Source organism: Pogona vitticeps, chromosome 3, assembly GCF_051106095.1.
Source record: "Pogona vitticeps strain Pit_001003342236 chromosome 3, PviZW2.1, whole genome shotgun sequence".
Lineage (NCBI taxonomy): Eukaryota > Metazoa > Chordata > Lepidosauria > Squamata > Agamidae > Pogona > Pogona vitticeps.
In genome coordinates this window covers 41,400,040-41,626,810 of record NC_135785.1, presented here as the reverse complement: position 1 = coordinate 41,626,810, position 226,771 = coordinate 41,400,040, and the positions used below count along the sequence as shown (strand labels likewise).

At 40.3% G+C, this 226,771-nt stretch overlaps 5 protein-coding genes and 2 long non-coding RNA genes across 12 annotated transcripts; 5 read left to right on the top strand and 2 right to left on the bottom strand.

Annotated features, from left to right (window-relative positions):
• Nucleotides 1-71,420: 71,420 nt before the first annotated feature.
• GPR35 (G protein-coupled receptor 35) lies at nt 71,421-97,690 on the top strand. 2 transcript variants are annotated; one of them, XM_078389236.1, is made up of 4 exons: nt 72,223-72,396; nt 80,827-81,086; nt 87,644-87,809; nt 95,095-97,690. In XM_078389236.1, exon 4 carries the CDS (start codon nt 95,102-95,104, stop codon nt 96,032-96,034), a length of 933 nt encoding a protein of 310 aa, XP_078245362.1. In that variant the 5' UTR covers nt 72,223-72,396; nt 80,827-81,086; nt 87,644-87,809; nt 95,095-95,101; the 3' UTR covers nt 96,035-97,690. The 2 variants fall into 2 exon arrangements, with proteins under 2 accessions (XP_072852027.2, XP_078245362.1); XM_072995926.2 differs by lacking the exons at nt 80,827-81,086; nt 87,644-87,809; nt 95,095-97,690 and adding an exon at nt 73,458-75,948 and having other exon boundaries at nt 71,421-72,396.
• A 9,358-nt stretch (nt 97,691-107,048) lies between these two features.
• On the top strand, nt 107,049-113,732 carry LOC110083393 (tubulin alpha-3 chain). Of its 3 annotated transcripts, none has more exons than XM_020801833.3 (5): nt 107,049-107,199; nt 107,972-108,194; nt 110,033-110,181; nt 110,452-111,132; nt 112,153-113,732. In XM_020801833.3, exons 1-5 carry the CDS (start codon nt 107,197-107,199, stop codon nt 112,447-112,449), a joined length of 1,353 nt encoding a protein of 450 aa, XP_020657492.1. In that variant the 5' UTR covers nt 107,049-107,196; the 3' UTR covers nt 112,450-113,732. The 3 variants fall into 3 exon arrangements, with proteins under 3 accessions (XP_020657492.1, XP_078245359.1, XP_072852029.1); XM_078389233.1 differs by lacking the exon at nt 107,049-107,199 and adding an exon at nt 107,323-107,724; XM_072995928.2 differs by lacking the exon at nt 107,049-107,199 and adding an exon at nt 107,323-107,753.
• Nucleotides 113,733-116,101: 2,369 nt separating this feature from the next.
• Nucleotides 116,102-117,593, top strand: LOC144587841 (uncharacterized). Its single transcript, XR_013543018.1, has 3 exons — nt 116,102-116,792; nt 117,124-117,280; nt 117,508-117,593. It is a non-coding gene; the product is annotated as an uncharacterized LOC144587841 (long non-coding RNA).
• Nucleotides 117,594-117,651: 58 nt separating this feature from the next.
• On the top strand, nt 117,652-127,158 carry LOC110083388 (G-protein coupled receptor 55). 3 transcript variants are annotated; one of them, XM_078389234.1, is made up of 2 exons: nt 117,652-117,681; nt 118,172-127,158. In XM_078389234.1, the coding sequence occupies exon 2, from the start codon at nt 120,007-120,009 to the stop codon at nt 120,925-120,927; it is 921 nt and encodes a 306-aa protein (XP_078245360.1). In that variant the 5' UTR covers nt 117,652-117,681; nt 118,172-120,006; the 3' UTR covers nt 120,928-127,158. The 3 variants fall into 3 exon arrangements, with proteins under 3 accessions (XP_078245360.1, XP_072852036.2, XP_078245361.1); XM_072995935.2 differs by having other exon boundaries at nt 117,658-117,681; nt 119,995-127,158; XM_078389235.1 differs by having other exon boundaries at nt 117,658-118,462; nt 119,995-127,158.
• Nucleotides 124,476-150,688, bottom strand: LOC110083395 (integral membrane protein 2C). The gene is made up of 6 exons (XM_020801837.3): nt 150,301-150,688; nt 136,675-136,836; nt 135,130-135,321; nt 132,388-132,498; nt 129,948-130,098; nt 124,476-128,862 (listed from the first exon to the last, which is right to left on the bottom strand). Exons 1-6 carry the CDS (start codon nt 150,400-150,402, stop codon nt 128,771-128,773), a joined length of 810 nt encoding a protein of 269 aa, XP_020657496.1. The 5' UTR covers nt 150,403-150,688; the 3' UTR covers nt 124,476-128,770.
• A 12,790-nt stretch (nt 150,689-163,478) lies between these two features.
• On the bottom strand, nt 163,479-222,597 carry CAB39 (calcium binding protein 39). The gene is made up of 9 exons (XM_020801830.3): nt 222,352-222,597; nt 196,700-196,858; nt 188,659-188,823; nt 182,811-182,929; nt 175,011-175,179; nt 173,256-173,315; nt 170,124-170,189; nt 168,918-169,061; nt 163,479-166,002 (listed from the first exon to the last, which is right to left on the bottom strand). Exons 2-9 carry the CDS (start codon nt 196,811-196,813, stop codon nt 165,814-165,816), a joined length of 1,026 nt encoding a protein of 341 aa, XP_020657489.1. The 5' UTR covers nt 196,814-196,858; nt 222,352-222,597; the 3' UTR covers nt 163,479-165,813.
• LOC144587842 (uncharacterized) lies at nt 175,360-180,209 on the top strand. Its single transcript, XR_013543019.1, has 2 exons — nt 175,360-176,169; nt 177,530-180,209. It is a non-coding gene; the product is annotated as an uncharacterized LOC144587842 (long non-coding RNA).
• Nucleotides 222,598-226,771: the final 4,174 nt, after the last annotated feature.

Below are 226,771 nucleotides of genomic sequence, written 5' to 3'. Positions count from 1 at the left end.
CATCAATAGATGTATGAATTCACACTGCCTCCATATTATTTTACCCACGCTTCGTGCTCTGGAGAGGACACTCCAGCTTCACGTACAGCATCAAAACACTAGACGCTGTTCCAAGTCCTCCATACAGAGCACGCTACCATAGTCTCTCGAGACTGAAGGATGCCTATGAGTAGAAAAAAATGTCATCAGGAGATTTCACATCAAGACAGAACAGAGGAACCAAAGTCTATTGACTGTTCTGAGTCCTGGCCTCCATTTCCTTCTCCCGTCCCTTCTGTCCATTCCATTCTCATGAATGGGAAAACCTCAAAGCAGTGGTGACTGACTGTCCCAGTTTCAAGGTGACCATGAATCCATTCTGGGGTTTAATCTGCACTTTACAGAAGCTGCACAAGCTGCTGAACCTATCCCATCACATAGATTCAGCATCACGAATGACTCCTATAAAGTGTAAAAGCTAAAGCCCACATTTGCTTTATAGCACATGTCCATGAAATTGGTGTCACAAATCACTGTTCCTTTCATTGAGGCATCCAGGCATGATGATAAAAAAAGGAAGGAAGGTTGGTTTCCCTTCAACTATAATTTGACCCCTGAAACAACAGAACAGTGTTATCTGTTTATATAGAGAGTAATAGGGGAATAGAGCAAGATAAGGTTCCAGTCAACAGTTCAGAAGAATTTGGTGAAGCCTTTTCTGAAGGTAGCACATCCTTACTTCCTGTTCTCTTCTTAAGGATAACAAAATTTGGGAAAAGAAATGATACAGCTAGAAAAGAAATGAGGACATTCCCCTTGCTATTCCTTCCTTTTTGCTTTGTCAGAAATATGGAGAAGGACCAAAGTGTATTCCCTTCATAAATATGTTCCAGGAAAGCTCAAAGGAGAAATGAAAGCCTTCTAAATAAAAACTTAAAATGAGTTTTCCATGATTTGAAAAAACACAGCTCAAGAAAAAAGACACTTAAGGGAATTTAGCCAAATATCTATTCCCCCATTGTTCTGGGACCTGTTTGAAACTCCAAACAATCCACTGTGTTACTCAGGGGGACGACTACAAGAATTTTATGTAGAAAAAAAAATCAGTCAACACTTTACATATGATAATTTATTATGGGGTAGAAAATCAACACTATAAGGCAGTACCATGGGACTCACTGGTCTTCTTTTCCCCTTTATACTCAGATTGCAGGAATTCTAAGAAAAATCCAGACCGCTAATCCTGCCATGACTTCATTTTCATGAAATGACAGCATCTGTCCAGCACTTTCCAAAGTACTGAATGGAGAAATACAAGAAATAGAGAGCAGAAGACAATAGGAAGGAAGGGAAAGTCGAGGAAAAGATAAAGGGTGTGAGAAAGAAGTTGGGGCAGGAAGGAGACAAGCAGATGCACGTGGTGATTACATTTATCATGTGATACTCCTGTTCCTTGAAGTCCAGTTCCTTCCATTTCATTATTTGCTAGCAGGGAAGGGAGTTCTATACAGTGATGGACTCAGGAGCTCACATGAATTGGGACCAAGCTAAAGCCACCTTAGCCTGTGAGCCAGCTACAGCCGGCTGAGGGGAAGGAGCTAAGTGCCAGCGTGGGCAGGTCCCCTCAGCGACAGCAGAAGGGCCTTGAAGGAAACACCTGAGGCAGATGAGGGTGGAGGCCCTAAACCCACCCCCAGAGAAACAGCTGTAGCTGAGGTAGATATAGAGGCAAGTGAGCAAGGAGAGGAGGAGGAGAAACTGGACATTTGGGAGGATGCCTGGGAGTTTCTGTTACCTTTGGAGTAGAGAGAAAATAGTTTGCCGGGGGAGATGCCGAAAGGAGTTTCTAAGAGGCCAGTATCTCCGGAGGACAGGTGGCTTATCTGAAGGCAACCTGAAAGTTGAAAGAAAGAAGCTCCCAGGGACTGTAGGTGCTGCACAGCCTCCTCTGCTTGCTGGACATCATGCTGCGGGACTTGGCTGGCAAAGACTGTTTAATAGCCTGGACCTTTCAGCCAGGACGAGCTGCCACGGGAGTGGAGTAACTCCCTCGGAGGTGGGGCCAGGGATGGATATTCCCTCAATCCTGGAAGGGCTGGAATAATAGAAAGCTACTAATGCCATCCCTGCTGCTTGGGGCTAGAGGCCTCATCCTGCAAAGGATTACAGAGACACTGTTTTTCCTTTCTTTCCTTTCCTTTATATGCTGAGTCCAATAAAGCTTAACTGATCACCAGTACCTGCTGCCTCATCATGGATACAGTGACTGCGGCCGCTCACAGAAGAGTACAATTCCACCTGTTGGCTTTTACTACTAAAAAAGTACAAATCTGCTAGTCTTGTAGGCACATATAGTACCTACAGCCACTCTTCCCTGAGCAGTAGAAAAGACAAAACAGGCAGCACCAGTGAACATCCAGCATCATGTTCCTGGGGATATGTCTCTGTCCTGTCCCCATGCGTATCAATCTCACATGGCCCAGGTTTAAGTAATAGGGCAGCAAAGCCTCAGGCACTGAAACTGCTAGTCATTTGTCTGCATTTATCAATAATGAGCTCAAGGTGACACACATTGCTCCCCTTTTCTTCACAACAGTTCTACAAGTCAGGTACAAGTCAGGCTGAGTGACTATGAGTGGCCAATGGTCACTTAGTGAGTTGTATGGTTCACTGGGAACTTGAACCTGGATCTCCTATGTGCAATTCCAAACCTCAGACCTCTAGACAACACTGGTTTCTGGGGATTAGCTTTAATCCAGACTTGGTGTACTTATTAGTGTTGCTCCTGATTAATTTCATTCACTGAAAAATCAGTAGTGAAGACAACTGACTTCAGAAAATCTACACCAGTTTTATGAATTTTGTTTATGAATTTTGGTTAACCAGTGAATCTGGCAGTTTGCCAATAAATTCAGCAATCTCCCGAAAGTGTCTTTTATGGTGGCCCTCCTGAGCCACCATAAGTAAGCAAGTTTACTTAACAAATGTTTTGATTAAAGGGTGGCCTTCATAATTAAACTTATGATGGCATATACTTGAGAAGCAATAGAACTAGTTAAAGAAAACTCTGAATAAATCTGGTAGACTGCAATCATTGAACCAGTTAACATCTATAAAATTCAGCAGAGCACATAAATAGACGAGTACCTGAATAAACCACAAAGTAAACCAAGCTACAAAACATGCTGGGATCCATGACCTCTAGAGATCTGAGACAATTCCAAGCAGAAAGTCAGTTCTTTGTATTCTACAGAAAGAATTATCAGAACAAGAAGTTTGACCTCAGAAGTCAGATACAAGAGATGCAAAAGGACAGGCCAATCCATTTGTTTTCTTTCAAAGAAGCATTTGCTACACACTTTTAAAAGATCAAAGGTCTCTTTAAGGCTCCCAATTTCCTAGAAATGAGGCTGTCTTCTGCTACAGATAGAGAGCAGATGCCAAAGACCTAACAAAAAGCTACCTCTCTGACAAACAGTTGTAATTATTTGGACTAAGCCTTGCTATTTAGCTTACCTCTGACAGTTTCTGGGAACTTTGAGACAGAAAATGAGCACATATAGCAACACAAATGGTACATTAAACAAATCTATTTTCTAGGCAAGAGTGTTGGCAAGAGAATAAGCTGGTCATCACAAACACTCTTTTTCAACAACACAAGAGGTGATTCTACACATGGACATCAACAGATGAGCAATACTGTAATCAGATTGATTATATTCTCTGAAGCCAAAGATTGAGAAACAGTCAGCAAAAACAAGACCTAGAGCTGATTGTGGCTCTGATCATCAGCTTCTTATAGTAAAAGTCAAGCTTAAACTGAAGAATGTAGGAAAAAACCACTAGGCTAGTCAGGTATAATCTAAACCAAATCCCTTATGAATACATAGTGGAAGTGAAAAACAGATTTAAGGAACTAGATTTGGTGGACAGAGTGCCTGAAGAACTATGGACGGAGGCTTGTAACACTGTATAGGAGGCAGCAACAAAAACCATCCCAAAGAAAAGGAAATGCAAGAAAGCAAAGTGGCTGTCCAACAAGGCCTTACAAATAGCAGAGAAGAGAAGGGAGACAAAATGCAAGGGAGATAGAGAAAGTTACAGAAAACTGAATGCAGACTTCCAAAGAATAGCAAGGAGAGACAAGAGGGCTTTCTTAAATGAACAGTGCAAAGATATAGAGGAAAATAATAGAAAGGGTAAAACCAGAGATCTGTTCAAGAAAATTGGAGATATGAAAGGAACATTTTGTGCAAAGATGGACATGATAAAGGACAAAAATGGTAGAGACCTCACAAAAGCAGAAGTCATCAAGAAGAGGTGGCAAGAATACACAGAGGAATTATACAGTGGGGTCTCTACTTAAGAACTTAATCCGTATTGGAAGGTGGTTCTCAAGTTGAAAAGTTCTTATGTTGAATGTGCATTTCCCATAGGAATGCATTGAAAACCATTTAATCCGTATCTGCTCTTTTCCGTCCATAGAAACTACAGTGGAACCTCTACTTCAGAACTTAATCCGTTTTGGAATGGTGTTCTTAAGTTGAAACGTTCTTAAGTTGAAGCAAAATTTCCCATAGGAATGGACTGAAAACCAATTAATCTGTTCTGGCTGTTTTTTTTTTGTTATGTAGAGGTGTGTTCGTACATTGAAGCATTAGTTCCCATAGGAGCTAATGCAAAGCTGGTTAATACGTACTCTACCACTAGGGGGAGAATTTTTTTAAAACCTAAAATGACCTAAGGTTAAAAAAAGAGCAGGAAAGGTTTTTTTTCCTGTTCTTATCTTGGATTTCTGTTCTCAAGTAGAAGCAAAATTTAGCAAATGGAGCTGTTCTTAAGTTGGATTGTTCTTAAGTAGGGACGTTCTTAAGTAGAGACCCCACTGTACCAGAAAGATCTGGATGTTCTGGACAACCCAGATAATGTGGTTGCTGACCTAGAGCCTAACATCCTGGAGAGTGAAGTCAAGTGGGCCTTAAAAAGCATGGCTAACAACAAGACCAGTGGAGGTGATGGCATTCCAGTTGAACTATTTAAAATCTTAAAAGATGATGCTGTTAAGGTGCTACACTCAATATGTCAGCAGTATGTGGAACGAGAATTCCCAGAAGTACAAGCTGGATTCCGAAGGAGCAGAGGAACTAAAGATCCTTTTGAATTGCCGTGCTGGAGGAGGCTCTTGAGAGTCCCCTGGACTGCAAAGAGAACAAACCTATTCATTCTAAAAGAAATCAACCCTGATTGCTCACTGGAAGGAGAGATCTTGAAGCTGAGACTCCAATACCTTGGCCATCTGATGAGAAGGGAAGACTCCCTGGAAAAGACCCTGATGTTGGGAACGTGTGACGGCAGAAGGAGAAGGGGATGACAGAGGATGAGATGGATGGACAGTGTCATCGAAGTGACCAACACGAATTTGATCCAACTCCGGGAGGCAATTAAAGGAAGGATGGCCTGGCGTGCTCTGGTCCACGGGGTCATGAAGAGTTGGACATGATTTAACGACAAAAACAAAATTTTCTAGGCAGGAACAAAATTCAAAAAAGATCTCAAAAGGCTCAAGCACTGGGCTGAAAACAACTATGCCAAATTTAAGTGGAGGGATAAGTGCAAAGCTCCATATCTGGAGAAAAACTCAAAAGCACAATCACAAGATGAAGGATACTTGATTCAGTCATACTACAAGCAAGAAAGATCTTGGAACTATTGTAGATCACAAACTGAATATGAGCCAACAGTGCAATGTGGCTGCAAAAAAGGTAAATGCCATTTTAGGCTGCATTAATAGAAATATAGTTTCCAAATCCCGCAAGGTGCTAGTCTCCCTCTATTCAGCACTGGTTAGGCCTCACCTTGAGTATTGTGTCCAAAATGGACACCACAATTCAAGAAGGATACTAACAAATTGGAAGAAGTTCAGAGGAGGGTGACAAGGATCATCAGGGGGCTGGAAACCAAGCCTTGTGGGGAAAGGCTGAAAGAATTAGGCATGTTTAGCCTTGAGAAAAGAAGACTGGGGGTGATATAATAGCACTTTCAAATATTTGAATGGCTGTCATACAGAGGAGAGGCAGTGTCTGTTCTCGATCATCCCAGATTGTAGGACATGCAACAATGGGCTCAAGTTAAAGGAAGCCAGATTTCAGTTGAATATCAGGAAAAATTTCCTAACTGTTAGAGCAGTACGACAGTGGAACCAGTTACCTCAGAAGGTGGTGAGCACTCCAGCACTGGAAGCATTAAAGAGAAAATTAGAAAACCTTTTATCAGACATACTTTGATTTGGATTCCTGCATTGAAGAGTGGGTTGGACTTGATGGTCTTATAGGCCCTTTCCAACTCTATCATTTTATGGTTCTATGATTCTATGAATGGCCATGGGTGACGTTCATTAAGTTGCAATGACTGTGATTCTATTTTTCCATCTAAAGCAGCAATTGAGAGACAACACTAAAACACAAACTGTAATAGTTTGCAAATGATAATGTATTAGAATCAGGATCCAACTTTTTGGAACTCATGTGGAAATATATCTCCTTGCCCAGAAACTAGGCAACATGATTTGAAACTGGGGATGTGAGATACTGATTTTTATGTATTTCTGAATTGAAATGTAGCTGCTACAGCAAAAACTAGTTTCAGGAATCAGAAAATATTCTTCGTTCTGGGAGGAGGATGGAAGAGCAGGACAGTTCTGTACAGATTTGGTTCTCACACTGGAGGTGATGCTGCTGAAATTATGTTTATTGCATTGACATCTCACCCACTTTTTTTTAAAAAAAAATTATTATATCACAGACAGACATTCAAAAACATATATGCGGGGAGGTGTTTTCCATACAATCATATCCAATATATAGTCCTGACCATAATGCTCTACTAACATCTTTAAACCGTATTGTATTCTCTACTCTGTATATATATGTGTATATACTGATATATATTTCAAATCAATGCTTCAAATATTAAATTCAGTAAAAGCCTTTCTGATTTAAAGTGATTAGCATAATATATTATCTGAAATACAGTGGTGCCTCGCAAGACAAATGCCTCGCAGGACAAAAAACTCACAAGACAAATGGTTTTCGCAATGGGGGGTGTTTTTTGATGACTCACAAGACAAATGTTCCTATGGCTGTGCTTCGCAAGAAGAATGTTTTCCATTTTTTGTTCCTGCCTCATGTTTGCTGATTTTTAAATGTTTTTCTAGGATGTTTAAAAAGTTAAATTTTTATTTGGAATTTTTAAAATTATCTGCACAATAAAGAGCACTTAATAAACCCTTTGTAAAACAAATTTGACTTTGTTCTGACTTGTTTTGCCCATAGGTAAAGGTAAAGGTTCCCCTTGACATTTTTAGTCCAGTCATGTCCGACTTTAGGGGGCGGTAATCATCCCGCTTTTCAAGCTGTAGAGCCAGCGCCTATCCGAAGACAGTTTTCCATTGTCACATGGCCAGCGTGACTAGGGAACACCGTTTTACCTTCCCACTGAGATGGTACCTATTTATCTACTTGCATTTACATGCTTTCGAACTGCTAGATTGGCGAGGAGCTGGGACAAAGCGACGGGAGCTCACTCCGTTGCGTGGATTCGATCTTATGACTGCTGGTCTCCTGAACCTGCAGCACAGGCTTCTGCGGTTTAGCCCACAGCGCCACCATGTCCCATTAGAATGTATTAATTGGATTTCAGTACATTCCTATAGGAAAATACATTTCGCAAGATGAATTGTTCGCAAGACAACATTAACTGCGGAATGGATTAAATTTGTCTTGCGAGGCACAACTGTATAATCTTAATCACACAGAGTATATTGTAATACACCTATATTTATCTTTCACTCAACAATTTCTATTATTGTATTTAACATGAAACATTTCTAGTTTAAGAGTTATATATGCTTATCTATTACCTATATAGATGAAAATTCAAAGTTACTAACAGTATATGCTAATATAATTATTCAACATTATTGAATAATGTTCAACATTATTCTTTTTCCTGCACCCTTATCTTTCCAATTATACATCAGAGTGTCAATGCTTTTAAAATCAACAAAAATCAATATTTTAAAAAGATATATATATTATAGTTCATATATACTTACTATCTCAATATATCTATCTTACAATCAATAATTTCTAATATTATATTCAATATGGACATTTCTAATTTAATAGTTATGTGTATTTATCAACCACTTAAGCCAAAGAATGACCAGAACTGCTGACAGTATATTAACCACATTAAAGTAAGTATATATGTGTATCTTTCAATCAATAATTTCTGTTATTATATTCATGAAGTAACTTTCTAATTTTTTATTATACTTATCAGCTCCATGTATAAACTGGGAATTCCAAATTGCTTACAGTATTATAACCTGAATTAATCTCTTACACCCTTTTTACCACTTTTAAAGTGCCATTTATAGAATCTCTTTAAACCACTTTCTCTCTGATTTACTGATTTTATCCCACTATAATTATAATTCCGCCTTCGAAGCAATCATATATGTTTAAACTGTAACCAGATTTTTTTATTCCATCCAACCTCTCTTCCGTCAAACAGGTATGATTTTTTTGAGTAATCTTCTCATTAATATGCACCCCAACTCATTTACCTGACCCTCCCTCTCATACAGTTCAACACTGGCACCCATTCAATAACAGGTAAATTAATGTGTCAAAGGCTTGCTCGAATAAAAACCTTTTTTACCTGGCAGTATAAAGACAACTGTGAAGAGGTCATCCAAGCTTCCATCAACATGGAATGCTAGAAATGGGAGCAGCCAGAGCAAAGACCTTCACTAAAGAACATAAAACCTGAGCAGTTTCATATGGGAAATGCAGCTCCAAAACTGGAGACATTAAGGGAAAAATCGTACAGCCACCTGGCAGATCCGCTTTGATTTGGATTCCTGCATTGAACAGGACGTTGGACTCGATAGCTGTATAGGCCCCTTCCAACTCAATTATTCTATAATAGCTAGTTCCAAGTTGTACATTGTTTTCTGGATCTATTTGGTATGGTCATACGGAGCAGAATGCTGTGTTTCATATTTGACTTTGACCTTACTGCTGTGCTTCTCTTCAAAGGTGGCAAAAAAGCTTGAAATACTATATAATCTGGTATCACAATAAGAAGATTATGATATTGGAATGAAAGATGGGGTGAAGAGTTAAGAGCAATCAAGTCTCAAATGTCTTTGCTACCCAATTTTTGAAGGAACCACAAAAAAACTCTAAAGGTTGCTGTATGAAATCTGCTTTGAAAACTGTAACATTAGAAGAAAGACAGATGTGGAGAGCATCATTTAGCAGGTATTCATTCTTCTTCACTTTGCCCTCTTACCCTGGTACAGAATAATGCAGTATGAGTGGTTCTAAACTTGCCACATAACTCCCATATTTCCCATCAGCGTAGGACATTGCATTGGCTGACTATCAGGTCAAGGACATATTTTAAAAACCTTGTCCTGATATTTAAATCCCTCCATTCTTCCTCTCCTAATTATTTAGCAGAGTTGGTGTCATAGCACATACCTCTTAAGAGGCCTTGGTCCACAGATTCTGGACTCTTGTAGGTCCCATGGACTAAGATGGTAAATTCTAGTTTTTGGGCATTTTCCCACTTGAATCCAAAGCTGTGGAATATTTTATTCTGAAAATATTCAGACAGATCACTGCTGAAATGTTGAGCAGCAAGACTGAGTTGTGGTAAATATCACAAAGAACTCTCAGTTGAATGTATGCTTATTTGATGAATATCATAAATGAAATGCTAATAGGAAGTTTTGGATAATTAAACTGGTTTGTTAAGGCTGGTCTTTTTTAAACACTGTTTTTCCCCATCCAGGCCCTGGAAAAAGCCATCTACAGCTTGGTGATGCTATGCAGAAACAAAATTCAATTCTTAAAAAAATCCCTGTCTTCATTACTTCTCATATGTTTACAATCACTTCTCATACAAACACAAAACAATTGTCAGGGCAGTTTTGTTGGCAAATGTGAATGGTAGTAAGTGCAAAAGGAAATTTATTGAATTTATCTCCAATCATCCTGGTGGAGGGGTGCACTGTTGGTACACCTGTATAGCTTATGGTTGTGAAGATTCTCAGTCATCCAGGTGAGGTTATCTGGAAGCTGAGTCATCGCAACTAGACTTCTTTCTTATTAGGTTGAAAAGTTTCACTACTCATCCAAGTAGCTTCTTCAGTCTGAGGAAGTTGGTTGGAGACCCCTTCTCCAGTCCTTCTCCACCCATTGTCACAGGTCATTAACAGTGGTCTTTCTGCTATGTGTTGTCTGATCTTTCTGGGGACGGACGAAAGGGCAGCATGATAAATGGGAGACAGATTGTATCTAAAGCCTCCACTCCTGTTGAATGAGGAATTTTCTACATGCACATGTATGGCCTCCCTGACCCCTCTCTCAAACCACCTATTGTCTCAGTCCAAAATGAGTACGTCTCGGTCATTGAATGAGTGTCCTTTGTCCTTCAAATGAAGGAACACTGCTGATTGTGGTCCTGAACCATTGCACCTCCTGTGTTGGGCCATCTCCTGTTTAGTGGCCGTTTGGTTTCTTCAATGTAAAGTTCAAAACGCTCCTCTTTACATTGGACCACATATACTGTATTGCTCCTGTTGTGTTTTGGTATCTAGTCTTTTGGGTGGATGAGTCTCTTTGCTTTAGTGGATTTGAAGTGCATGGGTATGTGGTGTTTACCAAAAGTCCTTTTTGAGGTTTTGAACTTACACCTGTCATGTAAGGAATGATCAAGTTCTTCCATCGGCTCTTGATCTCAGAGTGTTCCATTTTCCTGCTGGGTTGGGACATTGCCTTGTTCAAGGCCCAATTTTGATATCCACATGCCTTAACGGCTATCTTCAGATGTCCGTCTTCCTTCTTCCTGGCTTCTGTGGAGATTGGAATGTTTCTTGCTCTGTGGTCTAGCATCCCGATGACCCCCAGTTTGTGGTTCAATGGGTGATGAGCATCAAACTGCAGGTATTTATCAGTGTGTGTAGGTTTTGTGTAGATTTCTGTTCCTAAGCTGCCGTTGGATCCTATGATGACTGCATAGTCCAGGAAAGCCAGTTGGTTGTCTTTGATATCTTCCCTGGTGAACTTCATATTTGGGTCCACTGTGTTTATGTAGTCAGTTGTTTTTCTGTTGTTTTTCATTTTTCATATATTAAGATTTTCCCCCTTAGGTTTGTACTTTTAGGTAGGTTTTTTTTTTTTTGCTTCTTTGAATTTCTTTTCTTTTTAGATTTCATTTCAAAGAAAGATAATAAGATACCTGAACCTAACATTTTTGGTTCTTTGACTAGAAATGTGTGATAGACAATCTGGGTACATATCTTTTAAAGCTAAAGCCATTTTTCATGAAATAATAAGTCGCTGAACCAAAAACTCTATAGCTGACATAGGCAAAAAGAGCAAGCAGGAGCATGTTATTTCCTGTGTGAACAAGGCATCCCCATGGATTTGTTAAATATACTCCTGTTTCTAACATTAGTTGAACATGAAAAAGAAAGAAAAATCAGCATGGAATCACATCTGCTCTGAAGACTCATTTCAGTGATATTGTCAGTTGCTGAACTCTTATCAATATGAACAGATTGCTTTAACCTATTGAATGATACATCTGCACAGGCTTCTTTTGTTCACTTATTGGCATTTAGCATATTTTGACAACCGAGCAAAAAACCCAGAAGAAATCCATATGTGTGTGCTCTTTTAAGAACATTTGCCTTTGAAAATTAATCTGAGTAGCATATCTTTCTCCTCATTAGGTTCTTTTTTGGGTGATTGGCTGACTTTCTTCAGCGGGATCTGAAATCCCAGAGTTCAACATGTGTTACTCTGAAATGAATATAGATACAGTGTTATAGAACAGGAATAGCCTTACATCTATGTTGGCTTGGGCATGTCGTGAGAACGGCTGCTGCTCGGATTCCAAAATATCTTCTGTATGGAGAATTAGTGCAGGGAAATTACCCCAGAGGGAGACGACAGCTACAATACAAGGACATCTGCAAGTGGGATCTGAAGGCCTTAGGAATGGACCTCAACAGACGGGAAACCTTGACATCTGAGCATTCAGCCTGGAGGCAGGTGGTGCATCATGGCCTCTCCCAATTTGAAGAGACTCTTGTCCAGCAGTCTGAGGCAAATAGGCAGTTACGAAATCAGCAAAATCAGGGAGCTGGACAGGGGACAGATTGGATTTGTCATCAGTGTGGAAGGGATTGTCACTCTCGAATCGGCCTTCTCAGCCACACTAGGTGCCGGAGAAAAAGCAGCACACAAAGCCAATGGCTGGAATACTATATTACCAGTGTAAATCAAGGTCATATATCTGAGAGGTGAATGGTCACCAATTAAGAAGTCAAAGCTTGTATTTCTTGTGGCACATAACGTCTCACAACTGGTGTGTACCCAAAAAAAAAAAGTCATGGCATATGAACTAGTGATAATTTGCTGCTGAGATTCTTAATTGTGGGGAAGACTGGAACCTTAACCTTCCTCATCCAATGTACTTACCGTTTCTCATCAGATCTTCATGCACAAAGTTTCAAAACACCTAGTATTTCTAGTATTTCTCTTCAAATCCATTTAGGTATCTGTTGAAGTTTCAGCATAACAAGCTGTGATTTATACATAAAAGTGCCCTTCCAAAAGAGTGCTATATAAATCATTTTATGTGTAGGAATGTGTTCCTCCTGGATATAAGCAATCCTGAGAAGTAAAATATCAACCCTTGAGGAAAGAAGATAAACGTATCAGCCAGTTTTGGAGCAGGAACTGAAAACTTATAGTACTGAAGCTCTTGTTCCAGTACCATGAACAGCTACTTTGTAGTTGACATAATGTTCAAAACTTTTATCTAAAGGCCAGACAGTCTTGAAAGTTTGCTTTTGATGAGTGTGATAAAAGCTTTATGGCAGAAGGAGTCAGTGTTTAAGATAAGAAACTAGACTTGGCTAGTGTTAAGTCTGAAGGATTTAGACTGATTGCTTATATAGCTGCAATGTGACTAAGGTCCCATTTTGAAGTCCTTCTGGTACAACATGTATTTACTTCAATTGAGCTGTGAGACTTGGGAGTATATGTTAGATGTGATTACCTCCAGCACTCCTTACTAAAACATTATGTCAGGTGGCTACAAAGGTTATTCCAGGAACTTCACCATTAGCACAGAAACAAAAGTGGCACCCACATATTTTATATTCTGTTTCTCTATTTTATTGTTTCTGTAGCATTAAACACAAAACAATTCCTCCATTGACTTCAGCCCAGCAATGAAAAATCTGCCCTCAGCAGCTTGATAACTAGTTTGAAAATATTGTTGCTTCCTTTGCTGCCAACCATTCCAGAATATCATATGCTGTCTGTGCACTATAATTAGTAATTAATCTCTTGCCTTGATTTATGTGCTGAATATTCACATCTGATCAAAGATAGTGTGCTGGGATTAAAGAGCTTTCAAAAATCAAGTATGAATGTTTAGGATTATAAAAGGACTGTAAAACTACTTCCCTAGTTTGCATGAAGGTCCCACATTCTGTGCTCTTTTGTTTAAGAAAATGCACCCATATTCTTATTTACTTTGTCTTATTAGGAAGAATGTTTGTTATTCACATTTTCTAGAGAAATAAGATAGGTGTCTTACAGATTATCAAGATTAAAGTTTAGAGGAGGATCAAGATGCAGTTGTTGGTGATGAGGAATATCACACAAAGATCCTTCTTATGCCCCAGGCAGAATCCTGTTAGGAAACACAAAATGTTTGACCCGTTTCCTGACTGGCATTTGGATGTGGGGATTTTTTTGCCTATCCCACACTGGAACAGGTGCGCTGGCATGTTTGGAGGTGAAAATTTGGTTGCACTGGTGGGTAGTGCAGATATAACAGGTTTGTGGTGAGTCCCATTGCAATCTCAGGTAAGCTGTAGCCCATCTGGCCTCCCAGAGCTGAGGATCCTGCGATTACAGTGCTTGGGAGGAAAGATGCGCTGGGGCCACACCTGGACCAACAGTCAACAAGGAGAAGCTGGCTTGAGGTGCAGGGGTGGTCAAATTGGGGTCGGTGGGGTTCTTGCTGTCTTTAAGACCACAAAAACCTGGGGCTAGGGACTCGGCCAATTGTTGCTTCAGGGGTCCTTTGAGACCTCTGTGCTTAAACTTGATTTTGTGCTATGGCAGAACCGCCCCCTTTGACAAAGGATGGCAACATTGATTATGTTTAATAAAGTGTGGCCCGTGTTTAATCCATAATTATTGTCTTGCGTCTTCATTCCGGGGTGGGGTGGGGGCAAAGGGATAGATAGCCATTGCTGAATCATCAGAAGGAGGGCAAGCATCACCAAAATGAAAGACATGGAAGCCCACCAATAAGGAGAGTTTTTGCTTTTAAATTATGTATAGCAATTTATTTAATATATACTGTCATATTAGAACTAACTAATGTAATTTGAAGAGAGTTATATTATATAATTAATCACATAGCAGAAGACTGAGCAGGTGTCTGCCTCGAGTGCTTGTATTGGGAGAAAGATGGAATATAAATTCAATCAATAACCACCTAATAAGCACCAAATATTTTTCTGCAGTTCCCTAAATGTGAATATATTTGGGAAATGATACATTTTTTACCTTGGATGTTTTAATTATATTAAAATATGTTTATTGACTATTAAGCTATAAATACTTACCACTACCGACTCAATCTGAAAGAATAGACCTTGATGTTAGGAAAGTGTGAAGGCAAGAGGAGAAGGGGACGACAGAGGATAAGATGGTTGGACAGTGTCATCGAAGCTACCAAGATGAATTTGACCCAACTCCGGGAGGCAGTGGAAGACAAGAGGGCCTGGCGTGCTCTGGTCCATGGGGTCATGAAGAGTCGGACACAACTAAACGACTAAACAACAATAACAACAACAAACCCACTCAGAGTTTTTATTTACAAATAATTATTTAAATAGTATTTGTTTAAATTAAATGCATAATAAAACAGATTAAGTGCAGTTAAATAAACTCCACAAATTTCACTCCTTCATTCAAATTTAATTTATTAATTCAATTACTGAATTCCTCAAGCTTTATTTAAGTCACTTATAGTTAAAACTGACAGCCCAAAGCACTGATTACAACAGAGCTTGCCTGCTCCGGCCTCAGGAAGTAAAGTAGGGCCCCTTTGCTGAGCCATGTCCAAACAATGAACAGCTTTTAAAAAGCTATAATGCCCTGTCATTGCAGTGTGAGCATCCTGGGAAAAAGAAATAGAGGGCCCCACAATCCCTGAAGACATGCCTCTCTGCAACAGTTTCTCCTTTTCTTGAAGGCTAGTTCTAAGGAAATTGCCTTCAAACCAAGACATGATAGGAAGAATAATCTCTAAGAGTATCTCTTTCAAAACACAGGCAACCTCAAAAACTATCATCCCTGTCATGTCTTTATTCTGAGGACTTTCCTTAGGAATCTCTCTAGTCTGGTCCAGACTCTGAAGCCTGCAGCTCAAGAGGAGGACATGATGATGGTCCAGCCACAATCCAGACCAAAAGCCATGCTATCAAGGTGTGGAAGCTAGACTCATATGTTGAGGAAATATTGAAATCACCTTTCTTTAACCACCGGCACTTCGTAACTAGTTTCATAATTTCTTCAGAATATCTCTGGGTGCTGATTGTCATAAACTTTGAGTCTTTATCCCATGGATGTTAGAGAAAAACAGATTAATCATCAACTCAGAAGCTTCCATGATCATGTTTACTGAATCTTTTCAGGGTTTAAAATGTGCATTCCTAAACTTTATGATATTCATTTCCCCAATAAACTTTGCTCCATGATTTCACAATTATTGCCTACATCCCACAGAGTACATACAGGATGAAAGATAAAACATGAATTACATTTGCCTTAATTTTTTGTCTATGACTTTTCTTTCCTTCCTATCAGTATTTGGAAGTCAATTACAGTTACATATGTACTTTGTTGCCTCCACTGCTGCCTCATCTCACTATCTCGCAGAAACCAAAAGAATGACTTTGATAAAGATACATTTGTGGAGGATGCTAAAGAACTAATAAATATCTCAGGTTCTGCGTATGGTGCTGAAATAAATAAAGCTGAATTAAAAAGTGTGGAGATACTTTGAAGAAATTAATTATGACACCAACTCAAAAGCAATGACAGTCCAAGGACAAGACGTACAGATTCTCTAAAGTCAAAAGTCTTACTTCAGAATTTAAAACAAACTTATTGCTTAGAAAATTTTCAATTGGAAATAATTAAAACCTTGTTTTTTATGTAATAACCTTAACTATAATGTTACAATGTTGTTCAGTGTTGTTGAAAGTGCATTGATCAGAGACGTGTTTTAAATTTTTTGTTGCTGTTTAGTTGTTAAGTTGTGTCCGACTCTTCGTGGCCCCATGGACCAGAGCACGCCAGGCCCACCTGTCTTCCATTGCCTCCCAGAGTTTGGTCAAATTCATGTTGGTAGCTTCGATGACACTGTCCAACCATCTCGTCCTCTGTCATCCCCTTTTCCTCTTGCCTTCACACTTTCCCAACATCAGAGTCTTTTCCAGGGAGTCTTCTGTTCTCATGAGATGGCCATAGTATTGGAGCCTCGGCTTCAGGATCTATCCTTCCAGTGAGCACTCAGGGTTGATTTCCTGCAGATTGGATAGGTTTATTCTCCTTGCAGTCCAGGGGACTCTCAAGAGTCTCCTCCAGCACCACAATTCAAAAGCATCAATTCTTCGGCGGTCAACCTTCTTTATTGTCCAGCTCTCACTTCCGTACATCGCTGATGGAAAAACTATACCTTTGACTATGCGGACCTTTGTCACAAGGTGATGTCTCTGCTTTTTAAGATGCTGTCTAGGTTACGGTCAGCAAAGGACAGAAGGGACCCCCTCACCACTGCAGGAATATACTGGATACCTTGCAGTTGTGGCCAGGTATATATTGGAACCAGAAAACAAAGCATCCACACCGGAATCAAAGAACACGAGAGACACTGCAGACGAAAACAATCAGAAAAATCGGTAGTAGCTGAACATGCCTTAAAACAAGATGGACATGAAATTCTATTTCAAAATACTGAAATACTGGACAACAACAGCAATCATTACATTAGACTGCACAGGGAAGCCATTGAAATCCACAAACATCAGCAGAACTTCAACAAAAAAGAAAGTTTAAAACTCAACAAAACTTAGCTCCCAGCACTGAAAAATACAGCGTGGAAAAGGTCAATGAACTCTACCCAGCCACAAGGACCGGTGATCAATACACACAAAAGACCAGCTAACAACACCCATCAATTACAGTGACAGATAATTTCTCCTCCTTATCACAACAATACACCCACAACAAAAACACACTGATCACCATAATTACCCATCTCCTGAAAAGGACAAAAGCTGATCTCACAGCCATAAATACTGAACTCCCAAACAAACTGCACCAGGGCACAGAGTGCTGTCCTCTGAAGATGCTGGCCACAGAGACTGGCGAAACATTAGGAAGAACAAACTTCAGAACATGGCCAAAGAACCTGCAAAACCCCACAACAACCAGTAAATTGAACACTTTTCCTCATGTCATGGTGAGTACTAGTGAAGACTGCTTACATTATTTTGATGCCTGAGGCAGAAAATTCTACATGTTCCTACCTCCTCATTTAACAATTTACCATTTTCTGCCATTTCATGATGTCCCAATGTAGCTGCCTCAAACCTACTCTAATGCAGAATCGTGCACAATATGACTTCCAGGCTATTTTTGTGATTTCCAGATCTACCTCCCTGCTTTTTCTCTACCAAGGAAGGAAGGAAGGAAGGAATGAAGGGTGGTGAATTCACATCTTAAAATAGATAATGGGCCCTGCCTACACTGCTTAACACCCCAAAACACCTGTTTTTTAAAATGAAACTGAACTTTTAATCACTTATGATTTTATTTGAAATAGTGGTATTTCAGAGAGTTATCTCATGAACCCCATCTTTTTTCAAAAATATAATGATTATTGTGTTGGGGTATAAACTTTATGTTTTGTAAATGTGTGTTTTATATAAGGATTCCGGATCCCATTAAAACTATTTTCTTTCGATAATCCTTTTCTAACTTTCAATTTCCAAGTTAATTTATCATTAACAGCTAGATTCCACATCTCATTATACCATTCCTCCAACATCAAATGATTATTATTTTTCCAGTTCCTTGCAAATATCTAGCTGCTGTTAACATAATAATTAGTTCCATTTTTCTCTTATTGGATACACTGGCAAAGGTGAAGTAGCTGGCGATTATCAAGGCTGGTCATTTTGATATTGGTCCCCTGCTAAGAGAGAGCCTCTCCATAGAGTTCCACCTAGATTTTTCTTCTCAAATTATTGGTAGATTTCAAATGTTAAATTTCAAATGTTAGAGGACAAGCTTCTCTATGTATGCAAGTGTTTTTCAGCAGTAAAGTGTGAAAGACCTTATCTATATTCTCATGAAAAACTGTAGTTTTTTAAAAAAGATATTTTATTTGCTGCTGTTACTGCTAACTCTGTGATTTTATACTTTGGACGCCTATAGATTCATTGCTGCAGGCCAGCTTGAGACTGTTGCAGAAAACAGGGCATGCAGAAGCCATACTGGGGAGCCTTAGAATAAAAGCGTCCTCTTGTTCACCTGACATCATTCCAGGAAGGCCAAAAAACAATGCCAGTCCTGAAGATGGCAGATTTTATTTTCGTCCCTATTAGTGTCAATGGGAAGGGAGCAATTTAAAGCCCAAATATATGTACATATGTGAAAGTAAGTAAAATTCATAATCACTCACCATCTTCTGCTTTGATTGGCATAAATCTTAACAGAAACAGTGGGGCATGTTCTCTTATACTGTCATTTTTATCGAGCTCTCCTCAAGGTTGTTCTTTCCCTTATTTTTCAAAAATTCAGAGAGATCTGGGGAATTTTATATTCTTTTGCTGCTCTCTGACAAGGTTTCTTACATTACTAGTAAAGTGGCCAAATATCCCGCAGCTGCTATAGCTTGCCAGTTTCCTGAAGGTCTTTGAATGCCCCTGCCCTTGTTAGAGATTTCTTGTTTAATTTTACTTTCTAGGAGGTGGCATATTGATGGTTATATGTGTCTCTTAATTTCATTTTATATTATGTACCCTGTTTTCCCGAAAAGAAGACCTAACCTGAAAATAAGCCCTAGTGTGATTTTTCAGGATGCTGGTAATATAAGCCCTACCCCAAATATAAGCCCTAGTTAAGTGAAACCACACCCTCCACCACTGTGCAGCACCCAGGACGACATAACTGTATTTTAATAAATGCATATTGTTGTACATGAAAAAAAAAACCCTTCCCTGAAAATAAGCCCTAATGCATTTTTGGAGCAAAAATTAATATAAGACCCTGTCTTATTTTCGGGGAAACACGGTAGAAGGTGTGATGTATCTTTTAATGCCACTGGCTAACTTATAACTTCTTCCTTAACTTTTAGTGTCTTAAAAGAACCAGATGGTGCATTGAAATAATGTGTTTTTATCTTCCAGGTAATTGACTGAAATCATCATCATCATTATAATCAATTTCTCTACTATACGATTTTCTCTCAGCACCCCATATATCCCTTGGGACCAGAGCATTAGATTTAACATGTTAAGCTGGAAATCATAACTTTTCTGTTAATAGGGAGAGAAGCCAAGAGAGACATCAAAAAAACTAACATTCTGGAATTAGTGTTTTTAATGTTTTATTAAATAAAAAAAATTAGATAAAGTCCTCTCATTTAGTGCAACAGGAACCTATTTAACATTAACACAATAAATCTAACACACTATTTGTAGTCTCTACTTACAACCCCTTTGCTCATGCCATTCTGCTTAGATGCTTTAGGATTTATATATATATTTGCACACTGAAAACAAGTTATATTTTTGATTAATGCAGGCAGACAGGCGGACATAGGTACTGTGGAGGCAATGGAAGTACGGGTTGGCCTTTTGTAGTGTTATTCTTCTGCACTCTAAACACTACCTCAGAAATATATTCTACCCCCTTTTTGGAAAAGTTGAGGGCCTATAAAAATTGGCAGCTCAGGTTTACTGAAATAAATTACTGGAAAAAAAGCTAAGAATTTTCTAAATGCTGAAATATATAATGACTTGCTTTACCAGATTACAAGATTTATTTTTGTAAATTTGACAAAGGACAATTATTTTATTCTTGAACCATAAATGCTCTGTGTATATATGAAAGAAAGAAGGAGGAGGTCCTTTCTTAAAATGAAAGAGCTGCGAGATTTCTCTCCTTCCCCAAATGTAGTTCATTGTTTCCGTATGCTTGGTTCTTGTGCTGTTTCTCCCTCCGTCGCTCATGCGACTAATGTTACTGTTGTTGCTCCTGCTTCTCTTGTATTCCAGCTGGAAACGTTGTTCCTAATTTTCGTGCCAGCATCATCCCTTACGTGACAGGTACTGTTCACTAGAAGACAAGTACTCTTCTGTTGTTATTAATGCTAAAAAAAGGAAAGCCCATTTGTGCTTAGTGTGCAGAAGAGAATGTTCACAAGCAGGTTATCCTTGTGAAAATTTGGTCCCTGTAGTTCTGTCAAGGTTGCCTATGCCCTTCCCATCTGCTCCCATGGAAACATAGGTCATAATCATTGCCTTTAACATAAGAAGGACTCCCAATGTTTCTCAGATGCTGTTCAACATTAATTTTACTTCTCCTGGTATGTCCCTTTCTGGTGGTGATGGATGGTCCTGTAAAATTGACAATAAATCCAAATCCCACCATCCACATTCAGAAGAACACATATGTCAGTACCCAAAGATGGATAAAACAAACAGATTTTGTCTTACTGCATTGAAGTTAGAAAAGTTGTGCAGAATGTGCAGCCACATAAAGTGAACATACAAGAGTGGGGATTGGATCATGCCCAATGGCCTTGCCCCTTCCCTTTGGAGAGATAGGCAAAGTTATTTTATTTTATGTTTGAATAAAATTTCCAGATTACCCAGACAGCTTAGACAGTGGACATGCTGGCTGGCAAACTCTGAGAGTTGTAGACCAAACAAATATATAACATTGCCTATCACTGGTCCTATGACATGTGTATTTAGTGGGCCTATGCAGAGCCTCTGTCAATGGAGAGGAAACACGGAGCCTCCAAATGTTGGTGAACTACTGTTCTCATCATGTCTTATTACAGTGAGGTCTTGACTTGAGAACTTAATCCGTATTGGAAGGCGGTTCTCAAGTCAAAAAGTCTGTAGGTCAAGTCTCCATTGACCTACAGTGCATTGAAAACCGATTAATCCCATAACAAGCCGTTTTTGTTCCATTTTGGTTTTTTTTTCTGGTCTGTAAGGCAATTCTCAGGCTGCAAGTCAAACCTAAATTTTGCGGCCAGAGAAGTCTGTAACTCAAACAGTCTGTAAGTCAAGCCGTCTGTAAGTCAAGGGTCCACTGTACTGAGCAGGCTGGCTAGGTGGATTTGGAGGGTTGTGGTCCAAACAACAATTTATGCAAGCTGTGGTATTCACTCTGAATGGAGGAGTGGAGAAAGTGCATTTCTTCCAATGTTGTTGGACTGCAACTGCCAGAAGAAACATGGAAAATAAAAGATTTCCCAAAATGTTTTGAAATCCTTAACTCCAGCCCTAAAATAGATGGGTTGGGACTCTCCAGGTGATGTAACTCATACATCTGGAGTTAGGTATATGTGCTGGTGGATCAAACCAAGCACCAAGCTAGTTCAGTATTCTGTTCCCACAGTAGTCAACTGGTTGCTTCTGGGGAGCTCATAAGTGCAGTTGCAACCATTTCTCCAGATACGTTTCCAAGCAACTGCTATTCAGAAATATGTTACCTCTGCAATTGGAAGCCATACATGACCATGATGATTAGTACCAATTAGTAACTAGCCTCAGATCTTGAACTGGAATCTAGGAAAGATGCATCTCTAGGAAAAAGTGGTTTTCTCTCATTTCAGGAAAAGAGGAGAGAAAATAGAAAATATCTGTCTGTCTCTCTGTCTTTCTAGAGATACACATAAGACCTGGAGCTGACCTGGAGCATTTTGCATAGGCAGTGCAAGACTTTTCCACATAGCCTGCCTTTTAAGAGGGTAGGACTTAAAGCAGTGAAGGTTACTCATCCTCTCCTACATGCCAAAGGGATCGAAGTCTGACAAATCTTGATTTTCTTTGGATCTCACTGCTGACCTTGCATAGACCTTATGTGACCTACTGTCTTGACCAGCCACTTCCCATCCAAACAACAGGGATTTATTTTCAGGACACAGCCTTCTTCTGCATATAGGAAAGGTCACCACTTTTTTGCTAGCACTATAAATCTCTTTATTTCAATAGAATCATGCCAATTATACCAGCTGCCATTCCATTCCACTGATAATTGGAGCCAATGCCACTCACAAATATGGTCCCTGTGCTAATAGGCAGAAGCTAATGAACAAGAAGCAAATCACTGAGTGGAGCAGCATCGACTTGCTGATCACTAGAAATAGTTTCCTAACTGAACATGCTTTTTTCTTCTTTGCATCAGAGTGAAAATTTAAGTGGCACAAATTACAACTAGGATAGGTTGACAGCTGGCAGTCCTTGTTGAAATAAAGGGATTTGCCTGCACCAAGCTGCTGCTGATTTATCATCCTTAACATAAATGGTTCTCATTCATGCCAGTAATCACTTTACTGTTCTGAAAGGACATTGCTTTGGACACATTGCTTTAGTTCAGCAGCTGTAGTTGTTAAATAATGAAGTAACAAGAAACTGATTACTTCTTGGTCTCATGGGCTTTTTGTCTGTGGGGATAGCTGAGGCTACAACTGCACTGGCCCTTTGGCCGAGAGCTCTTGCAGTCTAAATAGGGTCACCTAAGGATGTGGGGAGAAGCAATGTGCCATTTGGTGTGATCCTCACATCAAAATGGTATACTGACATCAAGTGATCCCATTTTGTCTGGCTCCCTCCTCTGTCAGTGTCCAGCATTGTGATGTGGCTTAATAAACAAGCCACTTCAGGATATTGACAAGTTAAACTCTCCTCTGTGGAGTACTGAAGGGGAAATGAAATTAGTTCTTTTCTTCTGCTAGAATACCACCACTGAATTACTTAGATTAAATTTAAAGAAATATTGTCTTTGCCTTCAGAAAAGCTCTAGAAGATTCCGAGAAGACCAGCACAGGCCCTGTTAAACCCCATTTGTGTGAATTCACAGAGGTTTACTTGAAGAACCATGGTTACAGGTAAGTAACCTGTCTTTTTTCTTTGGCTAGACTATTACCGCTGAATTACTTAGATTAAATTTAAAGAAATAGTGTCTTTGCCTTGATCATGAAACTGCCTGCAGCTGCAATTTGATCAGCATTTCACACAAAGCCAAAGAATTTTTTTAAAATGCAATCTAAATGATTCACTGCACCAGTGATGGCCTAGCAGAGGCAAGAAAAAAAATCACTTCCCCTATCTCTCTGCAGAAGAGCAGAGCAAACATTCAATTTGCTGATATCCTGAGGTGGCTCACTGATTGAACCACATCATAATACTGGAAACTGACAGTGGAAGGAGCCTTGTCAGCTTCAACCGCTGCAAGGCTTAGTTTTGGTCCATTCTTAGTAAAGTTTTGAAATTCCATATTTCAAGCATTCAGCACAACAGTACCTCGGCTATTATAAACCTAGTAGCAACAACTTCTTGCACTCCATTGCCTCTTTAACAATTATTTTAAATTATTTTATTTTGGGAACAATTATTCCCAACACAGCTCCCTCCTCCTTTCTTCACAGATGTGAATTCCCAAAATCTTATGTCAGAGTGAACCAACATCTATTATCTATTTTATTTAGATGTGTATGTGGCACAGATGTCCCAAAGAACAGTTTATCCTTTTAACAAGCTGCAACAATTACAAGCAAACATATTAAAAGGAAGTAGCCATGTGTTGCAGTTTTACCTAGCATGCAAATCAGACTGTATAATGATGATTCTTGGGTTTCTTATCATATTAAAGCACTACCAACTTCCCTTAATTCATAATTTAGGTCTTTCTCTGTGTCTTTCCAAATTTATGGTGACCCTATGAATGAGAAATTTCCAAAAATATTCTGTCCTCAACAGCCCTTTTTAAATCTTGTAATCTCAAGCCTGTGGTTTGTTTAGGGAGTCAACCTCATATCTTCCTGCTGCCTTCAGCTTTTCCTACTATTACTGTCCAGTTCCGGATGCAAAATTTTGCTTTGACTTGCAGCCGGAGCTCCGAATTGCAATTGGAAAAAAGCAGGGGGAAAAAGCAGGGAAATTTAAATTTGCTAACCGTTGGTAGGTGAAGAGGCTGCTTCTTTGTAGCTCTTTCACCCCAACAGTTAGAGTGAGTGTGTCGGAGGAGGCTTCGGACTGCCTGGAGCTCCTTTCTGCTCTTGAGTAAGTACATTTACTTTGTTTTGCAGCATGGCTTGGGGGGGGTATATTTCTGTGCTGTTGTGTTTTTTTGTGTTTTGGTGTGTTTTTTCCCCCAGCCCCATCACATGTTTGGATGGTGTGTGTGTGTGTGTGTGTGTGTGTGTGTGTGTGTGTGTGTGTGTGTGTGTGTGTGTGTGTGTGTGTGTGTGTGTGTGTGTGTGTGTGTGTGTGTGTGTGTGTGTGTGTGTGTTATTTTTCCCCCAGCCCCATCATGCGTTCAGGTGGGGCTGGCTGTGTGGGGGGCGAGGCTATTTTTTTCTGAGCCCCATTGTGCATTCGGATGGAGCTGGTTGTGTGTGTGTGTGGGGTTGATTATTTTTCAGCCCCATTACCTTCCAATGGGGTTTGGAGTGGGTTTTTTTGTGATTTTTTTTTTCAGCCGGAACAGATTAATGGTGTTTAATGCTTTGCTATGGGAAATGGTGCTTCGATTCACAACCATTTCAAGTTACGCCCGTCTTCTGGAATGGATTATGGTCGTAAGTCAAGGCACCACTTTACTGGAATAAAGCACCAACTCATGTAGCAGGAGGTCTGAACCATAGGAGGAGAGTCAGTAGAAAGCCCAAGTATGTCCCTTCTCCTTTCTCTTCTAGAACTATGCTTTAGGTTGCTACTCTTAGGCTCCCTTCTTTCCTCCTTTCTGCGAGGTCACCACCAAATTTTTTTTGGTGCTCCATCTTAGAGCAGCAGATCTGTAAGCATGGCAGTCAGTTATACAGGTTTCTGTAATAGATTTTTTTCTCCTTTTTGCCTTGTGATTATTCTTCTGCAGTACTTATAAAGCTTGGGAGTAGGGTGCTGTATTCTGCAGGCATAAGAAGCAGTCATCTTTTCTTTTTGCTTGAGGGCAGTAAAATACCCTTTCCAGGTCTATTAAATGCAAAGCAAAATGGGCTAAAAGGGCTTAAAGCTCCTGAAATTAGCATTTCCTGCTAGATTCATTGAAACAGGTACATGCACCATCGAAAAAGCCATGGTTTGTACAAAGTAAAATTGCATAACTTTTTTGTTGTTGCTTTTATACAAGATTGCTCAAATAATGTAAACATTATATCTCTTCACAAGGCATGTCTCTCTGCATTCTTGCAAACAGTCAAATAAATAGCAGTTACTCAGGTGATCCAAATTTCATCACAAGATTGATAAAAATTAATTAGGAGGTGTTTAATTACTTAAATTTAATTACGAAAGATTAATTACTAAATATTTAATCCTATACTGCTACTAAAAATTAATCAAATTTGCATGACTCACAGCTAGCAAATAAAGGAGGAGGTAAGAAGAATGATGATCATGGTAATAATGCTAAAAGTGCATAAAAGGTGCATAAAAGGTATCCTCTTCCCCAACATTCAGAAATCTTTGATTTTCTACTACTTCAGTCAACATGACTGCTGTGTTGTTTTACAAGATATATGTTCATGGTGGATTGGTGGCCAACAGTCATTTCAGTAACATTATATTCTTCATGTATAGTTATATAATGATGAATAAACAAATTGGAACTTCACAAAATACTAAGGAAAAAAATTGTTACATTAGCTAACATGACATCCATTTATGGTGATCTCTTGTGAGGTCTTGTGCATTGGAATTTCCACCAGTTTTTTATACTTGCCTTGAGTATTTAACACACTCAGTAACACTGGATCTATATAATACATTGATCTCCATTTGGTTGTAGATGTCTGTTTACCATTCATAGCTATGCCACACATGCATTCTTATGCTCTGCCTCATTAAAGGCATACAAGCTGTTATATCCTGGACTTCTAGGTGACAAACAGTTAAACTCAACGAAGTTTCATCGGTATCTATTTATATGCTACAATAAATTACTACTTGGCATGTCTCTTCCTGTTGATTAATTTTATCAACCAATTAATGTGTGTTGAGCTTCAATGAAATGACTGTGTAAAAGTTTAGGACTCTATGAATTTATACAAATGTCTAGTAAAATATTTAAAGCTGTCACAACAAATAAATCATTTCCATCTTAGCAAAGTGTTCAGCAAGATCAGCTGAAACATACAGCCAGGAAAAGTTTCCTTAAGGAAATAAAAATGAAAAGATCTGCTCTAAAAATCCCTGGCAATTAAGTTCTGAAGAGATGGGCCAATGTCCCTTAGAGAGACATTCCTATGATGTTGTGAGACAGATTGGTGAGTGAACATCCTTATATTTGCTGATTGTTTTGCTAGTGTTTTCCATGTTGCATGTATATGGAATAAACCACTCATCGCCTTTAAAACAATGAAAACAAGAAACAGTGGTTGCTTTTGTTAATTAAAAATATTTTATATTACCTGTAATAATGTATCAAAAAAGCACCCATAATGAGGCTTTGGTGATATGTACCTTCAATTTCAGTGACATATTTTACTTTCTTGGGCTCCATGATCACTGCAGATGGTGACAGCAGCCACGAAATTAGAAGACGCCTGCTTCTTGGGAGGAAAGCAATGACAAAACTAGACAGCATCTTAAAAAGCAGAGATATCACCTTGCCGACAAAAGTCCGCAAAGTCAAAGCTATGGTTTTTCCAGTAGCAATGTATGTAAGTGAGAGATGGACCATAAATAAGGCTGCCAAAGAATTGATACTTTTGTATTGTGGTGCTGGAGGAGTCCCTTGGATTTCCATTTTGAAGGAAATCAACCCTGAGTGCTCACTGGAAGGATAGATCCTGAAGCTGAGGCTCCAATACTATGGCCATCTCATGAGAAGAGAAGACACCTTGGAAAAGACCCTGATGTCAGGAAAGTGTGAAGGCAAGAAGAGAAGGGGACGACAGAGGACGAGATGTTTGGACCGTATCACTGAAGCTACCAACATGAATTTGACCCAACTCTGGTAGGCAGTGGAAGACAGCAAGGATGTTTTTCTTGATATTCAATTGAAATCTGGCTTCCTGTAACTTGAATGCATGTGCCCTGCACTCTGTGATAACTGAGAACAGATCCTGCCCTTCCTCTGTATGACAATCGTTGAAATATTTGATGAGTGCTATCATATCTCCCCTCAGTATTTTCATAAGGCTTAACATGCCCAGTTCTTTCTGTCTTTCCTCAGAGGGCTTGGTTTCCAGTCCCCTGATCATCCTTGTTCCAGTTTGTTGTCAGCCTTCTTAAAGTGTGGTTTCCGGAAGTAGATCTAGTACTCAAATACTCAAGATGACCCTGATGTTAGGAAAGTGTCAAGGCAAGAGGAGAAGGGGATGACAGAAGACAAGATGGTTGGACAGTGTCATTGAAGCTACCAACATGAATTTGACCAAACTCTGGGAGGCAGTGGAAGACAGGAGGGCCTGGCATGCTCTGGTCCATGGGGTCACGAAGAGTCGGACACGACTTAATAACTAAACAACAACCTTCAGTTCATCAGTTAAACAGGAGTGGACCTGGCCAAGCCCAATGAAAGACCACCATAAAAACATGATAAATGTTTTTAAAATTTTGGTAATTTCAACAACAACTGAAGAAATCATAGCATTCTTCAAATACTTGGAAATATTTCAAATACTTGGAAGTACTTCAAATACAGGGAGAGGCAGGATCTATTCCCAATCACTGCAGACTTCAGGATATGTAATAATGGGCTCAAGTTACAGGAAGCCTGATTTCAGTTGAATTTCAGAAAGAGCTTCCTAACTGTTAGAGCAGTACAACAATGGAACTAATTACCCCAGGAGTGGGTGTGCATTCTAATGCTAGAGGCATTCAAAAGAAAATTAGACAGCCAACCATCAGATGTACTTTGACTTGGATTCCTGCTTTGAGCAGTTGTTTTATTCAATATCCTTATTTGCCCCTTCCAACTCCATTATTCTATGACTCTATGAACAATTCCAGTTACAAAATCTGCCTTTTTTGAAAGATATAGTAAATCTAAGAGTGGCCATGCTCTGTGGCACACCATTTGTGTTGTACCTAGAGGGTCCCAAATTTAAATTTTTAAAAAAGTAAGAAAGGGAAAACCCCATGTAGAGCTCCGAATACTCCTCTTTCTATTGGACCACATATACTCTATTGCTCCTGTTGTGTCTGGTCTTTTGTGTGGATGAGTCTCTGCCTTAGTGTGTTTGTGCGTTTGAAGTGCACGGGTATGTGGTGTTTACCAAAAATCCTTTCGAGCTTTTCAGACACACTGTAAGGAATGACCTGAATGTGAGGACAGGTTGTGATTTTCAGTTCCATTCAGTCTACTTCTTCGTGTAAATTATTCCCCTGGTGCAGGATGGTGTCATGAAAAGCATAGGACCAGTGAGTGATTGTGTGCCAGCCCCCTGTGAAAGCTCTTTTTGCTCTAAAGTTTCCCCAAAAATATACCACCAATTTTTGATGGAGAATCACACTTAAAGGAAACTTTTTCCCCCTTTTTGCTTCCTTTAAGAGGGCTTGTACCATTTTGCTGCCAAAATATGATGGCAGAAGTAAACAGCTACTTTTATTTTCCCTATGTTGTCTAGTGTCCTATGTTGCCAGAGAAGTCCTTGACAAGGAAAAAAAAAACTAGCGCCAGGACGCAGCAAAGTTTTATTTATTTATTTATTTATTTATTTATTTATTTATTTATTTATTTATTTATTTATTTATTTATTTATTTATTTATTTATTTATTTATATCCTGCCCAGCCCTGCATTTTGACTGAGGAAATCAATATGGAAAGTCAATACCAATACAAACCTCTTAACTATAAATTTTAAAGGAGAATCCAAGCAATCTTATTTATGATTGATTTTTCTCTTCTGATATGACATTTCTGTTTAAAGATGTCATAATATCATAGTGTCCACCACTACCCACTTCTCATCTTCCACCCTATAAGCATCTTCCATCTGCCAGCTAAACAGAGCTTGTGTCCAGTACATCTGTATATATATTCCTTCCTCAGCATACTGCCAGAGCAAGCATGTCATGACAGATGGCAGGGGGTATCCTTGAATAACCTGTTCTAACTTGATATATTTTCTGGTGTTTTGCACATATAAGCAATAAAAAGTACTTATTCCCATAAGACAAGGTAAGTAATTACATTACTTCAATGTAATTAAGACTACTAAATAGGAAATAATATGGGGAATAAAATAGAATGAAAGAGATCATTCATTTAAAAAAAAATGATGTTGAGTAGTTGAAAACTGCTGGGAGAAATGATAGGAAGTTCCCAATGCAAAGTTGGGGAAGAAACAACAGAAATCAAATCCTGCACCATTCCTAGGAAAACTGACTCTGTAGCAACTGGAGGCATTCCAGCCAGAGCTATGTATTTTAATTAATTTCAGTGCGAGTTAGTGGTACATGTTTAAGGCAGCAACTTTACACATACTCATGCTGAAGAAAATGCCTTTGAATTCAGAGGGACTGACATCTGTATGAACATGGTAGAGATTGTACTCAAGGTCTATGGTACTGAAACTGATGGAAGCCTGGGGGGCGGAATCTTTTTGACTGGACATGCCTTGTAGATGATAAGTCATCTGCCAATGAAATCAGTAGTAGGCGAAACACATTTAAAGGGAGCTGTTGTTCACACAGTATTTTCTATTTTTTTTCATTTTGTCATGATGAAACTAAAACATAAATTTTATTCAACTCTTGCTATTTGGAACCACCTTTTAATTTTTAATGTCAATCTTGAATGCATGTTACGAGTAGAGATTATGTTGTCAACCAGTATGAGAAAATGTTCCTGCGTTATAGAATGTAAAAGTATTCGATCTATACCTAAACCAAAACTCCAGTCTGTAAAGTTGATGACATGAAATTATCAGGGGCGGGGGGGAAGCAACCCCCAAATATATAACTTTAGATGTACTCCCATATACCTACAGAGCCCATATTTGAATGATTATCCCCATTAGCTCAGTGGTTCAGAGCCTGGGAGTTTGATTCCCCACTGTGCCTCCTTGACAGGGGCTAGACTCAATGATCCATAGGGTCTGCAGTTCTAAGGTTCCTTACAGCAGAGATCACAACACTGTGCATATTGTAGGTACAATCTCTCTTACTTAGTCTCTCTGTCTTGCATCACCCCACTAAAGAGATAGGGGAAGGATTTAGGGGCAGACATTCTTGCACCAGCCAGGAATTGATAGACTGGGTGTAGTACAGATAATCTTAGGTCCTCCAAAAGCTGTTAGATTACAATTCCTTGTTCCCTTTGACCAATGAGGTTGATCAAGGAGATTGTTGGAAGCTGGAGTCCACCAACAGCTCTCCCAGGCCCAGCTGAGTCCTTCCTTCAAAATAATTAAATGCAATATGAACTTTTTAAAAATGGCATAATTCATTCCAGTCCCTCCCTGCATCTTCCCTCCAGTATATGCTACTCCACCAATGGGCTTTTTCAGTTGCCTGTCCCCATTATCTCATGGCATATCTCCTGCAGATTGGAAAGCTGAGCTCATGGCATGGTTCCAGATATCTAAGGCCATAGAAAAAGGCCATTTTTGATTAATTACTGACTTTCAATCTATTTGCAAGTCATGCCAAAGTCATTACAAGCATTCCTCAACAGGGTTTAAATATTTTGGTGCAGGAGACGGTAAGATGTTGTTTAATACTGAAAGTCTAATAGTGCAAGATTTTAGGTACTGTAGTTTCTAAAATGATCTGGGTTAATACCTTCTGCTTGGCAATATTGCTTCAATTTGTTTCTCTTACATAGTTCAAAATGTCCTTGGAAATGTCATGAATATACTGTTTGGGTCAGCACTGTTAAATGTGCATTTATTAAAGCTGTTCATTTAGTTGACCAAAAAAGTCCTTTTCTTTGACCTCAATGTGCTTTAATGCGTTTTTGTTTTATTACGGTGAAGATGTACACACTCTGAAAGTTTAGAAAGTGCTCGGGACCATGTACAGCCAAGGGTAAAAAGAATTCTTCAAGCATCCATGGTGATAAATGTAGAGAGATGATCAATTAAGCCTCAGACCACTCAATAGGGGAGAGGCTGTTTGGATGATGATCGCCCCATGTCACTCATGTCATTCATAGTCATGAGCTGATTTGTATGGGCCTATGAGAGGGCTGGAGAGGCGGAATCAGCAGATATATGAAGGTTTGGTGGGAGAAGGAGGAGTCAGATAGAGATACAGATAGAGATTGGGATGAGATCCAGAGAGAGATAAAGGCTGGTCACTGCGGGCTAAACCGCAGAAGCCTTTGTGTGCTGCAGGGTCAGAAGACCAGCAGTCATAAGATCGAATCCACGCGATAGAGTGAGCTCCCGTCACACGCAGTTACCAGGGTGCTGATTGCAATATTGATCATTCCCTGGTGTGTAGTAGAGTAAAACTGCAAATAAAGATATTGTATCATACAAAAAAGGAAGGAAGACAACGTATTGGCATCAGCAAGACAAGCGGAGGAATTTGTCCAAGTGCTTGAGAAAACTCTTTTAGTCCCAGCTGGTGCAAATGCACCTAAACGATGGGAACATTTCAAGAATGCTGTTTATAACACCGTCTTGTCCACATTTGGCAAGAAGATCAAAAAGACGGCCAACTTGTTTGAAGCCATTCAGAGGAGTTGATGCCAGCCATCGAGGATAAGAGGAGAGCTCTTCTTGTTGTTTAGTCATTTAGTCATGTTCTACTCTTTGTGACCCAAGGGACCAGAGCATGCCAGGCCCTCCTGTCTTCCACTGCCTCCCGGAGTTTGGTCAAATTCATGTTGTTATCTTCGATGACACTGTCCATTCATCTTGTCCTCTGTCGTCCCCTTCTCCTCTTGCCTTCACACTTTCCCAACATCAGGATCTTTTCCAGGGAGTCTTCTCTTCTCATAAGATGGCCAAAGTATTGGAGCCTCAGCTTCAGGATCTGTCCTTCCAGTGAGCAATCAGGGTTGATTTCCTTTAGAATGGATAGGTTTGTTCTCCTTGCAGTCCAGGGGATTCTCAAGAGCCTCCTCCAGCACCACAATTCAAAGGCATCAATTCTTCGGTGGCCAGCTTTCTTTATGGTCCAGCTCTCACTTCCATACATCACTACAGGAAAAACCATAGTTTTGATATGCAGACTTTTGTTGGCAAGGTGATGTCTCTACTTTTTAAGATGCTGTTGAGGTTTGTCATCGCTTCCCTCCCAAGAAGAAGGTGTCTTTTAATTTCGTGGCTGCTGTCACCATCTGCAGTGATCATGGAGCCCAAGAAGTGATCATGGAGCCCAAGAAGTAGCATCCAAAGCCTGTCCTAGTGAATACAACTTGCAGGTTCTTTGAGTTGCTCGTAGCAAAGTCCAACAGACTGCCAGGAGATATTCTAATGATTATTGGCTTCAGCTCTGCTCTCAGATACAGATAGCAGTGGACACAGGTAACATCAAGGGAATGTATGATGGTATCAAGCAGGCTTTAGATATAGAAGAAATCTGCACCTTTGAAGTCTGCTACAGGTGTGATCATCCAGGACTGAGCACAGCAAATGAAACACTGGGTGCAGCACTTCTCTGAGCTATATTCCAGAGAGAATGTAGTAACTAAGAGGCATTAAATAACATTGAGTCCTTGGAAGAGTTGGACAGCAAACCAACTTTAGCAGAAATAAAAGCAACCTTGGATACCCTCGCCTCCGGCAAGGCACCTGGGAAAGATAACATCCTTGTTGAAGTGCTGAAGTGCTGTAAAGAGATCATCACCACTGAGCTGTATGAAATCTTTTGTCTTTGCTGGAGGGAAGGTGGAGTACCACAGGACATGAAGGAAGCAAACATTGTCACATTGTACAAGAACAAAGGCAACAGGGGCAACTGCAATAACTACTGTGGCATCTCTCTTCTCAGCACTGTAGGAAAGCTGCTTGCCCATGTTGTGCTGAAAAGGCTCCAGGTGCTTGCAGACAGAGTCTATCCAGAATCACAGTGTGGATTGAGAGCTAAGCGATCCACCACTGACATGGTATTTTCCCTGAGACAGTTGCAGGAGAAATATAGAGAATGACAACCACTCTTTGTGGCCTTCATAGATCTGAAAAAGGCTGTTGACTTGGTTAGCAGGAACGGCCTTTTTAAAATACTTCCCAAGACTGGGTGTTTATCTTGACTCCTTAACACCATCAGGTCCTTTCATAAGGAAATGAAGGACACTGTAGTTTGTGATGGCTCAACATCAGATCCCTTTGACATCCGAAGCCGAGTGAAACAGGGCTGTGTCCTCGTGCCAACTCTGTTTGGGATCTTTTTCGCTGTCATGCTGAAGCATGTTTTGCTGACTACATTTCTGTTTTTTTTTTTTACAAAATATCTAGATAACGAACTACAGTCTCATTGAGAATATCAGATTAAACTGTCTTTTCCCAACGTGATGCCTTCTGCATGTGTCAGACCAGTGGTTCTTAACCTTTGTTACTCGAATGCTTTTGAACTGCAACTCCCAGAAACCCCAGTCAGGACAGCTGGTAGTGAAGGCTTCTAGGAGTTGCAGTCCAAAACTCCTGAGTAACCCAAGGTTAAGAACCAGTGCGTCAGACTATGACTTCCAGCATCCCCAGTGAGGTTAGAGAAGAATGGGTTAATATAGTAGATCTCAAAGCATGCAGCAGCAAACACTGATGGTGTATGATTTGATAAAAGTAGACCAAGTTGGTGCAAAATCCACATATAAACTAATAAAATCCTCAATTCAGATTACGAGTATAAAATGATTTTCAGAGCAAGACAGCACGTTTCAGAATACATTCCAACATTACAAACTGAGTGCAATTGTATTGCCATTTGTTCTCTTTATTTTTTCAAGTGCTACTAACATCTAATAAGTAAGCCCCTTTGGGTCCTTTTTAAGGAGAAAGGTGAGGTAAAATATTTTAAATAAATAAAATAAATAATATATACTTAATTCACTTAATATGTGTGTGGAAAAGCAAGAAGAAATAAAATACAGCAGAATTCTTCTCTTTGCTGCTAGCATCATAATCTTATCACTGCAAGATGATGAGTTATTAAAATCGGGCCTTCTCGGCGGTGGCTTCTCGCCTCTGGAACAATCTACCTCCTGGGATTCGTGGAGCTCCCTCGCTGGGTATCTTTAAGAATCAATTGAAGACATGGATGTTCCGGCAGGCCTTCCCACCAGACAATTCCTGATGTTCCTCTTCTTTCCTTCTTCACTGGTTTCCTATCTTTGTAAGCTTTTTACTATTTATGTTGTTTTATATATGTTTATTTTTATTATTTGCTGACTGTTAGCCGCCTAGAGTGGTCCGAGTTGACTAGATAGGCGGGATATAAATAAAATAAATAATGATAATAAAAGAAGCCAAGTCTGTATAATTGGTTCCATAAATCATTAATTAGCTGGACACTACCTCTTTCTATCTTTCTTTTTCTAAAAAGTGCATAACTGCTATATCTATCTATCTATCTATCTATCTATCTATCTATCTATCTATCTATCTATCTATCTATCTATCTATCTATCTATCTATCTATCTATCTATCTATCTATCTATCTACAGCAGTTACTTTCACTACTTATCCAGAGAGGTGAGGAGGAATAAAGCTAGAATATCCTTTAGTTTTGATTAACTGAAAAGGTCATGTCCGTAACCCACTTGCATGTCTGCTTCAGCTTCCTGTGAGGTAAGATGCAAACGTTGGCTACCTGTTGGCCTACTAAAGTTCTTAAATGATTGGTCAAGCTGCCACCTTGTGGCCCTTATTCACATTACAAGCACCACTATCCAGGGCAATGTAAATCATATAGGCAATGCCAGGAGATGATGAAAATTACTTTTTCATGGTTTGTGCATGCTATGCATAACTTTTCAACATTGTGTTTATTTGATTGTTTGTTTGAAAGTTTTCATATACTACCTCAATAGTGCAACCACTTCTCTGGGCAGGTTACAGGAAGGGAATTCCATAACTGAGGAGCCTAATGTTCCACAATGTATTCTGAAGTTGCAGATTTCCAAGGGAGAATGCTGTAAGCTTTCGCCTTTGCCTTCTAAATAATGTTCAGGATATGAGCACCATTTTGCAGTCCTGCAGGATTGTGCTCACTCAGTTTCTAAAGAAACTTTATTTGGAAGAAACGGTCATCTGTCACTTTCAGAAGGGTAAAGCTGATGGAAGCTACCTTCAAGTTGAATCTAGGGCAGCCAAACCTGGAACAGTGAAAAATAAAAATAAAAAAGGCCATAGATCAATCAGTCAATGAGAACTGCAATGTTCTGTGCCGCTACTTAGCAGCTCTGCTCAATGAACATTTACTAATAACAAGTCTCATTGACTGGCATAGACCAGTGCACATCCCATTGACACAGGAACAAGACCAATGCCTGACCCACCCTATGTCCTGTTGTAGACATTCCAGCCGGATCCTTGTCTGTGCCCATGCAGTTGTTAGTGCTTTTCCAGATCTCTATGAAAAATCTCATTCCCACAAATGGGGCAAATGCAAATGGCTAAGGCTTGAGGTACGGGAAAGATTACACAGTGCAGTCAGAATTATCTGGTCTCATATCTAGTCTGTTTTTCTGATAATTAGTGGTCCACATTTTGGAATCAATATCCAGCATCTTGTGGTGCCGTTCTGCTAGTGTAAATGACATTGCACTTGTGGACATCTATTTCGGAACTAGAGAAGGGGGAATCTGACACACAGGTTTCCAGTTGACCAGGCAGCAGAATGCCTAGGAACCACAATGAAAGCTCCATGAGTTTTATTAAAGGGGGGGGGGGCAACAATTCACTAGGACATTGTTTTCCTCTTCTAACATTACTTTGTTTCTAACTTTTGTCCAACACATTGCACTATATTAGAACAAACACGGCATTTTAACATTCTAAGGAGGAGCCTTGTGGTGCAGTGGTTAAACTGCAGTATTGCAGCCAAAACTCTGAGCATGACCCAGGTTCAATCCCAGGTAGCTGACTTGAGGTTCACTCAGCCTTCCATCCTTCTGAGGTCAGTTAATTGAGTACTCAGCTTTCTTGGGGGGGCAATGTGTAGGGGTAGGGCAATGTGTAGCCTGCAATACTAAATTGTAAACCACCCAGAAAGTGCTTTAAACATTATGGAGTGTTATATAAGCAGCACACTTTGCTCTTCTTTTAAATAAAAATTACTTAATAAAACAGAAACTTCTGAAATATTTCCATCAGCCGTAATTTTATTCCATTATTGTGATAATTGTACTAGACAAGCAGCAGTTCATCTTGTTGTTTGGAAAACAAAATAAAGACAGACATAGACTGTGTTTCCTACTGGCTGCGAAAATTATACAAGTCAATAAATTCATTCTGGAAGCAATCTCCACTTAAAATTTCTGTTTTGGAGCAATTATGTCAACACATCCCTAGCAAACAGCTTGGAGGGGCTGTCAATGAAAGCATTATTATTGTTTGTTCAGAAGTGCAATGACATTTTTTGCATAAGACTTTTTTATATAATTAGTTCCAGTATAATACAAACTATGTTTATTAATGTTTACCTAAAATACTTGAAAATGCCAGGGATCTGAGATGATTTGAAGCCATTTCATTAAATGTGGCTGCAGTACTAGGCATTTTAATGTAGTTAAAGGGTTGCTTAGCTGCATCTGAAATCTAAGCACAAAAATGTAAAATAATCTCTTCAGGCCCACGCGGAAAAATGAAAAAAAAAAGAGTTCATTATTACTCTGAATGATAAAACACAGATGAAAAGGCAGAAAATCTCTAAAGAAAGTCAATATCCATAATCAGATGAACCAATATTGTGTGATTGTATATGGGTTTATAATCACAGAACCAATTTTCGGCTTTGCACAAGGGGAGGAATTGCTCAATTAACTAGAATAAACATATAAATCACTGGGTTAAGCTTCAGAAAAGTTAATGTTTTGGACTGCGGTTTTCGGACTACCTGCTACCAGCAATGGCTATGCAGAATGGAGGATTCTGAGAGCAGTAGTTCAAAAAAAAAAAAGTAACTTTCTTGAAGTTTGATTGCGATACAGGCTGTAGAACTGCTAGAAGATTCTTCATCAAATGAGAATCCATAACCTTAGAAGGAAGAATCCACAAGAGACTGAGGTCTCCAGAAATAAGGAGCTCAGCAACAGATCCTGAAGTTCCTGAAAGCAGAAATACTTAACAAAAACAATGATACTGTTAATTTATTTATTTATTTATTCCATTTATACCCTGCCTATCTGTTCATTGCAGGGGTTTGGGGGCTACCAGCATTCCAGTTGTTATGTGTCATCATGTTACCTCCAGCTTATGACAACCCTATGAATCAGTGACTTCCAAAATATCCTGTCTTCGCCCTGCTCAGCTCTTGTAAATTCAAGGTTGTTGCTTCCTTAACTGAGCCAATCCATCTATATTTGGTATTCCTTTTTTTTCTTCAGCTTCTTGGATGCACCCCTTAACGTGATGAAGGGGTTTGTGTGTGTCAGAGGAACCTAGAGCAATGCCATCAGAAGGCTAGATTTCATGTTGAACCCAGACTCCTAGCAGAGTCACCCAAGGTGGAACAATCACAGCTGATGCACTAGACCAGTGGTTCTTAACCTTGGGTTACTCAGGTGTTTTTGGACTTCACCACCAGCTGTGCTGGCTGGGGTTTCTGGGAGTTGCAGTTCAAATACACCTGAGGAACCCAAGGTTTAGAACAACTGCACTAGACTAAGATGCATCCACCCTTTTCAACTGTAACAGCTGGAATAACAGAAGAGAATGTATAGTTCCAATAGTGGTGGGGGTGAAGAAACATCTGGAGGGCAGGTACTGGGCAACAGCAGTACCTGAAAGCTGTCAGTAATTGGTCCCATAAATGAGATCAAAAACCACGAAACAGGAAAATCCAGGCTTCCTTCACTCCCGATTTAAGTTAACTGCTTGAGTCAAACACAGTTCCGGGACATGAACTCTTGGAGAACCTGCATTTAAGGCTGTTTCGATTTTACTAAAAAGAAACCACTTAATACTATATCTTTACTGTTCAATGACTCAATCTTGGTAATGTAAGGCCAAATTCATTATCTATAGGGAAACTGTTCTGTTCAAAGGACTAGAAAGGCCAATTATTAAACAACATGAGTTTATTTAAGTGAACAAAGAAAACATTTCTCTACAGTTTCATTACTAAGCAACAGCATAACGTTTCAGCACCTTCTATAAAAATTAACTATTGAACAAAACAAAATCTAAACTATAAACTAAGGAAAACAAACGATATTCTTACGCAGTCCATATTGTTAAATCAGGTTCCTTCGTCTGAATCAAAGATATTCAACGCCATGTTTTTCAGATACCCAAAACTCTCTTCTTCTCTCTCTCCCGGAGTTCCTTTTTTTCAACCTCTTGTAAATTTCTCCAACCTGCCCCTTCCTGACATATTCGACCAATCACGAAGGAAAGAATTAGCATAGGGTACGCCCTACTTTCCCACCAACACCAAAGAATTGTTTATACTTCAGGTTAGAGATATTTTGACTCTGCTGTGTTTTTCACTCCAGCTGCAGCGATAAGGTTAGCGACATGAAGCTGAAAATAACTACTAGTAATTTTCCAGAACTTAGCCTGTGTCAGACTCAAAATGGATTTCTCTATGGTTAAGACATGACTACATAACCCATCTCTAATTAGAAAAATTCACTTCATCACACACCCCCGCTAAATTTCTTCTAAATTCAGAACAGTTATTCTGAGCTAATTTGAAGTAAATTGATAAAACAACTAAAAGTAAGTGATTATATATGGATTATAACAAACAATAACAGCAATACAATCTTTTGGCACACCATTCAGATATACAAAAAGGAAACAAGCATGTTAGTTTATTAACCACAGTAACTACTCCAACCATCTTCCATCTTCTTTAGCGGTCAGGAACATCTGGATCTTCGCAGTACATCCTGGAAAGTCCATCTGCCACCACATTTAGCTTCCCAGGTATATGTTGAACTTCAAAATCAAAATCCTGTAATGCTAAACTCCATCTTAACAATTTTTGGTTCTGAGACTTCATCTTTTGCAACCAGACTAAGGCTCTATGATCAGTTTGGAGTGTAAATTTACGCCCCCATAAATAAGGTCTTAAAAGATTAAGAGACCAATATATAGAAAGAGCCTCTTTTTCAAGGATTGCATAATGTCTCTCTCTTTCCAAGAGCTTTCTAGAGAAGTATGAGATAGGATATAGGTTCCCATCCTCCCCTTGCTGTAACAAAATAGCTCCTAATCCAAATTCTGAAGCATCGGTTTGCAAAATGAAAGGCTTATCAAAATCAGGTGATTTCAGTATAGGGGCATGAATAATCTTCGCTTTTAAGGCTTCAAAAGCCCCTTGGCACTCGGGGGTCCAATTAACTTTGACAGGCTGTCTCTTCTTAGTTAGCTCTGTCAGAGGTGTAGCCAATTCACTGAAATCAGGGATGAATTTCCTGTAATAGCCAACTACACCTAAAAATGAACGCACTTGCTTCTTAGTTTTTGGAATAGCCAATCGTTGATAGCTTGAACTTTGGCTTGCAGAGTATGAATCTCACCTTGACCAACCAAATGACCCAAATACGTGACCTTCCCTTTCATCCATTGACATTTGCTAGCTTTGACAGTAAGTCCAGCTTGATGAATTCTAGACAACACAGTTTCAACATGAGACATATGAGAGTCAAAATCAGAACTGAAAATAGCAACATCATCAAGATAAGCACTAGCAAAAGGTAGACCTTTTAAAACTTTATCTATCATTCTCTGAAATGATGCTCCTGCGTTTTTCAATCCAAATGGTAGCCTTTTGAATCTAAAAGTGCCTACATGAGTGATAAAAGTGGTCTTATCTCGTGAATTTTCGGCTAAATCAAGCTGCCAGTAAGCATTCTTTAAGTCAATTATGCTGATAAAATTTGCCTTGGCCAATTTTTCAATTAAATGATCCATTCTAGGCAATGGATAAGGATCTGAAACAGTAACACTGTTTAACTTCCTGTAATCAACACAGAACCTTATCTCATCAAGGATCTTACCAGTAGAATCTTTTTTCGAAACCAGAACCACTGGAGATGCTGGAAGAGGATTTTTCCTCAGACAACATCAGTGTCTCTCAACTTTTGTGCAGCAGAAGGCAGTGGTAAACCACAGCTGAAGTTTTATTTTCTAGAAAACCCTATGATGAGAGGGTAAGCATCTGCCAATCTGAGAAAATACTTAATTGGAAAAATGTTTTTAATTACTAGTTTCAATATTATATCAGTTTAATTGTTTTTAATATTGTAATAATGTATTGTTTTTAGCTCTAAATCCTGTTTGTTTTTAATACTAAAGCTGTCTTGGGTTCTTCTGGAGGATATAAATAGCTTGTATAAAGAAATAAAGAGAGACATCCATTAGAGCAGGGCAAGATATTCCCAGTGTTGTGTATGGGTCACAATAGTTTGGCACATATTGTCCCAAGAAAGGGTTTTGTTCCACTGTATCAGCTGTTAAATAAAAGAGCCTGGAATGGGTGTTTGTTTGTTTGTTTTTAATTCAGGTTGGATTCTACCTTCAGGGACCCAAATAAACAGTGATACAAAAGGATCAATTGAAGGGGTGGGGAAGGTATGACAGTTCAGCTTGAACTGGGCTTAAAACCCCCACCATGGGCAGAAGTGAATTTAGTATAATGTGGGTTTTAAGGGAGTTTTATTTATCTATTTATTTATTTTCTCCCAGTTAAAGGACAGCTGTATTACCCTTTGCAGTACATCAGCCAGGTTTGTTTGGTTTACAATTCAATGAAAGTGGTTTGCTGAGTTGCATGTCACAATATGCTGAATTGTGGCTCTCAAAACTCCAGAGAATACATAAGAAAAACAATGATGGCAAACACACACACACACACACACACACACACACACACACACACACACACACACACACACACACGAGAGAGAGAGAGAGAGAGAGAGAGAGAGAGAGAGAGACTGTTAAGAATAATGGGTTCATTTTATTATGGAGTTTTGTAGATTAGCGGTCACTTCTTAAAATGCACAACTAAAATGAACAATGAATTCTTTCCGAAGAGCAGAATTCATGTATTAGCCTACAAATATATAGTGTTACCCAACCTATTGACAGGATGTTTATGTAATCAACACAGCCGAAGTTGTCATCTGTTTTTATCCATGTCTTTTTGTCTCCCATCTCACAATCATGTACACTATGGTTGAAATAAGAATTCCATTTGTCTAAAGGAACATCCTGCAATCCACCAGAACTCAATTTCAATGGTGCTACAAGACTTTAGCTACTTTGTTTTAAGTACCCATGCTGAAACAAACTAAGAGTGTGACTAGACAGCCACTTTGTCCTGGGCTGGATCAGACTAAACAGGAACACTTGGAGGTGCGCTATGGGAATCAAAATTGGGAAAGGAGTACGACAAGGCTGTATATTGTCTCCCTGCTTATTCAACCTATATGCAGTATACATCATGCGAAAGGCAGGACTGGAGGAATCCCAAGCCGGAATTAAGATTGCCAGAAGAAATATCAATAACCTCCGATATGCAGATGATACCACTCTGGCGGCAGAAAGTGAGGAGGAATTAGGGAACCTTGTAATGAGGGTGAAAGAGGAGGGTGCAAAAATGGTCTGAAGCTCAACATCACAAAAACTAAGATCATGACCACTGGCCCCATCACGTCCTGGCAAATAGAAGGGGAAGATATGGAGACAGTGACAGATTTTACTTTCTTGGGCTCGTGATCACTGCAGATGGGGACAGCAGCCATGAACTTAAAAGATGCCTGCTTCTTGGAAGGAAAGCGATGAAAAACCTAGACAGCATCTTAAAAAAACAGACACATCACCTTGCTGACAAAGGTCCACATAGTCAAAGCTATGGTTTTTCCTGTAGTGATGTATGAAAGGGAGAGCTGGACCATAAAGAAATCTGACCGCCGAAGAATTGATGCTTTTGTATTGTGGTGCTGGATGAGACTCTTGAGAGTCCCCTGGACTGCAAGGAGAACAAACCTATCTATTTCGAAGGAAATCAACCCTGAGTGCTCACTGGAAGGACAGATCCTGAAGCTGAGGCTCAGATACTTTGGCCATCTCATGAAAAGAGAAGACTCCCTGGAAGAGACCCTGATGTTGGGAAAGTGTGAAGGCAAGAGGAGAAAGGGACAACAGATGATAAGATGGTTGGACAGTGTCATTGAAGCAACCAATATGAATTTAACACAACTCTGGGAGGCAGTGGAAGACAGGAGGGCCTGGAGTGCTCTGGTCCATGGGGTCACAAAGAGTTGGACACGACTTAATGACTAAACAACAACAACATGTCACTTAGGACAATCCCTGCATTCACAGAAGGATCAGGTGATTTCAGGGCAGGAAACCACATCAATCCTCAAGTCACTCTGTTTAACCCGTTCCTCCCTTTAAAGGAAAAGGGGAAAAAAGAACAAAGAACATGTCCTTCAATGTTCCCTCCCATCTCTTACTCTGTGGGGAAGTGGGAAAAGTTAAAATGTTTAATTTATTCAGCGCTGGGTTTTAAAGGGAAAAAAAAACAAGAAAAAAACTCTGCATCCTTTTCTGTCTTCCTCTTCACAGGGGTGGAGGAAAATGGGTTTTATTTCAAGTTTATTAATAAGTTGCATCCTTTTAGTTTCCATCTGTGTGATGATTAGATCCTAAATCAGCTCAACAAAGGGAAGTGACAGCTAAGTGCAATATCCATTTGGGTTCAGTAACAACAATCACATATCAGAATTGAACCCAAACAGAGAAATGTTACCAACACTAAAAAAAAAAAAAAAGAAGAAGAAGAAGAAGAAAGTAGTCCCAGCCAGGATCCTAAAAGGTATTATAAAGGTCTGAGTAGACCTGGATAAGGGTTGGGTTGATTTGTGATTACCAAAATACTATGGTGGGGGCTAGAAAATAAGACAAATTGATCTTTGATTGCATCCTAACAGGGCTACTGTCTTGAAAATATCTATAAAAAACACAAATAAATAGCCTCCTCTTCCCTCTTGTGGCGAATTCTGATATTGCACCTTGAAATAAACTTCAAAAAATAGGAAAAGGAAAACAAAATACTTGAGGAGCTAAATGACTTAAACATTTGAAAAATACCTGTCAGTGAATTACAAAAAATGTATTCTCAAAGGCTTTAAAAACACTTTATATGTAGTTTGAATGTAAATACGTACAGTGGTGCCTCGCATAACGTTTTTAATTGGTTCCAAAAAAAAAAACTTATGCGAAAAAAACTTTATGCGAAACACCATTTTCCATAGGTATGCATTGGAAACCGGTTAATCCGTTCCAATAGGCACGGATTGCCGTCCTTAAGCGAAAAAACCCATAGGAAACATCGTTAAACGATACAATGTTTCCTCCATTGGAATGTATTGAAGCCGACTCAATACATTTCAATGGCTTTGCGAAGTCAATTTTTGCAAATTTAAGTGTGTCATAAAAGGGTCAAAAATGGTTTTAAATGCTTGGATTAGCTTCTGCACCCTCTAAAACGGATGCAAAAGTTAATTTGGCTTTGATCTGACTTTTCGTTAATTTATGGTGAATTTTTCCCCCCAACTTTTGACAGCTTTAAAAATCTGACAGCTCCATTGTTTCCTATGGGGGAGAAAAAAATTCACAAAAAATTAACGAAAAGTCAGATCAACGCCAAATTAAGTATGCACACATTTTAGAAGGTGCACTAATGATTCCAAGCATTTAAAACTGTTTTTCAACATGTTAAGACACTTTTGTAATTGAAAAAATGAACATCGTTAAGTGAAGCAGGGGACCTAAAACAAAAAACGTTAAGCGAAGCATGGTCCCAAAATCGCTATGTGAAAATCGCCCATAGGGAAGAACGTTATACGAAGCACAATCTGACTCTGAAAAAATAAACATTAAGCGAAAAAAAGTTAAACGAAGCGAACGTTATGCGAGGCACCACTGTACAGTATTGTTCATTGTACCATAAAATAACTTTACTACTACAGTACTTGTATTAGTTTTGAAATGTAACTTTGCTACACATTTATGTAGCAAACTATGGTAACTTTGTCACTAGTTCCTAACTGCTTCCAAGGACTGGTGAGGAATTATGAGAAATGTATACAGGAACGCCATAGGTTGCCTACTCCAGCATAACGTTCCAAAGGATTGTGTCCAGAAGAACTAAATGACTGAAATCCAGTAGTAAGTTGCAACTGGCATAGAGATGTTGAATCACTGGAGCTTTCATAGAAGTTCACACATTAAATCCCAATTGATTCAGTGGGCCTACTCTAGTTGTGACTTACTACTGGGTTTCAGCCATTATATATCAAGGATTATGACAGTCTGAGAAAAATCCCCAAAGTTTTATGAAGCAAGTAATAGGATGAAAAGCCTTAAGAGAAAACTCAGAGATGACTAAGTGATAATATTTTTGGTTGCTGTAGTGTTCACCCTGCTCATTAATATTTATGTTGAAATGTGCATGTACCAATAGTAGTTGGTGAGGGGCGGAGTTAAGTGGGGTGAAGAAAAGGAGGGAAAGAAAGAGTAGGCGGTTGAGAGTGAAGAGAGAAGGTTGTTTAGTTGAGAGTTAATGACACTGACTGAACTTTTATACAGTCGTGCCCCACTTAACGATTGACGAATCCGCTTCACGACGATGTTTTTGCGATCACAAAATTATGTTTTTATGGGGGTTTTTTGGCTTTGCGATGATCGGTTCCCTGCTTCGGGAACTGATTCTTTGCATTACGATGATCAAAACAGCTGATCGTTGGGTTTTCAAAATGGCCACCGGCTGCTCAAAATGGCATTTTTCGCAAGACAGGCACCCGAAAATGGCCGCCGTATGGAGGATCTTCGCTGGACGATTAGGTATTTCACTTATTGGAATGCATTAACCGGTTTTTAATGCATTTCAATGGGTTTTGTTATTTCGTTTGACGACGTTTTCGCTCTACAGCGATTTCGCTGGAACGAATTAATGTTGTCAAGCAAGGCAACATTGTACTTGTAACAATAAATAATTTCTGCTTGGTTCTTAAATGATACGTTGCCTGGACCTCTGTCATTAATAGTGAACAAAGTTGATGTAATTAACTGGTGGCAGCTGAGCGCCATGTAGTGTGAGCCTTTACTTGGTGAAACAAGTGGAACATGACAGTTGCAAAGCAGAAAATAAGCCTTCAGAAACTGAAACCTGAAATGAAGTAGGCTTCTGCAAGTAAAAATGAAGTGAAACAAGCTGCAAAGGGGAAGGGTAGTAATCTTTTAGGTCACCAAGGCTGTTTGCAGACATGTGGAAAGAGATTTTGTCATGACTGTCTCCTGGACATTCTGAATGTTTTAGAAGCTCTGAGGCAGATTTGGAGATCTTTACTCATCCTCTTCTCTGAAAATCAAATAGAATACATTGAAAGCTGTGTATAATATGAAGATGGAAAAGTGCTTTTCATATCATTGTTCAAGAATATGACCAGTGCAATCCTTCCCAAGGGCCATAGAAATAGCTCAGAGTTCCCCTTTTGAAGTCAGAGACAGAGCGCTGATCTTACAGAGGAAATCAATCTTAGACCCTGCTTTCTGTCATTGTCTTTGCCATAAGAAGAGGGGGAAAGAGGAGAAAGAGAAGCAGAGCACTGATAGAGCAATCATAGCTTTCCATCTACATCTACAGGATTCAAAGCCGCCACTGCCACCAGACATCCACCAAGGTCCCGACACAGGGTTACCTTTTGACCAGCCTCGGATATGTTCTAAATGAAATGGTCTTCCAAAGGAGGAAGAGGAGCAAATGCTACTCTCTTCTTGCTTCTCCTTTGCCAGCAGAAACCCTACTGAAAATGTTAGACATAGGATTGCATTGTTAAAGCAAATTGAATGTGTATATGTGTGTGTATGTGTAACTGAAATGTACATATCATACATTGCTTCACAGCACAGCCCTATACAGTTCTGTAGAGACCATCCCAAAGTTTTCGTGGATGAGGCATTGTTCCATACACTTTAAAAAGGAATAAATTTAGAGTATATTTAATGGGATTAAATTAACTGAATCCAAGCCTCACTGAGTTCAACAGGGCTTAATCCCACATTGAGGTGGGTATAGAATCCCAGATTTAGCATTTAGATCCCTTGATTCTAAGTTTTCTTGTATGTTCAGAAGACAAATTACAAAATATATTTTGTTGTAATGCTTTTATTAGGCCAACCAAAAGCTTGCAAAATGCATACAAGCTTTTGAAATCTCCAAATCTTGTCCCATTGATTAAACAAAAAGTTATAAAAAGCTGTATGGAAGAAACTGTGTGGAGAGAAACTGAGGATGTTGATAGGTATCTGCACAAAGTCCTGGGATGAGATGACATGACAGTGATGAACAGAAGAATCTTTTTAAGACTGATTTAAAACACAACCCTTTTTTTGATGTGGGACATCCTACAGTCCCTCCCAATCTGTGTTGGGACTGACACAATCCTAGTCCAAGCTGCAAGCAGCCTCCAGTGCAAATGAAAGTAAGGAACCCATCAAGTGTTTGAAAGAGATCTGGGAAGGGCCAGAAAATGGTGACCAGAGAAGCCGGTGTGTGTGTTGGGGAGAATGAATAAAGGAAACCAGAGACAGCAGCTAGGGCTACTCTAGACTGCAAAAGCAAGGCAACAGTGAGATTTTTGGTTGCTATACAATACATTCATCACATTGTTTGATGCTACGTGAATGGGTTTTTCTCCATTAAAAATACTAGCCACAAGGTTTTTAACCAGCGGGGATATTATTTTTACTGTGCACATCATGATTCTCAAAACATTTAATCCCTCAAAGCTCTATTTAGAATTTCTAGTTTATGCATCAAAAGGGATTATGCCTTTGGCATTGCCCCGAAACATGAGGAAAGGGAGAGGGGAGAGAACCAAAGAAAATTCACATTTCGTTGCCCTTAGCTGCCACCTGCTGGCTTTTAAATAAATGATAAACAAGTAAGCCTTGCTTGCTTGCTTGCTTGCTTATTTATAGTGGAACTTTATTCTGCTTTCAACCAAGAGTTTATATCTTTTTTTTAAAGAACAGCAATGAAAACGTTCTAAAACATAAGTTTCATCATAGACTGTCTTCCTTGTATCTGGTGGCACCACCCAGCAACATCTGGCTTCTGGAGCAGGGAAGTGTTTTGTTGGAGGTGCTGGTGGGATGGGATTGGGCAGGAAAACAATACAAAGCATGAACCATTTTTTAAAAAGACCACATGAAGGGCTTCAGTGGATGGAATTGCAATTTATTGTTCACAGTATCGGTAGGATTGCAATTTTCCTATAAGTTCGTGCCCCTATGTTTCATTCACACCTGTGGTTGTAATGCTGCGGATGGGAAAAGAGAAGGACCAATTCAACTGAGCAGCTGTTTGAACCTCAACACATACAGTATTCTGTATAATCTTTGTGGTGGACCCTGCTTTATCATCTCATCTATTTAGTTTTCAAAAGATCTTTTGCTCTTTTAATTAGTACAGTACCCAATATTTTTGTGGCTATTTTTTTTTCTAAACAGTAAATACTAGGAAAATATCAATTGAATGATAGAGTGTTATAGTCCTATAATATTTTAATGCTAATTTTTAAATCTAGGGTTGCCATACGTCAGATGCAATGGGGACCCATAGTGGCATATAAAAAAAATCAACAATTAATGAAAATAACATGAAAACATTATTGAAAAACTGTTAATTTTAAAATACCTTTTCAATTTCAATTGTCTCCTGGCTCCCCCAAACTCTTTTTTAAAGAGGTACATTTTCAGCTGCTGCCAGGAAAGGAGTGAAGGGGCCAACTGCACCTTCTGAAGGAAGAAGTTTCACCATCTGGGGATAGCCACAGAAAATGTCCTCTCTCAGGTTCTCACCAGACATGGTAGCGAGAGTGTTGGGACTGAGAGTAGGTACTTGCTTGGGGATCTTAATATATATGGGGGAGGGGGTTACTATCGTTACCACGGAAACTGTCTATGGACAAACACTGGCTCTACAGCTTGGAGACAGGGATGAGCACCGCACCCTAGAGTTGGATATGACTGGACTAAATGTCAAGGGGAACCTTTACTTTTACCTTTACTATCATGACACTGTTTCATTCTTCTATGACCTTGCAAGCATCATAGGAAATCAGAAGATACTAATAACTAGGGAAAGCATGTAGAGGAAACTGTTGAATAGCTCAGTGGTTTTAGGATTCTGGTTGGGAGTTCAATTCCCCACTGTGCCTTCTTGACCTGACCTTCTTGACTTCCAGCTCTGCAGTTCAAAGATTATTATTTATATTAACAATTCCTTGTTAAATACCTAGAGGAGTATACCGTTTGATCCTTCTATTTGAATAATGGTACCATTGTTCAAAAGACTGGAGAATTCTGGAGCTTAGGCAAGACGTTGTCCAGTATTATCTGCTTGTACAAGCTCAGAAACGGCTCATCCCTTCCTGCAGCGAGCCTTTGGGTGTGCTGAACCAATCTACAAGATATAGTCCTAGTGTAGAAGCATCCTATGTCATGTTGATAATGTCAAAGATTTTTGCAATAGATATATTTGCTATGTATGCATCATGACTTAAAAAAACAGAGCTTTTGATGTAATTTTAGCGTTCTGTGTTCAGTTTAGTACCACATTCCCTCTTGCATTCACACACAGGCAAGTAGCCCTCGAAACCTTTCCTCGGCTAGTAGTCCCACTGTGCTCATGAATCTTCTCAAGGTGAACTAGTAGCCTCCTGCAAGCTAAGGAAATATTTTCCCTGTGCCTTTCTTTTTCTTCTCCTCTGCTGTTTTTCTACTGCAGTATAACATTAATAGGGCACTTTTTGTGACTGCCTTGCAATTTTTCTGAAGCTATTCCATATATAGTGGCAGACATAGCACATCTATTCTCTCTCTGGAGATTAATATAAACACTGCAAATAAAAAGTATATGTGGTCTAAGTTTAGAAAATCACTCTTCCAGGACCATCTCTTCAGATGTACCTCCTTACTTTAAGGCTTTAAATCCTACCTAAACCTTTGTCTGAAGATAAAAATTCTTCAGGTGACATTTCCCCAGAGTATTTCAAAACCTTCAAATGAGAGCCATAAAATGAACAGCTATATCCCTGGGTGAGGTGGGCTGCTGTTTTGTTCTCTGCATCACAGCTGCTACAGTTTTACAATATACTGATTTCCAGCAGAGGAAAAATGGTGCTTTCTGGGTCACAGTCACAACCATTTTAGAGCCAGTTTTTTTCCTGTGTTAGGCCCAAACAATATGCAATTTTTAAACCTCTGCATTATTTCAGAAGTTGGCCGGATAGCTCAGTGGTTTACGTATTTGGCTGTGGAGCCAGAGGTCGGGAGTTTAATTCCCCACTGTGCCTCCTGTGAGTACAGCCAGCCTGTGTGGCCTTGGGCAAGCTGCACAGTCCCACAGCAGCTCAGAAAAAGGGAAAGGTAAACCACTTCTGGGTATTCTCTACGTGGAAAACCCTGAAAAGGGTTCCCATAAGTGGAAACTGACAGCACATGAGTATTATCATGTATTTCAAGTGGGCATATATTGTTCTTGAAACAACTTCCTCGGGAAATGGGAGCACAATAAAGAAATCAATATATGTAGAGTTGTTGCTGGTTGGTTGGTTTGTTTTTGATGCTATCCCCCTGCTCCCCATGCCATTCTCCCTCTGCCAAAAATGATAATAGCTCTATGAAGCAAGCTCACACTATGATGCCAATGAAAGCTTTTCCTTTCCCTCTTCTCCCAGACTGAAAGTTGTTGGGAAAGGCTAAATTTGAGCAGGACTGTAGTGCAGAAGTTAAATTATTGTGCCCCACAAATTCAGTCCTCTTCCCTCCAGCCTGAAAATGATGTAGAAAGAAAAAAAAAGGTGCACATGCTTTTGTTTAATATTCTATGCAGTTTGGCGTTCTGCAATTTTATGAAATCATCTAGGACAGTGGTCCCCAACCTTTTCCCAACCGTGGACCAGTTGTGTGTGTGTGGCACGCTTGCATGGGGGGCATGTCATGTTCCCGGGGGTGTGGTGTGCCTGCAGGAGGTGGAGACTACTTGCGTGTATGTGTGCGGTGGCGCTCATGGAGAGCCACTTGTGCACATGTGTGCAGTGTGCCTGCAGGGGCAGAGCACACTCGCACGCATGTGCACAGCAGCACTCACGAGGGGGGCAGGAGATCTGTGTCTGCTGCCCGTCCTGCCTAGGCCATGACCACTGCCGGGTCACAGACCAGAGGTTGGGGACCCCTGATCTAGGACACGAAGTTCTTCATATCCCAAATGATTTTTTTTTACAATAGACAAACAACATGTGACAGAAGTATTTGGAGAGAATTAAAAATATTTAGGGAAGATTAAAATGAATAATGTTAGGTTTATCTACTTTGACTTTGGGGAGTTTTACGAAAGACACAAGAGCTAAGAAGACTGGTTTCTGTGACATCAGCATAACTTCAAAAGACCTATCGTTGTAGTCAGTTTCAATGTATGAGAGGCCAAGCAGGAATGTGTGAATCTGTCCTACTGTCTTGCTGATTATGTGTACACTGGCTACATCCCCAACTAAAACAGGATTGGCTTAATCTGGGACACCCTTGAAAGTGTCCCCTCTTCCTCATCTCTATCTAAGAGCTGTTTTTACTGCCCTCAGCAATTCCCTGGACCACTTCCCTGAAGCCCTACACATACAAAGGATGCTCCCTTAAAAGATAACCACCCATTATTTGCTTCTTCAGCCTAAAGGCTGTCGCTACACAGAGAGACTTGCCAAGGCACAAGTGTGTACCCTGAAACTTCTTTCTGGACTTGGAATTTTTAGCTACAGCTAAGAGAATTCCTGGCAATTCTGGGAGGTTCAATGGAAAAAAAAATCTGAAAGTCTCATGCCTATTACCTGCCATGCTCACAACTTGCGTGGAATGTGTGACCCTCCAGATACTGTTGGACTGCAGTGACTGTCATCTTTAACCAGAATGGTCAATGGCGAGAAATATTGGCAGCTGCAGCATGGAAGGCCACATATTCCCCATCCCTGAAACAGATCTTTTTTTTCCTGCCACATAATATTCTTGCTCCTCTGAAGACTCTACAAAAAGCAGAGTCACCACATGCAGGGGCTCAACAAAGCCCTAGTTTGTAGACTTCGGGTTAGTGATGGGAGAAAATGACTTTTGGGGAAAATCTCCTTACAACGTTTCCCCTTTTTGATAAATTCTTTTTCAAATGAACTCAAGAGTCCAAGAAGGCTTCAGATGCATTGCATATGTGACTGCATCAACAATGCCACGGCGGGGGATGCCCATTAGCTTGAAGTCAGGACATGCTGCATAGCTTGTCAGCTGCTCACAGCTGGCCACAGATGTCCCAGATATGTCACTCCTTTCTGCTTCCATGTGTGGATACTGGTATATTTCAAGCAAACAAAACCAGCAAGAATGCCTTCCCACTTGTATACCAGAGCAAGCTTCTGAACTATTTGAAAAAAGGCAGAATTTCATCATGTGCTTTTTAAATTGGAGAACATTTGCTTTTAAAGGATATTGTTTTCCTGAAGAATATTTTTCCTACTGTTGCAAATGGAGGATCCATTTGGAGGTTGAGGGTGTTCAGAGCCAGGGGAAGGATGGTGGGGACAACAGTGGTGCATTGCAGGAACAAAAGTGGCCAGTGTGGTTATTGTACGTGAGTCATTTGGCTGGTTCAGGGGTGGCTCCCCTGCCATATCAGGTTGCAGGACAGCCTCCCCAGAATCCTTCAATGGAAACAATTTTGGATCATTCATTGATCATAATCCCAAAGTGGGTTCCAAGAGAAAATAATAGATGCCATGGGTCTTTTTTGGGGGGAAAGGTGGAATAGAAGTATTTCAAATAAATAAATAAATAAATAAATAAATAAATAAATAAATAAATAAATAAACAAACAAACAAACAAACAAACAAACAAACAAACAAATAGCAGTGCAACTGAAAGGTAAATGCAGGCACAATATAATCAACTCAAAGGTCCGAAATGTGGCACAGGACACAGGCTTGATGTGGCGTTTGCCTCTCACAAAGCTTGGAGTCAGGTTTGGATAGTGAAGCTTCCAAGAGCACTCAGTTAGGAGAAACGAACCTTGGAGCCCAAGAAACAAGTTACACAGATTCTCTTATCTGGTAGCTTCAAATCCTCCACTTTATAAGCAGAGCAAAGACACGGACGTCTGAGAAAATAGACAGAGAGAGTTCTAATAAGACTTATAGCATAATATATTAGACTTGGTCAGAAATATATGGCAATATATACATAGGCATAGATATCTCAGAGCAACATAGCATTCACATTCAAGTAAAGTAATGGCCACCAGATTCACAACCGAGTGGCAAAGTGCTGATCTCATTCTCCTGCTTAAATAGTGAGAGCAGCATATCACTGCATACATGGCAGCTGAACATGTTTAACAAGCATTACCTAAGCTTGTCCCATCTGTATGCTATCAGTCAGCATGCCTTTGCATTCCCACTACAATATTAAATTTAAGCCCCGGTTCACTTAAAGGAACAAATCCTGACATGCAGAGCCCTCTCTGCGGGCACACAAGCCATAATCACTAGATCGCTACTCCCCCCCCCGCACCCAAACCTGAGAAGATGGCTGCAGCCACAGTGCTGACACTGCGACAGGTGACAGGCCAGGATCCAGAGCAGCTGGCACTGGCAGCAGATCCAGAGTGGGGTCTCAAGGCACCTCCATGCCCCTGATTCCCCCTTCTGCCGCCACTTCTGCTTCCGCCATTTCTGCTGTAGCTGTTGCCCGATGCCCGCTTTGGTTTTTTTAATTTGGGCACTCAGGCCCAAAAAGATTCACCATCACTGTCTTAAGATAATGAAATATCTTCACCTGGCATTTTGCCAGGTTCCTGCCAATAAGAGCAGGCCAAGGCATTCCAAAACTTGGATGCCTCTCTGAGAAAGCACTTCACTTCAGTTGGTGGAGAGCACAGGAGGCCTTCTGCTGAAGCTCTTGACATAGCAAAGTGCATGAAGACCAGTGGTCCTTAAAGTATGCTGGTCCCCAGGCCTGTAACTAAGGTGGAGCAACTGAGATTTTGCCCAGGAGATCAACATTTAGAAGGCACTGAAATCTAAAGGTGAATGTACTGGGTAGTGTTAGGAGAATAAACAGCAACACCTTCTGGGCCTATACATACATACATACATACATACATACATACATACATACATACATACATACATACATACATACATACATACATACATACATACATACATACATACATACATACATACATACATTTATTTGCTCGCTTACTTACTTGCTCACTTACTTATATTTTACTGTTTGTAGCCAATCAGGCTATACGCAAGAACGTAAGTTAAACCAATCAGAAAATAGTATTTGGCATCTCATGCAAATACATACAAACAAACATAAGAGGCATAAAAGAACTAAATAATAGTAATAAAATGTAATAGCATTCTCAAAGAATAAGAAGAGGGAGGAGGAGAAGGAGGAGGAAGAGGAGGAGGAGAAGAAAAGGATCAAAATGTGAGAGTAACTCGAAGAACTTATGAAGCTGGCAATACATTCTGCCTTTCCATGGCTTGTTTAACAAATTTAGCACTCCTATAGGATATATGCAGGTTTGTGCCAGCTAGCAGGAATAGGACTGTGCATAGAAGGGAAGTGTTCTTGATGCCAGCTGTTAAGGGCCTTAAAAAGTGCTCCCTCAGATCTGTGTACAAAGGACATCCTATTAGAAAGTGTATCATTTCCTCCATTTTAGAGCATGTCCTCCATTTTAGAGTCTGCCTGTACCATGTTGGTCCATGTTTGTCCATTCCAATAAGAATGAGAAATGGGAGATGCCTAAAGAAACCAGAATGGGTGACTAAAGAACTTTCAACTGAACTGTACAAGAAATGGGAAAAAGAGGATAACACCAAAGAGGAATACAAGCAAATAGAGACTATGTAGGGGAAGGTAAGAAAAGCAAAAGTGCAGAATGAACTCAGGTCTGCCAGACAGATTAAAAACAATAAAAAGGGTTTTTGTTTTGTTTTGTTTTGTTTTTTTAGTTATGCCCGCAGCAAAAGGAAAAGCAAGGAAATGATAAGGTCACTGCATGGAGAAGATGGCCAACTACTAAAAGAGGACAGGAAAAAAGACTGAACTTCTCCACACCTTCTTTGCCTCAGTTTTCTCCAAAAAGGAACACAGTGCTCAACCTGAGGGACAGGTGATGTAGTGGGGGGAATGCATTACAGAATAGGTAGAGAAGTAGCACAGGAATACCTGGCTACACTAAATGAATTCAAGTCTCCAGGGCCAGATGAATCACATCCAAGGATATTTTAAAAACTGGCAGAAGTAATTTCAGAACCATTGGCAATAATATTCGAGAATTCTTGGAGAACAGAAGTCCCCACAGACTGGAGGAGGGCAAATGTTGTCCATATCTTCAAAAAAGGGAAAAAAAGAAGACTCAAATAATTATTGCCCAGTCAGCCTGACATCAATTCCCAGAAAAATTCTAGAGCAGATCATTAAACTGACCGTTTGGTATTACTTAGAAAGCAATGCTGTCATCACTAAAAGTCAACACGGATTTCTCAAAAACAAGTCATGCCAGACTAATCTGATCTCTTTTTTTGATAGAGTTACAGGCTTAATAGATGATGGGAATGCTGCGGATGTAGCATATCTTGATTTCAGTAAGACCTTTGGCAAAGTTCCCCATGATATTCTTGCAAGGAAACTAGTAAAATTTGGGCTAGACGGTGCTACTGTTCGGTAAATTTGTAATTGGTTGACTCACCAAACCCAAAGGGTGCTCACCAATGGCTGCTCTTCATCCTGGAGAGAGGTATAGTGAGATGCCTCAGGGTTCTGTTCTGGGCCCTGTGATATTCAACATTTTTATCAATGATTTGGATGAAGGAATAGCAAGCATGCTGATTAAATTTGCAGATGATACCAAATTGGGAGGGGTTGCTAATTCCCCAGAGGACAGGATTAAAATTCAAAATGACCTTGACAGATTAGAGTCCTGGGCCAAAACTAACAAAATGAATTTCAACAGGGAGAAATGTAAAGTCCTACACCTAGGTGGAAAAAAATAAACTGCACAGATCTAGGATGGAAGACACCTGGCTAGACAACAGTACCTGTGAAAGGGATCTAGGAGTCTTGGTAGACCACAAACTGAACATGAGTCAGCAGTGTGATGCGGCTGCCAAGAAAGCCAATGCAAGTCTTGGCTGCATCAATAGGAGTATGGTGTCTAGATCAAGGGAAGTCATAGTACCACTCTATTCTGCTTTGTCAGACCTCACCTGGAGTATTGTGTCCAGTTCTGGGCACCTCAATTCAAGAAGGATATTGACAACCTGGAATGTGTCCAGAGGAGGGTGACCAAAATGGGCAAAGGTCTGGAAGCCATGTCTTATGAGGAGCTGCTTAGGGAGCTGGGAATGTTTAGCCTTACAAAAAGAAGATTAAGAGGGGGCATGATAGTTATGTTTAAATATTTGAAGAGATGTCATGTCGAGGAAGGGACAGGTTTTTTTTTCCCACTGCTCCAGACACTAGGACAACAAGCAATGATTTCAAACTACAGGAAAAGAGATTCCACCTGAATCTTAGGAAGAACTTCCTGACAGTCAGAGCTGGTTGGCAATGGAATATGCTGCTTCGGAATGTGTTGGAGTCCCCTTTTTTGGAGGTCTTTAAGCAGAGGCTGGATGGCCATCTGTCAGGAGTGCTTTGATGGTGTTCCTACATGGCAGGGGGTTGGACTCAATGGCCCCTGTGGTCTCTTTCAACTCTACGAGTCTATGACTCTATGATTCTACGTAACATCATTGAATCTCTTTCAGCTGTAACAAGGTCAGTCTGCACCTAGCTAGCAGTTGTCTCAGCAAATATGAGCTAATTGGGGACTTATGAGAGGGCTGCTGTCCAAAAGGCAAGGAAAAAAGCCTTTGCATATCCTGTTGGAATGGCAACAAGTTACAGGTGTCATGGTAGTCTGAAGACCAATATCATATACTCTTTTAATGATATCTTCTCAGGCAGTCTTTTTTAAAAAATTATTTATTAATTAATTTAGCATCTATAGCCATCTTTCTTTAGGGTATATATCACATTTTGCTCCTTCTTTTTCATATTGAGGGGCTGCATGTGTCATGGCAGACTGAACGGGAGACTGTGATGCTTGTCCTGGGTGCTAGAATGGCTAGTTACAACGGTTTATATTCTAAGCCATGAAGGGCTTTAAAGATCAAAAACAGCACTTTGACAGAATCTCAGAAATGGACTGTGACCCCAAATAATTACTCCTAAGATTGCAGCCTAATAATGCAATCCTATACAATTTTACTCAGAAGCAGAGTTCAGGGGAATGTATTCCAATAGCTGTGCTTGAAAGACTGCAGGCTTTACAGCCCTAGTTACTGGTAAATTAGATCTTGAGGCTAACATTTCTAGACATTTATTAAACTACAAAGTAAAGAAGTTTGTTTGTTGTTTTTTTTTTAAAGCACTGTTGGTCACAGTAGGAAAACGATGAAACCATCTTTTATTCCACTTTGGATATTTTTTTCTAGGTTTTGTTAAGGCAGATAAAAGAAAGAAGCAATGATAGGAGAGGTGACCTGTTAATATAGACTCCTCTGTGACACAGGTTCTAATGATAATTCGTTAATGTCATTCATATGGAGATACTGCTGTTGACTGAGAGAACTTTTATATTCTACATCATGCTGTCTTTGATCGATGGTAATAAAGAGCTGCAGGAGAGTTAAAAAGAAAACACTACTTAGGACTTGAAGTCTGCAGCCAATAATCCATATAAAATATTCAGACCGCATGTCACAAAGGGCAGAATTCTCCCTTTTAACCAGTGCCTTGACCAAGAAACAATATGGCTACATGAAATACAATCTGCTTGAGAATACTCCCCCCCACACACACAAACGTTTTTTGGGGACTACAGCACAGCCCCCCCAATTAACTTTTCTAAGCTCTGAGTGTGTGGGAGGAGGAGAAGGAAATGGTACCGGTGCCAAGGGGTCCAGGGCACCCGCAGACATGAAAGAATTTCAGCAGATTGAACTTGCTGGAGATAGATGGGAACAACAGGCTCTGATGTTAAGTTTTCTTCATCACTTCTGAAGCTAACACTCTCTGTCTTTCCATATGCCCTTGCATCTGCCCATGCTGCAAGTAATAGATATATATGAGATACTAGGTAGCACTGGATGTTCTGGCCTTACACATTTGTTTGGGGTCATCAGAAGAGTGGAAAGTATACCGGGTGGGTGGGGACATTTTAAAAAATGGGCAGTTCCAGGAAAAGAACATGGTGGAGTTGGGAGTTGGCAGAGTGTCTTTCTGAATGCATTTCTTACAAATAACAATGCAGAATGCACTTCTTACAAATAACAATAGCAGTCTACTAATAAAGGGAAAATAGGAAGGGGTGTGATATTTGTATGGGAGGTTGCTTGCCCTCCCATCTGTCCTGCCAATATTATTTGCATCAGAAGCAGAAATTGTTCTGTCTGGAGAATCGTACCAAATATATGTGAGAGGCCTGAAGGGGGCGCAAGACTTCATTTAATGGTTCTGTTGCTATCTCCTCCTGTTCCTCACAAAGACTTCAGATTATGAAATAGTAGATAAAAATGTTTGTGCTGTTGTTTGCTTTTATTGCATTTTATTATTTATGTGGAGTATTCCATTGATGTTTTTAAATACGTATTATTTTAAGCAGTGCAGTGCACTGGGTCTTTCTGGGAAGGAGAACAGCATATACATACATACATACATACATACATACATACATACATACATACATACATACATACATACATACATACATACATACATACATACATACATACATACATACATACATACATACATACATACATACCAAAGCAGGCCAGGTTCTTCTGTCTTCCACTGCCTCCCAGAGTTGGGTCAAATTCATGTTGGTTGCTTCAGTGATACAGTCCAACCATCTCGTCCTCTGTCGTCCCCTTCTCCTCTTGCCTTCACACTTTCCCAACATCAGGGTCTTTTCCAGGGAGTCTTCTCTTCTCAGGAAATGGCCAAAGTATTGGAGCCTCAGCTTCAGGATCTGTCCTTCCAGTGAGCACTCAAGGTTGATTTCCTTCAGAATGGATAGGTTTGTTCTTCTTGCAGTCCAGGGGACTCTCAAGAGCCTCCTCCAGCACCACAATTCAAAAGCATCAATTCTTTAGCAATCAGCCTTCTTTATGGTCCAGCTCTCACTTCCATACATTGCTATTGGAAAAACGATAGCTTTGACTATGTGGGCCTTTGTCGACAAGTTGATGTCTCTGCTTTTTAAGATGCTGTCTAGGTTTATCATCACGTTCTTCCCAAGAAGCAGGCGCCTTTTAATTTCGTGGCTGCTGTCACCATCTGCAGTGATCATGGAGCCCAAGAAAGTAAAATTTGTCACTGCCTCCATATTTTCCGCTTCTATGTGCCAGGAGTGATGGGACCAGTGGCCATGATCTTAGGTTTTTTTGATGTTGAGCTTCAGTTCATTTTTTGTGTTCTCCTGTTTCACCCTCATTAAGAGGTTCTTTAATTTCTCCTCACTTTCTGCAATCAGAGTGGTATCATCTGCATATCTGAGGTTGTTGATATTTCTTCCGGCAGTCTTAATTCTGGCTTGGGATTCCTCCAGGCCAGCCTTTCGCATGCTGTATTCTGCATATAAGTTAAATAAGTAGGGAGACAATATACAGCCTTGTCGTACTCCTTTCCCAATTTTGAACCAATCAGTTGTTCCATATACTGTACAGTTCTAACTGTTATTTCCTATCCCACATATAGGTTTCTCAGGAGGTAGATAAGGTGATCAGGCACTCCCATTTCTTTAAGGACTTGCCATAGTTTGCTGTGGTCCACACAGTCAAAGGCTTTTGCGTAGTTAATGAGGCAGAAGTAGATGTTTTTTTCTGGAACTCTCTGGCTTTCTCCATAATCTAGCACATGTTAGCAATTTGGTCTCTAGTTCCTCTTCCCCTTTGTAATCCAGCATGTACTTCCAGGAGTTCTCGGTCCACATACTGCTGAAGCCTACCTTGTAGGATTTTGAGCATAACCTTGCTAACGTGTGAAATGAGTGCAATTGTATGGTAGTTGGAGCATTGCTTGGCACTGCCCTTCTTTGGGATTGGGTTGTACACTAATCTTTTCCAATCCTCCGGCCACTGCTGAGTTTTCCAAACTTGCTGGCATATTGCATGTAGCACCTTAACAGCATCATCTTCTAAGATTTTAAATAGTTCAACTGGAATGCCAGCACCTCCACTGGCCTTGTTGTTAGCCAGGCTTTCTAAGGCCCACTTGACTTCACTCTCCAGGATGTCTGACCGAAGATCAGCAGCCACACTATCTGGGTTGTCCAGGATATCCAAATCTTTCTGATATAATTCCTCTGTGTATTCTTGTTACCCTTTCTTAATGTCTTCTGCTTCTCTTAGGTCCCTACCATTTTTGTCCTTTATCATGTCCATCTTTGCACAAAATGTTCCTTTAATATATCCAATTTTCTTGAACAGATCTCTTTTTTCCCCTTTCTATTCTTTTCCTCTATTTCTTTGCACTGTTCATTTAAGAAGGCCCTCTTGTCTCCCCTTGCTATTCCTTGGAAGTCTGCATTCAGTTTTTCTGTAACTTTCCCGATCTCCCTTGCATTTTGTTTCCCTTCTCTTCTCTGCTACTGTATTTGTAAGGCCTCGTTGGATAGCCACTTTGCTTTCTTGCATTTCCTTTTCTTTGGGATGGTTTTTGTTGCTGCCTCCTGTACAATGTTATGGATCTCCAGCCATAGTTCTTCAGGCACCCTGTCCACCAAATCGAGTTCCTTAAATCTGTTCTTCACTTCCACTGTGTATTCATAAAGTATTTGGTTTAGATTATACCTGACTAGCCCAGTGGTTTTTCCTACTTTCTTCAGTTAAGCTTGAGTTTTGCTATAAGAAGCTGATTATTACAGCCACAATCAGCTCCAGGTCTTGGTTTTGCTGACTGTATCGAGCATCTCTATCTTTGGTTGCAGAGCATATAATCAATCTGATTTCGGTATTGCCCATCTGGTGATGTCCATGTGTGCAGTCGCCTCTTGTGTTGTTGGAAAAGAGTGTTTGTGATGACCAGCTTGTTCTCTTGACAAAACTCTATTACCCTTTGCCCTGCTTCATTTTGAACTCCAAGGCCAAACTTACCTATTGTTCCTTTTATCTCTTGACTCCCTACTTTAGCATTCCAATTCCCTAAAATGAGAAGAACATCTTTCTTCTGTGTCACTTCTAGAAGGTGTTGTAAGCCTTCATAGAACTGGTCCATTTCAGCCTCTTCATCATCAGTGATTGGTGCATAAACTTGGATTATTGTGAAGTTGAAAGGTCTGCCTTGGGTTCTTATTGAAATCATTCTATCATGTTTTGAGATTATATCCCATTACAGCTTTTCCCACTCTTTTGTTGACTATGAGGGCTACTCCATTTCTTCTATGGGATTCTTGCCCACAATAGTGGATATGGTAATCATCTGAATTGAATTCACCAATTCCCATCCATTTTAGTTCACTAACACCCATGATGTCAATGTTTATTCTTGTCATCTCCTGTTTGACCACATCCAGCTTACCAAGGTTCATAGATCTTACATTCCAGGTTCCTATGCAGTATTTTTCATTGCAGCATTGGACTTTCCTTTCACTTTCAGGCACATCCGCAGCTGACCGTCCTTTCAGCGTTGGCCCAACCACTTCATCTGCTCTGGAACTACTTGTACTTGTCCTCCACTCTTCCTCAGTAACATGTTGGATACCTTCCAACCTGAGGGGCTCATCTTCCAACATCATATCTTTTAGCCTTTTGTTTCTGTTCATGGGGTTTTATTGGCCAAGACACTGGAGTGGCTTGCCAGCTCCTGTTCCAGGTGGACTGCGTTTAGTCAGAACTCTCCAATATGACCTCCATCTTGGGTATGCCTGTGCGGCATAGGCCATAGCTTCTTTGAAACAGTCAAGCCCCTTCGCCACAACAAGGCAGCAATCCATGAAGGGGAACTGTCTATGAGGAAGCGAGAAAGTTAAAGATTTGAGATTATTTATATGTTGGTGTCATCACGAAGGAAATTCCCAACAGATGTACTGACTTCGAAAGAGAAAAAGCTCACTAGATAGCTTCTCTGAAACTATTTTTAATATAAACTTTGGTAACATCTCAATCATTTACCAGGTGAAAATGTGTAAATTTGTAAGATTTCTTTTTCTTACTTTCTTTTTTTAAAAGTTTTATACTTTGGATTGTCAAGTGAATGTTATTAAATACTATGTAAAAAAAATTAATTCCTTTATTTATTTTAACAAATACTACATTTCTGATAAAATGTATCATGTTTTCATCCTATTACTTCCATTTTATCAGGTTTATATTTTATACAGCTATTACAGTATCTGCACATTGTTACATCATCAGGTCATAAAATAAAATTTATATTACATTTTGGAGGGGAGCAAGTGAATGCAAGTTTTTTAAAATATATCCACATCATGTTTTCAGCAAGAGGTTAAGAAGTTGAATCCTGACTACATAGAAACAGCAGAATGTGTACAAGGTAAAATCATATGTCTGACCTACAACATTAAAGCAGCTGGCCAAAGACAATTTCCACCTATGTAAGCTGGATTGCACACATTCAGGCAGCACTGATTTTCTGTCCTCACACAAATACACAGTGATATCAAATTTTGGCAGGACATTCCAAAGTTCAAATCCTGAACTTCAACTTTCTCACTTCCTCATAGACAGTTATGTTGATGAGATAAACTTTCTGCCATCTCTGCCATATTTTTGAGTTATCATTTATCTACTGGTGTTATCGTGAAGGAAATTCACAAGGATTCATAACGGTTGATTTGGCTCACTCACAGAACTGGCACTAACCCTTGTTCCCTGTCTATTTACTAACCGATACCTCAATATTGTCTATTACCTTCTATCCTTTTCACAATATTTAAATGCACTATTTTGCTTTAGTGTTTAAACCTCTCTTATGCTTCTGATATTTACTTGCTTTTTTTTTTGGTCAGTTCTTCTGTAGTAATTTGTCCTAGATCTCTTTTCAGCTGGATCCCATTTATTTTATTTATTTGTTTATATGCCGCCCACACTACCCAAAGGTCTCTGGGCAGCTTACAATAATTTAACTACAGTAAAAAAGATAAAAAGATAAAACAATTAAAATACAATAAAAATACAGTTAATTAATATCATGCCCCTTATAATTTCATGACTCTTGTGAAAATCACAGTCTTGAGCCATGAGACATAAATATGTGCTACCTCATCTATTCCTTCTGTTTTTCCTTGCTATCTTTCATGAAACAGTGGCACTGTATAGACACATTTCAGTTTAGAGAAATGTAAATACTTTTGAGAAATGACAGTTACATTAAAAGACTGGAGCTTGGAATGATAATGATAATGACTCGCTTTTCAAGTAGGCTTCTAAACTCTGAAGCAAAGTAATTTGCAAGGTAAGCAAAGTAAATTATATTTTGCAGCCACAAGTCCCTCTTTTTGATGTTTTCAGCCTGCACCACCCCAAGAGAAAAGGCTTCAGGAACCATACCCCAATATTCACCCCATGCCAAAACAACTTATCTGCATTAAAAAGCATTTTTCCTGCTCCTGGAGGCCTCCATGGGATTTTTCACACTCTGATTCCCCAACTCAAAATATAAAAACTGAAGTAGAGATCTGTGCACATCCAGTTTTGATTTTTCTGCCTGCGTTTTGGGGGTATTCCTGGGCCTTGTATGGCCCACCAAGGATGCTGGGGCCAATCTGACCCCCCAGAGCCTTCATGATTAACCATCACTCTGCAGGGAAAAAGAATACCAAACATATGTATACTCCTATGAAAAAGAATCAGTGGCTCTCTTTTTACAAATGCATTTTATAAAAGTTATTATCAACTTACTGTGTGATAAATACTCCTATCCATCAGAGTTTTTTATTCTTCCATGTAACCCAGCAAGAGGGCATATTAGGTCACCCTTCATAAGTTACTGCACTGCAAACTCCATCATCCTTCACTATTGGCTATGCTGGCTTGGATCGATGGGACATATAGTCCATTAGCATCCGAAGGCCCACATGTTCCCAACTCTTTATCCAAACAGCTATACAGTAGTTCTGTATTTTTTCATTCTGTGACATAGACATTTCAGTAGTAAAGCCACTCCTTGAATTTATGTTTTTATTTTGTATGAAAGCAGCCACCTGCCCAAATTGATTAATGTATAGATGGCCCTTGATGCAGATATATTTCTCTGACCTAGAAAAAGCTCCGCCATCATAGCATGCCTGTATAATTCTGCACTGATGAAAGTTTCCCATAGGATTGAAGCAGGGGAGAGTTGGCGGTCTGACACCTTCCAAAATCTTCTTGCCACCCTTTGGGGAGACGGAAAAAGCCCTTTCCCTTTATTCACAAAGTCTGTGGTATTTGCACTAAACCCTCCCCCCCACACCAGCCAAATAAAGCTTCGCACTCTCCAAAGAATGGTACAGAAGCTTATTGCATCTTCTGGAAAGCTTAATAAATTTAGCTTTCCAGAAGATGCTATTCTATTATTACATCATAAAGTAAATTCTGTTAAATTACAGCTGTGAGAAGTCATAACATTGTGGGTTTTCATTATTCTATGGCAGGCTGCATGTCTGTGTTCTTTTGTCAAATCTTTTAAGTGCTCCTGCCACACCACACCTTTGTTACCGGCGGAAGCAGCTATTCTTGCTATAATAACAGCTTTATGAAAGCTCTGTCTGCTGGTTACATGCCTGAGTCTATAGGAATAGCGACATATTAATCTTACTTCCGTGGGGCAGAACTGTCAGCTGTGGTAGCAGCATTTGGCTTTGTTCCTTCACATCCCTCTTTTTCACAGATGCCTAAGAATACTTCTGGAAATTAGTTCGCACCCAAGCCTTTTATTCAGTATTGAGTACATGGCGGCCAGTCTCATATTTCTTATGCTCACCAGTGTAAATCTCTGTGGTGAATTGTCACTGGATAAGAAGTGTTGCAGAGCTTTGAATTTCTGGTAAAATTAGTTTTGCCATTCAGTAAATGTAGAGAAACTCAAAGAGGAGAATACAGTGGTGCCTCAACGTATAAATGTCCCAACATACAACCATTTCGAGTTATGACCAGCTCCGGCCGCAAAATTTTTCTTCGACTTGCAATCGGAGCTTCGAGTTACAACTAGAAAAAGGCAAGAAAAAAAGGCGGGGAATTCAAATTGCTAGCTGTTGGTCAGCGAAGAGGCTGCTTCTTTGTAGCTCTTTTACCCCAACGGTTAGAGAGTGTGCGATCGGAGGAGGTTTCGGACTGCCTGATAAGGTGCTGCTTTCTACTTTTAAAAAACTGTTCTGGGTGGGTTTTGCAGTGTGGTTTTGGGCTGGGTGGTGGAATTATGTTTCTATGCTGTGATGGGTCTTGCAGGTTTTGTTTGTTTTTTGTTTTTGTTTTTCCCCCATTTCCGATAGATTTGCAGGGTTTGTTTTTTGGTTCCCCCCATTTCCGATGGGTCTTGGGGGATTTCCTTGCTTTTGGGGATTTCCCCCCCCCCACTTCCAATGGGTCTTGCAGGGTTTGTTTTTTGGGTTTTTTTTTGATTTTTTCCCATTTCCAATGAGTCTTGTAGGATTTATTTGCTTTTTGCTTTGCTTTTTTTGTTTTTGTTTTTTTGCATTTCCGAAGGGTCTTGCATGGTTTGTTTCCTTTCTGCTTTCCTCTTTTTGCATTTCCTAAGAATCTTGCACAGTTTGTTTGCTTTTCTTCCCCCCCACCCCCGCCAGAATAGATTAATTGCATTTCAATGCATTCCTATCGGAAATGATACTTCAACGTACAGTACAACCATTTTGAGTTACGACCGGAGTTCTGGAACCAATTAAGTTCATGAGTTGAGGCACCACTATAGTTACAAGTTCCCCAAAGTCCACCCCTTTCTCATTAACTGGCACTTAAAGTCTCAATAACTCTCTTTAAGACGTTTGTAGTAGAAAGAATAAAAAACATTTCTTTATTCTCAATTGTTTGAAATTACAGATTTGTGTATGTTGCTTTCTTTTAGTGAACAGATCAACAGCAAACAAAAACCTGCTTCCAACAGACAAAAGAGAGGGAAAGAGCCACTTAGCAGAGAGATGGGGTTGTCTCTGGATTCAAAGGCTGGAAGGAACAATTGGTTAGTGCTGGACAGATATACAATTAACTCAGCCCAGAAAAGTCCCGTCCAATCACACAAACTACAGAGAGCATGTGAGGTTGCAAACAAAATTCAAAAAAAAATGGTGATTATGTTTTCTGTCACATACTCATTTTGTGATTTGATATGAGTAAGATATGTAAGTACCTGCTCCTTAAATAGCATTAATTTGTTCCTGAAAGTTAAGCCAGTGGACTTACACCAGTATATTTAATTGGCTTCTGGCTAGTGTGTGATGGCTGGGATCCATAGCATTACACATGCCACCCACCTGCTCCACCCCCTCACCCTTTTACTACAACCTCTTTTCAACCAATCCTTCTTCAAAAATCCACCTGTGAAGGTCAGGAGATTATTTGCAGTGGACTTCATGTGATACAAGTAATAGTATCCATTTTAGAGGGTAATTGGCTGTTTTCTGGTGTACCTTCTAACTTTTGTGAACTGATTGATCCCACCAGAGCAAGAAAACGGTTTTCTTTGTGATGCTGGGTTGAAAATAAGGGGAGGGGGAATGCAGCTGTCAGGGAGCAGATGTTGAGGTTGTTACCAGCTTAACCTAGGGATTTAAGGTTAAATCTGTTGGGACTGCTGACTGCTTTATACCAGTTTGTATGAAAGGAAGTTCTGAAAAATAGAAATGCTTTGTGTGGCTAACCAATATAGAGTACACTCAACAAATTAGAGGTCATGTTTATTGTCAGTGGTGTTGCCTGGTTTTCACTTTTAAATATGCATTCACTGAAAGAAGAGCACTTCCACATCTCTGTGCATTCAATGGGAGATCTGAAAGGGATATTCAATGGATAGAGTTAAAAGGCTCTTGATAAGCTCAAGCACTGGGCTGAAAACAACACAAAGAAATTGAACGGGGATAAGTGCAAAGCTCTACTCCTAAGAAAAAGCTGTATTATACGAATATGTATAAATATCCCTGCACAGCTGGAGTTAATGAGGGTCTGGCCCCTGAGGCCAGACCGTTCACTCACACATCCTCTGGTGGTGGTGGCCCCACTCAAATTTCCCTGTGCGTCATTCTCTTCTCAGTTGGCTAGCCACTCCTGGCAGAGGGAGGAAGGAAAAGTCTCCTTGCAAGGTTACCAAGTGACTAGGTGAGCGGTGCTCCAGAGCAGTTGGAAGGAAGAGAGGGATGTGTGAGTGGATGGTCCAGCCCCAGAGGTCTCAGGCACTGAGGGGCGCCAGTTAAATAGATCAGGCCTTCGACAGCTGTGGAAGCTGCCACTACTACTGCCACCCTCCTCTTCTTCCTTCATTTTCCTTCTACCTCTGTGGGGAGAGGATATCAACTTGTCCTAGTCCTGCTAGGTGTATCTGCCATGTCTCTGGACACTGTCCTCCTACTTGGAGGAGGAGGATCCTCAACTTGAAATTGCCATCTCCTTTTAAACAATTAGGAAGAAATATTGAGGAAGTGTTCAATAAATGAGCTTCTCTGCTGGAAATTCTTGTTTCCTAATTTTTGACTGGTGGTCATCCTCCTCCAAGAGGAGGAGAGGTTACTGCTGCCAACTTGAAGCAACTGGGGGATTTATTTCCTGCCTGAGGTGGAACAGGAGATTTCTGTTTACTTTATTTCTACATGTTGTGTGTGTTCTGTGCCGTCTAGTCAGAACCTACTTATTGTGACTCTAATGGGCATTTCAGGGTAAATGAGATATTTTTAAGGAGTCATTTTACCAATTCCACTCCCCCAATGAGTTTCCATGCCAAGTGGGGATTCAAACCCTGTTCTCCAGAGTCCTAGTCCATCACTCTGCCCACAACACCACACTGGGAATCCATTAATTCCCATAAAAATACCTTATTCCTATGCAAAAGTAGCCTCTAATTTTAAGAAAGCCAGATTTGAAACTATCTGAAGAATATAGCTCTATAGCAACCTTCAGATCCACACACATCTTTCTTTAGATTTTGAAACAATTAGCATAATATTGTTCTAATCTAAAATGTCAAACTGGCAGAAGACAAGCATGTCACTGTATTTACATAAGGAGTTGTCTTTTACCATGTCAGACGTCCTCTATCTAGTCCAAGTATCGTCCAGAATTTATAAAAATCAGTTATTTAGACTACAACCTTAGCCATACTATATTTGCATTGTCCTACAGGACTTCTTTATTGACGTGCATGATCTTCTGCCATAACGCTTTGGGATGCCGCATACAGAGATGTATGTCACCGGAAAGTACAAAGATTGTTATCTGTAAATTTACAGGAAAAACATCAAAGATTGTTATCGATGCTCATTCTAAATTCTGCTTTGCTTTTGGCTGACTACTTTGCATTATTGGTTTGCCCATGTGTCACAAAACAGTTGTATCTAAACCTGGAATCTCCAAATGGACAGATATGTGGTACTAAACCATAGGCAGCATTGTATGCTTCAACGTCATATTGTGGCTTTTGAAAAACTACACAGAAAGGAAACCAGTTTCTGTTTCTTGAGAAAGGTCATCAAAATTCCAGTTTCACTTCTCTCTTGCATCACTGAAGACATATTATTTCTCAGGAGTGGTTTTACATCCTAGAGGCTCATTCAATTTCACTGCACACAAGTTGTGCATTGACAATAAAGGTTATTTACTTATTTATTTTATTTAAACCATCTGCTAATAACAATAACATGCCATAAAATTGATTCTGACTTATGGTGATCCTTCCCAGTTCCCTTCTGGGACTGCCCTAGGACTGTGCAGCGTGCCCAGAGTCACACAGGCTGGCTTTTCCCTCAGGAAGCACAGTAGGTATTCAGACTCCTGACCCCTGGCTCTGCAGCCAGGGACCCAACTCACTGAGCTATTCAGCCAGGCATCCTCTGCTACTTGGTGCCAAATACATTTGGAGATCATCATGATCTGTATTCACATTTATTTTTAAGAACGTACTTATCTTTAAGAAAGCAGCATCCCCTTAAGAACTCTTTCAAAAATTCTGAATTAATCTTGAAATAATAAGCCCCTTCGCTGCATTTGGTTGTTGTTTTCATGTGTAGGTTTTGTACCAATTAAAAGCATCCAAGCGGGGACCTCTCCCCATGGAAATTCACTTCAGATCCATTTATACTTGAAATTGCCATCTCCTTTTAAATAATTAGGAAGAAATATTGATGAAATGTTCAATAAATGAGCTTCTCTGCTGGAAATTCTTTTCCTAATTTTTGACTGGTGCTTTAGTACTAATTGGAAGTTTCCATACAGAACAGTTTTGCCTAAACTAAGCCCCAACTACAAAGTGATACCCCCATCTTCCTTTTAGGGCAATTAAAACTTAGCAGAAAGTTACGAAGAAAAGCTCTGGATGAATCGGAATCAAAAGAATATTGTACAGATGCTGGAAAAATATGAATAACGTTAATGCAGAACCTATTACTGTAAGAAGAACAAGTGCTTTGTGTAAGGGTGTTACAATGTGTAAGAGTTTTTAGTTGCTTCCCACCACTAGATATTACTTGTTATTCTATTCCTCAGTGAACAGAGGTATAAACACTTCCAGTGCATGGTCCAAGAAAGGGAGGACTCACCCCACGGCCAGGATAAAACCATCCCTATGCTTATAATATGGCATACCCTGAGTATTAATGCCAAACAATTAAACCCCACAAAATGAAAGTCCAAATCAGAAAAATAAAAAGTAGAAATCAAAATTTGATGTTATGTTGCAGCTCTAAGAAAGTATTACTGCTGTATCATTTCTGAAGAAAGAATAACAAGAATAGCTCAAGATGATACATAGAACATGCAAGGAAATGTTACAGTGCATCCTCTCCCTTTTTGAGGATTTCATATACGTATTTTTCGCTCCATAAGACGCACCTTTCCATAAGACGCACCAATTTTTTAGGAGAAGAAAACAGGAAAATATAATCTGTTTTCTTCGCTCCATAAGACGCACAGACTTTACACCCCCCTGTTTTGTGGGAAAAAAGTGCGTCTTATGGTGCGAAAAATACGGTACTTTTTTCTCTCTTTGTCATCTTTTTCTTCTTTTTATTTTTCTTCTTCTTCTTGTACTAAAGCTTAGGATTCTTCTGAGCAAACTGATAGCTCCTTGTTTTTTTTCAGTGGCTACATTTGGCTTCAGACCATTTGCCATGTGAATGTCGTCATTATGGGAAGTGATGTGACTTAGATCAATCTTCTGGCTTGACTATGAGCCTTCTGTACTTTCAGAAACTTTAAAAAGTATTTGCCCTCCTCCTAATGAGCCTTACTCTCATTTTTAGCTTTGAATTAACTAAACATGTTGAGAGGACAGTGGAATAGTGTCTACTGGAGAGAACTTAGAAAAGTTATTTGGATGATAGTTCCCAGAACATGCATATATTCAGCAAGGGCGTCCCTATGGGATAAGAGGCCAGGGCCAATTCAAGGCTCTGGTGGGCCCTGGGCAAAAAATATAATAGTGGGGGTACCCTTCCTCTTCCCTCCCTCTCCCTTACCTCTCACCTAAACAGGTCATGCAACATGAACAATGTAATATAACATAAATAAGACTGACTTGCTAAGGTAATCTTGGTAGCAGTAAATAAGTTAACAATGCTTAGGTAAACAAACAAACAAAATAACAATGAAAATAATGTCTAGCTTATGAGGCAGGAGGAGGGTACGGGAAGTCTAAAGCTGAGCTTCGAGGCACTCTGCACATGCCCAGAGGAAAAGTTGTGTACATTGTGTGCAGAACATGCAGAGGCTACAATCCAGGGTAGGCTCCATGTGGAAGGGAGGGAGGGAGGCTGCCTGTTGTGTGGGGTCGCAGGACATGCTCTCAGGCATGGGAGGAGGCAAAAGGCCGCAGGCACTTTGAAGGAACAGGTACCGCCACCCAACTGAGGGCGCTGGTGGGAAGAGTGCCTCTGAGCCTAAGCAGAGTGCCCTGTGCATACCAGGAGGCCTTACTCCCACAACCCTTCCTCACCTGACCTCAGTTGGGAGAGGCGGGTCTTGCTGAGGCACTTGAATTCCAGGACGCCATCGGGATGGCCGGGGGCAAAGACGACTGTGCATCTGTAGGGCGCGGCAACGTCAGGGCCCTGGAAGATTCTCCAGAGCAGGTCCTCGAGAAGCAAGATGGTGCCCTTCTCTTTGTTGGGCAGCAGTGCCCAGCAGCAGCTCCTGCAGGCACAGCTCCCATTCATGCAGCAATGCATGATGGCACCCATGGCAGCCGCTCCAGGGGAGCAGAAAGGAGGTGGAGGAAGTGGCAGCGCCCACTGGAGGGCCCTGTGGCTCTTCCCCTGGTGCGATAGCAGGCCGTCAGGGGCAGGATGTAGTGTACAAAGAAACTTGAGCACTGTCTGCCTGCTGTCCAGCCCCCATGGCTTGCCCGCCAGGAGCACCACCTGCATGCACTGCACCACAGCCCCAGGCTGGCCTCGCCCTCACAGCTCCAAGGGTTCCTAGCCAGCTGCTGCTCCTCCTCTGGCTGCTCCATCCCCCTCTTCATGTGGGTCCCTACAGAGAGTAGGTCCCGGGCAAATGCCTACTTTGCCTTCTGGATAAAGCGGCCTTGATAGGGCCCCTGATGATCTAGATGGAACTTGAACGTCTAAAGCTGTATCTAGAAGCACAGAAGCATCAAAGTGTAGAATAATGGAGTTTGGCAAGTGAGTCTGACCCCTTGCTCAATGCAGGAATCCATATTAAAATATATCTGACAGATGACTGTCGAACTTTCTCTTCAGTGCCTCTAGTGTTAGAGTGTCCATCAACTCCTGGGGTAATTGGTTCTAATTCACCGTGTTCTAACAGTTAGGAAGTTTTTCCTGATATTCAAGCAGTTTGTCTGCATTCTTCTTAAAGTGCAGTGTCCAAAAATGGACACAATACAGTACTTGAAATGAGGCCTAATCAGTGTTGAATAGAAGGGACCTAGCATTTGGATATTATACTTCTGTTAATGCAGCCTAAAATAACATTTGCCTTTTTTTTGCAGCCGCTTCATCATATTGGCTCATATCCAGCTTATGGTCTACAGTAATTCCAATATCCTTTTCACCTGCAGTATTACTGGGCCAAGTACCCATTTTGTGACTGCATTTGTAACTTGCAACTGTCTGTCTTTGCAGTGGTTATAACTGTTTTGGTGGAGAATTACAGAGCTCAGTTGGTCAAGTGTAACTTTTAAATATAATTTGTTTGATGGGAAAAAATAGAAAAATAATTATTAAATATAACATCTTTGTTGGGAAAAGAAATAAGTGTAGTTAAAAAAATACTCCAGGATGTCTGGATCATACAACAGCATGGAATATGCATATATATGCTACAAAAATTACATAAATGATTCTGAAAGGATACATTTCAATTTGAAGTTTATCTGTTTATGAAACACAAGTGGTTTTCTTGGGTTTCCTCTTTCCCTTGTGATGCTATTTAGTTCTGCTTCAGATAAATCCCCATCACATATTTGCTGTTGATAGATTACTACACCCAGAAAAGTAGGTGGGATCAGATTGAACAAGTGCTGCTGAGAAACACCATCACATTCAGATAATCAAGTCAACTGCACTGGACATTTCTTTGCAAGCTGAATTGCTACAGATCCTGAAGAATACAATCAGAAAGACAGGTAATCATTCTCCTTTCTACCCCCCCCCTTTTGCTCCACTACAGCTGAGCAGAAATATATGAGAATTCTTCATGTATTAATTACATATATTAATTACATATCATATATGAGAAATGTGTGGAATCTAAGTAGCTTCAGTACATTTAGATTAAGCTCTGAATAGTTTATATATATATATATTTTCATTATCTGACTTATTTACTTCTTGGTTTATTGCAAGGGCCAAACTATGTGCTACAGACAATCTACTGTTAGAGCTCAAATCATATTGTATCCTAAACCTTTGTGCCTGATTTAGAAGAGGTAGCCATGTTATGTCTGTGGTAGCATATCAGGAAAAAACAAATGAGAAATAAAAAATAAAGAAGACAAAAACACTGTGGCACCTCAATAACCAGCTGCTGTATTTTAACCAGAGCTCTTGTGGACAAGTTCTCTTCCTCGGACATAACAGTATGAGGTGTTAGAGTCAGACATTAAGAATCTCATGTCTGAGGAAGTGGACCTGTCCGTGAAAGCTCACGTTAAAAAATAGCAATTATCTTTAAGGTACCACAACATATTTGCTCTTCATGCCTGAGAAATCAGAGGCAAACAAAGTTCTGCTTAGCTTTCAATCAGCTATCAAAAAGCAAAGCAAGCTAATTTGCTGATTATGTGAGTGAGAAGATCTGCAGTGAGATGGATGCTTCCTCTTCCCTAACTGGGGAGCTTGTGTTGACTCACAATCTTGTCTGGGACTAGTCTAGAAATACTGTACAGGCAAAGAGAGAAAAGTTTTACTGACTTGAAGATGTAATGGTGGAACCGTAAGAGATGGTAGGGGAGAAACAAGGCTATCTAACCTCTGTTAGGATCTCTTAGCAAATGTTTCCTACACCCACATTGAAAGGATTCGTCCTCAAGCATTGTGCTTGCAAGGACACTGCAAAGAGATGCTGCGAAGAAGTTAGGAAACAGGAAAGCAGAACTAGCTGCTGTTTTTAGAATCAACAATCATGTCCGAATTATTAACAGGCTCAGTTTGGCTAATTATTTTTTTAAAAAAATGTTTTTTACAGTAACATCTCTTTACATCATGGTGAACTGCAACAGCTCCATCAAGATTGATAAGAACATCCTTATAGTTGAACTAATTTCTTCCAGCCTGGTCACTTTCTTTGGAATCATATTGAACATCTTTGCCATGTGGGTGTTCTGCTTCAAACTGGGCAGGCTGACAGAGACCAGAATCTACATGATCAGCTTAGCTGTGGCAGACTTAATGCTTGCCCTCACCCTGCCTTTCAAAATGTATTTTCATAACAACAACTCGCCCATTGATCTCTTTTGCAGAATCATATTCTGCCTGTATTGCATGAATATGCCAATGAGCATCAATACCATCACTTTAATAGCCTTGGACCGGTACATTGCAATTAAACATCCTTTGAAAGCCAAAGTAATAAGGTCTCCAAGGAATTCAGTCATCATCTGTTTATTTCTTTGGCTCTGTTGTTTCCTTTTTACCATGTCACATTTTCATCTTAGTAAAGAAAAACAAGAACTTTGTTTTTATGAAACTTCTGTTGAAAATCTTCCTCATATCCCAATCAAATTTACCGTTTTCTTTTTCATACCGCTGGTAATCTTGTTGTTTTGTTCCATACAAGTCATCCGACGCCTGAAGAAGAAACAGAACACTAATCTACAGGAGGAAAAGTTAACCCACAAAGCAATTCGTCTGGTCTCAGTGAACTTGGTCATCTTCATTATATGCTTTCTGCCTTTCCACTTAAGTCTGCTGGCTAAATACCTGGTAGATGCATCTCGATGTGACCTGATCAGCAGTATTAACAAAACATTGCATGCAACTTCAATAATGGCAAATCAAAACTGCTGCTTGGACGCCATCTGCTATTATTTGGTTGCCAAGGAGTTTCAGCAAGCTGCCACTCACTTGACTCCTTTCAAGGTGATGCAATCAAAGTCCAACTTAACAGAAGATTCACAGCTTTAAAGTTAAACTCCTGATTTCAGGATGCAGTTTTAAAGAACATACAGTACAGTGTCTGAGCATTACAAGTAATCAAGACAAATTACATCAAATAAAGCACAACAGAAATGTCACAAGAATTTTTTTTAATGGGGGTTGTATTCATCTGAATTCAAAGCTTTCAACAATAGGATTGTCTACAAGTTGTCATTGACATGAATGAGATTACATTCTGATTTAATGTCTGTTTCTCAAAATGCTGAATGTCTCCATAGCTGATATAGGATCTTTGTAGTTAGCTTTTAGGTTCTTTTTTCATATAAAAATGGCACTGTCTCTGAGCAAGAAGTACGCTTCTTCTGTCAGCTAAAAGTTCCAAACAGTTTCTTGTTCTCAAAAAATAATACTTTCTAAAAAATATCTCTGCTCCAGCATACAAACAGTGATATACTTATTAGTAAGTGAACGTATTTTAATGATGGGCAATTATTTGTACAGTGCTCTCCACCATACAAATAATTGCCTATCATCAAAATATGTTCACTAATAATAAGCTACCACAAGCAATGTTGAATCAGGACTCTCTGTAGCCAGACCAGCCACAAGCCTTGCAAACTGAGCTGTACGGTTGAAGGATCCCATCATGCCATCTAGGACCATTACTTTCAACCAGGCTTTATAAAATCTTAGCTGTAGATTTCACTCTCTGAATTTGTCTCACCATCAAGGGAGATGTTCCTTGGCTCATGTTCTAGGGCAGTGGTGTCGAACTGTGGCCCTCCAGATGTTTTTGGCCTTCAACTCCCAGAAATCCTGGCCAGCAGAGGTGGTGGTGAAGGCTTCTGGGAGTTGAAGTCCAAGAACATCTGGAGGGCCACAGTTCGACACCACTGTTCTAGGGTCTTTCCTTGCATTGTTGTGTTTTACAACCTGGTCCGCCTATCCTGGACTAAAGTCCCTGCCTTTGGTCACTTTGCTACTGCTTCCAGGACATGCCCTGTATTTGCACTGACACATTGAGCTAAATAGCTGTTTGTTTGTTTGTTTGAACATGTACTAATAGGATGCTTTTCAGGATAGTCTATAGAAGGCAGTTCACATGAATATAATTTATAAATATGATTAAATAAAATAATAATACAACCATTTAGATCCAGAATTTGACTGACCATTTGGGCTGTAACGATTTTTTTTCTGAGTTTCAGTTATTATTCTCAGAAAAGAAAAGGGGTTCTGGAGCTAAATGTTGGATTCCGGGGTGTTTCTATTCAGAATTCCAAGCAATCATCCAGCTAGCTCTTCTTTCCCCTCCCCATGATGTTTAGACTCTGTGCCTCCTAAAAAAGCCATCCAATGTTCTGTGACAACGGTGTCTATCCTCATGGAGTCTTCTAAATTTTGTTTATGTTTCTTTTCTGTCCCACCCCACCCCCACCCCCACCAGGTTGGTCTGGCCCCTTACTTTTGTGAGTAGACAGTGCCATTCTAGATACATGAGGACAGGCACCTGGAGAAAGTGTTTGTTGTGATACAACAGTTTGTGTAAATATAAAGGGATCTGCTTTTTTCTAACAACATTTCTGAAGAGTGAATCATTTAATGAGCTCCTTGATACTACCTCTCCTGTAGGAATTTTATTATTCATGTAAAATTTATCCATTAGGAAAATTACATGGGGCGATTGAGACCATATCTGAACACTGTTTCTCTGAAGGCCCAGAAATATTGTTGTGAGAACTACTTTCTCAATGACTGAGTTGGGTGTCATTCAATTTGATTTGTGCTTCATATAAAAACACTTGAAATAGGTTTTTTCCTAAGCATTTGTCACCGTCATTATCATCATCATCATCATCATCTTCACAATAACAACTATACCCAGAAAGTAACTCTAAATAAGACAAAGTAAGTTAATCTTTTAAAATAATATAAACCATATGGAAATATGAAGGGGGACATAGAAGACCAGCTGAAATACTGATAAGTTATAAAACCAATGCCCTGGATCCATTTCTGTCGGGCTTCAGGCTGCGCCATAGCATGGAAACGGCATTGGTCACCCTGCTGGATGACCTACTTAGGGAGGCCAACAGGGGCAAAATGTCCTTGCTCGTCCTCCTTGATATCTCAGCCACCTTTGATACCATTGACCACGGTATCCTCCTGGGGAGGCTCTCCGAATTGGGAATTGTGGCCTTGCTCTCACTTGGCTCTGGTCCTTCTTGGAGGGCCGTCCTCAGAGAGTGCAGCTTGGGTAGAATGTATTGGCCTTGTGGTCCTTCAGTTCTGGGGTTTTGCACGGTTCGATCATCTCCCTAATGCTGTTTAACATCTATATGAGGCCATTGGAGGGACGTGGAGCTTTGTGTCACCAATATGCTGAAGACACCCAGCTTTACATCTCCTGTTTTCTGTCTGCAGTGGATGCCGTCCCTTGGGTGCTGCCTGGAGACCATTCTGGAATGGATGCAGTCAAATGGACTAAGGTTAAACCTAGACAAGACGGGGACTCTCACCATGCTGGTCCATTCATTCATAGTCTCAAGAACAGACTACTGTAATACTCTCTACGTGGGGCTTCCTTTGAGATTGATGCGGAAGCTTCAGATGGTCCAGAACTCAGTGCCCAGGCTATTAACAGGGCTGAAAAGATTTCACCATATTTCCCCCACCTTTGCCACCTTACACTGGCTATCTATCTGCTTCCACATTGATTTCAAGGTGTTAACCATTACATAGAAATGTAATGGTTAACATTTGGCTTTTTGGCGCCAGGCAAAGACCTTTGCTTAACCAGCATTTTAATTAAATAGTATTATTTAGCTGGCCATATGAGCAGCAGGATTTATTAATATTAATGTTTTAATGATTGTTTTAAATATAGGATATTATTATAATATTGCCTATTTTTATGGTTTAAAGGTTTTTAAAGTTTTAATACTGTTGTACGCCATGCAGAGACCACTGGTAATAGCACAGCTATAAATAAATAAATAAATAAATAAATAAATAAATAAATAAATAAATAAATAAATAATAAATAAACAAATAAACAAATAAATAAATAAAAAGCCCTTAACGGTTTAAGACCTCAATACCTGGCTTTCTTTCACCCAGTTCTATCCGTATCACCCTCTCCAATCAGGCTGGGCCACTGAGGGGCTTAAAGCCAAGAGAGGCCCTGTGGGAAAAAAACCAGAAATCAGCCCTTCTCGACAGTGGCCTCTCACCTTTGGAACAACTTACCTATTGAGATCTGCCTGGCTCCCTCGCTGAGGGCCTTCAAGACTAACCTGAAGTCATGGCTATACAGGCAGGCCTTCCCTACCTAGCCTATCTCCCATTTTCTTATTTTTCTTTTCTCTCCTTCTTATTCTTCTCCCCCACCTTTCTTTTTTCCTTTCCCATCTTGGATTAATCTAGATTTTATCTTAGTTTATTTTTATATTATATGTAAACCGCCCAGAGTAGACACGTTCTAGATGGGCAGTATATAAATCCAATAAATAAATAAATAAATTATACATGTGGAGTTACATACTTACCACCTTATAATTAGCAAGTAAAGAGATCCAACCCTGAACAGAAAGAGCTGGTATTTGCTTCTATACAAAAGAGATGACAACTGAGGATTAGAGCTAACTAACTTAGAAGTAACTAGCCAAAATTCAGAATAAAACAGAAGGAAATATCTGTTGCATGGCTGCATACCCACCCAAGCTAGTCTTAAACTTTTTAGGCTGGAAGCTTATTTTAACTGAACATGTAAACAGTCCATTTCCTCTTTCCCAGCATTCAAATATTCAGTGAAAAGCCCCCCCTTTTTTTTAAGAATAAGTGTCCTCTGCCTTACTTCACTACAAACTGAAAATGGTGTGGAATGTAACAACATGGAGGTGCTATTCTCTGAATTCCAACAGGATTCTGATCATGATCTTCTTTAGCATTTTTGGACAGGACATAAAATATGTCTTCTTCTTCTTCTTCTCTTTACATATGCCACACAAATGTAAATTTCTGTTGGTCAGATGGACACCCAATTTAAAAATGTTCTTGCCCAGCTTCAATCCCACATCAACAATGCCCACCTTAGCTACTGTACTACAGTCAACCCTCGACTTACAAACTTAATCCGTTCTGGAAGGAAGTTTGTAAGTCGAAAAGTTCGTAAGTCGAATCAGCATTTCCCATAGGAATGCATTGAAAATCAATTAATCCGTTCCGGCTGTTTTTGGTTCTTAGGTCGAGGGGCGGTTTGTAACTCGAACCATTAGTTCCCATAGGAACTAATGCAAAGCTGGTTAATCCATTCCTACCATTAGGGGCAGAATTTTTTTCTTTTTTTTCCTTTTAACCTAAGATGACTTAGGAAAGAAAAGAGGAAAGGGAAGAGGGAGGGAAGGAGGGGACAGACACCTTTTCAGCCGAATACATTGAAAAGCACCTTTTCAGCCAATCAAGCCAATACAAGCATCTTTTGGGGAAAAGGGGAGCAGCAAAGGAGGGAGGGAACACCTTTTAAAAATCCAAAAATCAAAAAATTTTAAAAAGCCAAAAAATAAAAATACAGTCCGTACAGCACTGTACCAGGCAGTACCAAGCAGTCTGAAAACTGTCTCCAAATCCACTCTCAAAACATTGGGAAGAGTGAGGAAGCAAAGAGGCCAACGGTTAACTGAAAGTTCAAATTTCATGCTTTCCCCACCTCCCCCGTGGTTTTTTCGGTTCGTAACTCGAATCTAAGTTTGCAAGTCGAGTCAATATTTTTCTATCAGAGTGGTTTTTAAGTCAAAATGTTTGTAATTAGGGCCGTTTGTAAGTCAAGGGTTGACTGTACAGTGATCAGAGCTAAGTGAGCAACTTGTGGCTCTCTGTATGTTGCAGTTCCTATAAACAACAGGCAGCATAACCAACAGTGAAGGATGATGGGACTTTTATCATCTGGAACACCAAAGTATATTCAACCCTAGGTCTTATGTAAGATTAGAACTGGGAAGATCCAGATCCAAATTCCTATTCAAGGAATTAGAAGATGGCTAGATGACCCTGGGTCAATTAGTCTGCCCCAGTTAAGCAGGCAGGCAACTTAAGTGCCTATGCAAGGAGGAAAAGGAGGAGGTTCTGTAGGGGACATCCTTTTGAGGAAGGGGTCAATCTGCAAGCTTCCTGTGGAATGGACCCTCCCTTGTGCAAGCAGTGTGTTGTAGCAAAAGTGTGGCAGAAAGGATGTGTGCACTATACCAGGGAAGAGTCAAGTGTGACCTGTGGGCCAAAGGTGTCAGCAGGGGATTTCTGAACACCACCCAGAGCATTCCAGATTTCCCCAATCTAGTCAGTGCTTTCAAACAAACAAACAAACAAACAAACAAACAAACAAACAAACAAACAAGCAGGCTACTATCAGTTTTAGAGTCCTCCAGAAACATCACATTTTCCTACAGAGGACTTGCAGGATCGTCCTCAGCTGCCCAGCCCACAAAACCAGTTGCAGTTTGAGGGGATTTTTTAATTGGCCTGTTATGGCTTATGGCAAGTCCCAGGGCAATAATTTGTAAAAAATAATAATAATAATAAAAATTAAAAAAAGACCCCAACCTACAAGGTGAGGTTAGAACGGTTTGTTTGGTTTGGTTTGGTTTGGTACTTGCAGGAACATTGCAACACATGAAATGACTTCAGTCATTTCACATGACAGTCCCAATGTGGTTTTTAAAAGTGCACATTGGTGCCATTTTTAAACTGCACCAGGGCTTCAGTCCCACCTACTTCCCTGCACTGGTCTGGAGTTCAATACATGGCATAAACAAAGTTGCTGGACCTGCTCCCCAGGCAAGAACAGTGTCAATGCCTGGCCAGTGCTAGGGAGGTTTCTCTATCAACTCAGCACTGGCTGGCCAGTGATGATTTTGCTAAGGGGGCAGCTCCAACAGCTCCTTTTCCCCATCATAGCAACTGCTTCAGGCTGCTCTAACCCTGGTACTATTACAAGCGGTGGGAAGCTTCCCAGTGCTGACCAATCTGCAGGCCAGGGACTGCTCCGTCTCCTGGTTTAATGCAATAACATGTAGTTCCTGTCTTCAGTTCCAGATTTGGGGGGGGGGGGGGGCACCTTGCTGAACCAGTCATAAACTGCCTCTGTCTCACAGGTTCTTAATTACTTCTTTCCACCACCTCTAGCTTCTCCTAAACAGCCATCACAGTTATCACACAGCTTAAGATTCAAACTGACACTACAGTCAGCAGAGCTGTCCCACTGCAAGTTAAAGAACATATTGGGGGGGGGGGGGCAAAAAAGATGGGTTTCATGGGATTTCAGAACTATACAGTCACATGACTATGTGTGTTTAGAGCACATACTGTAGCTGGGAATAACCCAGATTTGCATTTGCATTGTACAGATAATTCTGTTTCTGGTGTCCATTTCTAAGATCCTCAGATTTTATCTTCCTTCTTAGTGCATCACAAAATGCGGTGGAAACTATACCACAAGACAAATTCTGTTCTGGTGAAAAACAGCTGCTCATAAGCAGGAAGGAAGCTGACTGATCAAAGTGTGAAGCATGCGGTAAACATCCAGAAAACGGCAGAATTTTTTCATGTTGTGAAAAACCAGCTATTGAGATACTGAATCCTGGATAGAATATGCCTTTAAGTATTGGAAGGAAGAACTGTCAAGGATTTATTGATGGCACTGAAGATGGCAGACTAGCTGAAGGTAAAGTTTTCAATTTCTATGTCTCTTCTTGTTCCAGTTTTATCACATGTTTACTTATAACTAGTTTGTTAGTTATTGACCCTACCATCAGAAAGAGAAAGGCAGTTACCTCAGGCAGCCCCACATTTTTCCCCAACAGTGAAAGGGGCCTTCCCTCAGTCATTCTCCTCATTTGGAGGACAGAGCCAGCTAGATACTTGCAGTCTGGGACTCCCCCCCTCCCGCCCCACTTGTTTTGCTATGGATTATGGAAAGTCCTAGAGGCAGGAATTTGGAAAAGAGCCCCCAAACTAAAAGGAAGGTTAGCATTTTAAAGAGTTGAGTTTAAACAGTGGAACCAATTCCCTTGAGAGGTGGTGAATGCTCCAGCACTAGAGGCATTCAAGAGAAACTTAGACCACTGGTTCTTAACCTTGGGTTACTCAGGTGTTTTGGACTGCAAATCCCAGAAGCCTTCACCACCAGCTGTACTGACTGGGGTTTCTGGGAGTTGCAGTTCAAAAAAGCATCTGAGTAACAAAGGTTAAGAACCACTGACTTAGACAACCACCTGGCAGATATCCTTTGATTTGCAGACCTGCATCAAGCAGGGGGTTGGACTTGATTGCTTTATAGGCCCAACTTCACCATTCTATGATTTTATGATTCTGTGATTAATGGAAAATAAGGATGGATCTGAGTCAGATTATAGGCTTGGTGTGAAGAACTACAGGATTTTTTTGTTTGCTTCGTCTTCTAAAAGTATTACAATCCTAAATGCATCCAGAATAAATGAGTCATGTGTGTCAAATAGCCTGTACCAAAGGGAACCCAGTGACTCTTAAGTGCAGAGAAAAATGCAGTCCTATCAACAGTGTTGAAGTCTCAGTCAGATTCACTGCCTAGATGTAACTTGGTGGGGTGCACCTCTCTTTGGTCCATTTTGTCCTTTGTGTCAAATAGCTAAGAATCCCTAGCTATAATTAAGGAGCAAGGACACATATGGCTCTTTGGATTTGTGGAACTGTCAGTCAAACCACATCCCTGTACTAATCTTAGAACACACTAGCTTTCTACTCACACAGAACAGATTCTACTCTTACTGTTGCTGCTGCTGATAAACTTTATACTCCATGTTTCCATATAAAATTCCACAAGCAGCTAACTAGAAAATATGCAATAAAAATAGCCAACCTACTAAAAACAAAAATTCCAGGGTCCTTGCCATATTTATGGTTGTTTTACTGTGACAGACGACAGTGGTAGTTTAAAGACTGCCTAACTCCAGTTGATAGTCTCAGATAAGCTACACCAGTGACCCCCAACCTTTTTGGACACTGTGGACCAGTTTACCATGCATGGGGGGGATTTGTGTGCATCTGTGTATGTGTGTGCGAGTACGTCTGTGCGTGCATGGGGGAACGGGGGATGCATCCAAGTGATTTAACAGGTGTACTTTAGTCAGAACTATCAACCACCATCTCAAATTTTATTTGTCATGAATCAACGTCTGATGTAATGGGCTGCAGTTTACAAAAATTTACACTTAGTCAAGTTTGTTGGTTTTTAAGGTGTTATGTGCAATCAAAAATAGAGTAAGCACTAACAATAAACTGTTATGTACAATGATAAGACAGGAGCAGGTAAAACGTCAGAGAATAGAAGCAAGTAAATGTAAACCTTAAAACAGAGCAGAATACTGTAAGCTACAGTGTAATAGGCCCAAAATCTGCTCAAATAAAAAGATTTTTGTTTTAAAAACTGCCAGCAGACTTATATCACAGAGGTGGCTAAATAGGCCTTCCTTGGTAGGAGATTCCAAAGTCTGACCATAGCCACTGAGAAGGCGCTCTCTCGAGTTCCTGATTGTACATCAGATGTCAATAGGACAGAGATTATGGAAGATCTCAGCACAGAGCAGGCTTTCAAATAGCCTTGTCCATTGAGAGCTTTCTAGAGCATTAATTTTCACTGATATCCAAAAACAGATAATAGCTACTATAATACAATCCCTGCCCCAGCAGACTGCTCTGTCTGCAGCAGCACCAATGATGAAACAAAGTTTTAAACAGTCTTCAAAACAGCCCTTTCCTCCAGAGCCCATTAAAGCAATCCTGCCAAGACACAACTTTCACACTGCCTACCTCTAGGAATGGGCATTATTTGGCACACTTTGCTTCCACTGAAAATATCATTCTTGGCCAGTGCCTGACCTACAGCTCAGTCCCAGCCGGTGGGAAGAGGAAGGAGCAAAGTTGGTCCTTCATTCAAATATTCCTACCACCCCTCTGAAGGCTGGATTACATCTACCCTGGCATCTACAGGTTCTGGCCAATGCACCAAAAATCTCCACTCAGTACTTTGGCTAAGGCCCAAAGGTGTTGGGAGTTGAATGAATAACTTTAATGCAGTATAAAACCATGTTAGGAGTTGTAACCATGCCTTCTAATGTCATCTTGCCTTCAGAGGGCTGTGGGAATCTGCAGATAATTCTCTATTATTAACACCAAACATAAATTCATATCAGTTTATGGTTATCTTCCTGACATTTGTGTTGGAAACAGTAGTGGCTCACTTGTCAAGGGAAGAGTTCTAACATACTTGATGGGTTGATTCCACTTCCCATAGCTGGTCAATCCAGCTGCAAGAATGATCAACAATACACAAACTGCAATCACAATGCTAATTGGTGTGCCATATGCTACCTGGGGGCATGTTCGTGTGGTAATAACTATGAAGCTCCAAGTCAGCCTCATAACTACTATTCAGCCAAATATTATAGGTTATAAGAACAAAAAATTATCTAGATCAGTGGTTCCCAACCTTGGGTAACTCAGGTAAACTTGGACTGCAATTCCCAGAAGCCTTCATTGCCAGCTGTGCTGACCAAGGTTTCTGGGTGTTGTCATCCAAGAACACCTGAGTTTGCCAAGGTAGGGAACCACTGATCTATATAGACATCTAATAGATTTACAAGTTAGAATTCAGAAAATTCAGCATTGAAATCAGATAAGGACTTTGGATGATCTGGAAGATGCAAAAGAAATAGATTTTTAGAAGGCATGTTTGGAATTGGAAGAGCCTTAAACTTACTGGGGCTGTCAATTATTCTTCTCCTCCTCCCCGCTGCTCCCGGCCATGGGTGAGGTATCAAAGGTTGTTGCCATCCAAGCAACAATATGTGAACAAGTTCTTCCTAAATGGTATGGTTAGTCTGACTATAATTAATCACACAGAGACAGAGTCAACAATTTTCAGTTAAGACAGGCAACCCTCAGATTTATCATTTTATTCGTGTTAGATCAGATCCACCACAGTATCAAGAGGAAAGTTCTTCCCATTGCTCTACAGAGCCTATAGCACTGAAGAATGTCAAGATACACATCCCATCAGTAACAGTTTTGTCACATAACCCAGACTTGATGCAGTAGCTCCATTTATAGTAGTTTAAGTGTGACTAGTGAGACTCTTAATTGGCTGAATAACTCAGTAAAGTTGGGAGTTTGAATCCCATCCGTGCTTTCCAAGAGAGGAGCCAGCCTGTGTGGCCTTGTGCAAGCTGCACAATCCCAGTGTGTCACTAGAACTGGTGGCTGGTAAACCATTTCTGGGTACTTTATACCTCGAAGACCCTAGAAACAATGGTCAGAATCAACTGGACAGCTCATAACTGTAACTGGCCTGATTCTTTGGTCTAAACACAGCTGCAAGCTCCAATCAGAGGGGGATTTGATAAGTAAACATTTAAGTAAGTCTCATTTATAAGTTAGCACTAAGAACTGAATTCATCATTTTAGGCCAAGTGAAAGATTTCACTCAAAACATGTGGCACTGAGCAATCATCAAAGGCTGGTCTCTTAGGTTGCTAAATATAGAATTACATGCTTTATTCACTCATGTTATGGGTACCCACATGATGTGTCATCCAGACATTGACTCCTCATGTTTTTCCTTGACCTTTTGCTAGATTTTAGAGAGCCCACTTAAAAAGAAAAGAAGAAGAGCACAGTCTCAGATGATGTACATGGTTTCAGTGTTATTCTTCTTTCTTTTTTAAAAGAATGGAGGCAGTGAATGTGTCAGACAGGTGCTAGGTAAGGTAAAAGGTAAAGGTTCCCCTTAACATTTAGTCCAGTTGTGTCTGAATATAGGCGGTGGTGCTCATCCCCATTTCCAAACCATAGAGCCAACGTTTGTCTGAAGACAGTTTCCGTGGTCAGCGCGACTAGACACGGAACGCCGGTGCTATGTAATCCAGCTGCTATTATGACCAAAATTCTGTTGGGGAAAACCACACTTATAACAACAACCGTGCAAGTGGTTTTCCCATTTTGCTTGCTGTCTGTCATGTCGTCAGGCATATAACCAGGCAAACAATTTCCTCTGCAAGTGAATGAGAGGGGACATGACAGATGGCCTGCTCTCAGATTTTACTTGTGTAAATGCCCTTCTGGGACTGCTTATAATATACAGTATAACTCAGGTAGATGGATAGCTCAGTGATTTAGGTATCTGGGATCGCTTAGTGCCATAGGATTCTTTCTGGCCTACATTTCTAGTTGGTCATCATGTTTCTAATTAGTAATTCTTTCGATTAAGGTTAAAATATTTTTCTACCTTTTATGTAAAATTACAGTACAATGAAAAAACTGCAGAATCAAGTGAAAAGGCACTATTTTTAGTCTTTTTAAAAACATTGTCATGGTAAGACAATACACACTAATCACCCATCTACAGAAAAAGACAAACGCCTGTCTCACAGCCATAAATATGTACTGCACTCCCAAGCCAACTACACCAGAGCACAGGTTGCTGTCCTCTGAAGATGCCAGCCACAGAGACTGGTGAAACGTTAGGAAGAACAACCTCCAGAACACGTCCAAAGAGCCTGAAAAACCCACAACAACCATTAGATCCCTGCCGTGAAAGCCTTCGTGAATATATTGAACGCCTCTCCGGGGAGGAAACAGTCAGACAGACCCAGAGACTAGAAACACTCCGAAGCAAAAGAGCACACCTACTATGTTCCTTAACATTTCTACTACGCTGCAGATACAAAAACCATACCAGCCTTCCTCAGGACAGAAAGGACCATCATTTCTCCACAGGTCAGCCACATCTATGACCGCCTGGAACATGCCCTCCTACAGGAAAGAATCCACACAACCCGCAAAAACTGGACTCCACAGAGAAAGAACTACTAGGCCTACACATCACTATCAGCCAAAAAATGAGAAGCCAAGATTGGGACAAGATCGATACCCTCTCCTACAGAAAGATTGAAAAGGAAATGATGAACCACACAGCCAGACAAAAACAGAAATTCAACAAATGCCAAACAAGCCAACAGAAACCTACACTAGACACTACGCGCATCATCATCAACTTATCGGGACACCAACTCTCCCCAGAAGAAACCTCAGTCTTAAGCAAAGGAGGAAATTTTGCAATCACACCCAGTAAAATTCCTGTGGAAGACATAATTGCTAACATGGAATCAGCATTATATCATCTTCCAGAAGAAAAAGCAGAGGAAATAAGAGGGGAAGTGACTAGGATCCTACGGAAAGCAAACCCCCCAAAAGCAACATAAGAAGAAAGGAGAGAAATGCCATCAGGTCCCTGAACTCAGACCCGGACATCATCATCCTGCCAGCAGACAAAGGCAATGCCACAGTAATCATGGAAACAGAAAAATACAAGGACAAAATCAGAGAACTTCTAGACCATTTGCTATATAAATTACAACATTTGCTTCCACCATCCATAGGACCAATGCCGATCATTATTGTGATGTTCTGATCTTCCCAACAGGTCTCCTCTTTTCCTGCATCTTCACAGGGACTTGAAGTTCTTGAGAAAGCATCATATAGGGAAGGGTGTTTGCCTGTTTCTCAAACTACAGTCCTTAATTTAACTGCACAACCACAACTCCTTTTAATTACACAACCAATCCTATCCTTTTTTCTCTCTCAAACCACAAACCTCAGGGTAGAAACAAACATTACAACTAGCTTATGACTAAAGCTGAAAACACATTGGTGCTGGAGATTCTGTAATTCAGACTGGTTTTTTTTAAAAAATAAGACTTCAAAGGAGTATTGTGCTTCAGTCCTGAAGGTTCATTGCGAAAAACAGCAAACTAATTTGCAAATTATGTGATGTGAGAAAATCTCCTGCTGCATAGTTAAAGGCATCCAGCAGTTAAAGAATTCAATCTTCTACTCACAGTCTACCTATAATGTCTGTTTCTGGTCCTGGTTTAATTGTATAATCACATTCCCTCTGTTGTAGAAAAGAACTAAGAATTTATTATTCAGAATATTGCTCATTCTGCTTTAACCTTGTTTCATACTGACCCCAATAAATGTCATCGGATCTGGAAAACAGATTCATAGATATGGAAAAACAAGTATCCTCAAGTATGAGCTACAGTCCATTTTCCTAATGATATTGTGTACTTTTTCAGCTCTTGAGGTTCTTTCCTTCCTCCCTTTTCTGTGCAGGTACAGCTGTTTTTGTTAAATAAGGTCTGGAACTTAGAGAAATGCATTGCCATGTGATTCTTTTCATCACAGGAAAATAATAGAACACTGAACAGGAAATGTTCAAAGAAGCAACTTGAGCAGCCAGACTTGTCATCATATTAGGAAGACTAGAAGCAAAGACAAAGATATGCCTGAAGTGGAAGTCTAAAAGAAGAATCCCGGATCTGTTTGCGTGGAATACCTTGAGAACTGAGTGGTATGTTCTGACTTTTCACAATCTTCCAATTGTTTGGATTAGGCTTTTATTCTTAAATTGTTCTGCCTCGTTCACAAAATTTTACCAGAAGGTCCAAACATGATCATCTTTATTTTGTATCCTTCCAAGTGCTTCTTTAGATTTTTACCAAAAAAGCATAATAGGTTCATAATGGGGTTTTTAAACTAACTATGCTAGTAGAGTCATGCAGATTTTTGTTTTTGGTGCCAGAATTCTGTAGCCTGGCTATGATGTCTGTGGATTTCTAGGAATTTACAAAGTTTCACAGCTCTAGTTCAGAACTAATCTGCCTGGAAGTCTATTGTGAAAATACACTATTAGTGCAATTCCCTCTGATAGCTGTAGTGCAGCTCATCACCACTTAAATTTCCCAGAAAAAGTCTCCCTACATGTTCTAGCAGGTTGCAACCCACAATAATATGTACTCAGACTTGCTTGTAATCTGGTAGTCACTAAAAATATAGAGTCCAGAACTTCTGAAACAAACACTTTGCAAGTCAGATGTGTTGCTCATCTGCTCTTGGTTTATCTCCTGTTTTTCAAACATACTTTTTAATTTCATAAAGATGCAATTTCCTGTATTTGTAACATAATACAACCATATTAAATATTTATTCCTAAATTATAGCAGTACATTATATTTGTCTGAATTGTAGCTCACCTTTTTTTTCCAAAATAGCACTATGTGATATAACACAGATAGAACACAAAATATACAAAAAGTCTGAAGCTATAAACAGATGCTAATCATAATGGATTGCATTCAGGATCTACCTTCAGTGAATAAAACTGCTATCCTTACAGAAGGTGCTCCCACTCAATTTTCAGAGGGCATCCATGTGACAAACCCAGACCTACTGGGATATGTCACACAGTTACACTAAGCTGCCACCAACCATTCCCTATAAGAAGTCACACAGACCAGGGATGGATTTTCAAACAATAAAAAGAATAAGGTTTATTTTAAATACACACAGGGAAAAATAAACAATCAGGTGAATAGGATAAAGTAACGTGGCTTATTCTCACTCATACAAGCATACAGTTTGGTTCACACAGAACCCTTAAGTTGAAGCACAGACCCTGAACCTATCAGTTCTGGCTAACCAACAGACACCTGAACCTATCAGGTTGGTACTCTGACACACAGAAGTACCCTGTCTGACACACAGACTCCCACAACAGCTTCTTCTTCCCAGCTGCTGCTTCGTCACATCCCAGTGTCTCTCAGTGTCTCCACACACCACACACGCATCACATTTATATACAGTACAGCCCCTCCTCCTGATGTCCCGCCTTCCACTCCCCATAGGATGGAACTTTCCCTCCAAACCCATGACAGACAGGTAACATCAGTGCTGTATGTAACACCTCCCCTCTTTATAAGTTGTTTTGTAGGGGGAAAGCTAAGGTGCTTTTCACCAAAAAACAACCTGTATAAAATACACAACAACAGTTATACATACCATATTATACTTACTCATACTTACATTCTAAGTTAACCATAGCAATTAGGCATTTAAACATTTACCATATACATTACATCAATTTACCTTTATTCATACAAACCAAATTCTAAACCAGGTACATTTTACTTTTTGTCATCCTTATATACACATAGTCCATGTTTCTTTCGCCGTCTTCATTCTTCAGGTCTTCTTGATAAGGCGTCAGCAACACAGTTCACTGACCCTCTGACCACCTTCACTTCAAAGTCATAGTCCTGTAGGTTTAAAGCCCACCTCATAAGTTTGCTATTGTGGGTTTTCATTGTCTTTAACCATTGCAATGGTGAATGGTCAGTACACAGAATAAAATGTCTTCCCCAGATGTAAGGCTTGGCCTTCTGGATCGCGTAGACTATGGCCAAACACTCCTTCTCCACGGTTGCCAAATGTCTCTCACCTTTTTGAAGTTTCCTACTCAGGTAGGACACTGGATGCTGGTCACCATTCTCATCCTCCTGGCACAAAACCGCTCCTACCCCGCTGTTAGACGCATCGGTGTAGATGATGAACTCCCGGTCGAAGTCTGGAGCACGCAGGACAGGATAGTTGATTAGCGCCTCCTTCAACCTCTGGAACGCCTCCTCACAGTCGCTGGTCCACGGGATGCGGTCATCAGCCTTCTTCCTCGTCAGATCGGTCAGCGGAGCCGCAATCTCGCTAAACCTCGGGATGAACTTTCTGTAGTAGCCCACCAACCCAAGAAATGATTTGACTTTTTTCTTGGTGTTGGGTCTAGGCCAATCACGAACTGCTTCTATTTTGGCCTCCAGGGGTTTTATCACTCCTCCCCCTACCATGTGACCCAAGTATTTTATTTCTGGGCTACCCAGCTGACACTTGCTGGCCTTTACTGTTAGCCCTGCTGCACTTAACCTCTGCAGCACTAACTCCAGGTGTATCAGGTGATCTTCCCAGGTATTACTGAAGATCCCTATGTCGTCAATGTAGGCCACTGTAAAGTCACTGAGCCCTGCCAAGGTCTGGTCCATCAGCCTTTGGAATGTGGCTGGTGCATTTCTGAGACCAAAGCTCAGGACTCGAAACTCATAGAGACCAAAAGGGCTGCAAAAGGCAGTCTTTTCTTGATCCCTGGGATCAATTCTTAATTGCCAATATCCCTTTACCAGGTCCAATGATGAGATGAACCGACAACCCCCTATGGTTTCAATCAGGTTGTCTAGCCTGGGCATTGGGTAGGCATCAGGAGTGGTTACACGGTTTAATTTCCTGTAATCGACACAAAACCTAATGCTCCCATCAGGCTTGTCCACAAGGACTATCGGAGAGGACCAAGGACTAGAAGAGGGGACGATTATGTTCTCCCTCAGCATCTCGTCCAGCTCCTTCCGCACCTTGTCCCTATAGGGTCCCGTTACTCGGTATGGGGATACTGCTTGCGGGGGTGCATCCCCTGTGTGGATCCGATGCATCACTCCCTTCACTATCCCCGGCTTGTTGGAAAACACCTGTTGATATTTACTAAGCAGCATTTTTAGTTCTTGCTGCTGGTCTTGGGTGAGTGCAGGACTGATCTTTACCTCCTCTGGGTTGTATTTTACTTCCCCTCTACCCTCCCAGAAGGGTAATTCCGCTTCCTCACTCTCAGCTGCTTTTATCGCGAATAAAACCCTCTGTTCCCCTCTGTAGTAGGGTTTTAGGGCATTCACATGAACCACCCTCCTTGCTTGGTTCTCCTCCTGCTCTATAAGGTAGTTCAGGTCTGACATCTTGGAAATGACCCTATATGGTCCTGCCCATTTGAGCTGCAGTTTATTCTCTCTGCAGGGCCTAAGCCAAAGCACTTCCTCCCCTGGGTCAAAGTGCCTCTCTCTAGCTTTGTGGTCATACCATGTTTTCTGTCTGACCTTCTGAGCTTGCAGGTTTTCTGCTGCCAGCTCTAGATTTCTCCTTAGGTCATTCATCAAGGTGTCTATGTAAGTCACAACGTCTTGTGGGTCATCCTGGGTGATCTGCTCCCAATTTTGTTTGATCAAATCAAGGGGCCCTTTCACCCTTCTCCCAAATAAAAGTTCAAATGGACTGAACCCGGTACTGGCTTGTGGCACTGATCGATAAGCAAACAAAAGGGATTGCAGCTTCTGGTCCCAATTGTTTGGATTCTCTGCCAAGTAAGCCCTAATCATGCGCATTAGAGTCCCATTGAACTTCTCAGTTAACCCATTACTTTCAGGATGATAAGCAGTGGTTTCCTTGTGCTTAATTCCACAGATTTGCCATAAGCGTTTCATGAGCTTTGATGTGAACGATGCGCCCAAATCTGTGATTATCTCTGAGGCAAATCCCATCCTGGACATATACCCCACCAAAGCATCGGCCACTGTGTTAGTTTCAATGTTAGCCAAGGGTATGGCTTCAGGATACCTTGTGGCATGGTCCACAATTGTTAGAATGAACCTGTTCCCCCTCTTTGTGGCCTTGGGCAAAGGTCCCACAATATCCACCCCTATGCATTTGAACGGAGTGTCAATCACAGGCAAAGGGCACAACTTTGCTTTGGTCCTGTCGCGGTTATTCCCCTGCCTTTGACACACATCACATTGTTTACAGAACTCCCTGATCTGCTTCCCTATGTCAGGCCAGTAGAAATTCTGTGTGATTCTCTGCTGTGTTTTGTTCACCCCTAAGTGTGCAGCAAACATGTCAGAGTGACCCCTTTGTAAGATCATGGGGCGATACTTTTCAGGTACCACCAGCTGACTTCTGATCCCATCTCCCCCTTTTGAGATATTTCTCAGGGTCTCTCTATATAAAATCCCCTTTTTCTCCAGAAATCTCACTGGGGTTTCAGGTGTTAGCTGGGCGTCAGTCACCTGTTCAAAACACTTTTGGAGAGTGGCGTCTGCCTTTTGCTCCTGTCCAAATCTGCTGTCTGTGGTTAAGGTTTCCACCACAGCTTCTGAACTCCCCTCTGCTTCCGTCTCGGGCTCATCATTACCCCCCTGAACTGTCCCCGTGGTGGCTTGTGAGCGTGTAATCACTAGCACCCGTTTCACATGTTCAGCCAGGTCATTTCCCACGAGCACGGCTGCTGGCAGAGTCGATGAAATCGCTAGCCTCCAAACTCCCCTCCAGCCTTGAAAGTTGACAGGTACCTCTGCTACTGGCAGAGAGATTACCTGCCCCTCAATCCCTGCCACCTTCATGCTCTCATTTGGGATTATAAACTCCCTAGGAATAATATCTGGATGGCACAGGGTTACCTGGGAACAAGTGTCCCGCAGCCCCCTATACTGACGGTCAAGTATTCCTACGTCCACCCCTGCTGTCTCAAACAACTGAGAATCTGTTTTTACCAGCAAGCAGCGCTTTACCTCCACAAGAGGACCATTTTCCTCAGCCTGATCAGCAGAGGTAGCTGTTCCAGACTGAGTAGCCATGGCAACAGGCTCCCTCAGTGACACTGAGCCTTGCTCTTTCTGGACACAGAACACAGCTTTTGACTTGGTTCCACTAGACTCCTGAGGCACCATTCCTTTTAGCTGCTTTAATTTCTCACACTCTGAGATTAGATGGCCCTTTCCCTGACAGAAATAACATTTTCTGGTGTATTTTGATTCTCTCTCATCTTGTTTTGGTTTTCCCTCCAAAATCTGAGGTCTTAGTTTCATGTCTGAGGGCTTCCCTTCACCATGGGCCCCTCCCCCTTGCTGGCTTTTCCCTGGTCCCTGAGAGTACTTGCTGTAGGTTTCTTTGGGTTTACCTACAGATTTCCCCTCACCCAAGGGCTTTCTTATTTGGGAAATAAAATCTGCGATCTCTGCGGCTTCTGCCACAGACCTCGGTTTCCTTTCCCTCACCTGGAATTTCAATTCCCCATGCAGGACTGAATAGAACTGTTCCAGTGCTATCAAGTCTTTAAGCTGCTCATAGGTCTCTGTCCCCTCCTGAGATAGCCATTTCTCAAGCAGCCTCACCAATTGGGCCCCCACTTGGGTAAAAGTCTGCTCTGGCTTCTTGGTGAGGGACCTGAATCTTTGTCTCAGCTGCTCCGCATTTATCCCATGTCTGGCAAACACCAGTTTTTTAAACTCTGCAAAATCTTTCATCAGTTCCTCAGGCATCTCGGCATAGACCTCAGCCAGGCTACCACTGATTAAAGATCGCATGATGGTCATCTTCTCAGTTTCCCTCACTGAGAAGTCCACAAACGCTCTTTCCACTAGGGAAAAGAACACCTCAGGACAATCTCCCTTGTGGTACACAGGGAATTTCTTCAGGTCAGCCTTAGACAATTGGCCTCCCTCAGAATCCCTATTATTATTATTGTTCTGGTTCATCAGTTCCAGTTTTCTTAATTCAAACGCCATTTTCTCTCTCTCCATTCTTTCTTCCCTCTCCATTCTCTCTATTTCAAATTGCCGCTGTTTCTCTCTTTCCCTTTCTTCTCTTTCCCTTTCCTCCATTTCAAATTGCCTCATCCTCAGTTCATGCTGTTGGGCTAGGAGCAATTTTCTAAGTTCTGGGTTCTGCTCTCCTGTGCTGTCACCCTGCACTGAGCCAAATTCATCCTCAGAACCTTGGTCAATCTGGGGGTCTTTCACTTCACTCATTTCGGCCATCTGGCTTCGAGTCAAGGGCATAATCCCCCCTCAGAACAGGCTGCTTTAAAAAGTCAAGCCTCAAAATAAAACGACCACTTTTTTCCTTCTTGCCTCAGAACCAGCTCTCCCTAGAGATTGCTGCTGTTCTTCAGCACTAACTTGTAACAGTAGCGAGTCAGAGCCTGCCCCCCTCTGCTGGGCCTCTCAGCTGGCAAGCTAGATCACTGTTACTACGCAGTTTTGCCTCAGCTTTTTCCCGCCAAAACTAGGCTGCCTCAGAGCACCTTAATCTAAGTCTCCCCAGTTGGCACGTTCTTCTACTAGCGCACCTCCCCGTGAGGTACACCTAGAAGATTACCTACGCGCCTCAGACTGTCCCTGACTAGACCCCCCTTGCTCTGGGCACACCTGCCAAGGCTTTGCTGGACCGCTGGACAACTGGACCAGTCGTATCCCACACGCTGGACACCAATCAATGTGACAAACCCAGACCTACTGGGATATGTCACACAGTTACACTAAGCTGCCACCAACCATTCCCTATAAGAAGTCACACAGACCAGGGATGGATTTTCAAACAATAAAAAGAATAAGGTTTATTTTAAATACACACAGGGAAAAATAAACAATCAGGTGAATAGGATAAAGTAACGTGGCTTATTCTCACTCATACAAGCATACAGTTTGGTTCACACAGAACCCTTAAGTTGAAGCACAGACCCTGAACCTATCAGTTCTGGCTAACCAACAGACACCTGAACCTATCAGGTTGGTACTCTGACACACAGAAGTACCCTGTCTGACACACAGACTCCCACAACAGCTTCTTCTTCCCAGCTGCTGCTTCGTCACATCCCAGTGTCTCTCAGTGTCTCCACACACCACACACGCATCACATTTATATACAGTACAGCCCCTCCTCCTGATGTCCCGCCTTCCACTCCCCATAGGATGGAACTTTCCCTCCAAACCCATGACAGACAGGTAACATCAGTGCTGTATGTAACAATCCATTTCCCACCTTCCCACAGCTCACCCTATTCAGCATGAGCCACTGACTTTTGCGTAGCATTTTCGGATGGATAGTTGTGTAGAATTCCAATTTTACTAGTCCCGTCAAAGAGATCTGAATCCAACATGCCCAGCATGAATGATAATGGCATTATGAAAGTAATAACAATGTTTCTTTTACAGGAAAAGCATGACCCAAGATCCAAACGACAATGTGTACTGCAACAACACCATCAACCAGAGTCAAACCATAGATGTCACTGAAACAATTGTTTATATCCCAGTGTGCTTCTTTGGAATCATCCTAAATGCCTTTGCCATATGGGTATTCTGCTGCAGAATGGGCAAATGGACTGAAACTAGAGTGTATATGACCAATCTTGCCCTTTCAGACTTCTTATTTGTCTGTATTTTGCCTCTCAAAATAATTTATAGGGCACAAACTGTGACTATCCCATGTCTGATCATGGAATGTGCATACTTTATTAATCGCTACATGAGTGTCTTCCTTATCACTATTACAGCACTTGATCGATACATTGCCATAACTTACCCACTCAGAGCAAAGGATATAAGGTCTCCTCTGAAGTCAGTTGTTGTCTGTGGGGTTCTTTGGACCTTAATGATAAGTCTTTTATGTATAGCTAAAGTGATGGATGACCGAACAAAAGGAATTTGTTTTAGAAAGATTAACAAAGAACCATCACCACATCTTTTTGCCAGTGTCATCTGGGGATTTTTAATACCCTTAACCATCTTGAGCTTCTGTTCAATTGAAGTCACAAGAAAACTCAAGAAGAAGAAAAGGACCCACCCGCATGAAGCAAGGCTGATCCAGAAAGCAATCAACATAATTTGTGCAAACATAATAGTGTTCATTATATGCTTTTTACCACTGCATGTTGCAATCCTCATTCAGTTCATAGCTGACTCCACAGATGCTAGCTGCACTAAAAGAGCCAAAATTAGCATCTTTTTGGACCATGCAGGAATTCTTGCCAACACCAACTGCTGCTTGGATGCCATTTGCTATTACTTTGTAAACAAGGAATTTCAAGAGGTGTCCCTGGAACTAACAACTAAGTATCAAAGCCCTGAAAATGAGGACTCAGATGCTTTTTAGTAAAGAAAAGAGTAAATGACCAGATAACGTTGAGAACTACAAACCTTTCTCCAAATGGTTTTTCTCTTCTGCTCCCATGTAGCTGAACAGCTTAGATATTGATGTCATAGTAGCTTTTTCTACTACTTTTTAAGCATTTCTCTCAAGGAGTTTTTTCAATATTCTGATTAACCTTATACAGAAACTCTACCCATCTTGTCCAGGGTTTACAGAGGTAAGGGGAAGGGGACAAATGGAGAAAACTAGATGCTTGGCAATTTATCTTCTGGATGTATATTCTACTTTCATGTCTTCATTATACTGTACTTTGCTTCTGCCATTCTGAATACACAGATGTGCTTTTAGAATATGATCTCTTATCTGGCTGGTATTTGTTTCTGGTCCTTCTGATATTTGGCTATTGCTGCTCGATGTGGAACCCAGCCCATCCAACTTACCTTTTGTCTCACAGGAACGATAACTGGATTCCTCCTGAAGTTTGATGAAATGGGACCACTAGGACAGAGATCACCTCTGGAAAGGGGTGCAGTAACCACAGTACCTCCACTGAGAAAGCCCTACTATATGTGGATGAATGTGTGTGCATATAGATACATATGTACGTAGGTAACTGCAGCTCAGAATAATGCTCATGCTGTGAAAATTGATCTTGCTAATTCCCTAGAAAATCAGTAGGGCTGGATGTACAGACCATCCTCCCTTGTGTGATCAATAAATGCACCGGGAAGGGAGGGAGGTGCTGTATGGAGTCGTAGGACTACTGTGAGCTGGACTGCATCCAAACATTGCTCTTCCTTGCACTTCTGCTCTGGTCGAGCCAGAGACTTATGACATTTCTGAGCTGGCTGCTGCACCATTAACAAAATTAATCAACTATGCAAATGTTTGCCACTAGCAACAGATGTTTATCCCACAGTCTTTATTGAACCGATCTCCCCTCTAAATGCTATAACAAGGCCATTGTATTGTTTATTCCCTCTTTGTACATCGTCATACATTTTGTGTCTATTTCATTATCTTTTAAATTTTAAAAATTAAAAATCTAATTTTTCCACCCATAACAAGTAAACTATGTCCTTAAGCAAGGAAAATTTGGGAATCATGGAATACTGAATAAGAGTTAAGAAAATATGTGCATAACTCAGACTACAGTGGACCCTCTACTTACGGAATTAATCCGTATTAGAATGGTGGCTGCAAGTTGAAAAGTCTGTAGGTCGAATCTCCATTGACTTACATTGCATTGAAAACTGATTCATCCCATAACTGGCAGTTTGTATTCTATTTTTGTTCCATTTTGGTTTTTTTCTGGTCTGTAAGTCGATTCTCCGGCTGCAAGTTGAATCTAAATTTTGCGGCCAGAGAAGTCTGTAAGTCGAGCCGTCTGTAAGTCGAGCCGTCTGTAAGTCGAGGGTGCACTGTATATTCCTACATACACTTAAATTTTGCCTAGAACTGTGACACAACTAATGCTATCACTGAATTACATGGTCTTCTCTTCCTTCTGTTTACAATCTATCCTTCCTTTCTTTCCTCTTCTCTTTGTGTGTGTGGGTACCTCAGAGGTATACAAGTAGTGGTATCGTATCACACCACTGGTGAAGTGGGCTTTACTTCATAAATGCCTGTGCTACGATAAATTCATTACTCTTCAAACTGTCATATTCCTTTTTTTATATATCTTACACACATGGCAATTTCCAATATCATTTTTAGCATTGCTTTTAAAAATAGCTTATCTGGTTGCAGAGCCACAGGTTGGGAGTTTGATTCCCCACAGTGCCTCCTTGACAGCCCTGCAATTCTAAGATTCTAATATTATTTTTAAAAATACCCCAATATTATAATTTGTCCCTGTACATTTAACTCATTGTTTTTTTCAGTCCTAATTCTTTTTCATCTCTGAGTGGGACAAAGGTGGTTCTGATGTATATATGTTATAACTTTGTCCATCTTCCATAATGCTATCTTTACCTACATTCCAAGATGAAAAGGACAATTACATGTACATAATTAACACATTACTACAGCTAAGAAGGATATTATTGTCTTTCTTTTTTTTATAGTCTGTATGTTATCACAAACAATAAAGATAAATAATAAACACACAATGATAATTTGTCATTTTGCTTTTAGAAATTGCTTTTTAAAATTGAAAAGGTAAACTTTTGTGAGAAGCAAAGCACCTGTGTCTGTAATTAACATAACAATATACTGTACTTGCACTATTTAGAATACGGGAGAAACAATGGTTAGTGACTAATTTTTCCATTACACAGGGTGTGGTTAGCAGACGGAAGTATGTTATCTTTTGTCACCTACTAGTATCACTCATTGCCACAGAAAAAAAATGTTCCTCATTGCCACAGGGAAAAAAACATGCTAGGCAGAATGATGTACTTCTGTAAAATATAATTGCAAAACTAAAGATGGGCATTCCCAAGATCTCAATGCTAACCTAAAATAGCCTTCATTCTATTCATAAAATAGAACATTTTAAAATCAGAGCATGTGTAATAACACCTACCAGTAAGCAAGTGGCAATATGTAAGAAGAAACCTTAGACATCGATATTATTTATTTATTTATTTATTTATTTATTTATTTATTTATTTATTTATTTATTTATTTATTTATTTATTTATGCTGGCTTTCTCCTAAAAACGATTCAAGGCGGCTTAAGGTAACTTAAAGCGTAATGCAAAATCTTTGGGTTATTTTTTATTTAGCTTTTTGCTTACATATATATAAAATGTTTTTAAATGTTTGTTCATTTGTATTTGTGTTAAAATTCCAACAAATTAAAAAAAAATACACTGTAAGCCATATATGATTATGGAGCACACGATTCATTTTGAGGCTATGTTCCTCTCAGTCTTTTCCTCTTGTTTACATATGGAAATGGACCTATCAAAATCCAAAACTCAATGTGTTTTAAATTCTTTTGTAAACACGCACCACCTCATATCATCTGTCTTTTGACATAACCAGCTGCAAAAGAGTGACATTTAGAAAATGCAGCAGGAACTCTGGTTCGACTGCTTCCTTTTAGAAAGAGGAAATACAACACACAAGGAAGAAGTGTGCTGTTTCATGCCCATCACTTTTCCCACAAAGGTTTTCCTGAAAACTGCATCATGAATAGAGTTTCTCCAGCAGCAGCTAACATCCTTTGCTGCTCCTGCGGTGGCCCCTCAGCGACAAAGCTAGCTATACCCCATTTATTTACAAAGCATAGAAGTACAATTTCAATAATAATGTTGGATGTGTTTTGTTGGCATGATGTAAAAGCTCTTGTGCTCCACCTTCACTTTAGGACTTTCTGTCTGCTATGGTTATTAGATTCTGTATTGCTCTGAGAACAAATCTACCCTCTTTGAGCAGTGAAAATAACAGAATACCATAGCACCTTAAAACCAACAAATGTATTTTGGTTCAAGCTTTCATGGTCTGCAGTCCACTTAAGCCTATAATACAATCTAGCCACTCTTGTTTGTACAGTGCCTACATGAGGTGCTCAGTTTGAAATGATCCACCCAGATCCTACACTACAACAATAGTTAGAGTGACTAAAAGTGCTTTCCCCTGACTTTATGAGAGGAAAAATGAAGATTTTTCACATTCAGAAAGTAACTGTTTTATCATAAAGTTGTCATTTTATTCTCTCTGCAAACCTGCCAAAAATTAGGTGGCACAGCTAATACAGGAAGCAATAATTCCTCCTTGAGCAGGGTGGGCTGCCAGAAATACATACTAACCAAAAACAGTAGCCAAAGGAAAAGACAGACACCTCTGAAGTGCCACTGCATTCACTAATTGAGCTTGTTTCTCAGTGTATTCTGTACTATCTTTTAAATTCAGTTTAATAGACAATGTGAATCGTTCGCTTCAGTGGCTAGTGGATGCAGCAGGTCTTTCTGCTAGATGGTTCATGAAGAATACATGGGTATCAGAAAAAATTTGAGATACATTGTCTGGGAATATTATTTGTTGTTGTTTAGTCGGTAAATCATGTCCGACTCTTAGTGACCCCATGGACCAGAGCATGCCAGGCCCTCTTGTCTTTCACTGCCTCCCAGAGTTGGGTCAAATTCATGTTGATGGCTTCGGTGACACTGTCCAACCATCTCATTCTCTTAATTTCGTGGCTGCTGTCACCATCTGCAGTGATTATGGAGCCCAAGAAAGTAAAATCTGTCACTGCCTCGATATCTTCCCCTTCTATTTGCCAGGAGGTGATGGGACCAGTGATCATGATCTTAGGGGGTTTTATGTTGAGCTTGAGACCATTTTTTCTTTCACCCTCCTTAAGAGGTTCTTTAATTCCTCCTCACTTTCTGCCGTCAGAGTGATATCATCTGCATATCTGTGGTTGTTGATATATCTTCTGGCAATCTTAATTTCGGTTTGGGATTCCGTCAATCCTGCCTTTCATATGATGTATTCTGCATATAGGTTAAATAAGCAGGGAGATAATATACAGCCTTGTCATACTTCCTTCTCAAATTTGAACCAATCAGTTGTTCCATATCCAGTTCTAACTGTTGCTTCCTGTCCCACATATAAATTTCTCAGGAGATAGATAAGGTGGTCAGGCACTCCCATTTCTTTAAGAACTTGCCATAGTTTGTTGTGGTCCACACAGTCAAAGGCTTTTGCGTTGTCAATGAAGCAGAAGTAGATGTTTTTCTGGAACTCTCTGGCTTTCTCCATCATCCAGTTCATGTTACCAATTAGGTCTCTAGTTCCTCTGCCTTTGAAATCCAGCTTGTACTTCTAGAAGTTTTTGGTCCACATACTGCTGAAGTCTTTCTTTTAGGATTTTGAGCACTCATGTGCATGCACGAAGAAGTGGGAGGGTGCTCGTGCAAGTGCTCGTGCACATGAATGAAGGAGCAGGTGGGCTCTCATGTGGGCGCTCGTGCGCATGTGCGGATGCCAGCGTGGTGCTTGGGGGCACTTGTGCACATGTGTGAAACGGTGGGGAAGCACTAGTGCAGGCATGCTCAGGCACAAAGGGGCTGTGCGGGGGGGGAGTGTGTGCGGGGATGGGGGAGGTCTGTCTCCGTGGCCCAGTCTGGCTCAGGCCACAGACCGGCACGGGGCTGTGGACCGGGGGTTGAGGACCTTTGCTCTGTTCCATGTGGGAAATACAGAAACTCCACATGCACTTCTGGGTTTTTTAATACTCATAGTAAAGAAAACAAACAGCAATTTAAGTATGTTAATAATAAATACTGTCCACATTTACGGTACTCAAAACTAAGTTAATTAACTAGACTAAATTAAGTAGACTAGGTTACTAAAGTGGATTATGTACCTTAATGGTGTGTAAAACAGTACTAATTTTGATTTTTATTTGAAAGTTGCTTATAATATACATTGAATTGTGTTCACCATGTTCACTGACTTGAGATAATGAAAAAGCTCAAGAGTTCACCAAATTGCCTTTTGTAAGGAAGTACCAAAAATACTGCCTCACAAAAATGAATGAGAATAAAACTTGAAAATCCACAACTAGATCACAAATCCACAGCTTATGTTACAGCACTGTATAATTTATATAAAACTATGTCTTATCAACCAAGTATACTATCATGAGATTGAAGGAACCTGGGACTTGTAGTCATAGATTAAAGGAAAACAGGAATTGTAGTCAACGAGAAAGAGAAAATGGAATCTGTTAGGTTTTAAAAGTGAAAGGAAGACATGGGGATGTGAGAAAGGCAGATAGGTTGTTTTTCTTAATTTACAGCCAGCCTGGTACAGCGTGAATTCTGATAAGCGGACAAGGACGGGAGGCACAAAGAGCACAGACCCAACAAATTCTTTTCTAATTGGAATGGAGATAAAACACCTGCATCTTCATGAGAATTATGGGTGGCCCAGACTCTTTGAGTTGATTGGTTTATGGTGGAGGTCCAGAAAAGGTAGAAAATGGAGGATGGGTTATGTGTGAGAGAGTTTTGTAAACTTCTTGTAGAGTTCTTGTTCTATTCGAGATCCAAGATGATATGGATTGATGGTCTGAATATGTGGCGTGAAGGAGAAAGAGAATGTAAGTAAGGGAAAGAAGGTGGTGGGGCTAGCCCACCTTAGCCTAGTTTAGTGTTCATTATTTTAATGGGAATTAGTTGTTGTATTTAACTATGTATTCTTTTGAACATGTTCTTTATACTTTGCTTGAGCAAAAACAAACTGTTTCTGTGAAACTATATATTTTCTTAATAAAAAAATAATCATAAAAATCTTCAACAAGGATGGTCTCTTGGATCAGCAGGGTTTGGCTAAATCCAGAGGAGTGGTAACGGCCATTGACTAGCTACTAGGGAAGTCCTAATTAACTGAGCTGTTGTGGGTTCTAAGGAATTACACAGCCCATGTGTCTGTACTTGCAAAGTACAGAGTAAAAGTAAAGTGTTCTTTTAAGGTCAGGTTTTGCACTGCTGGAGGTTGAGAACTTGCCCCAGCGTAAAGGTGGTAGATTTGTGACTGAGGGATTCCCTGACCAAAGGATCCATGTTCCTTGGGGAGATCTGGGTCCTGACATGTACTATTTGTACAACACAGAGAACTGGCTTACCTGTAATCAGAAGAGAGCCTTCCATAGTTTACTAAACACAACTCAGCCTTGGCTCACTCAAGTTCTGTATCAGCTGATTAACAAGCAGTGGCAAAATTATTTGAATTGCAGAAGAAAACAACCAGCCACTTCTCATCCTCCCTATTTATAGCTCTATTCTCAGCATTTCAAAAAATTATTTCTCCCCTTTTTAAAAAGTTGTTCTTTTTGCTTTTCTGAAGATTTAAAATAAAGCATATTCCAAATGTTAAACCTGACAAATTCCTGACATATCTTTTCAAGCTCTATCAATCATGTCTCAACATACCACTCATTACACTGTCTTCTTTAAAGAACTCTTTGATTAGAAGCATTTTAAAATGCTTAACCACAGACCGTTTGAGAGCTGGTCCTTTCCTAGAACTAATAAAAGTGACCATACTACAGTATACTGCAATCAAAATTCCACTAGACTGCTGGATCTTGTTAGACTTAAATGTTCTTCTGAGGGCAGAGTTTTAGGTGACAATATGTAATGATCTCCGAAGCACGAAACTATAATCATCATCAGGTTTATTATTCCTTTAGCTCCTTGTGTGTGCCCATGTATGTGTGTTTCATAACAGTGATGTTATATGTCAGCAGAAAAGCAAGTTCTAGTATCAACAATATTTATACAGTAGGAAGTGGTTAAAAGGAAAATTGGCTTGGCAATGTGTCAGCCAACACACAATTAGTAAAGCCAGGTCTGCCACTGGGGACCCATCATGGAGACAAAGAAATGTCTTGCCCGCTTGCTTCCAGAGTGTTTTACAAACATTACAGTAGAGAATGCAGCATTATCATTACAAAGTGAAATAAAACTAGCAGAGAATAAAAACAAGCATATTTCAAAAGACTGGGAAAATAGAAATGTCTTTCCCTAGCCTCTAGAGACCTAGGGATATTCCATACCAATTCTGGATTGTTAGTAACACACCAAAGTGACTGAAACCAATCATCACTATATTGTGGCTTCTCAAATGCTTGACACTTATCCACTGTCATTTTTTGCTGCTGTGACTGCAATCCCAGCCAAACTAGACAAAACATTTCTGCATTTTCTGTATTTAGAAGCAATGACTCAAAACACCTGATACTCTGTTGTTATTTGCAATCAAGTCCCCTCTGTTTATGGTGAGCCTATGAATAAGTGACCTCCAAATAGTCCTATCATTAACAGCTTAGCTCAGGTCTAGTAAATTAAAGGTGTGGCTTCCTTCATCGACTTAATCCATCTCACAGTTGGTCTTCCTATTTTTCTGCTGCCTTCAACTTTTCTCAACATTATCGTCTTTTCCAGATAATCTTACCTTCTCATGTTGTGCCTAAAGTGAGACAGCCACAGTTTCATCATTTTTGACTCCCAAGAAAGTTCAGGTTTGATTTGATCTAGGACCACTTGTTTGTATTTCTGCTAATTCAGGGTGCCAGCAAAGCTCTATCCCAGCACCATATTTCAAATTAATCATTTTTTTTTTCTTGTCAGCTTTCTTTACTGTCGTTTTCACACATGTACATGGTAATCAGGAATAAAATAGTGTGAATGATCTTGGACCTGGTTTCCAGTGACACATCCTTACATTTGATGATCTTTCCTAATTCCTTCATTGCAACCCTTCCAGGTCTTACTGTAGTCTTTTTATGATTTCTTGGGACCACTCTCCATTTGGTTTGATGCCTTAACAAAGGTATACAAAATCTTTAACAGTTTCAATTTATTCATTGCCAACATTAAATTTATGTAGAACCCTGTACTTTTGTCACCTCAACATTCAACTGCAGTCCTGTTTTTGTTTTTTTTTCTTTCTTTTTCATCAGGAGTCATCTCAACTCATTGCTGCTTTCTGCCAGTACTACAGTGTTATCTGCATATCTTGAATTACTGATGTTTTTTTCCTCTAATTTTCACTCTGCCCACATCTGAATCTAACACATCTTTCTGTATACAGTAATATGATATGATTCCAGAGTAAACAAATAATGAGATAACAATACCCCCCTGTCTGCTACATTTGCCTATGGGAAACCATTCTGTTTCTCCATATTCTGTCATAACAGTAGCTTCTTGTCCGCAATATGGTTACATCTCAAAATAATCAAGTGCAGAGGCACACCCCTTTCTTTTGGAATAATCCATAACTTCCCATGATCCACACGGTCAAAAGCTTTACTTCAGTCCATAAAGCATAGATTGATCTTCTGAAATTCTGATATATTCCAGTAGGAATCTATGTTTGCAATATGGTTCTAATACCTCTTCCTTTTTAGATAACATTTATAATAAGTTCAGTTATATTTTTAATTTTTCCATTTTTATTTAGAATATGACATGTGCATAGTATTTTTAGTCTAACTTTGTAGTCTGAGTGTTCACTCGTTGTACATTTTATTAAGTATTGTAGGACTACACCATTAAAAAATTATAAGAACTAGCTAAAGCGCAGAAGTGCTGGAATTGCAACAATTGGCCATTTCACACTTTTCACAGAAACTCATGTTGCTTTCAGTGAACAAGGTAAGGTGGCCCACAGTTGTGCATTGGAGACTCTGATTTCTTTTCAGATAGAAAATTACACAGCTTTTCAAAGAATGTATGATTAGGTGGGCACAAAATATAGGACATAATATTGTAATTGATCAGTGGTTGTAAATATGGTAAAATAATATAAAGCTCACAAAATCGATCAATTTCAAGGAGAATATATATAAGATGTTTTACAGGTGGCACATGGCTCCGGAAAAATTATAAAAGATTTATACAGATGTGTCAAATGATTGTTGGAAGTGTAAAGCACATGAGGGAAGTTTCTACCATATGTGGTGGACTTGCAGAGTAGTGAAACAATTTTGGATATTGCTTTGTAAAGTTGCATTAACCCCAGAACTATTTCTACTGAGTATTATACCAGATAATATAGGCAAGACAAAGAACGACTTAATTATATATATAGTCACTGCAGCCAGAATTCTTTATGCCAAGAATTGGAAGAAATTGGTGATACTGAAACAAGAGGAACTTATTGAGAAGATACAGGAAATGGCAGAAATGGATATCTTATCAGAAGTGTTGAAAGACTGCCCAATACAAAAGGCAACTGAACGATGGGATTTATTATATAAATGGCTTGAGTCACCAGATAGTACTTGAATAACATAGATTAAAATTAGGATGTAAATGTAAGTTAAAACCTGAAGGGCAATCAAATAGAAGAAAAGCGGAAACTCAGTTGATATTGCAACATGAATAGATTGGATGTCAGTACATTTTGTGTTCTCTTCTCCCTCCTTTTTTCTTCCCTCATATCCCCCTTTACCTTCTGTATCCCTTGCCTTATTCCAAGTTGTTAATTAAAAAGAAAAGAAAATTACAGTGTTTTCACACATGAAAGTTAAGATTTGCTCCTGTACATGAAGCTGTGTTAAGACATTCTCTATTGCTATAAGGGACCTTAGTGTGGAAATCAGTGACGTTTGAAGAGTTATGATACACAGGTAGACCTGATTTTCCATGGATTGTAGTCAACAAGCTAAATGTCCATGGCTTCACCCATAGATGGCTGAGAGAAGCAAAGACCTGGAAGTTTTTATTTATTGACTTTCACACAAACACCTAGTCAGTAAAGACATTAGTGTTCTCTCCTGAGTCTACTAGCTAGACATAAATTCTGCAGCATCCAATATGTTTTTCTGTCTAAATTCCCATCTTCTGTGTGTGCTTTTCCCCATCCTTCTTTCTCTTTTTCCACATTATCCCTTGTTGGAGTTCCTGATGCTGCTTCTGTTCGAGTAATAACGTCAAATTCCACATTCTGAGGGTTTTCCCCTCACGGTTTTTAAGCTTCCAAATGCCACCCTGTAACGTTAAGGATTTCTGCATGTAGGCAAGGCCATGCAGAAAACGCACTAGCGTGCTGTAGGGTGCATGCTACTCGTGGAACTTATTTTTACACATTTGTCCCAGTCTATAAGACACCCTCAACCTCCACACAATGCAGTATCTTACAGTGTTTTAAAAGTAAAAAGTATGTTACGGCTTGTTTGCAACAACAGTAGGCCCGATAAACGGAACCAGAAGAGCTTCGGCTCACTAGGAAAACTAAAGCTAGTATGTAGGCGACACAGTAATTCAGAGATGGTCAGTAACCAAATACGTACACACACACACACGCACACACGCACACAAGCACGCAAAAGTTATTTTGATTTTTTTAAAATTTTCATGTAGCCTTGGGGTCGAAATTTTCCCACAGTCGCTCGCGGGTCACCCCAGCCTCCCACTCTCTCCCACAGGACGAGAGTCGTTTGGCGCCAGTAGTCGCACACGCCCCACCTTTCCACCTGTCAGGCTACAGACATGCCACGTGCAAAAAGAACGCGACTCAACCAATCAACAAGCAGCAGTGGAGCCGCTGCCACCAATGGGCTGCAAGCAGCGCTCGTGAGAGAGGCGCGAAGGAGGCAGTTGCTCTAACGGTCACTAGTCGACGCCAACTTCGGAGGGGGTCGGATCTGAAGTGTGCGAGTGGGGCGCTGAAGCTCGTCATCTCCGCGAGGCACTATGGTGGGAAAACGGGGGAGGGGGGGTCCTAGCTGCCCGGCCTTCATCAACAAAAAGAGGGAGGGAAATAGATGATGGGGCCTGCATTTTTATTCGGGATTGGGGGGGGGGGCTGTTATGAAGAGTTAACGCTATAAAAGGGAGTAGGGAGAAAGAGGGAGGTGGGCAAAGCTTACGCCCGGGGGAGGCGAGAACGTCGAAGCGCCCTCTCCGTGAGGGCTCAGCGCGGCCTCGTGCGAAAGCGGCTCCCCCGCGATGGTCGGGACACAAGAAGGCGGTTCGGGCGGGCCAATGGAGGGCGGCCGCGTTGTCCCTGCCGAAAAGCGCGAAACGGCGGAGGGCGGCAGTTGGCCGGGCGTTGTTGGCGCCGGCTGAGCGCGAGGATTCGGCGCCTTGGAATCGCTGGGAGGAGAAGGGGTGGATGTGGGGAGAGGCTCGAGAGCCGGATAGAGACGCAAGAGGAGGAGAAATAGGCTCGGAGGGGGGGAGCTTTGGAAGAAGTGTGGGAATCCCAGCTTGAAATCTTAGGCAGGTTTAATGTTGTGACAAGTGAAAAGGTTATATAAATTACGTTGGTCGTTTAGGTAGCACATTCTCGATATGTGTCATCCTGTGAAAACTGGTGATGGGAAATTAGTATCTAATAAGCAAATGGCTATCAGCATACTCCTTGTAGGGTTTGGTTTTGTTTTGGTTAAACAGCCCTCAAGGGAGCCTGAGTAACTTGATCTGAGGACAGTAATATAATCTGTGGGTTGTGTTTGTTTTTTTACAGCGAGAGTGTATCTCTATCCACGTGGGACAGGCTGGTGTTCAGATTGGTAATGCTTGCTGGGAACTGTACTGTCTTGAACATGGAATACAACCTGATGGTCAGATGCCCAGTGACAAAACCATAGGAGGTGGTGATGATTCATTTAACACATTTTTTAGTGAAACAGGAGCTGGCAAACATGTGCCAAGAGCTGTTTTTGTGGACCTTGAGCCAACTGTAGTTGGTATGTATATGAATTGCAACAAATGTTCTGTTTTTGTTAAATATTCAAACAAAACAGATTGAACATGTTTTTTAAATTTTTTATTAATATAACAAAAACAAATGACAAATAAAATCACAACTCAAATATACAGTGTAACCCACCACCGTATATATATATTGTCATTAATATATTTCATCTGAATTTATATCACGTGCCCTGTCTCTTTCCAAAAATATGTTAAATCTTGTGTTGGGTTATAACCTTTATGTTTTGTAAATTCATATTCTACCTAAGGGTTCCAAATCCCATTAATATTTTCCATCAGTAATCTTTTTCTAACTTTCAGTTCACAAGTTAATAGGTAGATTCCACATCTCATTGTACCATTCTTCTAACATCAATTGATTATTATATTTCCAATTCCTTGCAAATATCAGTCTAGCTGCTGTTAATATACTAATAATTAGTACCATTTTTCTTTATCTACTTGACAGTTTCCAAATACATTTAACAATGCTAACATTGGACATCTTTATATCTGCCCCTAGAATTTCTTTAATCACATTAAATATAATCATCCTTTCTGTGTCTCCTCACATGCCCGCCATATGATAGTAAGTTCTCCTTTCTTTTTTTTACATCTCCAACATTTATTTATTTACACAATTTGTTAGCCATGCCATTACCAATGGTCTCTGAGCTGATAACTCCTTATTCAATGTATTCAATTTTATTGGTGTTAAATACCATCTCCATATTACTTTATAACAGTTTTCCTTTACCTTAACATATTTTTTATTATTCTTTTTCCCCAGATACTCTTCCATACCTCTTCACTGATTTCTTCATTTAAATCTCCTTGCTATATCTCGTTCAAAACTATTTTATATTCAGTCTCTGCTAACTTATACTTAACCCTTTTCTTTGAATATTGTCATCCATCTCTTGCCTCTTCAATAATTTCTTCAAATTTAGTCATTCCACTACATTCTCCTTCCTTTTTTCATTTAACCAAGTAATTTCTTCTCCTAGAATATTTTTTATTCTCACATTATTCATCTTTTTATTCCAGTCTTTAATTATAACTTTTGATCTAACAAAACTTTATAATTTATTCTTCAGATTATTTGGAAAACTAATTCCACCAAGTGTGTCAATCGGGAAATCTTTAGACTCAATATTCTCTTATACTTCTAATGTTACAATATAGTATTTTAAAATGAATTATCTATGTTTTTAGTAATATCCTTTAAATTTTCTTTAAAAAGAAGTTCTCCATATTTTCCTTAATATTGTAAAACTCAAGATCACTTCATATTATTCCCTTAATGTTTATTATATTTTATGGTTTATATCTCAGTTGAAGAGCTATGTGGTATGATTTAATATAAGGATGTTTTTTCATGTATTAAATCTAAACCAATTTGAGACTTGGATTGTCTGACTCATTCACAACTGTGTTTTATGATGCAGCCTAATCTAACAAATGCTTCTTGGAATTAAGGTCACTGTGTTCAGGGTGCTCTTTATTCAAAATATGTACAGAGTATACTGGGCCAATATAGCTGTTACTGGACCTATGTAGCTGTTGGTTTTGTTTTATTACACTGGTATTGAACGTTTCTTTATAACATTCTAAAGCATACATACATAACCAACAGAATATCACTGCCAGATATATATATCATCTTCAAAGTCGATAATATTTCTATAAATTAAGTATGTGATAAAAGGCTATGTATTTCACCATTTGAAAAAAAAATTCAAAACAAAATGTGTTGGGAACAGGATTGAAATTACTGTGATTGGAACAATTAAATAAAGGTGTTTTAATTTTATTTTTATTAATCTTGTAGATGAAGTGCGTACAGGCACTTACAGGCAGTTATTTCATCCTGAACAACTCATTACTGGGAAAGAAGATGCTGCAAACAATTATGCCAGAGGTCATTATACCATAGGAAAAGAGATTGTTGATCTAGTGCTGGATCGCATTCGCAAGTTGGTGAGTTTTTCTAGAAAAACAGTATTTTAAAATAACTCCAGGTATGCATTGGGAAATCTCTCCCGTTTTTCAGAAAAAAATAGTAATGGACAATCATATGTACTATAGATAATAGGTTCATCAGCAACTAAAAAGATAAAATATATTTAATTGGCTAATGTTTTTAAGTACACACAGTGCCAAGTATTTTCTCAAAGTGGTCTGTATGTTTAGTATAAAAAGCTGTGGTATAGATATATACATATCCTTGTTTTCTGTTATTTCTTCTAGGCTGATCTTTGTACTGGTCTGCAAGGTTTCCTCATTTTTCATAGTTTTGGAGGAGGTACTGGCTCTGGGTTTGCCTCTCTGCTCATGGAAAGACTCTCAGTTGACTATGGCAAAAAGTCTAAACTGGAGTTCGCAATTTACCCAGCTCCACAAGTATCTACTGCGGTAGTAGAGCCTTACAATTCTATCCTTACTACACACACAACATTGGAGCATTCTGACTGTGCGTTTATGGTTGATAATGAAGCTATTTATGATATATGCCGACGCAATCTTGACATTGAACGTCCAACTTACACCAATCTAAATCGTCTGATTGGACAAATTGTTTCGTCCATCACAGCTTCACTCCGTTTTGATGGAGCCCTTAATGTAGATCTGACTGAATTTCAGACAAATCTTGTCCCATATCCACGAATTCATTTTCCCCTGGCAACATATGCACCTGTCATTTCAGCTGAAAAGGCATACCATGAGCAGTTGTCTGTTGCTGAAATTACTAATGCTTGTTTTGAGCCAGCCAATCAAATGGTAAAATGTGATCCTCGCCATGGTAAATATATGGCCTGCTGTATGCTGTATAGAGGTGATGTTGTCCCAAAAGATGTCAATGCAGCTATTGCAACTATCAAGACAAAGCGTACCATTCAGTTTGTGGATTGGTGTCCAACTGGATTCAAGGTACAGACATGCTGCAGTTTTTGTAACAATTATTAGTACCTTTGTAAGGATGCAATCCTTTTAAGTGGTAATAAACCTAACTTGTTGACAGTTACTTCTGAGTAGGAGATCTAGGATTGCATTAAGATGTTTGGAGTTTTTTGCTTGTTTTTTCTTTGCTGCGTTTAGAGTATGCTTTATTAATCCAAGTCATCTGTTGTAAAAGTGCAGTTAAAATATTAGTTTCTGAAATATTTTAGAAATTTCTGGGAATTCTTATAGTTCAGAATGGCAAGGGAAAGAGTGGCTTCTAGCTGAAAACTACCAATGTGAATTAATATTAATTCCTGAGATTAGTCAGGAATTAATATTAATTTGCTTTCAAAATAGCCTTACATCTTGATTGAAAATGTATTACTGTACTTGGAACTATTTCCTGGCTACAAGTTTAGGTTGATATGACCTGTGATCTTTCTAGTCAGGAATACCAATCCATGCTCTGGTAGTAGCTTCACTTTAGTTACCAAAGTGTGTTGTATCCTGGATTTGGAAACTTAAACATGCTGGGCTATTATTACAGGGTCATCCTTCCAGACTTTTTTTCAGGCACTAGCTAGTACTGGTTTTAAATCTTAGTGCAGTATCTTGATTTGACCACATGATGCACCACCAATGAGAGGTTTACCTGAGGAATATATTTTTCTCCATATGTTTTAAATTGTGCTCTTGGCCATCATATGAATTAGGTTTGTGGTTCTCCACTTGTTGGTAAATTATCTGTTTTGAGTGGGGTGTTTTAATTGTTGCATTTTCAGCGTTTAATTGTGGAATCTGACCCCACCATGTGATTTGTCCATAGAATTAGAGACAATTTGAACTGTTATCCTGAATTGAAGAACTACGTTGTATTTGCTATATTCCACTGAATGATGGTTCTTTCATCTATGGGTGAAGCGGCCTTAGATAGTTTCTTACCACAGAATAATTTCTTGAACCAAAAAAATATTTGATGCCAGTTTAATTTTTTTTCTCCTCTCTTAGGTGGGTATTAACTACCAGCCACCCACTGTAGTGCCAGGAGGGGATCTGGCTAAAGTGCAACGTGCTGTGTGTATGCTGAGTAATACAACTGCAATTGCAGAAGCTTGGGCTCGTCTTGACCATAAATTTGATTTGATGTATGCTAAGCGAGCTTTTGTGCATTGGTATGTTGGAGAAGGAATGGAAGAAGGAGAATTTTCAGAAGCTCGTGAGGATTTGGCTGCCCTTGAGAAAGATTATGAAGAAGTTGGTGTTGATTCTGTGGAAGCTGAGGCTGAAGAAGGAGAAGAATATTAAAAATAATAATAGTCAATGATTAAGCATGTAAAAGTAGTTTCATGTGTGTGCTTTCTTGTTAAATTTGAAATAAAAAAATTAAATGTTATGGCAAGTTTAACAATAATCGTTTTAAACCTTTCTTGGAAGATTTTATAGATATATTGAGAACCCTTGAGATAGTTTGTACATGCATATTCTAAGAAAAGCATAAAAATGTGGGTTTTTTGCATATAAAGATACTTCAATCAAACTTGAAAAAAATACTGATCCACTTGTTAATTCTCATACTCTCCATTCCTTAACTGTGTTGAAAATATAAAAAGTACATCAGTTTGAAAAATAGAATATTTGAGCTTGCATGTGTTTGTAACAAAAGTAATTAATTGTGCATGTGTGTTAACTAAAGAAATACAACTAAATGAAAATTTGTCTCCCATATTATTTTAAGTCTTCCCGTCTCCACTAATTTGGTTTAATAGAATCTAGCTCAATGGAGATTTTCAGAATTGGTTGGCAGAACATTTGAAAAGAGTATCACTAAAACGTGAGGACAAAAATACCTGCATTGTCTACTGTAAAATAAGAAAAAAGGCAGTCAAATAAGGGTGTGTCATCATTTTGGTCTGTCATTTTTTTTTCTGTGAGAGTGTAGTCTTGAACTAGAGTATTTTTATCTAAAAAGTCTGGATCCATAAAGGAATTGTCACTGAAAATACCTTTCTGTGCAGTGCTGTGGCGATTTGGAAGTAAGCCTCATGTTTAGTGTTTTACTCTGGTAAAACCATGGGATTACAAATTTAGGCTGTAAGACTGCTTGCTAAGGAATAACCTTCAGATTTACTTCCAGTTAAACCATCCAAAATTCTGCACTGTTAGACAAATAGTTGGGTGCATTGGATACATGATGATTAAAATATCCCTTCATTCCTGAAGTGCTAGCCATCTGAGAACCAGAACTTAGATACTAGTCATGCAGCCATGGTGATCTTGGTAGATAACTGGCAGCTATGAGGCCCTACTTGAAGGACATTGAATAAAACAAAACTAGTTCACCTTTGGATGTGGTGGGTCATATAAAGGAACCAAGTAAATCTGGTATCGAGTATGGTATCCGCATTTTATTTAATGATTATGGAGTAATATAAGTTAACACTATATTAACATACATGAACCCAAATACTTAATATCCATGTTAATGTAAATATTGTATTTTGTTGGAATGGTGTTTTGCATAATCTGCAAATTATACATAATGTTAACAAATAAGTATTACAATTAAACTTGGATTTCATTTAAAGAAATTCCCTTTGGATATGCTTGTAGTCCGCAGTTAGCACGGAAGCCACTTTTTTCTATTTTCTAACTTGACCTCTTACAGCTGCTTGAAATTGGCTTTCAGATATCAGTTGTAACATACAGGTTTGGTGTAGATTAGACCAGGGGTCCCCAACCTTTTTGGGGCTGTGGACCAGCTTGGGGGGAAATGAGCTGCAGGGGTGTCCCCTGCATGAGTATGACACGCCCACCATGTGTGCAGGGGGGGTGAAGATCTGTACCCACGGCCCAGTTCCGGGAAGCCCTGGGTTAGACTAGCAGTTAAAACAGTTTGGTTCCATTTTAACAGCTATGGGGTTTACAGATTGATGACATACTGAGTTCTCCAATAGCTCATGTCCTCAACTAAAACCACAACAGAATTCTGCTTCAAACTAGAGATGCTAAAACCTATAGAAGATCTATGACCATTAAAGTGGAATCAAATGGTTATATCAAGTAGAAATGGCATTTCTGTCTTCTGGACCTGGGGTTGTGTACTATCAAGTCATAGCAGCAACCCAAATAAAGCATTGGACGTAGATAAGTGGTTTTACCAGTTCAATACCCCAGTAAGTTTCCATGGCTGAACAGGAATAGAGATCCAGAATTTTTGAGTCCTAGTCCATTACACCATCCCCTACATCACACTTGGATAGCTATTAGTACAGTTCATTCTATTATGTATAGTTTTGTTAGTAGAGTTTATTCTGCTATACGTAACATGGTAAAGTAAATAGAATAGTGATCACAAGGATGGAGGTAGTGTGACAATCTAGGATGCTACATGAACTTAATGTTTGAGAGTTCTGAGTTGGAGACCTCACGTAATTTTATCTGTTTAAAAAGTGATGATTACTTCAGATTATTGTTAAGAGAATTGGATTCAGATATAAGATTTGTAGCTTCTTAGAGCAAATGATAGTTTTCCACATTTGTGTTTCTAAGGGTTCCCAGTGTCAATAATTAAATGACTTTGGGGGGGGGGATCCAATGATTTATGTCTATATATTCAGAATTTGGTTTTACTCAGATGTAATGATACTTGTAGTTAACTAGGGTTGATGCCATGAAGCCGAGTTCTGTCCATCATGTCCATAAAAAGACTTGTAAAACGACAATTCTATCAGTCCAACATACTAAAGCAATTAAAACAGTAATACTGTACATACAAAACTGCCAGATAAGGATTTGCAACAGCGAAGCATTATTATGAAGATGAATAGCAAGTCATGAGTCCTTTGTGGTCTTTACATAAAAGGTACAGTATTCTGATCACCTCAGTTAATGCTGAGATTAGTGTTTGGTCACATCCAGATTGGTATAAACTGAGGCTTTCAATTGTACAATAAATTACGTACAAAAGTGAAGATTAATGTGAAGAATATTTATGGAATGTTTTTTGTTTTTTGCTATTTTTGGATTTGTCTGAAATCCTGTTCTCGTAACTGCATTAAACTGATGAAATTAGCAACAATTTCCCTGAAATCAAACATTTTCAACTTTTCTCCTGAGGCTCTCTTTTATATAAGAAAATGTAAAGTAATGCACATTGGGGCAAAAAAAAAAAATCAAAACTTTATTTATCAACTGATATGTTCTGAGCTGTCCCTGACAGATCAGGAAAGAGATCTTGGCGTGCTGGTGGACAGCTCGATGAAAGTGTCAACCCAGTGTGTGGCGGCAGTGAAGAAGGCCAGCTCCATGCTAGGTATTAAAAAGGGCATTGAAAAATAAAACAGCCAACATTATAATGCCATTGGCCAAAATGCTAGTAAGGCTGCACCTGGATATTGGGTACAGTTCTGGTTGCTGCACCTCAAAAAAGACAGTGGAACTGGAAAAGGTGCAGAAGAGAGCGACTAAAATGATGACTGGGCTGGGTCATGTCCCTTAGGAAAAGCTACAGCGTTTGGGGCTCTTCAGTCTAGAGAAAAGCCACCTGAGGCGGGACGTGATTGAGACGTATGAATCATGCAGGGGATGGATAAAGTGGATAGAGGGAAGCTCTTTTCCCTCCCATGCAATACCAGAACCAGGGGACATCTACTCCAATTGAGTGTTGTGAGAGTGAAAACAGACAAAAGAAAATATGTCTTTACCAAGCATTCTGTGGAATTCCTTGTCACAGGATGTGGTGATAGCATCTGGCCTAGATACCTTTAAAAGGGGATTGGGCAGATTTCTGGAAGAAAAGTCCATCACAGATTACTGGATAGCTCAGTTGTTTATTATTTAATTATTATTATTTATTTATTTTATTTATATCCCGCCTATCTAGTCGGTTAAGACCACTCTAGGCGGTTTAGGTATCTCGCTGCATAGCCAGAGGTTGAGAGTTCAATTCCCCTCTATGCCTCTTCTGAGTGAAGCCAGCCAGTGTGGCCTTGGGCAAGCTGCACAGTCCCAGCACATCCCCATAAGAAGGGAAGGGTACCTTCTGAGTACCTGAGAAACCTTGAAAAGGATTGCTGTAAGTCAGAATTGACTTGCACAATTATTATATCTGATATAGGTTACCATTACTGTTGCTTCCAGTTGAATGCAGTATAACTTTGCAGGAGAACTAATGCTACAGTATGGTCTCCAGAGAGGTTTTAAACAAGCATGCTTCCCACTGGCTAATAAAAGTCAAGCCGAGCAGCTTGTTATGTGTCTTGCTAACAAAGTAAATGACGCACAGCAGAAAGCATTTTCTCTGTTCATTTAAGACCTATTATACTGCATAATGTAAAGTGACTAATATGAAAGCTGGTTAATACAGCCATATGCAAATTGATCTGTGACTATAACAGTCGTAAAACCAGAAGGGAAGTTTGGACAGTGTGTGTTGGTAATATTCACAAGGTGCAGAGCAGTGCAGCAGCATTTTTCAGACAACCACGCAGAGCTAATTAAGGTGCAAGTTTGTTGTGGCCACCCCAGTTGGAGGAAGCAAGGATTTAAATTTCAGCTGTAGCACCTGATCTGCAGAAAAAGCATTAAAGGCTTCATAAAGAAGAACTTTATCCATGTTCTCTGGCTGTCTTATGAAGACAAAAGTTGTGGTAAGTGTTATGAGCTTTAATGAGATGCATATAGCAATACTGCTTCTCACTTATATACCACTTTTAATTTCTTTTAACATCTTTATCCACCTTTGTTGACATGTGCCTTCATCCAGCAAGGAAACCCCACATGTAGGGCCTTGATACTGGGTATAAAAGTCCAGTCCTGAGAAGTGCAGGTGCAGCGTGTGATGGACAGGAGAAGGAATGGAGAGGGAGATGAGCCATGAAGTGTGCACTTGATGTGTCCAGCATACACAAGTATGTGTATGCACTTGTATCTCTTACTGGATCAGGGACACTGAGCTCAAGGAGGTACTCTTCTCTGCAGTATCAAGGGCTAGATGAGGAGTTCTATGTGTAGCTGACATGCCCAACTCTGACCATGATGACCACCTGCTTGGAAGGAGCTGCATCTTCTACCTATGCCCTACTGAACAGCAGAGAAGAGCTGGCAAAGCTGACTGTGCTGACTATCCAACTGGGAGGTAGGCATTCCCAGTTACACACAGAGAAATCAGTATGTTTTTCTGTACTGCTGTGTTTATAAATAGCTGTGTGTCATCAGGTCAATTCTGATTTATCACAACTGCCCCAGGGCTTTCTAGGTATAAAATGCTTAGAAATGGGTTACCAGTTTCTCCTTGTAGGGCTCTGACACCCTGCAGATTGCCAAAGACCACCCATGTAACCTCATCAACTATCCATTCTCCAGGTGATCTCAGCTGGACCCTGTAGAGGAAAGCAAGGCAGCCACACACTCCAACTAACTGAGCAATTTATTGGTAAACCCTATTAAAGTAAATATTTATTTATTTATTTATTTATTTATTTATTTATTTATTTATTTATTTATTTATAAATAGAATTTTCCAGCATGTATTTGATGGTACGTCTGTCTGTTCTTTGCTTTGTAAGGGGTCCTCTGTGGCTAGAAGTTCAGCAGAGTTAGAATATGCTTTGCATTCAGTTTTCTTTGTATGGCTTGGCTGAAGTTTGTTGTCTTGTTTTGAGGTAGTTCATTTAATCTGATTGTGCAAGTATCAAAATCCTTTTGTAAAAAAAAACACAGTGATCACACCACTGGCAACAAAATAAAAACAGAGAGGATAGATTTTTCCTGGGTTTGACATGATTCACAAACAATCGTATTTTGAGAGACTATAATTATCCAAAGAAATATATAGAAAATGAAACAGTAGGAGTGATATATAATCAAAATATAAGGCATATTCCTATAATTTTGTTTTAAACACCAGACAATGGTTAGTTACTTTTCATTTTAAAATTATGTAAAAACCAGTTATGTACAGTATATATGAAGGAATATGTGCTTAATAATGTCAAGTTGATTCTGACTTAATGGTGACTCTTTTCAGGATTTTCTGTGGAGACAATATGCAGAAGTGGTTTACCATTCCCTTCTTCTGGGGGCATCCTAGGACTGTACAGCTTGCTCAAGGCCACACAGGCTGGCTCTTCTGGGATGCACAGTGTGGAATCAAAATCCCAGCCTTTGGCTCTGCAACCAGATACTGAACTCTCTTAGCTATCCAGCCGCCTTATGTGCTTAATACTACCAAATTAAAGAAAGCACTCAAAATGACACACCCTTAAACATTTAGAACTGCCAAAAAAAAGTTTGCACTCAGAATATACATAAAACTAAAGTAAGAACTTAAGAGATCCTCATTATGTATGTCTCTCTGTGTTATATACATGTATGTACAGAAACATCAGTATACATGCAAAACTGATTACTTACAGCAATAGTTCTCAAATACAATAGTTATTACAGGGAGCCCTGTTCAAATAAACATCCAAGATTAAATCTTACAGAAGCGCTTAATTTCAGTATGAACAAGAGTCGTATGACAGGTTGAAGACTACTTAGTTTTAATTGATGTAAGCCAGTGAGACTGCTCATAGGTTGTTGTTATATGTTGAAAAGTGAGAACTAACTTATAGCAATCCTAATAAGGTTTACAAGGTAAGTGAGGCATTTAAGGAGTGGTTTTATCAGATTCACATCCCAATGAGTTTCCATGGCAGAGTCGGGGAATTGAACCCTAGTCTCCTAAGTCCTCGTCCATTATTCTATCCACTACACCATACTGGGTGCCCCAATCTTGCATGTCAATACCAACATATTTCCTCCAGAAATATTTTCCCTTCCTTCTGGGGGCATTTTTGAGGCCCACGCAGCCTGGAGGATTCCCAACAGCTGGTCCCAGATCGGCCATAGTGGCCCACCCCACTTCATTCCAAGACTTTCAAACATCAATCAGGCCTTTTGAGATCCATAGTATAGAGGCTTTCCACAGCTCAGTGGCTGAAATGGCGATAAACCTTACTCATTCCACTTTCAAGTTCCAAGTGGTTAAGTGCTGTGGCATGGTGAGTTGTGGATGTGGGAGAGAGAGAGAGAGAGAGAGAGAGAGACTCTTCAGCTGGAGGAGTGTTCCATGAATGTCTTCTGCAAGTATAAGTGTCCATGTGCAGCACTGTAATAGGTAAGTTCTATTTCTTAAAGTTCACAAAAGAAACAGATGAACCCAGGTTTAACTCTCAATGACCAGCCAGTACCTTAAAGAAAGCTTATTTGGAACATGCATTGCTGCAGAAAGTTTGTGGTGAGATAAACAGACCTCTTTTTTTCAAGAGAACACTACTTGTCATGTTGTGTTAACTGTATCATATAGTCTGACACTCAAATAAAACAGCTTGTCTCATGCTGTCCTGTAAATGCATGTTTCTGGTGAATTTTGAATAGCCAGCTTATGTCACTGCTTGTTCTATGACACATTCTCTGTATAAGCATACAGTAAGTTATGTTTAGTTAAAGAACCGGTAAGGTTCCCAACCTTGTACAGTATTTCTCGAGACTCTGTGGGGATTCTCAAGGCAATGATTCTCAGTGAATTGACAGTTTGTCATAGGATACTGAAAAAGAGATGGAAGCAAAGTCAACAGGACATTTTGATTTTTAATATAAGCACGTAGAATATAGATATAGAAACATTAAATTCACCAAATAAAACTCTTGAAAATGTGGCGTTTTATTAACCACACTTTCAAAATGCTGCTGGAATGAAAGTATTCTTCTAATTTCCCATTTCAGTATCTAAGATTATTATTTTTCTATTTTCCTTCCTTCATCTCTCCCTCCCTCCCTTTTTCCCTTCCTTCCTTCCTTCATTAGGAGACTAGACAGATGGAGACATGCACCCTTCAATCCAATTGTTCTACTCAAAATAGCACTGACGAGTCCTGCCTATCTAAAATTCAACCCTATGTCGAGCTTTTCCAGATTATTATATACATCCCCACATTTATCCTGGGATTGCTGCTCAATGGAATGGCTATCTGGTTTGCATTCTACAAGATCCGGCAGTTCACAGAGCCTGTCATCTATATGGTGTCTCTTATAATTTTGGATACATTGGTGCTCTTTACTCTTCCCTTTAAGATAATTTCCTACCAGAATAAGAAGTGGGATCTTGGCCATGCCTTTTGCTCATTCCTGGAAAGCTTGTACTTTGTGAATATGTATGGGAGCATCCTGATCTCCTTGTGCATATGTGTCGATAGATATGTTGCTATCCTGCACCCATTCGTAGCTGTGTCCTTGAGATCTCCTACAAAAGCTGTCATAACTTGTGCGGTCATCTCAGCTGGGATCTGGGCAGGAACTGCGTGTACTCTCCAACTGCACAAACATGATGGTCCCAGATCCTGCTTCCACAACTTTTCTGGAAGTATGTGGAAAAACACAGCCTTAATTGTCATCTTAGAGATTGCCTTTTTTTCCTGTATGACAGCTATGATCTTCTGTACAGTTCAGATCATGATATGTTTGTATAGGAGTCAAAGACCCAAGGAGTCCCTCACAGTCAGGAGGAAGACGGTCTACATAATCATAGCAAATCTGGCTACATTTCTGATTTGCTTCACCCCTTTCCATGTGGCACTGGTGTTGTATTATCTAGTAAAAAACTGCATTCTAGATGATGGTCAAGAGATCATCCGCATATTTCTTCAAGTCACCTTATGCTGGGCTAACTTCAACTGCTTTCTGGATGCAATCTGCTATTATTTTGTCTTCATAGAGTCTCCAAAACCTAGCTGTGCTTAGAGGAATTAAATTAATGTTGTTTAAGATAGAAAAGTTTGGTGTTTTTTTTTTGTTTGTTTGTTTTTTTACACTCACCATGGTCAAGTCAAAACCAAAATAATTCTCCACTTGGAACAAGCTGATGGCACCTGATGGCTTCCAGAGTGCACTTAAACTCACAGTATGATAATAGAAATATCGATATTTCTGTTGACCATGTAAGTTGTTCTGGAATTCGTGGGAGTTGAACCAGGATCCCCATTTGAAGGTGGAGAGTTAGAGATGTTACTTTTTTTGACGACAGCACCCAAAAATGCCCAAGCTGGCTAGGAGATTCTGGGAGATGCAGTCCAAAGAGCAAATTTTCCAGTTCCCCATTTCCAGGGTCTGAAATTACATATGATTAACTATTGCTGATCTTATTTGTGTTGTCTTGGGAAGCATTTGATAAATCAAATGGCAATAATAAAAAGAATCCATTATTATTATTCTTTTTTCTTACCATCAATGCTGACTGTACAGCCAGTTCAGGCCCAGCTTCCTTCAGCCAACCAAACCCTTTTTTGATAGGCAATGTAAATGGGATTTGAATAGCAAGCTGAACTTTGTACCTGCAGATGATTAGAACAGAACTATAGTGTGATCATGTAAATTTTCTTCTGGTGCCCCAGCTTCAGAGTTTATCAGTTACAATAAAGGAATGAGAGCTGTTTGGACTGTCTTCTTGAACTGAAGTCATGGTTAACCTCTGAAAGGATGAAATGGACCAGGAGCTGACACAGTCATTCTTGAACAACCTCTCTCATTTAATGATGCCCAATGAACTGTTTTATTTCTGGGGAAAGTAAAACATGGGGTAAAAATTCCAGACTCAAGGTTGTACCTTTAAGACTTGCCCTTCTCTCTGGGTCTGAACCATGGGATTGTATTCTGTCACTTAATGAGGCGTGACTGTCGACTCCAATAGGCTGAGATTCTACTGGTGATATATTAAAACAGCCACACTTGATTGTATCAATGAAAAAGTTCAAAATGGATTTGCAGGGAAGCAATGAAATCTACATACTATGAAATCAATGGGCAATCAGAATCCAATTTGCATAAGTCTTAATTAGAAATCTAACTAGATATTTGTTGTTCCACCCACCAGCCACTGCATGTGTGTGACTCAAAGTGATGTAGTATTCTGTGGAATAGAACAGAAGTAGGGATTAATATTATCTGCTAAAATGGGGTTCAGGGATTTAGTTATAATTGTTAAAAGCCTGCCTGAAGAGATGTGCAAAGAAATCAAACTGTACCAATAAGACAGAAGAATTGTTTGAAAGGAGAAGGGGGAAATAGAAATATCAGCGTTTTCTTAAAATGGATTTCGAAGTCATAGGGTGTACTTTGGCAGCTAATCAAAATCAAAAGTCATTTAATTTGTCTGAAATTTTCTTCTTCCCAAGACCCTAGTGGAACTATTTTGAAAAAAACCATCCAGGCAGATTACTAGCTCTGAAAAGCTTTTTTTTTTTTTTTTTGGCACCACCAGACAAAGCAGGAGGTCCCATAAAACCATGTCATGATGCAAACCAATAACTCAGAAGTGCATCACATCAACAGCCTGAGAAGGCTGGAGATTTGCATCCTAAGGACAAGCCAGGAGGTAAAAAAATCAACAGAAAACTGGATGAAAAGGGAATTCAGCTATCACTGCAATTGGAGCAAAGCCTGGCATATAGATGGCAGGCAGCCAAGCATAGTCATGGCAAGCCCAGCTGCTGGCTGCTGAATGGCACAAATGGTACAAGGCACCGGCTGATTGATTCAAGGCAGCTATTAATGTTCCTGGCAGGCATGGGAGTGGGCAAGCAGCACAGGCCCCAGCTCTTTCCAGCTGTAAATCTAAATCATAGGCAGCTTGTTTATGATGTTGCCTACTGAACTTTATGCCCACTTCGCCCAATCTTCCATGCATCATAAAAGCAAGATTTTATGGTGCATACCATAGGCTAGAGATTTGTTAACAAACAAAAGTAGCTCTTAGCAACTTGCCATTAAATAATAATTACAAATAAAGGAAATCTAAAACGTCTATAGGTAGAAGGGGGAAAAATTCAATTCCTGAGACACAGATCAAAGAAGAAGAAGAAGAAAATCTTCCAGGATTAGTAAGTATTTGATACTGATCCATACAAAAATATCTAAACCAGTGGTTCTTAACCTTTGTTACTCAGGTGTTTTTGAACTACAACTCCCAGAAATCCCAGCTAGCACAGCTGTTGGTGAAGGCCTCTGGGAGTTGCAGTCCAAAAACACATGAGTAACCCAAGGTTAAGAACCACTGATCTAAACAACCAATTAACAAATAATGGCAAGTGTCATAGCAACTTGCAATTAAATGGCAACCTTAAACGAAGGAAACATAAAAGGTCCATTAGTGTGAGGTTAAATTGAGCATGCCTTTGCACACATTTCTAATCAAGGTTTGGTGTTCCTAAGGCACAATCCAAATGTTCAAAAATCAGAAAGGGAAGATGCTATCACTTCACAATACAGGTGAGATCTGGAATCTAAGTCATGACAACTGGCCTTCTTTCTAATTGGATTGAAACGTTTTGCTACTCATTCAAGTAGCTTCTTTACTCTGAGGAGAGTTGGTAGGAGACCCCTAATATATCCTCCAGTTTGGTTTCACTTCCCTCCCCCCTCCCCGGGTCTGAATAAGTGCATTAGATGGACAAAGGACGAGGGGGGGTGAGTGAAAATCCCACTTCTGCAGTCCTTCTCCACCCATTGTCATGGGTCATTAACATGCATAGGACCTCTTTTCCTGTGCATATAGAAAATCTCTCACTCAACAGGCATGGAGGCCTTAGATACAATCTGTCTCCTATTTATCATGCTGTCCTTTCATCCATCCACAGAAAGGAAAGATCAGGACAACACACACCCGAAAACACACACCCAAAAGACCACGGTTAATGACCCACGACAATGGATGGAGAAGGACTGCAGAAGTGGGATTTATCCCTCACCCCCAGTTCTTTGTCCATCTGATGATTCAGACCAGGGGAAAGTGAGGCAGTCTAGTAGACAAAAGACTATGTCATGCCCTTTTTAAAACATTTTGAGGAGAGCATCTTAAATATATAACAGCTAGCAGTGATTTACGGCTTGCTAGGTTCAAATCAACATATTTGATTGTGCACCTATAGCAACCAGAGACTTTTCTTACAGGGCAGTGAAAAATTTTGTTGGGCCAAGCTCTTCTGGACATAGTGAGCTTTAACAGGACCATTCCTTGGCCATTCACTTCACTCTTGCTACAGATTTGGCCTTGACTTACAGAAGGACTCCAAACCAATGACAGTAATTTTAGCCACATATAACAGCTAAGTTAGGTCCTAGTTCTGTACACTGGAGCAGATGGAAATTCAGGGTGAAAACAACCGTAGAAGATTAAAGAAAACCAACTACCATTACAGCTAAGAAAGAACTGTGAATATTATTTATGAGTCTGTTTCTCCAGAATTCAAGCTGACATCTCTTAAAAGCAGTGCCCTTCAGAAACAAAGAGGCAATTTAAACCAGAAGTAAAATATTTTATTATTCTCTTTCAGTTTTCCTGAAAGGTGGAATTAATTTCAGACAAAATACTGTATATAAAGCAATTAATAGTCTTTCCCCCATCCCCTAAAATACTGATCAGATTTTTATTTTTAATGTTTATATATATATAAACTTTTCTTCCACCAAAGGACCACAGCTTTGTCATGAAGCAGTTTTGTACACAGTTAACAAGATTAATGGCCAGTTTAAAAGCATATGGAACTGAACAAGAACAAGTTGGATTTCCAACCTGAGGGCAGAAAGGTAGGCAGCCCAAGCATTAAGTGTTGCATACATCAGTCAAACACAATGGTTACTAAATGAATTGAATGATATCCCTTCTTCCTTTATAACCTGCCTCTGCCACCTGAGTTCCAGTGAAAAGCCACAGGAATTTCAACATTGGTCCTAAACAAGTTGACCACCCACAGCAGGAAGTAACTGAAAATAGTTTGCAACCACATTTTGAACAGCAGCATGGATGGTCATCTAATAAGCCTTTGTATTATGAACACAGACACGACATCTACCACTAGATGGTAAGTGTTATCATTTTGATAAATTGTGGAAGTAAGGATCCTACTGGGGCATTATGCCCATGCAAACATTTGCATGTGCCCTTATGTTGAATAAGGAAACAACTGTATGTGAGCAGTTTCCTTTCTCGGTAGCCCTCTTCCACACCTTCCCATCCCCTCTTGTGTACACCTGCTCCAGCGGCTGCCTGCTGTTGTGGCTGCTTCATAGATAACATTTCAGAAGCTATGAGCTTTCCGCTGCTTATCTTTAACAATGCCAGTCTTCAGGAGAAATAGGTAAGTATTCGTCCTCTGGACATCTTATAAAAGTATCACTTCCCTATATTTAGGAGGCACAAACATGTGATAACTATGAGCAAATTTATTTTTGAAGGCTTTAAAACAGGTTTAAAAACTGGTTGGCTGCTTGGGGCAGTTGGCAAGTCAATGAAGATAGTGAGAAGCAGCTGGCAGATGCACATGGCAGGGCAAAAGGAAGCAAGTAGGAGGGGAAGAGACAACAGGGCAGGGGGAACATTATTAGCCAAGGGGGCTCACTCTGCTGTCTTTTAAGCTTCTCTTCTAGATGGCCCCAGCAAAGGGGGTGGGATGGGCAGTGCAGATGAACAGGTGGGGTTCCCTGTTTTGCCTGAGCTGACAAGATCTAGGCCAAAGTGGTTTTTTTAAACTGTTGTCAAGGCAACTAGAAGGCACTTTATTACTCATAGTTGTATGTCACATTGGCTGCCATGCAGAGAGGCTGCCATTCATTTGCTTTGGAAGGGTCTGGATAAGCACAAAGCAACCCAGGCCGATCATGCCAGGCAAAAGCCTTTCCACAGGGAAAGAAATGTCACAAGGATTACTTCAAGCAGACGCCACTTAGCCATTTGTTCATGCAGAGCGGGCCCATGCCTATTGTCCACGAACACCAGCAGCTCAGCACGAGATGATGAAGGCTCATTTTGAAATGGAGCTGGCTGACAGTGACCAAGATGCTTGGTGATTGGAAGCTGCTCAGTTACAGGAAGACTTTCCGCCTGCAACCTACCCACAGGTGCCAATTCTTCCACTGACCTTTTCACAAGCAACTTGTCTTTTCAGCATCCATCAGCTCTTATTTTCATGCTCCACATTAACTGGCGTTCTCCTGCTTCACTCCTTTACAATCAGCGCCAGCCTTCTCCTGGGGTCTGATTTGACAATGCCCTGACCTGTCGAGACGCATTATGAGAATGTTTGATTGTACAATTTGTATTTCCACTGTTGAAGGAAATACTATAAATAAAAACACATCTTTTTTATTTCTGGCCGCCTGCAAGGAGATTTTGCCTGTACAAGAAATATCAATGGGGATGGCAGCCTCAGCCATAGTCTCTCGCACCAAGAGGCAACCAACTTCTCATTACTGGAAATGCACAATTTTTCTATAATGGTATCTTAAAAGTTCTTGCCATTCCAGTTTAAAGTAGTTCAACCTGCTTTTGGGTTATTAGGGTCTATTTACAGAAGGCTGCACAAACCTTCTAGCTGAGTGGGAGGCAATGGTCTCTTTTCCGTGTACTTCTGCCTCTCCTCCCATTCCCTGAATGCTTTATGAATGAAATCTACCATCTCTTTTTCCAGTGTGACAGAGGACACACACACTCTGTGTGTGTGTGTGTGTGTGTGTGTGTGTGTGTGTGTGTGTGTGTGTGTGTGTGTGTTTTAACAAAAATAACAATTTCTGACAGAAGAACTCAAGAACTTCCATGACAGAAACTGCCCTAAGCAATAACTAACCTCCAACTACAGCTAAGTTTTGTTTTACTACTTTTGGTAAATAAAAATGAAAGAATTCTAGGAACATTAATCATGATCTACTGTTCCAGCAATCATTTTCAAAGACCTAGTAGAATAGAATGAAAAAAGACAAATGGAACTCATCATTTCTTCTGGATTCATAACTACTTAGGTACTTTTTATGTCTCTTTATTATTATTGTAAGCCAAACCTGGAAGAAACAGAAATGCAGCACAAAGATCCCTTTCAGTACTGTTAAGCGCTTGGCTATGTGTGCTAAGTTTTCCATGGGATCCTCCTCAAAATGTCAGGCCTACTGACCTTGTCAAGCAAGATGGGGGAAGAGAAAAGAAAAGTCTCAACCAGGCTGCTACATCTGCTAGTCATTCAGGTATAGCCACCTGCTGAAAATGAATGCTAACTGATTTTCTGAAATACTAATGTAAAAACCAATAACTGAGCAGTTTGGGGGAAAGGCACCTACTCAATATCTAGCCAATGTGTGGGGGGTGGGGGGTGGGGGAGAAAAGCGAAAAAAGAGAAATAGCCCGTTTCACTAGGAGGAAAGGGACAAATGAACATTGTGTTCATTCTAATAACCACAGTAACAAAAATGTTTGTTCTAATTAAAATACTGTAATGGAAAGGAGATGACTGGTTAGAATATGGTTAGAGAAACAGGCCTTGAAGAAAGAGTGAGAGGAAATTCCTCTCTGTGCTGCTCTAGAGTGACCTCACCTCCATATTCCAAATGTCCTCTAGAGTCGGGGTCTGCCTTGCTCTCACTTTTCTGGTTTGAAGCATTTATTCTGTCAATCCTCTGAGCCCAGGACTCTCTATCTGCTTGGGAAGCTATGATGTCCCCAACAACACGGGTAGAGCCACAGAGTCACCCTCAGGAAAGACCACTTTAACCACAAAACACTAATTCTAGTGGAGGTGAAGCTAAACATCCAGAGTCAGCTGAAGTCCTCCTACACAGGGTTCAGCTTGGTGGTCCATCTATTGTTATGTAACAAATGAGTTTGTTCATACAAATTTCTAGCTTGTGTTACATATGGAGCAATCCATAGTACTGGTGACACTTGGTCTTCGCCATGTTCTGCTTTTTCTTGCCAAAATGCTTGCCTAAGTCTTCTCCAACTTGGGCTACAACCGCACATCTGGCAGAGGCCAAGACAGCTAACATCTGGAGCAGCAGAGAGCAACAGTGCAAAAGCAAGTGGAATGTCTTATTACCATGATTTACGAGTGCAGGCAGAGATGTTTTCAAAGGAACATTACAAAATCAACTGCTACTCTGTTTTGACCCATTATTTTTGCTGAAAATGCAGTTAGGAACTAAGGTATGTTGATCAGTATGGCATGCAGACATATCATGGGATTGTTACCTGTTTTAGAGAAATCAACACTATCATAACCTACCACAACAAAGGCTACGGTTTTGTCAAATAAACCAGCCTCACATATATTTATCTTTAGGGGTCTGTACAGTTATCTGGCTGCATCTTTCTCTTCCCTTTAGAAACTAATTTTACAATAGATTTCTAGTCACTTTTCTATTCTGAGGAGATTCCCACACAAGAAGGTGGCACCTCTAGTGAGATATCTATAGACTCTTCTTGTAACTTTTCTTTTCTTTTCTCATTGTTTTTATCTCTACACTTTTCAAAGAGCAGCAGCTGTGAATACTCCAAGGGATTACTATACCAGTTTTCGCAAACAAAAATGTTTCTTTACATTTGGAGGTTAAATATGAGCCCAAAGAAATGTAAATGTATCTTTCAAAAATGCAGTTCAAAGACAGCAAAGTACCAGTGATCAACCACAAGAAATCTGAGAAGTTAGTAATGTACAAACAATGAGAGCAGGATGAAAAGAAAGCCCAATTCTATCTCAAGAAGAAAGCAAGAGCTGTGGACATTTCAAAGCAAAGCACTGGCAGGATTATGTCTGAAGAGGGCTTCTCACAATTTCTGGCAAATGGCTGTGCTGACCACAAAAGTATTTGCAAAATGGCGGATCTGATGGCACTTCTCAGCAGCTCTTCGATGGATATCTGAAGGAGAAAAGGAACCAGCAAAAAAGCAAGATTAAGTTAGATATCTCTTGGAACACTGCAGAAGGAAGGAGGGGGTGGTAAAAATGTTGTTGTGCTACCAACTAAATTCTGAAGAATGTGGTAACAGATGACTCAAAACAGAAAGCAATGCAGTATCTTGCTACTAGCGGCATTTAACAGTGTCGTTATTGAAAAACAAACATCAAAAGCTAATTCCAAATGATTCACAAGATTAGAGTCAGAACACATTGGCAAAACAATGTATAATAAAAACAGCATAGTGCTTGTTACAAGAAAAAAAAATCTGAAAAATGGTGGGCCATCAAATAAATAAAATCATTATCATCATCATAAATAGTTTCAGGCTTTAATATTAAAATGTCTCATAAAGCACTTCAATTCATGCCTATTTGCAGAGTAGGTTTTTCCCCCACCCCAGCTTTAGAAGTTTGGCTGCTGACCATCATCTCTCACCCATTCACCATCTCTTTTTACTTCAAATGAAAGGTACTTAAAATTGAAGACAAAAGTAATTTGAAAACAACCAACGCTAACTAAAGGCACTTTGCAAGCTACTTTCTTCCCCTCTGGAATTAAACTAGGAAACAGAAGAGTAGCCAATTTTAAAATGCTGCGAATACCCTTCCAGAACAGTTGTTTCCTGTCAACATATAATAATCTACTACACTGCTGCAGAATTAACCACCCTAGTTAGTTGTTAAGGAAGCATGTGGAGACCATACACGATGAGAGAAGTACACTAATAGTCTGAAGAAGGAGAGGATGATGAACCAAGGGGAGCCTCTCTTCTCCCTCTCCACACACCACACCACACTAGTTCTGAGGGATTTTGCCTCATCTGGAGAGGCTACTCAGGGACAGCAGCTTCCCTCATGTCGGACAACCAGATTTCTACATTCAATATGACAATGGAGGATTAGAGTTCATGTGTTCCACTCAGTGTGGACTCCACGTGCTTCCTTAACAATGTAATAGGGCTAAGACCTGCTCTAAATTCTCAACAGATATGAAGAGTACAGCACAAAAAATAGCAAAGACAAGAATGTTGAGGATCCTCTTACGCCTCCTTGCAGATCTGTGCTTCAGCGCGTAGGTCTCTTTGCCTTGGCACAGGTGATATATGACGGAACCGAGCTGATTCATGTCAGTGACTTGCTCCATCACTACTGTCTCCTCCTCGATTAGGTAGGTCTGTGGCAGGTATACCTCTTTCTGAAATCACAGAATTTACAACTCACTGAAATAATTCCATGGGGCTTTGATTCCACAGGGACCAGTGAGCATTACTTTCACTCTTTAGAATAAATTCATCTACTTGCTTTTAAGCACATATACTGTCTTTCTATAAAAAACAACCAAGGTGGTATACAAGTTGTGTATACTAGCACAGTTTGTATGATTACAGATTTTCTCAGCTGAATCTTAAAGTGGAAGGCTGAAGGACCTGACCTAACCATAGTAAAGTTTTGGGTTTTGTTTCATTTTTGGCTTCTTTATACAGAACTTTATGTTCCCACTTTTGTCTCGAAAGCTAGAATCGAGCCAGCCAGATTGTGGATGAGGGGAAAACATGGGTACTTGTGAGCATAGCCTGCCAGAGCTTTGGCCAGCTTTATTGGCTCCTACTCCATTTCAATGTATTGTTACTGACTTTTAAAGCCACATATAGTCTGGAAGCAGGGTAGATGAGTTATCCATCTCCTCATGTGATGTGTTCATCTTGGAGAAAGACCTTTCAGGATCTGTGGAAATTGTCTTATAATGAGGCACATCCATCTAGACCAGAGATCCCCAACCCCCAGTCCACAGCCTGGTGCCGGTCCATGGCCTGAGCTGGACCGGGCTGTGAAGACAGACCTTTTCCCCCACCCCCACCCGCATTCCCCACCCCCACCCCCACAGTCTCTTTGCATCTGCGCAAGCCTGCGCCCACGTAAGCATTCCCCCACCCCTTAGCGCATGCACACGACTGCCTCCGAACACTGAGTGCCATTTGCGCACGTGCCTGAGTGCCCGCATGAGCACCCTCCCGCTTCTTCGCACATGCGCACAAGCACGCACCCACATGAGAGAGCACCCACTCCTTCGCACATGCACATGAGCCCCGCCTTCCTCAACTGGTCCACGGAGTTAAAAAGGTTGGGGACCGCTGATCTAGACCACCAATCTCAACTTCTTTTTTTGCCATGGCATAAACACAATGTGAAAGAAATATAGACTGAATCAAGACTATATAAGCCTCATAACAAACTTTCTAAAGTGCTCAGTGAAGAATTGTTTCCAGTCTGTCTCCCCTTTCAAATGTGCCAGAGACCCCCAGGGGGTCATATGCCCCACCCCCAGTTGGAAATGGCTGATCTAGACTAGTATTGTCTACTGTGGCTAGCAGCTGCTCTATAGAATCTCAGACAGTTTTGCAAACATTAGACTATACAATTATTGGCAGTCCTCATTATGTAACAAAGGCAAGGTGGAGGGATCATGTTTCTGGCATTTGAAGATGTGGCTGATGGCAGACTGAGATATGAGGAACAAAAGTAATGGAGTCAAAATCAAGCTACTAAGAAATGAAGGCATAAGAAGATTTCCCAATACAATTTTTAAAACTGTTAATGAGGACTCTTACCCTCTTCCAATAGCCAAGTGAAAACCAAGCATTGTTTGCACGGAATTGCAAACATCGAATAGGAAACTGGCAACAGGAGAAAACTGAGAAATGAAGAGTGGACTAGAATAGGCAATCCTGGATGAGGTTAGGATTGGTAGGAATCCTAAACAGGAGCACCACTATTAGAAGCCGAGGATATAATGGGTGTGTTATGTGCCATCAAGTCACATCCAACTTATGATGGCTTCAATAGGGTTTTCAAGGTACTGTAAGTGCAATATTCCAGGAGCAATTTTATCATTGCCATCTCCCAATGTGTTTCCTTGGCCAAGGGGAGATCTGAATCCAGGTCTCCTGAGTCCTAGTCCAGTTCTCTATCCATTACACCAGGGGTAGGCAATTAATTTATATAGGGGGGCCACATGAAAAATGGTTTTGATGTTCAAAACTGTCTGTGGGCCTGACAGGAGTGGCTTGCAGGCCATATGTGGCCCTCGGGCGGCACTTTGCCCAGGTCTGCATTACACATAACTGGCTCTTGAGGATATAATAAAACGTTTTATTGCTGATAGTATTTGTAGATGCCAATACCATTAACAAGGAGGAAAACCCAAATGTCAGCTACTCTTGGAACACTAACTTATCAGATTGAAGATGTTCTTTTGTCAAAGTACAAAGGGTTAGTTTTCTCCATGAATAGATGTATATACCTTCTCTGAAAAATGGCATGAAATCACCTTGTAAACATAGACAAAGATATTTCTTTTGGCAGACAGAGTCATTGCTGTTTCTGTTCCAGAGAAGGCTGTTTTGGGGCCACAAAAGGCAAATCATAAGAACGTAATTTAAACAAACAAACAAACAAACAGGAATAAAAAGCATTATTTGTGTACCTTTACATTAACCAACAGCTCCCAGAGATCTTGAGGTGGCATAACAATGGTGGTGTTCAACTCAATGACAAAGCACTTATCCAGGAGCAGATCATAATAGGCAGTCAGTCTCTGAAAAGAAACCCAGAAGAATGGGATCAAAACACAGCCATTAACTTAGTAGTTAGATCTGGGGCTGGATCCTTTAGCCCTAAGTTGAGTCAGTGGCTCTCAGCATCTGATTCATTCATGTAAATAGTTATTCACATTTGATGCATTTGAAACTTTTTAATATATTGAGAGCTGTATTCCATCCGGACGTTAGTGACAGCACACCAGAAGTGGGTGGCTGCACACCAGGCTAGATGTTTTCCTTCTCTCTTTCTTTCGTGACTAATATAGAAATTTCTAGTGCAGTGCCTATTTTATTCTGTTGCAGCAAAGGCAAGAAAATGCCTTGTGACACCTCCAAGACGAACATGTTTTATCTGCAGCCCGCATCATCATCCTATGTAGCAAGCAGACATTTATACACATACCTAGAGAGGAGGGTGGAAACTTAAGCAGAATGAAAAGGCGAACATTGCGAGCATGGTGATGATTCTAACAGTGGTCATAAAGAATAGCTTAACAGCCATTGGAAGGTGACATAATCACCAAATAGATGCAAGCACAACTTGCTCTCATGCAATCAACAGAGCCTAAGATAGTTGTCTGCAACCAGGATGTAAGACAGAGGGCGAGAGGGATACCCCACTAGCTGGAGAACCATCCCTTCTCAACAGCAAAGCTAAGGAAGTGGACCCCAAACCCGCACGAGAGCCTATAGGGAAACCTCTGCAGGAGACATACGGTAGATAGAGGAATTGATGGAAGACATGCAGAAAGTAATGATGGGGGAGGTTCAGGGAGAAAAGGTGGGAAGAGAGAGAGGAAAAAGAGGGTGGAGTTTGAAGCTGGAACAGGGGAGATAGAGGAGGAGGAGGAGCAGTTACCAACCAGTTGAGAATGGTTGTGGATGCAGGATCCCTGGACTGGATTATGGGAGAGATTAAGAGTTCTAAAGGAGGAAGCAGTTTATAGGAGAGTGGAGATTCCACCTAGACCCTCTTACTGGGGAGAGGCTGAGGTGAAAAAATGGAGGAGGAGACTGAGAGAGGAGAAAGAACGAGTAGAGTGAGAAAGGAGAGAAAGATTGGAATGGAGGGTAAGGGAGATGAAGAGAAGGAGTTACAGGGAGGATCCTGGGAGAGCTGAGCCCCCGATGGATGGATCCTGTGGGATGATGACCTGGATGAGAAGACTGTATCCTTGCTAGAAGGCCTGCCAGGGCACACCGTGATTTACCGGGACCATGGAACTACAGTTTTGGAAACCCATTCCTGTTTGAAGATTGGAAACCCCTTCCGGACCCGTTGACAGAAGGCGAAAAGACTCATAATCATGTTCCAGACACTTGTTTATTGTTAAATACACCAATAAATCTTTCAACTGTTTTGAAGCAGCAAAATCGACTGATTTCTTTGAACCAAATAGGGAGTCAAAAATCGAACCCTCACAGTTGTATGCTTTGCAACACAACTCCATCACAGTTGCTGGCTAATGGCCAAGCCAGCTAGGATAGGTGGGAGTTATGGTCCAACACATCTAAAAGGACCTACGCTGGAGAGGGATGCTACAAGACATGAGTTGGGCAAAGTGTGACCATATGTAATGACATCTCAGGTTAGGCCCCAGATTACCACTCCCAAAATGTCACATACTAGACAGAAAATTGTAGAGCAAAAATGTCTACTTTCCCCCAAAATCTCCAGACCTATTTAAATACTATTTGAGGAGGAGTGATTCTCCAGTTTTAGTCCCAAAACATCTTTCTTTTTTAAAATCAGAAGTGAGCCTCTGATCACCATATACCAAGTGTGGTCACTTCTGTTCAACTTCTGGGTGTTGAGAAGCATGGCTTTTCAAATTCCAGAGAAGGGTGAAAATAGTCCCAGATTCTACAAAATTTCTCTCAACTGTTCTAAAGTAACAATTCTCTCTCTCTCCCCACCCTCGCCACCACACCTAATAGCAGGAGAACATTTTGCAGTCCTCCAGAGCAAGGCAAACACAATTTTGCTCCAGAACTTTCATTTCTTCATTCATTCATTATCCCACCTTTCTTCTTGAGTGGAAAAAGTTGCTCCTCCATCAGGTTTTGAGATAATCAGACCTCTAGCTGTGTGAAGGCCATTCTCTGCATCCCTGAATATGGTTTGGTAAAACTGAAGACTGGAAAAGCAAGTGCTAACCTCTGATTGGCATTGTGTGATTTTCTTTGACTGTACTACTTGGGAATGAAAGCAAGGGAGTCACTTCTTAGAAAATGCTCCTCATGTTTTATTCCTCTTGTACTAAAGATGTCAAGCCAACACCTGGCCATTTTTCTCAAATGTAGGCATTGGGCTTAAGTTCTTAGTTCACTCCTTTGCCAAGTACTGAGCTGCAATAGCGTGTTATTGATTTTTATCTCAGATCCTATATTTTAAAGGTTTTATATTGCTATATTGGTGCAGAACTATTATGGAGTCCACTACTACTAATATTAAATTTCACAATGTCGGTAAAGTCTATTAAATCTTGAATTATATCTATCATTAACAGCATTTTGCATCAAAAACTGGTTTTGCACCCCACTTTACCCACAGCTACTGAAACCTTCATGGTTCACCCTTTCTTCTTCAGCTGCCACAGTAATTGCAACCATTTCTCATTCCTTACCTGCTGAAAATCATGGATAATATCTGCAGGATCACTTTCACCTAACGGAGGTGGTGGGACACTGATCCACTCATAACGCTCTTCAAGATTAACCCTGACTTCTTCATGCAATTTCAGCTGCAAGCTGGAACTGCTGTCAGCATAGGCCACGAGACATTCCTCTATGAGCTCCTCGTCATCTTCAAAGCCAGTCTGTGAACAGTTAAACCAAAAGGGATACATAAATTCCTATCCCAGCAATCTGCCCATTCTGTTTACAATAATCAGAGGGAAAACTCTCAAGCATGATAGAAATGCAAAAAAAACAAAACAACCATCCACGCATCCACACATCCACCCACCCACCCATCCATCCATCCATCCATCCATCCATCCATCCATCCATCCATCCATCCATCCATCCATCCATCCATCCATCCATCCTATTTGTGATTAAATAATATGTGCATTCAAGTTGATCTTTGCTTGCTGTGTTAACAACACAATCTCAAAGTTCTTGCTAGTCAGTGTGCTTGGACACCTTCTGTCTGGAATACCTGCAAACATGTGCCAAGAGCAGCAGGAAGTGCTCAATATTTTGGTAACAAGATGTTTTTACTGCTCATCCCCAGTTGCCCCCTCCCATAACCTCTTTAGCTAACATACTCCTGTGACCCTAAAGTTAGGAAAAAGCAGCTGGCAAAGAAGTTGTGAGTACCCAAAAAAAGAGCACCCTTCCCTCTCTAAAGCAGAAGCCTCTTTAAGCAGATTTTATTCTAAAAGGGGCTGGTAAATCTTTGGCCCTTAAAATATTGTGCCCACAATTCCCATCAGCCCCACCAACCATAAAGAATAGTTGGGGACTCTAAAAGTTATAATACCATAATAATAATAATAATAATAATAATAATAATAATAATAATAATAATAATAATAATAATAATAATAATAATAATAATAATAATAATAATAATAATAATAATAATAATAATAATAGTCGTCGCCATCGTCGTCATCATTTTTCTCATCTTCTGCTATCTGATGTTTCTAGCTAGGAGTGATGGTATTTGAACTCAGGGCCTGTTCAAAATACCTACATGCTTTACAACTGAGTTATAGCTTCTCACCTTAGGATGGTGACCTTGAAGAAACACCCTGCTGACCACTATGGGAGAAAGAATGCTGAACGAAAGGCCAAGCTAGACAACATAGTTATCACATTATTAGAAGCAGAGGAAAAACTGGGCTGTTTATCCTATTGGCAGCTGGCCTCAATCACATTTAGCAAATTAGCCTGCTTATGTTTTGTAACCAGACAGTTGCAAGACAACACAACTGAAAAGCAGACAAAGCAAGACAGATGGGAAAATGAGACAAATAATAATTCAGACAAAAGTGAAGAGCAGAGAGCTTTACCTGTAAAGGAAAGATCCTAACTTAGATATAACAAACAGCTATCTTACAATATTACAGTAAACAAACAGGACAAGGATAGAGGACAGTGAAAAAGCTAACAAAAAACCAATAAAATTACAGTTATATCTCTCTTTTATGCATCGTACATACCACATTTAAGTCAGTAATGGAACCAGTAATGGAGAAGTATCTGTAGATGTACGCTGTTGTCAAAACCAGGCCAAGGAGCATCAACGTCAAGCTTATAGACAAGTACAGGATGCGTCCAAGAGGTCTCCGGCTCTCCACCAGCAAAGGCAAGGGCTGCTCCTCCTGTTTAAAGCAGAGACAGGATTACCAGTCAGACGGAGAATGCAACAGCCCCTTAAATGCAGATCAGAATTGCTCAGTGTTAGGGGGAATATGGACTTTCCAAATGAGCAGGAGTTACACCAGCCACACTCAGTAAAACCTTTAGGCAGTCTACTTTCCATGTTGAAAATCAGATCCTTGCAGTTATGACTTGACTTCAGGTTTCTGTGTATGTACCTTTTTCTGCAAGCGCTCAATGCTAATCAAAGAAAGGGAAAAGAATATGTGTAATTAGTGGAGTGTGGTTAGTGTCTTGTTTATCGAAAGTGGGCAAACTGTGGACCAGATGTTGAACTGCAATTCCCATTATCTTTAGATGATGTAGCTAATGGTATGGAATGCTGGGATGTGCAGTCCAATACCATTTAGAGAGCCATGCTTTACCTACCTCTGTTTTACATTATTTGAGAATCAGTCAATAGTGAGGGGATGAGTTCTGAATAAAGAAGGCCCCAAACTCAATTCCTGCTTATGCTATCAACTCAGTAGTTGGCCTTAGGAAAGTCATATCTTAGGACTTACCTACATTACTGATTAACCCCACAATATGCATAGGAATTTTTTTGCCGTGAGTTAAGTCGCATGGTGTATTAACTTGCTGTCTGCGTCTTCTTGAGATGGTGAAAAAAAAGACATTGTGTTCAAGGACATCTAAATGGATTTGCAATGAACCAATGCATGGCACTTTTGTCCCACTAGGTGGAGCTCTCTACCACTCTATTATTTCTAGCCCTCTTAACAATAGGTTTTCATAGTGTGTGTGTGTATGTTCAGGTCTTCCAGGCCTAGAGATGGCACTGTTCCTTTCTTCAGGAAATATGACTTTTGCAGAGGCAAACACTGTTCTGCCCTTGGAAAATGAAAGCCACAAAGACACTTCAATGGACTGATGGACAGCCAGACTACATAACTTTTATTCTGCTATTACCGATAAGCTTTCACCTAACATTCCTCACTGATAGATAGGATTGCTGGCTCAGGCAATATTGGACATCTGCCAACGTTTCATTGCCCTTGTACAACAACACTTAGCTACAAAAAGCTGAATGACTTCTGTATTATCTGTACCTTCAGACAGTGCTGGCTGCCAGAGCGGGTGGGGTGAGGGATGTGATTTGTTGTCACCCACACCTTTTTTTCCAAAGTGCCACCTGAGTTTCTTGGGAAACAATGGATGGACACGGATGCACTTTTCTCTACTCTCTACACATCTCCCCACTCAACCCATTTTGCCAGGTGCATGTTGTTCTCCCCTCTGCTGGATGGGTGGGGGAATGTGGCCTCAGCAGCCCCTCAGCAATATGTATGCAATAACACTGACTCATCTTCCAGTGCTATTTTAAATACTATACCTATTGAAATAATGCTTTGAACAATCTAAAGCATCGTATAACTAATTGATCATAACCTGAAAGGAAATTTGGGATTTGATTAGGATACACAATCAAATATGCACAATCCTACTATTTCCCCTCTCCTCCTTGATGTGGCAGCAGTACTAGAAGTATAACCATAGATCTGTGAAGATTCTCAGTCATCCAGGGGAGGTGTGTCTGAAAAGTTCAAAAGGACTTTTGGTAATCACCACATACCACGTACACTTCAAACCCACAAGGCAGAGACTCATCCACCCAAAAGACTAGACATCAAAACACAACAGGAGCAGTATAATATATGTGGACCAATGCAAAGAGGAGTCTTCGGAGCTCTACGTTGGAGAAACCAAACAGCCACTAAACAGGAGAATGGCCCAGCACAGGAGGGGCAACGGCTCAGGACCACAATCACCAGTGTTCCTTCATTTGAAAGACAGAGGACACTCATTTGGTAACCAAGATGTACTCATTTTAGACCTGGAATATAGATGGTTTGAGAGAGGGGTCAGGGAGCCATACATGTGCATATAGAAAATTCCTCACTCCACAGGGGTGGAGGCCTTAAATACAATCTGCCTCCTATTTATCATGCTGCCCTTGCTGCCCTTTCATCCGTCCCCAGAAAGATTAGAACCGCACACATACTAGAAAGACCACTGTTAACAACTGTTAACAACCCATGACAAGGGGAGGAGAAGGATTGCAGAAGTGGGATTATCCCTCACCCCCAGTCCTTTGTCCATCTAATCAGCCTGTTCAGACCAGGGGGAAGTGAAACCAACGGTGGAGGTTATATCAGCTCTCCTCAAACTGAAGAAGCTACTTGGATGAGTAGCGAAATGTTTCAACCTAACAAGAAAGTCCAGTTGCCATGACTCAACTTCCACATAGATTGAATGTTGATGTTGAACTTAGTTTTAACTAAGGGTTATCTGAAAATGCAAGGGTTGCAAACCATGGGTTCGAAACTGATTTTTCAGACAAGTTGTAGTTAAACCTAGTGACAATTTGATGTGGTTTGGAAATAATGATTAGCTACACTTATCTGAAAATGCAAACAAATGATATTTTTTTCATCTATAATGGAGTAGAAGGGGGGAGAAGGGACTGGATCAGCCCAAGGTTCATTCGCATAGCAGTAAACCACAATTTAGTATGACATCCAAAAGCTTAGAGCATGATTACTAGCAACTGTTACTTCCTGTAACAGTTACTTCCTTCCTTTAATACACTCCACAGCAATTTCTCTCTCTCTAAACATATGTCAAGGCAGTACAAATGTTAAGACTGGCACACTGATGAATCAAAGCACGTAGATGCAATATATTATATGCTTCCAACATTCATTCACAGGAAGATGGCACTAAAGAACTTAATAGATTTTTTTTTTGTGGCCAAACAGATAGAGGTACTTATCAAGCAGCTTTAAAGTCCCCCATTCAGTCTGATCAGGCGTTTGCCTCCCTTTTGCAGGGACCGCCATCCCTATGTTAAGGAGACTGACCATTCAAACACACAAGGCTTTATCGTTGAACAAACTTAACAGTGGAAATTACAAGTGGGCGTGCTCCTGTTCAAACTTGGATAGAACAAAATTTAAAATTAAATGTTTACCAATTAACACATTTTAATCATGGTAGCCAAGTGGCTTAAAAAATCGTGAAATGAGGGGATCCAAATTCATCCCATAAAGGTTCACTACAGCAATCAGCACATCCAAAATGTTAACAATTGAAATGAAGTGCTGCTGTATGATGCTGTAGCATCACTGGAAGTGAAGCAAACTTACGTGTAAGAATTTATGTAAAATAATTCTTAGAAATTGTATTTGCATAAAGTCCTCTTGCCCATAAGTATATACATAATTTCCACCAAATTATTAGTTTCCTGAAGTAGAGCAACATTAGTTTTGAGTTTTTTATATTTAGAAAGGACCCAAGGAAGTAGAAGTATGTTTCATGACGTTTTGCACATCATCTCCTTATCATGAGATGTGATGTGATCTTTCTACAAGGTATTTCCTAGACACAGTTACTTGTGACTGATTTGATTTGCATGCATTTAATGGTCCTGTCAATTCCCCTAAACCTTAAACAAACTTTTAAATACAGGTTCAATTTTAAATTGGAATATGTAACAGTAATCATACAAATATTAATTTGACTTTTATTTAATAACCCGTAATGCCTTGTTATAAAAATCAGGAAACTGTCGCAAAGTACCATTCCATGATCTACCAGTGGTCCCCAATCTTTTCCCAACCGTGGACTGGTTGGAGGGCATGGCACACTCACATGGGGGGGGTGGCACACTCACAGGGGTGTGGCGCATCCACAGGGGGTGGAGTGTGCTCATACACATGTGCTCAGCAGCACTCGCAGGGGTCCTCGCTCGCATGTGTGTGGTGGCGCTTGCAGGGGGCAGGAAATCTGTGTCCACAGCCTGATCCTGCCTAGGCCGCATATGCCACTGCCGGGTCGCTGACCGGAAGTTGGCGACCCCTGCTATATTCAACATATATGGAGTCTTTACAAAGGCCACAAGAGACATGACCAAGGCCACAAGGCCCATCCCATTTGTGCTATATATAGGGCTAAGGTAAACTGCAAATAATTGAAACCATGGATACAGGTGTCACACTGTATATATGATTTCGATAAACATATTCAGGATTTGTTCTCCTCCACTGATACAGATATAAATTGTTGCTTTTGACTGTGTAATCTTGAAAATTGTTACTTGCTGATTAGTTGTATCATATTATTATTTCCAGCATTTAGAATATAACACTGTAGGTGCTGGAATGGGAACATCTGGTGACAGCATTCAGGCATCACACAACACATGGATACGTGATCTTAAATGAACATGTGTTACATGTTCCTCTTGAACCTCCTTTTTTTATATGAAACAAAATAAGACAGAAAGCCTACATTTTTTAAAAAAAAACATGATTTCCATAAATAATCCATACTTTTATATTCAGACTGGGCAAACCCTGGTTAATTAAAAAGAAACAGACAATGGTTTCAAGTCCTGTTTGTTGTTTAACTTTTTAAACTGCATTTTTACAGCGTCTTCGGCACATTGCTAGGGAAAAGAACAAACAACTAGCATCTGGTGTGTGGCATTATATCACACTCCCAGTGCCCATGAGATCAGCCTACACAATGGTCATGCTAATACAGCAGAGTAATATAGCAATGCCACACATAACTAACAGCCGAACAAGAACACACAAACAGGCCAAGATAAGGATATATACAGGAGGAAGAAATTAAGCGGTTTCATTTCCAGTGGCCCTACATGTAACATAAAAGCATCTAGCCAAAGCTAAAGTATATATTCTGCTAGGAGGCAAGGAAGAAGAAGATTATTAGCAAGGCAAGCTGTGTGATTTGGCTGGCAGCCAACCAGTTTACCATTGACACTCTACAGATTCGTCAAAACAGAACAGAATGCACTTGTGGGCCTGGAGGTGAAGTATCTGAGGTGGGTTGAGAGCAAACTTGCGACTTTACATATTCTGAAGGAATTTCAAGTCTAATTTGCATTTTCTGAAGATATTTCAAGTCTATCTCATTTAGGAAACAACCTTCTGTGATGTCCAGTGCATGGCACCACACTTCTTTTCTCCTTGCAGGGGACTCTCAGCCAGCACTGCATACTGGGATTCCTGCTGCTACCGCACATCTAAATAAGCAGTAAATGATGTTCAGGCCTCCACATCTTATCACATTTTAGTCTACTTTTCTCATTAAATGGCATTCAATTACACAGAGAAATAGAACATTACTTTTATGACTCGCTGTCCTCCCCCATTTGTTTTTTTCTTCTACAATTAGCAATTCCTAAAAGACACATTTAATGAGTCAGAACTGCAAAATGAAAACTAGCTAACCAAATTATGCTTACATGTAGGCATTTGAAGGATTTGGAAGATTCTGGATTGAGAACATTAGTATGCAATGTTCAGAGTCCCCTGCACAGAGAAAAGAAAGCTAGGGCGGTGCTGTGAAGAATTCTACCAGCTACCCTGGAAACCTGTTGCCAGTCACAAGGGACAATACTAGGCCAGTTGAACTAATGCCCTGAGCATATAGCAGCTCTTTATTTATGGCTACAGAAAGGTTTAGGAATAGAGAAAAGGATACGAGGGGGTGCTGATAAGTATTGAGCCTTTCCCAGAAAAAATTGAGCTAGGAAGCTATAAATTGCAGGGTGTATTGGCCAATTTGTCTGCATTCAATGGTGCAAAAATCAACTAGCTGTGATTTTAACATCTTTCATGTTCAGGTAAAGTGAACATGACAGCACCTCCAGAAAAATTCAGTGTGGAAATGCATAGGACCATTTATTTATTTATTTATTTATTTATTTATTTATTTATTTATTTATTTATTTATTTATTTATTTATTCATTCATTCATTCATTCATTCATTCATTCATTCATTCATTCATTCATTCATTCATTCATTCATTCATTCATTCATTCATTCAATAATCAAGTTCCTGTTTCTCCAAGGGAAAGTGCAAAGCATATCCATGATGAAATGTCACAAACTATGGGTGACAGTGGCCCTTCATATGCAACAGTTAAACGTTGGGTTGTCAATTTTAAAACTGTCCATTTTGGTGCTGAAACTGAGAAACCCAGTGGAAGGTTGCTAATATGCGCTGGATTATAGAGAAAGCCAGAGAGTTCCAGAAAAACATCTACTTCTGCTTTATTGACTATGCAAAAGCCTTTGACCGTGTGGACCACAACAAACTATGGCAAGTCCTTAAAGAAATGGGAGTGCCTGACCACCTTATCCATCTCCTGAGAAACCTATATGTGGGACAGGAAGCAACAGTTAGAACTGGATATGGAACAACTGATTGGTTCAAAATTGGGAAAGGAGTACGACAAGGCTGTATATTGTCACCCTGCTTATTTAACTTATATGCAGAATACATCATGCGAAAGGCTAGACTGTAGGAATCCCAAGCCGGAATCAAGACTGCTGGAAGAAATATCAACAACCTCCGATAAGCAGATGATACCACTCTGATGGCAGAAAGTGAGAAGGAATTAAGGAACCTTGTAATGAGGGTGAAAGAGTGCAAAAAACGGTCTGAAGCTCAACATAAAAAAAACTAAGATCATGGCTACTGGTCCCATCACCTCCTGGCAAATAGAAGGGGAAGATATGGAGGCAGTGACGGATTTTACTTTCTTGGGCTCCATGATCACTGCAGATGGAGACAGCAGCCACGAAATTAAAAGACACTTGCTTCTTGGGAGGAAAGCGTTGACAAACCTTGACAGCATCCTAAAAAGCAGAGACATCACCTTGCCAACGAAAGTCTGCATAGTCAAAGCTATGTTTTTCCTGTAGTGATGTATGGAAGTGAGAGCTGGACGATAAAGCTGACCGCCGAAGAATTGATGCTTTTGAATTGTGGTGTTGGAGGAGGCTCTTGAGAGTCCCCTGGACTGCAAGGAGAACTAACCTATCAATTCTAAAGGAAATCAACCCTGAGTGCTCACTGGAAGGACAGATCCTGAAGCTGAGGCTCCAATACTTTGGCCATCTCATGAGAAGAGAAGACACCTTGGAAAAGACCCTGATGTCAGGAAAGTGTGAAGGGAAGAGGAGAAGGGGACGACAGAGGATGAGATGGCTGGACAATGTCATTGAAGCTACCAGAATGAATTTGGCCCAACTCTGGGAGGCAGTGGAAGATAGGAGGGCCTGGCGTGCTCAGGTCCATGGGGTTATGAAGAGTCGGACACGACTAAATGATTAAACGACGACGATTCTACCATTTAATTCCCTTGCATATGCAAACTACCTTGAATATCTCACCTCGTCCTCTCCTGTACACAAAAAACTTTCCACTGGCTCCTGGAAGACAGGCTTTGAGCTAGACTCTGGAGGTGCCACCTTCAACCACACCTAATCTTCTCTGATTTCAAAAGCAAAGCAGGGTCAGACCTGGTTTGTTCTTGGACAGGAAACCCACAAAGAACAACAGGGACTTAAGAAGAATCCTACCAGGTACCCTGGTGAGATAGCCAGGCAAGACGAACTAATAACATATGGCAGCTTTTTACTTGCCTCTGCTTCCACTGTGATTCCAGAATGTCAGGACCCTGTGAACAAACAAAATGTTTCTGTGTATATTGCTTCTTAATATCAGTCCAAAGTAGGACATGGATATTTTGATGCCTGCAGACTGTGGAGAATTTTGATATGGAATGGAAGTGACATTAACAAGAACAGTTTTCACAGCAACCAGGATACTTCTGCAAAGCCATATAGCTTGGGTTTATAATGAATATACACAGGGAATTAGATAGATAGATAGATAGACAGATAGATAGATAGATAGATAGATAGATAGATAGATAGATAGATAGATAGATAGATAGATAGATAGATAGATAGATAGATAGATAGATAGATAGATAGATAGATAGATAGATAGATAGATAGATAGATAGATAGATAGATAGATAGATAGATAGATAGATAGATAGATAGATAAAGAGAGAGAGAGAGAGAGAGAGAGAGAGAGAGAGAGAGAGAGAGCAGTTTTAAATATTTGCCAGCCACAAGCTTTAGAAATAAAACTCAAACACCACTCTGTCTTAAGAGGAGATGGCACATAGCAGTGCATGCAAAACTGTACCACATAACTGCTTGTCTCATAAATGCCCAACTTTAACACAACAGAACTGGCATGATGTTTAGTGTGCTGATTAGTATGGGCAAGCAGTAAGAATGAAAGAACTAAATAAATAACATCAGAGGTGATGTATACAGTAGATATCCTCATTACCTCAAGGTGAAACACAGCATCACCTGCAGATGAAGAGAAGGGGAGATAGACTTGTGTGTCATCAGCATATTGATGACAATGAACTCCAAATCTCCATATGACTTCTCCTTGTGGCTTCATATAGATATATAAATATTAAAAAGCACTGGGGAGATGGCCAGTCCCTCCAGAACGTCGTAATGGAAATCCCAAGCAGTAGACAATCCCACCCGAAGCTGTACTGTCAGGGATCTGCCCTCAAGGAAAGGCTGGAACCACCAAAGAATGGAGGCCTCAAATTCCAATGTTAGACATCACAAAACCACAGGATAATGGAGTTGGAAAGGGCCTTTCCTGCTCAATGCAATAATCCAAATCAAGGTATATCTGACAGATAGTTGTCTAATTTTCTCTTGAATGCCTCCAGTGCTGGAGTGCTCAGCACCTCCCAAAGTAATTAGTTTGATTGCCATATTACTCTAACACTAAGGTTTTCCTAATATTCAGCTGAAATTTGGCTTTCTATAACTTGAGCCCATTATCACATGTCCTGTACTCTTGGATGATTGAGAACAGATCCTGCTCCTCCTGTGGATGACAATCTTTCAAGTATTTGAGAAGTGCTATCATATTTCCACTCAGTCTTCTTTTCTTAAGGCTGAACATGCCCAGTTCTTTCAGTCTTTACTCATAGAGCTTTCCCGCCCCATTAGCATCCTTGTTGCCCTCCTCTGAACTTGTAGGCATATTTCTTAAATTGTGGTGTCCAGAACTGGACACAGTACTCAAGATGAGGCCTAACTAATGCCAAATAGAGGAGAATTAATACTTTATAGGATTTGGAGAGTATATTTCTGTTAATGCTGCCTAAAACAGCATTTGCATTTTTTGCAGCCGCGTCACACTATTGGTTCATATTCAACTGGTGATCTACAATAATTCCAAAGTCCTTCTTGCATGTAGTCTTACTGATCCATCTTGTAACTGTGCATTCATTTTCTTTTCCCTTGGTGTATAACTTTGCACTTATCCTTGTTGAATTTCATTCTGTTGTTTTCAGCTGAGTACTTGTGTTCCTGGTCACGTGCCAAACATCTGACAGGAACACAGTGAGCAGTCTGAACAAGGACTCATTAAGAAGCAAATGCTGTAAGCCGCCCAGAGACCTTCGGGTTCCAAACTTAGGTCCCCAGATGTTCTTGAACCAAAACTCCCAGAACCCTTCCCAGCATCATCTGTGCAAGGAATCATTAGCAACACCCATCAGATTGCATGGTGCTTCACTAGCGCTCAGCAACTACTTGAGTTGCTTCTCTGAATAGATTGTCTCTAAACTAGAGGGAGAAGGAATCTTTCATGTTAGCCAGGAGATGGCATGTCCATTGCTACTAATGTGCACTAGTTATGCAAGAGAGCTATTACTTGGAAAGTCAGTTTAGTTTATGTAATTTTGAAGATCGTACCATGAAGCTTTTCTTATTGATGATAACCAAAATTCTGATTCTGGAAAAGCTAAATTCTATAAGCACTGTGTTATATGCAAATCCTATTTTATTAAATACAGTCAACAGTTGTTATTGTTTAGCATTAATTTATTCTGCTTGGTGACAGAGAGATACAGCAACTATGAGGCTGCTGTGGGGCTGCCTCTGGGACCTGCCTAGCATGCTCAAGGTGTAGTGTTTCAGTTCTCTTGTTGCCAGGAAGAACGGCCAGGCAGCTCTTTATACAAACTGAAGAGGAACTGCAGCTCAGTGGTAGAGTGAAGAATGTAGGAAAGGTACTGTTTTGGACTACAGTCCAGAATGTCTTAGCCGGACTAGCAAAGGAGTTCTGAGAGTCGATGTTCAAAAACGGAACTTTCAAAATTCTGGCAGAGCATGTGTTGTATGCAGAAGCAAAGCAAAGGCAAAGCGTGCTGCTTATATACTGTCCCATAGTGCTTACAGCACTCTCTGGGCAGTTTACAATTTAATTATGCAGGCTACACATTGCCACTCCCGCCACCCAGTAAGCTGGTTATTCAATTTACTTACCTCAAAAAGATGCAAGGCTGAATGAACCTCAAGGTGGCTACCTGGGACTGAACCTAGGTCGTGAGCAGAGTTTTGGCTGCAATACTGCACTTTAACTACTGCTCCACAAGGCTATTCAGGCTCAGTCCTTGACCTTTCTAAACAGAAGAATCAAATAGCAGTATTAAGAATGACCAAGTCCCTCAAAAGTTACTGTCAGTCAAAGCAGATGACAGTGATCTCCAAAGGGTGTAACTTGGCATAAAGCAACTGCCTTGTGTATACAAAGCCCTGGGTACAGGGAGAGGCTATTCACTTTTGTTCACGTCTTGAATGTATGACAAATCACAACTATGGGAAATTATCATCCTGATTCCCTACCACCACCAAAATCTAAGAATTAGAGAATGAAGATGTACTTTTGGTCTATAAATAATTAGATTTAAACTTAGTGTACTACAGAACCCTTTTCACCCAAACCGTCATCCTACAAATCTCATTATTTCAATTTCCCCTGCATTCCTTGAATTAGTGAAAGCCTCTGGAAATGCTCAGAAATCTGACTTCTGACTGAATGAGAACATTATGTGTCCTGCAGGCCATTCAAGGGAGCAGGGCAGAAGAAAAACTGTACTGTGTATAGAAAGAGGGGGACACAGCCCAGTTTGCAAAAGGCAAGCAGAAACGCCTGACACGAGAAAGCAAGGAGAAAATAGAATACAGCACATAGAGACAACAAAGGAGGAAATCAAGCTCGTATGATTTTAGAAGAGATAAAGAAAACACATGGAAGCAGAATAACAAGCCCTCAAAAGAGGCTGATATGTCGGGAAGCACAAGCAGAGTCCCCACCATGGTAAGGAACAGAAATGATCAGAACCTTGTCCTTTGAATTTGTAACTGCTGATTAAAGTCTGAAAGAAGAAAGCCACTCATTCATTCTAATTGTAGGGTCAGAATGGAGGATTCTTCAGCAAACACTTGGCAGAACAAACCTGTAAACGGCAAGGCAAATGGTGATGATGTAGGAGGGGGGTGTCGAAAGAGAGGTTCAAAGCATTATTCAGTTTGAAGGATGCTAGCTTGTAAAGTAATGCCATTATTCATAAAAAATAGTATGATCTGAACTTGGGAGAATTTTTTTGAAGTGATGTAATGTTATTGGACTGCAATTCCCTGAATCTTCCAGCTAGCATGGCCACTGGTTTTAGAAACTGTCTTCTTCATTTTGAAAATGAGAGATTCTGGCAGTCCCGATCCTTCCATTTTTGCCCAGATATGCAGGGCTTGATTAGGAACACAGGATGTAATTTCTTATTGAATGAAAGTCTTAGTGCATGCAGTGGATAGATTCTAGCCCACTTTAAAAAAAAATGTCTTTTTGCAGCTGTGCTTAGTTATAAAAGAACACAAAAACAGTAAAAGCATGTAAATAGCTGAAAGGGGGGGGGGAAATACCACCAAATAAAAGGCTAGAAACAAGTTATCCAGATTTTTAAATGGCAATGGCAGGAACAGATGGACAGTAATAATCGTTCCATAAAGGAGGGAAAATATAAAGCCCCAGAGATTGCTTCTCCACCACTAAAAAATAAAATAAAATTGTAAGCTTCCATGAGGGATGTCCATGTATCCAAGCAGGTATTCGTGTGAAGTTGTCATCTAGATGCCAGGCATTCAAATGATGAAAGAATTAGAAGGTCCCTCAGTCTTTTAATTAATTCTAGTCCACAGTTGTTGGCAGTGGCAGGGAGCAAAGATGCCAGCAATTGATGCAGGATCCTTCTACATGCAAAATATGTGGTTAACGAATCAACAGCAGCAGCGGTACATTCTCTGATGTTACCCGTGGTGACTTGGAAAATTTCTGCCTGTACATGTTCAGAAACACCAGGCCATAAATTCAAATATCTCCCAAACTGGGCCAGAACTTGGAAATGTTACCCTTTGGGTTATAACTCTCAGAATCCCTCAGCAAATAGTAAGAAAAACGAATACGTATTTTCAAGTTCTCAGGTGAGCTTTATTTGTTCCTTACTTGCATTTTTATCTTTTCTTTTAGTGAGCTGAAGCTCCCCGCCTTCCTCACTGTATCCTCAAAACAATCCTGGAAGGTAGGTTAGCAAGGGGTCCAAGATCACCCAACGTGTTTCCTGGCTCAGTGGGGACCAGAACCTGGATCTCCCCAATCCCATTTCAACGCTCTTAACCACCAGCCCACACTGACTCTGGAGAGGGATGTTTGAGGGCTGAGGAGAAACAAATAACTCAGTGTTGAACAACAGTTGCTCTGCTCATCAACACCGTCAGTTTACACATAGGGAACGTTGAGGGTGGGAGAGATGCCTGAAAGTGTGGAGACAAGGTTATGGCCTGATCCAGCAATGTTCTCCTCAAACTCCTCCGTAAAGTACATAAAATAATGCCAGCGCTAGTCGCCCTTGCTGGGCACATAGAGAACTTTGAGGGTGGCTGGGGGATTCTAGGAGTTGTGATCCAAAACAACACACACACACACACACACACACACACACACACACACACACACACACACACACACACAGAGAGAGAGAGAGAGAGAGAGAGAGAGAGAGAGAGTTTCCAGCTGTGATGATGCTCACGGCCAAAGCAGCTGCCCTCCCTCTTGGTGCTCCTGGCTGAATCGAGGTACGCGCAAAGACATTTCACTTATGAGGGAAAAGAAAAAGCTCACCCGTCAATATAAAGGGCTACCCCGTGCCATCCTCTCCCCTCGCCTCCCATTCCCAAGGGGACCAGGCTTAACCACAAGCACAGTCTTCGCTTCCTTTCAAAATCAATCCATGTCTTCCTTCCATCGAGGCTGGAAACGTTTAGGCTCCACCACTGCCCGTGGGGCCCGATCCAGCCGCTGCCTGTTTAACGAAGAGGAGACCCACACGCAAGAACCTGATGCCGCTCCAAGGCAGGCGAAAGGTGGGTTCAGACGCACACGAGTCGGTCGATGCAAATCATCAGCCTTCCCTGCACGTAACCCTGCACCCCCTTCCGTTTTGTTTGTTGTTTCATGGCACCTGTTCCCATCAGACTCATTGCTCTGAACCAACTGACAAGGCGAGGCATCATTATCTTCCTCGCACTCAAGAGAGAACTGCTGTCTAGCATCCGGCATCCTTCTCGGTTGCCGTGCGGTTCAGCTCCCCCGACGCCCCACCGTGGCGGGCTTCCCTCTCCGGCCCCTACTCACCATGTCCCGGGGCAGGAGGATTTCTGCTTTCACCCCATAACTTGCCGTCGCCTTCTCCGCTTTGAGCCCCGCCGCCGGCTGCTGGACGCCGATTTTCACCATGGCTGCGAAGCGACACCACTTTCCCGAGCTCGCTCTGCGCCTCCTCTAGGCTCCCGGTTGCGCCGCCGCTTTGGCCAACCTGACGCCTCCCCCCGCGCCGCCCCACACGCTCCCCTCGCCCGGAGACAGCGCCGGAAGGGAGTTTGGCAGCGGCGCCCGATCTCTTTTCCTTTCCTTTCCCTTCCTCTCCTTCGCCCACCGGGAGGAGACGGGGCGCCCCTCCGCCTCTTCTGGGTCCTTCCCCCGACGCGCAGAGAGACGGGCTGCGTGGGCGGGCATTGATCGGGCACCACCCGTGCGCTCTGCCCATGCTCAGACGAAATCCTTCTTCCCTAGTGTTTCAGTGACAGCCAGTGCGGTGCGGTGGGTAGATTGTCGGACTAGGGGTTGGCAGACCTGAGTTCAAAGGCCGACCTGGCTATGCACTTTCACCTTGAAAATCTTATTAGGGTCACTGTGAGTTGGAAGTGATTTGATGGCATAAAAACAGGGTACAGTATTTGAGTAGATCTCTGAGCAGGTGTGTGACCTGTGGCAGATGTTTGGCCAGAAAAACAAGTAATATGGTGCAGATGTTCAGCGGTATTCTCATTCTTTGGATAATTCCTTACTATTTTCGAAGGTGGAATTACTCACTCACCTTGTTCCCGGTGTCCATGCATTTTTTCTTTCTCTTCCTTCTCATTTGCAGCTACTTTTTAGCAGAGAAAAAGCACCCTTAGAACAATCCAAAGGCCCATCTAGTTCCATATCTTCGTTCTTTCCCATGTTGACAGCCCCAATGGATTTCCAGGAAGTTCGCACAAAGGAAATGAAAAAGTGCACACAAAGAATGGGGGAAATTTTATTTTTCTCAACTACGGTTCCCAGAATCTGTCCACACAGCTAGTGGCTCTCCTCGTATTCTGTGGCATATGAATATTTATTGTTTGAATGTGGGCATTCCCTTTAAATATCTTAACCTCATTTTTTTTCCAAGTAAGAAGAAGTAATAACAGTGAGGTAAAGCCTGGGTACACCGTTCTCCTCACTTTTTCTTGCACAAACCTTTTAAAGTAGGTCTTGCTGAGAGAAAGTGACTGGACAAGGTTAGGGTCACCTAGTGACAGGCATGGCTCTGTGGAGATTTGAACCTCTGCTTGCTGAGGTATTTTGAGAGCTGTAACCCCTCCCCCCCATTAACCTTTTTTGGTTGGTCTGATCCAGTATATGGCAGCTTCTTACATTTTCTGTTAGATCTGCAGCCTCATCCTGTATCTACATATCTACTTAGAAGTAGGTTCCATTGAGTTCAGTGTACCTTTCTTTTGGGGAACTAGACACAGCAATGTATTTCTTCTTTCCTGAGAGGAAGACCCATTTAATTCAGTGAAACTTCACTTCTGAGCAGGCATGTACAGGTAGATGTTTATTTTCCACTCTCATTGCCACTAGATACATCTCAGTTATGTCTCAGCGATATGAAAGAGGAAGAAATTATCTTTATAATGCTAAGGAAGTATTATTTTGGAAACAAAACAAAACACAATATAACGGCTGTTCGTCTTTCCAGTCATGAGCTGATGGTTTTGATAAAAACAGAAATGAAGAAGTTCAACTGCCACCAGTATTATTGACATTTTTAGTGCTCCAAAACATGTCAGTTTCTCCCCAGCTTCTGTTGCTAGAAGAAAAACGATAGTAGGCTCCCCATGGAGCATAAGACATGTGCTACCTGGCAGTATCTGAGGTCTTATTGCTTAGAGTAGTAAGTTGCACTAAAGTAGGCCTATTGAATCAGTGGGGATTTGGAGAATGAATTCCTCTGTCAGTTCCATTGATTAAATGGGCCTGCTCTAGTTGTGTGTTACTACACTAAGCAACAGGATTCCAGCCAATATCAACCTAAGTTTCTTTTTCATTCCCTTTAGCATATAGAAGCAGATGCTTTTGTAAACTCTTTATGGTACCGTAACCTCCCAAAACTTATCTCAGCCAATCAATAAGAAAGCAAGTTTTAATTGACAGGTAAAAAGAATACATCCCAAGAGTTGGGTGAAATCTGTATAAAGATATCTCTGCAGTTTTATACACATCAGGGACCAAGCCTCAAGGAGCACAACGAGAATTTGTTATATGCCATCAAGTCAGAACCAACATATAGTAACCCTAATAGGAATTTCAAGGTAAGAGAGATGTTTAAGGAGTGGTTTTACCAGTTCCACACCCCACCCCCACCCCGTGGAACTGGTAAAACCAGGGATTTGAACCAGGCCTCCTGACCCTTAATCTGTCACTCAATCCATTGGGTATCGTACAGTGACAATTGCCTTAGATGACTCACACATAGAATTGTACTTCCAATACAGTTAGTCAAGAGAAAAGACAGAACATAATAAATAAAGCTAAACAAAGCTGAATAAATAAGCTTAAATGATGCCCAAGCTAATTTCATGATATAATGGGGAATGTTGCTTTAAACATCCCCTGTGAACTGTATTCATCTGCTTGCTTCAAAATCTAGCTGATGAGTAATTCAGCCCTTGTGTTACTATAGCACCCAGCTTCATTGCCTAGGTGATGGAGCATGTGTGTAAAGACTGAACTAAACCTCCACATTGAACTAAACCTTGGGCAACTGAAATTTCATAGGCAAATGCAAGGTTTATTTCAGAACTTGATAGACACAGAATGCAAACACTTCTTATTAGCTTTTCAAAGTCTGATATTGCTATTGCACTCAACCCACATTAATACTCCTCCTCAAATATCCTCATCTTATTCCTGGCCATTGTTTGCTTAACAAAAGGATATACTGTAGTTCTAGAAAGTTCATTTTTTTAGAGTTCAGATCCCAGAATTTCCCTTGGAGCAATGTTTTTGTACCGAAATTTTCCTCTCTCTCTCTCTCTCTTGCAAGATGCTAGATAAGATGTAAAGTATTCCGTAAAAGAGTCCAAGATGGATGGGAGTTTCCAAAAGGGGAAATTCTAAAGGCACAACAACAAAATTCCAACAAGAAAAAAAAGGTGGAAGAGTGCACTATATGATCTGGTAATCTCCCTGGCACACAGTGGGAAAACTATAGAAATAATACATCTTAAGCAAAAGTTCTGACAAAGTGCCCCATCATATTCTGATTAGCACTTGGTTTTTGTTGGAAAAGAGTTAACTGCTAAGTAGGTGCACAGTTTCTTACAGAATCACAGAGAGTGATTATCATTGGCTCCTACTCAAAGTGGGAGAAGGTACCAGCACAAGGCCCAGTGTTCTTCAACATTTTAATTAATGACTTGGATGAGGGAGTTCAGAGAATGCTTATCAACCGTATGGGTGACACTAAATTGGGTTAAATAGCTAATACCCTGGAAGAAATGAACAACATTCAGAAGGATCTTGATGGACTTGAGCACTGTTCTGTAAGCAACAGAATGAAATTTAACAGAGATAAGGGCAAAGTTCTACACCAATTGGAAAAAAAAAACAAGCAAACAGAAGATGGGGGATGCTTGGATCAGTGATATTATATGCAAGAAGGATTTGCTAGACCAATTCCTGGAAACTTATGATAGTCTTCTGAAATACAACTATTTTTTGTAAAGCACATGGGCCTCTCTTTTGACATCTCAAGGTTAGCCCTGTTTTGTTTTGTTTTTAAGGGACCTCATTGATTCAGATTTATCAGATGCCCTGCATGAAGAACATGAGACATAAGACTCGGTAATGAGCAGCCCAAAGCCCTCCCTGGTTTTGATGCCATGGCATTATTTTTGAGTCGTAACTCCAGCAGGCTTTTAAAACCTGATGATTTTCAATAGCTAAGGTCAGTGTGTTCTCCACCACTTCAGACTGACTTCAATGAATATGTAACAGAATTTTAAGCAGTCAACACAATTAAAACCCATCACTTTGTTAGGCGAAACTTCAATAAGGGAAGCAGCAGCCTGGCTTGTCTTTGAAGCAAGGGCATCCTGCAAGAATGATTGGCTCCCTCACAGAAGCCTCCTTGTTTGCCCCCCACACACACACACACACTACCTTGAATATAGGAGGCAGCGGCTGTTTGTGATGGTGGGTTGGGTGGAATGGGGCTAAAATTATAGTGTGGAGCACCCCCATCCACATCCATGAGTCACCCCAGATCTGAAGTAAACAAGATTTCCTAGAGCAAAGCTGTCATCATTTTAAGCATCTATTTAATGTTTTGCAGGAGTGCACGCCTCCCTGACCTTGAAAGAAATTTTGCCACAATTAATGGCAACTGTTCTCAGATTATTTGAACAAGGAGATACTGTTAAGCTGAATGGATAGTGGAGTCGGCTTCCCCAAGACCTGTTGCACTAAAGTCATCATTCACTGTCCAACAGGGCATGGGTTGAAACAGTTTCTCTTTTAAGCGTCCCTATGCCACCTCTTCTCTTCTCACCTCCCCAAATGTTACGCTCAGCATCACATCAATACCAGACTATTCCTTATTTTCAGGTTGCAGACGGGGAATCTGTGACCCTCGATGTTGCTGAGCTTCAGTCTCCATCACTCCTCACCGACAGCCAAGCTGGAAAAGGTTAGAGTTTAACAAAAGCAAAACAACATCTGAAAGCCTACCTGTTCCTTGGCCTTGCACTAGAAATTCCTGTATTATTTGTAACTGTGGAGTGGAGACTGAGCCTTCATTCACCTGTCATTCAACTATACCCCATTTGGGGAATGTGTGCCGAGTAGTTCCATTTGGTGGAAACAACATGCTCATTCTTTCTAACACACACAGCAGGGCCATTGTCCTTCGCAAAGCTGGTGGTCAGGTCACACTGTTGAAATGTACCTTCCTCAGAAATCTAGATTCCAGTTCCATTGTTCCTATGCAATATAGACACAGAGGCTCTCTTAACTTGTAGGGCATTTCCCACTTGTTTTCCTACCTTTACCATGTGTTTCCAAGGAGAGAGCCCAACTGAGACCAGCCAGAGTGTGTTAAATACCCTGCTGCCTGTGCAGTGTGGGACATGTTGCTTGGTTCCAGAGCACCACCAGGATAGGGATGGCTAAACCATTTCCAAGCACTTTATACCTAGAAAACCCTGAGTGGGTGGATATAAGACAGAACCAACCTGAAGGCATATAAATACAAATATTTTCAAAACTACCCTGGGGTCATTTAAGATGGCATCTTTCTATCTTAATCTAAATCCATGTTCCTGTTCAGCACCGCAGCAGACCTTTGTTTATCTTTTCTCGTAAATATCCACCGACATTTTCCCCGGTACCCGAAGATAAATGCAGTGGTTGTCACAACAAATGAAAGAGTGCAGCAGAACTGAGGAACGTGTAACTCTACATATGTGTTTGGATGATGGATCCCATCATCTCTTAACATTAACTGCAATGGCAAGGACTAACGGAAGTTGCAGCCTGACTACTCTTGGACCTTCCCCATCCTGGGAATAAAACAAAATAGGGATACACGGTTGCAACCCAAAGAAGAACATCATGGTTAGATATGGGATTGCACAGTATCTCTGCAAACAGTTTTCTTCATCAACCATTATTTCTGGGTACATCTGTTTCCCACACCCTTCATTTCCCTGCCATAGCAGACTTGACTACTGTTTTATATGCAGACACAGATAATCCACATGCGGTAGCATTGCATGCAGCTTGCATTTTCCACTGATTTATGCAAGGTTATATTCCCATGCTATTTGTCATGTTTGGAAAAATTGTCTACAAAAACACAGCTCATGCACTGAAAAGCAAGTGAATGCTTGGTGTCCGATTGTGACATGGGAAACTTAAAATGTCCTGCTCTGGTGCATGAGGAGTAGGCACATTAGTTTGAAGTCTTCATACACATTCCTTCTTCCCTGAGCTCTCCCTGAAGGAAGGCTCTACCTTTCCCCAAAAATTCTTACCAACAGCACTGAATAGATCATGTTATCAGGGGAGATTATGATCTCCGTCCATGTCCTACCCCTCATGCCTCACCTCTCAGATGATCACTACTGGGGTGTTTCTCACTATTTCAGATAAGAACAGATACACATCAGATTCAAGTCTTTGGGAGGCAAGAAAGGGGGGGGGCAGAATTTGTAGATAAATCCACCTGAAAAGTGCTGCATTTTAACGAACTGCAAATGTTTTTTTAAGGAAAGAAAGAACTCCCATTCATTACAATAGCAGTTGAGCAGAGCACTTTCCACAGAAAATCTGCTTGCAGTTAAAGGGTCACCACTGTAAAAATCACAACCATTGCAGGTTTCCTCCCAATATATTTAAAAGATTCCAAAATAGTAAATTTGCTACATTTAATTGCCACTAACCTGGATAAGTCTGAGAAAGGACAGTGCAAGTTCATGGTGGATAAGGCTACGGGTGGCCGCTATTAAACACGATGACTGTGTGTTACCTCCAGTACCCTGTGCTCCAGGCCCATGTAGCTGCGGGAATGGATGGGAGGGTGCTATTGCAACGTGCATGCTTCCCATTAGCACAGTGGGAACAGAGTCCTGGCCCAGACAAGCCTTTGCTTTGCTCCAGCTGGGCTATTGTAAGGTTCTTGTGGCAGGTTCTGAATTCACTTATTTGACTACACACTGGATGAAACCAGTTTTCTCTATATTAAACCAATAGGGTTTAATCAACACAATAGGGTCAAACAAAAAAAAACTACAATAAAAATTTATGGAAACTAACTACATATATTTTTGCACTGATCTATATAGTTGTTGCTGCAGCAGTTGTGAAAACTCCTTCAAATAAAGAAATTGAAGAAAAAGGGCAAATAATTAAACTTGTCCTGACCTTAACTAACCCAACCCAGGATGTGACTTGAATACTGAGCTTTGGAAACATTTGAGCGAGAAACGATAAGATTTTTCTGCTTGACAGATATATAGCGATGGGCAATGGCAAAGCATGCTTTCTTGATGCTTCTTTCTAATCCATTCATAAGCATGTGGACCTTCCCATTTCTTAGTTCTTAGAATTATGTCATCCACCTTTCAGGCCCCCATCAAGTTATTGCCAGACAATGTAGTGTAGTAATTTTCTATCACTCAAAACATAAAAACATGCAGCAACTTCATAAAGTGCCAGTAGAATAAAGGGAACCACTGCCCAGCTGTATCCAGCAGCCATCTGATTCGTTTGTCATTTAAACATTTGCATTGCCACATGTACTGGGATCAGTAGATAACGTGTGGTGTGAAACTGAACTGAGGCATTCATACTAATCTCTTCTTTCAAATCAAAAGTGTGGCTTGGGTGTTTCCCATGATGTGAGGCTAGGAAGTTGGGGTGCGCCCCCTCAGCCACCTTCCCGATAGCCTAGCAGCCACTGATGTGCTGGAGCTGAATGCCTGAAACTAGGGAACTCCTGCCTTTGTGGAAGCTGCCTGAAAAGCTATGTGCTACCTTAAATGCTGTCCTAAAATTCTTGACTCTCAGGGCACTGGATCAGACCTCAGGAAATTTGCTGTGTGGCCCCAGGTCTTCAGGCAGGGAAACAAATCTCAGGCTGCTGGATGAGGGAGAAGCTTGCATGTGTGTTGCACTTATGCAACATTGGCCGGCCAAAAATCCAGGAGCAAGGGAGAGAAACTGGGGAGAACCAGTTGCTGCATGCCTTTCGGCCCATGCTGCCATGTGGAGTGATGCAGGGCATGAAGCATGAGTGCTACAACTCACAAGGATTTTGCTGCAGAAGCCCTGGCAACAGTGGCACAAGTTCTGGGGTGCGAATTTCCTCTGCGGACTTGGTAGTAAGCTTCCCACAAGTCCCAGATGCAGCAAAGTGAACATTTCACATATCCTGTGTGCTCTAGCTAAGGCGAGATGTATACCCTTGGCAGGAATGACAAGAATTGCTGGAGCTGTTTTACTACCTTCCAGGTTCAGGGCACATTTGTTTGAATTACCCTTGTGTGTCCCATTCCTTCATCAGCAGGCCCCAGAAGCAGTTCTTCTCCCTCCACATCCTCGTTTGCCCCCCGCCCCCAGTGACACCACAAGGGTGCACCCCGAGTCTCCAGTTTTGGTTTTGAAATCGCAAGGGTGGTATTTACCTGGCAATGTTACTCTTAATCCAAAGGAAGCACACATAAGTCTGATCCAGATCAGGACCACCATATATGGGTAAAGGAGGCTGAAAACTACTCTCCCCTCACCACAACCTCTTTTCCCCTTCTCAAATTTGTCCTCCCCCCTCCTGTTTTTTAAAAAGGAAAAGAGAAGGAGGAGGGCTCTATGACAGTACAAAAAGATTATTAAAACTATACTGGTGCCAATAGCAAGGGAAGAGGGCCAATTTAAGGTAGGGTGGGCAACATATGGTCTGCAGCCCTCAAATGCAGCCTCAAAGACCCTCACCCAACATTTAGATCAAGCACACGCCTTGCACCCTCTAGAAGACATTGGGGAGATTTTTGTCATGATTTGAGGGCCTCCCAACTTCCATGGCCCCACAGTTTTATACTACCACAGATCACCCACCAACGTAAGGCTTAGAAATATTGGGGATGGATGGTGTAGGACTCCTAGATCCATTTAATTGTACTGACTAGCGATGAGATATTCATATTCGTCTCCTGGGTCAGACAAATACAAATATCGCCACCACAGGTGGCTGGGCTCATTTGACCCTCTAACCAAAAAATCTGGCCATTCATTTACCACTTGTGGCACAGTGAGCATGGCTGCCCTCATTTGCACCACACGAATCATGGAAGTATCCCGGCTGGGGCTTCCCCACTTCCTTCTACCGGTGACCACTCAGCACCTGAGCGGGGAGACTGGTCATCCTGTCCCCTCACTGGAGTGGTCACCAGCAGAGGGAGGCAGGGAAGCCCCAGCTGGGCTACTTCCGCGATTGACACAGCATGAACAAGGATGGCCATGTGTGCATCAAGTATTAAGTGGAGAGCCCAGTTCGGGGGGGGGGGGAAGGATCAAATGGGCCCAGTCACCTGAAGTGACGATATTTGTCTCCCCTAGGAGATGAACACGAATATACCATCTCTAATAGTGACCTAGACCAGGCCTGAGGAGGCTTACTTTGAAGTAGGAAAGAGGCAAAGTTTCAGCTGTGTGCTACACACTGTCTAGCTTGTAGCTTAGCCCTTAGTAGCTGGATTGTGCAGTCATCTAAAACAATCTCTATGCTCTGTTAAGTTTTCAGTGCATGGAAGATTGTGGATTCGATTCCCCAGGAATACTGGGAAAGGAAGTAAAAGCAAGGATTCCTCCCTACCAATGGAGAATGCCCAAACACAGTGAAACAAGAATCAAAGAAAAAAATGTCTAGAGGAAGAACAGATGTTATTGCGCATTTAGGGGCCACCATGGTATAGTGATCTGTAGCAAATTAGGAGCAAAGAAATTCCAGACAAAATCTACACTTGACTATGGAGCACATTGGATGAGCCTGGAGCATTTCTTTAATAGTTTTCTCATTCTAACTGAAAGCAAGAAAAGTAATCAAAGCTCAAGTATAGTGAAGCTCAGTCTTAAAATGGGGAAGCAAATAAAAGTAATTAAGAAGAGGCAGTGAAATTCTAAGACTCGTTGAAGGGTGTGAATTCTTAATTGCTTTTATTTGCTCATCCATTTTAAGACAGCTATGGTAAGGCTGTGAAATAATCTAACCTCCAAAGATGAAAAGCCTGAAATTCACACTTGTTGAAAAACAGTTCTGACAATAGCTCCGTGTTGGTTAAAAAGTTAATTGATGAAAAAAGGAGTCAGCTTCTGGGATTTTCCCTTGCTTTGTGCCACTCGATGCACGGTAGTGAACACAAGAGGGTATCCTGTAGACCAGTGGTTCTTAACCTTTATTACTCAGGTGTTTTTGAACTGCAACTCCCAGAAACCCCAGCCAGCAGAGCTGATGGTGAAGGCTTCTGGGAGTTGCAGTCCAAAAACATCTGAGTAACAAAGGTTAAGAACCAGTGCTGTAGACCATGGTTTCCCAACCAGTGGGCCAAAGTGTTTTCTGTGGTTATTTATGGTTTCAATTATTTTTATATTTATGATGTTAAATATGGCATACAGCTGTTCTCAACCTTTTTTCGCCATGGCCATAAACACAATATGAAAGAAATATAGGCAGAATCAGTCAGTCACATAAGAAACCTTAAAAAGTAGTGTGTGAAAAACTTGTTTCCAGTCTGTAGCCCCCTTCAAGTGTGCCAGGGCATGGACCTCATTCCCACAGCCTCTGAAAGAGCCACTCTTACTTGTCTCCTCCGCCGCATCCATCTTTGGAGGACTGACATCAGCCCTTCAGACACAAACATTAGACCAGCTCAGCAAGGTCTGAATGAGGCGCATGGTGAACATGGTGCCCAAGAGGACAGCAGGACCGGAAAGCTGATGCTTTGGTGGTGGCATTCGCTCCACTTGAAACTCCTGCTCTTCCAGGTGCAGCTATGGTGGCACTTTGGAGAGGGGACCAGGGTGAGGAGATGCCTGCAGGCCCTGCCTAAGTCATGGAAAAATGTAATAGGGACAAAAGGGTGAGGGAGAACCAGGAAGGTTCCCATCAAAAAGGCAATTAAACTAAAAAATATTATCGACAAGTTTTCATTCTCAAATTATCTGGTAGAGGCATGTTTACAGCCATTCCTATAATTATATATATATATAAGCTTACAGTTATATTATTCTGTAAAATCTATTCTTAATGTTTTCTTTACCCTATTCAAATGCCTTTATATGGAAATGCGGCAGGGTGTTTACGGGTTACTTGACTATTATAAAATGGGCTTGTGACTCAACAAAAGTTGGGAAAAACTGCTGAAGACCCTCTAGACTGCTGCTATTGGTGTGTCAACATTCTGGATGCCCTTTGCTTGACATCCTTCCTTCTGCTGGCAACATGGGCATGATATTGTGCAGTCATATCCTGGAATTTTGAATTGTGTATACAGAAGCACAATATCCCTTATTAACAAATTGGAGGGTTTTTTTAAAGAACTGAATTTTCTTTGTACAGTGTTGTTTCATATGTTCCAATGAATGACTCAGCTTTTTAAAAATAATCTAGTATGCAAGATCTGAACCATTCTCTCAACCAATTCGCAAAGTGTTGTCCAGAGACTCTTGCAGCCCTTCAAGGTTGTTTCTGCAACTTCTGGGTAACTCTTCTCCCCCACCAAAAAGAAGTCTGCAGAGAACTCTAGGAATTGTGATTTTGTAATAAAATAGATGTAATCCCCACCTGCCAATAAACTCAAACCCATAAAAATGAAAATGGATGAAATTTCCAGAAACATTTGTTTTGTTTTATCTGGGCTTCAGCTGATTTTTATGGCCAGCATGCCACTTGGCAGGTCCTCAGAGCAGAAAATTGCCCTTCAGAGCTTTCAGTTTCCCACCTCTGCACTAAAGGAGCTGGACAAGTAGAAATTGGAAACTGCATGAATGATGACTCAATAAAGGAGGTAAACGCATTCCTCTCCACAACACAGCAATTCAACTTTAGAAATACCGGTACATCAGTAGGAAAAGGCAGCTATTGTGAGATATTTTGGGATGTTTAATCTTAAGAGATACAGCTGTGACAAGCAAATATCCATTAGATTTAGCTTTCCTAATGACACTTCTTATCCATCAGTGCCAGCTTGAGGACAAAAACTCTCTGAAGTAATCACAGGGTGTCACAGAGCTAATATACAGTTTTTAAGCATATTTTAATTTTAATATTCCATTCTTGAGCAACTCCATGTATCTGGTTCACAGTGAAGAACATTTAAGTGCAGCTTGCAGCTTTGTACAAAACTGTAGTTTAATGTAATGCCTAATTCCCCAGATTTTCAGCAGTTCACTCAGTTATTTGGGGGAAGTGGACTTGTCCATGACATCTCACATTAAAATATAATCTTTAAGGTGCCACAAGTTTTTGTCTTTATTTTTAATTTTTCTTTTGTTTTTGTCTGATATGCTAGCAGACTAGCATGGTTACCTCTTCTAAAACTTGAACTACAGTGGACCTTCGACATACAGACGGCTTGATTTAGACTTTTTGAGTTACAGACTTCTCTGGCCACAAAATGTAGGTTCGACTTGCAGCTGGAGAATCGACTTACAGACCAGAAAAAAACCAAAATGGAACAAAAATGGCCGGTTATGGAATTAATCGGTTTTCAATGCATTGTAGGTCAATGGAGACTCGACCTACAGACTTTTCGACCTGCAGCCACCGTTCCAATACGGATTAATTCCGTAAGTAGAGGGTCCACTGTATTCTGATCAACTATGATTATGATGCATTTTCTTTTGATTCTGCTGGAAGCAGTGACAAAAGTAGAAGAGTAGGTAGAAAATCTTTCAAGAAAATGAGAGTGTTTTATTTCTACAAATATGCTAATTCAAAATGTATGCAAAATTATATTTGAATCAATTGTGTTAAATAACAAGTGCATAATAATGAACCTAGCAAAAAGCTGATTTTTGGATTAACACACCCCAAGCTCTTTAAGAATATTTTTTAAAATTAAGCTTTTTACAAAACATACATCTTTGGATATTGGAAAGTAACGTGGAAAAACCAAAAACCAAAGATATATGTATGAAACTGGCCTCAATCAGAATAGGCTTAAATGTACCTCAAGACAATTTGAGATGTAATTTAGATCTCATTTATAAGAAGGCTACAGCACCTCTTACTTTACAAGCTTAACATTCATTCCCAGGGTCCAGGAAGGTGTAGTTGTTGCGGGCGGGGCTTAGTTCCCTTACCAAATATACTCAAAGTAGTCTGGAGGAAGGCGTGAAAATAACTGCACAAGATATCCTTGCTATGTAAGTGTTACAACTTTTCTACTCCTAAACATACCTGATTGCTTCTATTACTAGAATCAATCAATATTCAACTGAAAACAATAAAAAGGATTGAACATAAACTGAAGGGCTGAGAAGTCTGCCTTGCAGGAAGCAAAGTGGTAAGCTAGTGTTTTCTTGTTTATTTTTATTTTGTTATTTTGCATCAAGCTTGTAAAATGCTGTGTTTTATGGTACACAAGAAGTACAGAATGGTTCACCAGAAATACTCAGATTCAGGTGAACCTTTTTCATTGATACATATTATAGAACACACAACTGTGTTTCTTCAAAATTTTATTTCAATTTAAATTATGGGGCCAGCCAGATTTTCTAATAAGAAATGCATTCATCTGAAGGAATGAAATGCTTTGTGGAAGGAGAATTACAATCGTATACATTTGTTTAAAAAAACCTCACATTAAAGAACTTTTAGTAATATGTTTAAGCCTTCACGCAGATAAGAAACCACTTCCAGTACAATAGTTTTTAATATGAATAGCACATCAAATGGTCTTAAATACAACTTCTGAATGCCAACACTCCAAGTAATCAATTATTCTTTTTTAAAAAAGGTTGCACCACTTCTTCCCAAGCCAAATAGTAGAGAAGCAAAACCAATATCCAAATCCATTTTTAACTTCTTTATATACACACATACAGAACTTTTAACATTTCTACTTTCCCCTCATAAAGTAAAAGTTGTATGCACAATGGATAATAATTTGCCAAACGTTTTCCTTCTTTTAACAACAATACCACCACCCCCGCCCCAAAAAGGACAGAGCACTGAACTACAGTATCTCACGGCCAGTTTTGCCTACCTATGTAAATGGTTTAACAGATCTATGATTACTTTTTTTCCTTTCAATAGACAGTATGAATCACTTTGTAGAGAACAGGTTTTCTATGATCTCTAAAGGAAGCATGGCAAAGTTGAAGTATTCAGCATGATCAGGACCTGTTTGCTGGAGCTATTTGCCTACTTCCTTCATGAAGGCTTTAAAGAATTGGCTAAAATGTCAATCAGCAGATTAGTTTCTAAATAATTTAATCAGAAAGAAGCTAGAAAGCAATAAATAATTGTATAGCATTCTCAGTCAGGTTCAATCATGCAGAATTTGAACTTTCATACTCCAAATCCATATAATTTGGCTGGTTGTGATCTTAGTACTACTATTAAGAACAGATGCCATTTTGATAACATAGTTTAGATATATTTAGCAATGTTTTTTCTTATGATCACAGTAACAAAAGAGTGGTGCAAAATCAGTCTTTCTAAAAATAAATACTGATAATTTGCAGCATTAAGGAACAAGATATTGACATTAAGATAGTTATGTAATTATGAATTTGGAAGTAAAGGGGAATTATAAGTTATTTACCATTACAACTATCATACTGAGTATTACCTATATGAACAGAAGAGATTCTCTATATACCCACAAGAAAAACAAAATGATATTAATTTAGCATAATCTTCATAATTTGCAAGTGGCTGAACACAGCACTAATATAAACGGATAAGGCCAACACTGAAGAATACAGGTTAGTGGGTTCCAGCACTACATTTCAGTCTACCCTAACAGATGGCACCCCATTAGGTCAGTAAATATGGAAAAATGGGTTCTCTTCCTTTTGATGCTGCAGTATTTAAGAAATGTGAAATCAGCATTTTCATGTGATTCATAGTATTAATTACACATGAGCTTTCACTTTGCAAAACTCAGTATCAGGTAAAAGTTACAGACTAATACATTAACATTCCTCTGCTGTACAAATTAAATCATTTTTAAAGAAATGAGCAGCCTAGGAGATATATACAAAAGAAACCAACAAGCATTTTTGAAATGAAATGCGAAGTGTCACTGCTAAGCTCTACTGTCCAAAACGCATTTAAAGTAAAATTAACAAAAACCCTTATAACATATTTCCACGTCTACAGCTCAATTCTCAGAAAATCACTCTCTCAAAAAACAAACTATAAAGCAGTGAAAGGCATATATACATTTTCCTTATGAACTCTGAGATCTCACTCCTTTAGAAGTTGCTATGTTTCAGTATCAGTTTTATCTGCGAGACCACTGCTCATCCCAGTAAGCTCACATCTTAGATACATTTCCCCTTTGATTACAAATAAAGCACTGCACATTTTTTTTAAAAAAAATCAAGGCATACAATCTTATACTAGGGTGCCAATTATGCACAGATCACGTTGTGCTCGCATCTCATACAAGGTTAAGTGCAAACATACGGATTGAATCAGATTTGCAAGCATGCACCTCATCACTTACACTATTCTAATACCTTCTCCTCCTATCCCAAATTATTATCTATATGTTTGCTTTCATGAACCAATAATCCCCCCACCCCTGGACTTCCAAAAACAAGCAGTGTGCTTGAATTCAGACACAAATACCAAGAAAGTCCACATTGTGCAAGAAAGCAGCAGCTAGGTTTGTCAACTTGGACTAAAAAATAAAGAGAAAAAAACAAACACTGTTCACTGAACAGCAGATTAGCAGTAATGTTCCTCATGAATTGATAAGAGTGCCTGATGCTGAATATCTAACAGCAAATGCTGAATCTGGATTTAATATTTTAGGGGTTTATAAGAGATTAAGCTTCTTGCTGTGCTGGTCTTTTCAAATCCCTGATCTGTTTAACTAAATAGGTCTTCTCATCATTAAATTGTTCATCTTCGGTCCTGTCATTCTGAAACTTGCTGAGGAACTCAATAAGTTTGGTCTGGTTCTTTAGCAGAATATCTAATATAGGCTGTGTCTTGTTGGGATTGGCTACAAACACCTGCAAAGAAGAGAGATGATTAGTAGAAGGAATTAACAAACATGTTAATGTATCAGAAAATGTTAACTATGGAAACAATTACAAGGAGACAAACCTACCAGGTGCTAGAAAATTTCAGAAAAACAAGTGCAGTTATTAGCATATGCTTTTATAGAGCATGCAAAACTACATATTTTTCCTTGTATAAAATGACACTTTTTCCTAAAATAATTAGAGGAAAAATTGAGGTTCGTTTTATACATGCAAGGAGCATGCTTGGGCACCTCTTGCTGCCGCCACTGCCACTGCCCAATTGCCTCTTTCAGGGCTCACGGCTTGTCCCCTCCACTGGCAGAGGCAGCAGCAGCAGGAGACAGAGGCAAAGGAGCAGTCACACGCGCTAGGGTGCCTCTTGCTGCTGCTTCCCCTGCCTGGCCAATCACCTCCTCCAGTGGGACTGACGGGGCTCACCTCCAGCTCATGTCTGCCTTGTCCCCTCTGGTGGCGGAGGCAGCAGGAGGCAGAGGAAAAGCATTTGCACTGGAGGAGGTGATTGGGCGGGCAGTGGAGGCAGCAGCAGCAGAAGAGACAGAGGTGGAGGAGCAGTTTCCCACTGACTGCTCCTCTGCCTCCAGCAAGGGTCAGAACTGGGGTGTCGTATACACGGGAAAATACGATAAATGTAATACATTATTGTGGAATATAATATTTAATCATATAAAATATATGAAATAACTGCCTGCCCAAGGTCTAAATATATAGCCTTCAAACATGATTTAATTCATTTGATAATCCATATCCAAAGCCAATGTATAACTGAGCAAAACTTGCTTACAACCTAGAAAATGGGTATTTTTTATTAATTAACTAATACTATACATTCAAGTATTAATTACTGCAATGAAATAACTGATTCATGCAGAAATGTGAAGCTATTATCTGATACTGAAAAACAACTATTGGCTATTAAGTACAGTGGTGCCTCGCTTAACGGGCGCTCCGTTTAGTGACAACTTTTTCGGAGCGTTTTTGCGCTTCGTTTAGCGATGGTCCCTATGGGCGATTTTCGCTTAGCGATGTTGGGACCATGCTCTCACACAACACACGCCCAGCGCAAGCAAGCTGTGGCCCCAACCATGGAAGGAGGCAGCCCCCCCTGCAGAGACAAAGCTTGGCCGGGGCTCCCTTCGCTGGGTGGCGGTGCCGGAGAAAGAACGGTTAGCTTGGCTGGGCATGGAGGAGGTAACAGCCGCCAGCAGGCGGGCGTCGGTCGAGGGGGCACCCACTTGTTCATCCCATGTACCGGGCAGAAGAGGCGAGGCGGGGCTGCCCTCTTTTTCCCTCTCCAAAACCTGCTTCTCTCGCTTAGCCGAGGGAGATTTGAAGGGGAGCTCACGGGGGGGGGGGGGAAGACGCCTGCCTCGGTCTCAGTGGGAGCCCCGTTGCCCAACCAGACTCACCCATGGCGGCAGGTGCAGAGGAAGAAAGGGGCACCCCCCCAATCGCATGAAGTCTCAGGCGGGGCGCGGTGGGGCATGGGCTTTGTTCGGCTGGGCAGCTGGCGGGCGGGGAGCGGATCCTCCCAGCCGGAGGCGACACCCCCCCAGCCAGAATGGAAGGTTTTCCCCTCTGGGCAGGAGGGTGCGCCGCTCTGCCCTCTTGGCGCCTTCTCGATCCTGGGGGGGGAGACTGGTGGCAAGCGAGAGCCTGTGGGCGCCCCCCCTCCTGCTCGTCCCTCTCGGGCTGCCGGGTGGTTCTCCAGAGGCTCGGATTTGCTCCTGAGGAACCTGAAGAGGGGCGTTTTGTGGGGTTTTTGCTTGCTTGGCTTGTTCGTTTGAAATGAGGGCTCAGCCTTTTTGGTGGCCCTGAAGGAAGCCCGCAAAGTCCACAAGTGCTCCTCGGGTGGGGCCGCCTTTTTAAAAAAAGGACGGTGGCTGCCAAACAGTCTCTCTCTCGACTGCGCCTAGGAGCGGCTCCATCTCTGAAAAAGTCGGTGTGTGTGTGTGTGTCTAGGGCGGAGGCCCGTACCTCCCCTTTCTTTGTTGAGGGAAGGGGGGTACTGCCTTGGGGGGTGATGGGCCGCCGAGTCCTCCATGCACAGCGCCCCACCCTCGGCTGCTTTGTGAGAGGGAATAGCCTTCTCCCCCCCCCCATGTGTTGGTAAGGGAATCCGTTGTTTAACGCTGAGGTTGCGTCCTGGCAGCGAAGGGCAAACTGAACTCTCAAGTCAATCTCTCAAGTGGTCCTTAGTTTAAGAGAAATCACAGACCCCTTTTTTACTGTTCCTGTGGGCTCATATAGAGTTGCCAGTGGAGTAGCAGGGTTGCATCTTGTCCCCCAACTTGCACACAACAAGTCCCCTAATACAGTATTTATTTTCCCCCATTGAGATGCACTGAATAGGTTTCAATGCATTTCAATTGGGGAACCGCGTTTCGCTTTAACAATGTTTCCTATGGTGATTTTCACTTAAGGACGGCAATTTGTTCCTATTGGAACTGATTATCCGGTTTTCAATGCATTTCAATGGGAAACCGTGTTTCGCTTAGAAATTGCTTAGCAGCGATTTTTTCGGAACTAATTAACATCGCTAAGCAAGGCACCACTGTAGTCCAGCTTACACAATGAATTGATAAACCAAAGGTATTTATACATCACTCAAAGAATGCATTGCACTATGGGGCAGTATATAAGTTACAAACCAACAAACAGGGAAGTCTTCAGAAAAACAAAATATCACTCTCAAGGCAGACTTAGAATTAAAGTATCAAGACTCTGGAACAGAACCTAGTAGCCACTGGAGCTCCATGACTTTCCATCATGACTTTATTTTGCCATTCTAAAGTATTATTTGGTCAGTGTTAAGACTACCCTTGTCTTCAATTTGAAGGAAGTCTTGAATACTATTATGAATACTATTTAAAAGCGACTTTTACCTTAAAGACATGAAAGGCTTCAAACTGAATGTTGCGACTCTTATCTCGTAAAAGGTTCATCATCAGTTTGAGATTTTCAGGTTTACTGATGTACTTTGTCATAATTGTGAAGTTGTGTCTATCCAACAGTAATTCACCAAGCAGCTACAGAAATGAAAAACAGAAAAAAGAGAACTAAATGGAATTTTTCTATGGTACAAAATACCTTCAACACTAGCAGAGGAAAGGGTTGCACTGAACTCTATTCTCTGTTAACAACTGTTGTTGTTAATACCCCGACGTTGTGATGTTATTGTACACTGCTCACTATGTGAAGCAGAAAAATCTTACACAACTTTTCTAATTACACCACTAGAAAGAAGCATATCCTTACCATGTTCTCTCTCTCTCTCTCTCTTTCTCTCTGTGTGTGTGTGTGTGTGTGTGTGTGTGTGTGTGTGTGTGTGTGTGTGTGTGTGTGTGTGTGTTGCATCACTGGATGGCTTAGTGCAACAGGGGGTGCAGCACACATACCTTGTTTTGTGGATTGGTTTATATGTAAGGAAAAGTTTGTTTTTACAACTAAGCCATCATGATGAATTGGGTTTACAGTACAAAAGGGAGATGGACATGTATATGTCTGAAAATTATGGAGATCTATAAATCCACAATGGTAAAATCTATATTGATAAGGCACATTGGAAAGTAAGATATGTAAACTTGTTAACAACTGTGAAAAGTTCCTGAAAGGGCGCACTAAAAATTAAATCAAGATAATATGTTTGTCTCTTGAACTATAAAATTTGACATTTCAAATTTTTGTGAACAATTTAGCAGCCAAAGCAGGACAAATGGTTTGCCTAGCCCAGTGGTTCTTAACCCTTGTTACTCAGATGTTTTTGAACTGCAACTCCCAGAAACCCCAGCCAGCACAGTTGGTGGTGAAGGCTTCTGTGAGTTGCAGTCCAAAACTCCTGAATAACCCAAGGTTAAGAACCAGTGGCCTAGCCTACTGCTACACCATCATCATGGAACTACACAGCTGGAAGTGACCTTATAGATCATCAAGTCCAGCCCCTGTCAAGGATGCACAATGGAGAACTGAACTCCTAACCTCTGGCTCCACAGCCAGATGCCTAAACCACTGAGTTATCTAGCATTTGAAAACAATGATTATAAAAATTGTGCTGAAATTAGCTTAGTTGCAAACTTGTAGAATCTTGTTACCTTAAGTGACTGTCGTTTTGTCACATAGTTTTCTGAGTGGAGCAATTTCTCATATTCACTGAAGAACTGAATGAAGAAAGAAAAAATCAGGATTTTTCTAAATATGATAAATATGCTGATCTCACATGATTTCACTGAACCAGAAGAACAAATGCAAAACAGAAATAGAATGACGTAAGGACTTAATATTCCAAATGTTTTGCTATTTAAAATGCTACAACTGTTTCTTTATGACACCGCAGATACTCTTTAACAAACATTTACAGGGGCTAGAGGAAATTTTAAAGCAAGAGTAGAGAATAAAAGTGACTTTATATTTTTTTATTATCAGATGTGACCAGTAGAGGGAGCAAAGTTGTTACACATGCCCTTATGCTCACTTTAATATTAGAAGAATGGGAACATAATGAGGAAGTATCCTTTGACTTCTTATTAGATCTCATTTTTAGGAATCTACAGTCAGGATCCTCACATATGGCATACTTATCTATGCCAATGTAAGCAAATGGACATAAACTGTAGTACTGAATTATTACTTGTCAAGGACCCAGTGCTGGTATTCCTTATCACATCACAGTGTCAAAAATACAAATATACAAACACAAATGCTGACTTCTTAACTAGTGGCTATTTGCCATTGCAAATTGCACTGTTGCACTTATACTGTTATATGTAAAAAATAAAATTCTCATGAACAATTGCAAAAATTTGCTGACAAAAACTGAAAAATCAAGATGCAGGTAACATGCTAAGCAAACAGAAAAATGATAGGAATATGCATCAACCACAAGATAACGGTTAGCATCCTGACCATTTTATATTCAGATCTAATTCAACTTCAGTTTGAATATGATCCTCAATTCCAAAATCAAAATCTTCATTCATCCCACAGATTAGCACCAACGCTCCATTGCTTTTCTCCCCTTGTTTGTCACAATGTTACAAGAGGAGATTACACCTGCAAAAATTCAGACAATGGGTTCAAGCTCCACTCCAAAAGGGAAGATATATCCTTTTGGTGTAGATACCTAGGATAGAGTGATAAGACTAGTGAGTTTGAGTCCCACTCAACCATGGAAGCTCACTGGGGGAATAGATGTGGCAAGACCACTCCTTAAATATCTCACTTAACTTTAAAGCCCTATTAGGGTTGCTATAAATCAGTTCTGACTTGAAGAATTTTGTGACAATGTAGATGAAACTGGCATGCATTACAGAGATGTCCATATGTAAGAACAATTAAGATTGGTCACACAAAAAGAACCATCATTCACACCCGTCAACCAGCAAGTGTGAATGAGGGTTGGTGAATCATACAGTATTACAGAGGCAATACATTAAGAATGATTAGCATTTTCCAAGGAACACCCAATGCTACACTCTCCCAGACCCCACCAATCCACTTTCAATATTCCCGCTTTTAAACACAAGGACGTCTGTAAAACATTACTTTAGCATTCCTCTTCCAAAATGTGATTTAGGCAGTCCTGGTAAAACTATACACTCTGAATAGATGCTAGAGCTGCCGGACAGAATACTAGATTACCTCATTTCTTTCTTTTGTTTCTTCTCCCCAAAGTTATCCTTTAATGGGAAACCTGGGGAGCCATGTACCAGTTTTTGGAGAGGCACTGTGTCCCTTTGTACTCAAATTGCTAAAGAATCTTCATAATTCAAGTTCAGACCAACCTGGATGACTCCTAAATCTATCTGAACTAGAGCAATTTGCTTCTGGAAATCAGATATTAATTTTATGTATTTATTAAACATATATACCGCCCCATCTAGAACGGACGGTTTACATAAAACATAAAAAACCCCTAAATGTAACATCAAAATTAACTGCAGAGTCCAAGATGGAAAAAAAAGAGAGGAAAAAAGAAAAGAAATAGCCTAGGTGATGGCTGTAGGGAAGGCCTTCCTATATAGCCATGTCTTCAGATTGGTCTTGAAAGGCCCTCAGCAAGGGAGCCAGGCACATCTCTACAGGTTAGTTGTTCCAGAGGTGAGGAGCCACTGTTGAGAAGCCCCAATTTGGCATTAGGCCCCTTAGCCACCTGGCCTTACTGGAATGGGTGATAAGGGTAGAACTAAGCAGAAGAAGGCGCTCTGCCAGGTATCGAGGTCCTAAACAGTTTAGGGCTTTATGTGTAATAGTTAACACCTTGAAATCGATGCAGAAGCGGATAGGTAACCAGTGTAAGGCAGCCAGGGTGGGGGAAATATGGTGAAATCTTTTCACCACTGTTAATAACTTGGCCGCCATGTTCTGGACCAGTGATTCTTAACCTTGGGTTACTCAGGTGTTTTTGAACTGCAACTCCCAGAAACCCCAGCCAGCACAGCTAGTGGTGAAGGCTTCTGGGAGCTGCAGTCCAAAAACACCTGAGTAACCCAAGGTTAAGAACCCCTGTTCTGGACCATCTGAAGCTTCTGCATCAGTCTCAAAGTAGGCCCCACGTAGAGAGCTTTACAGTAGTCTATTCTTGAGACTACGAGCACATTGACCAATGTGGTGAGCACCCCCATGCCTAGACAGGAATGCAGCTTGGCGATCCGCTGAAGATGTAAGTGGGTGGACTGAACCACGGACACTAACTGGGTCTCCATGGAAAGGGCTGGGTGGACCCCCAGACTGCGAACCCCCCAGCGGCCTTATATAGATGTTAAACAGCATTGGGGAGATGATAAAACCCTGTGGAATTCCACAATTGAGGGACCACGGGGCCAATACATTCTCTCCAAGCTGGACTCTCTGGGGACGGTTCTCCAAGAAAGAGCGGAGCCAACTGAGAGCAAGGCCACCAATCCCCAATGCCGAGAGCCTCCTCAGGAGGATACCGTGGTCGATGGTATCAAAGGTGGCTGAGATATCAAGGAGGACGAGCAAGGACATTTTGTCCCTGTCAGAATCCCTAAGTAGGTCATCCAGCAGGGTGACCAATGCCCTGCTGGATAACCAATGTCAACCAAATTGACTGATGTCAACTTCCAATATTACTTTCTGAAATAGAATGGAGCCTTCTGTGCAAGTACACCTGAATATGAAGTATTCCCCTAGAAAGTTCTATTATATTCTCATGCAGTGGGTAACTCTTCTGATGTATGTTACAAAGAAATAAAAATACATACCCTATCATAGTGCTGTTCCAAGAACTCTGCACTCAGCAGCTTGTGCCTTGTAAGTAAATCCTGCAAATAAATTATTGCACTGTTATTTATGAGGTACTACCTTTTGCATCCTATACTTTGTTTCTTCACCAGTTACTACACCCATTTTCCCTAGTTTTGGCAACCAAGACAAAGGGGTTAGTCAAATATTTGAGAGATAAACATTTATATCCAGCTTCTCAGGGTCCGATAAATATCATTGACCTCATCAACAGGCAATGAATATGAAGTCTGTAGATCAGTATATTTATAGCTCTTTCCTATCCTATACAAATGATTAACTTTGAACCACAAAACATCAATACAGTACAGTGGTACCTCGCTAGACGACCCCGCTGTACGACGAATCCGCAGGACGGTGACTTTTTGCGATCGCTATAGCGATTTGCAAAACAGTCATTCCTATGGGGGAATTGCGCTTGATGACGATTTGGTCCGTGCTTCACGGACCGTTTATTTGCAAGACGACGATCTTTACAGCTGATTGTTGGGTTCCTAAAATGGCTGCCCTGTGTTTTCCGGACCCTTGCTTTGCAGGGCAGGCATTTTAACAGCTGATCAGCGCTTGGAAAATGCCTTTCCCTATGGGCGATCTTTGCTGGACAATGAGGTAATTTCCCCCTTGGAACGTATTAAATGGGTTTCAATGCATTCCAATGGGGAATTGTTTTTCGCATGACGACGAGTTCGCTTAACAGCGATTTTCCCGGAACGGAATATTGTCGTCATGCGGGGCACCACTGTATTTAATCATTCCTTATTTCATCTCCAGGTACAATCAGACTGATTAACACAACAGACTGAATGTCTAGAATGTAGCTGAGTTGATTTGAAAGGGAGGGTTCTTTTATCAACCTTCTAAATTTTTTTATATATTGAAATTTTTGACCCTTTTTGTGGTTCACCCCCCCCCAAAAAACAAATTAAGAGAAGCTGAAATCTTTCCTTATGCAAGCAGATCCCTTATTCACAATTGGCTTCATCTGCCTTTTTGTGACACCAACAACATGAGATCTTACTGGCTATATAGCATCCTTATATACAGTGGTACCTCGCTTAACGAGCACACCGTTTAACGACGAATCCGCATAGCGACGTGTTTTTTGCAATCGCTAATGTGATCGCATTACGATGTTCTGAATAGGGTAAACATCGCATTACGATGATCGGTAAGCATTTCGCTTACCGATCTTCGCATTGCGATGTTTTGGAACAGCTGATCGGTGGTTCCGAAATGGCAGCCGGAAGAAGAAAATGGCCGCCCGCAGCGTTTTCACGCCAGTTCCTTGCTTACCGAGGTGGCGAAAACGGCAGCTGGATTGAGGATTCCCGCTTAGCGGTGAGTTTTGTCCCCATAGGAACGCATTAAACAGAGTTTAATGCATTCCTATGGGGTTCCCCCCCCCCGCATAGCGACGTTTTTCCTGGAACGGATTAACGTCGCTATGCAGGGCACCACTGTATTTGATCGAAACTGGCTGTAACCAGCCAAATTACTAGCTGAAGAAGACAAGCTTTCCTTTATCCATTTTCAAGAAAAGTGATGCAAAGAATCTCCTATTCCACAGACTTGTAAATACCATCACCACCTTTGGTTGCTACCCTGCCAACACTGGATTATTAGAATGACTTTTTTTGTTATATATTTCCCTGAAGCTTAATAAAGAAGGCCATATCTATATCTATATATGGCTGTTAAACAACAGACTGAATTACCTTGAAAGTGGCAAAAGCATCTGAAGCAATGTCAAATGTAGACATTTCCACATATCTGAAGAAGTCATAAAACTGCTCTGACCACAAAATTATTTTTGCCAATGGTTCGTGTCTGATGCACTCTCTTAACATGATTCCACAATTCAGTGCGATTTCTGGGGATTCATACCTGTCAATGAGAATCAACATAAATACTTGACACACAAATCTAATCACAGCAAAATACTTAACACATATTCCTAATAGCCTGCTCAAAACATTTCAGCAATTAAAGAACACATATCAGTACAAAAAACTCTACAAATATTTAGTGAACTGGCTTACAGGAATGATTTTCATATTATTTAAAATTTTCTAATTTTGAACATGAGTTCAGACTTGCATAAGAGCTTCTCAGTCTCACATTCAGACTAGTGGCACAGATTAACACTTCATGCCATTATTCAATTTAAACATTATTAACAGGATAACACACTTTTCTAGTCTTGGAAAATTGACAGCCCACAAAACATACAATTACACCAATCAACTGCCCTGCACTTTTCTACAGTCCTATTCAGGAGTTTAAAAATGTACTTACTCACCACCCAAACAGGGAAAGCATGCTACTCTTAATACTTTCCACTTTCAGTTCCACTGCCCTTCTACACACAGAGTGTGGCAGTCTGAACCGAAAAACCTCTACTAACTGTGGAGACATTTCATATGAATTAGACAATAAGTGTTCGATGTCACATGTAGAACTCACACAGTCAGAGGAGACTCCCTCATTGTTGTGTCATTCTCCATGTGTAAGAAGATGAAAAAAATAACGAGAAGGTAGAACTAACACCGCTCTCTCTCTTGCTGAATATTCAACATGCTTTCAAATACCTGAACTGGCCTAATGTTATGGACTAACTGGAATTTTCACTAAATTTTCACATTGATTCAGCTGAACTATAACACATACTATCTAAAATAAACACATTTTACTTATTGTGTAACCATGCCTATTCATACATTAGGATTCTTCTGGCAACAGATTCCATCATCTGAAAAGCTGTCAAGATAATTAGTTTCTTCTGGAGTCGTGTGTGATACAGTAAGAAGTATAATTTTTTTTTGTCTTCTCTCTTTGTTCCACATACAGATAACTGCTTATCTCCCCATGAGAAAGGTGGGTTGTATCCTTACCTAAGAAATAATTCTAGTTCCAGATTAACAGTATGTGCTGACAATTGTTTATTACCTACATGTCTCCAGCATCTCTGCTAAGTGAACATTCCAACATCTGTCACTTCAATAATATGAACATTATAGCTCCTCAACTTTCACATTTATAGATTAAACTGATGATTTTTTTTAAAAAGACACTACCTTTGATGCTGGCAGCAAGTGGAAAAATAGCCTGACAGGGCCTATTTGGGATCCTATCTGGAAGATCCTTCCAAAGACTGAGCCTTGAGAAAGGCCAGTCTCTGTTTGCTTATTGTCCTGTTTCTGAGGCAAGCGGACATTTGGAGCAACCTCTTTGATAACAATGATAATGTACAGGCAGGTGGGTTTGAGAGCTGGCAATTCTTTAGTGGACCCTTGACTTACAGACGGCTTGACTTACAGACTTTTTGAGTTACAGACTTCTCTGGCTGCAAAATTTAGGTTTGACTTGCAGGCTGAGATTTGACTTACAGACCAGAACAAAACAAAAATGGAACAAAAACGGCCTGTTACGGGATTAATCGGTTTTCAATGCACTGTAGCTCAATGGAGACTTGACCTACAGACTTTTTGACCTGCAGCCACCGTTCCAATACGGATTAATTCTGTAAGTCAAGGGTCCACTGTACTGCCTGGACTGTATTTTCCCTGCCTTCCCTGAACCTTTCTTGACCTAAGAAAAAAAGAAACAAAATATCCCCCTCTAGTGGTTGAAGGAGGAATGGCAGCTTCTCATTAATTTCTATGGATGGAAAAGAGCAGATACGGATCAAATGGTTTTCAATGCATTCCTATGGGAAATGCAGATTTGACCTGCGAACTTTTTGACTTGAGAACTGCCTTCCAATACGGATTAAGTTCTCAAGTCAAGACCCCACTGTATTCTGGTCCCATACCAATGATGGGAAATGTCAAATTCATAACTCCAAATCTTGCTGGATCCACCAAGCTACACATAGGTTCAGGTTGCAGAACTGGCTGAGAGTGGTTTTTACCAGCTTTGTATGACTACCACTCTCTTTGTCATTCAGACGTTGTGATCCTCATCCATATGCTAGGCACAAAGCCACACTTTACTACTATAGAACCTCCCGCTAATATGCTTGCATAATATTCTCATGGGGATAGAATGTCCAGAGCATGTACATTGGTACTGGAGTATCTGGAAAAGTTCCCTGTTATTTGAACAAAACACTGAAATTCTTGTTTGACTTGACAAATCTTTGAATGGCTAGAGTGTAATACAGTTAGAATGTATCTAATCCTATCTAAGTGATTGTAAGAGCTAACAGCATTTTACTGTGTTGTTTTCTGTACAGATTCATTGGGATGCAAAAAGTCAAGAGCTGAAAAACTACACAAAATTTCCTCTGTTCTGTATACCATCTTGATCCTGGTTTTGTATTCTGGGATAAAGGAGCATCCTGGTCATGGAATGAGACATTAATTATGAGCACTAGTTATATTTTAAGATTGTGTTATGCCTGTATCATCTTCTCAGCAGCTGTGTTCATTTTTGTTTGTTCTCTTAATTTTTTTAATGTGTTTCTCACTACCTAAGGAACAGTGACTCTTACAATAAGAGATACAGTACAAATCAAGCAAGCAGCACAGAAGTAGTATCTACATTGCTTACCCAAAAACTGCATGGTGAGAGAAAACAGATTTTTAAAAGAAAATTGGAACACGTGTGATTCAAATCATTACATCCATAGAAAACAGTCCAAGAAAATTATTGTTTCATTGTGTAAAAAGGCATCCAAAAGTTTTAGTGAGATTTTTAGGTGAATGAACTTTCATATTTTGTTACTTCTCACTTTAAGTGACTATACAGATTTTTTTAAAGACCCCAGAAGATTTCATTTCCTTTTGGAAAAGAACTGTCATGAATACCCTTCTCTCTTCCAAACAGCGTAACACACAGCTTCATGTTTGTTTCACTGTTGCTGGACGCAGAACAAAAAATATCAAGTACTGTATGATGCTCTGCTAGAACACTGCAGATGATAAAAAGGAAAGGAAGTGGCAATCTGGTAGGGAGCGTACACAATGAATTGCCCTTTATTTGGCCATGTTAAAGGAAAAGTGTTCAAAATGTTCTATGAGGATATGAATCATATTTCAAAAGGAATTGGACTAAACTTTAGACCAGGACTTCAGTCTTAAACCCTGTTCAATGAATGCAAGACAACTCAATGTTTTGAGTTAGTTTGCACAGGAAGACAATACCAATAATCATGAAAAGGAGAGTTATGAACAAATTTCTGAAAAAGTTAACTTCATACACAGTAAAGTTGGTAGCCAATGTGTCTGTTGAGCATCCTCCCCAAAATTCTAGGGATCCCAATATTTATATTCAGGCTTGAGTATGAGGGGAATGCAGAAACCCTCCAGATGTCAATACCCCCCGCCAAGTTTTGACACACACTGTTGCGAGCATTGGCTGCCCATTCGCTTCCGCATAGACTTCAAAGTTTTAATGCTTACTTATAAGGCCCTAAATGGTTTAGGACCTCGATATTTGGCGGAACGCCTACTCCCACCAAGTTCTACCGGGATCACCCGTGCGAGTCCGGAGGTAAGGCTGAGGAGCCTGACACCGAGAGAGGCCCGGAAGGAAAAGGGGTGAAATCGGGCCTTCTCGGCAGTGGCTCCTCACCTCTGGAACAACCTCCCTCCAGGGATTCGCGTGGCCTCTACGCTGGGTATCTTAAAAAGCCAATTAAAAACATGGATGCTTATTCAGGCCTTACCTCCAGTCAATACTTGATTCTTTCTTCTCATTTTTCTTTTATTTATTTTTACTCTATTTTCTTGGTTTTACATTCTCATTTGAAGATTTATGTAACTATGTGTTTTTATTAATTGTTTATGTTATATTGGAAGCCGCTCAGAGTGACCAAATAGACCAGATGGGTGGGATACAAATCAAATCAAATCAATCAACCAATCAATCAACCAATCAATAAAGCCTTGCAAATTATTGGGATTGGGAATCACTGATTTATACCCTCAGACTTGGGTTGCTTTATTACTTGCGTGCCTGTGAGGTCATGAAGCTTGTATTTTGAATGCCTTTCTTTTGAAAGTCTCCAGCAAAAATAAATCTGAAATCAAAGGCGCCCGCCTTTTAAGGCACCACGGTTCCCTCCCACTCCAGGATGCGTCCTTGTTCAGTTGAAACTAGCAGAGAATTTCCATATTCTCCAGTATGGGACTACTCTACATTCTCCTGCAGAGCAATATCTCTATGTATCGCTCAACCTCTCTTCTTATGAGAAGAGGGCAGTTTTCCCTTTGAAATACGAGGGGGGAGGGGAGGACTGCAGGATTAGAAAGAGAGAGACAGGTGGAGGGGAAGGAGTCAGGGAGGGAGCTGTGACTCGTCAAGCAGCATTTTTCACTCGTCACAGACGGGTGGACGAGTGCATTTTTCAAGCCCTGCAAATTACCAAACCCAAAGGCTTTCCTAGGGCAAAAGGGAGCTCTACAGAGCCTTAGAATCTGCAAGGAGGATAGGGTAAGCAGCTTTCAATTAATTTAAATTAATTATTTCCAGTGCCAAATCTAGTTTTGCTGGTATAATTTTACACAACAGGATTTTGTCCAATGTCTTCCAAAACGTAATTATTTGCCCTATGGGTTTTTAATACTGTCATTTTTAAAATACAGATTTGGGTTAACTTATTCCTCTATGTAGAATGAGGCCTGTCCATCGTACATAAAGTGCAGTAAAATATAGTGAGACATAACTGGGAAAAATGTCTTATAAGCTGATTAAGGCCTTGCTGCTTGTCTGACGGCCTCGTGCTCAGAATGACCTCCCATGCTACTCTCACCTTTGATCCAGGATGTTACAGGTGGCCACTCCAAAGGCTGCCTAGAAATCAAAAACTAGGAACTGGGCCTTCTCTGTGGTTGCTGCCTCACTGTGGAATTCTCTCCTGGCTGAGGTAAGACTGGCTCCCTCCCTTCTCAGCTTCAGAAAACAAGTGAAAACACAGCCTCCCCCCCCCCGTTTTTTTCACTACTGCACCTCTCTTTTGCCACCATTGTTTATCTTACATTGATAGTATGGGTATGGATTTCTTTTGTTTGCTTTTTTAATTTGCTGTTTATTATTGAATTTTATTACTGAATTTTAGTTACATTTATGGTGTGATATTACAAGCTGCACAGAGTAGTGGCCTGGCCACTAAATGGGCAAGATAAAAATTTAAATAAATATATCAAGCTGGAAGAGGAGCAGATATAAGACCTTGGCCAAAATCCTGTTGCATAGTCAACTGTACTAGAGTAGGCCCATTAAATCAACAGCGATTGATGAATCCACTCCTCCATAATTTTCTCTTGACTGAAATGGAAATACCCTACCTGCAACTTCCTTTAGCACAGTAAGTTTCAGTTTGAGTAGGCCCATTTGAATCAATTGAACTTATGGAGGAGTTGAGTCACCAAATCCACATCAATTCAAAGGGCTTACTCTAGTGTGCTTTACCACTCTAAGCAACAAGATTCTGACCTATTAGGTACTGCAACAATGTTTCCAGAGTATACATGGGGCAGAGTTGGAATTTGGCTATACTACTGGGTCAGGTTCCTATGTCTTATTTTGGTTGCTGGTGAGCAATGTTTTTCAAGTTGAGCATTTGTGTGTGAACAAATACTGGCTTAACATTCAAAGCATGTGTGAGAAAAGTGTTATTGTAGGGGTTGGATTGTTGATGACTGATAATAAATTTTGGGTGGTTTTATGTGGGATTTTTAGATTAGGCATCCTTCAGTCTCGAGAGACTATGGTAACGTGCTCTGTATGGAGGACTTGGAACAGCATTTGGTGCAGCTGAGAAGGGCAATTCAAGAGTGACAATCTCTTCCACGCTGAAGACAAATACAATCTGTCCCCTGTCTAGCTCCCTGATTGTGCTGTTTTTGTGACTGCCTCTTTGCCTCAGCCTGCTGGACAAGGGTCTCTTCAAATTGGGAGAGGCCATGATGCACCGCTTGCAGTGGGAACAGCACATGATAACAAACAGTGGGAACAGCATATGATAACAAACAGTCTTCTCTTGTTAATCTGCTCAGGGCTTATCATGTAGAGCAGTGGTTCTTAACCTTTGTTACTCGGATGCTTTTGAACTGCAACTCCCAGAAACCCCAGTCAGGACAGCTGGTGGTGAAGGCTTCTGGGAGTTGCAGTCCAAAACTCCTGAGTAATCCAAGGTTAAGAACCAGTGATGTAGAGGGTTATCCCCAAGGTTCTAGCCTTCCTTGCATCTCTGTATTTTCTCCCAGTTCACTGGGATGTATTATGGTCTGAAAAACATCTGAATCCTTAATTTGAGAATCTCTGTCCAGGGGCCTGAACAGATACGATATCATAAGGACCAAATGGAGACAATGGATTTTCAGTCATGTTCTGGGAGTAGCTATATGCTGCCTTCTACTAAAAGATAGAAGACATTTGGCTATTATGTAATCAGAAAGTGATGTCTGAAGAGTGAATGTGTTGCCTGGACCAGTTTAAATCTTTGGATAATGATGGATGGAAATTACTGAACTCTTGGTTCTCAGTCATGGGAGCTTTGTAACCACATAAGGTTATGGGATCATACATAACAATTTCCCTCCAATGTCCAAAAGTGTAATAAGCTACCAGAAACATTGCAGTATTTGGGGACTAAAGTGAGTTTAGTCATTATTACATGTTCTGTGGCCCCATCTGCAAAAATACTGATAATTTTTCCTGGCAGATCATGAACAAATTGTAGCTTTTTTAGGAAGTCAGTTATAAACAGAGGGGTGATACGATAACACTTTTCAAATACTTAAAAGGCTGTCATGCAGGGGAGGGGAGGGATCTGTTTTTGATCATCCCAGAGTGCAATGGGCTCAAGTTACAGGAAGCCAAATTTTGGTTAAATATCTGTGGGACCAATTACCTCAGGAGATGGTGAGTGCTGGAGGTACTCAAGAAAACTCAGACAACCACCTGGCAGACATCCTTTGATTTGTATTCCTGCACTGAGCAGGGGATTGGACTTGATTGTCATATGGGCCCCTTCGAACTTCAGTATTCTATGATTCTATGATATCCCTTATAGAACTAGGTACTGTTCTTTCTGAATCTCTGAAATCTTGCCAGTTTTGCTGCTCCACATTAGGGATGTGCCTCTAATCATGTGGATTTCCAAAAAATCCACCACCACAAATTTTGCCACCAAAACTTTGAGTTGGTCAGAAATGAGAAAAGTAATGCTTTTAGCATGAAAGTACCACATTTTCTTTGAAATAAGGTATGTGCTCTCCACGCTACTCATTTACTCTTAGATTCAGAAGAAACAATCCCTAGAATTGAAGTTACCATTATATAGGAAAACAGCTAGTATTATTTTCTACCATTGTGGCTTATCTTTCCTCTCCCCACCCCCAATCACCACCTAATCATATGAGCAGCTGCAACTGCCTGTGTACAATCTGACACCAACATTTACAACTGAAAACAACTTGCATAACTATAGAGTGGCCACGGCTGCTCAAATGCAAGATTAATTATGTGAACCAATCTTAGATTGGAAGCATAAGAGTTACTATACGTACCCTTTCAACAGCATGAATAGTATATTTTGCTGAGTGCAGATATATTCAACAGTGGGGGTTCTTGTACCGATCTGTCTCCTCAGAATGTTGTTGAATATCTGAGCCACATCCTTTTTACCCTGCCAAAAATGCAAGCCAAAAGCATTACAACACTGGAGTTACAAACAGCAATGGGAAACATTAGAAGCATGTAATTTCGTGTCCTTAAAGCAGCAAACGGAATTGACTAAGAATGACTTGAGCCCAAGAACTCCTAATCTAACTGATAAAGGGATACCCATTTTAATATGATATAAGCATATTATCAATGTCCTGCTTGATGGTTTAAGCATCAATGACATTTCAGGTTACAAGATTTCCCCCTCCAGTGAATTAATATTACTATAATAATAAATAGTGGTTGTATTCTACAGCAGTGGCCCCCAACCTTGGGCCTCCAGATGTTCTTAGACTACAACTTCCAGAAGCCTTCACCACCACCTCTGCTGGCCAGGATTTCTGGGCATTGAAGTCCAAGAACATCTGGAGGCCCAAGGTTGGGGAGCACTGTTCTACAGCTATCAATGTTCTTGGCTGCTACTAGGGAATCATCCTTCTCCTAGCACGAGATAACAAAGTTATAAATGGGAGTCATCTTAGCCCATGATCCTAACTAACGCCCAGATTGTCTTTCTCTTGTCCTTTACTTATGAGGAAGACTACATGGTCTGAATCCACCTAGATTCAATTCCAACTAGAGCAGACCCACTGAATAAACAGGATTTCCAGAAGTGTTGCCTCACCATTAACAACTGATCCAGGGAATCTATTCAAGCTGGGACAAACAACTGGATTTAGGGCCATATGCTGAATTTATACAGAGATAAAATGGAATACTGTGTCTCTATCTAGTACCCATTCCACCTCCCATACTGTTCTATTTTGCAGCAATTAATTACATGAGGCCTGCGCCTGAAAAAGCATCCCTCCCAGAGTGATGGCAAATAATCAGCCACAATCAGAGAAGGCAAGCTTTAATTTAGAGAACCTGCTTGTTCTAACAATGGAGAAAACATTGATACTGCCACTGTCACTGCAACTAAAGTGGAGGGGGTACAAAATAAAGAACCTGAGTACCAGCTAGCATGCATATTTTGTAAGATATAGGAAAGCAGCATGGGAGGACATGTATAGGAAGAGCCCCCCAAAGGAGGAAACTGTACTGGAGTTATGAGTTCAAATCTCAGATGAAGCAGATTAATATTGTGAATTGAGCTGACTGGGGATACTTGGGAGTTGGTGGGACTGAGAGGTGTTAGATTTGGAAGTCAGCTTCCAATACAACCATTCATCCACACCCATTGTTCCATCAGAATCCAAGAACATTGAGAGTTTGCTTAGACTGAGTTGGGCTGGCTGCCTGTGAGTGTTGGGAATGGCCAAATTCTAGTAAAACTGAGAATGGTAACTAACTGGTTCAAGAGTCTGTGGAAACCTTGAGACAGTGGGCAGTAGGGCACTGCATGGGGCTCAGGACAGGAGGCTAATGAGCCTAGGCAAAGAAGAATTGCTAATTTAACGGAGGTGAATTTGAGAAAGTGCCTGTGTCTAAACTGAGCTGTACTGAGGAGGAAGCTGAATATGGGTGGGGTATTGAGATTTCTCCCCCACCACTACCATGGAAGAGGTAGAGTCAAATTATAGAAGCCTCCTTTTTGGGAGCAACTCTAGCCCTTAGCACCTTTAGCCCTTAGCACGGTCAGTTCTTAGCACACAGTGTGGTGCTACTGGCTGAGCTGCTTGACTGACTTTCTACAGTATTACAAAAGGCATCTTTTTAACCCACATGAATGGTTCAGTCACCTACAACTGAGTCTATGAATTTTTGTATGAAGACGATCTATCCTGGTATAGGCACAGCAATGGTGCATGGAAGATCCCCTAAATAGGATCAGGTTTAGTCTTCGCCTCCCTAATGCATGCAGAAGCCTTATTAGGGACATTATAGTTACTTAAGTTGCTGAGCAGTCCTTTCGCTATATAACTTCTTTCTTTATGTAAGTTTCCTCAGGAGACAAGCATATCTGCCTGAAATGTACTGATTATAATACTACACAGGGCAAGTGTAGGGCCAGAGGCAAGGAATCAAATAGAAACATAAGGATTATCAGTCATTTATTAATAGTTGTAGATTTCTCTGTGAATTAGAGTATAGCTATGTACAGGAGCCATTTATCTCTGAGTAGCTCCTGTTCAACCAAGGCTAACATCTATATGCCACAACTACATGGGTAAGGATTGATGACATGAGTACAGCCATGGGACTAACACTCTATTCAGGATTATTCCACTGGAAAGACTTGTATCATCAGAACCTGTTTTAATTCAACAATATCACAGAGACCACATCCCAAGCAGCTGGGTATTTGACTGTGGTCAACAGTGTAAATAAAAAGTATTCACAAAATAAACAGTTTCTTCCATTCTAATTCCACTGTAAATTGGCTCAAAGCAGCACTAGTGTTCTTTGTTCTGGCTATGAGCAGGGTAGCATTTTGGAAAACTGCCTCACCAAAACCCGATGCATCACAACAATTCTGTGTTATTTAGGAGCTCAGCCAACTTCACCCAGAGTCCCATGATTTCTTCTGGATGCCATCAGTAACATCATTTCCTTGTTAGTTACATAATGAACTTGGTAGCTTCACAACAACAAACAATTCATTATTTGTTTGAAGTATTTACTACTTCCAGCTGATGTAATGTTGTCACTACAATGATAAACACACACAGAGAGAGCAAACACTGGCAAGGGGAAGAAAAAAAGACACAAGAATTGATATAAGTGGCTACAAAAGATGTTTAGCACCTAGTTTGCAGAATCAAAACAAGATTACTTCAGTAGTGCAGGCCCTTTCCATAGGATTCATATTCCATTTTCTAGAGATGTCATGTGTCTGACCAAAAGTTACTGATATCTAACTGAAGAAGAATGCATTCACACCTGAAGTCTAAACAGCTAACTATAGCTGTAGAAATAATAAAAAAGAAAACTGAACTAAGTTTTTTGTTTCAAATTCGTAATAATTAATGTATAATGAAAAGTAGGAAAATCAATAAAACTCTCAAAGAACAAGGACTGGCTACAAAGACTGCTCCAAGTGGTACATCTAAATATAAGTTCAAAGAACAGCCATCCTGCCCCCACATCCCACCTCCTTTCTGCTGCCTTCGTGGATTATTCACCCTAAATGCAGAATCTATACTTTGCTGTAAGTAAAAGTTGGCTGCCCACAGCACCACCTTGGACTCTTAAAAGCCACATGCAGTCTTGAGAGCTGACTACGAACTGAAGAAACATCTGCTCGCCAGGCAAAACTATTAATTTGACTAATTTGGCTTTAATTGGCTTCTTCTACCTGGTGAATAAACAAAATTATTACCCCAGCTTTTTAGGAGAGATTTCTGTGTTGCTTTTGCCCCCCCAGCCAAAAAGATACTTTGTGTTTTTGAAATCAGCAATGTGTTGGTGTGGGGGGGGGAGGCAGTCACAGAGCTATTAGCAAGCCCTTAGTCTGAAGTGTGGGGTGGAAAATTCCTAACATGCTGCCCCCCCCCCCACAGAGAGAGAGAGAGAGAGAGAGAGAGAGAGAGAGAGAGAGAATTTGCCAAATCTGAACTCCCCCCACATGGGCAGACCTAGCACAGATATCTGCCATGAATTTTTGAGACCTTTTCCTACAATTCTTCTACACTATCCATGAAGAGGAGGTGCCCAGCATTATACAGTAGAATTTTCTCCATCAAAGCTTGCAATTTTCTTGATTTTTTAGTTGTCCAATAAAGGTATCATCCTAATCTTACCTTGCTGTAAGTAACAATAACTGAAGAAGATTTCTTTCTCTCAACTACTCTTTTAAATTTCAGTTTCTTTAATCTTATATTGGCATTTTCAAATTAAGAGTACCTAAAAAATTAGAAATATTCCAATATATCTGTGAGACATTTGAGCATCTACCTTCATTAGTTGCTCTTTCAGTCTGGAATCAAGAATCAACTCATTTGAAATGTTGTTTAATTTAGTTTAGTTTTTTAATAATTTGCATACACAAACATATGAGAGGCAGTAATATAGCTTAATTATCTCAGTAATGATAAACAGACAACATTCCACAACCAATGGGAAACTGTGGTCCTTTGTATATTGTTTTTGACTCATGACAACATAGCTTAGGGGTAAGGTATTATGGGAGCTACAGTCCAGTAACAACTGTAGAGTCATAGATGTCAACTGATTTTAAAAACTTGACCCATATGTACAGCAGTCACATAGATTACTGGTGTTAGAGTCCTGCCACCACTAAATCACCCTGGGGTAGGGAGGGGGAGTATAGTTTTCCTATCTCTCATTTCCTGATTGTGTGACTCCAAGTTCTCTGTGGGCCATTATTAGTTATTATGTACAAGCTAAGTGTTCTTCAGAACATGCCCAGGAACATGCATCTTTGCTACAGACTGCATGCAACAAATAACCTCCACATGTGTGCCATGGCATAAATGTTTAAAGTGCCTGTGGTTAAGAGAATTTGTGTAAAGGGGGAATAAAAGGTTGGGAGCTTAACACATTTTGTTCTTCAAATCTTTATTTAATACTATTGGGCGTTTCAACATTTGCCCTATTCCAGCAACCTAGTTCCATAAAACACTACCATAATTACAATTGTGTTTTTGTTTGCTTCCTTATTAATCTATCCTGGAATGTACCTCTAAGGGACAAGTATCATTCATAAAAGTATGAAATATAAAAAACCAGAAAGATCAAAGGGACTTGACATTCCAAAGTAAATCCATCATATAAAGATTCATTTAAAGGACAATCTGCTGTCTTGTTCATAATATTATTTCCTAGCATACCAGAACAAGTTCCTTAGATCTGCTGTAGTACTCTTTCAGTAAAAGTATATAGTTGCCATCTCATGATCTAAAATACTTGGCCAACATAATTACCAAGAAGCCTATTTGAAGGTACCTTGAGCAATACTGCCATAATCCAGTAATGCTTTGTAGGCAGAAGTACCTGCAGGGCCTTCTTTTGAACTGCATAAAAGGAATAGCTTTATTCAAACAAAAATCCTTGCATATATTCCTGTCAGCGGATGTTACTACAGAAAGTACACTCACTGCAAGATCTCTACTCTAGACATTACTCTTTACAAAAATCTGTAGATGTGCAGTGCGATCTGAGCCTCCCATTATATAATTATTATAAACATATGAATCTGACCAATGGCAACCAAAGGGGAAGGAAACTATATGAAGGGGAGGATTCATGATACCAGATCTACTAACATGATGGGAGTCAGACTTGACACTGAGAGGTAAAACCTTACAATACATTTTAATATCCTGAGAGGTTTTATTTCCCATAAGCCTTTCAGGAACTCTGTACATATCACTCCTCTAAGACAGTGGTCCCCAACCTTGGGCCTCCAGATGTTCTTGGACTTCAACTCCCAGAAATCCTGGCTAGCAGAGGTGGTGGTGAAAGCTTCTGGGAGTTGTAGTCCAAAAACATCTGGAGGCCCAAGGTTGGGGACCATTGCTCTAAGACAAATGTCAAACTACAAGATTACAACTGGATTTAGACTGTGCCACAACAATGCTGTTTCTCTATTGTTACAAAGGAACAAATGTTCTTCTAACTTTCAGAAGAATACAGTAAAAGTCATAAAAACAGTATTTCTGCATCCATAGTCACACACACACACACATATGGGTCACGAAATAGGAAACAGGAAAGACAACTTTGATATATTTCTTTGGGATATGGTCTTCAACAGTGATGAATTTGAAATGGGTATCTTCTTACCTCAAAATCAATGAGTTGCAAATCAGCTACTAGGGTGCTAAGAAGACCACTGTTGTACAGCTCTTGGGCAAGCTGGGCCACAGCTTCAGTCTGAGGTTCCTTTTCATTTGTGCCATACAGGATTTCTTTCATAGCAACTAGATTTTTTGAAACTTCTTCAGTAGCCTAAACAGGGAGGGAAACAAAATAGTTGTAACTATTTCTAAAACCAATATCCCTCTGCTGATCAGAATATATACTGTATTCCTAACAGAATATCAGAAACATAGGACTAAACAATCTACGTATTATAATAGTAATACTAAAATTCTATATCTAAAACGTCAATGCCTATTTCCATTCATAAGCACTTCCTAATTATACATGGTGGCTATTCCCAATTTAGACTTATGCAAGTGAAACTGATGTTCATTTAATCAAGTGCTGGTTGAGATTAAGCACACACTCAGAAACGCAACCAGCACTTTGTTAATGAGCAACAATTTGTGTAAATTGGCAACAGGATTCTGGCCACTGGAAAAATAATGTTCCTAACTGTTTATGTAACTCAATATGTGCTGACGTAGATAAAAATACTTTTAAGTGGGTTTTGTTGCTATAAGTGAGTCAGTTTATTAGACCCTGGGACACGATACTGAAGTACTGCATAAACAGAAAAAGTGTGTAAGCTACAGATGAGTTGCTGTTTCTCTGCTTGTCACAACCAGTGGGAAAATAATAGGATACTTTAGGAATTAACTAAGCATTGTTTTTAAAATGTTACTTTCATTTTGCAATACAAAGCCCAAGAAAGTCACACCTTAGCACTAACACAGAGGACACTTACTTTTATTCTTTTATATATATATGAAGGAAAGAGAAAGGTATTGGGGAGTGGACAGAATGCTAGCGAAGTCTGTTCCATAACTAAGTAAATATTGACAGCACCAAGAGCAATTATATATACCACAACTCAACAGCTGGCAGCAAAAATAAATGTTGGGGTAAACCAAGAAGATCAGAATAGATCAACCTACATTAGAAAAGCAAGCCAAGAGCTTTCCTAACCTTCATATGTTGAATTTTACACAATTCAAGTCCTTTTAACTCCCACAACTTTTGAAGTAAAATCCTAGATTACCAGTCTGAATATACAACAGGGTTCAAAATTTATCAGGGACTGCTGTCTGAACTGGTGCTGGAAGATCAAAATCAAACACTCTGGTCACTCAATGCAGAATAGATATCTACAAATGCAAGATTAGCACCTGAGAATTTTGATTGTCCCCTGCAAGAGGATTTTATAAAGCTGAAGCTTGTGCTTCCTGTAAACTGTCTATCCAAGGTGAGGAGGAAGTTGAAGCAGAGGCGGCTTACTATGGAAAAGGCTTTCCCGACCCCTCCTTACCTGAAATGGCAAGTACAATTCGAAATTATTCTCTGCTTACCAAACACACTCACCTACTAGAGGAAACAAATTTTATGTCCCTCAGAAAGACATGCTGTTCCCTAGGAATACTCTGTGTGTGTGATATTGCTGTCAAGTCCCATCCAACTTATACCAATCCTAACTGGGGTTTCATACATGAGTGGTATTTAAGGAGTTGTTATGCCATTGTCCTCCTCATGTGTGTTTCCATGGCCAAGCAGGGATTCAAACCCAGGTATCCTCAGTTCTAGTTTGTCACTCTCTCTACACTGGTTCCTCTATGAATACGTCCTCCATTTAGAAAGACAAAAAGCCTGTCTGCTGTTCTTGTGAGCCCCTCTGCTGTGAAGCACTCCTTCTTTAAAAAGATACGGTGTTGTGGAGTAAAACATTCCAAGTGATACCTATATTTGAAAATACTGGAACCTAACTCAAGAATGGCCTTGGCTGCCAGATGGGCTGTATATAAATGAAATAAATAAATAAAATATTAAATAAGATGCAGCAAGCTCAATACTGAATTCTGTCTATGTGAGATTACATCCTGGCCCCTCATGCTATTCTTAAATAAAACAATCTTCTGTCCCTCCATAAATGCAATCTCTATTTACATGGCATTAAGTCTAGGTAAATACTTTCTATCCATTAAGTTGCTCTCTCTGCTAAGCAGCAGAAGTATCAACCAATGCAGATGCAAAGCCCCCCCCCCAAAAAATAAGGGGAGAGAAAAAGAAAAAATTGCAATTCACTTCAAGTGCAATTCCCCTTCACCAATTTGAGGCTGACAGAATACTGAAAAAGATGTAAGATTAATGATCTGGTATTTCCCATTGCTTCAATATGTCCTTTGTCATAACATAAAAACAGCTGTTTAAAATGACAGCCGGTATTAGATTAAGTAGGAAAGAAAACAATCACTGAACAAATCAGTCCACTGAGTAACACATCCTCAACCTTGAGTCTTGCTTAGACCCTCAAAGCTTCCTAGCTTCCCATTTTGAAATAGTGATTAACTCTGCAGATTCCATACCTCCCACTTCTTTATCCAACAGCTCTTTATCTCAACATTTAATTTCTATTTCTAAGAACTAAAGCCAGTTTGGCACTGTAGCACCAGATCTTCATTTTCTTCTTTCCTCGTCCCACCCCTGTAGGCACAGGAACTATCAAAAAATAAGATCTGGAAGGTTTTTGGGGCCTTGGGAAGGGACTATCACCCTTCTCATTTGCAAAGAGTTTTACTGGTAGAAATCCAGCATTGGATCCTGCCTCTAATTTCTAGCTAATTTTGTTGGGTCATGAAGAGTAGGACACGACTGAACGACTAAACGAATGAACGATACTTCATGTCAAGTTCTTCAAAACTGTGAGATTGCAGGTAACATCTGTCACAAATACCTGGCAGAATGTTCAATAAATGCTTTTAAGTGACTGCATTTCCTTTATGACTTTAACTATTACAATGCATTCTGCCAGTTTTTTAAAAACAACTCAATCAAATAATCATACAATAATTGAGTTGGAAGGGGACTCCAATCCCCTGCGCAATGCAAAAATCCAAATCAAAGCAGATCTAACAGATGGCTGTCCAATTTTCTCTTGAATGCCTCCAGTGTTAGAGTTCTCACCACCTCCTAAGGTAATTGGTTCCATTGTTGTACTGCTCCAATACTTGGGAAGTTCTCCCTGATAGTCGTCCATCTGACTTCCTGCAACATGAACCCAATCTTACACGTCCTGCACTCTGGGATATTCAGAACAGATCCTACCCCTCCTCTGTATTACTATCTTTCAAGTGTTTGAAAAGTACTAACATATATCCCCTCAGTCTTCTTTTCTCAAGTCTAAACGTGCCCAGTTCTTTCAGTATTTCCTCATAGGCCCTGATTTCCAGTCCCTTAATCATTCTTGTTGCCCTCTTCTGAACTTACTCCAGTTTGTTCGCATCCTTCTTAAAGTGCAGTGTCCAGAACTGGACACAATTCTCAAGATGAGGCCTAACTAGAGATGAATAGAGGGGACTACCACCTTGGGGGATTTGGAGAGTATACTTCTGTTAATGCAGTCTAAAATAGCGTTTTTCTTTTTTGCAGCCACATCACCCTATTGGTTCATATTCAGCTTGTGATCTACAACAATTCCAAGATCCTTCTCGCATGTAGTATTATTACTGAGCCAAGAGTAGCCGTGCATTTGGGTTTTTATAGCCTCAGGCTTTAATTCTGTTGCTTTCAGTCCAATTCTGAAGCCCATCAAGATGTTTCTGATTTTTGTTCCAGTCTTCCAAGGTATTAGCTATTCCACCTAATTTCATGTCCTCCACAAATTTAGTAAGTATTCCCTGAACTCCCTCATCTAAGTCATTAATAAAAATGTTGATGAGCACTGGTCCCAGTACTGAGTCTTGTGGTACCTCACTTGTTACCTCCACTCAGTTTGGGAAGGAACCACTGATAAGTAATATCTAACTATAGTTCTGTAACCAACCTGACTTTTGTACTATGCAGCCCACAACTTGCTAGCTTGCTAATCAGACTATCATGGGGCACTTTGTCCAAAACCTTGCTGAAGTCAAGATATATTACATATGTAGCACTCCCACTGTCTACCAGGGAGGTTACCTGATTTTTAAAAAAAGATATAACATTAATGTGGCAGGATTTGTTCTTGACAAATCAATGCTCGCTTCTAGTTATTGTTTTCAAGGTGCTTGCAGAGTGACTACTTTGTAATCTCATCCAGAATTTTCTCTGGGATTGATATCAGGCTGATTGGTAGTTCCCAGGTTCCTCCTTGTTGCCTTTTTTTGAAGATAAGGACAATGTTAGCCCTTCTCTAATCACCTGGCAATTCACCCATCTTCCACAATTGCAAGAAGAATAGACAATGGTTCTAAGATCTCTTCAGCTATTTCCTTCAATACAGTATTTTTGGATGCAACTCATCCTCCACCTTGCACATGATGTTGGAACTATGTCCTTATTGATTTAAATTAGGCCATAACTTGTACAATGGTTCACCTGTTTCTTTTAATATAAACTGATATAGCAGCACTACACACATTCGTTGTGTAGTAGCTGGGTCTAACAAAGACCCTGTTAGATCCTTCTTGAGGAGAGGAGACTGAGAAACCATGGCTTCATAATGCTAATTTTGCAACCAGAATGTAAAACTATTTCCCTTTCTGCTCAATGTTCAATGGAAAATGTTTCTTTGTGTTACACAGACCTGTTCAGTTTTTTAGCTAGCAATCCAGAGAGAAATACAACTTTACACAAAAATGAATAACTTCTATATAAACATGCATGTTTACTCACAGAAAATACAGTGGTGCCTCGCCAGACGACGAAATCGCTTTATGATGGTTTATAGCAATCACAAAACGATGATTCCATTGGGGCTTTTTCGCTGTACGACCACCCGCGCCCGCTTTAGAGCACCTTGGAGGCTTTTCCTGCACCATCAGGAAAAGCCTCCAAAGTGCTCTAAATCGGGCACGGGGGGTTTCGGGGCACCCCCGCCAGGGCTCTGATGGTGCAGGGGAAGCCATCAGAACCCTGGCAGGGGTGCCCCAAACCCACGTGCCCCGGCTTTGGGAGTCCCCCGGGGCTTACCTTGCACCTTGGGAGGACTCGCGCGGGCCCCTCTGCGCAGTGATTGGCGTTTGCAGAGATTTGTCCAAAACCATTTTTAGTGTTCCCGCCTCTTCCTCCAGCCTTCGGCAAGCCTCAGAAGGGAAAATGCTCTTTTTTTCCCTTTTCCCTTCCAAGGCTTGCCGAAGAGAAGGGACAATTAAATTACTTTGAAGCTGAAGTCACCTGTTTCTGGAACCAGATCTAAAATCGCAATGGGAATTAAACTTTCGTAGAGAGGATTTGTTCATCAGCACTTAATGCTGTTCACAATAGCATAACTATCAGTTCCACCCAAACCTTTGATTAAGCATAGCGGGAGTGGCTGTGCTTTTCCTTTCTGACTGTGAGGATGTTGATACTGCTCAGATTCTTGGGAATCTGAAAAATGCTTTACTGTTTTTCCATATTTACCTGGGTCACAAGAACCATATACTGAACAAAAAGAGTAGAACTAACTACACAGCCCTTTCAGTTTCTAATGAAGATACAGTGGTGCCTCGCATTACGATGTTAATTCGTTCCAGCAAAATTGCTGTAGAACGAAAACATCGTAAAGCGAAATTAAAAAGCCCACAGAAACGCATTAAAACCTGTTTAATGCATTTCAATGGACTTAAAACTCACCGTCCAGCAAAGATCCTCCATAGGGCGGCCGTTTTCGCTGCCTGTCTCTCGCGAGGAATCCGTCCCTAAACACAGCGGGGAGCCATTTTATTTACCTGGCGGCCATTTTGAAACCGCCCATCAGCTGTTGGAAAATCATCGTTTTGCGAAGAATCGGTTCCCAAAGCAGGGAACCGATCATTGCAAAGCGAAATTCCCCCATACGAAACATCGTTTTGCTCTCTTTACCTCATCACTGGAACTCAAGCCTGATAAAGTACATCTCTCTTGGACAAAGCCCCTGAGCCAGCATTTTCCAGATGGCAACTTGTTCCTAGGACTAAGAGACAATGACTGGACTCCAGCAGGAGTATTTCCCCATGCCAAAGATCAATTAGGGTTTTAACTGAATTCCTGCAAGGTAACAGGAACTACCTTGACAGCCATCAGGAAATCATACAGATCCGTCTATACTATAAGAGCTTCGTGGCGCAGTGGTTAAACTGCTGCACTGCAGCCAAAACTGTGCTCACGATCTGGGGTTCAATCCCAGGTAGCCAGCTCAAGGTTGACTCAGCCTTCTATCCTTCTGAGGTAGGCAAAATGAGTACCCAGCTTGCTGGGGGGGCAATGTGTAGCCTGCATAATTAACCTGTAAACCGCCCAGAGAGTGCTTGAAGCGCTATGGGACGGTATATAAGCAGCACTCTTTGATTTTGCTTTTTTACTACCTGTGCCAGGGAGGCTCCAAATTCCAGTGAGTCTAAACTCTGCCAGGTTGTGATCAGCAAGACTACAGAGAGCTCCTGCACAAACAGATTATCATTATCCCACTCAGTACAGAAAACTAGATCCAGAATCTGTCCTGCAGCAGGAATGGGACAAATACAGTGGTGCCTCGCTTAACAAGGATAATCCGTTCCAGCAAAATCTCTGTAGAGCAAAATCTTTGTTAAGTGAAATAAAAAATCCCATTGAAACACATTGAAAACCAGTTCAATGTGTTCCAATTGGCTGAATAACTCACCATCCAGTGAAGATCCTCCATAGGGGTGGCCATTTTCGGTGCCTGTAAAGCGAGGAATCCGTCCAAAAACACAGCAGGGAGCCATTTTATACAGTGGGCGACCATTTTGAAGCCGCCGATCAGCTGTTTTAAAAACGTTGTCTAACGAAGAATCGGTTCCCAAAGCAGGGAACCAATCATTGGGAAGCGAATTTTGCCTATTAAAACATTGTTTTGCGATTGCAAAACAGTCATCGTATAGCAGTTTTGTTGTTTAACGAGGTAATCGTTAAGCGAGGCACCACTGTATAAGTTGGGACACAACCATAGTTATCCAGAAAATATGAAGTTACAAGCCACCTCTGATAGAGGTCCCAGCATGGATGCTGATATGCCCCAACCTAACAAGCACAATAGCATAACAATCAGTTCCATCCAAACCTTTGTTTAAGCATAGTGGGAGTGTATGGGCTTTTCCTTTTTGACACCCAACTCTATTTTTCTTTTCCAACCAAATCTGAGGAAGATGTTCCAGTCCTAACCCAAATGTGGTCATCAATAATGGGCTTGCTGAAGGTGAACAAACTGAAGGCTAATACAAAGGACAGAGATAGCCTGGTGAGTTGATAGACAGATCAAGCAATAGGGATACAGCAACAGGGATGAGTTATGCTGCCCCTAAAAACTTGGTGTGCTGCATTAGATTTTGATGAGGTGCTTGAAGAGCCGGATTGCAAAACTGAACAGAGAAGAATTGTTTCAGACAGAAAAGAGCACTGTATATAGAGAAAGTTCTGAAAACATGTACCGTATTTTTCAGTGTATAAGATGATACTTTTGTTTAAAATATTTATATTAAAAATTGAGGGTTGTCTTATACACAGGAGGGGGGAGGGATCAAAGCACCTTGATCCCTGCTTTTCACAAAGAAACTGGAGGGGTGAAGCAGGAATCAAAATACTTCAGTGATTCCTGCTTTCCCCTTCCTCTTTCTTGCACTTTCCTAGCAAGAAAGTGGAGAGGGAAAGCACTTTCCTCGCAAAAAGTGGAGGAAAGTAGAGGAGGAAAGAAAGTGGAGGGGGAAAGCAGGAATTGTCAAACTGCTTTCCCTCTCCACTTTCTTATGAAGAAAGAAATTTTGGGTTAGAAAAGGGGGTGTTGTCTTATACATGGAAAAATACGGTAAGTGTGCGCTTGAAATAGCAGTACACAAAGCTTCTCTCCATTTTGTTTTCAAGGTCAACAGGGAAGTTTTTTACCAATACAGAAGGAAGGGAGATGTATGTTCAATGAATTACACAGGACCATTAAGAAACCTACAATTGTCCCCCATCTCAGAGTCAGCATTTCAGTAAGACAAATGCCCAAAGAAGGAAAAGCAAAATATACCTTTTCTACCTTCTTGTCAGAAATATCTTGCTTTTCTAGAACGGCCATACTCTCCTTCAGATTCTTCACTATGTCTGCAGGAGACTTGTGTGATTTGCCAAAAGGAAATGGCATGGCTGCAAGCTACACGTGCCTTTTGTTCTACAAATTCTCCTTCACCTAGAATTAAAGAAAAAAAAAGCAATTGGTAGCAATACAACAAATTTTAATATCACTAAGTAAATGGTAGAAACTTAAGCTCATAGTTTTTCAGAGACTTGAAATCTTCCTAAAACATCTCATTTTTAGCATGAAATTATACAAATTCCATCTAGAAGTAAAATCCAAAGCAAGACATTGTACTGCTAAGAGACAAAACTTGTATCAGCATTTGGCAACAGAAGTGATGTATTACTGTATGTCACTTTTCATTATGAACCAAGGGTTATGTGCTTTTTAAAAAATACCAAATCCATTACGTGCATATAAGTATTAGATTCAGTTCAAGCGTTTTCTTCAGAGAAAAGATTCTGCAGCATTTGGAAGAATCATTCACTTTTGTTTTCATGCCAGCCAAATACATATGGGAGCCTGAGCTCATATGGGATCTCAATGCAGATGAGAATGCCACAGGATTAGAATCCAACTATTTTACATTGTAATTATATTCTACTTTTATAATGGCTTTCAAAAAAAGGATCCAACCTTTGCTAGTATTCTGCATAGCAGGCTCTAACATATGTAACAAAAGCTACCTACAGATCAACTTGAAATAAAGACCAGCAGGCATTTCAGGTATGTGAAACTTTTGTATCCAAGCAAAACCCCTCTAGGAACGGTTTACAGACTACATATTCAAATGCATCATGGACAGCAATCGAACTGTTTGAAGTGTATGTGCTAATTAATAACACACTCCCTTAGATTACTTAATGACTGGACTTCTAGAATTCTCGATAGGCTGTAAGGGAACAGAAAAGCCTGCTCTTCAAAAATGCTGATAGGCTGTTACTCCTGTAGCAAACAAAAGGACAGTTGAAGCTGACAGAGCAGAGGTCACAGTGTCATTACAAAGAATGGCTGTCCCCACCTGACACAAATGAAAATAGCCCCCAGTCTGGGTCAGGAAGCATATCACTACAGCCCCATTCACAACAAACGTAAATAAATATCTATGCTGAGACAATGTGGGGATGGACAGTGAAACTTGGCACTATCAGCCAAACTCTATGGATCATTATATCACTCAGTCAGTTTTTTACTATTCTAAAGCCATAATCTGCAAATGAGAAGCAACTGTGGGCAAGTCTTAAACTGAGCACCAGAAAGATTGAAGAAGTTACAGGCAGAATAGACCTACAGCTCTCACTTCTACTTTTTTCAATGTTTGCTTTCATATTTCAACATGGCTTGTACCACAGATACATACGCTCCATTTAAAACAGTTTTGTGGCACTACAAATACATTAGAGCATCTTGTGAAAATCAGGTGAGGACCACTCATACCTCCACTTTTGCCACCTATATAGTGCAGGAATTTACACATTACATCTGGGGGAAGAATTTGCAGAAACAGCAATGTCAAAAATGTGCATGCTGCCTTTTAGATGTTAACATAACACGTACAAAAAGTGTTTTGCATAGCAGTTTAAGAGGCAGACAAGGCAGCTAAATAATACTACAAAGCCAGAGCTGAATAACTTTTACAGCAACTGCTGTTTAAGAAAAAAAACTTCAAAGAACTAGTTTTATCATTCTCTGGATATGGGAACATAATCTACAAATAAAACACAGGTTTTCTGTTCATATACTGTAGATCTGGTTAAATATATAGCCCTATCTAACTGGAATATTTAAAAAATTGTATTTTATGTTTAGAAATCAAGGAAAGGCATTAACAGTCTCATGGCTAAACTCGTTAACCACAATTAGAACAGACCTACTAATCAAACAGGACTTGTTAACATTTAAGCAACTCTCATTTCTTCAATGACTGAAATCCTGTTGCTTAGCATAGTAAGTAAATGAGTAGGCCCACTGAATCACTGGGTACTTCATGAGTTAACTCTATTAGTACCACTGATTCAATGGCCTTAACCCCAGTTGCTACTTAGTAAGCTAAGCAACAGGATTTCAATAAATCGATCTATTTTATTTGAGACAGAGGGTCAGAAATGTGCAGATGAGAGTGCTCTGGAAGTGGGACTGGTTCGCTCCAGCAAATACATTGTCTGATTACTGCCTTTAAAAATACATTAACGAATCTCTGAAGAGGACCAAATAGAGGACTAAACACACAAGTAGCCTCTAAAACTGGATTTAGCCCTTCATTCTCTACTTAAAGCTTTGTAATTCATATTGCTATTCAAGGAGCCATTGATGTTGTTAACATTTTATTACAAAAGTGGGTGCACACCACCATACACAAGAAAGAGCAAAATTGCTTTAAATCCTAGAACACTATTTGTGGAGATCTGCTTAACGACACAAGTCTAAATAAGCATACACCCATCTACTCATCTTGCAATGCACAGCTGCCCACAGCAGACAAAACTAGTATTTTCTTATTTATGACAATCACAACTATTTACGTGAAATAATTTATAGCCACCAATAAACATAGGCAGAGGGGAAGTACATTATGCATAAATAAGATTGAGAACTGTCTTCTGTTACTCAAAATAGTAAGCTGATGTCCATTCTAATTAAAATGACATTTCCCTTGTACTCAAGAATTATGTCTTTTCCAAAACAGCTGTCATGTAGCATTATACACTTCTCAGATATGTGTGTTAGATAGCCCTGCATACACTATATCACTATATGTTTGCAAATGTTTCTTATTTGATTATTAAGCAACGGAACAGGTTTCTAGTCAAAGTGACTGCTTACTTCTCTGTATCTGGGAACCACGAATGATAGAATGGAAAGGAAAAAGGATATCTATTTAGGATATAGTTACTACTCTTTCACTAGCAGATGGAAGTACCAAGTCATGACCTACAGAGAGACAATAACATGCAAGGAGCAGTGGAAGAATGCAATCCCCTTAGCTGACAAAGAGAAAAACTGAATGGCAGGAATCAAGAACAATATAACAGGTTATGCCTTATCTCAAGAAGACCATTTTTTGAGTCACTATTGTGTGTTTCCCATAAAATGAGGCAAGACAGGTAATCACTAGACAGGGTCTTCACAGTGGTATTGCCCCAACTACAAAACAGCCTTATAAGACAGGCTTATCTGATGCCATCTTCAAACTCTTTCTGGCATAAAGTGAAAATAGGTTTTTCACCAGGTTAAAAAACTTATATTTTTCCCTGACGGCATACAAGCAAAAAATCCCATGCATATAAACATAAACATATATTTTAACTGTAGCTTAGTTTTCACTTTTTAGGTAAAGATAAAAGTTCCCCTTGACATTTAGTCCAGTCGTGTCCGACTCTAGAGCGTGGTGCTCATCCCCATTTCCAAGCCATAGAGCCAGCGTTTGTCCGAAGATAGTTTCCGTGGTCATGTGGCCAGCACGACTAGACACGGAAGGCCGTTACCTTCCCACCGTGGTGGTACCTACTTGCATTTTTACATGCTTTCGAACTGCTAAGTTGGCAGGAGCTGCGACAAGTGACTGGAGCTCACTCTGTTGCATGGATTCAATCTTACGACTGCTGGTCTTCTGATCTTGCAGTACAGAAGCTTCTGCAGTTTAACCCGCAGCACCACCATGTCCCTTCACTGTTTACCTTGCATTAAATATTGCATTTGTGACCATTCAGAAAAACTACTATTATGCCATAGATAAACAGAAAAACAAGTAAGTAAGGCTATACTGCAGTCATCTCTGACAGAATACAGTGTTATTACGTGGCTCATAATCTGATGGTGGTGTTCTCATGGGCTGCTACCTGTACAACATAGTGTCTCCATCCTGAAAGCATACATTCAGGTACCCTAATCTGCAGAATCATAAAGCCATTTATTTTAGCTCCTGTAGCATATTTAATAACAGTTACCAAATTAGAGTGCCTGGATGCATGTGTCAATACAGTGGACCCTTGACTTACAGACGGCTTGACTTACAGACTTTTTGAGTTACAGACTTCTCTGGTCGCAAAATTTAGCTTTGACTTGCAGACTGAGATTTGACTTACAGACCAGAAAAAAACCAAAATGGAACAAAAACGGCCTGTTACGGGATTAATCGGTTTTCAATGCACTTTAGGTCAATGGAGACTTGACTTACAGACTTTTTGACTTGAGAACCGCCTTCCAATACGGATTAAGTTCTCAAGTCAAGACCCCACTGTACATACAAATGGTGCTGCCTTTGGACATCTAACAGATAATAGCTGATGCAAAATATAATTAAATATTGAATGAACAAACTTTCTTTATAGGAAGTTAGCAGAACATAATTACAAAATTTTATTCACATTAAAGGATTTGAAGAGCTAATAACTCTAACCAGTTCACTTTTGTTTATCCTTCTAATTCCCAATTTAGTAAACCACTTCAAACTCTTTCCTGTGCTTCTTTTCTTCTGTCTCTATTCCCTTAACATAATCTTATTTCTGCTTTCGGGTCTATTCACATAAAACCAAAAACGCATATACTTTCAAAATAACTTAGCATGCAGATCATGAATCCACTAAAAAGTGTGATTAAAGTTATTTATTTAATTATTTTCTAGGCTTTCTCCTTGTAGAGGAACTCAAAGTCCCTATAGAGGGATTCAAATTAAAGCACAAGATCAAATCTTTGTTCATGAATTAGATTTCCCTGTATAAAACTGTAACAGGGGGGAAGTCTGTGTCTAGTGTATTCTACTGTTTGGGGGTGGTGGTGGTGGAATAAACCCTAGCATCTTATTTACATACAACTTTGTTTCAAGTATAGAATCATAGAATCACTGTAGGGTTTGAAGGAACCTTGGAGGTCTTCTAGTCCAAACCTCTGCCCAATGCAGAAGACTTCATACCATCCCAGACAGATGGCTATCTAATCTTTTCTTGAAAATCTCCAGCGATGGGGCACCCACAACATTGGGAGGCAAGCTGTTACACTGCTTAATGGTTCTTGCCATCAGGAAATTACTCCTTATTTCCATGTTGGATCTCCCATTGGTTCTTGTCCTATCCTCAGCCACAATGGAGAATAAATCAATGCCCTCTTCCCTGTGGCAACCCTTCAGATACTGGAAGACTGCTATCATGTCTCTCCTCAGTCTTCTTTTCATTAAACTAAACATACCTAGTTCTTTTAGTCGTTCTTCATAGGATTTCGCCTCCAGTCCCCTTATCATCTATGTTGCTCTTCTCTGCACCTCTTCCAGGGCCTCAGCATCTTTTGTATTGTGGTGATCAGAACTGGACACAGCACTCCAAGTGTGGCCTCACTAGCGTAGTATAAAGTGGTATTATCACTTCCCCCTGATGCTATGCCTCTGTTGATGCAGCCAAGGACTGTGTTGGCTTTCTCGGCAGCTGCAGCACACTGCTATCTCATCCTTAGGTGGTGGTCCATCAGGACAACTAAATCCCTCTTTCTACTGTCAAGCAAGGTAACACCTATCCTGTACCTGTGCATCTGGTTTCTCCTGCCTAAGTGTAGGACCTTACTTTTCCCGCCACTGAACTGCATCTTATTGTATAGGGCAAAAGGTTCAAGTCAATCTAGATCCTTATGAATGATGAATATCTCTTCCAAAGTATTAGCAATTCCCTCCAGCTTTGTGTCATCAGCAAATATGATGAGTGCTCTTCAATCCCCTCATCCAGGTCATTTATGAAGATGTTGAAGAGCACTGGGCCCAAGACAGAATCTTGAGGGATCCCACTGAACACTTCCCTCCATGTAGATGTGGTTCCATTGAGTGTGGTTGGTCAGCCAACTGCAAATCCATCTGGTAGTTGCGCTGTCTATCTCACTTTGTTCTATCTTACACACAAGTAGGTTGTGGTCTGCCTTATCAAATGCCTTACTGAAGTATACTATATCCACTTTTTTCCTTGATCCATTATTCACTTTATCAAAGAAGGCAATAAGATTTGTTTGGTATGACCTGTTCTTAACCCCATGCTGGCTTCTAGTAATCACCATGTTATTTCCTAGGAACTCACAAATCTGCTGCTTGATTATTTTTTCTATGATTTTCCCAGGCATTGATGTCAAGCTGACTGATCTGTAGTTTCCTGGATTCACTCCCCCCCCCCTTTTGAAGACTGGAACCACAACAGTTCTTTTCCAGTCCTCTGACAGTTTGCCCGTGCTCCAGGACCTCTCAAAGATTTCATTCAGTGGTTCCGAGATCACATCTGCCAGCTCTTTTAGTACCTTGGGATATAAACCATCTGGTCCAGGAGACTTGAGCTCATTCAAGGTGTTCTTTTACCACTTCCTTACCTATTTTGACCTGCTTCCCTCTCCTTTCTCCCACAGTGCTGCTTTTGATGGGGTGGACCAAATTTTCCTTTTGCGTAAATACAGATGCAAAAAGAAAGAAAGAAAGAAAGAAAGAAAGAAAGAAAGAAAGAAAGAAAGAAAGAAAGAAAGAAAGAAAGAAAGAAAGAAAGAAAGAAAGAAAGAAAGAAAGAAAGAAAGAATGAATGAATGAATGAAGCAGTTCTGCTTTTTCCATGTTGCCCATCACCTTTTGTCATCTTCTCCCACTAGTGGACCAACCATTTCCTTGACTTTCCTCTTGCTCCTTACATGTTGAATGAAACTTTTTTTTGTTATTTTTGCATTTGTTGCAAGTCCTAGCTCATTCTAAGCCTTAGCCTTCCTGACTCCATCCTTGCAGATTCAAGCTATTTGCCAGTATTCTGTTCTAGTTATGAGCCCCTTTTCAGTTTTTTATACTTCTCCTTTTTGTCTCTTAGCTTGTCAGAGAGCTCTGTGTGCATCCATGCCGGTCTTGTCAGATGTCTCTTGTTTTTCTTTCTCTGTATTGTTTTGGTTTAGGCCTTTATTATCTCACCTTTCAGGGTTTCCCAAGCATCCTGAACTGTTTTTCCCTTTAGGATTTCCATTCATGGATTCTTCCTATTACATCTCTCAGTTTGTTAAAGTCATTCTCTTAAAATCTAGAACATTAGTCTGACTTGGTACAATTACCCTTGCCAGCATGATGGTGAATTCTAATATGACATGGTCACTTTCTCCTAAAGTTCCTACCATTTCCACTCCCTCAATTAGTAAGTATTAAGTCCAGTATGGCTGACCCTCTAGTTCCCTCCTCCACCTTTTGTATGATAAAGTTGTCAGCTAGGCATGTCAGGAACCTGTTGGATCTCCCACTTGCTGCAGAGTTGGTTTCCCAGTTGGTAGTTAAAGTCCCCCATTACTACAGTGGTGTGTTTCCTAAACATCTCAGCTAATTGATTTGCAAAATGTGCATCTATTTCCTCTGCTTGGTTAGGTGGCCTGTAGTACATGCCTACAGCTATGTCATTTGTTTTTCCCATAATATGCATCCAAGAGTTTCAGGAAGGCTTTCATCCTTCCTGAAGCAGAAATAAGTAGGATACCCGACAGCAAAACTGATTTATCCAAGATCTTGGGACTCCCGTATAGCTTAATATGGGAGGAGAGTTGGCACTAACTTATCCTGGAAACACATATCTCTTTTTCTGTTAAGGTAGGATTCTCCCACCCTCTGTTGTAGACTTAGTGTGCATTAGGCATTACATTTTTAATATTTTTCACTAAAACTACCACATTTCATCAGAAATCCACCTAGTCAAAATCCTAGCACCTATAGCCAAAACATCCAACTCCTCAGAGGAGTTTCAGTACACATACCTGAGGCACAGCATGTCCTTCTCTGCAGCCACTGTTAGGGTGGCGGCTCTAAATAAACATGCCACTACCCCACAGCAAAAGTGATTTATCCAAGATCTTAGAACTCCCATATACATAATTATGTAAGGTAAAAAAAGTTCAGTCTTCAATTGAATATTTATCACACTAAAACACAAGTAAGGAAGTGGAAGTCAGTTACATTGACTCTAAGAGTCAGTTACATTGACTCTTTTTTAAAATGCCATTTTAAAAAAGAGTCAATGTAACTGACTGCACAGGTTTTTACAGTTATTCTACTATTGATGGGGTCTGTCTTTTATCCACTCATTCTCTTTCACTTGTTCCCCCACTTAGACAGCATCTTTTACACTATATCAGCACAGAGAAATGCAAAGATAAACAAGTGCTGAGACACTGAAAATTTTAGAAGTGTCCAACAGCTGACTTTAACTCTTAGCACAGACTAAACAGACACAGGGTTTGTACAGCTGTTTCTCTTGTGCTGTTGGAATTTTACACATTGGTATATTTTTACCCATTGACCCATTTTCATTACCCTTTTTAACTGATACACACTTGCAGAAATTCTGTTGCTTAAAGAATTAAATCACACTGGAGTACATAGGACCACTGCATCAGCAGGAATTTGATGAGTCAGCTCTTCCATAAATTCTGCTGATTTAAATGGGCCTAGTCTAGTTGCAAGTTATTGTGCTACAATCAGAACTAGAGAAGGTACATTTGAATCAACAGACTACCTGCTGATGCAATGGGACAACTCTAATGTGACTTACTACCTTAAGCAACAACACTTCAGCCTTTTCAACCACAATTACTTTCTACCTAGAAAAACCTGAGAGGATTGCCAAAAGTCAGAATTCACTTGACAGTATACAATTATTATTAAGAAGGTGATAGGGCTGTTCAGTTAGGCTTGCCTAATGTTAGTGATAATTTAGAATTGAACTTAAGACTTAAATCTGAGACATTTTCATTCATATTTCAAAATCCTGGAGAACTGTATCTTAACAGCCTGAATTCATTCCAAATGGGCATGGGTCAATAGTGTTATGGCTCATTATGGTAGGTGTCCTGCTGCCAGTCCTAATCTCATATTATGCTTCATAGAATCATAAAATAATGAAGTTGCAAAAGGCCTTTAAGGTCATAAAGTCCAACCCCTGCTCAATGCAGGAATCCAAATCAAAGTATATCTGACAGATATATCTGCCTAATTCTCTCTTGAATGTCTCTAGCATTAGTGTGTTCACCACCTGCTTATATAACTGGTTCCATTGTCATAATGTGTTTTTCCTCATATTCAACCAAAATGTGGCTACTAGAATCTTGAGCCCATTATTATCTGCCTACACTCTGGGATGATTAAGAGTGCAAGACACATGCAGGACAGATTCTGCCCCTCTCTGGTATGACAATCTTACAAGTATTTGAAGAGTGCTATCATAGCTCCCCTCTGTCTTCTTTTCTCAAAATTAAACTAGCCCAGTTATTTCAGACTTTCCTCGCAGGGTTTGGTTTCTAGTCCCATGACCATCCTTGTTGCTCTCCTCTGAATTTGTTCCACTTTGTCAGTATCCTTCTTAAAGTGTGGGGTCCAGAGCTGGACCAAGTACACAAGATGAGGCCTAACCATTGCTGGACAGAGGGGAACAAGCAGTTCCTGGGATATGGAGGCGATACTTCTGTTAAACTGGCCTAAAATAACGTTTGTTTTTCTTTTTGCAGTCATACTGCACTATTGGCTTATATTTAGTTTGTGATCTACAACAGTGGTTTTTAACCTTTTTGAAAGAAACGCCCCCTTGAGCCATTGAGGAAGTTATCACCGCCCCCCTCCCTGCGGTGATGATATCTTATTTATTTATTTATTTATTTATTTATTTATTTATTTATTTATTTATTTATTTATTTATTTATTTATTTATTTATTTATTTATTTATTTATTTATTTATTTATTTATTTATTTATTTATTTATTTATTTATTAATGACACTTAAATCCAATGACCCCTGAAAACAAAATTCAATTCTAAGAAAATGAAATGCCCCCAAAACACTTAATGATTTAGTTGCAAGCAAATTTTAAGACGCAAAAAGAAATATAAAAAGGGCATAAAAACAAACCACAATGCAGGAACTAAAAATTTCAAGACGAAAACTCTGAAACTAAATTAAGATTGGAGGAAAATATATATTCATGCACACTGTAAAAAGGCTGCAGCCATCTTAACAGGTTTGGCTTGCTCCAGGGCCCCCCTACCGCCCCCTTCTGCTCCAGCGCCCCCACACCGCCCCTTTTAATTCTATCGCCCCCCTGAAAAATGAAATCGCCCCCTGGGGGGCATTATCGCCCACGTTAAGAACCACTGATCTACAACAATTCCTAGTTCCTTCTCGCACATATTAGTAAGCCAAGTATACCCTTCACATGATCATGCATTTGGTTTCTTTTTCCTAGGTATAGAACTTTACATTTATTCCTGTTAAATTCCATTTTGTTGTTTTCAGCCCAGTGCTTGAGGCAGACTACTCCCAGGATGTGGAAACTCCCCCAATATAAAATGGGCACAGGTCCACTACTAAGGAGGAGGTCAGACATCACCAAAAAGGAGAACATTCTCCACAAAACAGGAGGACTTTTTTGCATTATATTTGCATACCCTAACTTAAACTAATATATGCAAATATAATCAAAATTAAACATTATTTCTATAATTTAATTGCAAATAAACTACCACTCTCAAATCATATACAAGACTGAGACTCAGGTAACCACTTTGGAGCACAGTATTGAAAGTAAAAATGGAATATACAGTACATCAAACAAACAAGGTACTGTGCTAATATAGTGCTGCCTCGCTTAATGATTTTAATTGGTTCCAAAAAAATCATCGCTATGGGAAAACATCGCTAAGCGAAATGCAGTTTCCCATTGAAATGCATTGAAAACCAGATAATCCGTTCCAATAGGAACAGACTGCCATCCTTAAGCAAAAGTCGCCATAGGAAACATCGCTAAGCGAAACGCGGTTCCCCAACTGAAATGCATTGAAACCCATTCAATGCATCTCAATGGGGGGAAAAAATTCAACAAATTAAAAAAGAGTCAGAACAAAGTCAAATTTGGCTAACAAAGGGTTTATTAAGTGCACTTTATGATTTCAAACATTTAACACAGTAAACTTTAACTTTATAACATTTAAAAAACAGCAAACATGAGGCTGTTTAAACCATCGTTAAGTGAAACAGGAGACCCCAAAACCTAATCGTTATGCGAAGCATGGTCCCGAAATCGCTAAGCGAAAATCACCCATAGGAAACATCGTTAAACGGAGTGCAAAAATGCTCCAAAAAAGTCATCGCTAAACGAATTCACCGTTAAATGAAGCGCTTGTTAAGTGAGGCACCACTGTAACTCTGAAATGCTCTGGGCCTCATATACATATACAGAAACAAACAAAAAGAGACTTTAGTGGAAATATCTAGCTAGGTAACAATCAAGTGTTTCAGAGGGCTGGTCTGAAGGGGCTTTCAGAATATCTACTCTGGGACTGACCTTACATTTGAAATTCATACAAAATTGACATGTCATGCCATTTCCTTTCTGCCATTCATCAATCACTGCACAGTTGTGTCTTTTCCTTAAAAATAACACCCCCCAGAACCAACTGATTTAAAAAATGAGGCAGGGCTGATACATGTATTTACCTATCAAAGCTCGTACTACACTCAAAAGATTTAACTTAATGAATTCATTACTCACCCCTTCCCCTCACAGCCACTCACTTGCAAGAACCTGTGGATTCAATATTCATAGTTGCCAAAATGAACCAGTGTCAATACTCAGTAGCCAGAATCCTAGTGGTGTTCACATGGCTTCCATAACTTGCTATGTCTGACTGGAGTTAACTGACAAAGTGTGGGTACACATCAATCATGTCACACATTCACCTGCACAAACAGATACATGCCAGTACCTCATCAATTAAGTGCGGCAGGCTATATAAATACCAACAGGACTCTGGGCTATGGCACTCATGTAACATATGAGCAGTAACATAAAATATGACAATCAGTACCTTATGATACATAAAGATTCTGAATCTGAGGGAGAAAGTGTGGTCTCAGGGTGTAAGAAAATAAATCAGGTTGAAACACACTGGGCTATTTTAAATTAAAATAAAGTATGATTTGTTGGATGTACCAGTTCCTTTGGTTCCACACATGAAAAGAGAGATGTCAGAATTTTTATAGATCACTAAGACCTCTGGCATTCCATTAAAGAACATCAGAGGTGTTAGTAATCTATAAAAACGTCTTATCAGTAGGACATGTTTAGGAGATTAAATATGTATGCCACAGATAATTATATTTTTTGACATTATAGTTATTTGACTTTTTCCCCTAAAGCCATGAGAAGGATAAGGAAACATGTCCCAGGTTTCATTAACCTCAGAAGAGGTGAGAAAGAAGAAAGTATCCTATTCCCTGACCTGGGTTTCAGCAGGATAAGGACCAGCCCAGGGTAGATAAAAATCAATGATGTGTTTAAATCAAATAAATACAAGCATCTCCAAAGCTCAGGCTCATACCCCAAATAAGATTCATAGCTCTTAGGTCAAATAAAATTTGCAGATGAATGTACATATTTGGGGGGAGGGGAACAATCAGATAAGGCCATGTGTTTTGGCAGCAAGAGCATTTTTTTAAACTACTAACATTGTCCAATAAGAAAAGTAGTCATGGGTAAAACAAGGTAGCACCACTGGGAAGAAATGCACTTTACATCATAAAACAAACAGCAATAACAGCTTTAAAAGCTTTAAATGTTAAGCTAGCAGATGGCAATGCTGACACAATGATAGTATTCAGTAGTATTCAGAGTGTTTGAGATTGCTGGCCATGGCCATCATGTGGCCACTGCTGGCGACGATACAGATTCACTTGCATTGTTTTGTGTGGAGTAATGCACAGAGAACCAAAACAAGTAACTTTCCTATTGAAGTCTAATACAAACATGCAAATACCTCTACAGATCACAAATACTATTAAAATAGAATAGGAGAAAAGCATTTCCATGCTCTCTATATTCATACTGCTACATAAATATTGACCAATCAAGGCAAGAAGACAGCAATTGTTCTGGGTGAAATGACCACAGCTATGCTTTTAAGCTGCTATATTGTTACTCCTTCCCAACTTTCATGTCAGCATGATAAAACAGGAATGACAGGATAGTCTTTATTCTTGTTACAGTATACAAGACACATATACTGATGAGACTGGATTAAGCCAGAGAAGCCATTGCCTTCAAATATACAAAGTAACTCCCTCTGTGATGTGGCAAGCCTACAACTTTTGTAACTGCACAAAACATTTGGGATTTGTCCTCACGTTCAGTTGCCGTCTGCAGTAATGCTTGCATTTAATTCAGTGGAGACACTGGGTATGGAACATAACTGTCAGTCTGTTCCAGAGAAGCTTCCTTAGTTAAGTAACTGTGGATGTACAATTACTTACTTATTGCTGACTTAGTGCAAAGTAGTACTCTTAAGTGATTTACAATAAAATAACCACCACCACCACCCAACAAATAAAACAATAAACATCCCTACATAAACATGTATAATAAATGCATAAGATCCCAAATGATGGTGGACACTGTAAAACAAAAATCAGAATTGACTTAGGAGAGGAGGCCTGACAGAAGTCTTCTGCCGGGAGTCCATTCTACAAGGAAGGTGCCACAACGGAGAAGGCATGATTCATTGTCAGTTTTCTATGCCTCTCTCAGCATGGCAACCCAAAGAAGCAGTGTCTGTGAAGAACAGGTGGGACAGGGTGGTGTTCTGAGGGCAAGGCGCTCCAACAAATAGTGGGGTCCCAAATTGTGAAGGACTTTATAGACTAACACTAGAACCTTGAACTTGGCCCAGAAAACAACAGGAAGCCAATGCAGGTGAACCAGAACCAGGGCAATGTGATCAAACTTCCTCACACCAAATGCCAGCTTGACCACCACATTCTGCACCTGCTGCAGTTTCTGGGCCAGGTTCAAGGGGAGACTCATACAGCAAGCATTGCTAATCTTAGAGCTACAGTTGGGGAGGCCTGAAAAAAAAACCTGAAAAATTACGGGGGGGGGGGATTTTCTGTTTTGGTCCAAAGCTGTTGTGTGTTTTTCTGAAAAAAACTGAAAGAAAAACAAGTGTGGAATACAGTGGTGCCTCGCAAGACCAATTTAATTCATTCTGCGGTTAATGTTGTCTTGCGAAAAAATTGTCTTGCGAAACGTGTTTTCTCATAGGAATGCATTGAAATCTAATTAATGCGCTCCTAAGGGCAAAAAAAGTCAGAACAAAGTCAAATTTGGTTTACAAAGGGTTTATTAAGAGTTCTTTAAAGCTATACATATTGTGCAGATGATTTTAAAAATTTCAATCAAAAAACTTTAACTTTTTTAACATAATAGAAAAACATTTAAAAATCAGCAAACATGAGGCAGGAACAAAAAACGGAAAACATTCTTCTTGCGAAGCACAGCCATAGGAACATTTGTCTTGCGACTCATCAACTCCCATTGCCAAAACCATTTGTCTTGCGAGTTTTTTGTTCTGCGAGGCAATTGTCTTGCGAGGCACCACTGTATGTTATTTCACAAAGATATGGCATTCAAAATATATTTTTAATGAAAGTCTTCTGAGACTGTATTATGCATTTAAGTGCATACACCAAAATCATTACAGACCCACCATTTAGGTAAGGAGATAACTAGGTAATTAGTCTAAGTTGATTAAAATCTCACCTGGACATAGCTGAAGATCATTCTGGAGCCATTTTGAAAGAAACAAGCTTACAAATACAGTATGTCCATTTTGTTACTAAAAACCAGCCTAATTATATATGCCCTTATAAATGGGAAGTGGACAATCAAATGAACTACATGCAGGCCAGGCTTCAGATAGCTACTGCCTGACCAGGTATACGACTTCTAAAACAAGCAGTTAAGAAAACAAACTACGTATAACAAATTGTTCACTATTTCTTCTTGGATACGAACAAGCAAAACCCTGCATATATTTACTGACCGCTTGCAACTCCTTCCACTTATGCAACATTTTTAACTCGGTTGAAAGCCTGGTCATGATTAAGTAAGAACAAAATGAAAATTGACAGTAATAATGGAGAATCTGGTAGGTAGGCCTAACTAGATACAGCTAAAGGGCAGAATGGATAGTTATCTAAAAACAAAGTTTTGAACTAGAGTCACTCAACACTATTATCTTACGCTTACTGTTGTCCACCACTGACCCTGTCATTCAAAATAATTTTCCTTTCACAGCATGAAGCGTAAACTGTCCTCATTTTGACATCTTGTACTTCCCACCGTAAGGATGGATAAAAACTTTTTTCCTGGAATATACACATGCAAAATGGGAATAAGCACTGTGATAATTAATCTGAAGCAACTACAAATTTTAGGTTTGCAACAACATAAGGTTTAGTATTTACCAAAAACTAAAACCCAGTTAATAAGCAGAATTACATAAACTTTTTATGAGTTGCTGCCATTACAGCATATCTTTTTAATTAATGACCTGCATTTGATGAGATAGGATGTGGCCAATTTAGTAACTACCACTTGTGCCTTTGTAACCTCAGAAATTCAATGCATTATACATAAGACTATCCTTCAAGTATGCACACAAAATTCCACAGGCCTAAGGTACAGGCTTAACATTTCCAATCTACACTTGCCTGTAGCAAGTAAAAATCATGTTCAAGCAACACAGCAAACATCTTTTCCCTCTCCCTTTCATATATGAAGAGATATGCATGACTAATGTAGTCATATCTGGTAAGAAGGCTTGTAATATGTCACAGAATAATATCCTTTATAACCTTATTTGCAATGCTGCACTCAACCTATGTCATTATAGCAACTAAGGGCTTCTATTTGGTTCTAAGCATAATTCAAGGTAACAGATTTTAGCAATGTAAAATACCACATTGCATGCATTAAAGTTCTCTCAATAGGATATTAAAAGACCTTGCTTAGAATGCTCCCTTTGTAAAATATCCAGTGAGAAGCACTGAGTTTTTTCAGTAGGTGATTTTGAACAAGAAAATTTCCAAGCCTTTAAATGAGCTGCCTTGAGAGATAATTTTTTCTCAAGATATATATTTAATGTCTCTCATCCGAGACACTTACAGTTTTAGCAACCTTCTATTAAACAACTTTTCACAAACATCGCTACATGAATATTGACATTTGACACTACAGCCACAAAGAAACAACATCATCCTGAACACCGTTGCCCTACTTTACAGGACAGCTGTACATGACACAGTGTATGGCTATAGACTGCATAAAGAACCCCCCCCCCCCAATAATAACCTAACAAATGCAATCTAAATCATAGAATCACAGAATCATAAAATTGGAAGGGGCCTATAAGGCCACCGAGTCCACCCCCCATTCAGTACAGGAATACAAATCAAAGAACTTCCTTGAACTCTTCTTGTCATTTCATCATTAAACTTCTTTAATGATGAAATTAAACTTCTTCACAGAACAAAGTATCAACCTCATAAAAAGCAAGCAGATTAAAGTGGGAATAGGTAAGTAATCTTTAAAAATAATAGCAAAATATTACTATATCACACAGGTCTCAAAATAATACATCAAAAGCACAAAATGAAGAAGGAACGTATGACTGTGTCTGACATTTAATTAGCCTGAATCAGTGTACAGTATTTTTCCATATATAAGATACTTTCATCTAAAATCTTTAGATTAAAAATTGAGGGTCATCTTATACACATAAGTAAGGAGGGGGGAGGGATCAAAGTGTTTTGATCCCTGCTTTTCCCCTCCACTTTTCTGCAAGGAAAGTGATTTCCCCCTCCACTTTCCTCACAGGAAAGTGGAGGGGGAAAGCAGAAATCAAAGCGCTTTGATGATTCCTGCTCCCCCCCCCACTTTTTTGTAAAGAAAGAAATTTTGGGTTACAAAGTGGGGGGAGGGCTTGTACATGGGGGCATCTTAAACACAGAAAAATATAGTATATTAATACCTAATGCACTGTTCACTTGAAAGCAGATATGAATTTTATTACAATTATCCTAACCAATTAAGATTTAATATTGATATTACAAATCAACAAAACTAAGAGGCATTTTAAATATGATGTGTAGTATACCATGGCTTTTAGCCTCTTCTCTCATAAGGTGACTACAATACTCAGAGACTATCTATAGTTCTCCATTTATATAACTTAAAACAAAAGACACATTTTTTCTCGCTGTCTGGATGCTGTTTTAAAAGATTTCTGCAAAATGATCTCAACACAATTAAAAACTGTGCTCTCTCTGGACTGGAAAAAAATTGTGTTGCTTAGCAATATGAAATATTTTTCCCTGTCCATAAAGCAGTTGAGACATTCTAACCCTATTAATTACAGAGAATAGATGCCTGATATGAAAGAGACTGAAAATGAAGCTACATATTATCAAGAATAAATGATCCAGCATGTTACAAAACAAAATATAACACAAATGAAAGAGCAAATTAATTATTTTTCTTTCAAGCTGTTGAGATACCACAAACAATTAACAAAAGGATATTTGGAAAGTAGAGGGACAAAGAAGAAAAAAGTTTGCTTGTAGATGCTCAGGACAGTAAAAGGGCCACTTCAAGGCTTTGGTGCCAGAAAGGATGCCACAAATGCCACATTGTTTCGAGTACAGTATTTGTTATTTTTAAATCTTATATGCCAAAATTAAACAGACTGCTTCAGAATCCTCCATTCCCCTCTCCACTCCCCATTAGCTGAATGACAGGGTGCATCTTTCTAGTTTTGGATACAAGACAGAATTTCTCAGCTTCACTAGACATTGTGGAGCCAAATGCCTAACATGCAAATAGTGCTAGTTTCAAAGCAAAGAAGAACACCCTGCCCTCCTCCACAACAAACCATCACAGCAATGATAATAGCGTTGTCATTTCCTTGGTTGCTTGAGGCATACAATTGCCTCCAGCCAACAGGTGTATTTTCATTAAAGCCACAACTGCTGACATAATAAATGGTGCTATTGTCATGTGGTGCCCTGGGGAGTACAAGAAAGCTAACAAAGATGTATAGGCATATCTATCCCACTGCCAATCTACATTGGACTGGCATTTTTAACAGGGTCAAAGGAGGTAAGGGAATAAGTAGCAGCAGTAAACTGAGAATGGACACAAGCTGGCAGAAGGATACCAATGCAAATTTTTCACTAAGTTGTACTTATATCATATGGACTGAAATAGAATAATGCCATATTTTTTCATCAATTTTTTCTTCTTCTAACAGCATGGATCATAACACATTCAAAGAATATAATTATCTAATCAGGACTTGTATACATGAGGCAGCTTACTATGGCACTAATCTCAGGATCTTTTCCAAATAACTGTTTCTAATTGACCATATTGGCAATACAAAGCTATTTCAACAGTCCTGTATAAAGAAACACAGGTGCAAATGTTAATACTGATCATTGCATATTTGACTACTGTAGGTTACTGTGGATAGTGAGGATGCTTCAAAGTTATTCAGTAGTCAGTTGACTAGATGGGTGGGGTATAAATTAAAATAAATAAATAAATAAATAAATAATTCAATTCAGCTCTGAAGCAATTTTCTAAGATTTAGACTGCAACCTAATAAATTTATATCAGAGGTAAGCACCATTTAAATCGCAAGACTTATTCCCATGTTCATATTGTACAGAAATGTTACCTTGCATGTCTTAATCTCTACATCTGCCTGCAAATTGGAGAAACCTATATCTCCTACAATCTGATAACCTACAACGAATTTCCAAAACATCTCAGTCAGATGTGAGAAGGGCTCTATTATCTAGCACTGGTATGATACAATGAGCTTAACAACAGCAGTATCAGAATATACATCATATGATCTAAAGCATGAACAGCCAACCTACAAAACAGGTGGCACAAGCAGAGCAGGTCTGTGACATTCATTGATAGAAACAGGTGACATTCATAGATAGGAACAGGAGGAAGCCTGGCTATGGTGCACTGGTGCCTGTTTTGCAGCTTAGAAGAGGAGGGAAAATGCTTGTGACTAGGTAAGTTGCTAAGTTTGTAATTATTGGGTTCAGAATACAAATTTGTCTAACTTGTAAAGTTCAAGTGCACAATTACATGAACACCATTTCCCAGAGAAAAAGGAGTTCTACTACTATGAACTTTTTATTTAGCAAAAATATTACTGCACTTCCATTTTAGCCATTAGGGTCTGGCTTTGGCCTTTGGGGCCATTGATCAACTTCAGGGCCAAACTGTTATCTCATAAATGGAGTGGCTAATGACATAAAAGACTATCATGACCCCTTTCTCTAGCACAGCATGTAAGGTTCTCCACACATGCACACTGTTTTTAAAGGTCAAATTGATTTTTAAATGCAGAACAGAGCTGAGTACAAAGAATTCTTGGAGTATATGAGAATAACACCACATATTCCCCATCCCCCAAGCTTCTCTAAAGATTCTTCAACTTGGTGCTTGTTTCCAGATTGAGCTAAGAAAACTGTTTTGTCAGCATGAAACATTTGTGCAATATAATGCAATAAGAAAGAGGATATAAAGGGCAAAAAATTTCAATCCACATGAAATGCTCAGTGAAGCAAAAGGCATTCAGCAAGTTTTCTCCAGCTCACCTAAAGGTTGAGAGAGTAAGTTAACCAAATTCATCTTTCTACTTTTAAAATTTTAACCAATTAAAAAAAGATATCCAAATCTCATATATAAAATGATATCCAAATTCCATCTATAAAATTCCTGTGCTCCAAAACATCCTTAATGCTTGTTATAAATTTAAATGTATTGCATTCAATATAGACTAAGTTACTTATGATTGTGGGACAAACTCATTGTGAATTACTTAGACCTGTGTTACAGCTGCAGTGCTTAATCTATTAAACTGCTAGATTAAGCAATAATTAAAATCACTTAAAACTTCTAACCAATTAAAAAGGTGCCTCTGATCAACTAAACTGCAGATTTCTTAAAGTATTATTTTTAACACCAGCAGTTATAAAAACTATGGAATGCAAATGTCATATAAAAAGGGAATGTCTCATCTAAAACTATGCATGTTACACCACATGCTGACATTGTTTAAAATAAAGAACAGATATTCTGCCTTTTTATTCTTAATATGCTGTCTGCTAAAAGTTTATGTTAATTGGATACAATTTATTTATTAAATTACAATCCTAACCTATTCATCTGTTTTAAAATTTCACTACAGGTGAAAACAGCATTTTAAATTAATATATTTCCTTTCTATACTGCAAAATATCCTTGTCTGTTACAACTTTTCAAATGTCTTCAGACTGAAATTCCAGGAAAATGTTCCATTAGTAAGAAACACAATTCTATGCACATTTATTCAGAAATGCATGCACTGCACTTAAAGGGTACTGTTCCCTAGAACAATGAGTCCCAATATGGGGCCTCTGAATTTTGCTAGAGGACACCTCCCAGGGACACTGGGCACTGGCCATGATGACAAGGGTTTTGGCATTTGATGTGCAGCAATTTCTGAGAACCCAGATTTGGGGACTACTGGCTAGAAAATGTGTCTAATCACACAGTCTCCCATCTAAGGGCTTTTATTTTTCCGTATTTATGAACCCACACAGTACTGTATTACAGCACATTAAGCTGTTTTAAAAACTGAAAGATGGCAAGCAGAACTAGAATGAAGCCCACACGTGGGCCCCCAAAATAGATTTCTCATCTTTGAGAAACTGTTACTGTTATTTCTGTGTGAACTAGGAGGCTCTCCCCTTTTGGTTTAATTCTGAATCTACTCATTTACACAGTATGAGTGACTGTTTTAAACAAGCAACATAAATCAAGATTTAAATTACTAAGTTGAAAACCTCAATATAAAATGCAAATGTTGATCCAGTTCTTTATTTATATTGCAGTAAAGATAATAAGGGACGTGGTGGGGTTGCGGGTTAAACCACAGAAGCCTCTGTGCTGCAGGGTCAGAAGACCAGCAGTTGTAAGATCGAATCCATGCAATGGAGTGAGCTTCCATCGCTTCTCCCTAGCAATCTGAAAGCATGTAAATGCGAGCAGATAAATAGGTACCACCTTGGTGGGAAGGTAACGGCGTTCCATGTCCAGTCACACTGGCCACGTGACCACGGAAACTGTCTTTGGACAAACGTTGGCTCTATGGCTTGGAAACAGGGATGAGCACCGCGCCCCAGAGTCGGACACGACTGGACTAAATGTCAAAGGGAACCTTTACCTTAAAGATAATAGAGAGTACTGATTAAAAAGTTTAATAGAATCTCTGCACTATATTTTGTACATATTTAAGAATTAGGAGTGCAACTGCACTAGAGAGCCAGATGAGTATTGAAAGTAGGGACCAAGAAGACCTAGATTCAAATTCCTGCTTGTTCATGAAAACTCATTAGACACTGGCAATGGTGTGCCATTCCTTGAACATCTCACATGCCAAACAATATCTGGTATGGTCACCATAAATCTGAAGTGAGTTCCCAGCACATTAACAACAACCAAGTATATTAACCTGAGCAGTATTTCATTAAATATTGTATTTCACCTTGTTAGAAAATGTTGTGAATATAATACTCTAGGGCTTCATTTTGAAAGGATTCCTGCCTTAAACATAGCTTAGTGTCTTAAATTATTCAGTTCAGCTGGCATATCAATAGATTGGCGAGTGTGTTCAATCTTAACCCATTGTATTCCTACTAATTTTGATGGCAGTCAATCAATATTTATAACAAATAAATCTGCATTTCCAACACTAGTTATTGATGTTCCAAAGGCCCACTTATATTTTTCAGGAAAAGACAGGAATATTATAGTACAGGTGGAAACAATTATCTTGTCACAAACATACATTACTGCACTGTCTCAGATGTCCTTTGGCTCTAAAGTAAAGGTAAAGGTTCCCCTTGACAATTTTTGTCCAGTCGTGTCCGACTCTAGGGGGCGGCGCTCATCCCGCTCTTCAAGCCATAGAGCCAGCGTTTTGTCCGAAGACAATCTTTCCGTGGTCACATGGCCAGTATGATTTAGACACAGAACGCTGTTTACCTTCCCACCAAGATGGTACCTATTTATCTACTCGCATTTGCATGCTTTCGAACCGCTAGGTTGGCGGGAGCTGGGACAGGCGACGGGAGCTCACTCCGTCACGTGGATTCGATCTTACGACTGCTTGGTCTTCTGACCCTTTGGCTCTAACCCACCTATATATCTACAGTCAAATCTATACCATGCTTCCCCGAAAATAAGACAGGGTCTTATATTAATTTTTGCTCCAAAAAACGCAGTAGGGCTTATTTTCAGGGGATGTGTTATTTTTTTCACTTAACTAGGGCTTATTTTTGGGGTAGGGCTTATATTACGAGCATCCTGAAAAATCATACTAGGGCTTATTTTCAGCTTAGGTCTTATTTTCGGGAAAACAGGGTATATGTGCAAATATTTAATTGAATATTCAATTTCAACTTCCTATACTCTATCTCAGTCTGTTTTAAAGTAGTAAAGATGTCTGCTTCTGTCTTATTTAAGATAAATTTAAATCAAACGAGGCATGTTTACATGCAAGGCATAGATACTTCCACTTTATTTCGGTGCAACAAGTGGCTTAAGTAAGGGCAAATACTAAATTTGAAATCTAATCAGTGAAGAAATTTTAAAAGCAGTTATGAGAACACACCTCAGGGAATTCAAAGGCAATTTTAAATTTTGCACACACATTTGTTTTACAGTTATAAAATAGAGAGCAAAACAGGCCTAACATTTTTAGCATCAACAAATTCTATGTAATCATGTAAGAGACATTACTGCCAAGCTTAAGTTCCCTATAGAATACTCGTGGCCACAGGTATGTTGAAATTAACTACTAAAAGAAAGGAAATGCTATTTATAGTAAAGCTGCCCCAAAACGAGTTCAGCTTGGTTACGAAAAGTGACAACCATGTCCTATACATCCGCAGTAGTGCCTCTGTTTCTAATCTCATACTTTGTGGTCCTGTAACTGCCATATTATATTCAAAGTACTTATTTATAGGCACAAGAAATGTTGCTTGATCTTAAGAAGCAGAAGCTACTGTCAACTACTGTGAAAAACAGCTATGGTAAATTGATTCATTATCAATTTCTTGAAATTAAATTTCCTTTATGCAGAAACCACTGCCTGAACAAAAGATGCATATTATTTTTAAAACATGCTGAAATTTTACTGTTTATCCTGACATTATTTTTTCAAGAACTTTTTATCATGTTTTTCCTTAAAACACAAATTAAACAATTATTAGAGAGCAGTAGGTTATTTCACTATATAATTATTGATCTTGCTATCCAATTTAGGAGGATAAAACAGCAAACACACTCTGAACATATTACAACTGTAAGTTTCCAGATAAATTCTGCACAAAATATGTTAGCCTGCTGCAAGAAAACTAAAAATCTTGTGTCAACATAGACTATATTATCAAAACTGAACAGATGAGCTTTAATACCTGAATGTTCACTCCACACACTTTCTATAATTAAAAATATTCAGTCATACAGTATTTCCCACGAGAGTTTACTGATGGAAAGTGCTACTGTGCTGTGTTTATTTTTCTTTTCAATATTTAAAAGTAATGAACAATCATCATTAAGGCAGGAACTGTAATGTGCATACTCATAAAAAGCAATGAGTAAAATCTAGTTTCACTTACACTTGAGACCAGGCTTGATTAGTCAATAAACTTCCATTTTCCTTTCCAAAGATAAAAGTTTATAGAAAAAATTACAAGATTAAGACTTAGTACACATTTTAGTACAGTATTTGATACTGTAGTATTTTTTATGATGCTGTTTTTCCAAATCATGAATGAATGCAATTACCAAGATCAGTAAGGCTGCACATAGACGGCCTTTCAATCAACCTTTACGTGACTTCCACCCTCCAAAAGTGACCCAAGTTATGGGTACCTCTAGAGAAACATGCCATAAAGTACTAGAAAATTGCATTCCCAGTCCTTGTTTTAAGCAAGCAGTGTTCAACTATTGCAGGGAACAGTTAGAAGAGTAATGAGATTAGATAGATAAATTAACAGATATAGAAAGACATTGTACATGTTTTTGTCCTGTGTGCGGGTGCGCGCGCACACACCCACACCCACCCCTGTGCTTAAATAGGAAAGCTGCTTGGAAGCCAAAATTCTACTTCACATCCACTTTCTTTTACCAGTGGAGACCTGGTTGTGAACATCTCACATACAATATCTATATCTCCATATATTTATCTTCAAAACCCAATGAAATTCTCACATTCATGTGCTTTATGGTTAAAAGAAGACACACTCTATAATTGCAAGGGAAGCAAACAGAGACTTAAAAGATCAATCTGACGTTTTTGCGCTAGATTTATTCATTTCTTAGAAGTCTGTAATATATCACACACCAGAACACTCCTCTGAAGTAAAAAAGGCCCTCTGACCAAAGTAGTTCAGGCAGTTTGGCTAGAGAACAGAATGGAAACATGCCAATTTAAAATACGAGCCCCTTTTCCATAAAGAATTGTAAAGCATTCTCTCTACCTTCCTTTATATGGACATGTGGCCATTTATTCCTTTCTTGCTGGACTAAATTGCCACATGTCACTCTAGATGTGAATGTGAAACAGTATTTCATGTTCAATCTCATAGAGAAATGTATATGAATGTCAAATAAACCTATAAAATAAACAAAAAACCCTGATTATCAAGGAAAGCCATACAAGTCAAGTCAATGAAGCAGAAATGAAATGGCTTCCCTGTATAAATGGCATTATGAATCACTCTAAATATCACTGTTTACCACTGGCATACTCAGGAATTTAAAAAAATAGGTTCAGGCCTACTCATCTAAAGTATTTATTGAAGCAATCTGGCAAGTAAGGAACGCTACAAGAATGTGTAACCCAAAACTCGGCCTCGTCGTGTGCAGTGCCGTTTGGCAGCAGAAAAAACAATACGTTTTCACTCCTTTGTTGTCCGCAGTCTTAAAACCATTTTTTTTTCTAAATACGCCCTAGCAACATTTCCGGATTCGAGAAGGCCTTTCTTTCTTTTTTCTTCCTCCCTCCCCACTGACAGGCAGGTTCCAACAACAAGCCCTTTAAAGCAAAGAAACTTTTCCACGGAGCTTACTCACAAAGACAACAATGCGAGCCTCTCTCCCAACAGACAACGACCAGGAGCGGCGCAGGCCCCCGACAAGCTCGTCCGTCCCCTCTGGACCCCTCCCCGTATTAATTCCCCCGGAATTCCCTGCCGGCTCCTTTTCCCCATCCTCGTCACCATCACAAAGGTTGGTCGGGAGCCTGTTGTCGAAGGCGGCAGAGGAAAAGAGAAGCCCTCCTCTCCCTCCCTCCCTGCCTCCACAGACCAAGGGGGCTGGGAGTGGAAGGGGCAAGTCACCCGCCTCAAGCCCTCCTACGGGTATACCCTGAGGGGCCCCAGGGCCCCTTCCTTCCTTCCCGCACCCCACAACGAGCGCGGGGCCGGCGCTGGGCCCCTCACGGCTGCAGCCCGGTGGAAGGCGGACGCCTCCCATTATTCTTCATACCACCACCGCCGCCGCCACCACCACCCCTTCTCGGGCCGGGCCAAGCCAAAAAAAAAAACAAAAAAAGAAGCCGAGGCGGGAGCGATGCCTTGAAAAAGCCTCCCCCAGTTCTGTCCCGTCCCGCCCCGGCCTTAGCCAGCTGCGGCCCGCAAGGCCCAGCAGCCCAACGCGACGGTACCTTCGCTCCGCGGCGAGGAGACGGCGGGCGCTTGCCTCCTCCTCCTCCTCGTCCCGCTACGGCGTCGGCTGCCTCTTGGTCGACGCCTCCGCCGACGGCGCTCGTGGGCCTTGGTTCGCCTCAGTAGTCGGCCTCCCTGGCCGCTCCCCCACCCCGCGGTCCTGGCTACGCAGCGACCCCTTAGCTTCTCTTCCCTTCCCTTTCCCTTCGCCGTCTCCGCTCTTCTCTCCTCTTCCCAGCCCGGCGGCGGATACTAGCGACTGACGAGAGGCGGTCAGGAAACAGGAGAAAGCCGGGCGAGCTCGCCCGCCCACTCGTTGCTGCCCCCTGCGGCGTGGCGGAGCATCAGCACGCAAGGCAGCCGCCGGTCAATTCCTGTGAGCAGGGCCGGAGGCCATCCGGGATGATGTGTTTCACTTCGCATTCGTTGCAGTTCGTAATTCGGGGTATGTGAGAGCCGTGTAAGCTTGTGGCCACGTCATCAAATACAGATGCATATAACATCCACTTGTAATGTGCCTCTGATATATACAATATATATGAGATATTTAGCTAGTGGATGAAGTGATGGACTAAGACTAAGGAGGCCTGGGTTCAAATCCCTGTTCTGCCAGGCAAATTCACAAGGGATGGGATGAAACTGATAAAATCATTCCTTAAATATCTTACTCACTTTGATAGCCCTATTAGGGTCTCTATAAACTTGGTGCTGACTTGACAGGGCATTACATGAGATGTTTAGGAGTGCTGCACTGTTAGCACACTCAAATGACTTTACCTGGCAGAGCAGGGATTTGGACCCAAGTCTCCTCAGTCTTAATCCACCACCGTATCCTGTACATACTATATAGGTTTTCACAGGTAAATAACCACACATTCTCTCAACCAGTATTTAGATCACTAGATTTGTTTCTGAAGAAGTTTCTACAAAAGCCCACACTGAAAAAAAGTATTTTAGCCTTTAAATTGCCAGCTACCTTGTTCATATAGTGTGATAAAATGCACTGGTATCTGTGTAAGACTCTAGATGCATGCTGGTGTTTGTAGATATAGCTGTTTCAGCTGTTTCATGACCATGTACACTGGGTATGTAAACCTGCAGTCTCCTTGCATTCAAATGCATGAAATCCTGTTACAGTACTTGGTGTAATCAGTTGCAACTATGGTAGGCCTATTGAATCAGTGGAACTTACGGAAGAGTTGACTCACCAAATCTCTAATTTATTCTATGGGCCTCATCTAGTTGTGACTTATTACAATAAGCAACAAGATATCAGACAATGCATTGTGTCTTCAGAGGATTTGTTAACCCACAAAAGTTCACATTGAAATAAGCCTAGTAGTCTTAAATATGTCATAAGCCTTTTGTGTGATTTTTGACAGATCATTGGTTGATCAGCTATTGCTTGGTAACTTCTACGATGTTTGTAAAGCCTTTATATGTTTGTTTTAAATGTTTCTTTATCTCTTAAAGAGATCAAATGCTACATAAAATATGTAGTCATAAGCTACAATTTGGCAGTACTATTGAAAAGCAATAATAACATGAGCAATAATTTAAAATGCTTCCATTTAAATGGAATAAAATGGAATAACAGACCAATTGTGAACAACCTTTGCCAGAATCTGTATTAATTTAAATCTGGTATAACTGTTTGCAGCTAATTGGCAAGGCACCAGAGTGCATCTTGATTGCACAATTGGACACGTGGCCAGGAACGTGACCAAAACAATCACTGATGTCTCTCAACTGGCTGTGCTGTTTGTTAGCTCCGGCAATCCTTATGTGAACACCAGTAGGATTCTGGCACCATCTTTAAAGCCTACTTTGAATACAGTGAGGGGAATCTAAGTAAATCTCATTTTGCAGAACTTCCAAAGTGAGGGCACCGTCGCCAAGAAGAGCCAGTTTCTTGTTCTTGATGAATGGCAGCCTTCTGAGCTCAGTCTGAGAGGCTAGTCTTCATAGCTGCACATGAAGGTTGATTGGGAACTACTGGTAGACCTCTGGTTGACTTCCAATAGATAGATTGTCAAGGATTTCTGATTCTCAATCATTTGGCCGTACTGTGTCCTCTTAAGTTATCCTACTGAAATTGTTACTGGGATATGGGGAGACTATAAAAGTGCTGGTCTGTTTTGAAAGAATTGTCAGCATCACAGTTTCTGGGCTGTGGGGAAACCTTTCAATATGATCTGATTTCCTTTTCCCCCCCATCTATAATACTGAACTAGTACCATCCCAGTTTGAAAGAAATAAAAATAAAAATATTTAAAAATTTTAATTTTTAAATGGTGGCAGCAGCAAGTGGCTGTGAGAGAGAGCCAACTCAAGGGAGGGAGGGCACCATAGTTCTGTTACATTTGAGGCTTTGTCCTGTGCTTGCCCACTCTTGTGCTGGCTGCCCCTCACCATTTGCTGGCACCCAAAATCTGTGATCCTGGCATCCATTGCTCGACAAACCCCACAGACAAAACTTATTCCAACACAGGTGTTCACCACAATTGAATTAAAATAAGCAACTCCCTTGAAGCTGTTGAAAATGCCTCACCTTCTGAACAAAAAACATGCTTTCCAGCCAAAAGAATGTGTACTCAGGTATACATCCTGTAAACATATGTTTTTAAACCAATTTCAAGCATGCTAAACCTGATGCAAACATAGGACTATTCTGACATGTAACCGTACCCTAAGCTCTGCTGAATTTGGTGAACTTTTCTGAGTGGACATGTATAGGATTGCACTGTTTCCTCCTATGAAAAAAACAGATCTGAAAAATGCTTCATTTTAGTGACATAACAGCCATTATTTTCACTGAGTTGTTTGAAGAAAGAAACAGCAGTTAGATAGTTCACTTTCTGTGGTCCCTAATATAATGCAAAATTAATGTCTTTGCCTTTGGGCAGGCGTTCCTAGGCAGGTGTGTTTCAGCCTCCAGGGAGCCAGCCTGTTGTTGTTCATCTTACAGTTTCTTCACTGGCTTTGTAAGAGGGTGGTAAATGCTTTCAGCATCAATATTAAAAGGGTGTGCATACATGAGTTCAAACACCACCAACATGTAATTAAAATGTTCAAGTTTCAACATACATTTTATCTGGAGTAAAAGGGGCGGACAAATACAGAATGAGGGTATCTTAGATAGGGTTATTCTGTACCCTGTAGTTCCTCAAAAACTTCAACATGTCCCTGAGTTATTTCTGGTAATAATACACCATTGCTTTGAATGTAAGAGCTTCATCAGAGGAATGTTGGATCAGACCATTAGTTTGTTCTTAGAATAACGAACAAGTTGCCCACACAAAGCCTCTGTGCCATTTGTGTACTGTGGCAAACAAGCAGAGGAGCACACTTCCTCTGATCTGAAAGGTTGTGTAAATCTATCATGCAGTCATTGATAACCTTGTCTGCCATTCATTCTTCTAATCCTCTTCTAAAGCTAGCTGTGTTTGCAGCTATCCCTGAATCTTGTTCCATGGTTAATTCCATATTTTAACTTCTCCTTGTAAGAAGAAGTACAGTGGTGCCTCGCAAGATGATGTTAATTCGTTCAGCGAAAAAAGTCATCTTGTGAAAACATCGTCTTGCGAAACGTGGTTCCCCATTGGAATGCATTGGAAGCTACTTAATGTGTTCCAATGGGAAAATCGTTGTCTTGCGAAAATCGCCCATAGAAAACATTATCTTGCGAAACTCAGTTCCCCATTGGAATGCACTGAAATCTACTTAATGCTCCAGTGGGGAAAAATTGTCGTCTTGCGAAAATTGTCCATAGAAAACATTGTCTTGCGAAGCGCAACAGCGATCACAAAAACTAATTGTCTTGCGGATTAATCGTCTTGCGAGGCACCACTGTACTTCTTTTTATCAGTTTGGTATTCCCTACTATATAGCTTCGCTAGATTATTCCAGTTTGCAATATAAAACAAATAAGTGTGCAACGTCCAACTGTGCAACTGTTCTACCCTGACTCTCATACTCACAGTGTTTCTAAGATTTATACCTATGGCCACTGAGATGTTTTAGGGATTTTTCTCCCATCAAATTTACTGAACAGGAATCAATCCTGAAATTTGCTTGAGATTACCTTTTCCACTTTAATTAAAAAGGAAACTGTCAAAGGTTGCAGTGAATACAGAAGCGAGAATGAGAGGAACAATAGAAAGGGGGAGGGGGAGGCCTCAAATGCTGTAACCAGACTGCTTAGTTGTGTATATACAGCATATGTGCCCACCATCATCCACATGGGCTCTGATGTCATTTCCCCCCAAAGGAGAACTATTTCAAGCTATTTGTAAGCAGTTTTTGGTGGATTGTCTTGCTCCCCAGACAGAAAAAAAAGTTGCACTCTCCAGAGGTAGTAGCCAGGAGCAGCCTAAACTTGCCGCCCGCCCACAGTGAGAAGCAAGGTGCTACTCCCAT

What these genes read in the sequence shown, in the direction of transcription:
- GPR35 (XM_078389236.1), top strand. Translation starts at nt 95,102, where the DNA reads ATGACCCAAGATCCAAACGACAATGTGTACTGCAACAACACCATCAAC.
- LOC110083393 (XM_020801833.3), top strand. An exon ending in CCTTGAGCCAACTGTAGTTG is followed by an intron (nt 108,195 to 110,032) that starts GTATGTATATGA and finishes TTAATCTTGTAG; the next exon opens with ATGAAGTGCGTACAGGCACT. An exon ending in TGGATCGCATTCGCAAGTTG is followed by an intron (nt 110,182 to 110,451) that starts GTGAGTTTTTCT and finishes TATTTCTTCTAG; the next exon opens with GCTGATCTTTGTACTGGTCT.
- LOC110083395 (XM_020801837.3), bottom strand. Translation starts at nt 150,402, where the DNA reads ATGGTGAAAATCGGCGTCCAGCAGCCGGCGGCGGGGCTCAAAGCGGAG. An exon ending in AGCTGTTGGTTAATGTAAAG is followed by an intron (nt 130,099 to 132,387) that starts GTACACAAATAA and finishes CTGTGATTTCAG; the next exon opens with AAAGAGGTATACCTGCCACA. An exon ending in GCACAGATCTGCAAGGAGGC is followed by an intron (nt 128,863 to 129,947) that starts GTAAGAGGATCC and finishes TTTCTCCTTCAG; the next exon opens with ATATCCATCGAAGAGCTGCT.
- CAB39 (XM_020801830.3), bottom strand. Translation starts at nt 196,813, where the DNA reads ATGCCATTTCCTTTTGGCAAATCACACAAGTCTCCTGCAGACATAGTG. An exon ending in TGCAACTCATTGATTTTGAG is followed by an intron (nt 182,930 to 188,658) that starts GTAAGAAGATAC and finishes CATTTTTGGCAG; the next exon opens with GGTAAAAAGGATGTGGCTCA. An exon ending in CAAAACGACAGTCACTTAAG is followed by an intron (nt 169,062 to 170,123) that starts GTAACAAGATTC and finishes TCATTTCTGTAG; the next exon opens with CTGCTTGGTGAATTACTGTT.